This window comes from Aythya marila, assembly GCF_965140915.1.
Source record: "Aythya marila genome assembly, chromosome: 1".
Classification (NCBI taxonomy): Eukaryota; Metazoa; Chordata; class Aves; order Anseriformes; family Anatidae; genus Aythya; species Aythya marila.
Window position 1 is genome coordinate 110,006,136 of NC_139042.1, and position 271,607 is coordinate 110,277,742.

The following is a 271,607-nucleotide window of genomic DNA, read 5'->3' on the forward strand; positions in this document are numbered from 1 at the left end:
TCAGAGGCTGGCTTAAATCTTGAAGGTACAAGGCATCATTATCTTGAAAACTTCAAGTACTCCTCTTGGCCATTTGAAGGTCTAAGCAGCTTTAGAAGTATGTCTGAGAAGCTCTTAGCTACAAGATCACCATACCATCAGTATGAGATCACTGTATGACTCCAGAGGAAAAAGGAATAATCATGAGAGGTTTGTGGTTTTTTTTTGTTTTTTTTTTTTTTTTTTTTTTTGAAACAAAGCCTTTACAGAATTGCCAAGCTTTCTGTAGAGTTCCAAAAGGCAGGAATTAACAGGGTTTTTTCAACAACCTACCAAGACTATTTTTGTAAAACTCCAGCTTCAAGGCCAGAAGGTGTCTTTGCCTGGTCGTTTTCCAGCAGGGTGACAAAAATAAAGAATTTTCTTGAGCAAGTCATCTTCCTCCTAATGGTTATGGATTTTGCAGCTAGAACACTGATCTTCTACAATCTAGGAGTACGTTTTGCTGTTAGGACTACTCTACGCTTCCCCCAGTCTTTGGATACTTTTCTTCATAACGAACTTTAAACTTGGGACATTTCAAACTCTGAAAGCAAATTGTTCTTGATCAAGTTAGTTGGGGAAGGGGAAAATTTCATAACCAACTGGTAGTTACTCCTAGCTCTCTATCACGCTGCAGAGGTGCATCAAGCTAGATTTTTGTAGAGAGCTCTCCCAGAATTTATATTATTGAATATTTTCATTAACGACTAGAATGAAGGAACAGAGACTGAGCTTATTAAACTTTTAGGTGGCACCTTGCTGGGAGTGGCTGCAAATATGCTGGAAAACAGAATTAGTATTCAAAACAGCTTTGATTATCTGAGAAAGTCTGGAAAAAAATGTTATTCAAAAAAAAAAAAAAAGAAGACAAGCAAAATTCTACAGTTGCTTAGGAAAAGTCAGCTATTCAAATGTAGTTGGGGTAGGACTAGCTACACATGAGCTATAATGCCAGCACTGGCATACAGGATGTGCTTACTGTGTAGCCTCTACTACCACCGCATGTCTTCAAGAACAGGGCAAGTGTTGGTCAGGAATGACAAATACAGCTAACCATGCTATTGGAGAGCAGGATGGACAAGAAGGCATCCCAGTGGATCCTTCAGCCCTATTTTCTGAGCTTTCAGTGACACTGTATTTGACGAGAAGTTTCACTGCTTGTTTGGAATGGTGGGCATCCAAACCATGTCCTACCATCACTGATAGACCATCTCCACATCCCTTGAAGCTCTGTGATGACAGGAGGTAAGAAGATAACCAAAAGCTTTTGGAAGTCTCTTCCAGAATCTCTGATCATTAAAAGCCTCTCTCAAATTTTCCCCCTAAATATACTCAAGCTCAGTTTGTAACTTTTCTGTTTTAAGCCTTTTACTTTAATTAGCACTTTCCCCTCACGCTTCCAACTTCCCCAGTCTCAAAATACTTCAGCAACTAACAATGCTGTCAGCCTCGGGATTCATCTTGCGGGAGGACAGAATGAGACAAGTGCTTTTATAGTCTTGTGGCTGCCCTGCACAACACAGCTGCTTGCAGCACAGCATTCAAGGGCCTGGATTCCCAGCCCAAGGAGATCCCGCCTGGTCCTGTTACAAGATGCCGTCCCAGCTTCTGCAGAGGAGCCCAGGCCATCTGGCAAACTCTGTGCCAACTGCTTCACATCTCTTCTGGATGCGTATCTCTCTTGTTCCTCAGATTTTCCAGAGCTGGTCATTTTTTACCCTTTATAAATTGTAGGGTTTTCCTGACAGGTGAAGTACAACTATTATTTTTGTAGCACAGGCAGTGTAGGGGTACTCTGATGACGTGCGTTCAAAGTATAACTTATTGCCCACTACAAACTGGTGATTAATCTACAGCAGAACAAAAACAATAACAAATATAGCTTATGGTCTGCAAACAGCCTTAAAAGCTTCTGGGATCTCTGGTGTTTGATGACCTTCTAAAAATTCATATCCTTTCCCAGTCTCCCCTCCACATCTCACATTTTATTTTTCCACATGCAGATACAACTTTTTCTAAACCCACCTCCCTTTCTCTTGGTGGCAGCTCATCCAAGCTGGTCAAGTCCCTGAACTGCTCTCTAATCATCTGTTTTAAAAGAACGTCATAAGATGCGATGCTCTGGTCTTACAACCATTTGAATAGCGTAACGGGATGCAAAGCTACAGTGGAAGACTTGATCTCTAGAAGAGGAATTCCTCTCTGATAACTGTTTAATGCAATGGAACTGCATTAACTGGATTAAGTCAGCCTAGAGTTTCCTCACAGCAAGTTGTTTTCAGAAAGCAGGTTGCTTTCCCCTCTACTCATGTAGACATGGGTACTGAAGAATCCAGCTGGTTCACAGACAAAAAGGTGTGCCAGACCCAAAAGATGCCTACCACAACCAAAGGGCTCAGTGAGATGACAGATTTTTTTAAAACCCCAAAGAAATTCGGACTCCAATTTGCTTCTCCCTGACTTTAACCCAGCTTTGTATGAACCAGACAGAACATTCTAGATGTCCAACTATGAGGGGCATTGCTGTGAACAGGAGATCCTACCCCTGGGAAGGCATAGTAACACCTCGGAGACCTTCCTATCTTGTTAGATATAAAATAAGTTGTCCATCCTACTGCCATTTGAGACTCATCTCTTACAAAGTTCGAGGAAACTAAACTAATCACCATTAGAAAACAAGGGTCAGTTAGTGATAATTAAGTAGCACGGGGATCTATTAAAAAAACTTCGGAAATCAATGTTTACACTATGTAGTTACAAATTAGCTGCAATGGGCATTGTTAAGGAACCATTTTTATAAGACAAACACCGAATGTGTGCACATTAGAAGAGTTCTCCCATGATTAGAAATCACAGCACAACTCATTTTATCCCATCCCTAAATTAGAAACTTAATGCCTCATTTTATTAGCAGAAGGAAATTCTATTACATCCAAGCAACGTTAAGATAGAGAAATGCACTATTTTTTGCAGAGCTGCAAAAAAAAAAAAAAAAAAAAAAAAAGAAAAAGCAGTTGAAACAAAGCTAGTCAATTACAGTTCAATGCTTCAATGATTTAACAACTTGAATGAATTAACATCTCTGGAGTCACAACCATCTAGGAATTCTCCAGCGACAACGGTTTGCAGGAAGGAAAGGAGTGGAAGCAGCAATGGCAGTGGGAGCGACAAGTGCTGGGGCCTGAGGAGGAAGGGCAGCCCTCTGAACACACCGCCCTGAGCAGGAACACGCCGCTTGCTGTCAGTGAGCTAGCAGGCAAGAGGTCCCACAGTCCACACTGTTAAGGATTTACTCCGAGCCAGAACCCTGAAGAGCTTCGCATTAATCACTGTCTGATCTCGAGCTATCAGTGCTGGTCTGCACAACGGCACCTCCTGGGAGAGCTTCTGAATATTGCAGCTCCCCGGGCTTGAACTCGCATTCAGCTGCGCTCACCTAATGGGCAATGCCAAGTACATACAAGCTGCCTACTCCTTCAAACAGCCCTGTCCCAGATGTCTGGAGCCACCTCCTGCGTCCTCTGGAAATCCCACAGCATGGCCAGTTAGCAGAAAGCCCACTGTTTCAAGTTGTTTGCTTCTCTGGACTACAGCCACCCTAACCTGATGCATTTATCACCCGAGACCACCACCATGAAAGGCAGCAATTTACACCCTCCCACTGCCCTCTGGGGTTTGGGAAATGAGAATCTATTTCTCCACAGCACACGCTGTCTGCAACAACCTCCTCACACGAGCATGAGGCCTCCACAGAGCACACCTTGTCTGTAATTGCTGCCTCTCGCTGTCACACAAACCATCTGTGAAGCAGCGGCAGTCCCAAGCTACAAAACCCCATGAAGTTTTTCGCTCGACTTTCTGTTTACTCATCTCAGCAAACCCACACAGATGAGATCAGTTTCTGCTAACACAGGCGTGACAACCCATTGCAACTGAGTAGTGATGGAAGTGCAACAGATAGATGGACACTGCCCCCTTTCTGGTGGTTTTTTTTTGACATGGTTTTCCACCAGCGTGGTACATAAAGGCACTGGGACCAGCTACCATAAACCTCAGCTTGTACTAAACTGTGGTCCACTGATATATACATATTTAATTGCACACCCACACATATATAAAATCCATTGTTAGCAGATACAAGAGTCCCGCTCCCTTATAGTGCCTTCCGAGAAAGGCTTCCCAGAGATATGAAAATGGCTGGGGAGGACTTTCACATCGAGCTGACATGAGACAAAGTCACCTTCCTTCTGGAGGATGAGAGTTTTCCACCAGCATATGCTCCTCCATCTACCCTCACCTGTATTTCTGACCACGGAGGGAGGCAGAGATGGCTCGCGTTGCCTTCAGGCTCTAAATGGCTTTCTGTGCCTTTAAACTATTTTCCTGCAGTGGGATCAGTTTTCTTCATGCCTCAAAGAAGTGGTATCTAAATCGTTTTAAACTGAAACAGGGACAGAATAAGCTGTGCAAATCATTTTCTAGCAGAACCTTAATTACATCCTGCAGTGTCTCGTCCTCAGCAAACCACTGGCAATAAAAGTCTGCATTTCATTTGAGAACCGACAGGGCTGGGTTTTTTTGTTTTGTTTTCCCCAATTGACATATACATAATATAGCCTGGGACTTTGTTCCACAGCATTTTTGTCAAAGGCACTAGAGAGTACGCCTGCAACTACTAAATCTTTCTCAGGTTCGCATTCAATTTGCAAGTTATACAACTCTAGCTAAAGAAAGAGACGTTCTGTTTGCAGGAAGGTGTTTGCCAGATCCCCACTGGCAATGGCAAAAAGTGATTTATGATCAGCTTTAGTTAACATGGCCTCTCAAACAGATCTTAAAAAGTCTTTACAGCCATGGCCTAACGCCAAGGCCTTTTCTATAGGAATATAGTCGATTTTAGTTTGTGTCGGTGCCATGCGATGCAAAGGCAAATGGGTTCAATATTGAATGCATCCTTTTGATGAGGGGAAGGACCCGATACCTTCTGAATCTACCACATCTCTCCCCATGCCCTGCCATTACACACCCATACCTTTTCCAGTCTGTTGTTCATTCAGGAATGATTTAATCCCTCATCCATCCCTTGTACAAAATAAATAATAATAACGAAGTCCTAAATTCTTTCTACTCAAAGTAAAGTGGATTTCCTTGTTACCTCTTTAGGGGTACAAATAAAAAGGCTCCAATATATGCCTGACCCCACATTTATAAGTGCACTTACACATACAGTTCACACTAACCAGGTGTCTCCCTTCCTTTTGGGGGCTGCTGTAATCTGTTGCCATTGTGAGAAATTCTTTATAATACTGTCATCGCTGTCACAGGCACCCCCTGGCACATACAAATTCAAGGGGTGAAACCACTGAAGCTCTTGCATCTTCTCTCAAGCAAGAGATGTAGCTGGTTTATTGCTCCCAGCGCATACACAAGCCCTTAGATTGACCCCAGGCTTGAGCTGCTGATGCCTCGCTTTTTCTTGGATCCCCCATCATTTCCATTCCTAAAGCCTGGCCTCTCTTCACAGGCCCTTGGGCTAGCTGAGGGCTGAGTTAATGACTCTCTTTGCTGGCAGATTCAGACAGGGCTTCACCAAGACTGAACTCTGGGTTCTCCTGTGCTTGTTTTGCCCCATCCAGCTCAGTAGCTCTGCAGCCCCTGCAGAACTTCTGAATCCTAGTTTAAGAGCCCAGCCTTTACTGGGTCTCACTCTGGTACTACATTTCTCATGCAGTATGCTCCAGTTGCTCTAACACTTCCATAATTAGCCTCCTTCGCTTAAAATAATTGAATATTCAGTAGCAAACATCCCCAAGCCAGGTACTGCAGATGTGACCAGATTTCCTGAACCTTACCAGCCACAGGGTGGAGTGTTACAGGACACAGCTCAGAGCCAAGGGGAAAATAAGCTCCACGAGCAGCTCTCCAACAGGAAGCAGTCTTAACTATGTAGAAGCCACATGGCTTCTTATGGGAACGGCTAAGCTCAGCCCCAGAGGCCCCACTAATGCCAATCACAAATTCTGAACCTCAGCAGCTTGCAGAGCTTACTCCCTCCTCCACTGAAGCCACATAACATTTGTGCCTGACTAGCCCCACTGATGGTACATGGGTAAAAGCTATAGGAAGAACCATACCTTAGCTACTTCACATCTACTGGAAGCTTCATTTATAACACCTGGAGATTTTCCCTTTAACTTGCACCACCTTTACTATCTGCACATAAACCTCCTTTAGTTCTCCATACTTCTGGAGACCTTCAATGCAGGTAGGATGACCAGCCTTCACTCATCATTGTCCTGCTCTGAGCAAAACTTCCTGCACTAAAATTGTCCTGCACTAAACAAAACTTGCTCACAGCAAATTAGTGAGTATGGCACAGCACAAACTAGTGCGTAGCACAGCCAGGTCCAGGCAGCTACAGAAAGTCTTGTAAAGGTACCCGGCCCAGATACTGGGGCTCAAAGATCCTCTTAGAGCGCACCACCTTGACAACACAGGAGGAGAGGGGAAGGTAGATTCAAAAGCTCACACTCTCAGAGTCAGAAGAGGTGGTAGTGATGGAATTTGTCTCAACTAATGAGCTTTGGAAGCTGGTAACGCTCTGCCACCTCAAAAGCACTTTGACAGCAAGTGGAATAGGACTGATAAAAAAAAACTCACCGTTTTTCAAGGAGTTCAGAAAACCTAGGACTTCCACTTAGCACAAAAGGATGAATTGAGAAAATCCTCCACCAACAGCCCTGCACACACAGGGAGTAGCAAGTAGAAAAGCCAGACTATAGCTTTGAGAGAAACTCAAGATCAAGAAAGAGTGCTTTCCTGAGCTCAGTCTTAGAGCCAGCTTAGAGAACCAAACTCTTTCCCAAGCACCCTTCTTCTAACCTATGTTGAATATGTAAAGCAAGGACACCAGACTTACAGCCAAGTGATTTTCCACTCCAGGCACATGGAACACGATGAAAGTAAATTTGTGGGTGTTTGTGCTTGATTTGGCAGGGAAAAAAAATGAGGGAGGGACTGTGATTGAGGGAAGGTATCAAAGATCAGAGCCAGATGCTCCTTCACAGAGCTCTGGATTTGCAGGAAATTAAGAAGGTAGAGAAGGTGAGGCAAAAGGTGTGTTTGAAGTGAGAGTCAAGGGGTTCTGAAGCCTACAACCATCCAACGTGCTTGGGGGAAACTGCAGCACATGCCAAAACCACACCACAGTAGCCTGGGGTGCTTTCATTATACAAAGCCTGGGAGAGCAGAGACTGTAAATGTAGCTTCAAAAGGAGCTTCATCTTAAAGTCTTAGCTCTCAGGGCCTATTAAACATTTATGCTGACTACCACTCCTACTCTTTGCCTCAGAGAAAGCACCCGAAATAACCTTTGCTACAGAGCAAACTACAACAGTCCTACTGGCTGTGTAACAGACTAGCAGGGAGCTGTGAGAAACAACCAGAAAGAGTGTTGGAACAGCACGCTGATGTCTCCATCAGTGAGCCGGGGAAGAAGCAGGAAAATCTGGTCTGGAACTTGAGGGAGACAGAAAACGATGCTAGAAATAACGGCTGGATTAGTTTTTGTAGAAATGGCTAAGAGTGAGTGAGACCATCAGAGGCAAATACACGTATTTTGGCAATTTTTGTATCGTGTTACTTACTGAAGGTTCATACTTTTGGGCAAGTCTTAAGGCTAGCCTCCAGTTTGGGATCTACAACTGCTGTAGCTGTAGAAGGGCCAGTAGAGGGAAAAAGTAAGTCCTGTGCAGAAAGGAAAACAGAGGGACCCTAGCAGAAAACAAATTTCCTCTTTCACTCAAAAACTCTTCGGCTATGCAACACAAGTTTGGGATGAGATAGCCAGAAATACTCAAGTTTTTCACTCTAGGAAGCTATTAGTACCGACAGCAGATAATACAACATGCACTTATTCCCTTATACTTCACTCATACAGTCACCCAGCTGGAGCAACTCTCGGAGGACAATGCCAGCTGTACACTCAGGGGTTGTGGTGACCCACAGGTGTCCATGCAGCTGTTCAGAAAGTCCCTCAAAGTCATTTATTTCAATGGATGCACATACAAGCCACTAGTCTTAGCCTGCAAATAGGATCCCCTGTCCTCTAATCATGCAACCATCTGTTGATAATAGCATCTACTGGCCTTGCACAGATTTAGGCAATGCTTGGTGCCCATGTTTATCAGCTCTTGCAGATTCAGCAGAACTACTAATCTCCAGAAATCATCAGTCCTGGGGGAACCTTCAATATTCTTCCTCAGCACATGCTTTTTCTCTTGGGTCTGCTTTCTGGTAACTACTTCTCCACCCAAACCTACAGTTACCTACATAACCATTTCAGTCTCACAAAAAAAAAAAAAGCCTTCATACCCAGTTGGTGGCTTGTGTGGCTAATCACTCAGCCTTCACATTATAGATACCAGCTTAATGTAAATGTGTCTCCTTCCTCTTAATGAGGGGCCACAGCACCTCCTCCTGGCATCAAAGAACACCAAAATAAATCTGGACCAGGAAAGATGAAGGTTTAGCATTCACAGTTTGATACAGAGAGACAATGAAGATGGGACAGGCCTTCCCACACTTAACCTGGGAAGAAAGATCAATCAAATGGCCTGGATTCATGTTAGGATAGCGTCTGCTTAGCCCAAAGCACTATAACCTATATTAATTTGGCTGCTTATCAACATGGTTATTATATCCAGCAGTGGATTAATGAGCCTGTCTCCTGAAGGCTGGATAAATACGACTGAGCTGACCGAAACATTAAGCAGGAGGTAGTTCTGAAGACTGTATTCTTAGAAACCATTCTGAATAGAGCAGGTCCTACATAGTACACTGGTGGCACTCAGTCCTATTGTTTCCCTCTTTTCTTTTAGTCCACTTTCCCAAAGCTGCAGAAAAGTTTACACAAACCAATCTCAACTATTATCCCTAAGCAGTAACAGCCATGTCTTAATTCTAAATGATCAAATTGAATAAAGCAGAGGCAACAGCATGGGCTTCTATTTTTCCTTCCTCTTGGGTACTTCCCTGCAGCTCTTTTTGGCTTCCTACCGTGCACAAAGGCAGCAACTGTTACTCTTTGGCCAGAACAAGCCTAGAGCTACTGATGAGTGTTAGTGAAGACAGCTGATAAAACCACCATCTCCAGACATCCTCTGTGGTAAAACCCACCTCCACTCTCTTCATCTGAGATTGCTTCCCCCTCCCCATCCACCCCTGAAGTTATAACAGGAGAAGGAGCCTCTTACTTACAGTCTGGATGAAGTGCTTGATGAATTCAGGTGTCCAGGGAAGTTCCAAAAACCCCTCAGGCTGACTGAGGTCTGCTAGGTACGCAACAGCTGCATAACGCTCATGAGACTCCTGAGCTGTAAATGAGTAAAGCTAAGAGGATCGGAGGAAGTATCATAAACACACACAGCTCTTCTCTAGGCATTGGTTATTTTTTCAGTAGATGGCCCTGTTTTACTCCAAGTAATGCAGTCGAAGTTCCTGCATTTGAGGAGAAACAGACACCGGGATGGCTGCCGTGCAATAGGCAGGTCTCATGCTGGGGAAACCAGGGTCCTGACAACACTCTCTGCCACATCGGCGCCCTTATTCCTGTGGGTTAAAGCTGCCACGACGTGACCCACGAGAGCCCCACAGAGGGTCGCACACACTGGAGGGCAGCCTCCAGTGACAACCAGCAGCTCCACCACCAGTTTCAGGGGCAGCAGCCACCACTCCCTGTAGGGCAGCAGGGGCAGATTGGGCCCAGGCACCTCAACGCAGCCGCCCCATGGCTCAACACCGCGCCTGGCCACTGCAGGCGACCCGCTCCTGGGAGCACACGGCAGGGGGAGGCACGCAGGACCCTGCCCACCGGGTCCCGGCCACACTCAGCCCTCGGCTGTGGTGGGGGAGCAGCGCCGCCACGGAGCGCGGCCGGGCCGAGGCACGGCAAAAACTACAGCTCCCATGGCGCCCGCCGCCCGCCGCCATTTTGAGGGGGGGGCCAGCGGTGGCCGCGGCCGCCATTTGTAGCCGGGCCGTCTCCGCCCCCCCCGGCGGCACGGCGGCGCCATGGGGCGGGCGGCGCTGCCCCTCTGGGCGCTGCTGGCCCTGGGGGCGCTGCGGGCACCGGCACCGGCACCGGGGGTGGCGGCGGGCGGCCCGGCAGGTGAGCGCGGCTGCAGGGGGGTCGGGCTGGGTGATGCTGGTCCGCTGCGCGGCTGCTGCCAGCCGGAGCACAAGTGCTGCTCGGCACCCGCAGGTCGCCCCGGTGGTTTCACGAATGAGCTTTGGCTTTTCCTTCCTGTGTGTTTCAGATGCCAAATGGAAGACGATAACTGACCGCATTAACAGAGCCGTGGAAGCCTATAAGCCATGTGTGAAGGAGAATTGCAGCTGCCACCAGAGGTGAGACACTGCTTTCCTTGTTACCGGACAGGACTCTGGCCACGAGCGGGAATACTTCTGGCAGCACTGATGGATGAGAGTTAGCTGTAGAGTATTTGGGCTCTAAAGTATCATATCTGCAGCCATCGTAGATCACAGTGCTTGCAAGAAGGAGATTATTAACGGCATTGTGTGAAATAGGCCTCCGTAGTTCTAATATAAGGTGTGTCCAGCTGCAGATCGATCACAGTCCTCTGCAACTGAACAACATAAACTGTGTCAGCATCTCATACCTGAGTACACAGTAATCCCCCACACAGCTGGTGATATTTCTGTGTTAAAAATCCACTTCTGCCTTCTCTCTCAGTGGGACACTGCTAACAAGTTTTTCTGATGGGCTTTTAAAAGTGGAAGAAATCAAGTACATGCAAAATATTTTCAGATAGGTAGGTTAAGAAGAATCATTACAGAAAGCACATTCATTTGGTCTGATGCTGTGTTGTACCTTGTGCACTGCCTGTGCCTGGACAGGGCTTCCAGTGGGAGAAGGGAGGGGAGAACTGGAAGAGCACTCTTTCTGGGGAGTTTAGTTCACTGCTTGTCAGAACTGGAGTAGCAGTGCGTATTTAACTGCCTGACTTTTGCATGACCTCAGATGGTCCAAGAGAAGCTCATTCAGGAAGTATTCCTCTGCCTTTAGGATTAGGCTTCCAAATGTAGAAATGCAGATGTCCCATTTTTAGACTCCTGTTTAAAAAATAGATGTGCTCATTCATTTTGGAGGTGAGATTGAGCACCAGACTGGCTTTTTAAAATCAGATGAGTCATATTGGGCCAACCATTGGTATACTGTTTGGAGGTTTTGATCTTCATTGCTCTTTATATATTTATGACAAGTCTCTTCTAGTTTAGTCTTCCAGTCTTTTTCCTCAGTTACAATTCAAATACAGCCTAAAGACATCTCCTAATCTTTAAACATACTCTCCACTATCTCCTACCCGCCTTTGGGTATGACTTCCACACCTGCTTCAGAACATGATAATTGATAGTAACAGAAAGTCACAGTTGCTGTGATTCTCCAAACCTAGCTCTCATTACAGCAGCATTTCATTTAAGGGTTGTTTAAAGAGCAGTTTTATTCAGTAGTGACAGGCTTTACAAAAGAATCTGGAAAGATGATACAACATGTATCCACTGTGCAGCTAAAAGACTCTTTTCATTTTGATAGCTGATTTGGAGATATGTAAGTGTGCAGCAGAACACTGAAAGCCAGTACTTTTTCCCAGATAACAGATTCTACTTGAGCCAGGTTTTCTGGTGGCCAAGAACTGAAAAGAACTTTCAGAGACTACTGAAAGGTAGCAATATAGGCGAGAATGACATGGACATGCTGTAAAACTCTCCAACTTTCTTCGTGATCTCCAGCTCATTAGATTTGCATCCCTGTCACACAGCTTATCCCGTGATCAGTCCATCTGTACTGGGACAATTCTTTATGTAGTTTACAATTTTGTATCTGATACAGAATAACAGAATTATTGAGGTAGGAGGGGAACCTGTTGAGATCATCAGGTCCAACCTCCTTGTTCAAGCAGGGACACCTAGAGTAAGTTGCCAGGACCATGTACAGCCAAGATATGAATATCTCCAAAGATGTGAACCCCACAACCTCTCTGGGTAACCTGTGCCAGGGTTTGATCATGCTCATAGTGGGTTCACCCCTTATGTATGTGCAGTGTTGTATGAAGCCAAGGCATTGATGCAGTGTCTACCAAAAAGTAGTGGAGTGGTTTTTGTGGCTCTTACAGTCCAGCAGCACTTACTAACTGCTCCAAGCAATTAGATCTGGGAGCCATTACAGTGAATTAATATAAGCTGTATACTCCATCTGTATTTTCTTGTATAGGTTAGGGTTATATTTTCATACTGCATTCCTGGAGCTCACTGGTAATGTGCAGATGTCACAGAACAGACTTTGCTTATGCTTGTTCTCCTGAACTAGCTTTCACTGCATACAGCATTACTGGGTGATCACAGAATCACAGAATTTCCTAGGTTGGAAGAGACCTCAAGGTCATCGAGTCCAACCTCCAACCTAACGCTAACAGCCCTCCACTAAACCATATCCCTAAGCTCTACATCTAAACATCTTTTGAAGACTTCCAGGGATGGTGACTCCACCACTTCCCTGGGCAGCCTGTTCCAGTGCCTCACAACCCTTTCAGTGAAGAAGTTCTTCCCAACATCTAACCTAAAACTCCCCTGGCTCAACTTAAGCCCATTCCCCCTCGTCCTGTCACCAGGCACGTGGGAGAACAGGCCAACCCCCACCTCGCTACAGCCTCCCTTGAGGTACCTAAAAAGAGTAATAAGGTCGCCCCTGAGCCTCCTCTTCTCCAGGCTGAACAAGCCCAGCTCCCTCAGCCGCTCCTCGTAGGACTTGTTCTCCAGGCCCCTCACCAGCTTTGTCGCCCTTCTCTGCACCCGCTCAAGCACCTCCATGTCCTTCTTGTAGCGAGGGGCCCAAAACTGAACACAGTACTCGAGGTGCGGCCTCACCAGAGCTGAGTACAGGGGGACGATCACCTCCCTAGCCCTGCTGGTCATGCTGTTCCTGATACAAGCCAGGATGCCGTTGGCCTTCTTGGCCACCTGAGCACACTGCTGGCTCATATTCAGCCGACTATCCACCATCACTCCCAGGTCCTTCTCTGCCTGGCAGCTCTCCAACCACTCATCTCCCAGCCTGTAGCTCTGCTTGGGGTTATTGCGCCCCAGGTGCAGGACCCGGCACTTGGCCTTGTTGAACTTCATGCAGTTGACCTCAGCCCATCGGTGCAGCCTATCCAGATCCTCCTGCAGAGCTTTCCTACCCTCGAGCAGATCGACACACGCACCTAACTTGGTGTCATCTGCAAACTTACTGAGGGTGCACTCGATGCCCTCGTCCAGATCATCGATGAAGATATTAAAGAGGACCGGCCCCAGCACCGAGCCCTGGGGGACGCCACTAGTGACTGGCCTCCAACTGGACTTGGCTCCATTCACCATGACTCTTTGGGCCCGGCTATCCAGCCAGTTTCTAACCCAACGAAGCGTGCACCAGTCCAAGCCAAGAGCAGCCAGTTTCTTAAATCTTCATCTTCTTGATGCTTCTCCTCACAACTAAACTCTTCTTTTCTATGTGCAAATAGCATTTTGTGAGGAATTTGGTCTTGGTTTGGCCCATCATCCTTGGAAATCTTCAAGCTTCAGAACTCTGGTTAAGTGAACTGAAGGCTTTATCCACAACCTGCCAGGGTGTGTAAGGTGTTTTCTAGGATAATGACTACCATTGACAGTGTTGATTTAGCCTGTGCTGGGTTTTCTGTTCAGGCAAACAGCACATAGATCATCAAAGAGCAAAGCTTGGACCTTTGAGTCTCTGAGTAGCGGCTGTTTCAAGTGACTGAAATTGAATCCTCCGATATGCCACGTGTAGCAGAGCTGGGAGTTATATGGAACTTGTCAGAGCTAGAAGCCTCTCCTGTATGTTGCAGTAATTCATGTGCAGTATCCTCCCTGCTGCACTCAGTTCTGGCTGATTGTTTTGTTTCAGTGTCTGGAAGCAGGACCTGGCTCCTTTTCGAGATGGCATTTCCAAGGAGATAATGTCAGATGTGGTGAGCCGCAAGCTCGGGACGCACTACCAAATCGTTAAGAACAAGCTGTACCGTGAGCATGACTGCATGTTCCCTGCAAGGTAAGAGCCGTGCAGAAGATCCTGTCTCCCTAGCTGGGACACAGGAGTACTTCCAGCCCTGCCACATTGAAAGTCACTGAGCACAATGATATTTCATTTCCTTACCAACTCCTTGTCATGGCAGGAGCCTAGAAAATTCTGTATGAGCCTTACATGTGAGCAGGAAGTGAGTGTCATTGTTGCACCTTGGTGTAGAAAGAGCTCGTTGATTCTGGGGTCCCAGGGAAAGCTGCAGACCAAGTCAGGTTTAAGAGGATGGGTTGCTTCACTGGTGTCTATACTGCACTGCGGCTTAGAGGCTGCTGGAGGCAGTCCCCAGCCTGCACCATGGCGTGTCTCAGGCTCACCATCTCTTCTGCTGCTGCACAGAGAGAGGGGCCCGCAAGAGGCTTTGTGATTCTGCTTCTCCTTATGGTTCTTTGCCATATGTGTCATTTCTCCACAGATGCAGTGGAGTCGAGCATTTCCTTCAGGGGATCATCAGCCGCCTCCCTGACATGGAAATGGTGATCAATGTGCGAGACTACCCGCAGGTCCCCAAGTGGATGAAACCCATTGTCCCAGTCTTCTCCTTCAGTAAGGTGAGCACACTATTAAAAGCTGAGCATTTCTGAGACATGCGTGTCCTCCTTTTTCTTGCTAACACATATTTTGGAGGATGGTTCCCCCAAGATTTCCCGTGTGTCAAAATTGCTTGCTCTTTTTCACTCGTTATGCTGCTTTTTGCTTCCAGTTTTCTGGCAGACAGACTTACAGATTTATTTAATAGAACAGTTTTTCCCCTCATTAGCTCCTCTTCCAGGTCAAAAAGTGTACCTCTGCTACAGCAGAATGATGCACAGCTGGATGGGATATGTGCCAGCATCACTGTGATTTGTTACAATGCCTCTGTTAAAATTGTAGCCACAGCTTATCAGCATTGTTAAGGATTTTTCATCATCAGTCAGCTGTCATAGCTGATCTCAGCTAATATGAATATTTCAGTCCTTTTTTTTTTTGGCACCACAGATAACTGTTCCTTATCTTCATTTCTGTAATAGTGCTGTCTCCTGTGAACTCCTTTCCCGTGGATTTCTTTTTCCATCTCCAAACATGCTCATACGCACAGAGGCAGACACACACACAGACATTTGCTCTCTCCTTCTCTATTTCCAGACTGGAGAGAACTCGTGTATTTTTTCCTGCCTTTCCATTGTTAAACCTGACTGTAGGCCAGTGCCTTTCCAGCATTTCCAATAAAATGTCCTTACATCTCAAACTTCAGGAAATCTTGCTGTGCCTTAGTGCATGCCCAACATGCCCAAATTCTACAGCTTTGCCACCTAACCCTGATCATGACCCTGTCCTTGGCTGAAGGCCAGCAGACTGTAGGATGCAAATAGAAGCAATAAATCATTTGCTCTTGCAAGCTCTGGCTGTACTTTGATTCTGCTAAATTATAGTATCTTACCCTAAACCCAGGCCTTCAGCTCATGCAGTCTGAACTCTAATGTGATCCACCAGTGCCTAATTCCCAGCCATTCTAAAACTATCTCCAGAATTCCAGCACAGCATTGCAAGTGCTGTCATTCAACAACTTTGTTCACTGCTAGATGTATTAGTAAAGGTGTCTGTCTTGCCCCTGAACCATAGCACATCCTTTACTCTCGCCAGCAGAACCCAAATGAACGCAGACCAGGTTGCAGGAGTTTAATCTCTGCAGTCATATTCATCATCCTGCCCCTGGCTCCCTTGCAGGACTCTGCAGGAAACTTGAGTTTCCCAGTCACTGCTGTCCAGTATCTGAACTGTAATCTCAGCCCTGTCCTTAGCTGAAACCCAGTGACCCAGGCACAGCTTTTATTTGCACAGACTGCGTTAGTCCCTGCCAGAATGAGGAGGGTTCAGGATGCTGGTCCATGGTGCTTGAAACATAAGGATTGCAGGATTGTTGTATTCTGCATCTTGTAAGGGTGGTGGCTGGAGTTGTCATGGTTTGTTACCCATGCCTGCTTTTAGCAAGGCTGGGAAGGAGCAGACTGTAGAAGCACACGCTCATTTAAGTTGGAAAGCACCTCAGGAGGTTGTTAAACCACTACACCAGTGCAGCACCTCACTCATAGCAGGACCAACTAGATGGGGGTGCCAGAGGCTGCATCCTGCCCAGTTCTGAGCATTTCCAAGAACAGGGTGTCCATGGCCCCCCTGGGCACATGCCCTAGTGTTTCGCTTCCCTCAGAATGAAAACAGGTTTCCCAGTTTTTAATTGGATTTTTTTTTTTCGTAATCAAAGTCTGTTGCCGCACATTCTGTCTTAGTGCACTTCTGAAAAGAGCCTGCCTCTGTCTTCCCTAAATTCTTCCATTAGGTTGCAGAAGACAACATTTAGATTCTTGCAAGCCTTCCTGTGCATGAACAAACCCAGTTCTCAAGTTTCTTTTCATATGTCTTGTGCACCAGCCTCCTTACTACTTTCGTGGACTTGGCTCTCCAGTATTTCCAGGTGACAGGCAGATGGAGAAGTTGGATAGTAAGTTTGTTACTAGTGCAGAGAAGTGCCCTGTAATATAGTTTCATGAAAGAATTTACTCTTAGGTACTGTTTTTCCCCTTGATTAAAAGAGAATTTAAGCATCCAGATAGGAATGAGGAATTGAAATTCTTACATGACTGGGATGTTTGTTACAGTGAATTGTCAAGTGATTTCTGAGAAGGCCGGAATGATACGAAGTACTGGAAACCTAAATGTCAAAGGGCCTAGAAGGGCTTCTGTCACAGAGGAGATAGTAATGCCTCGTAAGTTACGGTCAGTAGAACACACTTTAGAAAGGTATATGGAGCTCAGGTTTTACAATATTTACTAATTAGCTATATCATAGATCTTCTTTGTTACTTTCTAACATGGAATTGCCGTGTTATCATGTAGCAAGGCACAGCCTTTTTGAAATCATTGAAACATTTTGGTTGGAAAGGACCTTCAGAAGCCAGTGGCCCACTCAAAGCAGGTATGCCTGCTGAAATACACCGGCTCTCTTCAGCTGAGTTGTGTTCATGTGGCCCCTTGCAACCTTGTGGTGACCACAAAGCTCTCACGGCTGCTTACGGAGGGAGCAGTGAGGGAGAAACCAGACAGAATGCCCTGAAAGGACATCGCTGCTGGTGGGCTGAGGGAACCGAAGTAAATGCTACTCTTACTCTTAAATTATTCTCGTTTTTCTTAAGACACACGAATACAATGACATCATGTATCCTGCCTGGACGTTTTGGGAAGGAGGACCAGCTGTTTGGCCAATTTACCCAACCGGTTTAGGGCGCTGGGACCTCATGAGAGAGGACCTCAGAAGGTATGTTTTAGAAATGAATATTTTGGGGGAGGCTGAATGGAAAACAAAAATCACAGTGAAAGTCATCTAGCATTGAGCAGCATTAGGGCAACGTTGAAGTCTTAAGACCGTAGGTCTGTCAGTCTGTTATCTGTCCTGCTGCCTCATTAACTACGTACAGCCTATCTGCTGTATAAGAACTCTCCATGGAAACCTTGGATGATGTAACTAAAAGTTATAATTAGCTTCCCTATTTCCAACACTTTAGTAAGGAATGCAGAGGACAAAGTATGCGCATTGGGCTGTCAGGGCGAGATTACTATCATTTTCAGTGGAACAGGGTTTGTCAATAAAGCAGGAGTTATCTTTTGCCTGCAGAAATCTCCCCTGACACATAGAAATATTTTTCTTTGTTTACACCTGCTTCTCTAGGAGCTGTGTTTTTTTTTTTGTTGTTTTTTTTTTTGTTTGTTTTGTTTTTTTTTTTACTGAAGAGGTGATCCAGGCTATTTGTGTAAGCTTCTGAAAGGGTAAAGGAAAGCCTTCTTTAGGTCTGCTTTTACTTGAGTATTGTACAATAGAGGAATCTGGAATCATTCCCACAAAGCAAGAATGATTACTGTGCTGAGAGTAAGACAGAATATGTTTCTGATTGGGAGTCTTCCTTTTCACAGGATTTTTGACTATTAGCAGAGTAAGCTGTTTCCCCTGGAGAGTGACAAATAAAGTATGTAACAGTTAATGAACATGGAAACGTAACAAGAAAAAAAACACACAATACCTTGATGTGAAACAGTTAGCATGAGCGTGTGAGGTTGAATGTTTCCTTCTACAAAATCCTAAGCCAAATGTCCTATAATATAATGCAGTGAAGGTTCAAAGTACTTGTTTATCCTTGCTTCACCACTGAGCCCCGCTTATGTCACTGGGTTACAAGCAGATGCAAAGCTTAACCTGCACGGATCAGGCTGGAGATCAGGATGTCAAGCCAGGTGCAACAGAAACGTACAACAAACAGCTCCCTAGAGAGAGGCAGGCGACTGCATTGACAAAAATAAAGCGTGTGAACAGTTATTTTGAAGAGCTCACAAATTCAAATTGAAATTTATTTGGGGAAATGACGAGCCCCTGTGTTTTCAAAACATGGGGCTTTTTTATTTCTAAGTGGGAAATGACGATGGCTAAAAACTCTGTAGTCATTTTGCACCATCCATAGTCAGCGAAGTAGAGAAAAATAAAGCAACAATGTAAAAAGTGGATTAAAATTTTAGGTTAAATTTAGTACCCTTAAAGACTAATGTTTGGTAGGTGTGTGTGTGTGTAATTTATTGTTTTCACTGAAAAATGTTCCGAAAAGTAGCCTGTATCATGTGGTCTTGACCACAGTATTCGCAGGAAAACATATTTCATTGGATCTGGCAGAGAAATTTTCCTGCTATACTGAAGAAAATGATTTCCATCAAAAACGAAGAATTGTAAAATGAGACCATGCTGTGAAAACTGATGAGATTACTGTTTCATGGTTTTATTAAATCATTTATTGCCATGTATAAACAATATTTCAGATCTGCAGAAAAATGGCCATGGACGAAAAAAATCTCTAAAGGATATTTCCGAGGATCCAGGTGAGCATATCTTCCTAAACAAGTGTAATCTAGAATATCTTCTTTAAAAGTATGGAAAGTGAGACATTTTCTACAGCTAAATTTCGCCACAGTAAGACTGGTTTGCAACTAGTTTATTATAGTAAGCTTAATGTTAGAAACAGAGGTTATTATGGATTTGCTGCTTTATTTCTTAATGAGTCAAGTTTCTTAGAACCAGTTCTTTTGTTCTGTGAAAGGAACTGCAGGTGCATAATGTAAATCTAAAGATTTGATACTGATGAGCACGCCTCTTGCCAATGTGAATACTTTATTCTCTGTGGAAGTGCTTATCAGTGAATCAACAAGTATTCTTCTGTTAGTTACCCGAGTGATGGGGGTTAAGAGGATAGATTATTTTTCTCCCCAGAGACAGTTTGAACCATATTAACCGCTGCTCCTCTCTGTTCCTCCAACATCATTGAGTTTCAGGGTTGGACTTGACATCCTGCTATTAATAGGTAGGTTCAGGAGATGATGAGGAGTGAGCCTCGGGGATGTCATAACCTTGTTTATCGGTAGGGGTCAGAGGGATCAGATCTGGAGATGCTTACCATCTTTTAGCTCTCTCTGACTTAGGGAGCTGAAGTATTTGGCACCCGTCAGGGTAAGGCCTAAAGGAAAGAGCATCTCTGCTGATATGTCCTGGGAATTGCTTAAATAATACCATTAAACGTTTACTGTTTTTTCATAAGTGAAACAAAGAAATGTGGCTTCAGATCATTTTTCTTCTGCTAATATACCCTTGGACAGATGTCTACTGTATGGTAGGCACTCAGTAATGTTTTCCGGGGACACACTGAGGTCAGTTCCATAAAGAGGCAGGGTTTCGAGTCCTGTAGTTGGGTAGCTGTGTCAGGTGAGATGGTTTGGCAATGACTGAGGTCATTTCTTCTGCAGAACAAGCCCTGAGAGAGATCCCCTCATTCTGCTGTCCCGAGAAGACCCAGAACTCGTTGATGCTGAGTACACTAAAAATCAGGCTTGGAAATCTGAGAAGGTGAGTGGGTGTTGCCTCTCCTCTGAGCATGAGGGCCAGAAAGGGTAGCATTGCAAGATGGCTTTGATGATTGAGATGCATCTTGTTGGAAAGCTGAGTGGTGTAGCATGGGGGAGGCTTGCAGGTCTGTTGAGGGTAGGGCTCTCTGGTGAATGAAAGGAAGAGTCTCTAGAGCCTGCCAGGACCACCTTTTTTTTTTTTTTTTCTTTCCATCTATGCTTTTTGTTGAAAAAAGCCAGCACAGATAAGAAAATGAACTTATGCCAATCCCCTCCTCTCCCATTACTGAAAAATTAGCCAACTTCCCCTTCTAGCCCCAAGCTGCTTGCGTGTTGCTGTCAGTCTTTCTAAACCTTTTTCTGTCATCCCCATCTCTTTGTCTTGCTGCTGATAGTGTTCTGATAATTGCTGCTGGTAACTTTTTAGCTCCATATTAGTGCACAGTCCAGCTCTCTCCAGACACTCTTGGCTAATCCAGTTACACTTGGCTTCACAGAGTCCATTGTCCCAAGCTGTTTTCAGCTCTGTAGCTGCCAACTAAACATTATCATTTAATGTGTTTGCACTGGCATTTGCTTACAGGCAATGTGTAATTTACTGAACTTTTTTTTTTTTTCTTGTTTGAAGGGCTCCAAATTCTTTATAATACTTCTAAAAGCCCACCAGGGAAGGTTTTCTCAGAAGTGAGATGGAGAGCTTTGAGGCTTCAGATTTATTTGTAACTGAGAAGGAAAATGAGTTTGAAATAACCATATAAAACTTACTTATTTTTTTTAATTCTCTTTACTTTAAGGACACCTTAGGGAAGCCTCCTGCAAAGGAAATTCCACTGGTTGATCACTGCAAATACAAGTAAGAATTTTGAAAAGTAAAGCTGTTCAAGGGCTATGGGCTATTTCTTTCCTTGCATGGTGCATCGTCTCAATTTATTTTAAGATCTAATTCCAGCAACCAGCTCTGTGCAGACAGGGAGGTTTGTGAACAGACATAGAGCAGCTGAAAATTTGGGAGCTTACTGTGGCCTGTGTCAGTGTCAGCTTTCCCCTGTCAGGTCAGGAGAAATAAAGTGCTTTGGGGAAAGTAAAGATCTTAGATCACTAATTAGCATATAGATAGAAAATACGTTTACTTTTACGTGTTTTTTTTTTTTGTTTGTTTGTTTGAGAAAAACTTTCTATAAATTTTTCTTTATGTTCCTATATCAAGCTGTGAGTTCAAAATTGTTGCATTTTGGTGCTACGGGGATAGCATTAGTGTCTTCGAGGACATAAGGAAGGAAGGAATCATGTCTTCATATGCATATTGGTGCAAGGGTTGCTGTTGAATGTATATAGTAAAAGAGAAAACCTGGAATATGACTGAGCAGATATAGTACTGATTCATACTTTATATGTTGCTTGGGAGAATGTGGTTTTGATTTACAAAGGATTTTATTTTTTAACTACTTTGGGGAGGCTTTGTTAGTGTAATATTCTCGTGGCTTTCTCTGTAGAAATACAGACTTGGCTTGCGTGTGCTTGTATGTCTAATGTTTTGATTTTTCTTTTGCTTTAAAAGTTTGCATTTAGTTGCAATTCCACCAGCTAGAATGTGCTGTTACAAGAGCTCAGTCACTTGGCTGAAGCTGTGTTTTTGTGCAAATGTGATTGACTTGTCTCATTTTATATTTCACTAGACTGTTGCCCAGATTTCTCCCTTCTGTTACACATAGGCTTCCCCAAACTCCTGATGCCTCCGCAGCCCCTCCATACAGTGTGGGCCAAGACATTCTCTCACACTTTTGTCATAGCCCCCTTTAGGAATAATCATCAATAGCTGTTGTCAGCAGCAGCATATGGACTCCGTGGAGTCTGTTATGGGCAACTGTCCCCTACAGTGGTCCCGTGGTGTATTATTGACTTCAGACTGTCATTGGGAAAACACAGGTACGAAAAGAGGGGCTGTAATCACACTACCTAACCTAGAAGCCGCACCTCCATCTGTCCATGGGCTGTGAGACACAGTGTCTGGTAGGCTCAACAGGAATTTCTCACTGTGTCCTTCAGTGCTGTACAGAATTGTATACAGAAGTCTGAGAGCAGCCCTTAGTGACTTGGATGAGGTTACAGGCGATGGGAGACACAGCTTGAAATGGACAGAGGCATTTTCTTGCTTCCACACCACTGTTTACGTTGTTGTTCAGTTAGTGTGCTCCTCATCCCTGCCTCAGGCTCCTATGTAATACAAGGAATGCAAAATAATATCAGATTTACTCCCTTTCACTTACTGCTGAACCAAGTTTAGCTATAGTCCCCATCTCACCCAAAATAGCTGTGTTAAAGGGAGAAATCCCCTCCCCCAGCCCAAAATGTTTGACTTCAAAGATTAGTTCCATGTACTGCAGGGTTTTACCCACAGGAAAAACAGCTTTCCATATAATTGGAGAAACATGGGTATGAAAAAGCAAGAAAGCAAACAAACAAACATGCCTCTGAGATACAGTTTGCAAAGCAAAATCTGTCCCCCTCCCCCAGTCAAGCCCATTTTACTAACTTGGCAGAAAATACTGAAAACAAAATTGTTGATTCTTTGTTATCTGCAAAGTCCATCTGTTTTGTGCTAGCCTGTTTAACCTCCTAGGGTTACATTCCCAAGTTAATATGAAACAATTAGATTCAGATTAAAGCAGGATCCCAGAAGAAAAAAAAAAAGAAAAAAAAAAAAAAAGGCTGAATAGATATGTCAAAGAAGAACAATGAAAGAAAAAGCTCATTGCAAGACAACAGAATTGGGAAAATCTCCTCATGGGAACAGAGTCTCTGGAGCAGCGTAGAGTCCCAGGAGCAGCATCCATGTTGTGACCTTCCATGCCTTTCTGGCTGTGGTCTGTGAGACAAGCCTTCGTTGGTTTTCCATAAGCAGGTGTCTTTGTTGGAGGTAAAACTTCACTTGTTAAGTTTTGATAGGCACTGGAAACTCTCCTAGCACCTCCGTAACTCCTTTGCAATGAGGAGCTTCAAATAATTGTGCTCCCTCTTTTAGTGAGAAGTGCTTAGCTTGGTGTGAGAGAGATCCCTATGCCCTCACACGTTCCCTGTGAGAGAAGGTTGATCACTATTCAAAGTCCAGTTTCTTACTGTCTTTCTCCATAAAATTACAGATGTGATCAGTTCTTCTCCTTTCTTCTTTTACAGGTATCTGTTTAATTTCCGGGGAGTGGCTGCCAGTTTCCGTTTGAAACACCTCTTCTTGTGTGGTTCGCTCGTCTTTCACGTCGGAGAAGAATGGTTGGAGTTCTTCTACCCCCAGCTGAAGCCTTGGGTCCACTATGTCCCAGTCAGATCAGACCTCTCTGATGTCAGGTGTGAGACCCTAAGTGTGCTCAGCAGGGCACTGCATGCCAGGGGAAAACACTGCTGCATTTTATTTGGTTTGTATTACATGTACACTAGGAAGAGCCTCCACTCATAGGCATCAGTCAAATGCTCTTGGAGGTCATTTTCTTCTCTCTTTATTACCACACCTGGAGAATCTTTTGCATGTGGTACTTACACAATACAGTTTCACTGGGGTATGTAGGTCTCAGCCTCACTGAAATCAGCAGGCACTACATCCTTAAATATCTTTGCAAGTGGCCACTGCAACATGGATAAGGAGAAGAGGACCATATTACTGGGCTAAAAACATGTCAGCTCCTGGATTTCAGCATGCTGTCCAGGACTTACATGGAACAACTGACAGTGATAAGTATCTTCTGTGCACTGAAATGAGGAGCACCAATCCCTTGCTCAGCTCTAAATCTTTAATCTCATCCTCCACAATATTTTAGCTAAGTTTAGCAATAGTTCTCCACTGAACTAGTTGTTTCATAGCATTTTTTTTGTTATTTTAGGGAGCTGTTGCAGTTTGTAAAGGAAAATGATAACATAGCACAAGAAATTGCAGAGAGGTAAGTCGTGTGTCCTTTCTGTCTGTCAAGCACTCTTATCTAAAACATTTTCTTAGGCAGCTTTTGAAGGGGTTACCTGTCAAAGACAGCCTGGTATTAATAGGGTAAAGTATATTTTTCTTCTGCAATAACAGCAGGAGGGTTGGAAGACTTAATACAAGCAGGGGGAACTGGATAACAAGATTATATGTTTAGGTCTTCGGTTCAGATGTGACCCATGTCAGGAACCCCACTGAAAGCCATCAGAAGTTCAGAGCTTTCGTCTCGGTGTGAAGCGAGTTGACCCCTGGGAACTGTGTCTGCATTATAACTATTATATACCCAGGCCGGCAGGGACTGGCTTCTGAAGCAGCAGGCACCACTGTAGCTCAGGCTGTATCTGATACGTGAAATCTGATATTTATTATCCCAGATAACAAATACCATCTTGAGGATAACAAAAGCACTGCAAGTGTCAGAGCTATGAGACTGAATGAAAGTTGTGAAATTGAAATAGACGGTACAGAGCAATGCGTGTTGTTTCTCATTTGAAAAAAAGCAGAGGAGTGAAAGTTGATACACATATAAAACAGAACCAAAGACTCTTGCAGGAACTGGAAATTGGTTCTGACTGTGCCTTGTGTGTCTCTAGGGGACGCCAATTCATCACTGAACACTTGCAGATGGAGGATGTCTCTTGCTACTGGGAGCATCTGTTGTCAGAATATTCCCAAGCCTTGACTTACAAAGTAAAAAGGAGGAAGAACTACAGTGAGATCACTTCTGAATGGCCAAAAACCGAACTGTAGAGACTTCTTCATTTTTCTCTTCAGCTCAAACTGATCTCTGGAAATCTGAAGATTGGTGTATCTTCTTCCTTGTTCTTAGATCTATTATCCTTTGTACTAAGACTACAGAGAACAGCAATAGGCTAACTTGAAAATTGTTCCCACACAGCCATGCAGTGGGACCCAGTTACTGTTGCCGTAAGAACATTAAGTAGGATGTTGGATTATGGCTATTTAGTGGGGTTGTTATGCCTGTGCCTGGAAGAGCATAGTTAGCATTTGGGACTTTGTTACTACCTGTCTAAGAATGATCCTAAATCCCATTCAGTTAATGAGATGCCTTCATGTTAAATTTACTTGACCTTTTGCTGGGTCCTCTGTACTCACAGGCAAGGTAGTATCCGCTACGCTCAGCTGGGAGATGCACATCTGTTTTTGGCAGTGATCAGTGTTTTCTCATCTGTGTGATGACACTTGGGATATTAGAAGTTCTCTGACAGAAGCAGGTGCTGGGATTTGGGGTAGCCTTTTTAGATAGCTTATAGCTTACTTTTCTGATGTTTGTGTCAGGTTTTTAAAGAGGTTGATGGCAAGGCTTTGATGGGCTGTTAAGAGGACAAATTATCCTTGCACAGATAAATTACCTACCTCATAGGAGAACGTCTGGTGATGATAATGTTACCACAGTACTTAGCCTGAGTAGCAGACAGTCAAGCAGTTGAGATAAGCAGTGTTTGTCCTCTGTTGTGGGGGCAATGAGGTGGATGCATGGCTGTGCAAAACTGAGCCCCTGTTAGCAAGCTCTCACCAGTCCACTGGCCAGATGTCCTGGGACCCTTAAGAACCTAGAGGAAGTATACACAGAGGTAGATTCAGCTCTTAGGTTCTTTTTCTTTTTTTTTTCTTTTTTTTTTTTTTCTTTTATTTTTCCCAGATGTTCACAGATTCTCTGCTCTGATCCCCTTCTGCAACCTTACTAGGGTATTTTACTTTAAAGGGGGTAACACCTCTTCACTCCATCATCATCTTTTCTTTCACCCAGCTGTTATGTTCCTTTTCTGATCTTCCTCAGTCTGTCTGAGGGAATGTCTTCAATCACACAATGGCAGCTATTCGTGATACTATTCATTTTAAGTTCAAGTCACAGGTTCTTTAGGCTGACTGTATTTATGCCAACTACAGGCTGCTCAGCTCATAAGGAGTGCAGTTTCTAAAATGCTCTGTTGCCCCTGAACTGAGAGGCCTGGTATGAAGCAGCACATTCTCTGGCATCCAGATAGGCTTAGTTTCTCCTACTTACTGTTTGCTCGGTAATGTCAAAGCCTTGTATTAAAACAAGTTTTCTAGTGGCAAAGAGCTAGACTGTGCTGGTTCCTAGCCTGTCTAGTCCCCTTCTGCTGTGAGCTGCTTGCCCTTATGCTTTGGGATCACTGCTCCTTCTGTGCTGCAGCTCGTCTGTGTGAGCAGGGTCAGAGTGGCCGCTGTCCCAGATATGTCCTTTGGGTGTCAGTGGACATCTGTCAGTTGAGCACAGTCCTTGGCACTCCTGGCATGTGGGTGCTCAAGTCTTCAGAAGCTGGAGTGCAGAGAAGCAAACTGCTCCTGCTGGCCTGAGCCAGCAGCGTGGGATCCCAGTGTGGCCTCTGCAGCCCCGGTGGGCTCCCTTGGTTATGAAGGGAGCCCACTCGTGTCATAGGAAACAGCACAGTAATAGAAGGGATGATAACAGCTCATACTCTTGTCTGTAGTCAGTTTGGATCAGAGAACACGCTACCAAGGACAATAATGCCGAGTACATGCACAACACGAATGCATTTGGAGGCCTCAGCAGCACTGCCAGCCCCTGGTACAGGGAAATAACTGCCAGACCCAGTAGTCAAGCACCAGCTGCTGGAGCAGCGCACCACTTGTGTGACCACTGGCTGGGTTCTCCCAGCGGGCAAAGAAAATAAATTAGGGTATTAAAATAGCTTGGTTTCTGAGGAAGAGTTGTATAAGAGTGGAAGGGGTTTTGTGGTCTTGTATTCTTAGCCAATGAAGAGACAGCAGCCTGAGAAACTGAAACAGCAATGTATACTTTTTTAAAACCATTTTTAGTGATGTGCTTTTGGATTAAAATAACCAAAAATGAAGTCTTGTCGGATGCATCATTTCTTAATCAGAATGGTAAGAAAAGGTCTGGATAGCCCCCAGCTGTTTCACCAGAGAAGGTGAAGCGTGTCTTTCTGTTTTTTCCTCTTCGACAGTAATATCTGGGGTGTCTCAGTGGAATCTGTGAAATACTCCTGTCCAAGCCACCACTGCAAGTCCTGAGTGATGCTGACTGAAAACTTTTCCTGGTGGACAGCTTGCACGGGCTGGGCACTTCCCAGCCTGCTTCCCTCCTCGCTGTACCACAACAGCCGCGACCACTCGATCCCCCGGCCGCCGGGCTTTGTAAACAGGACAAGGCCCGAACTGGCCGGCGGGTCCCTTGTAGAGGTGCTGGGACCTCCAGCAGGGCGCGGACTCGTGTGGAGGAGAGGAGCCTTCAGGCTGGGAGCCCCCCGGCTCCCCTCCCGGCGCCTCAGGGGGCGGGCGGCAGCCCGGGACCGAGCCGTGCCCCGCCGGGCGGGCAGGGGGCGCTGCCGCCGCCCCGCAGCGCCGCGGCCATGGCGGGCGGGTTCGGGCGCCCCGCGCCGCCGCCGGAGACGGGCTGGGAGCGGCTGCGGGAGCTGTGGCGGCGCGGGTGAGGGGGCCGAGGGCGGCCCCGGGGCGGGGGGGACCTCCCCGGGGTGGCGGAGGGCGAGGCTTGTCCCGGGGCTGCCGCCGAGCCCGGGGAGGAGGTGGCGTGCCCGTCCCTGCGGGTGCTGAAGGAGAGGCTGGAGCTGGCGCACGGGGACGTGGCTCGGGGGGTGACGGGGTGGCCGGGGGCGGCGGGGCCGGGCGGTCGCGGAGCGCTGCTCCGAGCCTAATGCCGTGACTCTGCGGTTCGTGCCCTCGCAGCGATCAGCAGCAGTACCCGGAGGAGGTGGTGAACATCGTCAAGTCGGCCTTCACCGGCGGCGTGGTGGGCTGGGTGTACGGCGGCGTGCCCGCCTTCCAGCAGGCGCGGAGAGCCTTCATCGAGCGCAGCCAGGGCGAGCTCTTCCAGAACCGAGCCGATGCGGTGGTAGGCACCTCGCCACCCCGGCCCCGGGGATGTGACCGCGGGGAACGGCACAGCTTGCCCCGAGGGATGCGCTGGGCATCTCCTGCCCCCACAGCGTGCTTGTGGGCCCACAGTTCCTCAAGGAAAGGTTGGGCGAGTTGGCCAAAGCCAAAGCCTGATAGCATTGGGCCGCTTGGCTTACCTCTCACAGGCGCTGCCCCACAGAGCCAGACACAAAATGCAGTCATATAGAGACTGAAAGCCGTCTCCAGCGCCCACATGCTTGCAGGGCGCTCACTGCCTGCCCTTCCTCGTGGGCAGGCCGGGTGTTTGTTACCTGAGTTATTTGGAAAAAAAAAATCCTTAAAAATCTGCCTAATTTTACATCCATCCCTATTTGGATAGGGTCCCTGACTTTGCTTTCTACAAGGCGTTAGTGTCAGACTATACTCAGTCCTGCAGACTGTCCTTTGTATGTGCACCAGTGCGAAGCACTTACACCATAGTCATGGGAAAAGAGAATTTATTTTCTTTCTTGATATCAGCTGCAATATTTTTAATTATTATGAAGCTTCTTTTTACTGCAGTTTTTAAAAAGCATCTTATTGTCAAACTTCGAAGTGCCAGTGCTAAGCTGTAGAGCTTGATGGCCTCTTAACACTTTAACGTAGAAGGTTATTATTTATGTATTTAAAATATATCAATATATATAATATATAAATATAATACAATAAACATAATAAAATACTATATATAATATAGTATATATATTATATCATTATATTATATTACATATATAATATGTATATACATATATAATATATATATATAATAAATATATATTATATATATTGTAATATATCTTATTATATAATATTATATACTAATATAATGATACATAATATAATATTTATATTTATATAATATATATAAATAAAAATATATATATCAACTCATAATAATTAAAAACTAGTTACCAGTTTGTCCCCTCTTCTCTATTAGTCTCCCATATCATTCTCAGAAAGCTGTTGCTGTCTCCCCCAGATGTGTTGCAGCACATGTTGGTCTTTAGTAAGACCAAGTTGACATTACAAACTGGATTTAATTAATGGTTTTCCTGTTCATGGCTGGGATGAACATGAGCTCCCTTTCCTCTGACGAGGGTTGACTTTGTCTGTACGGGTCAGGGTGCCATTCCCAGTGGTTTGAGTGATGTCAGTCTCACAAACCATCACCTGTACCCTGGAATACAGTGTGGTGGTGCTGGTAAAAAGGAGCAGGTCTGTGACCAGTAACCTTTCTCCTCTCTTGCTCTAGCAATCTGCGCATCGTGCGGGTCTCAGGAGTTTCATCCGCTATGGCTGGCGCTGGAGCTGGAGAGTAGCAGCTTTTGTGGCACTATTCAAGTAAGTGTTTCCTTAGTAGTAATAGTGGGAGGAAAAACTGGCTTAAGTTTGAACATCAGCAGCAAGGAGCCTTCAATGTGTGCAGCTTGTTCGGAGACTGCTCATTACATCTTGAGGCTCAAAAGACTGTGTTAACAGCGAGTCTGATTGATAAGGTGGAAGTATGAGGAGGATTTAAGCTTTTTTAAATTATCCCAGTACTCTGATGAACCAACACAAAAACAAAACATTGGGAAAGCCCTCTTTGTTACATCTAATCCATACCATTATTGATTTGAACAGTGCTCTTCCCAGTACTTACCGGCTTATGTCTGCTTTTGCTTTATCTCTTCAGTTTGATGTATTTTCACATTTTTATCTGGGAGAGTATTACAAAGTGTTAGCTGTTCCAGAACAACTTTCTATCCCACGCTAATTTTTCTCCTTTTTGTTATGTCTGATTACTCCTAGTTTGTATACAGCAGCATTACTCACAATTCTTTGTGCTTGTCCTCAAGTACTTGCAGATGATTGTCTTGTTACTACGCAGTCATTGATCATCAGACATACCATATGTACGTACCACTTTAGTCCTTCAAATTTTCCTATGCAAATAATGCACAGATAGTGTTCCACTTCTCTGATTTTTCTCCCCAGGACGTGTCAGTGTATTTCTGACATTAAAGTGTCAAACTAGGCATGCTCTTCCTAAAGCCCTTTAAAACAAGCAATATCTCTTCCCTGGCCTGGAAAATGGTAGATATTCATGTAGTTCTAAACCTGTACTAACTGTATCTTTAGGTATGTTGTGTTCAAGATCCCCTTTAGGTTTTCAGATACCAGTAGTATTGACTAGCATTTTTTCCCAGTAAGCTGGCTTTATATTTCTGTCTTTCTTCCTAGTTTTGTACCTTTCTGTATTTATTCCTTGGTTTCTCTTGTGTTTTGTCTCCTTTTGCTGTGGTATCTCTTCTTAGGTTTCATTAGCATGCTCTTTGCTTTCTCTCAGGACTTTTGATTACTTTGGATCTTTCTGCACTAGACGTGCAACCTCACTGTTGTCCACCAGGTGTCTCCCCTGCAATCAGATCCATCGTCCTTTTTCACTACCCCTTTTTGTAAAAAGCTTTGAAGGGAGATGTTTGCCACTCAGTGTTAATTGTTTCCATAAAGTCCAAGTTGAAGATTTTGTCCTGCAGTTGTGTGAATTTCAAGTTACCCATTTTAAAGAGAGATTGTAAGCTTTACATGTACAAAGGCAAGGCTGACATGACAGTGTTGATAAAGAGAGGAAGATTGCTCTTGATGTCATGCAGAGGCTTGCCGATATGCTGGGAAGGATGCAACTACTGAACTGGGAACAGAGAGTGGTTTGGGGCTTAGTTAATGTGTTTGGAGGAGATGGTGTGTCTATCCTGGCTGGAAACCTCATGCTTCAAGAGCGAGTGACCCTGCTGATGCCACAAGTATGACTTAGCTCTGGTGGTAGCTGTATGACTGACTGGCAGGACCTTTGCATTGCTCAGCTCCTTTTAGACTTAAATATATGATGGATTTAAATAAAACTCTTTTATTTACAAAAAGAAAAAAGGCATATCCAAAATCCAGGTCTGGAGGTGGTACTCCCCTGCCTCTGACTGTACAGCTGCATGCAGTGAAGTTACAGAAGTCAAGGCATTTGTGGCTGGTTTGCACATGCTCTGGACAGGTTGGGAACAGGGCAGTTAGAAGCATCCTGAGGGTGGGCTTAATGAAATCCAGCTTGCTTTCAAGCTGTGGTTTGCTACCTGCCCTGTTCACGTGTAGCTGCTGACTTCTTCTGTGCCTTATCCTTCCAGCTCTGTGAGCGCCAGTCTGTCTGCGTACCGCAATAAAACCACCATCGGTAATTATGCTACAGCAGGAGGTGAGACTGCTATACCTTTGTGTGCTTCTCTGTTTTGGAGCAGAAGTCGTAAACAGAATATCCTAAGCAGGAATCCATCTCTCTTGGGTTTCAGCAGGTCTCTAGCTTCTGGGGTTTGCTTCCTGTTCTCCTGAGCGCCTTTGTGACTTTGCTCAGCTGTTGTCTGCCCTTGTAACAAAGATACCAGTGCTTTTCTGAAACCATTCGGGAGTTCTGTGCTTATTAGTTCGTCTTAAATATTTGTTGGAGTTCCTGTGTGAAAAATGCTTGCATGGCCTAAATGCAACGTGTAGTGCATAACCTGCTCTTTCAACCACCTCTTCAGCAGGGAAAGCATTTCTTATTTCCTCTCTTCATAACAGTTCGGTGCACTGTTTATAAACTACCATTTTCGTGCCAAATTTTGCATGTCTCCTTTTGGCAACAGGTAAGCAATCTGCTTGTTGAGTTTTAGAGGCTTTACTGCCCTTGCAGTTGGGTGCGTGCTTTTCTGTTCTTTTTTGCCTTACATGGCAGCTGCTATTATTAGCTGCTGCTGAATAGAAGGGGAAAAAAAAGTGGTGGGGAGATCATGCTCCAGCCAGGAGAGAACTCAGTTCTAATCTCAGAGTTAACTTTGACATTTTAGCATTTCTTGGGGAGTCTTTCTGAACAAGAAGGAGCTTCGTGCAATGTTTTAGTGCAGAGAGCATGCGGATAAAGACCTGGGGAAGTACTGCAACAGCAGCTCAGCTCTGGCTGTTAAAGTGCCTGCTCCTCAGGCTGCTGTGACTGTATGGTGAGGGGCCCTCCCACTGGCCACAGCGCTTGGTTTCTGCTCTGTTAAAAGTGGACGTCAGCTCATGGAGAGCAGAAACGGGGCAGAGCAGAAATGGGGCAGAGCAGCTCCCTCAGCAGGTCTGCCGTGGCTGGTGAGGGGGCTGTTTATGGTTTCAGTGGTTTTGTGTTTTTTAGGCTTCACAGGAGCCCTCTTCAGAATGCACTTGGGCCTGCAAGGACTGGCCAGTGGCTTCATCTTTGGAACGGCCTTTGGGTAAGCTGTGACTGCCGGTGCGGGGCTGAGTCACGGTGTGTGACTGGCATGGTAGGTGTTAGCTGGCAGCCTCCCACACCGAGCCTTGAATCATAGGTGGGTCTGCAGAAGCTTTCTTCCTCTCTTGCCCTGAGGGGCTTCCTGTATTTTTCTTGGGACCTCAAGATGACGACTTTCTCTTCCAGATGCTTAACTGCTTTTTCTTTCTGGATTTATGTTCTGTTTTTCTCAGTAATAAGAATTCAGTGCATCTTTCTGCTGGTTGCGTTAACTACTATTAAATGGGAAACTATGAGGATGAGTTTAGAAATGACTTCCATGTCCCTTCCTTGGCATGGTCCCTAACGAGCCAATTGGTTGTGCAGTTTGACACCTCTTTTAAGGATCTGTGTTGTCTGGGATTAAGGCCAGGAGTGTAAGAGATGCAGCTTCTGGGCTCCCTTCTCAGCATTGTCAGCAACTGCTCCTCTAGCAGCTCCAAACCCAGAACTGAACACCTGAGGGGTGTTGGATGACCTGATGGCAACTTCTGAACAGCAGGGCACCCAGGGAGCTGTCAGCCAGTAGGTTAGCAATCTGTGTAAAAACGAGAAACAGAAGTTTTCATTCTCATTTCACTCAGTGAAAACACAAGTACCTCCAGAGCCGGACAGAAGTTAAGCAGGGCTATGACTGCCGAAATTATGGATTAGGTTATCTGTAGCTGTTGTTTGGGCATGTTAAGACCTTTCACCCCCTTGCCTTAGGTGTGCCTTCTGGTGGGTAAATTCCAAATAAAATATCAGAGGGGCTACAGTGAGTCACAGCTGAAGACAGGCTGCATTTGGTGGCTGACATTAGAATAGGAGTACCTTAGACTGTGGTGTGATTTGAGTACTGGGGAAAGTTACACTTCAGTGATTTGGTGGCTGGCCCCCGCATGCTCCTTTTACTGTTGCCGGTAAGTTATTACTAATGCGTGTCCCCTGGGTGACTTTTGACTTCTCTCCTTCTTTCTCCAGGATCCCTGCAGGGGGCCTCATAATATTCATCCAAAATCTTGCTGGTGAAACCTTGCAGGAGAAGAGAAATCGTGAGCGCAGGGAGCAGTATGAGCAGAAGTTGGCAGAGTGGTAAGGGACAGTGCTGCCTGTTAAGTCTTGTTAGAGGTGTGTCTAGGTCTGCGTGGCTCAAACGTTGAGAGAAACCGTGACATGCTAGGTTTTGTAAACCTCATTTCTGCTCTTTAATTTTTGGTTTGTTCCACGTCAGTCTGTGAACTGCTGATTTAACCTTCCCAGTGTTTGATGATGCTGTTTACTTTGTAGCAAGTTTTGTTCAGAATTTATGCTCCCCACCCCAGTAACTGCATCCGTTTTTCGCTTTTAGATGTCTGAGGAGACAAGCAGGAGAGGTGGATGTGTCTTAATGCACGTTAGTGTTTCTTTACCAAAACTGAGAGAGGGTAGAACTCTTGCTTTTCCTGTTTTGCTGCCTTCCTTCCATTCCCACTAAACAGAGGAAAAAAGAAGGACAGCTGCTTGGGGAGAAGGGGCTGTGACACTGACTGCATGTAAAACTCACAAATTAGTGCCAGTTCTAGAAGAAAATTCTCTCGAAGAGTTGGGATTCTGCAGGGATGCCTTTGTCAGGAATATGCTTGCCTTCTCTTTACCCTCTCTAGGCAATCCAGGCTTAGTGTGACCGAAGTCTTGGGCCAAATGGAAAGCAACACCCTGGAAGGACCACAGATGGAGATAGGAAAAGAATCTAGGAGCTACTGAGTCTTCCCCAAAGTCTCTGTCATAAGCAACTACAAAGTATTTTGATTTTGCTTATAAGTCTTCAATCAAGGGGTCACGGAAGTCTCCTGTGAGTGCAGGTGTATGCATTGCACCTCTGAAAACGCAGTTTGCCCAAAATATTTTTTGTGGACGTGTGTCACTGCACAAGAGCTCGGAAAGGCCAAACCTCTTCCACTTCAGGAAGTGGACGTGTAGACTCTCCAGACTAGCAAGTGCCAGCTAGGTTTGGCTGGGGATGAGGGTAGCCTCAGGGCGTCTTCTAGAACCTATTGCACTGCTGACAATGTCCAAGCCATTGGCGATGTAGAAATACTGAAGGTAAAGGAGCCTGTTAATAGTTCGGATGCTAACGGTACCCCGATTCCAAAAAACTGGTTGTGTACTGGTGTGAGCTGCTCTACAGACAGCACCCGAGGACCCTGCTGTCAGCACAGCACGAGCAGCCCCAGAGCGAGCGTTCTTCCTGCGCTCACCATCGCCTTCCCACACCTGGACTTTGCCTGGCAGGGACCGATTCTCTTTCGCTGATGGTGGTTTCTTCAGGCTTTTTTACAGAAAAACACACTTGTCTCCTTGACTACTGAGGGTATTTCACAATCAGTGCTGAGGAGGGGTGGAGGAGCTGGGAGAGAGAAGGAAATACCCTGAAAAAGACACGGTTTGAGTTCCTCAGTTAAAGTGTGGCTGAGAGGAGCCACAGAAAGGCTCCTTTTTATTTCTGGTGGTCATGGTGGAAGAATTGGCACCGTGGACAGATTTAACAGCAATAAAAAGTTCTCTAACTTCATTTTAAGGTTGGAAATAAGGGGATTGCCTTTGGGGGAAATGACCTTTGGGGTTCGTGACATTCAATAAAGCCATCTGGCAGCGGTGACTGTGTCCATAATCTCTGCATGCTTAGTACAGCGTTTACATTAGAGAAACACACTGGAGTGATGTCCCACGAGAAGGGTTCCATCTAAGATCCCGCCAGGAAGCAAGTAAGCCTGGTGGCAGTGTCAGACTTCCCCTGCCCAGGCGGTAACAAGAACCAGCAGGGTGCCAGCTCTGTTTATTGTTTAGTACCAGAGGTAACTGTAAGACATTACCTGTGAGTAGGGCTGAAGATAGTTCATCAATGGCCCGCACCTAGAAGGGCCAGGCGGCCTACTGACATTCCCTCAAAGCAGACAGAAGTCAGAGTCCTGGTCCCCTTTCTTTTTTTTTTTGTTTTGTTTTGTTTTGTTTTTCTCCTATTAAGGAGAATTACACACAGGCAGGGGGGTTCAGGTCTCCTTCCCACCTACTGTTCCACATGGACGCTTTCCTCTGTTACAGCTAATTACTGCTGAATGAAATCCGAACGGTTGATTCCACAGCGTGTGTTCCACCCACCCAAAACAAATTTTTGGCACAGCTTGCTTCCAAGAAGGTGTTGTGCTTTCTAACTTCTGAAATGATCATTTTATTTCTTTTAAACACTGTGTAGTTCATTTTTCCTTTGAAGAAGTGCATATGATTCAGGGTTTTCATCACCCAGCTTCGATTTCCCTTTTCTGTGTAAGTGAAGGATGTGAAGAAGCAAGCTATGGAGAGGTCTCTGCCTATTCTGGTTTTAAACTCCAAGTACATCGATGTGATTATCCTCTGCCCCCTCAAAAGACAAAGTAGGCCCTTCTGAGTCACATTTTGCCATCGTAGTTAAACAGGAATGTTTTGTCTTTGTTCTCCTTTTTTTTTTTTTTTCTTTTACATCCCCACCCAGTATCCCACACATTTTATTGTCTGTACCGCAGTTCTCATGACATTTAGCTGTGTCATTGCTCAGTTTTTCTCTATGCCTCTCAGTGCCTATTTGATGTGATACCTAAGGAATACTAATTTTCCTGTGTCTGTGACCATTGATGAGGGGCGTTCCTCCTTGGGAGAGCAGTCAGAGCCAAGATGTAGCAGTCCTATGTGTTTTTTTTCTCCATGTAAGGAACGAAGGAGTGCTCGATGTCCTTACGTAGCCCTTTAGCAAGGGGAAGCACAGACTTTCCATCTACATTCAACTCAAGATGGGCAGCCATTTTTTGCTCTGTTTCCTGCTAAAGGTGGTTCCTCATTTCTTGTACTCAAAGTCGCTGTCCAGACTGTGGGAAGAGTTGGTTCAGTGTTCGTCAAACACGAACATAAGTGTTTCCTCACCCCCCACCTCCAGAAAAGCACAATGCAGAAGTTACCAGCTGTCCACTTGCAGGGTAGGTAACAAGTAGCAGGGATGCAGTAGGAACATTTTACGCCAGATTTTGCTTTTGCAGAGAAACTCTCTTTTTGGGGGGAGAAAAGAAAGACCTGCCACACAGCTAAGCTCCTCAGTTAATCCCTGGCAGATCCACAAACATGAGATGTGTGGAAGTTAGGAGTTGGGTACCCGAGTGCTCTTTGTCATCGCTGTTGAGCACACCAAACAGAGTTGGGTCTTGATGCCAGCTGTAGCCAGTGTAATGGTTTCATCAGCCAGCTGCATCACCTACCTTTGTGCTACACAGCCCACGTTTTTAGTAGCTGAGACATGGTGGATGGGGCTTATGAATAATTGAAAGGCTCTACCACTTCCCAGGATGTAGAACAGACATCTTTTATTACTGAGGAAAGGACACCAAGTTCACCATTTCACTTTTAATACAATTAAAGGAGAATTCCTGGAAAAAAAAATGTTATATACAAAATACCTGCGATAAACAAAGCAGCTCACCTGGTACAATGACCCAGATATAAAGCTGAAAAGGTCTCATGGAAACCATTTGTGTGCAATTCACTGAATACAGCACAAAGCAATAGAAAACATGTTTCATAATGTAAGTGCTTAAGGAAAAAAATAAACAACCTGCCCATCAAGAATATAAAAACAAACTGATACTAGACATATTTGTCAGTGAAGGTTTTTGTTTCCTTTTTAAGGAGTTATTTAAAGTGTCACTGGAGTCTGGTGTGATGTAGAAAGGCTTGGCACTGTGCAAAAGACAAACCCTTCTCAAGAGGCCCATGCTATCAGCCAGGAGCAGAAGCAGGGCATGGGACGGTCGCAAGGAAGATGCTGTGCGGGCACCGCTGTCAGGGCTGCAGCGTGGGTGGCAAGGTGGAAACATTGGAAATGATCGAAGTTAAAAAGAGGGTATTAGCCTGCAAGAAGCTGGTAGTTTGTGCTGGAAAGAATAAATGTAGGCTGAAAGAAATGGAAACATGAAAAGCACAAGACCGCATTTCCCTGGCAGCCTTCCTGTGATAAGGTCAGGTTGCTGTTTTGGTAGCGCTGCCTTCTGTGCCACCCCTGTCCTGCCTGCAATGAGTGCACACGTGCAAAGAACATTGGTTCCCTGTCACCTACTGAGGGCCTTGTGGCAAGCTTATCTCCTTTTATCTGTCAAAATCCCCTCAGTACAAATGTTCTGAAGTTCCCATTTCACTTCATAGAATGGGAAGGCAGAAAAATGCTGATGGGGCAGCATGACTCTGCAGGAGTAGAAACAGAGCAGTGTCTTATTTTTCACTAGTGACTCGCCCTGATCCCTTCGCCTCTCATAGCTCAATCCTCTATAAACTGCTGTTAGTGCTCCTGCTTCCTCCAACCATTTTTCTCTCAATATTTACCTGCTAGAAATAAGTGAAATTAATATTTCTGTGCTGCATCCTAGCAAGATAGAGAGTTTGAGCAACAAAACCTCCCACAAAGATGATGGAGTGGCGCTTTCAGACTTTGGTCTACCCTGCTAAAATACGTAAATGAATGAAGCAGTAAGGTAACAGGTACAGCTTGCAGTAGGACAGAACAGAAGGAAAAAACAAAACAGCACTATCATACTTGGGTATAAGTTAGGTTAGCATGCATTGTTAGTATGCATACTCAGGAGTACGAGTTCTCTGAGTTAGGTTAGTATGCATAGTTGCTTAGGAAGCTTGCTGGGGCTTGGGGTTTTTCTCCTCTTTTCCCCTCAAAATGAGAAACCACTTTTTCCTACACAGTAGGCAAGAATATCACCCAGATCAGATGAGTCCTATCCCATGTTAGCATCCTGCAGGGAACTTCCTTCAAGTCCTGGCTGGGTAGAGAGAACGCTGACAGAAAGCAGCAGCATTCAAAGCAAAGTAAATCCCTATGTCACTGTGAGAGACTCCCCCCCAAAAATGGAGACCCATATAACTGTTGTTAGGCAAATGTACAAACACAAGCAGACCCGTATTTATGGAGCAAGGCCCTGACTTAAGTTTCATTCTTGTAGGTACATGTAAGTTAACCGCCGAGTGTTACAGACCTTTAATCTGGGCTTTACAAGTGCATGTAGGAAGCATATAAAACAAGCATATAAGAGCTTGTATACGTGTACACGTGCGTGTGCTCACGTGCACCACCACCAGTGGGGTGGACTGTGTCAGAAACTGAGTAACTTAATGGAGGAGCTGCGTCTTCATACCTGGCTTGGCAGGGCCATCCTTTCAGGGGAGAAAGGTTATGAGAACTTGTGCCACTGCTGTAGGTAAGCAATATTAGATATCTGTTAGGTGTGCCGTCAGTATTTGTCATTCCCTACAAAGTCTCACAGCGCTGAAAATGAGCATGAGGTGTGTACTTCCACCTCGAGGTGCTTTTTCCTGAAAAGTGTGTGCATTATTGCCGCTTTGGGGAAGAAGGAATATCATATCACATATCCGTAATGGTCAAGTCTAAATCCAGACTCGTCCAGCACAAAGAACAGTACTGGCAAATACCGGCGCGAGGCTGAATATAAGGAGTTGTAGCTGCTCCCAGTTGCACCGTGGAGGTGCAGCCTGACTTGAGACTGTGGTGGGGTCTGGGGCCAGCTCTGCATTATTACAGGGGTAGGTGGATGGGGGCTACCTTCTAGGTCTCTGCAGGCCCCCTGATTTTCGTAGAGGCAGCGTCAGAGTATCCCAAACTCTTGCACTGGCGTGCTGGAGCAGCACAATGCTGACGGCATTCTTCTTCTACCTGTTGTAGGAACATGGAGGGTCCTCCCAGTTGGAATTCCAGCAACCCCATTGTAACAGGACCACCCCACAGCTTCTGTGGCATAGGTGGGTTTTTGTATTCGGTCACAAAGGTTATGCTGTCCGTCTTCTTGAGCAAATTTTTCTACTGCTGTCATCCCCTTCCAGAGAGCCAAAGGGTCAACGCAATAAGCATTGCTGTAGAGAACGGTGGGGACTGCAGTGCAGAATACACAGGATAAGAAACCTGAAGGACACAAGAAAAAAAACATTTTACTGATTTTTTCCCCCTTCTTTTTAATCCCATATGTAAGTCAAAATGTTGCAGACAGGAAAAACTGGGATCACCTGCTATAGTCCACAAGAGGGCTCCTATTACAGTAAAACCAGCTGGTCAGAACTAGACAGCTCAAGATGGGCCCTACTCTGAGCTACCGACTGGCACCTGCTTGCTGTGAAAACCTTTGGACCGTACAGAGGTGCCATCCCTCAGCGGAGAGAGGGTGACTAATGAATGTGCTGCCCTATTTAAGCAGCAATAGGACATGGCTCAGTGCATCGCAAAGTTACGAGATTACAGTCTGCTACTGAGGAAGCAATACGTTGCCCTGATGTACAGCTTCCATCCCTGTCCGCAGACAGCAGCTGTTCCAGTCAATGGAGTTGGGAAATAACAGCAGGTTACAAAAAAAAAAAAAATAATGTGTGGAAAACTTTTATGACAAAAGAGGAATGTGGCAGAATGGATTTATCCAGTAGGTGAACTCCCACCCGTGAACAGCACTCACAAAACCCCCCAGGATTCGTGCTAACCAAGGTTTTAGTATCTGTTCCAGATAGGGCCTTCCCCAGAGGAAAATATGAGTGGGTGGTCAAGTTTGGAAATGAGAAAAGTGGCCTGAACGACAGTTTCCCCTTCTTTCAGTCTCAAAAAATTCTAAGCCTTTAGATTACTGCAACACAGCGTGACAAATTCATGACTTCTAGGACTCTACATCTGCTACTCTATGGCATCACCCTGGCAATTCAGCATGCTGAGGGGAGAGCAGGAAATACAGTCGCCTGGATAATGAGACAAGCAGTAACAGTTAGCTGTTAATCTTTCCTTAAGCCTCCTGATTTGGAAAATGTGTTTTTGGAGGACACAGCCCTGAACACAACTGAGTTTTCAAAACAAGGTGTATACAGTCATAAACCCTCGGTAAGCCAGACTGTTCCCCAGCCATTCCTGTACCATCCTTTACAACACCTCATAACAAAAGTAACTCCTTTCAATATTACCGTTTAATATTAGTTAGGTTTTTAATACTAGTGGTTCTTGGGGAAGTCTTAGAGAGGAACAGCAGATGGTATGCTACTCGCAAATGAGTACATTTGTATATAAGTACATCTAACATTTTTCACTAGATAATTTCTAGGAGGCAATGCCCCACAAGCAACATGAGCCTCATCCCATGGTTGGGAAATACCATGAGTCTGAACTAGCAGTAGAGCCCTACCACTTTTATGCTAAGGTGCACACTCATATCAAAACCACGCATGGTTTTGTGAGCTAACATTGCATGAGAATCTATTTTGCCAAGAGAGGAGTGGTGAACAAAATTACCTGCAAATGTGATCTGGTCATACTGATGATGTTTCAGATGTCATTTTAGAGATCGTGGGTGGCTTCATACTTTCCTTCTCATCCTCGTCCATTGGGTCTTGATTCTTAGAACAATGAAAACAGGCTGAAAGAGAAGATCCCTCATTAGCACTTGGAATTCGAAGTCAATTGCCATAACGGGAAGAACTTCTTTACCGTGAGGGTGACAGAGCACTACAACAGGCTGCCCAGAGAGGTTGTGGAGTCTCCTGTGGAGGTATTCAAAACCCGTCTGGATGTTATCCTGTGTAATGTGCTCTAGGTGACCCTGCCTGAGCAGGGGGTTGGACCCAATGATCTCTGGAGGTCCTTTCCAACCCCAACCATTCTGTGATTCTGTGAACTGCAGATCAAAGTGTTTGATGCAAACGTCTTCTTCAAGAAAGTAAAGCAAAGAAAACAAAAGTCTTTAAAATCTAGTTATGCCTATTTTTCCTTGGCAGGGCTCATCCCTGCAGTACATCTGAATATGGTTAGCCCACAGACATAGTCTGATCTGATAGAAAGGTCCATTATATAGAGCTGTTATCTATATAGTGTCATGTGGATAAAACTGTTCACATTAGCACAGATCTAGAATGTCGGCCTGATACAAAGACAGGTCGTCACGTGCTAAGATAATGTCTGTAGGGAAACAATGGTAAAAGGTACACGTTACTAAATGCCGCTTACCAAACTCCTCAGATTAGGGGGTGTGAACCTCAACAAAGCACCTACATGTTTTGGTCACCACCACAATCACACATCTGAGAACCCTTGTTTCCGTTTTGCTCTCTCTTTCTATTCCCTCCCACACTTCAGCTCCTTGAAGCATGGCTTTTCGAGCTCCGAAGTGACTCTGAGCACCACGGCAGCTCCTGGACCAGCTTTCCCTATGTCAGAGCAGCAGAGATACTCTCAGACCTACTCTGAGCTCCCACATCACCTCCTGAAGGGTGATCTGCAGCAACACCAGCGGGAAGCACTCTCAGGACAGACATTTCCCTTCCCAGACAGGTGGTAGTGCACAGCAGCGCCGAAGCGCAGCAAGCTGTACAAACTGGGAAGTTGGTTTGAAACGCTAGCCTTGGTTTCTTACATCTCACATGGTCTGGAAAGTGACTGTGCCACCTGACTCGGCAGATCTGCTCCCTGTGAGTGTTAGGAAAATGGGACTAAAAAGGAGTTTATGCAGCTGAGTCTCCTGACAGTGCAGGTGATGTCATTCTACTGCATTGGTATGCTTCCTGCATCTACCTTAAAAGCAATCTGGTTTATATATAAAAGGCTACCTCAGAATGCTAATAGCAGGAGACCTTTTAATTTCCATCCTGCACTTATTTAGAGACAGATGTTTCAATTCCACTTCATTTTTTTTTCCATAACTAGCAGTTCATTGTCCACACAGCAGCTAACAGCACAGGCTGTGTTGGGTTGTGGTTTTCATGTGTTCAGCATGGTTACTGCTCACCCGTCAACGTGGCTCCAGGGAAGAGCCAGCACTCTGGAGGTGCACAGGTGTGGCTAAGAGGGTTCCTGCCTTCCAGATGCTCCCTTTCTTGGTGATAAAGCACCAAAAGATAATCATCCCAGCCTGATGCAGCGGTCACATTGCTTTTTGAAAGGGTGTGTTTGGCGACGAGGGGAAGAGCACAGCAACACCACCTCCATGCCCTGACTCGTGAGTGACCTTGCTTGAAATTGTAACAGAGGTAACGGAAGACAGGAACATGACAAACTCACGTGTTCCCGAGTGAACCAAGTCCCTGTTGCCTAATGAGCGACCTCTTTCCAGCAGGGGGATGGTTACCGCTGTGACCGTGATGGGCTGTGACGCGCAGACTGGTGGCTTTTGGCCCAAGCGCGCACTGTGTGCTCTCGGTATGGGATTCTTGTCTCCTGCCTCCACTTCCCCAGAGACCTGGCAGAGCTCGATTGGGTGATATTTATAGCACGTTGCACAGCCTGCTGTCTTCCTGCAGGACTGCTTTTCAAAGCTACTAACAGGGCACTGACAGGACGTGTGCTGCTGTTGAGTTTCAGTACCGGCTGGGTGCCAACTTGCCTTTGTACATCCTTTAGATGCCTACCCATGTCTTCAGGGGCTTTCTGGCTAGGCCAGCTTAGACAACACTAGGAGCAACAGCTAACAGGTAAGATTTTTGAGCCACAAACAAACAAACAAATCTGCTCAGCTGCCACCTAACCCTGAGATGCTTGAGGTCCCTTCTGCAATCAAAAAAATCATGGACACGTTTCAAGTTATTGAAAATTTCATAGCATAGGACCTGGCACCTCACCTCTGCTCTTTTTGGACCAACAAAGAGGACAAATCCATGTCTCCCGATTGGGGTTCTTCTAAAAGTGAGATGTCGCTGTACTAAAGTCCTTCCTGTGGCCCAGCACCATACACTTTTGTAACTTTGGCTCTGTGACTTTTCTGAGGGATTGTCCAAGTAGGGTATGTGGACAGATCGATCCCATTTTGAAACTGATAGTGCCCAGCTGTATGTATGGTGATGACTGAGATTCTTGGCATCTTCAAGCATCTTAATACATAAAAATGGACCTTTGTGAATCCAGCTCTGTATACCCCTGTTCTCTGGAAATACTCTGATCTGCAGACAAAACCCCCAACAGCTCTGGACTCTCAAACCAGAACGCTTAGTGCTGCATGTGCACAAAATGTAGGAAAGTCCTGAGCTGGACTTAGGTTTTGTGATAGTAGATGCTGCATTAAAAAAAAAAAAAAAAAAGGAAATGAGAAGAGGTACAAAAATACCTAGTGTGCCAGTACAGTTTCTATAAAAGTGTATTTTACATAGATACTCCATAAACAGAAAGGGACTGTTTCTAGATAAAGGAGCTATACTTACCATGCCTTGGGAAGTATCTTGCTGCTAGGGCGATAGCCAAAAGAAAGATGATAAAGATGATACTTGTAGCAGTAACGACATTATAGGATGGAGGCATGGTAGGGGCAATGCAGTCATTTGTTTTTGCTGAGACAGAAGAAACAAAACATAAGTAAAGGGCCCAACAACATTTTGTCATTTTCATGTAAGAGAAGGTATATGAATTTTGGTGGTTCTGGCCAAATCCTAACTGGGATATCCAACCTGGGATATTCAGCACACATTCAATAAACAAACAGACAAAGCTGGTGCCTAACCTGTAGAGGTCCTCCCATTCCCCCACACTTGCTTTTTGCTGAAATTTTAACACATCCACAGCATCCAATATGCTGGATCTCTGTTCAGGGCAGGACTGAGACAGGCTCATAAGCTCATTTTAAAGAAACTGGTTAGGCTCGGTAGAAAAAACTGAGCCCACATCCAGGAAGTTTCCATTCTTAGTGGGACTCTGCAGTTTTTCTTGCTGCTTTCACCTGGTTTTTGCCTATTTTTTCATCTCTGAATTCACAGGCGATGGAAAACAAGAGGTATTTAATAGGCTGGAGGCGTCAGTCCCATCACAGAAGGAAAAGGGGTTGGGGACAGAGTTCAGTTTCAGCAGATCTGTGTCTTTTTGTTTTTCACTGCTGGAGATAACTGTTCTGCTACTCAAAAATGAGAGTAGGTAACAGGCCATTTGCATACCACACAGGACAACCCTAATTCAATGGAAAGGACACACCAGGTACATGTTCACAGTCTTCAGATTTTCATCTTCTGCTTCTAGTGCAATTAAGCTTCATTCAACTCCTAAGACCCTAGCCTGATCCACTGTACAATCTGGCCCCACTTGTCTCCCACTGTAGGTTTTGCCTCCTGGGTTTACCAGAAGCTATATTAATTCTGTCTAGAACTCTGTGTTCATGGAAAACTCATTTGGCAGACCATTTGCATTGTACCAAAGTGGGACTGGTTACACTTCTTAAAAGCCAAAAGGCAGGGTTTTTGTGGCTGCTGTTCTCATTGCCGATTGCTTCCTTTTCTGAGAACGTGACAACAGTGTATTGTTATTACTACTATTTTTTTTTTTGTTGCTCTCCATTTCTATGCAGTATGGTATTTGTAACCTCCTTCTATTATGATCTCTAGGGAGATTATGCGCTACATTCAGTAATAACCAAAATTCATAAAGCACTAGTTTCTGGCATTCGTCCTGAAACTGAATGGCACCTTTCCTCACAAGCCCCTTTGACTTCAGTAAGATTGATGAATAAGGTACCTTGATGAATAAGGTAAAATTCCCTAGGATAACCAACAGCACTTCACTAGTTTCCCTTGAAGATGCCTGTATCTCTACAGTGAAACCATCAGATCCAGAGACATATTTTAAAATACTTTTTCTGGTAACAACATAAAAAAAAAAAAAAAACAATCCTTTTGGCTTTAAGAATTTTATTGTGCATCTCTTTCTACTGCAAAAACATGTGGACTGTAGCACGCTGCTTTGCCTCATGCTGTTTCCACTTGTCCCTCAAGTTTTTCAAGGCACACACTTACCTATTATTTTATCAATTTTAAGCCAAGCACAAGCAATTTTATCCATATGACTTAACCCTATATTTAATATATGTATGAAAGCAGAATTTTGTCTAGACCACAGCTGATGGTTTCTGTCACTAAAGCAAAAAGAAATACGCTTGTTAAATGAGGAAATTGTAAGCACAGCCTGTGGCATTTGAGGCACACACGTTTCTCAAGTTCCTCCATTCAGATACCTGGTCTGTGTCACGCAGTTGGCAGCAAGACCATGCTGGTACAAACAGGCACTGAATGGAGCCGATCCCAACCTGTGTGAGCCACTGAGGCTGTGGGATCTGGCCGCCCTGTCAACCCAGCTGTGGCCCACCACAGAGCAGCAGGAAGCCAGAGCCATGTCTGCTCACCAGAAACAGCTATAACTGTTCCACCATCCCTGCTGTCTTAGAGCCATTGAAATATTTTGGTGTGCAGCTCACAGGTGGGATCATTGGTTGTCCTTGCATGAACAGGTATACAAACATCTACTGCTTTCTCAAAGAGGCAAATTAGCAGGTTCGGCAAAGCATTTTTGTAATACAATTATGGAAACCTACTTAGAAGCAAACTGGTGGACTTGACAAAGCCATTGTATTCAACGGAGCAAGTGAGGTTGATGTCTTTGGTCACGTTGAGATGCAGTTTCCCAGTGACATTGTACGGGCTGAGGCTGGACTCAGACACCCAGGTTGTATTCCAGACGAGGGACTCGTTGTTGAAGAATCCAGAGATTTTGGGTTTGGGGAAACCTCCATAAGAAGAGCATGTTACCACCATCTCCGTTGATTCACAAGTAGTATTAATGACATTTGATGTTATGTTTGGCTCACTGAAGTCAGCTGAAGAAAGAAAGATTGAGAAACCATTCTGTCAGATTCCCCACAGTCCTGGTCACCCATGGTAAAAGTAAAGACTCCCCCATGGGACACTCTCCCTCTGTGGTAATCTGTTTGGCCTTTCTTGTGCCCTAGCATCCTCCCAGCAGCCTTGACAGGATATAGTGTTGACCTTTGCTTCTTTTCCTTCCTGATCACTATCCCAGGTGTCACGAACTTTGTGATGCCACCTCTCCAGTGCTGCTGTTCCTCTCTGCATACAGCAGTTTGTGGAGCAACAGAGTCATAAGACTGGACTGAATATGAAGCAGTGGAACAAAAATCTGTATTAGAGGCAATGGCAGACTATTTCCTCCCCCCACACACTCTGCACTGTCCTTTCCCACCCTGGAGCTCACAGAGGGTCCATCTCTGGTGAGGGGGAGAGTTAGTCACATGTTGGCCTCTCAGCCACGATGGCCAGTACCAGAATAAATTATAGTTTCTTTATGAGAGCCCCCAGACAGCCCAGCTGAGAGCAAGACCCTGTCATACTGCTAATTGCAAAAATGCATAGCAATCCATAGGCCCTCCTCTGACGAACACAGACCGTGTTCCCACCAGACTTTTTTGGCATTACCATAATTGTTTTTTGGAGCTTTTCCCACCCACCCACACAGCTTGTTCCATGCCCTCCCTCTGCTTTAGATGTGCAAGTGTTTCTGAGGCTTGATGGTCAAATAGGTGAGAAAACAGGTATGGGTGAAGGTGGAGAAAAAGCTGGTTTCATTGTTAGCCTGGATCCCCTTGCCAGTCTGGCTCATTGCATGACTAAACAGCTCCCTACAGCCCCAGCCATGGCCAGGCTACACAGAGAGCTGCAGCATGTTGCTTATTGCACTGCAGAACAGCCCTTTTTGGAGCAGCTACGGTTGTGTCTGCAGTTGCTCCCTGCCTGACTCACACTTTGGCCACATGACTGACAGGACCTGCAGAAGGCAGCCTACAAAGGCAAGGAAATGGGGAGCAGTCCCTTATGGTCATAACATGTCTTCCATGGCCTAAGCTGACCATGAAACCATAGCCTAGGCTACCCAGTAGCTAGTGAAACAGACTTGCTCAACATTGCATGGCCAACCAGTGGCAGACACAGACCCGGCTCTCCTTCCAGGCCCGCTGTTGAGCAATACACTGTTGACATCCAGTTTGACATCTGGAAAGTCCCTTCAAACCTCCCAGTCTGCTTCACCGAAGCTCCCAGATCAGTCATCAGGGCATAACACTGCTCCACCTCTCTCGCTCAGGGTAGCCTGGCTCCAGCTGTGGCAAAGGGAGCTTTCCCTTTGCTGGTTCCCACAATAACTGGTCCCCTCAGCAATACTCTCCTCCACTGCTAGGGAGGGTTCCAGCAGTGCAGCGCCATTTTTTACTTATTGGTTCCCAAAAGGATCACTGAATTTGTCTCATTGCGTGTATGTCCAACATTCATTCACCCAAGTAGGCAGGCAGTGGCCAAACCTCAAGAACTTGTGGTGGCTTTTTTTTTTTCTCCTGACAAATGTTCATTCAAGGTAGGGAATGCTCATTCAGTGGTTGTCTGGAGGATTTCTGGAGCTCTGCTGCTAAAGGTATTCAAATCTGTTTAAATATATATATTTACACACACACACGTTACCAGTATCTCTGCTTTTGGTTGAAACCAACCACGACAAAAACAAGTGGCGCAAGTGGAAAATAATGTCAGCGGAACTTTCTGCAGCCTCCAACAACAGATTCAGATTCGTTTTGAGCAAAGGAACTTGGGTTTTGCCTTTGAGGTAGAAAGCCTCAAGTCTCCAACCTCAGGCCGTGGAGCTGCCGTGCAGCCCGCGCACGGGCCAGCCCCACAGGAGATGCCTCTGGGGCCAAGGAGAAGCAGCACCACCCCGCTCCACCTGTGGCTTGGATGCTTCCCATGCACCGAGGGTCTCAGCTTTGCCCAAAAGACAGCAGGGGGCAGAGGTGGCCCAGGGCACCCAGTGGCAGTGGGACCTGGGAGATGGCCTTTCCCAAGAGGGCGTCATCAAGGGGAGTGTGGTGGTGGGAGAGGAAAGGGCAATTTTCTGTATATGGGGTGGTTTTGGAAGGACGGGCGGAAGGCTGCCTGAAGGGAAATACAGGGGACTTAACAGACTTTCTGGTGCTGTTTTAGGCTTCCCGATGAAAAGCTACCTGCTACACTATGCCTAAAGCTTCAAGGAGTGCCCTTTTCCCCTAGGGGCTGGTGCCAGAAAGCCTCGGGTGCAGGGAGGCAGCCCACCTACCTGTAACAGAGAGGGACACAGGCGCATCACACACAACACGGGGTGAAAAGTCGTGTGAAATTCTGAGGTTCTGAACCACACACTGGTAAGTGCCATTGTCCAGGATTTCCACAGGGTAGATCCACAGGGTGAGGTTCTTGCTGTCCAGCTCTGTCCGGTTCACGTACTGGTTGTAATCTGGGATCTTCTCCCCCTCCGAGTAGGCCAGCACCACCTCCCTGGTGTTCCTCTGCCAGTAGACCCGGTAGTTGCGCAGGCTTTCCGAGCTGGGGATCTCATAGCAACAAGGCAGGCCGACCTTCTCCCCGACTTTACTCTTGACTTCCTTCGGCAGCGCGCAGCCTGTACGGGGGCAAACAGAAGGCAATGAGACAGGGGTGCAGCCCTGGGGCAGGGCCTGCTGTGGAGAGCTCGCCTATCTCAGCTCTGTCTGCACCCCCTTATCTACCTCACCCCTCGCCCCACCTACAGCTTCAGCTCTCCTTGAGGGGAGGACTGCCCGGGCGGTGCCTTTTTATGTGATGCTCCAGCCCTTCTCACGATCGCCAGCAGGCACGCAATGATTTCAGCATGAATTACCAAAAGCAAAGGCAGGAGACTTACTTGCCTGAAAATAAGCTCTGGTGCTGCTTTCAACACCACACCTCAGAGTGAAGAGTTGCCATGATTGTTGGATGAAAGGATAAAAACATACGTGCTCCAGCTGCTGGCTCCTCTGTTCTCCCTTTTCAGAGCTCAGTGTTGGGAAAGTCTCTGCTCTAACTTTGTGGTCCCTGCATCCCAAACATGGCCACAGTGGTTGATTAGACTGGGGGATTTGCTTTTTGATTTTTTTTTTTTTTATAAACAACACACAAACAGCCTTTTAAGATCCCAGAAGCAGCCCTACGATAACAAACTGTGGTTAGAGCCACACTTTTATCATAATATTAACATGGTATTAGCAAGTAAACATTTTTTCCTAGACTAGCTAAAATGAATTAATATTTTTGAAGGCCCATAGGCCTCCCTTGGGATTACCTGTAAACCAGCACAGGTATTCCCAAACTCCCTCCTGGCACTGTGTACAGGTGTGCACCTTCAGTGACAAGCTGGGGCTCTTGCAAGAGGAAAATACACGTTACTGCTGACCTTTGACCAAGCTGGCAGTAATCCCACTGCTTCACATTACTACTTCCCTTCCTCTTTCCAGTGGGTGCTCACAGGCACCGGGCTACAGACAACGCAAGGGAGCCACTGAGCCATGGGCTCCTGCAGCCCTGTGCAAGGCCAGGGCAGATGCGTCCGCCTTTGCCTGGGTCTGTGTAGCCTCTGGGGTGATGCTCATCCCCTGCACACCCTAGTCCAGAAGGCCGGGTTGTTTTGGGGTTGCCCTGCTTGCCTAGGCCTCACTGCCTCAGAACTTATCTCCAGTAGAAGGGGGAGACAGACCGACCTCTTGCACTCCACTGACTGACAGCAGAGAAATAAGGAATCAGGCGGATGCAGAGAAGATTCAGACTCCCTCTTCCTTCCCTGCAGAGACCTCAGGAAACACATCTGAGAGGTGCTGGGAAGGCCCTGAACAGGGAGAGCTCCCTGAGTGCAGTGCCAACCACTGGCAGCTGTGAGCCTCAGTTTAGCAGTCCCGAGCCCTGACAGAGCATGAAATGAGCTCCCACCCCGTCCCCCGCGGCACAGCTCTCCCCGTCCCTCCTGCACGCTTTGTGCCAGCTTCATCTCACCACTTCGCTCATCTTCCAAAGGAAAGGAGGTGATAGTTTCTGACACGATTTCCCCCCACCTGTACTTCCCCTTACAATGCATCGTAGGCATGACTACAGCCAGACTGGGGCACGGCGCGGGCCCACTCAGCCCACTGACCTGTGGCAGAAAGCCACTGGCCCAAAAGCATAGAAAAAGCAGTTCTTGCACGCTACACGGGATGAGACCTGGCATACCCCAACATGTGGCAGTCACAAATTTAGGGGCTCCCTGACGTTGGCAGCTTATTGCTACTGCTGGAGCTATCTTCCACAAATAGGCTCTGCCCCTTCAGGAACACACGTATATTTTTGGCTTCCGCAGCAAAACTCCCATGGCGGTGGGTTACATGACTTGATTACATGCTGTGTGAAAAAGCATTTCCTTCTGGTTACTTTAAAAGCGACCCATTTGGGACAGTGATTCTTGAAGTTCCTCCTGCTGTGCACTTGTGTGTGTGTCTGTGTGTGTTTTTCCTCGACCACTTCTTTGCCTGTTCTCACAGTTCAGCTCTTACTATTGCTGGCAAGACCTCCAGGAGCAGCCAGGAAAGCTTTGGGACTGTGGATCCTGGTGATAACAATGTAGTTGAGTGTGTATTTTCTATTTTCTTTTGCAGCAATAGGGGAAGAGTAGGCGTACAGTAAATGTCAGTGAGACATCGCATCATGAGTTGCATGAGGTTCTCCGCGCCTTGCCCCAAAGAGTCTCCTTTGCGACCAAAAGGAGAACAAAAACCTCCTCGGCAGTACATGTGCAGGGGCTGGAAACTCCTGCTGATGTCACATCTACCCTTACAAGGCTCTGCACCCTTGAAACTGCAACCTGAATGCTGCAGGCCTGAAGGAACCAAGGTCCATGAAGAGTCATTCAGTCCCACAAAAGTCCCCTTTCACTTTAAAGGTGAACTGCAAAGCAAAAATGAAAACTCAGTTCTGTCCCATTTCTGCGCTGAATGCTCTCCATAACCAAGCTGCGGGGGAGGTATCCACCATGGAAATAATTTTTAATGACTTTTCTAGAAAAAGAAATAAACCACCCTCCTGCACACCACGAAGCCTGCCTGCTCACTGGGCACTCACGTTGCTCCTCTGCTGGCAGCCCACGGTGCTGGACCAAGGAAAGGGCTGACCAAACAGCAGAACAAGTGTGTTTCATTCAAACTACTCCTAAACACAACAGGGCTGGTTAGAAGAGAAAGGTGAATTTAGAGGAAAAGCATCCTTCCTTGTTCACTCTGAAATGGAGGGCGGAAAGGCTGTTGAGCTCCCGTTTTTTAAGAAGAGTCTTTAACAATCTTTAATTCTTAACAAAACCTTTAACTAGATTTCCCCCTTTCCTTCATCCCTTGCAGCAGCCAGGTTTCAGAAATTCCCCCGGCCACAGAGAGCTTGGTTCTGCTGGCCAGGCTGCACAGGAGAGCGGCTTGCCTCTGGGGCAGAGCGCTGCTGAGACATTTGCCTGTAAAAGGCAGCGAAAGACCACACAAGGCTTTAGAGGAGCAGGGTCGGGCTGCTGGAAACTTCAGTTAATTCCCTGGGAAAGGAGAGCCCGAAGCCATCTCCTCCCCTTCCACCCACCACTTCTCTATCATGCTGAGCCATTTTGACATTTTTTTTGGCCTCACCTTGTGTCACCTCACTCCACACACAACCCACAAGGCAAGCCACACAGAGGGAAAGGTCCTTCGTGGTGGACCTGGAGTCCCTTGCCCCTCTGAGTAAGCAGCACGTAAGACAGTGTACCTGTACATTTTTCCAGATGACACTTCTACGAAAAGCTCTGTCAGGCTTTTATATTAGTTTAAAAATTGAGAAATTTTGAAGAGCTGAGTCTTTAAAGGACTGGACACTCCCCATTGGTCTTTTCTTTACCCCAGGAAATTTTACCAGTGAGCGATCAGATTCTTTCAAGGATTTCCATGAAGATAAAACTCAGCAAATATCCTGTGCTACACTTGAACACTGGAAGAAATACCTTATATGTCATCTAACCCACACTGTGAATATACTGAAAATAGCCCAACAGATGCTCAGATAACTCCTGCGTGGAGACACTGGGACAAAATCACTGCCTCACTCTGCATTTCACTACAAAGACTCCATGAAATGAGAAAGACCAGATGAAACAGAGAAAATCAGGTGCTGCCAGCCCTCTTCAGAGAGCCTGGGACTGGCTACTAACCTGCACACAAGTGCCTGGGAAGCCTCTGAGGGTCCTGCTGCCCAGGCTTGATTTCAGCATGCAGGAAGGTCTCAGCACACAGAGAAAGGAGGAATGCTCCTTTCCCCTTTCATAAACTCCAGCCCAGCCCTCGGTAATGAATTAATTACTGCTGCTATCCATCCCTCAGCTGTTCTGCACTGCTCTGGCAAAGAGAAGCAGCTGTGAACCGAATTTGGTTCACAGTGTCACAGTTTAGCTGGTGTCACGGTGACCTTCTGGTAGGTCCTGTTCACTTACTCATCCCAGATGTGGTGAGGGAGGAGGGTTAAGGGCATCCTGAAGAAAAGCTGCCACACACTTCATCTGGCAGCGGCTCCATTCCAGCTCATTGCCTCACACATGCTCACACTTGGCAAGTGTGCCCACAGCAGGGCAGAGCTGGGATTGATCCTACTTTACGATGTCATGTCAGGCCTGAGACAGGGAGCGGGGGCAAAGAGGTTTTCTAAAAGTTCAGCTCTGCTTGGTTTTGAGCCATAACTTGGGAGTGCCCTGCTCAGCAGTTTCAGCTGTGCTTCCTACCTTTGTGTGCTTCCATCCTCACAGCCACACTCCTGCTGAGCAAAGCACCAACCTTGCTTAGCCCAGCCTTATACAGCTCAATTTGGCAACAGCATTCATGTCCCTGGCATATCTTTTGACTTCTTATGCCCCACTCCTTCAGCTGCCTTTTTTCCATTTAATGTTATTATTATTTATTATTTTTAATTTTGTTTCTTTTTCAGAGGAGAAATCCTTGGAATCATGAAGCAGCTGTGAAAAGCAGAGGAGACCTTTCTGCATCTACAGACAGCAAGACAGCACATCTCAGGGGATGTGCACTAAGCCCATTTTTCCAGCAGGCTGTTAACCCGGGGCCCTAGTGATGACGAATCGGAAAGTATCAATCTTATTTGTCTCCCTGATGACACCTTGGTAAGAAGTTATGTGCTGTGGGCAATGCTCACTTCAGAGAAGCTCACATGGCTGTCCCAACACGTGTGCTGTCAGGTGTGGGCTTGGTTTCTCAGACACGCACCGCTCCCATCAGGTCCTGCCAAAGCCTTCCTCCCTCTGACTAGAGTTGCATTGGCAGGTTCCTGACAAAAACACCAGAAACTTAATTTCACTCCCTCTTGGTTATCTTTATGCCATGGAAACCAGGCAGAAGGAGCTGAGAGGATGCTCTGCGACTAAGTCGCTGCTCTGACAAAAACCTAGCCTTGAAGAAACTCCACGGATCATGAAAACTTCCACTATCTGCAATTAGCAACTGAGAAGGCGAAAGGGAATCTGAAGTACTTTGGTGAAGGGGCTCACTGCAACGCTGGGGCAACTCCAGCCAGCCGGTCCTCCTCCCCCCTGCTCCTGCCCTGCCCGAGTCCTGTTTCGGAACTTCTCGAGATAAAAATCTGCTGCTCTCTGAGTCACGAGTGCCTCGCGCTGGGACAAGCCCACCGCTTGGGTATGTCCAGTCTGCTTTGCTTATAAGATGAGTAAGATTGCAACTCTTCACATCACAAGTCAGTTGGCAAATTTCTGATCTTGGTGCTAGCCAGGAGGTCGCCTCCGAGCACGGAGCTGGAGAGGAGAAGTCAAAGGACTTGGGGGGGACAGTGATGATGACTAAATAATTTCTGAATATCCTCCCATTTGCCGCAGAGCCCTCTGCATGGATGTTGCTTGGGGAGGAAAAGAAGGAGGGCTTGCTTACCTCCCGTCGGTGCATAGCAGGAGGGACGCTGGGGATGGGGACATTTCTGACTTGGGGAAAGGAGGGAAGGGAAGAGTCTTTCCAAGCCTTCCCCCTTTCTCCATTCCCTGCACTGGGAGTGGGTGACCCAGCTAGATGAAAAAGGGCAGGGGAAACACAAAATCTGGATGTCCTTGGAGGATTTGCATATTTTAGTTCCTTTCAAGCTCAGATCCGTGCATCTGGCTCAGCACTCTTACAATTTCCCAGTTCGGGACAGAAACTAGATGTGGCAGTTGTGTAAGACAGGCCTTTGGGGGAGATTTGTAGCACATGAAGACAAAAATAAATTTGTTAATTTTTTTTTTTCCCCTGGAGCCTTTGTCCCTTGCTGACTGGATCTCTTTGTACTTCCTCTATATTTATCTCCCAGCTGAAGATGTCCTCAGATCATTCTCTGAATTCCTCCAGCGCCCCTGCCATCAGTACTGCTGTCCTCACAGCAAACCTTTTGAAGTCAAGGTCCCCCCACTGCTTAAGGCCCCCATTTTCTTCGGTGCTCACTAAATGTCGCTGCCTCACATGCTCCCCACGTAGCCAGCCCCTCTTGAAACTAACAGGAGATGAAAACGCCCAGTGACCAGGAAAATCAAGTGTTACACCTCTCACATAAGAATTAGAGAAGTCGCAGTTTTTATTTGTCTGAAGTGCTTGCCTGTCGCCACAGCAATATGTATGTACCTGTGCTGTGACTAAGCCGCAGGCCTGCCAGCACAAATCCTGTTCACACACCGCAGTCCCTGCTCCAGCACTAACTCAGCAGCGCTCTGCAGATGGTGAGCTTGTCACAGCCCCTCGGCTGGAGCAAAGATTGAACAGCCCTGGATAAAAGCGTCGCCTGGCAAGCGGATATTAAAGAGAAGGATGGCTAACCAAAGCAGAACAGAGCGGCCCAGGGGTGTCTGAAAGCTGCAGAAACCACAGAGGGAGTGAAATGATGCTTCGGCAGGGACTGCTCGGGTGCTGCAGGTAACAGCCGGCAGCATCACAGCTCAGGGCTCCCTGCCGGTGGCAAGCAGCGGCTGACAGCACGGTCTGCTCGGGGAGCAGCGTGCCAGGAACAGGGATGAAGTCTCAGTCTGTCAGGCACATAAAATTACACCAGAGGGTACCTGCTACGGAGAGAGCTCAGCAGTGTGCAGAGGGACCGGCCTCGATGGTCTTTTCTAGCTTTTTATACGACACAGGGGCATTTGGGGCACGGACAGCTTTTGAGCACCGTGTAGCTAGAGGTGCCACCCAGCAGTCAGCAATTTTATTTTCAGCCAGGGAGTCCCCTGGGACGAATGATATTTTAAAAGCATAACAGTGAAAAAGCAGAAGCAGAGCCCGTGGCATTTCCGCGTTGGGAAAGATTTACATATTCTCAAATGACCTCCTGAGACTCCTGATATTGATGCCCCTCCAAGGGGACAGAATGGCTACAATTCAACATAAAGTTCATATCCTTAAAAGCAAAACCAACTTCCTTTCGTCAACAAACAGATTTAAGTGTGTCTAATGCATCTGTCTTGCCACATCATGAAGAATATCATGTTGAAGACACGCAGTGCTTATGGGAGGAAACATGTTAGAAAGGATGGAGCATTTCTGTGAAGGTGGAAATTCTCCTCCAGCCTGGCACAACTTTGGGGTGCAGCTGGATGAAAGGGAAAAAAGGAAGCAAGAAGGATAAAAAGTGGAAAACGAAAATTAAAAAAAAAAAAAAAAGTAAAAAAGGGGAAAAAAAGAGGTAAAAGGAAACTCTGCCAGGCGCAGCGGGGAGAGCAGCAGGGTGTATGCCCTATTACTTACGCCACCAACCACACCTGTATCTGGGGCTTGAGGCAGCACCAAGTGGGAAAGGTGTGAGGACGTGTAGGGCAGCCACTTCTGCTGGTAATCGCCCTCAGTGTGCACAAATTTCGGCCCCAAACTTTGCATGTTTAAATGCAGGAATGTCTGACATTCACATCGTAAAAGGGCTGCAAAGGCCTTGGCAATCCAAGAAATACAAAAAAGGTTTTGGCCTCAGAATAATGAGCTCACCGGAGGTATTTGTGTTCATTCTGCTCTAACTGGAAAAAGGAAACAATGTGGGTGAAAGAAATGTTGCACAGCTAACTTTACAAACTCTATATACGTGCATATAACTATAATTTGACTGTGTAGGAATTTCGCTTGTCTGTTCAATTTATTTTTTCTCCCCCAAAGAGCGCTCTCATTAAAAAAAAAAGCCAGAAATAGTAAAGCAGTCTATAAGCAAAAGCCTGTAGATGGGTTTCTGTTTCTCCAGACAGGCTGTTAGAGCAGGTTTCATTCTGGATAGACAGACAGACAGAGAGAAAGGAGTTCCTCAGTTCCGCTGCCATTGCTATTTAACCAAAGACATTTATTTTCTGCGTATCTGGAATGGGGGGAGGAGACAGAAACTCGTCCGAAAAAAGAAAGAAAAAAAAAAGCTGAAGACAGCAAGAGTGATAAGATAGAAACTCAATTTGCATCCAGTGTCAAAGTGGGCAAAGCTTGTACATAAAGAAAAATTTCTGCCACCTCCACCACGCAATCTGCCCTCAGCACAACCTGTACCAGAGCTGGCACGGAAATCAGCTGCGAAGCACCTGGAGCTCACTACTTGCTGCTTTAATATTTGGGAGAGGCTGTGAAACAGGTAACCTTTCTTCACCTCAAGGCTCATTACCCCCTTCCAAAACCTAGCTCCACTCTGAGCACTTTATCGGTATTAACACGCGAGAGGGGATTCCCAGAGTGAGTTACTTGTGGGCAAACATTCGTTTGCGATGCCGAGGGAAGTGAATATTCCCCCCTCCCCTCCCCAACTCTCCAATAACTCAGAAAAGCCGTAGGGATTTTCCTCAGAACTTCCCAAAAATTTCACGGCTGTGAAGAAACCGAGAACGGGACTGCCTCCGGTCAGATGAAAAGACTCCAGGGAAGCCAAAAAGGAATGCTCCACGGACACAGGCCAGGGGCGGCTGGGTCCCAGCTACCAGTGCCTACGCCAGCTTCATGCCTGGGGCAGGGAAAGGTCATTGCGGGTGACTTCAAGCGATATTTTCCCATTATAACAACCTCAAACAGGGCTGGAGAACATGGCCATCTTGCGATTAGTAGGTGGGTGTGAAGGTGGAATGGCAGGAGAAAAGCAAGCCCATGAGGATACCATCATTGCATTCAGACCATAAATAAGTAAGTTTGTGCTGTAATCAAGGATGTAATCAAGGCTGTTCTGCCCCTTTTCCACCGTGCTGAGACGGCAGGGCGTTCGTGCTCATCAGTGTTTCCAGCAGCAGACAACATCTTGGGAGCAGCTCTAAATTACAGTGTTATTTCAGGGGGTCACCTCAGGTGAACGCCAGAGTAGCAAAATTAAATGTAGGGGGAAACAAATACATCAAGGCAGCTTGGGCATGCATCATTTCCTATACAGTACAATCTTCAAATCATCCTTTTTAATTAATCCCCACCTCAATACCCTCTACTGCCACCATGTAAAAATTCAGCCTGACATTCCCAATATTACCATTTTATGGACATACAGCATAGGGAGAGCACCTGCTTTCACCCCAGCGTGCTCTTTGGCCTTTCAGAGCACTGCAGCAGGAAGGTGTGCAAGCACCAGGACACACGGGCCAAGCCCGAGGATGCACAATGGAGCCACAGGCTGTGGGTGCCCATGCCATGCCATGCCGTGGTGATCAGCAGCTCCAGACAGGGTCGGTTCTGAAGATGCTGGCCCTGGTGACCTGCTCAACAGGGCAGGGGAACTCACTGGCAGGGCCACGACTCCCAAGGCTTCACAGTTTTGCCATGAGAAGATCTGAGGCCAGTCCTTGCGGTCCCTATGGGTGCCATCAGGAAGGCATCACCTAAAAATCCTGGTGAGGCGTTTAGAACTGCTCATATGTGGATACTGTACCATGGATTTTTAAGCATCACTAATGCAGGAATACCTCTTTGGGAGAGAAAGGTGGCAGGGTATGTATGTGTGCATAGGGAGGGAGAAAGAAAGTGCATCGGCTGTGCTGCCCTCATCAGTCTGCCAAGCGACCCGCTCCTGAGGCACCAGGCTCCCCGCCGCCTCACCGCGTGGGAAGCATCTAACAATTACACCCCAAAAGCTGATGCAACACTTCCAAAATAGCTTTTTGCCTGCTCTGCGTCTTGCCAAGTTAAACCCTGGAATTTTGAAATCAATCAGATTTAGAGAAGTAACTCAGCTCAGCCGCAGGCTGACCAAAGCCTATGTCTGGTGTCTCCCAGCCCAGGCACCAGCGGTGTCTCCCCACCGCTCCCAGCTGATTCCCAGGCCCTCGGGGCTGTTGTGCTGCCTGCTTTGAGCCACCTCACAGCCCGCTCCTCCTTTCTGTTGGCTGGGCACAATGTGGGGCCTGCAGCTTCCACGCAGCAGGCAAGAACACCGCAGCTCTGCCTTCTTGTAGGATTTGGTCGAAACGGGGCAGAGTGTTCCAAAGTTATAAGCAAGGGCCTGAGAAACAGGTGGGGAGACAGCCAGCGGGATGAACTAGTGTTCCCTTAGTAAACCATGCCAAAAAAAGTACAGTAACTGCAGGGACTCCTAGTTTGCTAATATTATCAACCCCCTATTTCCAGTACTGCTTATTAGCATCAAGTGATATATCTGGCTGCTGCTCGTCTTTGGTCTTGGAATCAGCACCCCTTCTAGAAAAACTGCAGGGCTGCCAAATTATCACCTGCTCATTACTACATTAAAACACCAGGTCTTAAATTACAGAGGGAGAGGCAGTTCTGCACGTGGCAGGTTATTTGCCAACTGAAATGCGGGCACAACATGCCCATGGCTGACATGTGCTTCACAAGCGCAGAGGGCAGCGAAGGAGTGCGGGGGAAAGCGTCGAGCACAGATCTCACGAGGGGGGCCCAAGGCTGCCTTCTTCCCAAGCGAGCCCCGTGATTGCATCCCTGCTCAATTCTCCGAGTTTTGTTTTAAGATTCTGAGACTGAAAGTCAAAACGAAACCCAGCGGAGAGCATCAGATATCTCACAGTTTCACAACAGCACCATGAAAACCTCCTAATTCTGCATTACTTTTAATGGGAGCCCCGCTTCAGCCCAGGTTGGCCCCCAGGTATCGTTAGCTGCCGTGAAATACCAGGACCGCCGGTAAGCACAGCCTGTTTCACACCCATAACAAATCCCAGCTCAGGAGTGTGCTTTTTGTGGTTTCAGGGTTAACATTTCATACAGCATAGAGGACTCAACCCCAAGCCTCCTGAGGTCAGGGCTATCTGTGGTCTTTGGCGAGCGTTGTGGCTGGTTCATGGGGACAGCCCTCGCTGTCCTCCAACACGGAGCCGTGCTGCCGGAGGGAGCCCTGGCATGCAGCAGCGCAGCCCACCACCCTGCCCCGTCTCCCCTCCACAAACTCAGTTTCAGCCAAAAAACTGCAGAAACCACCGCACTGCAGGAGCCGGCAGCTTGCTCATCCCCTCGGGGCCAACATGCTGCTTCCTCCCCGCTGGGGAGGCCAGGGGGTCCCACCATGTGCCCCTGTGGGCATCAGCCACCCCGCCAACACCCAACGTCCTCCCACCCAGATGGGGAGACCGCCCGGCACCTCCAGCCTGGCACCTGCAAGCATCTCCCTCGGTGCTGGTTGATTTTACTTACCCAAAGTAACAAGGTGAAGCATGACGAGCACGAGTCCGAGCCACCTCTTCAGTGGCCATCCGGCCATCGCCGCCAGGCACCCCATCTGCGTGCCGTGCTGGGCTGGCAGCCACAGCACCCGTGAGCTCCCGACACCTGCTGCCTCCCCAAAAACCCGACTCAAGTCAGCTTCCCACTCTGTCCCCGTCACTGTGGGGCTTCACCAGGCGAGCGAGGCCTCCCGGTGCTGCAGGGAGGAGGCAGGGGCTCAGCACCAGGCCATGGGCACCCGGTGGCCGTTGGCCTCGCCCGGGGACTTTGTCTCCCCGCCGGGGTGCTGGGGGAAGGCCGGGCGGCGCGCAGGCGCTGGGCCTGATAAGCTGCCTCACGCCCGCCCACGGCTTCCTCACAGGGCGTGTGTGAGGCCAAGCGCTCACCGCCACAGCCCCGCCGCCCCGGGACACCCCCAAAAACAAAGGGCCGGGAGGTGTTAGGACTCGGGAAGGAAGGAAAGGGCCCCAAAATGGGGCATGGGGCGACGCTGGGCTCCCCCTCCTGCCCCAGGGGAGGGTGAGGGAGGCAAGGGCTGTAGGGTCGTCCTGAGTCAGGGTCAGCTAGCTCTTTCCTCACACTGCTTCTATCACTCTCAAATGCGAAGCACGTTTTCGATAAATGTCCCCTCCTTGTGCCCAAACTCTCTGCAGGCACGAGAGGCGTTGTTTCACTAAAGATGTCTCTGATGTACATCTTAGCTCAACTCCGATTTCCAAGCACTCGGAAGCAAATCCTGAGTATAAAAAGAGATAGCTTAGTAATAGTAAGTAAGAGCCCAAATGAGTAAATGTGTGCTGAGTGAAATAGATTTGTACAAATATAGTGCACCTGCCTATGGGAAAATAAAATGAACCCAGATATAGCATCAGAGGTTATATTTAATGGTAATAATCACAGTGAAAGGTTTACACACTGATGGAAACCTGCTTTTCTTCAGGGAAAAAAAAATAATGTGCATACACAAAACTATTAAAAGCAATTATTTAAATGAAGATTTCTGGCTTGCTGATTCAGATTACTTTGATTTAAAGGAAATGCATCTTTTTTATCAGAAATGATTTGCCGCTGCATTGCTCCAGTTTTTCTTCAGTATAGCTGCCTTGAATTAGGTAGGTTAGAGGGACTGATGTAGAAGTGAATCAGGGCTGTTGCGCCATAATACAAATCAGTTTTATTTTGACATAACTAAACAGGTGGTATTTCTACAGAGAGACCAAATACCAGACCAAGAACAGGTTACACCTTTTTCATAGGGAAAAATATATTCTATATGAAACAGCACAGAGGAGCACAATGGTGAGTCAGAGTGGGACTGTGCCTGTCCACTGTGGGGTTTCTTGTACACGTGTTTCGTGATTTGGGCTCTGAATTCAATTCTGTACATTTGCACTCTACCAAGCATATTCTAATGGGGGCACCAACACAGTTTGAAAATACAGATGACATTAGGACTGTACAAATGCTTACAGACAAGTGTTTTCTTTGTAGGCAGAGAAGGAAATACATACCATGAACTCAGCTGTACATAGGCTGTTTTCCTCAGTCACAGTCACAGCTCTCCCTTCACCAATCCACCTCCCCTCCCCACCACTCCCATACAGCAGTGCAGCATTTTAGGCAAATAAGGACTGAGCTTCTCTGCAAGTCAGATGGGCCCCCACAACTTTCTGCTCCTGGTCTAATCACGTATCCTGCATCATTATACAGTTACTGGCAGCCCTGCTCTAGCTGCGCAGTTTACCATCTCACTTTCATTTTAAATTCAAGCTTTCAAAAAAATTTTTTTTCTTTTTTGCCATTAGCATATCACAACTAAAAAGAAACCCCAGCCTGTTACATCCACATCTGCATTTCTTCCTTGGGGTTTAACCTTGCTCTTAGATGAGCAGTCCCAGGGAAAGTATCTGAGCTTCCCAGCCCCTGAAATCCTTGCTCCTGGCCACCCTGCCTTTTCTGCTGGGTCCCCCTCGTTGACTGCCAGCCTGTAGCAAGAAAGCCTCGTGTCCCTTCTTACCCACCGAGCAATCCAGAGTATCTCAGTGCCCCATTAAGGCTGTCTGGATTGGATACAGAAACCCGAACTCAAGGATGTTATTCTTGGCCAGGGCTGCTTCTCCTTTTCGAAGTATCATGGCTGTTGGTATCCTGTCGTATAGACAGCTCCCTGATTGCGAGGTGATTGCAACAACAGAAACAGCACAGCAGTCAAGTGCTTTGTTCTGCTCTGATCAGAGGCAGAAGTCATAATGCGTCCATCACTTAAAGCTTCCCTAAGCACATGTCCTTGATTCTCAGAAGCCAGCCCTTCAAGCAAGGGGTGTTAGGCAGTCTTAGTCAGGAGTGCTAACAAAGTTGAAGGACTCGTATTGAAGTCCCAGTTCAAAAGAGGCTGCTTTATGTGAGCATGATAACAGGTACTATAAGCCCAGTAATTTACAGGGAAAGTCCCATTGGAATAAGCTTTCTCATGCACTTTAATAAGCCTTCAGCATTTTAACTATGTGTGCTCCAGGGTCAAGTTTAAACATGTGTAAGAAGCATGGCAACTTGAAAAGGGAAGCTTGTATTTAATAAGAAAACGGACTTTAAATTCTGCTAAAAACAATTGCTGTGGAAAAGAGGAAGATGTGAGAACATCATACATACCACATTTTTCCTTTGCTTTCACACAAAACGTTGAGGAAAAAAAGCAGAAAAGACAAGTGAAATTTTGCAGCGTATGTGCTGTGTGGAAGAAATTAACTTCACTAATCAGCACTTGTGGTAGCAATCATTGACACTGGAGGGAAAGACTGTTCAGTTACATCACTACTAGATTTCTCATGTTGACCCACTGAGGATTTTTCCGAATGGCAGGGCCTCCACTGCAGAAACAGCACAATCAGACTTTTGCTATTTTCATCACTTTCTGATTACTGAAAACAATCAAACCACCACCTCCTCCTATTTCTCAGTCAACATCTCACAGCAGAAATATATCAGAAAGAGCAGAAGTGGGTAAATAGTGAAAAACAACACACAGCACATGCTCTCCAATGAGGATTCATAACCACATGCCCTGCTACAGCACTGGGATCCCTTTGGTTGGTGTTAACATGAAGAACGGACATTCCCACCTTTGTTAATCTGAATTCAAAGCATGCCTGCATGCTGTTAGTACAAGGACGTCCAGGCTGAATGGAAAGTATCCAAGATGTGTTTACAGAGATGTACGTCACCAAAAAATCATTGTGCAAGTGCCCTAAAAACATTTTTGTCTGAGAAATGACCCCCATTTCAAAGCAGATTAACATTTCTAGGAAGTATTTTTTCTCAGCATTCGATAGCTCCAATATTTTCATGTGAAATAAAAGGTACACAGAGTAATGAACTGAATTCTGCTGGTAACACTCATCTGTTCATTAGTGGAAGTAAATGACTTTATAGGTTTTTCCTGTAAGAGAAAGACAGAAGGCAGCCTTACTAAACAAGTCCTAATGTCTTGAGAAATTAAGCTGTTCAGACAAAGGTAGGCTGTCTCCTACGCAGTGGCAATAACAAAGGGAAACACTTTGTGGGGAAAGAGGAAAATCCAGCAGTTTCGGGTTACAGAAAATCACTTAATCACTTTCGTCTTACAAAGGAAAATAACAATAACAAAAACCCCACAGCTCAAGAGATTTCTTGCTCTCATTTCTCCCCCTAGCCATCCCCAGCCTTCAGACCATAAAGATGCCAAGATTGGAAGAAGTTAAATGCTTCAACCCAGCACAGATTAGAGCGTAAGTATGATCTTGTTTACAGAAAAAAATAGAACTCTCAGGAAACAATGGCAGGCTTCACTTACACAACCCACTTTCTTCAAGGCAGGACAGATGGCCCTGTCTCCTCAGAACATGGGAAGGAACCACACCTCTCGTGCCCTAGACCCTTTGCTGAGAGATCTCCAAACTCATCTCATCCAAAGATGCCCCTGGGCTATGGCCCACTTCAAGGGGGTTGGCATTTGATGTGCACTGGCCCTCAGGCCAACTGAAGGAGGAAAAATTGTATTAATAAATTAAAATTGCTTAGCAAAGGTTGCACACATTTACTGGGGATCCCTTCCCTAACATCACCCCTTAGATACTGTGCTTCTCCACTGCCCTGGAACCAAGTTCTCAAGGGACCTGGGCTGAAAAAACAGATTGCTTAGCACAGTAATTTGAAGGTCCCAACTGTGCCCTAGTAAGACCAAGACAGAGAGTTGCGGCTATCAGAGTGTGCTGGGAACAGGGGAATTACCAGAAGTACAGCGCCTGACCCTCACCAGAGTCCAGCATATGCAATAACCAGCTGTGGAAATGCCCAGGGCATGCAGTAGTGCTTGGCACCAGCTTGGCCATGCACAGACGGGTGGCATGCTTTGGTGACATGCACCAGAAAGCATGGGTAGTATGTCAGCTGGGCTATATTAAGTCAGAAGTGGTGAATAAATTTTAAACAAAATCTTATGACTCAGAAGCAGGGAAAATAATTAAAGTTAGGCAAATGCAAAATGCACCCACCCTATTTGGCACAATGTAATTTGGTTTAGAGTTGTGGTCAGTGGCATAGGGTCTAGTTGGAGGCCTGTAGCTAGTGATATTCCCGGGGATCAGTACTGGGTCCAGTCCTGTTCAACTTGCTCATCAGTGACCATGGTCTCCAGTAGTCCCTTCCAACCTCAACCGTTTGGTGATTCAGTGAACATATAACTTGAGTCCTGATGCTGTATGGATATCAAATGCTTGCTGCTCAGAAAGCACCAGGGCTTCTTGCCAAAAACAAAATTGTCTTAATAATCTGGGATTAACCTTCTTCAGTCACCCGCACAGCAAACTGTGGGCTCTGTCACTGTGCTCTGCTGTTATGAGACATCACTGTGTGTAACCACCATGCAGAAGAGCCCAGCACGCTCATGTGGCTCGCGTAGAAAAGAGAGAGCGGGTTTCTGCCCTGCAGCATGCAAGCAAGCTAACATCCACAGCCGCCCTCGCTGCCCCCTCTATGTAGTTCCTGCAGGCTCTTCCTTTGCAGCAGGAGTGGTTCACTGGCTTGTAATGGAGAACCCAATCTCCTGTGTTTTCCATCCCAGTGTGTGAAGAGACAGCAGCAAACACCCTGTTTCTCCTTCATAAAGCAGGCTGCACTGACTGCAACAGCTATGCCAGGCAGCCACAGCCCTCAGCAGCAGCAGGCTGTAAGGAAGACATGGGCTGATATTTGGTTTAAAGTTTTTAATACCTATTTCAGCAGAGAGGTGGCTTAAGCTTGGTGGCTGGCTGTACCGTGCGGCAAGTTATGCTTTTTGCTGGTTGCTTCCCGGGCTTCTGCTGCCTCATAAATGTCTGGGAGCCTCAGCCCCATTTCCACAAGCAGCTCAGGCTCCCAGGACACAGGAGTTTTGGGGTGGAAAGCACAGCTGTGGCTGAGGTGGCCTCCTCCCAATGGCACTCATGCTGGCCTAGGCACAGAGAGCAGGCACAAGGCAGCACTGCGTGCAGCAGCACTGGCCGAGTGATCAGGGAGATGCTGCTGAAATGCAGCACCTGGGGGTGCACGCTGGGCTGTATTTTCCATTTTTGCGTTATTACACAGCTGAGATTTGAATGCAGAAGTGCTCAGGCATGAAGAAAGGACCTGCCTGACCTCAGGGGGCTGCTGGAGCCCTGCCCTCTCTGCCGTGGGTGTGAGCAGTGCCAGAGAGCAGCTGAGGACAGCCGGCTCCCTGGAAAGCCTGCCTAATCAGGCATTGTACTACTTGGCACGAGTGACTGGGTCATGGGGAAAGTGATTTTCAACCTGGTTCATATCCCGAAAGGACATGACTGCTCTGTGCTACGTGGGGAACTGAGACAGCCCGTGTGCTCAGTAGGCAAAAAAGAAAGAGTAAGGCTCTGATTCTGCTGTGTCTGAGGGCTTTGTTCCTAGATATTTTGGAGAGGTCCACCAAAGTTCAAGCTGTCCTAATCATAAAACCACAGTGACGACGAGAAACTAAAACACTGCAAAGTAAGCATGTAAGCCTTTAAGCACGTGTCAACACAACAATGCACAGATATGAAAATGCACGTGTAAAAATGAATGAGCTGAGGTATAACATAGCATTTGAAAAAGAGTCTGCCTTCTACATGAGGTCTGCTGGGTGTTTGTCCTGCCAGCTTGGGGAATTGGTAAGTATGACTAAGGGCTGACTCCCTGTTTTGCTTGAGTTTTGCTTGTCAAAATCTTGTTTTGATTTTAGTACCCCCCAGTTAATTCATATTGTACGTGGTTTCTATGCTGCACACTTGCAAGAATCCTGAGAATTATTTCAGTATGATCAGTCAGAGAGAGGGACAAACCTCACCCTGGCACATTCGCCCCTCAGTGATCCCGTGGCATCTGGTTCAACATGCTAACCCAGTGAAAAACTAACTCACTAAAATAGACTTCCTTTTCTGTGCCATCTTGGTGAGATGCATCAATTTCCTGGCGTATCAGACGAGCCCTAGAACCAGCATCAGCAGCAGAACCTGGTGAGTTGAGGTTAGAGAGAAGGGACGGCTATTGATTGCAAACAGAGGGCATGAAATCAGCACCAACTGTCCTATACAACAGTGTGAATACTGCTCTGACATAGATCTGTGTCAGAAACACTGATTTCAATGGGAGTCAGACCCCAAGAGCAGAACTGTATGTGCTCGGTAGAGGGGTTAGTACAAAGAACCTCCAAAACCTCTCTCTGCAGTAAAGTCACGCTGACACCCTGTGGGATAGCTACTCCTCATGTTAGAGTTGTTTTCTTGCCAAACACAACATTTTTTGGCAGATTTACTTATTTAGAGATAGCTATGTATCTGTCCTTGCCGATGTGTCCGCAGACACAGATCGTGCTAATGGGCACACAAATCAGGCACCAACTTGGGAAGTGCAGACTCAAGGTTTTCAGGAAGCAAAGCTCAAAAGGACTCAATTCCAGAAACCTGCCAGGTTGACATTTGAAGGTGGGAGGGGGAGTTCAGGAGACAACAAACAAAAGCAAAAGCCCCCACAACCTAAAACAAGAACCAAACCTGAAAACATTTGAACCTCAAGCCTAAATGTGGTGTCCAGTGTTGGTTTGTTTCTTTTCCCTTTGAACCTAAAAAAGAGTGATTTTCTGTAAGTGCATGCCATGGGACTTCCCCCTTTACATGGGTATCACACTTTTTTGGACAAAACCCTCAGACCTCTGGGGCATGGGTACTTGTTTGTGCCTTCCTGGTGACTTCAGGGACACCATCCACTTGCCGTGAGGTTCAGGTGTGCCTGCCTGTTGAATTCAGCTCCTCCACCAAAATGTTGTCTTCTGCTTATGCCACTGGGAGAGGGCACAGGCTGAGGTGAGGCCCGAGACCTCACCATACTCATGAAATTCCGTGAGAGGAGACAAGGCAATTTCATGGCACAGGTGCTGTGCTTGGCCCGTTCAGCAGGCATGCTAAGGCACATATACATGTATACACACAGATTCCCTCTCTGGCATTGCAGAGCTGAGCTCTTGTTTACTGAAGTATGAGCAGGTATCACTGGCAACCCTGGGATCACCTTTGGAAATAAGAAGAACCTTCATAAACACCCTAAAGTGTCTTCAACCTGAGGAGACCTTATCTCTGCTCAGTTTTCTCCTCAGCTGCACAATGGTGAGGATTCATCATCATTTATGATCAACCAGAACTGCCCTTCCCCTTTACTTTCCAGATGGCAGGGACAAGCTGGGAGCACGATGTCCTACAGCCAGGCTCTGCACACACAAGCTGTGACTTTTTGCTGCTGACTTTCATCCTGCTGCCCTTATTCCAGTCCTCGGTGCCGTCAGCTTTCCTTGCTGCAGGCTGAGTGATCTCTGTAGGGACCAGCCCTTCAGATCTGACCAAATCTGATTGATGCCTGTTTTCTTTCTGGGTAAACAAGATCAGCCCTTTGAGGAGCCCAGTTAATAACCTCTTTCCACCCTGCTTCTTTCCCTTAAGACAGAGCCTCCTGACATCCTTTCTTTAGGTAAATACTTACGATACTCACATTAATCCTGTTTCTCCAGCTTAGTGGTTTTGTCTGTAAGAGCTGTCTTTCCAAAGTCCTCTGTCTATGTAATCAATTATCTTATCAAAAAAAACAACAACAAACAACCCCACCAACCTACCAGGATAGCCTGGCATGAGATAGATAGCCTTGGTAAACTTGTTTTGCACTGTAACTCTTTTTCCATGTACTGAGGCCAGGCTAGTGGGCTGTTTGGAGGCCCTGGCTCATGTAGCTCTCCAGCCTTGGCTGTGTAATGATAGGAACGACCTTTGCTATGCTCCTCTCAGTGGCAGAAATCCTTACCACTGGGCTGTGTTTCCACATGCTATCTCATGAACTTGGGGGCAATGTAGCCCCTCGCTTCCCCCTCCCACCACCCACGCGTACAACCGCCTGCTTTCCAGCTGGTGTGCAATCAGTTCTTCTGGCTGGCTGCCTCCTGCCCGAGGCATGAGGCACTACGGGTTCCTCATCCTGACTCAGTTATGGCTAGACACATTTGTGTCAGGCCAAGCACGGCCTCCCAGGTTTTGCTATCGCAGCCAAAACAAGCCATGCATGGCTGGGTTACATCAAAGCGGCTGCCATGCCAGGGATATTCCGTGGAAAAATGGAAAAGGCTGTGGAGGCTGGGGTAGGATAAGCAACGTTTCATTTCCAGCACATGCAGATGACTGAACAGCATGGAAAAGATCTCACCCTGCGCTGCCTCTTACACCCACCAGCTCTCCGGCAGTAGCTGCTTTGACAGAGCAGAAACCAATGCATTTCCCACATCCAGCACACACCTGTCCTGACACAAAGCCTGGTCCCTGAGCTCATGCTCTTGTCACATCCGTGTCAAACAAGAAGCTGTTTGGCGTTCTTGCTCCTGAGGGCTTGGGCGGAAGCACAAGGGAGGGGTCTTCTATAAAGAGTGTTTCCTCCCGTCTGATCCACATTGAGGGATTCGTAGAATCATACAGCCATAAACTGGGTTGGAAGGAACCTTAGGGATCATCCAGCTCTAATCCCCTGCCATGGGTAGGGACACCTCCCACCAGCCCAGGCTGCCCGAAGCCCCATCCAGCCTGGCCTTGAGCACCTCCAGGGATGGGGCAGCCACAGCTGCTCTGGGCAACATGTTCCTGTGAGGAAGAGGTGGTGCAGAGCCACTGTCCGTGTGTTGTATGAACCCAGGGAATACTGGGTTCATGAAACTGGGTTCATGTGAAACCAGGGAATACAAAAGGAGCAGCATCTTGGTTTCCACACCTCCCTGTGCCTGCTGGGGCTGTGATTTCCTTAACTTTCAAATGACTTTTGACAACGTGTGGTCTAACAGGCATCACCAGTCAAATATGTTTGTTTTTCTTCCCAAGCCAGATCCTCTTTTCGCTATCTTGCAGGTCTGTGCAGCCATCTACTTGGCAGATCAGTGACAGGTCATCTCCTCCCAGATCTCACATGCTATCTGTTTTAAAAGCAAGAGGTTTCGTAGTTAGCAACAGCCTCTGCCTAGTGATTGCCGTCAAGGGTTCACCCATCCTTCCTGCCAGACCAGGGCCTTCCTGGGGGCAGCACAGAGGTGCCTTTTGTGGCCTCCTCCAAAGGCGTTGCTCCTCTGCGAGCGTGGGTACATGCATGGGGTGCGTGTGAGTTCGGAAGTGGGGAGGGCAACTTACACCACCTCCCCGCCCCTCGTTCCAGCAGGACTTCTCCACGCATCAGGGCAGTGCCACCATTGAATTGCATCACAGAAAGTGCGTAAGTAGAGAAAGGAAGCAGGCAGATATTTTTAAGCCTCATCAGACCAATGGATACAACAGCGTTCAGTGAGCTTGTTCATGTGTTCCTCTTCTGTCACACACCAGCACTTCCCAATTCTCTGAAATCCAATTCATGAAGAATCAAATGCAGAAGTAAACTTTAAAATGTCGTGCCTTGCCATCCTTTCTGCTAAGCATTTTCCCACTAATTCTATGACCCTTTGTTATTTGGTATACGGCTACAAATGGGAGTCTTTCCAAGGAATGGCAGAGTTTTAGGGGGAGCTGGTGAAGAAACAGCCCGAAGAGAAAGACAAGAGAAGAGGCTCAGGTCACAACCCAGCATAAGAGAAATCCCACTGGTGGAAAACAACCACCCAATCAAGTAACTCAAAGACACCACAGGGCTTTTCCTAACCTATCATATCTAGGATTTTGCCTACTTTCAGTTTAAGTCATTCAAGTTAAGGAAAGTCATCCTTCAGCCCGGCAGGTCCTGGTGCTGTAAGTGCTCCCTGATAAGCTAACGGGAATTTCTCAACACCATTCCCACACGTCTGCTCCCCCAGGCCTCATCCAGTGCCCCCATCTCTACCCCACTCAAGTTAGCTGACTCTGGTAGGATGGAGACCCAAGTGGGCTTTACGCTGCAGGCGGATGACCCTCACCAAGAGCCTTCAAATTATCCTGCTGGTGGTTGTGGATTGAGCTGGCCATAAGGCAGGCTTGGTGGGCCCCTCTGCTCGCAGGCACGACACCCCTCCAGTGTGTTCCCCAGCCCCTACATACTCTGAAAGGACACAGGTGCAACTGCCAGCAGTTCATGGAAAGAAAGCAGCCCACAAACGCCTTCGTACTGCAGGTGGGGAGCACAGTGCCAGCACTGGCACACGACTGAAAATGAATATGTCACTTTATTTACATCAAGGAGCAACTAGCCCGCCAGCCCCAGAGCCTCATATCTGCCGCTTGAGCCAAATCCCACATCCGCAGCAGCTGACCAGGATTGCTTCACTGACTTCCCCGGGCTCATAAGCAGGACCTGCAGTCTGCCAGGGTGGTTCCTGTCCCCATACATTCCAATTTGCCAAAAAGACAGCTATAAACCCAGCGGAGAGGTGGTAAAGATGAATTTGCAGTTCTTTTTACCAGATTTGGATGAGGGAGAGGTGATTGCAGCCCTCAGCTCATCCAGGAGCTGACAACCCTGGGATTGACATTCCTGGATATCCCTGGTGGCCATCTCAACGCCTCTCTCTCTGTGGTGAAGAAATTGATTTTTTTTTCCCATTTATCTTCTACCCTGAAGAACCGCGGTTACTTGAAACAGTTTTTTTTTCCCCCTATTTTTTTAAATGCATGTTAAAATGGCTTTTGGAAGCACTCTGTAGAGAGGTGCAGGTAACACAACGCACAGATCACACTAATTTTTCAGTTTCCTCTTTGCCCCGGCCAGAAGCTCCCTCAGACGGTTTGTAGAAGGAGCTTGGAAAGAAAGAGGCAGATACTTCTACAATGCAATTTTGTTTCCTGAATGAGAGGCTGAAGAGCAGTATTCCCTGAAGCCAAGTCGGTCACACGGAGGGACTTCCTCTGCTGTGCTCTCTAAAAGCTGCTTCAGCCAAGTCCTTCAAAACTTCTCTTGTCAATCCCCCAAAACACCCACACAGGATCCCATTTCCAGGCAAAAACACCTCTGTACTGGCTTTCCCTCAGACACAGGCTGTGTTTGGAGTCGAGGCACTTGCCTGCTTACTCAGTCGTGCTTCCCTGGACAGCACCAAGCGAGGTGGGAGCCCCCCGCTGTCATGACCACGGGAAGGCAGGCAGCAAGAAGAGTCTTTGCCCCACCAGATGGAGAAGCTGAGGCAGAAAGCTCCTCAGGTGAAGGAAGGGCAGGGCCAGAAGCACCTGCTGATGCTGGCTGCAGCCACCAAGCCAGACTGAGTGCAGCAGCCCCAGCTGCCCCATGACGGCGAGCATCATGCGCAGGGTCACGCACCACCACCTCACCTCCACTCAGCCCATGGAGGGCTGCAGCGAACTCTCCAGGTCCCCAGCAGCCCTCACGTGGCCCTGGAGGCTCCTGCTTTGAATGTCGGTCACCGCGTGTTGCAGTGTGTTGTTATTTACTGGCCAGTGACAAAGAAAGACGCACACCTGGGGACTGAGAGCTAGGGTAAGCCCAGAAGTATTTCCCCACTCAGAAAAAAAATGCCAGCTGTCATTACAGAGAAAAAAAAAAAGTGCTATTAAAAGAAGGAAAGACTGCTAGAGATTGGCCCTGGTCCAAAATGAACATGTGTGAGGGCCCAAAAGACTCTTTGGAAAGCCACCTTTTAATATAAGGGGCAAGGGAAAGGTTCACACTAGAGGTGAAGAATGGAAATCCCAGATGGCCCCTTGCAGCCCCATTTCAGGGACAGCCGTAGGGTTTAGAACAGAGGCACTGCCAGGTTCAAGAGAGCACAAGTTTGAGCTGCCATCATGTGTTTTTAATTTGCACATTATTCTAGATCTTGGCCTGAAGGCCTCAAGTAGTTCTGTGGAAATGTCCCACAGGGTCTAAACCTGCACATGGTCCCAACACTGCAGTCTGCCCTTCACAGCCCCCCAGAGTCAGGCTCATCTAGAAAAGGCACATTTTTTTTTAGTCAGAGAGAATTACCCTTTTTTTCCAGATGAACATGAAGGAAAATTCTGAGTCTAAGCAAGTACTAACCACAGTGTCCAACACATGGCAGGGACATGTCAGTGAGCTTCTCCAAGGTGGTACTTTCCAGAAGGCATATCCTGGCCGTAGGTCCACCACAACCTAAATTTTCATTTAAAAAAAAAAAAAAAAAAAAAAAAAAAAAAAAAACCAGAAAGGTGCAATATCATGAGTCTTTAACTTTTTGCATGGCTTATAAACAGAAGGTCACCCTTGCCAAATGGGTCCCCACCTTCCCGTGCTGTTGGATGAGTCAGGGCAATGCTGCCCTGCACCAACCCCAGGCTGGTGGTGTGCCTGATGGACAGCGCTCTCTTCATGCATCCCACAGGGTCCCTTTGGGATTAACACATTCATTCAAGCCTGAAAATTGCCCCTCTCCTTACCCCATGCTTGCAGGCTCCTGATGATGGCTCCAGCTGGTAGTTGCTCTGCTGCTGCCTGTCAGTGAGTAAGTCTCATTGTTTTTTGGTGACACATGTGAGATGTTGCTTAGCTCCAAAGCATGTTTTGGTTTCATTTTTTAGGAATCTGAAAGAGATCAGGAACCAGAAAACAGTGGCATGATCTGAAGATTTCAGTGCCACAGGTATTTTGTGCTAACGCAGAGGAGTGCTCTCATTTTCCTGGCCATTTGGGGAACCCTGCAACATTCTTTTCTTCTGCCCTTACTGCTGCAGCAGAAGCCCTTCCTCACAGAGAACCAGCAAAAAGCAGGAGGGGTTTTCCCTCTCGCAAGCCCAAACCTTAGGAGACAAAAGCCCTGTTTTGCTTTTAAGCATAGGAACAGCCTGAGTAAATTCTGAGCTGCTCTGTATAAAACAGACCCAAGCAGAAAAGGTCAGCAGGCACCACTGGCTCTGCTGATACACCAGAAACTTCTTTTCCCACTTTCTTTTCTGTTACTATTTTCTGTACCAGATACTTCTGAAACTCCACATCTACAGCAGGGTGGCAGAGAAGCAGTAAATATCTGAATGGACACTGAATACCAAACAGCCGAGGCCACCGGGGTGGACGCTCCAGCACAGCTCAGCGTTCTCAGCTACCTAAAATCCCCCAGGGCCCAGCTCCAGCTGGCTCTCTTACTTGCCCCCAAATTCCCCAGGGACTCTGCTCTGGCCCGGCACTGCAGTCTTGATTGCCCTGAAATCCCCCAGGGCTGCAGCTCTAAAACTACCACTGCTTTCTCTCATAGCCATGGGGGAATTTTTTATTTTGATTTTTTTTTTTCATATGTAAGAGCTGTTGGTACCTTCTTACATGAATCAGGGCTCCAGAGATGCGGCATGCGCCTGTCAAGGGACCATGATTTGATGAGAAGGTTCAGCCTCTGCAAATGGTGGTCCAAGCCATGCTTATTCTTATTTCTTGCTCCTACTTCCTTTTTCCTTTTCCTTCTTTGCCCATTCAGTAGACACCCTCAGCTACACAGCCACCACCAGCATAAAAAAAAAGAAGTGTAAAACTTGTAGGAGGCAATGGTGTCATCAAGCACTTTGAGATGCAAAGAAGCAGGACCACCAACACAAGACAAAGCAGGTATCTGTCCAGAGGAGGCCTGGGTCTGTGAGGGGTTTGTGCTGCCCCATACAGAGCTCCAGGTAAATGCTGGAGACTTGCAGGGCCCAGGGGATAACTTGCGCTGGCACCCAGGAGGAGACTGGTGGTCTGGCTAAAAGGGGTATGTGTGTGCTCAGGAAAATAGTGCATAGCTTCAACAGAGAAGCAAAGGAGGGGATGCCAAAAATCTGTCATTTTTACTATTTTATATTCATTTTATTTTATTTTATTTTATTTTAAGAAAATAATCATCTCCACGTGGTGACTTCATTTCCAAATTGACTGTATGGCTCCTAAGGGCACAAAGACAGACTAGAACCCCAAAAATGAAAGGGGGGAGGTGTGGGAGGGAAAGCGGGGGCTGGCCAGGAGCACACCAGGGGGCTGAGCAGCAAAACCACAAGGCAGGGGACACCCCAGGAGCGAAGCCCGGCAGTGTGGCGGCAGTGGGGTCGGTGAAGGCTGGTGCTCCCCTCCGCCGCCACCCTGCTGGCCTCGGTCTTCCCCCCACCCCAAGCAGTGACCGGGGACATGGCCGCTGTGGTGGCTTGTGCCAGAGGGTGGCTGCGGGGCTTGCTCGGTGGCCCTGCTGCAGCTGCTCTGTGTCTGGAGAGGGATCTCAGGGCTGTGCTGGCAGAGCAAGCCTTCCGCCTTCCTCCCCCTCTTCCCGGGCCGGGCCTGTCGCGGCGGTGGTGACGCAGGAAAGAGGACGTACTGCGCCATCACCGCTGCCGCCATCCTGGAGGCCTCAGCCGGGTAGCCTTGGGAGAGGTGCTGGTGGCAGGGCCCGGTATCCTTGGCTCGGCACCGTGTCCTGCCAATGGTTGGGCGAGGGGGTGTGACGAGCCAGCACCCTGCCTTCGGCATCCTGGCCGTGTAAGTCCCGACAGGCTGCAACAGCGCTGTGCAGCGGGAAGCAGCCTCCTCTCCCCCCGGCCAGGCGAATTACGTGCTTAACTTCAGAGCGGTTTTTTAGTAGCTTAATTTCTTCGCTGTGCCTCTGGTTTTCTTTCTGCATTTTTCCTGGGTCATGTGACAAAGGGAGACTTACAGGATCCTTAGCGCATATCGAGGCATAGAAGCAAAAAGCAGCAGACCCAGAAGTGTTTTGGCTGGGGGGGGGGGGGGGGGGGGGGGGGAAGTGTTGCTTAAAATATCCGCTGGAGTGCCTGGTTTTGCCTGTAAGAGCACACGTTTCTGTAGCCAGCCTCCGGAGATGGGCCAGCTGTTGGTCAGAGCCCCTCTCTGCCACTTGTACCAGGCTCTGCCTTATGCTGCTAAGGGTGAATGGACTGGTGGGTAAAAGCGGGCTTCACTCTCAAGTTATTCTCATGGTACGAAAATCACAGGAAGCCTGATCCTATCTCCTTACTCCTGTGGGTTATATCTGGAGAAAATGTGGGTTTCCCTTACTTCCCTACGCATTTCTGCAGTACTGCCATTGCATTTTGGTCCCTGAACACACAGTATCATCCTGGCCGGCTGCTGCCCCGGCAGGACATGCCCTGCTCTCCCTGCCTCAGGGCCAGGGGGATGCGTGTGCTTTGAAGGAACATCATCTCTGAGGGAGATGCAAGTGCTAGGCCACAAATCCAGGCTACTGGAGGTTAGTAGTAGAGGCTTGTACTGAACTGAGAAAATTTTTCTTTACTATCCTCCTCTCTCTCTCTTTTTTTTTTTTTTTTTTTTTTTTTTTTTTTTCTTCATAGTACTTTCTGCATTGAAGCAGTCCTGGGGCAAAAATTTTGTCCTAAGGAGATGGAAAACTACGTGGCATCTATGGTGCTGAGTGCACTTGGAGACACGCTGGGCTACTACAATGGGAAATGGGAGTTCCTGCAGCACGGCCCAACCATCCACAAGGAGCTGGCGGAGATGGGCGGGCTCAGCAACATCAGCATCAAAGGCTGGAAAGTCAGCGATGACACAGTGATGCACCTGGCCACAGCCGAAGCGCTGGTAGCTGCTGGGAAAAATCCACGTTTAGAGCATCTCTATTCCCTGATTGCAAATAACTACAAGGAGTGCATGAATGACATGGAAGGCAGAGCTCCAGGTAACCTCTCCGCTATGTCACCTTGGCAGAGCTGTCCTCTGGCCCTCTCTCCTTGTGGCTACTGACTCTCGCGTTCATGCTGCTTGGAGCCAAGGCTGGCCCTGCTTCTGCCCAGCTTCTCACCTTAAGGCTCTGCTTTTGGCTGTTTATAGATGTAGCATTAATTGTATTTTTTGTACAGCCAAAAGTTTTCTACACTCAGTAACTCTTTCAGGATGAATTGAGAATAGAAAAAGGCAGGCTGAAGTGTTTGGGCCATCTCAGAACTAGATGAGAAAAGATACTGTTTTGCCCACATTTATAAGACATTCTTACAGGTGTGTTTGAGGCCTGGCCTTGAACTCATGAGAGGAATGAGAGGGTTTTCCACTGGTGAATGCTGTTTTTATTATTATTATTTATTATTATTATTATTTTTTACTGTCTTTTCCTACACCCTTGGAGGAAAAACACAAATTCAGTCATGTATAATGTGCATCTTGAAATGCTGTGTTAACACCTCTAAACAGAGCATTAATAGAGAACTTATTTTAACAAATGCAATAAATTACACATAAAAAATATTTAAAGGCAGGGAAATCCCTGCTTGGAATAATTAAGTTCATTAAACCCAAAGTCTACCTTTGGCTAGCTCTGAATGGCTACTTTCTGCAACTGGACAGTCAGGCCACATTTAAGATCTCTGAACCTTGTAGGTCCAGCCTCTCTCATTTCTTGGCACGACCACAGTGCTGCCAAGTTTGGGGCACGAGTTGCAAGGACTGGCAATGCATAGCAGCGTTTGGGAAGGATACGTTGACAGGCTGCAATATCCAAGCTGCATGCCATGTATTTCTGCAGATCCTGGTTCACCCAGGCCTGCTTACCCAGCATCTCCCTGAGGTCCCCATCTCTCTCTGCAGATGGCCCAGCCTCCTGCAGATGCTTGAAATAAACTTAAATAGGATCTTCAGAGGCTGGGCCTCTACTTTGGCTAGTCCATGCAGGATAAGTGTCAGGAAACACTCAAATGCTGCAATGCTATACAAAGTTTTAAAAATGAAAAATGTTCGGCTGGACTCATGCCTATCTGGATTGGCCAAAATATAGCACGAATGTTCTGTCTTGACATTAAAAGACATTTTCCTGGGAAAGACCAAATCCTGCATTGTTCTCATTGGTAAGCCAGATAAGAAACTTGAGCAGGAAAGTGTTCTGCGTACCTTTCCGCAGCCACTGCTTATCCTCATCGCCAGGACTGAAATATCAGCATTCAGTAAGACAGATAATTTCAGTTGTCAGTGTAGATTAATTAATAAAATATTTAAGAAGAGGTAATGATGCTTGCCAGGATAGCAGCAGCCAGCAGGTTAAAATTTTGACAGAATTATTGCTGTTTTGGCAAAGGAGCAACTTGTAAGTCCCCTAGCTGATGGGGTCTGCCAAGGTGGACCAACCACAGCTGTCAGAGAGACAGCACCTGGAAGTTATTTTTGTCTCTGATACCTAAGCTTGGTGACTACAATCTGAGACGAAAAGGAGAAGAGCCTAAAATTGGAATGTTAGTAATTAATAGCTAAGTATAATAGCACACCTGCTGCAGTCCATATGTGAGTAACCAGGCTGCAGCATGCCCACAAGCAGCTCCCATTTGGAAGTAAGGGATCTCAAAGTAAATTTGCTATGGTGACTAATTGGAGTGACAAAAGGTCAGGTTATTTGGCTGAACAAAGAGATGCAAATTCTTCTGTGAGCACTGGTTCCACAGATGCTTGCCTCATAAAATTCTGCTATGGAGAGAAAGTAGCATGGAAAAAAATGGAAATCTGCTGAAAATGCTCTTGCAACAGCATTCAGGAGTTCTCCTGCTGCAGCCACAGGAAAGGAGTTGAACAGGTCTTAGCCTCTGAGAGCTTAAATCTGACACTTAGCTACCTAATGTTCACTGCCTTACTACAAAAGGGAACACCTAATCCATATCCTCAGAAGCTGTCTGCATTCCAGGGTCTCCATGTTGTATTTGTAAATAATAATGATAGACGTTGCATGTCAGTAACTTCTTAAGGCATTTCAGAGTAAATAGATGATAACTGAAAACAGAACCTGAGATGATGCTCTTCTGAACAGATTAAATACTCACTGGGGAATTGCAGCTTTTAAGGCTGAGAATGGAAAGTTGCCGCTGCAACTTTCACCCAATAGAGAGGAGATTCCCCTAGAATAGTGGGGGAAAGTCACATTGTTCACCCACACAAGGAAAGCCAGACCTGAAAATCAAAACCCACAGTAACAAAGGGATTCCCACATCTTTATTAGTCACCAGAAGGCCACAGTGGGGTCCCTCAAATAAGCAGCCCCAAGAGAGAAGAGCAGTCTATCTCACTGTCTTAATGGCAAATTAATCCCTACATCCATTATTGCTCTTTGTGATGTGCCACAGGCCCAAATTCATTGTTCTTTGCAGATAGCAAAGCCAATGAATTAAGTGACACAAGAATGGCCATATTTCTTTTTCCATAATGTTACACTTGCCTGCAAAGATCTCCAGGAAACCTTCTGCTTCAAAGCTGTTGCCTGTTGCTCTGTTCCTTTTGGTCTAAGTCCTCTACCTATAGAATTTTTTGTGACTATGTCATTGTTTGAACTCACCTTTATTATGTTTACTGACAGACCCTAACCAGCTGGTACTGTGCTGTTACTGCTCCCAGCACATGCCTGTGCTCATGAAAAGTCAAAATAAATGGCACAGAAGCCTAAAAGCCTATTCCAGAAATAGCATCCAGCTGTACATGAAACTTTTCCAGATTGGCTTTTTTTTTTCACAGTGCTTTTTGCTTGCATTTCTTTTTTCCTTAAAACAGTATTACATTTAGTTTAGTTTGCATGGATTTCCTAACCAGGATTTGGTAAGTGTCCAAGATAGAATTTCTGGATTCAGAAACTCCCACAAGAGTGTTTTTTGTTTGTTTGTTTGTTTGTTTGTTTTTAATCCAGTTTAAAAAAAGGCCTAACAGCATGTTTTCAACTTAGTCTTCCTTAATCAGATTTCGAATGCTTTAATATTTTAATTGTTTAAAAGCATGAGGATAATACTTGCAATACATCACTTCTTAAATCACCAGAGTCCTACCTGTTGTATGCTGGTATGATTTACAATTTTTTTTTCATTTGCATGTTATGAGAAGTAATTTCCTAGAGTAATATGTACAGGCTTAAAGCTGCAATCAAATGTCTGCTTGCTATTGCAAAATAACAAGTCTTTCTTTACAGTTTAAGCTTTGTCATCTTCCTCATTTTTCTTTGGTAATAGCTAATGAACGATCTCTCTGCTTATCAAGCACTGAGTTGCCTGGTCCCAACGTGTCTAAACATGTCCTGATGAAATGCCCTTCTTGCAGTTCCAAGAAGATTACAGAGTTCATTTTTTTGGTGCATATTTTGATTTTGAGTTATCCTAATCCCTTTGCTCTTTCCCTTTCCTCTCGTCTTTCTGCCAGAAAGTCTGTTTTACCAAGTACATACAAATATGATAATTAGCACAGCTTTTTTAAAGCTTAGTTTTGTTTGACTGGATCTTTTTAGGTCCCATGTAGGTCTAAGTGCAATGCTTAGTATATTTAGATTTGTAAAGTGCTTCAATTTTGTGTTAATCATAACACAGTTAGAAATTATACTGATAGCACTCTTAATGATTTTAATAAATAGCAGCCAGCACTGAATTAATAAACTACACAGAAAGCATATTTAGAGGCTTGAGTGCATGCCCACTTTGAGACACCACAGAAATAACCTGCTTGGCAATTCAGTAAAAGGTTGGTGACCATCAGTGCTGGTGGAGCCCAGTGCCACCCCTATCAAATGCTGTGCTTGCTGCTGCTTCCAGCAGAAAGACACAGCCCTGCAGTTTTCACTCTAAGTCACCCAGAGGAAGGCTGCATAAAGAACATCTGGACTGATCCAGGGGCTGGCTGGCTGTGTGGGACAGCAAAACCAGCAGGCCTTGTCTACCAGTGTGACGCCAGCATCACAGCAGAGGCCGGTGTGCAGGCACACCAGGCAGGGCTGAGGCTGGTGAGATGGCAGCTCTGCTTTGTGCCAGTGTCACACTGCGGGGAATTCATGAGAATGAAAGTAGCCTGACAGTGTGGGCTGCACTGGTCGACAACCCTTTTTTTTTTCCGGTGGGGAAGCCTTGCATATGCTGTTCCCATTCTCAAAATTTATTTCCGATGACAGTCTGGTTGCAGAAATAGTGTGAGAGCAACAGGACAGAGCTACTTTTTCAGTTTGAGACGCACTGAGCTGGTCCACCAGAGCACAGTGGGCTGTACCCTGTGCTGATTTAATATGCATGTAATGCACCAACACTGTCAGAAGAGAAGGATGCTACAGAAACGTAGACCAGAACTGTGAAAGGATCCATGTGACACTATTACTGACAGTGGACAACCAATGCTAGCACTGCTGGTATGTGGCCAGGAGCCAATCTTAAAACTGTACTTGGATTTGGAGGTATTTTTGTTACAAGGGTGCTGTAAATGCCATGTGCTGGTAAAACAGACTGACGTACACCAAATCCTACTGCCAAGCAAGGTAGAAGAGGATCAGAGATAATGTAGTATTTGAAACCTATTTCCTCTTCCTTGCACACAAGCATTCAGGCTTCGCACTTAAAATTTTTTCTTGGTCTTTGCCAGGGAAGGTTGCTGGGCTCTGAAATGTAATTGTGCAGGTGGCTTTAACCTATGAAGGGGCTATACTAACATGAGCATTATCAAAGCAGCAGCACTGGAAGAAGCAGAGTCACTTCAAACAATAAATAGCAGAACTAAGAAAGGGATGGAGGTGCGCAGCGAGGAGTTAATGTGTGGCTTCCCACCTGAAGAAGGGCGAAGTTGGACTGGGGTGTCCACTTAGAGCAGAAGACTGAAGAGAAGAGCCGAAGTATATACAGCCTGGAATAACATGGTGAATCGGTAGTTGTTATTTCTTGCAATTAAAAAAAAATCAGAGGGGAATTTAAGGAAATTGTCAAATGGCAGTTTAAAATAAAAGGAAACACTTTGCATAACCAAATCGTGGCTCAGATTACCATAGGATGTTAGAGGAGGCTGAAAGCATGCGCGGGTTCCAGAAAACAAGGGCAGCTCAGGGCTGCTAGGTCCACTGGGTGTTACTGAACGTCATCCTTTGGACCCAACTTGAGACTCAGGACGACTCCTCTGTCTGCTGAAAGCCATATGGGTGTTCTCAGGAAAACATTGCAGCTGCCACATTTTTTGTAGTTTTTCCATAGATATCTGCTGGTGGCTATGTTCAGAGAGCAGCTGGGCTGGGCAAACCTTTCAATTGACATAATACAGTTACTCTTCAGCTTATTTAGGAGAAATACAGCAAAGCTACTCATGCAAAACCCTGTTGCAGTGAGGAAAGTACAGTGTTCCTCACTTTCTGACAAACTTAAACTGCAGCAAGGGAGATCTGGGTTTATTGCAGGGAATATTTCCTAGCAGTGAGGCAGAGAAGTTAAGCACCTGCCAGGAAAACAGCAGAGGCACTTAGTCTTGCTTTGGGTCTGGATCAACGTGATCTGATGGATTTCCAAATCTTCCTTCTGTTTATGGATATCTAGATATCTATTGTGCATAATATACCTTGTTTAGATAGTATAAATGTTTTATAGATGCTATTAAGCAAGCAACATCAAATGTAAATAGTGACAATATAAATTGCATAAATAAAAAATCAGCAGTGGGGTGGTTTTTACCACCCTGGGTTTTATAATTATTTTCACAAACTGGAATTATCGTGTCTGCTTGAGAAAACGCAGGGTGTAGTGGCAATTTAAGGCAAGAGCCAGACGCGAGCAGACAATTTCTGCGTTTATAGGGAAGCCTGAATCCCTTCCACAGGGCAATGCCCTCCTGCCCTGCCTGTCTTCCCCTGGTTTCCATGCTACAGAACACTATCTCTGCATGACGTGTGGTTCTTCCTCCCTGCTCAGGTGCCACGTGTCAGAAAAACGCTCTGAATCTGAAACCGGATAAGCCGGATGGCTGGAGGATCCCCTTCAGCCCCAAAGGTGGAGGCTGCGGGGCTGCCATGCGCTCCATGTGCATCGGCCTGCGCTTCCGCCGCCCTGACGAGCTGGACACGCTGGTGCAAGTCAGCATTGAGAGCGGCCGGATGACCCACCACCATCCCACCGGCTACCTGGGGTCCCTGGCCTCGGCCCTCTTCACGGCTTTTGCGGTGAACAACGTGCCCCCACTGGCCTGGGGGAAGAAGCTGCTGGAGGTGCTGCCGCGTGCCAAGGCCTACGTGCGGGACACTGGCTTCTTCGTGGAGGAGAACATGGGGCAATGGTGAGCTGCACTGCTGCCGCCAGGCTTTGTTAAAATTAAAATAAACCTCATGTACGGGAGGGTGAGTGCTGTTTACACCTAAGTCTGAGTAATCACATTATGGTTCACTCGGAGAGCAGCGCATGCCTACCACGGGATCCAGTCGGTTCAGAAAGTCTCTGATGTCCCCCAGGAGAAAAATACACCTAACATAACAAAAAATCGGCAGGTTGTTTTAGTGTCATGTAGCTTTGACATTTTTTGGATCCAATATGAGGCAGCTAACTTGCCATCTCAACCATGACCTGATGAAAGATGGGAACCAGGGCTGGGGAAGAGCACCAGGTCTAGGGCTGAGCTCAGTCTGAAAGTCGTAACCAAATCTGGATGCGCATTCAGCGTGGCTCTGTGCACAGACACGGGCAGAGGTACGCTGAGTTTGTGAGGATGACTCAGTTCTCGGTCTGAGCCTTCGAATCCTTTGCAGCGCAACAGTGGCAGGTGGTGGGCTGCCTTCTCCCATGTGGCTGGAGGAAGGGGAAATCTAACTCACTGAAATGTGTCCTTGTGCCTCTTACTGTAAATCCTGTCCCTTGTTTGGCAAACAGGGGACGCCTACCATTTTGCTGAGCTGCTGCTCCGGTCTCTCTCGGCGCCGCGTTTTCTGGCGGCTGGGTGTGTGCTCCTGCAGCAGGACTTCTTTCACACCCCCTCTGTCCCATGCCCTCTTCTGCAGGTACTACTTCGAGGAGCAATGGAAAAAATACCTGGCGAAGAGAGGCATCTTGGACGGGGTCTCGCTGCCCACCTTCCCCTCCAAGTACGGCGTGGAAGAGAGAGACTCCTTCTACACCTCCCTCAGCTACGACGGCTGGGCAGGCAGCAGTGGGCACGACGCCCCCATGATCGCCTACGATGCACTGCTGGGTGCGGGGGACTCCTGGACAGAGCTGGCCCACCGGGCCTTCTTCCATGCGGGAGACAGCGACTCCACCGCCGCCATTGCGGCCTGCTGGTGGGGGGCCATGCACGGCTTTCGGGGGGTCGCCACCTCCCTCTATGCCCCCCTGGAGTACAGGGAACGCCTGGAGAAGGTGGGCAAGGACTTGTACCACCTCACCTAGGTAGGGGTGGAAGGACCACCCCCCTGGGAAGCATGCTTACGCCACCTGCTGCCTTTTGCTTAATGTACTTGAACGTAGGTAGACCTGTGTGAGGCTCGTGTTTTCTGCTTGCGTGTGCTGGTGTGGCAGTGAGGCAACTGTGGTGTTTGGGAGCGTTGAGAGGGGAGCATCTGTAGCATTAAAAGCTCTCCTTTGCACAGTGATTGTAGCAGATACAGCCCAAGATAACCCGCTAGGAGAGAGGGAGGGAGCAAACAGCTAGCTGCCTCAGGGACAAGAGAGTTTTCTCATGTGGTTATTTTAGTGGATGGTATTTTTTATTCTAAATAAATACCCAGAGAGGGATGTGTGGGTTTTGGTCGATAGCAAGTTGAATATGAGCCAGCAGTGCGTCCTGGAAGCCAGGAGGGCCAACCGTATCCTGGGGTGCATCAAGCACAGCATCACTAGTCAGTCGAGGGAGGTGATTGTCCTGCTCTACTCTGCGCGGCCTCACCTCGAGTGCTGTGTGCAGTTCTGGGCACCACAGTACAAGAAGGACATTAAACTCTTGGAGACTGTCCAGAGGAGGGCGACGAAGATGGTGAAGGGCCTAGAGGGGAGGACATATGAGGAGTGGCTGAGGGCACTGGGCCTGTTCAGCCTGGAGAAGGGGAGGCTGAGGGGGGACTTCGTCACGGTCTACAAGTTTCTCACGAGGGGGAGTGGAGGGGTAGGCACTGATCTGTGCTCTTTAGTGACCAGTGATAGGACCCAAGGGAATGGTGTCAAGCTGTGACAGGGGAGGTTCAGGCTGGCAACCAGGAAGAGGTTCTTCACTGAGAGGGTTGTCGCACACTGGAACAGGCTCCCCAGGGACGCAGTCACAGCACCAAGCCTGTCGGAGTTTAAAAAGCATTTGGACTGTGCTCTCAGTCATACGGTCTGAATTTTTGGGTAGACCTGTGAAGAGTTGAACTCAACGATCCTTGAGGGTCCCTACCAGCTTGGGATATTCTGATTCTATGAATACTGGAAAAAAAAAAAATGCATCTACTGGCTTCTGCATTGCAAATGCATTTTGCACAATTTCACAGTGATTTTGCTGTATGTGTAAGAATATATCAAGATTCCCTCTTTCATTTAACCAGGGAGTTCAATCCTACTGACTAAACCCTTGTGGAAGGTAAAGGTGGGTAAAGAGAGAATTAAGATGTTGCATTTTTCATCAACTTAGGTAGTGAACTACAGTCTTATGCTTCCATCAAGAATATTAATATTTGCTTACTATTTACCATGTATTATTCTATTAAAAAATGCTTCTTCAAATCCAGACTACTTCAGTGAAAAGTGATTACCATTTTAAGAGCAATTTCAAAACCAGTGTTCAGTAAATAGCCCTGGCATGTCTCTGTTAAATACTGTATGCTACGATGGGATGAATGAAAGGATGGGAGGAGACAGTATGTCTGAAGAGCCAGAAGGTGCAAGGTGGCTGCAAGCTTCATCATGGATGAGTAGAGATGTACTGCTGGGGAGGGAGGAGAACTGGTGCATCAAGAAGCATGGGTGGAAGGAGAGGCTGCCTAAAAGGGGGAACTGGCTTGGGAGTTCAGCACACCTTTATGTAGGGACTGTGCATAAAGGTACAACAAAAGCCCAAATCAGACAAAAACCAGCAGCAGTATGAATCACAATTTCAACACAGTTTACTACAGCTCTCAGGTGTGTTGTATAAAACATGTTTTAGTGCAACATAGTACAAAGTTTTTTTGTTTTTGTTTTGTTTTTTAAAAAATCCAAACATTTTTCCACATCATGCATGGATAGGCTATCTCTCTTTCATCTCAGGTTCAGTACAGAAAGTTACAGCAGAGAGAGTGGTTTGGAAAGCTTCATGTCGAAACTCATTACAGGAAGAGTCTGCCTTATAAAAACAAAGATAACTTAGAGACTGGGCAACAGACTGCCAGAACAACGGAGAAATGTCAGTGGCAAGGTACATTCTGGGACCATCACAGGAGCCGCTTCCTGGGAAAGCCTGGGCTCGGTGCAAGAACTGTTGGCTGGGCAGGGACCAGTTTGGGCCAAGGGGAGCTGTGGAAAAGCCCTCCACGAGAGCCCTGGTCCGGGGCAGTGCTGCTGGGGCAGGCAGACTGGAGAGGAGGAGCCTGGTTCAGATGCAGCACACGCTCTCCAAGGAAGAACAGCTCCTGCTGACTTTCTCTTTTTCCTTTAAAGCTGAAATGAATTGCAGTTCCTGCCCTGAAGCAGTATGTACAAGAGATACTACATTTATGAAACAATACCCACTGGCTGCAGCTGCTGTTGTTCATGTCTTGGTTCTTCAGTTCCATTCACTTTTCATCCCACTCCTCTCTGTGCAGACTCCTTATCCAGAAAGGGAAGACAAGTGTGGGTGTGTGAGATATATATATATATGTATATATATAGGAGTGTGATATTATGCGTATGCTGGGGCCAGTAAGCAATTACGTCTCAAGGAGGGAGACTTTGCAGAGGGGTGAGTGCAATTTGGGCTTCTCAGCAGAAGAAGAAACGAATGACATTCTGGTGGAGGAGTAGAGGTGGCAGCGGACTCTCCTGCCACTGGAGTGGGACCATCTGCATCCCCGCAGATAAGATGCAAGCTCCTCTTCTAGCCAGGAGAGAGGATGTGCCACGCAGATCTCCCACCTGAGGCTTCACCACTTCTGAAATGTCAAGGCATCAGGGTTTAACCTACTAGTACTACAGAGCATCTGCTGAGGTCCCCTTCTCTTCACAAAGAGGGGTCCGACCCTCCCAAAGAGGTCGGCAGCTGCAGGTATGGCACCTCTCTCACGCGAGGCAGGGGGGTGTCTTGCGGCTGCACCCATCCGCCCACGTTGGCTTCAGCCATGCTGCAAAAAACAAATGGCCAGATTTGCCAGGAAGACGTCAAGGAAGACAACAAAAGGCCGTTTTTGGCAAACACTTTCTTCCGCCAGACAAAACGCTTAGGGTGTATTGGGGAGGAGGCGGTTTCCTCCACAGGACACAGCAGGGGTACTTGGCAGTACGGGGTACTTGAGCGTAGGTGCCCCACATGGAGAGAGCCCTGGTTTGCTTCGTGAGAGCCATATCTTTCACAGAAAGAACAGCATTTCCTGTCACGGCAGTTGCGTACAACAAGAGCAGGTGACTTTGCCAGGAGAGAGGGCTTACGGCAAAACGGTTTCTCCTCCTAAAGCCCCAGAGATGGAAAACAGCACACGCACACACACACATACGGGAAGATTTCTCTCAACCCAAAGGGACGTGGAAGCCCCCAGGGTGCAGGTGCGATGCAGGCTCCTTGCCCTGTCCAAGCTCGTACTGGGAAGCCGCGCGAGCTGCTGGGAACCCTGGTGACATGAGGTGGTTAAGTGCACGTCCCTGCTGCGTGGCTGTGACTGGGCTCCTTGGCTGAACCATCCAGGGACCGTGAATCCAACCCACGGAGCTTTCTCTTTCCCCATTTGTAGAGTCATTACTTTGGTCAAGTTGAAGCCTTCAGAGACTGGATCCAGCCACCCGTCCCCAGGCAAGTGGGGCACGGAGAGGAGCTGCCTCATCAGTGGTGGCAGCATCTCTCTGGCATGCTGGACCGCATGAGGACCTTCTTTGATTAAAACAAAGTCAAGGCTTTCAGGTACCTTCCTTCTGTTTCCCCGCTCAGTTCCTGGAGACCAGCTAAATTGCTTTTGTCCTGATTGCAAGCGCACTGAACATTCAGTTCAATGAATGTTCAATTCCCCAAGACTGGGGAATGCTCCCAAAAGGTGTATTGCCTCCTCCTGAGAGAACAGTAAGACGGAGGCAAGAAGATCCTGAGGCTACAGCCAGTTTTTGAGATGGACCTCCCAATACCCCACCTAAACCCTTCAGAGGTGGTCCTGGCTTTGCCTGCTTTGGAAGAGGGAGCAGCTAGCTCAGCGCACCTTGGGAAAAGACCTTCTTCACCGTGGCACAGAATCTCAGGAGGAAAAAACAAGTCTGTTTTGGTACACGTACACATTTACCTCCAGAGATCGTCCCAGGACCAAAAGCCCCCTGGGAACTCCTCGCTGTGTGGAGAGAGGGGGAAGCCTACAGTTCTTTGGGAGACGGAAAAGAAACGACGACGAAAAAGTAACGGCCCAACGGACAACAACGGATGGGATCAAAATTAATGAGAGGAATATCCGCTATGTACAGCAAACGCATAGGCTCGGTGCTGTCTCGGTGGCTGGGTGCGTTCCCACAGGTGCTGGAAGAAGCCTCGGACCTTCCCGTCCCCACCGGCTGGGCGCTCCGCAGAGCTCAGCCGCCGCGTCGGAGCACAGACACTGAAACAAATGAAACAAGAACAATGAAAACCACTCTGTTCCTTAGGGTTCCTGGTGTGTCTCTGCTTCTCTCTCTCTGCGTGTCCTCCTGGGCACCTCTCGTCTCTTTAGTCTATGGTTCCCGGGTGGATGCTGAGGACTGGTGGCTCTAGGCAAGTGGGCGAGTAGTTGAGGTGCGGCTCTTTGATCCACAGCAAGGGGACCCCGTTCTTGCCCTCCGAGTTCTTGCTGGAGTTCCGGCTCTTGAACCGCACCAGGAGGATGGTGATGATCAAGATGCCGAAGATGGGGAAGGGGTAGAAGAACACGAAGTAGAAGAGGGCGTCATTGGAGCAGATGACAGACTGCAGGGTGGAGCCTGAAAAGAGACACAGGATAGTCACGTTTTACAGCTTCTACGCAGCACATAGCTTACAGACTTCTTCAGAAACATAAAAAACAGATGCTCATTAATCTGTATCATAACAGGAGGTAGGGCTCTGACAAAAAACACCAATACTGGAAAACAGAGCAGCAGAAAAAAGCTATTACAGGGCATGATTCGGCTTTATCTCCTGCTAAGAGTTTCATGAGTGCTAAAGATCTTCCTCCCTGGTGCAGATTTTCTGATATCTTATAAAGCAGGGAGCCTTATCACAAAGTGTTTCCCTCAGTGGTGGTACAGAGGCAGCATCTTAGTGTATCTCAATTAACGGACCACAAAACTCTCACGACCTCAGCTATCTCTGAGGCCTCTAAACCACCCAATGGCTTTGAGAGTTATGGGGAGGAGACCCTAGTGCCACAGCCCTGGGCCCACATACAAGTGACTGTACGGTGAGCATGGGGTCAACCCAGCCCGCAGAGCTGGGCTACAAGCCCGCAGCTCGATTGGAACAGCACCAGTACCACAGATACGCCCCGTTGCAGACCAGGTCCAGGCTCCAAGTCCCCAGGGCAGGGGGCCGGTCATGCCCACACAAACCAAGACACACGGGCAGCTTGGGGTCCTCATCTCTTCTCACCTGCATCCTGCACGTGAACGGCGACCGTGCCCGACTCCTCCTCCGCCAGCCGGTACCACACGCCGTTGGGGTCGGCCAGCCACTCCTCCACGCGGCACGAGTAGTTGCCGCTGTCGGCACCGCCAGCCTGCAGCACCGTCAGGCGGAAGAGCACGGCCGAGAGGCGCTGGAAGCGCAGGCGGCCCTCCCAGCGACCCGTCTCGGGGCTGAAGACGGCATCGGGGCCCACGCTCAGCACCGCTTCCCTCTCCTCTTCCTCTTCTTCCTCCGCACGGCCACCCGCCTCTTTGGCCCGCAGGTTGTACCACGTCACCGCAAAGTGGGACTCCGGGCTGGAGCGGGACAGGATGCTGCAGTCCAGCGGGAAGGACTCCTTCTCCTGCACCGTGAGGTTGGCGGTGGCCGTGTCCACCTGCAAGGTGGGGTCTGGGAGGACAAAATGGGAGAGGTGAGTGCGGAGCAGATTGCCACCACGGCTGCTACACTGGGTGCGATCCAGGTGAAACCTGAAGGCTTGACCCCACACAGGTACCTGTGTATCTTGGCTTTCTAACCTGCCTGAGAGTGCTCAAAGGACTTGAAAATCAGCGATGTCTGAGGCACAGGAGGACAGATTTTTTTTCCAGCAATTTGGGAAGTTAATTAGGTAACAGACTCCTCCACAGAGATGACCGCAGCACAGAAGCAGCAAGGAAGCTTCCTAAAGTCTCTCTCTTTTCTTCCCTATTACTTGCTGCAAGGCTACAGAGATGTTTTTAGCTAACTGATATACAGTGGCCAGAACCTCAGATGAGTTGATTAAAGGCTGACTTCAAGAGCAATTAACATTTGATTTAGTCATCCTGCCAGGGAACACATACTCAGGGGATCACAATCAGCCCAGATCTAAGCTTTCATTTAAAGATTAAAAAGCCCTTCCTAATGCAGGAGTTCAGCATGAAGGGCAAGCCAGCAGCTTGAAGAGAGGGGCAGCTTGAAGAGAGCACCAGCTGGGCAAGCCCTGACCCTCGCAGATCCTGGGGTCCCTGCAGGAGAGGGCACAGGGTGCTGCTGTCCCCCAAACCTCACCTGGGGCCCTTCCCCAGACAGGAGGTGTCCGGGTTTCACACTACAGTGCCTGTCCTACAATTCTTAAACGGTCCCCTGTGGAAAATCTTCATTAAGGCCAGAGCTGTTAGGGCTGGAGGCAACACGAGTGTTTTCAGTTCTCATCTTCACCACAGGGATTCCTACAGGAATGAGGTAAGCCCTGAGATTTTGGGGACTTCTGAGGTAAAAAGGAGGAAGGGGAGGAAATGGCTTGTCAAAATAAACACGGAGCCTCCCCCACCTCAGCAGGTTAAACAGAAAGAGAACTAAAGTCTGAAGACACTGAGGGTTGTGTTTTTTTTTTTTTCTTTGTTCATGATTATAGTACTGGAAGATGAGTATGGAGATCCTCACTAATGAGACATGAGTCACAAGCTATGCTATTTTTAAATTCAGTCACTTTGTTAAGTACTGCCTGTCATGAAAGAAAACCAAACACCAACAAAGCACTTGTAACAAAAAAAAATTAATATATATATATATTGAATTGTTGCACTCCCAACTCCCCCTCTTCTTCCCACTCCACATCCTTCCACAATTCAGGTGGAGCCTAGAGGATTTCCCCTCACGTTCAGTCCCCTGTCCTTCAGGGCTGGCAATTTCCATCCCAAATGAGGAGCTGCACGTAGAGCTGTGCAGGGATGCAGCATACCAGGGTCTGCCTGGGAGCTCTGGGGGACCTCTGCTGAAGCCATCTCAGCCAGAGAAGCTTCCTGAGCAAGGACTTCATGGACAAGAGCTGGGCTGTCCCCTGAGACAGCTCCCACTTTTTGCAGCACAAATTTTTCTCTGCAAGGAATTACCAATAAAACCTTCCCAGGATCTTATAATCTTGCCAGCTCCATCACAGAGTTACGAGGCTGACACCTTGCTGAAGTGGGCAGGCATAAAGCACCAAAAAATACTTGCAGAGTGTGTTTTTTTTAAAGCTGGAAGGTATCCAGCAAGTGAAGACTATAACTTTCGTTTGACCTACAGCCTTCCTTTAAGACAGGCATTTAATCTGGAGTCACTTGGCTCAAAAACTAGAGAATCCATATTTCCCAAGGTAAATTGTCCTTGCAGATTGTCATCTATTGGTAAAACTCACCAAACTGGAGTTTCCTCCTTGCTTTGAACTTCCTGAGAATTTTTCACCCCCCTAGATCTTGGAAAGAGCGAGAGGCATCCCGATCCCCATCTCCCTGTGTCTGAGTGTAGCCAAAACAGTGGTGCTACACAGTGGGAGCCACCTGAACCTCTATCATGGGGAATAAGGTAGCCAGAAGGCATGGGAGGCTCCCCCTTGCCCATACAGAGGCAGGCTCTTCCTAGCCAGCTCCTGCCCCATGGAGAATCCCCAGCCCTGGTTCTAATCCAGACGAAGGCTTGGAGCTGGCATTGCCCACATCTTTACCTGTGGAGCAGGGAGCAGCATCGTGTAAAACTGCCTGGACACCAGTGAGGGTCTCAACCCCTCTGCTGCCCTCTTCCCATGCAGAGACCCTGCCTAGAAAGCACAGAGAGCTTCTGCCATCTCATTCTCAGTCCAAATGTGAATAAAATCTGAAGCCTGCTCTACCGAATCTGCCAAAACTGCTGTAAAAAAATAAATTTGCAGATGCAGTAGTGACAAAATCCCAAGCCTGTCTAGCTGTGCTCGCAGAGCTTGCTGAACACTCCTTCCAGAAAAGCAAGGGGCCAGTGAAGACACCCAAGAAGGCATCAGCATGGCCCATAGAGCAGCAGCCATGCCCTCTGCCCAGACCCTCCACTGGTGACAGACGGACGGTGATGCAGGAGGGCAGAGAGCGGCTCCGAGGCGGTGGCATGAGGTGCTCCTCACCTGGCTGCTTCACGGTGAGGGTGGTGAGCCCGGAGAGGTCCTCTGCCCGCTTGTACCAGCGGTCGCTGGGGTCGAGGAGCCACTCCTCCACGCGGCAGTCGTACACCCCGCTGTCCCGCACGGTGGCGTTCTGGATGGAGAGCAGGTAGAGGCCCAGGGACGGGCTCTCCATGTGGATGCGGCCCCGCAGGTCGCCCAGCGCCGCCAGGTCCCCGTAGCGCAGCGTGCTCTGCCGGCTCAGCCGCGCCACGGCCTCCTTCTCCGGGTGCCCCGGCCGCCAGACGTACCACTCCACCGAGAGCTGCGACGAGGGGCTGCTCCGGCTGCTCACCTGGCACTCCAGGGTCACCCACTGGTTCTCCAGCACCGTGATGTTCCTGTGGGTCTGGTTCACCTGCAGGCGGTTATCTGCGGGGGAAGGCCGGGAGAAACGCAGGGTGACTGAGGGATGCCAGGGGTCGGGTCTCCCCAAGTGCATCACCCTCCATAGATACAGTCCTGGGGTGTGATGGAAGAGAAGAGGAAGGGGAAGAAGGAAAAAAAAAAGCGAGGAAAAGAAAATGGGACTGGTGGTTCTGAGGCCTTCTGAAAATCTCAGACTAGCAACCAGCAAGGCTGAATTTGGCACAGGGAAGTGGGAACCCCACATCTCCTCATAGGACCTGGGGGATCCTGAGTGCACAAACATCTCGTGAAGGGAAGTCACACGTGAAGCTCTTCTCATTCTCCCCTTGGGGCAGGGCACGAGCCTGGTCACACCCCAGCCAGTAAGCTCCGCTGCAGTGGGAAAAGGGGAAAAAAAACAAGGCAGAGAAGGGACAGCTGGTTATAGGGAACCACTACTGCAAAACGAGAAGTGGCACGAGGGCAGAGGCACACACGGTGTTTTGCTGCGTTGGGAATGCCCCTGGTTTTTGCTCAATAATTTCATTGATACTCGGGGGGTGATAGCAATCAGCTCTTTTAAGTGAAATGACGTGTGGTACACTCCTAATTCCTTTACAACCTCTTTCAGGGGGCACAGTGTGGACTTCCCTGGTACGGCCACAGGAGTAAGCGACAGGCACCGTACTTCCCAGTGAGAGGTGGGTGATGTGAAGGAGGGGGCAAATCGCAGCTCCCCGCTCCCTGACTGCCCCACAGCCAATTCGGGGATCTGCAGGCAGAAACAAGCAGCTGGGACTGGCCGTGAGCAGTATGCTCTGGCCTGCTGCACTCCCTGCACAACCAGGTGAATTTAATCTCCAGAATTAGGCACCGGGAGCAAGCCAGGGCTTCCTTATGGAGTACTGATGTTCCGCATCAGCAGCGTGCATGGGGTGCTGGCTGCTCTCAGGGACAGTCCTTGCCTCTCTGCCTGGAATGAGGGCTGTGGCCCCAGCTTCTGGTGGCCACCTTCAGCCCATCTTTGCCAGAGATGTCCTCTGCCACGGAAAGCACCAGCAGAGCAGATTTCTCCTTTCCTGGCAGCCAGCTCCCCACCTCATTAAACTGATTACTCACATCTCATGTGCACAGCGCAAAGGGAAAAGAGACAAGACTCCCCACGCCTGCCAGGATACAGATGCAGAGTGAAATTAAACCATGTGCAAAACATAAAAATGCTCTCCCAGGCAGGCACACACCAGTTCTCCCTCATTAGGTTGCTAGCTGACACACTTTCTACGTGACACCTTTGAGGATAAAGAAACCTGGCTCATTACAGCGGCCCTCCAGATGGAGGGGCACAGGCAGGGACCCTAAGATGGACACCAACCCGGTGTAGGCGGGTGACACTGAAGGAGGGGAAATAATGTCTCCCTGAAGGGATGCGCAGGCATGAGGATGCAAGGAGGGGGCGAGAAGGCTGTAGCAGAAAGAAGAGCACAAGCTCCCTGCTGCCCCAGCGGAGCTCAGCAGGAGATGTGCACAACAGCCGGCGCCGAAAGGCCCCAGAGGACCCCAGCAGCACGGCGCGCGCTACCTGGCTGCTTGACGGTGACCTCGGTCCGCCCCGACACCTCCTCTGCCAGCTTGTACCAGGCGTGGTTGGGGCTGAGCAGCCACTCCTCCACGTGGCAGTAGTAGCTGCCGCTGTCGCGGACCTCGGCCCGCTGGACCGTCAGGCTGAAGAGCCCGCCCGACGCCGAGCGCTCGAACTGCAGCCGGCCCCGCAGGCCCTCCTCCTCCGCATAGGTGCCGTACTCGAAGGCCGAGCTGTGGGTGGTCTTCAGGATGAGCTTGCCGTCCGCGTCGGAGGGCTTGTGGACGTACCACAGCACGGCGAAGTGCGAGTCGGGGCTAGTCTGGGATTTGACAGAGCAGTTGAGCGGGATGGGGCGGTTCTCCACCAGGGTGATGCTCCGCTTCGACTTGCTCACCTGCAGCTTGGTCACTGCCAGGGAGGAACGGGGACAGGTGAGAAGAGGTGGGTCATGGACATGGAAAAGAGACTCACCTGTTTGGGGGAGGACCAGAGAGCTCTCCCCCGGCTGCACACACGGCTGCTCTTGCCTTACAATGAACCTTCAGGAAAAAAACATTTAGCTGTTCTCCTACCAAGCCTTCTCTCCTTTTCACCTCCCCTCTATTCCTGAATTTTCCCACCAGGTCCCTCAGCGAGGCACCTGCTTTTCCACAGTCTTTTTTAAAAGTCTCCCTTTCTTAGTTTTGCTGTGGTTGAGAGCACCAAACCTAGTGTGAAGGCTACACCCAAACTCAGTTTCCCCGTCTCTTCAGCTGCAACCATCCTTCAGACACAAGTGCTTTTTTTCTTAGTGAAATCACACAGCTTGCAGCATATACCAATGGGCTTTTGACCAGTTCCACAGAAAACCATTTCCAGAAAGAGTGAATTAAACAAGCCCCTACTGCTGTCACACCCCGGTGTGACACGCAACCTGCAGACACGCACTGATTAGGGGAGCAGCCACGGGCACGACTGGGAGAGAAGCATCCCACTGGGGAGGACCAGCAGGGAACACGCTGCGCTCCAGCAGCCAGGAGCTCTGGCTCCAGGGCCACCGAGGACTGCATCACCTGGGAGAAGTCACGGCCACGCCACCGCTCTCAGCTTCCCAAGTGTGACTGTAGCTCCCGCATGGGCAGCTGAGCGGTCACGCAGTGTTGAGGACGGCATTAGCTCTGTTGTAGAGTGAGATGTTGGTCTCCAACTGCCCCCTCCCTGCAGGAGCAGGAGACAGAGCCTTCCCCTGTGTGTTCAGGCTGTGCCTGATGCGGCGAGCCCTGACCCACGGCACTGACACTTGCAGAGGAGGATGTGAAGCGCCCTCATGTGACACTTGCACTGGGGGAAGCCTGGCAGCTGAAGACCAGACGAGAGGAGCAGCCTCTGGCCACACACTCTCCCCTTGAGCAGCCCTGCCACCACCTTCGCCTCTCCTACAGCGACCAGCAGCTCCTGCTGAACGTGAGGCTGGGGGAAGTGCAGACCTGGAAGGGATGAGCCAGAGGTGTGAGCGTGAAGGATGCTGCATTACCCAGGACACCTGGGCACAGGCAGGAAATCAGGCTTCCCTGAATGGAGGTGATGCATGAGGGATCCTGCACGCTGCTCCTACCCCTTTCCTGCTGCACCCCGTGGCACCAACACTCAGCCACAGCTTATAAAGGGCATCCTTACACTTTGCGATGGTCTTCAACAGTTGAGAGGCAGAAGGTGTGTGCCGGTGCTGCTCCAGCCCCTCCTGTCCTGACCTCTCCAAGCTCCCCTGGTGCCTCACACGGCTGCTTCCCCCTGAAAGGGAGCTGCCTGGCAAAGGTCTTCTGCGTACAATTAGCAAATCTCTTAAGGAAGCCTACCGAGCGCCCTGGGCACCAGAGGCATGGCAGCAGCGCGGTGCTACGGGCGTGGAAGACTGAGCCCTGCCAGGGGAGCCGTCCGGCCCACGCATCCTCTGCTCGCCTGCGAGGAAGCGGCGCTGCCTCCTCTCCCCACCACGGCGAGGGCTCCTCGCTTTGTGTCGCGCCTTCCTGCCGCTGTCCCTTGGGCGCCAGGGTCTCGGATGCCTGCTGGCACGAGCGATGAGCGAGGGAGCTAATGGGTACGGGCAAGCAACATCAAATGGAAGGGAGAAACTCCCCCGACAGTGACACTTTCTGCTCCAGCACAGCATCTGAGACAGGCGTCCTGGCAATGCATTAGAAGTTCCCCTGGAGCCCACGTTGCCCCTGGCTTTAATCAGTATGCTAATAAAGCCCGGATGGCTGCGTTACGGGTACGCAGACAGCGGAGGGAGGGAAGGAGGGAAAAGGCCCCTTGTTCTTCCTCTCTGGGGGACTTCAACTCAATGGGGAGATTTAGCATCACGCTGTCGTATTTCTGCTGCACCCCCACCCCCCAGGCACACTCCAGCCCCTTTGTTTCACCCCAGGACACCAGCCTCAGCTGCTGCACGCACGCTCATCCCACCTCCCCAGCTCGCTGTCGGCTAAGAAAGGTTATTTCAAGCATTAATCAATCTTCCGAGTCCCCGAGAGATGAGCCAATAAAGGGGAAGGTGCTTCTCAGCAGTTTCCTTTCTCCCCCCAGCCCCCTTTCCAAACAGTTTATTTTTAATTGGTACTGGATTATTTTCTGCAACCGTTCCTAAGGAAACCTCTGTTCCTATAGCAACTGTGTATGTTAAGTCGGCAGCCCTATATCTATTAAAATGCAGCCTGTACACACGCGGCGGGGTCGCTCCGCATCCACGCGCGCTGTCGGGGCGTGCACGGGCGGGAGCTGCCGGCACCGCGCTCTGCCCACCTCGCAGCGCCACCAGCAGAGGCAAGCGAGGATCTTTTACGTGGGGGTGAGGGCGGTGGGGAAGAATTCTTCCCAACTCTGCCAACAACGAGATCCTAAATTCCACGCTCGCAGGCCCTCCCCAGCCTTTTCCTACCTGCGAACACCAAGCGCTTTTCCACCCAGGTGCCACATCCTACACAGCGAACGTGCACCTCACGATGCCAGCCTGCCTCTTCCCTATTCCCTTCCGCAGATCCTTTAGGAACAGCTCCCTGTTTTCGCAGACCAGGGGCTGCACACCGCTGGCTCACAACCACCACGGCACGGGGGCTGCCTGGGAGCAGCCGCTCCGTCGGGCTGCAGGCTGGCACGCTCGCCAACGCGGTCAGGATGCAGGAAGCTCCGTGGGGCTGCTCACACCCCTGCCATCCCACGGGAGTGTTGGAGGTGGGACCACCAGCCACCATTCGCAGGCATGCAACCGATCCAAAAGGCTCAGCTGGCACTCGGGAATGGAGATTTGGAAGAAAAAATGAATTCTGAAGTGAGTGGGCCAGGGCGATGGTGCAATACACCACCACAAAGTCCGGCTCTTTCTTTCATCCCGATGGGTAAGACCTCTCCATGGTAAAGCACATCTCGCCACGCTGCGTGTGACTTGCCAGGTCATGTCTAAAGACGCCTGCACGACATGGAAATTACCGCAGTTGCTGGTGCATGAGCGGGACTGCAAGAAGACTGACATCCCAGGCAGCAAGCCAGCCAAAACTTGCCCTCCTGACACAGGGAAACTCCCTTTCCTGGCTCGGGGACGTGTCTGGGCCTCCACAGGGAGCTGATGCAGCCTGCCCCGGGGCTGTGCTGCGCCAGGGCAGGGCTGCTCCAGCGCTGCCGAGCAGCAGGGGCGGTGGGTGCAGCCACGGGAGCAGGCAGGGTTACACGGCACCTTCTGCTGTGCTGGCAGGAGGCTGATGTTCTCTTAACAGCTTCCCAAACATCTGCTTGAGGAGGAAAACAGGTGCATGTGTCGAGGTGAAGCTACCGTGCCTATCGTCTGCAAGCCATAATCCTTTGCCACGATGTCTGCCGGCTCCCCGGAGGGTGCCAGTAAAGAGGATATCACACCTTGATGTGCTGTAATTGGCACTACATATGCTGTTAAGGCTCTCAATTTACACTGGCAACAGGTCATGGTTAAAACCCTTGTATTTCTCTTAAACCAGCCCCGTCTCCTCGCCCAGCCATGCAACCTGGCTGAAGAACACAGGTGTATTGAGTTCTGCAACTGTGCTGGTGCTGAAGACATCAGCTCTCCGATGGCACGGAGACATAAATGCTCTCCTGCACCAGTACAGGCATCCCACTGTGTCTGCTGGAGGAGCAACGTGAGGCTGAATGGGCGATGCCTCACGCTGGAGCCTGGCCAGGATGCAGGGACATTACTTCCCTGCCTGGTTGGAGTGGCTGGCGAAGGCGCGAGGTGTCCGCAGCACGTCTGTACGCTCACTAGACAGCTCACTTCATGCAGCATCCTCCAGCATCACAGTCTCCCTGCATTAACTCCCAGGCTGAGGAAAACATCCCTATTAATTTGCAGGGACAGGCACCGCCTCGGGATACCTGGTCCCGAAAGCTTGCATCTGTGGGCTGGGGGCCAGATCTGGGCCACCTGGGAACCACAGCAGGCCACAATATGGCCAGGTACTCCACAGGCCGGTATGTATGGAGGGGGATTTCTACACACCACGAAGCAGGCAGGCAGTCTCCTCAAGCCAGGTATTTGATAAGCACAGATACACAAATGTTAGGGGGGAAGGGACACGAGTCAGCAGAGGAGGGCAGAAGCAGCGGCACGATGCGCAGCTCTCCTGCTGACTCCCTGCAGCGGTAAAGCCGCCTGGCTCCCTTGTCTCTGCTCCCTAATCATCAGGCCGGGGTTACAACACTCACCTTTATTAAAGCACTTCGCAATCTGTGACTTAAGATGCTCCGATAAAAAAGGTGCTCGCAGACTTTTTGCATCATCTTCCCTTGTAGGTGTCGAGAAAATGTAAGGGCAGGCCTTTGATAAGGGTTCGTTTCCCACATGGGAACTGCAGTACTCAGTTGTAGCTGAAGACAGCCTCCTTAATAAAAAAAAAACACAAAACCCACCATGCCCCCCTGTTGTGTAGAGAGAGGGGGCTGCCAGCTAGGGGATGACCGAGCTCTGCACGCCCCTGGGAAGCTGCCATGAGGCAGAAGGGGTGGGCACAAAGACAGCCAGAAGCAGACCACAGAGCCCCCGGGGAGCCCCGTCACGAGTACAGGGAGGTGGCGAGGGCTGCTGTGTCCCACTTTGGAGACCGTCACCCCCCGGGGAGCACTCCTCCAGAAGACGTGCTCTCCTGGAGAGACCTGGTGAAGTATTACACAGCTTTCCCAGGGACTGCCCTACTTGTAAAAGCCTCCGCTGGGATCTCGCCGTCTCAAGGTGAGGGAGGTGGGGACAGGAGAAACGGGGACACCGCAGCGCGAGCCCACGCACGGTTTGACACCAGGGATGGTGCCTAACAGGTCCATCGGGAGAGACCCATTTCCTCGACCCGAAACGATGCTTACGCACAGGACCTGCGTCTCTGCCCTGCACCCTTGGCTTCAGACATCCCTCAACTGTGAGGGGCTTCTGGCACAGCCTCAGCTGACGCCCCAACCCTGCAGTCACAACGGCCGCGCACCCTCAGGCGCCTCGCCATTTCCCCGAAAGCACCCAGTGACCTAATTCCTGTTTGCCTCGGCTCCGAGAGACCTGTATGCAGGTCACCGCTCTGCCGCAGGCTGAGACATGTGCGAACGCTCGGCACCTCTGCTGCCTCCTCCATAAAAGCACGGATCGAGAGCCTCCTCTGCCTCCACAAGCGTTGCAAGGACACGCGCTGTGGCGATGGGAGCAGAGCAAGCACAAGCCGGCCTACTGACTCAGCGCGATGAGGGACGGGGGCCTCGAATTTCCTAGGAAAAGGAGCATACAAAAGGGAGAGATGTGGGAACTGGAAGGAGTGACCCTTCCCTCTGGTCCCTCTCTTCTCCGCAAGGCGTTCACAGGAGGGAGGACGGTGAGAGGCTCCGAGGAGGAGCTTGCTCAATGGGCTTAAGCGTCGCGCAGAAATCACCGCAAAGCAAAGACAAAAGACTTGGAGCGCCAGCACGGCCTCCCCAGGGAGCCCGGGAACATGGCAGCACAGCTCCCGACTCCTGTTATTCTCTCTTAATAGAACACAATCCCTACTGAAACTGGATTAGCGAGGCTGCAAATTGTGTTAGCCAACATGGGCCGCTGCTGGTGCAACAGGAGCAGGAGAATGGGAAATAGCATTAGACTTTGCCTGCCATTATTACTGCCATTATTAACTTGTCACTTTACTGTAGTGTTCCTATAACAATGAATTATTGCCTGCAAACAGGCTGACATGATCGAATTACTGGGAGAGCAGCTCTACGGAAAGGAGAGACAACGTTAACCCTTTCTGGAGGCACGTTCGGGTGCTGCCCCCTCCCAGGCAGGCAGATAAAAAAGCCAAGGCTTGGACTTCGAACACCACGCTGCCATTTTCCCCTTGTGATCCGCTAGTTTCAGAGCAATGCCCGAAGCTTCCGCAGCTCCCAGGTGGCCCAGGTTCTCATTTCAGGTGGGCTGCACAGACAAAGCAAAGCAGCAATGTGAGTGTCTGCAACAGAGAGGGAGAACCACAGCTGGAGCTCACCTACCTTCGCATCTGGAGGTGGCTGTGGACTCGGGGACAACTTACCTTCAAGAAACAGAAACAAACACAAAGACAGCCCAAATGAAAGTGCCCTGCAACCCTAAAAACAGAAACCTTCCTGTCAAACCCTGAAATAAATGTAAAAGTTCTGCAGGAGAGGCAGGGGGAGGGAGTAAAAGACTCCCAGCACGAGTTGTGCCTGCTGTCAGAGAACAATATACGGCTCACTGATCACTTGTAAATTAAAATATGGAGATAGGATCACTGGAAGATAAATTCAGTACCAAGCTACAGCCGCCGAGGATAAGGAAAGAGGAAAATAACACATGGAGATATTGAATCAATCCTTCAACAGAAAGATTTCAAACAAAAGAGTGCTACGTCAATTAGGAAAAAAAGTAATTAAATGCACCCAAAGAGCGAGTTACAACACATATGGCAGCACTACACACAAATTCCCCTGTCGTTCTGGAGCCTGGCTATTAAAGGCCAAACTTCCTCACAGGGTGTCAGAAAGATGGCTGGGAAGTTTGCAGAGGTGCATGCTAGTGCAGAGCTGCTTCCCATAACCATGATTACTGTCTGTCTTCCTGGTGCTCACTCTATTTACCTGTGTAGTTTCAGAGGCCACTGCTGAAAAGCTGGCGGCTATGCACAGCGAGATGAGGTGCTGAGGGTGGTATGAGACGATATTTTCTTGCTATGCAGAGAGCAAGTTCCCCAGACAGACCTGCTGTAGGATCGTGAGGTCTGCTGGACACTGCCTGCGCCAGCGCTGCTAGCCCCAAGCTGTCAGCGCTGCCCTCTGCAAAAATACAGCCTCCTGGGGAGTGCCCAGCTGAATCCATCCAAGAGCTCACTCACCTTTAACTGCTTCTTTTCACCGTGTTCATTTTCTGTGGGGGGATCACAGCAAGGCTGATGCTGGCACAAGGAACGGGGCAGGGCCATGCAGCCAGCAGTAACAGCCAGGGCTGAGGATCACCTCCCCCTGCACAACCAAGTGCTAGACCAGCTCCACCTGCCTCGTGAGACCCAAACTCACGATTCACGGCTTCATGCTGCGGCTGCCTCCATAAGCTAACTGGAGAGCCCATCTTCCCATCAGGGGAAGTCCTGGAAAAACACTCGTATAGAGAAATTGCCCTTAAATGTTCTGCTGACATTAGCTCCACAAGGTAAAATACGGATCAAGAAGAAGCTAAAGAGTGTGGGGAGAAGGCCTTCAAAACAACATTGAAGAAGCTGTGTGTGCACAGACTGCGAACAGGCTGACATTCTGCTTCTGTGCATGCATCCTGCAAGCGGGAGCAGAAGACCACTCTCAAGGTATCAAAGAGAGAAACTGGGACTGCTTTGAAATGGAAGTGAAAAACTTGCACCTCAAGAAGTAACAATGAAGAGCATGAATTTGGACAGAGCAGCACACCCTGCATACAGCGGAGATGCAAGAATCCCCACAGTAAGACCAGTGGGCACACACACAGCAGGGTTAGGGGCAGAGGTGGAGGAAGCAAACCCACGCGTGCCAACTGGGAAAGGAAAAAGGGGACCAGATGGGTCGCTAATGTGAGTCTGTGCAAAGGCACAGCGCCGGGTCACGCACCGCTGGAAGCCGACAGGGAAGAGCAGCAGCTCTGGGGCAGGACAGCAGGTCTCACCCGCGGGTGGTGGAGGGGAAGGAGCGAGGCTCTGAGCACCCAGGGAGAGGAGACTGCTCCGTGTTGCAGTCACGGCTGCTGATGAGCAGCCTCCTGTCCCTGCTGAGCGCTTCTTGAACTCCTTCATCACTCAAGCAAGAGCGCAGCTATATGCCAGATGGAGCAGAAGGCTTTAAAGCAGGGAAGCAGTGCTGTTCTGCAGAGCAAAGCCACCCTGAGATCACGCAAGCAGCAAACTTGAGATAAGTTTCCAGACTTCACTTGTGTAAGGAAGTTTCCAGCTCATTACCTTTTCTTGTTTAACTGTATTGTTAGTTGCTCCCAGAGGCTAAAAGTGTTGGGTTTTGAAGAATGCACCTCGCAGCCCTTGCAAAGGCTCATTTGAGCCTCCACTGAAGTGCCTGGGAGAGGTCAGGGCCTCACTGGCCATCAGTGGTAGGAAGGGCATCTCCAGCATCCAAGCAGAAGAGGATTCCTCACGCACAGACAACATTATTAAGAAATGAGAAGGGAGAAAGGCAGCAACAGCAATATCTGATTTTCATTTGTTAGGGAACGCCTCCCCTTAAACTCCTCCACAAGCAATTGTGTTGGCAATTGTTTGAAAATCAGTCCTCTCCCAGCACCGAGCATGCCATATGGCAGCCTGCGTTCCCAATTCTCCCCTGCCTCTTCCTCTCCTCGTCTTCCCAGCATCCCAGTATCCAGTTACAGCCACCACCGCCTTGGCTGCTCACCACGTCTTCCGAGGGAAGGAGGCGCAGGACACTGAGCAGTCCCTCTACAACTGCTGGTGACAGCTCGGACCACGAGGTACGGGTCCTCCTCCTCTTCTCTACCATCCTTCGGTTTTCCAGGCTGCTATCAGTGGCCAGGGCAATTTCTAGTGGAGACCAGGAGAGAGAGAGCTCTGCACCCACCCAAGCACAGGATTTTCTGGTTCACCCCGATCTCAAACAAAGTTCAGGCACAAGCATCCCCCTTCTCCGAGGCCAGTTGAGGAGCCTGCACCCTCCCCCTCCACGACAGTTTCAACTTGACAGCTCCTAATAAACCAAACTTTACGGAGCAGCCCCTGGAGAGCCCCTGGAAGCTAATTAATGCTCTAATGAAGAGCCTGACGGTCTTGTTTGCTTGATGGTTCCCAGGTCAATCAATCTGCTGTAGCCCGGCTTGTGAAAAAGCAGCGAGGAGCCCGGCACCCCTGGCGTCTGCTTGGTTATCATCCCCCTCCGCCCCTCCCCGTCCCTCCTCCCACGTTCATTACTGTCAGAAACCCGGGAGCAGGAGGGCAGATTTATGGAGGTGATTGCAGCCTCTCCCCGTGTGCCCGCTGCAGGATTAGTCACGACAGGACCGGCGGAGGGCTGACGCCAGGAGGGAGGGCGGGAGAAGATGGGAAGAAGACATCAACTTGCGGGCACAGGGGCGGCCGCGCATTTATCACAGGCTGATGGTCTGCGGGCAGCTTGCAGCTGGGGGGTGGAAAGGGCCGTGTCGGGCTCTCTAATGGGGAAGGGGGATGTGAGCGATCCCAAATGTGATGCTGCCCCAGAGCCAGCTCCCCACGAAGGTGCAGCGCTCGGACCCCTCGAAGCTCTGCCGAAATCACCCCGCAGGGGAGAGACGAGTGCAGGAATGCGCACGAGGACAATGTCAATGCGATGCAGCAGCACGAATCTGCTCCAGCCTTCTTGCCAAGAGAGACATATTGCGATGTCCCAGCCTGCCCAGACCGCAGCACAGCCCCCCCGCCACGTCCTGTGCCGCCAGAGACTGTCTGCTGCCCTTGTCTGGGTCCTGCAGACCGCGGGGACGCACGCTGCTCACAAACAGCCTGCCCCGTCTCAGCTGCTCCGTCCCTGGAAACTTGGCAGGGAGAACCAAGATCTACGGAGAAGCCACGAACAAAGCCAGCCCGCCAGCCCTCGGGTCCCCCTTGTCCCCTGCACACCTACTGCCTGCCTCTCCTGGGCTCCACAGGGCACACGGCCAAATCCAAACACCCTCAGGCTCACTGGGGTTCAAAAGAAACCATCTGCACCAAGGGGAAAGGGCTGGTGAACCCTCAGGGGAAGCCCCAGCCTTGGGGGCTGAAGGATGCAGGTGGGCTGCAGGCTTCACCCCTGCACTTGGGGCTCGCTCCAAGCTCGGCCCATGCTCCTGTGCGTGGTCTCCTGCCAGCTTTGGCTTCAGGGAAGCAGCTGGCACGAATTCAGCCTACTTTTATTGTTCCTCCCCTCTGCTGCAACATGAGCTCACCGAGAAAGGAACAACAGGCAGCTCGAGAGCTGGAAGGAGAGCGCTGCCTTGGAAGGACACGAAACAGCCACAGGCAATCTAGCCAGTCGCCAGCCCGGTCCCTAATGCTGCCCGACAGATCCCCGGAGCTGGCTGCCTACTCCAGCGGGAAGAAGCTCAAACCCAGCACTCACCCTCGAGCAGTGCAGGTCTCTGCCCCTCCGAAGCACACAGGAGCTGCCTGGGGCATCGTGCCTGTGCACAGAGCCCTCTGCTCTGCAACCTGGTGTGCTCCAGGCTGCGTGACACCCAGGAGCAGGCCGTGGAAGGGACAAACACCGGAGTGCCAGGTAGTGCTGCTGCTGCTGCTGGGTTGTCATGCACTGCCAAGGGATGAACACCATGCCCTCCCGACGCCTCATTTCTCTGCAAGCTCTCGCATGTACAGACTGCATCCTTTATAGGGCTTTTCCTCATGCTGCCAGTCCGTGTAACGACCCAGGGACTAGGAGCATCACGTTCAAAGGTCAGATCTAGCTCCAGATGTCACGCAGGCCACTCCTGCCATCCCACCTCCAGACCTTCAGTTCTCAGCTGGGTTCGTGCTGCAGTTACCTGCCCTGTTCACTTCCTTCTCCTGAGATACATTTCCCAATCCCTGCTAGTTTCTTCCTGGGAATAAGAAAGGGCTGAAGCGTTTGAAGCTGCTGGCACTTCCTCAGCGTTACCTGTTGGCCAACTGAAAAGCAGCACATGAAATGATGCAGCCATGCTAACACACGCAATTCAGCTACCACTCAGCCTGCATGACAACTGCAAACCCTTCCCACCACACGAGTGCCAAGAAGAGACAGCCGAAGTGTTGAAACAGCAAACTGACACACCACGGGAAGCTCCGGCACCTAGTCCCTCGAGGATGTGGGATTTCACACAGCGAAGAGATTAATGGAGCAATCAGGCAGCCACTGTTTTACCTTTCTCACCTTAACAGGCTTTAAAGGCTGACATATATCGATTGCCACTTCTGCACCTGGAATCTGTCAAACAGAAAGGTCACTCTGACAAATAGGGAGCAGGGGTCTTCAGGGAAAACTAGAATCCCAACATTAGCTTACAATCTGGGAACATAAGATAGCTCAGTTTGCCAGAAGACTTTCAGACTTGCCTTCTTCATTGCACATCCCTTAGTGGATCTGTAGGGGAGACAGCTCACCCCAAACCCACTGGTGTATGGGGCAAGGCAGGGAGCTGGGGCGAGTGACAAAGGAAAGCAGCCCCTAGGACTAAGGCATCCAGTAGCAGCCTCAAGTTATGTCAGGTTAAGGTGACTTATGGAGCCGCAGACCTGGACTGTGACAGCCCTCTCATGTGCTCAATTATTCTGAGGTCCCAAACGACCCCTTTCGAAGAAGCCCTGGGTAGTAATCTGAAAACCAGCATCTGCTTCGTCAGCACAGGTCTGACCGTGGGGATGTTAGGACATCCATTTGGAGGTGACTGAGGAAGGTGTTTCCCACATCATCCTGGGCCCTGTTTGGAGATGATCCAGCCAAGGACCCGGTGATGACACAACCCTCTGCAGCTTGCAAAACCAGCGAGAACCACAGCAGAAGCTGGCATGACTGCCAGCACCACATTCATGGAGAACTCAAACCACTGGCTCTTAGAGGCTGCCTGGGGCATGGAAACGAAACGCAGAGTGCAATAGCAGTGCTGGGGACGCTCTGAGGAGGAGGGTCAGAAAGGAGCCCCCCTCTTCTTGTCCATCCCCTTGCGGGCCATAAAACCACAAACATTACGCAAGGCTCATTGGACTGACAGCTAAGATTTGTGTAGCAGTAGCTCGCTGAGCAGCAGGGAGATAGGGAGAGGTAAAAACCATGGAGACCTAGATCACTTGTTCTGTTAAGGCATCCCTCGATGCTTACTGCTCCAGTAAAGAAGAACCGGCTGCCAGAACATGGCTTAAACGTCCTCCTGGCCACACTGAACTGTGGCACAGAGGCTCTCTTCTGGAAGATATTACCAAGGATTTCTCTTTCTCTCTGCGTCACACACAAATGCACGCACAGAAATATGCCATGAAGAAGCATATTACTCCAGGGACCATCTCCAGTCACTGCTGTTTCCTAGGGAAATAAGCTAAAATGATGAACATCACCAACGTGACCTTGCAAGCAGTAAAACATGTATTACAAGGCAGGGTAATCAAGACAAATGGAGAAGATTAACATGGAGATGATGGCAAGGAAGGAGGAAGGGAGGGAAGAAAGAGGGCAGAAAGCTCATGAGGGAGCTCACAGCATCCCCTGACTTTTCCAGAGGGTTGGGAAAGGTGGAGGAGAGTATGGAAAGGGCCATTGAGGGGAAAAATACAATCCCTAAGCAAGAAGGCAGGCCCTAGGGAGGCATCCCTCTGCACAGGAACATGAGGGCAGGACTGACAGTGCTGCAAGGAGCTGAGCCAAGAGCCCTGAAGGTGCTAAAAGCCCCACTTCAAACACGAACTCTAGCCCTAAGGCTGAGATAGCAATAAACCATTCAGCTCAGTGGTGGCCAACAGCTGCCCTGACCACACATCTTAGCAGCCTTCATGAGGAATAGGAGACACCATCAAAGAGTCCTCATCAACAAAACCTACAGAAGGAGCCGAAATCTCTCCACTGGCTGTACAGGGAGCATAAGCACTTTGTAGGTTTTCTGACTCTCCCTGCCAAAGCAGGTCTCTGTTGCCTAGATGTTGCTCGCTGTGAATGGGCACCCATGGACTTGGGGACTTCCAGCTGGAAAGGGCTTGGTTTCTAGTGGGGATGAAAGTCAGGCTCTTTAATCACTATCTGCTTTTGAAGATGTCTCCAACCGAGCAAGAGGTGCAGCCAGTCACTAGATAAGAGCTGTAGCACAACACCTGTGGTGGGTGTGCACGTAGGGGCTTTGGTGGGAGAGCCACTCTTCCCTTTGATCCGGCCCCTCTCCTCTCTTAGAGGAGGCAGCATCCTGAAAGCCATTTCCATTTCACAGGAACAGCCCAGAAACTGGACCGAGCCTCAGTCACCTCACCTCCCAGAAGAAAACCCTGTGAACAGTTTCAAATCCCACCCAAGACTTTCACAAGTGTGAGATGTCAGTTGCAGCCACAAGAGCAGTCCTTCCTCTGGAGAGACTACTGCAGCACTGACATGCAGCCCATCCCCACGGCACACCTCCCAGACCCTCTTGCGTGCTCTCCAAACTTACCTGGCCGCAGAACCCTAATCTCCAGCAGGTTGGACGTCCTGTCTGCCAGCCGTGTCCAGCTGCTGTTGTAGTTCTTCCTCCAGAGCTCGGCCACGCACTGGTACTTGCCAGCCTCCGTGTCACTTGCCCGGCTGATGCTCAGGCGCACGTTGTTGCTGGACTCGGCTTTCTCGATGGCAGTGCGGGTCCGGAAGCCCATGTACCTGTCACCCCACTGGACCCCGCCGTCACGCGTGAAGGTGACCAGGTCGTGAAACTCAGTGCTGCCTGCTGGCTGGAAACGCCACGTCACAGACACGGGGACCCAGGATGGGTAGTGCGGCTTGATGATGCACTGGAGGTCGAAGGACTCATTGTAGGTCACCCCAGGGGTACGGGAAATAGCTGTGACAGCAAAACCAGCCTCTGCAAAAAAAGAGAGAGAAGGGCTTTAAAGAGCATGGCTTGACTTTGCATGAACAAGCACGACCACTCGTAGACTCCATGATTCACAACCACCTCCTGGCCAAGCGATCCTCCCTCCCTGTTCCCCCGTCCAGGTCTGTAGCTGGTCACCGCAGGTGAGGGAATGATGGGGAAAATGAGAAGAAAAAGTTTTCTTCTGTGCTTTGGAGAGTTGGCAGAAGTTATGTAATCCAAGAATAGAGGCAATTTATAACAGAGAGAAGGTGGTTGCTTCTATTCTTCACACAGCATCTCTTTTGTTCTCTTACAGATCCTAGCTATATACAATTACCCTCACATCTGCATGACTCCACAAGCTAGTCAACACATCTTTACTTTTCTAACCCCAATACTTTGTAGGTTTAGGGGAGTTTAAAACCAGCAATCTATTAACAATTTAAAGATAACAATGATAACGTATTCCCAGTTGACTGGCTTACATTTTGGGTCAAGGAATTTCCATTGCTCGTTTGTTCTGAGGTAGAGAGAAAAAAAATATATATATATATATTTAAAAAAATATATAAAAATATATATATTTTTTTACTGTTATGATTACTTCAGTGAAGCCTAGATATAGCAGGGACCTTGTTTTCCACCATCAACATCTCCAAGATGCGTTTACTTTCTGGAGGTCTCTGCTGGGCGTCCAGGTGGACTTGGTGCTCTCCTTCCTCCCACAGCTATGCCGATGATCCAGGCTTTCAACAAAGCTTTTGCTGAAGCCCCATGGGTAGAGACCCCGCCAGAAACAGGAATGTCTTCTGGATCAGCATAGAGCTTCAGCCTGCCACAAGCTTGAAATTACCGTTTGGGGGATGAGCTGAGAGCTCACTGCAACCCACAGAGCTGCTGCTGAGGGCCAGACCAGCCACAGTGTGGATATCAGCGTATCTGCACACCTCCAGTATGTACCTCTGCAGCCCCTGTTACTCATGGCATTGCTCATGGATGTGTAATTACTGAGAAGAGAGGCCAATCTTTGGGATTAAAGCCCCTTGCAACACAGTGATTACGCCAGAGAGAAGAGAGCGGCTGAGAAGGCAGAACTGCCACATCTCATCCCCACATAAGCCATTACCTTCAGACACTGCAGCAGCTCTGGCCTTAGAAAGCCACCTTAATTTTACCAAGATCAGCTGACTCTGTAAAGTTTAATCTCCAGTTGGGCTAGGCAAGGAAACTTAATGAAGTTCTCTCCTCCTGTCTGCCATGTAAAAATCAAATCTGTTTCTCAGGTCCTCAGCAAACATGCTCATGACATTAAGGTTAACGTACAAAATCCCCTCTTAGAATCACTGATTATCCCAAGTTGGAAGGGCACCACAAGGATCATTGAGTCCCACTCCTGGCTGCACACAGGACCATCCAAAAATCAAACCCTATGTCTGAGAGCATTGTCCAAACCCTTCTTGAACTCCAGTAGGCTCAGTGTCATGACCACTGCCCTGGGGAGTCTGTCCCAGTGCCCAACCACCTCTGGGTGCAGACCCTTTCCCTAACCCCCAGCCTGACCCTCCCCTGTCCCAGCTCCATGCTGTTCCCTCGGGTCCTGTCGCTGTCCCCAGAGAGCAGAGCTCAGCGCCTGCCTCTCCGCTCCCCTCATGAGGGAGCTGCAGGCCGCCATGAGGCCTCCCCTCAGCCTGCTCTGCTCGGGGCTGAACAAACCAAGGGACCTCAGCTGCTCCTCATATGTCCTGCTCTCAAGACCCTTCTCCATCTTTGTAGCCCTTCTTTGGACACTTGTCTGATAGTTTTATGTCTTTATTACATCATGGCACCAAAAACTGCATGCTGCACTCAAGGTGAGGCCACACCAGTGCAGAGCAGTGCAGGACAATCCCTCCCCTTAACCAGCTAGCAATGTCGTGCCTGATGTATCCCAGGGTATGGTTGACCCTCCTGGCTACCGGGGCACACTTCTGACTCCTATTCAATTTGCATTCAACAAGAACAACCAGATCCCTCTCCACAGGGCTTCTCTCCAGCCTCTTGTCCCCACGTCTGTATGTATATTCAGGGCTGCCCCTACCCAAGTGCAGGTTCTGGCACATGCTCTTGTTAAACTTCATGCACTTGGTGGTTGCCCAGCCCTCTGATGTGTAAAGATCTCTCTGCAAGGCCTCTCTACCCTCAAGGGAGTCAGCAGCTTCTCCCAGTTTAGCATTGTCCACAAACTTATTTAGTACACCTTCAAGTCCTACATCCAAGTCATTTATGAAAACATTGAAGAGAACTGGCCCTCAAATGAAGCTCTGGGGAACCCCACCAGTGACTGGCCACCAGCCTGATGTAACCCCATCTAGTATAAACCTTTGAGCCCAACTCATTAGCCAATTGTTCACTTACTACATTATGTATTTGTCTAGCTGTATGCTGGATATTTTGTCCAGAAGGACGCTGTGAGAAACAGCATGGAAAGCTTTGCTGAAATCCAAAAAGATTACATCAGTGGGCTTCCCTCAGTCAGCTAGGTGGGTAATCTTGTCATAAAAGGAAATTAAGTTCATTAAACAGGACTTTCCCTTAATGAACCCAAGCTGGCTGTGACCAGTGACTGCATTGTCTTTCAGGTGTTTTTCAGTAATTCCCAGAATAATCTTCTCCATAATTTTACCAGGGAATTTATACAAAAGGACAGCATCCACACATGTAAGCAGGCACATTTTGGGCAAGACCCTCCCCCCCCCCAACAATACAGCAGAACCTCCTCACCCAGCCTGCCCTCCTCTACCCACAGATTTCAGAGTGCCTGCCCTTTCCTTCCCATCTGCCAGGGACTAAAATCCCTGCTGGGCTCTTGAGATCCTCAGAAGTTCAGGGACATCTGGTCTCATCTGACAGCACATCTCTCTTGTGGCTGTTGCTTCACAACCACAGTGTCGATAGATTTATGGGTTTGAACATTATCTGTGCTGGTTCAGCTAAAGAGTTTTTTACCCTGCCAGACTGGCAAACGATTAGACCTTAACTTGAAATGTGAGTGTCACTAAATTTACTGCATTTTTTTACTAGCACTTTCTGTAGCAATAAACCTCTCTTGCTCTTTCTTAGCACCTTCCATTATAGTTTCTTGAGACACTTCAAAAGCATTACTCTCAACAAAAAATATCAGATTCAGCAGCAAGAAAACAATATGAGGTATTTTCATCACTAAATGTTACTGAGCTACTACAGCTTTGTTAGTTATAGAAAGAGGACTTTGGAATGACTTGACAGAACGTGACAGTCAAATTTCTCTGGGACAAGGGACAGAGGTGGAGGGACAACTACCTTCAAATTCCATCTTCTGGAACTGCTGATCAATTTCCAGTATCTTAAATTTTAGCAAGAGTGAAAGTGACGCATTTTAAAATCTCATCACTTCATCTACCACTGTACTCCCTGCTTCATCCCAACAAACCTCAACGAGTTGCAAAGTAAAGAGAATGGCCAACACATGGACTTACAAGAGGCCAAATGCCCCTGACCTCAAGACAAAGACGCTGCTGAAACCAGCTGAGAATCTGCCTTGAGTTCTTTACAAACTAAAGTCCCTACCTGCTCTTGAAACCGATAGAGCAATGGTTTCTAGCTCTAGACAGAGCAGCCTCTGAAAGAAGGTCAAAAGTGAAGGGGAGGAAAGGGGAAAAAAAAGCAAGATTTTAATCAGAATATGATATGACTTTAAAGTCTGGTCTCACACATCTTGCCAAATCTTAAGATTAATACTGTGGATAATTGAAAAAAAAATCTATCTTGACTTTTGAATAGCTCGCACTAATTGTTTATAGCTCTAGCATTCTGCAAATCAGGGACCTTGCAGGGATATTCATCAGTTCTTCGGTCTCCTGCAGAAAACTTTGGGAACCTGTCCAGGGCTTAATATAGCAAGGCCTGAGTGAGACCCAAGTAATTCACAATCTATGCAAAATCTCTAATGCCCTACATGCCCTCTCCTAAATTGATGTCATTTTGCTGTGTTTGAACCAGAGGAGCTATTTGGCAGAGCAGAGTACCAGCCACAACGATCACAGCCTCTAGTTTGGCTCAGTCCCGGGTCAGCTGCTCAGGGCCTCTCAGCAGAGGCAGTGAGGACCGGTCCTGATCCACAGCTCCCAAGGACTTCTGATGCTGTTGGGGATGCTCATGATTTCTGGTGGCTGGGCCAATAGATGCCCTATGTTTTGCTCTCCCAGTCTGGTGAGCTGAGACAAGGTTTGCCCAGAGCATTCAAGGAGGATTTGACGCCCACTGGGCATTGATGGAGCACCACCATGTCACTTCCCATAGCCCAGGCCGTTGGGACATGGTGCCCCCTTTCAGCGTTGGCAGTCTCTCTCCTCGGCTCCCATCAGCCATCCCCTGCTTTGCTCCTGCCACAGCCACCCCTCAGGTTTTGCCCTCAAATGCAACTGGGCACACAGACGTTTTGCACCAACCTTCACAGGAGCTGCAGGTGGGCTGCTGGTGCCTCTGTTTCACTGGCAAGCACAGAGTGCTGAGAGCAGCCCCAGGTATTTGCAGGTGACCTCCTGGATTGAGCCAGGCTTGCAGGGCGCATGGCCCCACAGCCCCCACACCTTGAGTACTCACCCAGAGGAGTGATGGACACTGGGGTACCAGCGTGCCGCTCCCCAACCATCTGCCACTCCCCATCCAGTGTCCGCGTCCACTCGGCCACCCGGCACTCGTAGTGGCCCTCGTCCGCCCTGATGCTGTTGAAGATCTCCAGGGTGAAGGAGCCGGGCCGGACCTGCTCCATCTGGATGCCCCCGTAGCTGCTGCGCTCAGCATACGATGGGCCGGGCTGCAGGGTGCCGTCCCGATCCAGACGCACGATTTCGCTGCGCCGGTTCTGCTTGTCCACCAGCTGCCAGGCGACAGAGAGGCGGCTTTGGGGCCCCACGCCTGAGCGCACGTTGCAGCCAAAGCGCAGGCTCTCCCCCTCCAAGACACTGCTGGCGTTGTTGATAATCTCCAAGGAGATGCTGGTCTCTAAGGAGAGAAACGCACACACACAGGGGAGATGATACACACTCGGCACTTCTCAGTCTGCAAGGACGCTGCTGGCCAGAGAGGTGTTTTACCAGGTGCAGGAAACTGCCCACGCATTTGGGTCCAGGCACGTCTTAAGTTCATGCGTGACCACATCCAAAAACAGTCTGTGGGCAGCGAGCTGCTCCTGGTGCCTTGCACACTCAAAGCAGGTGTCGGCCAAAGCTGGGAAAAATCTCTGCCTAGGGCTCAGGAGGCATTGCCGCGTCTTCTGTTCGCAGGTCCAGGCTGGGGTCTCAGCAAAGCTTGAGGGAATTTGTGCTGCTACAACATGCACCACATGCAACTGGCTCTGCCAAAAAAAAAGCTTCCAGCTCCCTGGGCTTTTCAATTCGTGTCAATCTGATTACCATCTTGCCACGTCCATTTCTGCAACACCTTTCGGGAGAAGCTTTCGCAAACTCCCATCACTCTCAACACTAGAGGTAGCTATCAGTGTTTGGCAACATCAAAAAAAATGTTATCCTGAGCTTCCCAGAGATGCTACGGCTTGTTTTTCAGAGATACTGAGTGCTGGTTACTCCTGCTGTCTTCCGTCGGAGTTATGGACACTTAGCACCCTTGAAAAATCACGTTTGTTCCTAGAGCTGGTGATTTACGAAACCTCAGGAATGAAATCTGCCTGAAAGGTGGCTTTGCCTAAAAGCATTGCATTTTAACAACTGTCCAGTGCAAGATTTCTAACTGATTTTCAATGCCAAACAAATGAGACCAAATATTGGTAGAAGAGAAAAGAATTAGAATTTCTTTTGGAGAAATGAGGAGGAAAAAAAAAGCTTGAGGAAAGGGCTGCATTTCCCTACAAGCCTAAGAGACAGGAGACAAACGCTGCACAAAATCCTCTGTCAGCTTCCCATCTGCTTGGTCAAACCCTGCAGCTAGTGTAACCTGGGCAACACTTGCCTGGTTCTTCATGCTGCGGCTACCTGAGTTTGAGAGAGCAAAACGGAGGAGAAATAAATCAGCTGACCCTCTTCTCTCACCCTGCCTTTCACGTCTTTATCACATTTGTCTGATAAACACAAAAGGCACTCAGGCGGGCCTCTGGCAGGGCTGTTTTCACCAGGGTTGGCAGACACACAGTGACCACAACAGGGCTCCATGCTGAAGAGCAAACTGGGGCTTGAGGAGCAAGTGAACCTTGGTTTCTCCTAGTGCAAGGCGCAACCCCAGCGCCTTGTATGACAGCTGAACAACAGGCACAATCTGCAGGAACCCAGCAGCTCTTAGGATAAAGCAGGGACAAGCCACTCTCCCCATTATGCCTGCTGAATACTTCAGGGCACCCAGCTTCGTGCAGAGCATAGAGGTGTGAGGAGCAAGCCAGAGGCTGTCACACGGACCTTCACCTCAGGACCACAACTGCCAGGTTGGAGTGATCACCAAGGTGGGGACACATTTCCCCACTCACAAACCTGAGCAGCACAATCCCCTTGCTCTATTGTCCCCCTCCCCTAAAAAAGACTTGCAGTTGGGATTTCAAGCCTCCACAGCACACAAACCCTTATCCTCCCCATTCCCCTTCTGAAGTCTGATTTGGGCTGGACACACCACAGCCTCACCAGCTAGCTGCCCAGCAGAGCAGCGTCCCAGGATGGAGCGGGCAGGTCTCTACTTACTGAGCGGCAGGACGGTGATGGGGATGTTCTTGGGCCGCTTGCTCTCCTTGTCAATGAAGTCCCCCGTCACAGTCTTCTCCCGCTCGGTCACCCGGCAGTTGTACTTGCCACTGTCCTCGAGGCGGAGGCGGTAGATCTTCAGCACAAAAACGTTGTCGCTCTCTTTGGCTACCTTGAGCTGGCCCAGGGCCTCGCGCTGGGCGAACTCGTTGTTGAGCACCGGCACGGCGTTGGGCCCCAGGCTGGCGATGAGGGAGCTGTTGAAGGCCCAGGAGATGGAGAAGTAGCGGTCAGGGACATTCTGGGCCTCCAGGATGCACCGAAACTCCACTGGCTCGCCCACGATGTACGTCCGCTTCTCCGTCTCCAGCCGGACACTGAACTCCTTATCTGGGGACAGACAGACCAGCTCACGTCAGCACGGCAAAGCCCACCTGGAGAGCAGCACACCTCACACAAGGTGGCTGCAACCTGCCAGACCCTATGTGGTCACTACCTCTTGGACACGTGCACCTCCAGGTGGAGGGGTGAGAGGCTTGGTTTGGCTGTAAGAGGCAAAAGGTATAAGACCTCCCCACCCAAATTGCCTTTTCCCCAGCCTTTCCTCCTGGGAACAGCTCTGCTGTGACACCGGGATCCAGCAGCACCATGGGATGTGAGCTGGAGCCCAGTCCTGCTTGCCCCAGATTGCTGGGGCTGAAAGGCAGGGCTTTTAGGGATATCAGAGAGGACAAAAGAGCTTTTATTGGATTTTAGATCCTTAGCAGGAACCTGTGCTGCTGGCTGCGAGAAGGATTTTGACTTGCAAATGGGCCTCAGGCAATACAGAAGTGTTTGCTCAAAGTTTTAGTTTAAATTTCTGATGTGTCACTCTTATTTCCTCACTTCCCCACATCCTCATTGCCTGTGCTAGCACCAAGTGCATAAGGTGTATGTAAGCCTTAGCTCCCGCTGCAGCCCAGACACTGGCTATGTCAGACAGCAGGGGCTGCCGCCAAGCCCCCTTGCTGGGGTGCGGTAGAAGATACCACTGCTCCGGGTCTCAGCAGTGCCACGTGAAGGGGACCTCACTGGGGTACCCAGCAGCGAGAGACCTCAGCAACCCTCCCAGGAACAGCTGCTTTCCATGGGTGCACCCCAAGAGGCAACTGGGCTTATCTGTGGAGACCACAAACCCCACTGTGGAGTCAAGAGAGAACCACAGTGTGAAACAGTCAAGTCCCTGACCAGGCACGGCTCTGGAGGCCTTGCTCCAGCGTTAGGTGTGACGGGACCTGGGGCAGCTCTGCAGCTGGCCTTGCAGACCCTCTTATTTAGATGGTAAAAGCTGTGGTGTGCATTGCTCCCTGCTTGGGTCAGCACCTGAGTCACCTAACAACGCACAGCCCCGTTTTCCACCTCTGCTTCCTCCCACCACCCAGACAAGCAAGGAAAGAGAGAGGAGACACTGACCAGTGGCTTGCACGTTGACAATGGTGCCCTGAGAGCGCTTGCGGGTCATGGCATACCACGACTTGTCCGGGTCCTGGATCCACTCAGCCGCCTCGCAGTAGAACTCGCCTTGATCTGACGGGTGGAGGTTGTAGATGGTGAGCTTCGAGGTGGTCTCGCCCACCTTGTCCAAGCGGACGTCCCCCGTGGCCTGCCGCTGGGCGTAGCTGCCCCCGGCCCGCAGGACGAAATCGCGGCTGAGGGAGATGACCTCCACGGGCGCCTCGCCGCCTCGCTGCCGGTACCAGGCGATGGAGACGTGGCTGTGCTGGGCTGTGCTCTTGGCCACCTCACACTTCAGCTCCAGGGAGTCGCGCTCCACCTTGTGCAGCGTCTGCGGGACCGCGGTCACTCGCAGCGAGTCGGGGATCACTGCAGCGCAGGGGGACGGAGAAGCACAGCGTTAGGGTTAGGAACCCAGGAGAGGGTGTTATGGTTGCAATTAATCACTAGGATTAGCAAAGGCCTGCCAGCTCACACCTAGCCCCAAATAAAAAGACAACCATCCCCAAATACCTGCAGTCCATGAGCGACAGCAGAAAAGATCACACAGCTGGATTTACAGCGAACAGCCACTAAAATTAGGATGAAAAAAAAAACCCTGCAGCACCGCAAATTTGCTTAATTTTAGCAGGAGGTCCCGCTACTAGAAGGCAGGCTTTCTTAAAAAGAGCTATTTATGAATTTTGCTGTCTCAAGAAACATCATATGGAGAGGATACGGCAAGCCTCCTTCCCAAGTCTGCAGACAAGGCAGCGCCAGTGAACCTGTTAATGCCCACGGTTTCACCATGCACCAGCGGAATATAATTAACACATCTCAGCTCAGTTTCATTGACAACACTGGAGGATCTGACAAAATTGGTTACGTTGCCAAAAGCTGCATCTGTTTCATTCAGGCGCTGCTACGGAGAGCAATCAGTTGCCCTGAGGACAACCGCTGGCATTATTTATGGCAGGAAATTCAAAGCAGGAGAGAAGGAAGAAAAAAGCCACAGGATGGAGTAAATGAAAGGGAATTTTTTCTCGTCCAGCTCAGCCCAGAGCATTTGCTTTGACCAAGCGTGTGCTTCTCAGGGAATTCACTGTCCCAAGAGGGAAAATACCTGGTAAGACTCATTTACGGCCAATTGACCTCATCCCTGCAGCCACATCTCCTCCTGCCTCCCATCCCCTCATCCTCCTCGCCCAGGCTCCCCATCCCCTGCCCACGGGCAGCAATAGCCTCTGGCCACGCCGTCCCACACCAGTCAGGAGCTGCCTTGCTTCTCTCCCCTCTTCCCTCCAACTCCAAGCACAGCGGTGATCACGGCCAAACTCCCCAGCTCACCACGCCTGCACGAGGAGATTTACATTTCTCATTTCAAACCGTTCCATATGATTTCCAGAGCGGTGCAGCTCCTTGCTCTTTGCCCTCCAGTCACGGGCTCTCGTAACTTTATTTTTACATCGGGTAGGTAAATTAAACCCAGTCACCATCTTGCTGGAGCTACTTTCCCACTGAGCTGCTTCAAAGGCAGAGCTCCCTGCTACACACACCAGCCTCCCTGTGCCAGTATCTAGGGTGAAAGCAGTGCTCTGGGAAGAAAGCCTGCCCATCCTCCTTCACGCAGCCAGTCTGAGAGCCCTGCAAGGCACGGAGCCGCCCGCTCCCCGGGATGGCAAGAGGAAGCCTGTCCCAGCACGGGCCCCATGCACAGCCCGCGGCAGCGGCTGCCCGGGGAAGCGCAGCTCCCACGGTGGGAAGGGAAGAGGGGAGGACCACGGCCGTGTCTCGCTTGCCACCCCATTCCCCGAGCTGCTTACAGGCTGACACAGGCACCGCTTTGCCAGTTGGACTTCATGTTTCCAGGTCATAACCTGGAGGGAGGGTTAGCATCTCCTACACTGCAGCTATTGCAAAATGCATTCCTGGAGAAAAATCCGGAGGCGGTGGCGTGCTGGAGGCTGTAATTTGACTATGATAATGCCCAACACACTGCGTTGCACTCCTTGTGCTCTTTTGGTTTAAAATAAATAAATAAATAAATAATTCCAACCATATCCTCCCCACTAGATGAATCAGTATGGCCTTTGGGGTTCACGCTGCCTTGAGGCTGTGAGCTTGAACCAGCCTGGCGTGGGGATGCTCTCGGCAGACTGCCTTCACAGCCAGGAGGACCGGCTCCCACCCTTGCCCTCTGTCTCACCCAGCTCCTGCTCCTCTTTCCCCTCCCTCCAGCATGCCACCCAGGAGCCTGTATCACGCTTCCCCCCAAACCCAGCCTGGCATCCCCCTTGCTCCCAGCTGGCAGAGAAAGGCAGCATCTCCTGCTAGCCCCTGAGCCGCCAGCTGCTGCAGAGGGGGTGCTCGCAGCCCCCAAGTTTTAAGAGCTTCTGAAACATTAAACGTCGATATTGCCACTAGAGGGTGTCAGGGGCCCAGCCAGGGACAGTCCAAGTGTCCTGCTGCCACGAGGAGGAGGAGGAGGAGGAAGGAGCAGGAGGTGCTCCCCTCTCCCCTAGTGCACACAGCTCCAGCCAAACCCACCTCAGATACAGACACCTCAGTAATGTGCAAGCGAGGAGCACCCGGTGAGCTACGCAGAAGTATTTACAGATTGGGAACCAAGGTGTCAACTGTAGGATAAGGAACCGGCTGACATTCACCTGGAGCAGGGACTGGAGCTCCCTGGCCCAGACTCAGTACACAACTCAAGCTCTCCAACATGCTCTCCTCCAAGCCCCCAGGACCAGCCCCATTTCCAGATGAACTCCGCCTCACAAGGACATAGACGACCCGAGGCGTCCTCGTTCCCTGGGCTGGCTCTGGTTTGTTCTTAGGTATCCAAAACACCAATCACCCCCAAGGAGCAGGGCTGCAAAGCCGTTACAAGCTGGACACAAATCAGAGAGCTACCAACGTTTTGTGTACTCCCAGGCAAGCAGCAGACCTGCCTGGGATACCATTTCCTTGTTAGGTGATGCACGAGGAGCAACAGGCTGCAAGCCAGAGGCCCAAGCTCGTAAAAATCACCACCACAGCAGCCTTACCCTGCAGGCTCTTCAGGAGAAAAATAACTTCCGTGGGGTAGGCAGCACAGCTACACACAGCTGTCTCGAGGGCCAGGCAAAAACCCGCCAGTTCCTTCTTCCCTTGGGTTTCATTATTGCTTTTACCCTCCAACACGCTTTAGGGGCACTGCATGGTGCTACCTTGTGTCCCCAACTGCCCGCTTCCTACCGTCTGGACAGAGCTACGCTTGCCAAGTGTCAAGTGTGAACTCTTTAGGAAGAAAAAATGCACACGCTCCCCACTCCTAGGGAGCTGCTTTTGGCTGAGAAATGCTGCTCTGGATTTTACAAGGAATTAGTGCAAGAGTTATGTTTCCATCTGCCCCGTGACATCTTGCTGCCCCGCGGGGATCCCAGCTCCGTGCCACCAGCCTCCTTCCCCGACGCCTCTGGTTGTGCTCGCAAGACAGAAGCAAGCTGCTCAAGACGAAGCGCGGTGCCAACGCCACCACTTTGGAGGAGAGCACTGGCGGGCACCAAACGGCAACACTAAGGGAATGTCACCTCCACAAGGGGGTGAAACTGAGTACATCATGCTGCTGGTAATGTCCCCGACCTGCCTTAGCTTTAAATCCCAAAGAGAAACCAGCAGGGGCCTGGGGTGTACCTCAACTCCTGCACCACGCCGGAGAGCGAATTCTCCCACAATTCGGAGAATTGAGCTCCTACAACAGCCCACCCAAAAGGTCAGCTCAGAGAAAGCAGCAAGCCTTCCCAGTAACAGCTCCGGATCCGGCAGCACAGGGAGGGAAACGCTCTCCAAATTTCTCTTCCTCACCGACCTGCACGTAACCACGTGTTTCTGGTACCACGGGGAAAACGCACGACAAGCGTTAATAATCTGGTTGGGTAGGGGATTACTTTCCTTGGGTAGAGCCCAACCTGCACCGTCTTGTCTGGGACACGGGGTTGTCAAAGACGGCTTTAAAGGGAAGGCGGCTGCGAAGTACTGACCCAGCTGCTGCCAGCAGGCAGCGGGGGAACCAAAGAGTTAAGTAAAATGGCACGGCAGTTGTTTCACAGCAGCAGCAATAAATCCTCAGATTACAATAGTAGCCTTGTTTGTACATTAATGACTGGCTGGAGTGATTACCCCGAAAGAAACGCATCTCTCAAAGCAACTGGACGAGTTCAGGCAGCCAGTGGGAAAGGGTAGAGAAAAAAAAAAAAAAAAGAACACAAAAGAAACAACAAGAAGTAGAAAAACGGGGGAGAGAGAATCAGATAGAGGACATGTAAACTCGAAATTAGGTCAGCTTCCCCTCTCGGGGCCTGAACTTCTCCTCTGTTGCTGCCGGCCCCGTTAGTCACACCCGCCTGCCCCACGCGGCCCTCGTCAACGCTATCCATCCCTCGCCCTCCTCCTGTGCCGTGGGAGCAGGGTCCCATTGCACACCCTGGTCCTGCTCCAGGACGTGCTTCATGCCCGAGTGACCCCGTCCGCGCGCCCCCTGCGCCGCGCAGCCCCTCTGCTCCTGCTGCAGCTGAGGTGGGGAGCAGGGGAGGCGCCTGTCAACGAGCCCCTTCGCCTCTCTGCACCCAGCCAGTCCCAAAACACTCCGAGGAGCATCTGGTTATTAGGACGGCTAATTTAAGTGGAGAAGCTCAAGTGGCCTCATTAAAAGAAATTAAAAAAATAATCACAAAATACACACAACCAAGGATCCCAAGAGCTGGGCACGTCGAGGGGTACAGAGAGCACAAGGCCTGCCTTCACCTCCCAGCCACAGCAGTGAGGGAAACCTCTAATCCCTCACACATGCACACTTCTATTTATTTATTTATTTTTGCAGTCTTGCTCCATGGCTTTGCCTGTGCCCCCTGTCCCCCTTCGAGACCCAGCCCTGCAGGCAGCTGGGCGACAGCCAGCAGAGGTAACTGGCTCCGTCAGTGAGTCAAGGTGAATCAGCTCCCAAATCCCTCTCTCTCCCTCCCTCCTTCAGAAACTCACCTTTTTGAGGGTTTAGCACTCCCTCTGATCCCAAGCCCGAGAGCCACCGGTTAGCTCCTGCAGCTTAATGCAAGCCTAAGCCACCACAAATACAAGGGCAGAGCACATCGGCACATACCTCTTTCACCCTGGGTTAAGCTGATGTGTTTTACTTAACAACACTTGAGAGCTAAGAGCAGGGACGTGGGAATTTTCTGTGGCTCAGCTGGCACAGGGTAACCTGCTAAGCCCCAGCCTCCTCGACCCACAGAACAGCCGGGGAGAACAAAAAAATACCCAGCACGAGGAGCCGACACAGCCTGGGCTCCTCTGGAGCTGTGCAGGCAATGCTGTCTTAATGTTTTACACCTCCGAAGCCGCAGGTAAGAAATGATAGAAGTGGAAAGCTTAGAAAATCCTCTTTTCGGCAATTTTAGTTTAAAGCCTTATTTCGTTCAGCCCAGCGTACTCGGGGTGGGCAGGCAGGCAACACAAACAGCTGCGCAGGGAGGGAGCTGCGCGGTGCCATCTCAGAACAATCACGGCCCGTCTCAGGCCATATTCCCCGGGGACTGTAACCACGTTTGTGGTGTTTCAGGCAGGTGGGCTGTCCCTCCCCACAATCAATTTTCGAGGAGGATTCTCCTCTCTCTCTCTCCCCCGACTGCGTGCAGAAGAAAAAGAGCAGACCGGAGATAAGAGCGCGGAGCTGCTTGCAGAGATTAGCGCCTGCCTTTCAGGAGCCCGGCAGAGATCACACCGAAGGTCAAGGGGAGCTTGTTAAGAGCTGCGGTTCCTTCATTTAGGCAATCACGAAGGGTCTGAGTCCTACCAGGTTCCTTTCTCCCGCCTGCCTCCTGGGACCCGGCCTGTCCCACGTGTCGCAAAGCACAGGATCAGAATTTCCCACGGAAAAATATCTTTGGTGGAAGATAACCCAGGCCAAGATGCACTTGGGAGAGGAATCCTGAGAGCATTTTTTAAATTAAGGACTCTCGAGGCTCCAAACTGAGAATATGGATCCCTGTGCCTCGTATCTAGTGCAGACCAGCATGACTCCTATAATCCAACACATTAACCATCAGAGAGGCACTGATCAGTGGAGGAGAGCATTTCGCATCACGCACAAAAGTCAGTAACACGGGTGGGCAAGCAGTGCTTGCTTCCAAAACGCTGGCCCTGGATCTCCTGCCCCATCCCCTCTAAAACAGCCTTCCTACTGAGCACACAAGCAGAGCATTTCAGTCCCCGCAAACAAAGCACTGAAGGAAGGACGGAATTAGGTTTTATTCTATTTTACAGCCCTAATTTCCGTTCAGCCCCGGTCTGGGTCTTAAGTTCCCGTGGGAAGATAAAGTAAAGACGCTGGCTTTCTGCTGCACGGACGGGGAAGGAGAAATGAGAATCTCGTCTCTTCATGCCTGTCTCCAAGCAGATTGCTGAGAGACACAGGGTGGCACATAAATAGAACAGAGAAAGTTTGGAAATCTCAGAACAAAAAAATCCCCTGTACAAACTAACGGTAGGAATCTCGTCTAACGGTCCTGTTCCAAGTACGGGGATTGTTTGCAACGCCTCGCCCAGCCATACATCTCCAGCAGACAGCAGGCCATCTACCGAGCCACAGGGCAGCCTGAGCTGGGGGATTTCTGGCAGCTGGAATGAAGGACGTTGCTTCTGCTGGATATTTCCAAGCCACCGTCTTCCATCGAGGTTTTGGCAGCCCCGAAGTGTTATTGTGAAGCTAGCACCCCCGTGATGAATGAAAGGCATGGTCTGGCTCTTGCAGGATGGAGTCCAAGCCCTCCAACCACGAGGAGCACCTGCTCTCTTCCTGCACTGAAGACTGCAGGAAACAGAGCTGAGACGAGCAGTGCAAATTCAGCCAAACACCGTCAGACTTCTGCCACCAGATAAAGGCTGCACTGATAAATCCAGGTAATGTCCACTACTGCAAATCCCTTTTCCCAAAGACGTTCTTTCTACTGTACTTCTGTAATTTTGCCTCTTACACACGTGGCGATAGCAAGCTCTCCTCTTTAAGCTCCCCATGCTCCCAGCTTCTTCTAGTTCAGGCAGCGGTGGTCTGGGGAACAGGGGATAAGGACAGGAAGACAGGACCCGAAGTGCTGTGCTTGGAAGTGCATTTTCAGACCATGTAAAGCGTTCTCCTGCTCCAGCATAGCAATCAGCTACTCTGGAAAAGCTACTCTGGCACACACAGCCAGCTGACTTTATGTACGAGTGTGCTTGCCATCTTTATATTGAAATTTTTTAAAAATATTTTTGTTTTTATATTCATTGATCTGGGCATTTCAAAGCACCCAGTGCCCTTCCCTCCTCCCAGATTTCTGTTGACCCCTCTGGTTATCACCACGAAGACAGCTGGCCACCACCAAGCTGCTCACCCTGTAGAAGAGCACTGACTACAAGATTAGAGCAGCGCCCCTCACAGCTACAGAAGGGGACACCACTTTTCCCTACAACCTGTGCTGTGCTTGAAGGCGATGAAGACGACAGGCGGTGGGAAAGCTGCGAGCAAGAATCAGTTGACAGGAACAACGAAGGCTCTGTCATGAAGTCCTGCATCGCCCTGGCAAGGCACACAAAGAAATCCTTCTGCTCACCACGTCTCCAGCAGCAGCTCCTAAACCAGGCAGGCAGAAACTTAACAGTTCCTGCTGTACAAATTATATATTCTAACTATTTTTGTGGCTTATTGGTGCCTCATTTCACGAAGATCAAAGGTCCTGCGTTCTGCCCTTAGTGAGCTTCTTCACAAGCCAGCAGCAAAGCCCTCCTTGCAGCTGCATCCTGCCGTGGCTCTTGGGCTGCTCTTATGTGGACGACTGTCTGGGGGAAATCTCACTGCTAGGGAAGAGTAAAAGCTTTGTGCAACCCCAATGAACTCACACTGACAGCAGACTTAGCCACAGAGCAGCCACCAGGTGGTCTCCCGCAACAAATGCTAAATGCTGAGATGCAGCACCCATTGCAGAAAGAGCTAGACACTTCCTCTGGCTTTACAGTCTCTGGTCGCTTCTCAGCCCCGTGCCAATCACCGAGCCCTGCTGCTCATCAGGAGGTCCCCACGGGGCGAGGAGCCCCACAGAAAGATGGCTTGCTCAGAGCCAGCAGCACAGACACACAACTGATGGTTACGGACAGAAGGCAAAAGTTTGGGTCTCGCAAAATACATGTAAGGTCTTCTAGAGGTCAGTACCCCAGATTTTCTAGGATATCCCAAGTCCTTTGCAGTACAGAGCCAGGAGGCGTTTTAAAATAAACAGTCAGGAAATAAACTGTGCATCAAAATAAAGAAAACAAGTTTTTGGTGCACCTATTATTAAACCCAAGGCACAGACTGTATCAAAGTAATGCACTGCAGCAAACAAACAAACGAAAAAAGCAGCAATGAAAATAAGTCAAGAATAAACTAGTAAATAGGAAGTTTCCACGATGTCTCCAGAGCAGGATCAATACCACTGGCTCCTGCAGAATCCAGGATTTTATTTATAGTGTTTCCAGCCTTCTGCCGGTGAAGCTACTGAGCGAGAGCCAAACGCAGCTGACACACTGCTGTCCCCAGGTCTCCAGACAGCTCCATTTTTCCCCGTCAGTGCCTGTTTCACCACTGCATCAGAGTGCAAAAGGCGCTGAAAGCTGTCAGCTTCCCAGCTGCTATTTGCTACCCTGTAGGTAAATGGCAAAATGACCAGCACGGAGCATTTCACTTGCGTGGCTGCTTCCGTGCGTACCCTCAGCAGAGGCAGGCTGCGGAGCTTCACCAGCTGAGACACCAGCCCAGGAAGAGCAGCAGATGCTCCGCTGGCTGCTGCCTGCTCAGCGGGCTGGGGAAGGAACAGAGCAAGGGAAACATCGCCAGCTCACATCAGCCCAAAGAGACTCTTGAACAGGAACAGGGAAAAGACAGGAGACTGCAGACTTCTCACCACAGCAGTGCCCTTGGACAGCGTCTTCTTGTATCACTACCTTTTATAACTTTCTCCTGCTGGTAGATATCCTCAGGTTAACATCTCCCTACAGACATGCAAGCTTCAAGGAGACCGGAATAGGAAAGGATTTCCTGTAAAGCTTCAGCTACTTATGTTTCCATCCAGAAATGCCACCAACGCTGCCTGATCTCCGCCTGAAGCTGAGCCTGCTCAGAGCCCGTTCACCCTCTCCAGCTCTGAGACAACGGCTTGTCTCACAAGCACCTGTAAAGTTTGAAAGCCCAAGACCTCTTGTGCAGATGCGCTACGGCATGCAAATAAAGAACATCTTAGGAGCCTGATAAGATACACAGTCTTGCATCACCCTTGCTCTGTACTGTCTGGGGGGGGAAGAACTTCTCACAACTGCCTGATCCAAGTGGCCTTTTTGCAAGCAAGTAGAACTGGAAATCAACACAGGTCGATCTGGAGAATTATGATTGATTAGTCGATGAGAGCGATCATCTCGTTGCTGAAAGCAGAGGACACCAATGGCAAATGGTCAGAGCAGATTAATTATTTAACTCATGGCAGGTGCATGGACCCACAACCCATTTAATAGGTTTTCTCCTGCCACACAATGGAAGCTTGACTGATCCCACAATTAGTACCACCCGGAGGCACAGGAGCCAGCTAAAGCGCAGTCCCTGAGCAGAGCTTAGGACCCGGGAGGTGAGGTTTGATGTTTGCAGTTCATGCTCTGCGGGAGCATCACCATTCTGCCCCAGGTAGAAGAAAAGCAGAGCATGAAATGACAGCGTGAGCATGCCTGCCTGCCTCTCACCTAACTTTAGAAAGTGGCAACTACTTTGAGAGTGGCTAAAGCTCTCAAACGAACACTGAGAGATGGAGAGCAGTCTCAGAATAACATCTCACAGGTTTCATGGAATAGCTGGAGAAGCACAGGAGATACCCACCACATACAACTATTTCTCTGAGGAGATGAATGCACTGTTTGTTCAAACCTCAGATACCAAAGAAGTAACCTGGAAGACAAGCACGGGAATATCCCAATCAAGGAAAAGCAACTTTATCAGCTACCTAGGAATTCAATCATGAAGCAAAATAAATAAATAAACCAACCACAGGAAATCAAGCTTCACTAGTCTCTCTACTTGCATTTTTCTTCTTTCTTTTATGAAATAACTCTTACCAAAACTCAGCCCGCTATCAGCTACTCTTACTCTTCCCAAAATTCAGCACGCTATCCTGTCTAAACCTGGGGAAAGCATTAATCCACTTATAAAAAAAAAACACCACAACACCCTACACCAAAGGTAGACCCAAGAGCATTGTTTTTGGCACAGCTAGGACATGTCCTCCCAGCTTGCCTATCGAAGTTTTGTACCCTGTAAGGCAGACTTACAAAGTGGGGGTATTTTTAAAGGCTATCATATTTCAAATCATGGCTAAATTCCTGTAAACACGACCTTCAGAAAGGAAGAAGAAAATAGCTTTTGCCTGTTCCTTTTTCTGCTACACTAAAAGAATGAGAAAGATTTATTTTTTCTTAATTATTCTGTATTTTTTCCAGAACCCTTGCTTGAGCACATTAGGTATTCAGGTCTCCTGTGCCCTGGCAGACTCCAGGGTGACCAAAGAGCTCGTGGTACCACGACAGCGCAGCAGGAAGAGTGGAGAAATCAATGAGGGAAGAAGTTTCTATTGGACTCTCAAAGCTCCCAAATCCTGTTTTTTTCCTACTTACAACACAGCTGGGAGAAAAATTCCTTGCGAAATACTTTCCATTTGCAGCCAGTTATGGGACATATGGGATATATATATATGGGAAAAGGGCTTACACCTGAGGTTGCAAACAGCTTGGCCAGGCTGGTGCTTCCAAATGCCACCATCCTACAGCAAAATGAATTACACAGCACCACTGCGTCCTACTTCCCCTAAAATAAACAAGCTGGGAAATGATCAGAAAAGACAAAAAAATGACCCTTGTTTAAGAAAAATGTTCATTCTTCCAACCATCACTAAAAAAACAAAACACAACATAAAAGAGACAGAAAGCCATTTCCCCTTAGAATTCATTGCAAGTTTATTTGAGTACTCGATCATCCCCAGACATCCTGGATCTATTAAGGACTGGTTTATGCCAGAAAAATCCATGCAAAGTGATTTCAGTTAAACTAATGCAGCCTCTTATACTTGCATGTTAAAACAGTTTTACTGCAGACTTCAATCCATGCAGTTTACTTTGAGAACTTAAGGAGTTTAAAGGTGCCCACATGGGGGAGGGGGTATTAAGGCTGTGGAAAGGATACACAGGACAGATCCAAAACTCACTGCCTCACACGGTGCAAGAGAAAGGCCAATGCCTTTCAGGTCACCAATGTAAATCCAACTGCTGAGAGCATCCCAAAACAACACAAAAAGATTTTGAAGATAAAATTCCTAGGAGGCTGACAATCACAGAATGGTTTGGGTTGGAAGGGCCCTTAAAGCCCACCCAGTTCCAACCCCCTGCCGTGGGCAGGGACACCTCCCGCCAGACCAGGCTGCCCAAAGCCCCATCCAGCCTGGCCTTAAACACCTCCAGGGATGGGGCAGCCACAGCTTCTCTGGGCAGCCTGGGACAGGGCCTCACCACCCTCTGAGTGAAGAATTTCTGCCTTATATACAATCTAAACTGACCTTCTTTTAGTTAAAAACCATCACCCTTTGTCCTGTTGCAACAAATACTCATCCTTTCCCTCTAAGAGCTGCTGATGTGCCCAACACCACACCGAGCACGGCCCTGCACTGCCTGCAGTTAGATGTGACACATCCTCATGCGGAGCATGAACAAAAATACACTACCGAAGCCTGGTCTCCACCAGTCTTCTACTTCCTTCTTTTAAGCTATGGTCAGTCAGGTCCTCGTGACTCCTTGAAGGAAAGGAGTCATACATCTGCTTTCCACCCTACAGTTCATAACTGCTGACTCTGTGCTTTTGTTAGTACACCGTTCATATAGATTTTAGGACAGGACATCCCAGCAAACTGTGCACACTGCCTCCTTCCTGAAGTGCCCCCAGCCATCCTGCTGGGACAGAGCCCAACAGACCACAGCATGGCAAACAGCCCTCAGGAGCAAAGAATTGCAAGGTTTGGGCTTGCTTTGTTTTTACAAAGCCCCCGGTACCCGTCACATATTAGAGGTGATTATGGAGCTTCTCTGCTGACATGTTCAACAGCGTACACCTTTGAAAACCTCTTATTTCCCTTTTAAGTATTTCTCTCCTTCCTGTCTTCCACTTTTTTTTTTTTTTTATTGTTTCTTTACAGGCTCCTCATTTACCTTCAGACCCAACCATTTAATTTTTAATAAGAGGCTTCACTGTCTATCCCCTGTCTCTTCAAAGGCCCAGCTTTATTTTTCTGCCTCTTCTTGGTCCCCCCTAGCCTAATTGTTATCATTTCTAACCTTCCTTTGCTTTCTTCTCCCCTCTAATCTCTCCTTGCTCCCATCTTCCCCTTCTGAAGTAAGTCCTTTTCATCCCTCACCTCCCTCTTGCCCTCAGCCAAGCATCCAAATACATGTGGAGCAAGTGTAACCAAGCATAAATATGAAAGGGATCCTCAAATTCTAGCAAAACGCTTGCCCCTACCTATTCAAATATTTGACTTACAATGATTAAGTGCAAGAAGATCATAAATATTTTTTTACAGAGCTGTGCAGGTCTTTAATAAACCCCAGCTTCTGCCTCAATGGCAGCCAGGACTGCAGTTGCTGAGCTGTTTCTATGCATTACAGGAGATTTGCTCCAAGGTAAAAGAGAGGGATGCCTGAGCCAGGAGCTTGAATTATAAGCAAGGAGATTTCATTCCCCTGCTGCTGCTTGATTGAAATTCAATGCCTTCCTCTCACCTGCCTCTTTGTTATGCTAACCTCTCCTGGCTGGCCAAAAAGTTCCTGTCCATGCTGCCACCAAACCTGGGGAACTTCATCTTGCAAAGTCCAGGCTTGCTGGATGCAGCCCAGCACGGCCTCTTACAGGACATATCCATGCCATGGCCAGCAGCTTGCTGCCACCCCTCCTCCGGGCAGGTAGGTACGGGGGTGTCACGCAATGCCAACATCAGTGCCAGGGGACATCAGGTGAAGTCGCTGCCCTGTGAATGCCCATCAAGGAACATGGCAGGTTTTACACAGCACTGCCACAGCATCCTCAAAAGCACTGGGTTTGCAAGGGGTGGATTAGGACTGGAGCATGAAGTCTTCTCTTACGGTCTCCCATTCCTAGACGGAAGGCTGCTGCAAATAAATGGTAGCAAAAACTTCACTCCTTGCCAGCCAGGTGACCAAACCTGGCTCAAAAAGGATATTTATCTCATTTTCTGTGTTTTGACTTGAATTTCTGCATGGCCTCCTGGGCTTTAAGCTAGCTGCTTACGCCTGCCCCCACCACAGAGATGCCATGGGTCACCTGAAAAACCTTTGGTGAAGACTTGCTGTTCTGCTCCAGAGCTAGCCCCATACCCGCTGTGCTCCTCCAGCCCCATCTCCAGCTCCCATCCTTTCTCCACAAGGGAGCACATGCTCGTTTTTGGCATTCCACAGGAAAAGCAGGTCCCACCAGTGCAACGAACCTCACAGCAGCAGGCTGCGAGCGCTGGTGAGAGCAAGTTTTGCAAAAAAATGCCCCCAAGCCCCTACACCCCCCTCCCAGTGCTCCCCAGATGCTCTCCCAGAGGGCGGAGCTGTTTGCTGGGACCTCAGAATGGTCTCTTGCCAGGAGGAAATAAATAAATGAAATAAAACACGCCCGTGTGTGGGCTCATGCAATTTTAATCAAACTAATGTCTGCAAAAAGGGGGGGATCGAGGGGCGGAGGGGGGGAGGGAGGGATTACGGTGCCACTTGTTCAAAGCACTCCCGTTTATTCCACATCTGCGATCCCTTCTGAGCTCCCAACAGCAGCGAGGAGCATGAGACGCACAAAGCGAACACGTCGCGCGTACCGAACTGTCTCTTTGTTTTAGTCACTGTCTGCAGCTAATGTCAGCGAGAGAGCACTCCTGGGAGCAACGCTTCGGTGCAGCGCCAGCTAATTACACACTGACAAAAGCACCCGGGAGGGGGGAAATGAGAAAGAAAGGAAACCGAGCATCCTAAAGAGCAGAAAACGGACTGGAGATGGGAGCGGGGAGCCCAGACCTGCTTCCCACAGGGCCAGGAGATGGAGTTACACATGGGATGCAAGGAGCACGCCCTAAACCAGCACATCGTCCCCTGCCCCGCAGAGCTGCGATTGCACTGAAGGACAAAGGGTACCCCAAAGCTGGCAATGCCGATGCTCAGCTACCTCATGGGGACGTGTAACACTTGGTAACACTCTGGGGTTAGATGTCCTCTACTCAGTGCAACACCTCCTTCTGAGAGAGCTGAGAGCCACCTGCCTGGGGATGGGCAGTCAACAGGAGCAGATCCCCACAGGGCTTTGGTCTGAGCTACCCCGGCCCCGGGCACTGCTCACAGACAGGGATTAAAGGCAGGGAGATGAGAATTTCAAGCACGTATCGGGCAAACCCATGTGCATTCCCCACAGCGACAAATAATCGGGTGCCAAGGAGGAGATTAACCCTGCGGACCAAAGAAAACAAAGGCACAGGAGCCGACCTGCTTACGAAGCTGCTGCTTCTTCTCCCAGACGAACACAAATCTCTCTAGCCAGGATGAAGGTAGCACCTGCACGAGAAATGCTGACTGCTGCCAAATAAATACAAGCCTCCGATTTTACGTGGATCCACAGCAAGCAACACCAAGATGTTTGTGACAGCTGTTGTGGTGGTGAGCCCACCTGAAGCTGTGACAGGACATGACTGAGCAGCACCAGAGGCCGCCCCTTGCTATCAGGCAGATGTGGCCACCCCACATTTGGGGAAGAGTTGGGAAGAGGCTTTCCCCACAGGCTGCCAACTAATGACCATGAGAGATGTCTGTGTGCTACCTCCTTGACAGGCAGGTTTGTCATGACAGGCTTCCAGTGACACATCCCTGTCACGGCAGCATGGTGGCCAGTCAAGAGACCTGCAGTAACGCCACCCTGGGCTGTGATCCTGTCACTTCTCATGAACTTAACCATGCCGGGCTCCTGATGGCATCTACCTGCATGCTGGCTGTCCCGCTGCTCCAGGAGGCCACCCCGAGCAGCAGCGCTGTGTCCTGGCCATCACCAAGAGGACTGGCATTTCTCTCCCGACAACTTCAACTAGCAGATAATAGAGGATGGGATGGGCGGCCCACAGGGACCCTGTGGCGGCTGGCTCAGACTCATTGCGCTTGGGCAGAGATGGAAAATGCCTTCTGGACACTCAGGGAGGGGACCAAGACAAGTGGAGGATTCTGGTGTGGCCTAGGGCACATGTCATCGAAAACATCTTGTTAGCACAAACCGGTGGCTACTACCCAGCTTGACTTAGCCCTATCAGCCCTATTAGCCCCCTCAGCACACCACAGGAGGGGACAAGTCCATCTTCCTGCACGGACGGTCTGCAAAACCTGCAGAAACTCCCTGCAGCCCTGCTGTGGGTGCACGGGGCAGCTCAGCACCCCAAGCCAGCACAGCACTTCTCTAAAGCAACAGGCCCGGGCTAAGCGGGACCCCACGGATGTGACTCTAGGCACCCACCCAACCATGTCTACAGTCTCCCAATTCCTCCTCTCCCCTTCTCTCTGTCGACATCAGGCCCTTGTCAGATGCCTCTTGAAGCAGATGAGATCTGACAAGCCTCATGTCTCTGAGGATGAGCAGGCCGCAGACGCCGCTCTGGCCACTGATAGAGGGGAGTGGAAATGATCTGAGAGCAAAGAGTGCCGGCATCTCATTACCCACCGCTCGCCAGCCCGCGTTACTCATAAAGTCACTTCAAAAGGAGCTCCTCAAAGCGTGCCGGCTCTGCCTCCTACTTCCCAGTCACAAGGGGAGAGGAAGAAAGGGTGGGCGGCAGTGCAAAGGTAATTACTGCATCCCGATGGCCCTGATGGAAGACTGCACTGAAACCTTGCTTGCCTGCTCTGGGGTCAAGAGCCTGAGTCAGCCACTAGGGCACTGCTGAAGGACACATGAAAAGGGTGGGGAAAGAGCCCCCACATGGTCCCTGCAGCAAAAGGCCTGCTGGAAGTGGTGCCCATGTCTCCAGCAGTCCTGGATCCTGTACCCCAGGAACCAGCCTGGAGGCAGTAGTCCCTCACGCGCAGGGACATCCCCTCATCCCCCAGGGCCACAGCTACTCAGTGTTCAAGTGGCTTCGGCTGCCAAACAGCTCAAGCAGGGCTTTTTGGGTGGCTGGCATTGCTCCTGACTGCTTACTCGATAGCTGAGCTCTGCACAGGTTTGAGCTCTGTTCCAGCTTTCTCCTCCTTATATTCAAGCCCGGCGCTGCCAGGTGGGCCATCCGTAATGCACAAATGTCACCTGCCATTCTGCAAGGCATTGTGTCAGAGGACAGGTGGCATTTGTACACCTGAGGGAGCTCAAAAGGTGACAACGCGGTGCCAGAGGGCCTGTGGTCATCTGCAGCACACTGATGCAATTCTTCAGTGGATAACAAGGCTCAGACGCCTCACATTAACCCTCTAATTTAATGAGAGCCTCATATTAACCCTCTTAATTAAACCTCTAAAGCACATCAGCTTGCTGCTTTGGGACCCACATGGGGTTTCCACGCAGCACACGAAGCAGTACGCAACCAAGACTCCACACCTTCTGACCTTCTGGGAGAAGACGTTTGGCACTACAAGTTATAATTGTGACACGTGTTTGGTAAGGAACGGATTTATAAATGCCTTGCTCTCTCAAAGAGGCAGGTAAAAACGAGAATGACAAGGTCTGAGAAAGCAAGTGCTTTTCTCACACCATACCCAGGACAGAGGCACCTCTCACCAGAAAATCCTGCCCACTGTGCTGCACCTTCCCTAGGCAGCAATCCCTACTACAACATCTCTTTGTGGAGCCCTGAGTTATCATTTTAAGCAGTAAAGAATAAAGCCCTACAGGGCTCAATCTGTTGAGAGAGTCAAGGAACCAGAGCGGGATGGAGCAGACACCGAAAGGCATCTGTCCCATTAGTGCCAGCGCAGCCAACACCCATCGCTTGTGGCAGAGGCTCGCTCAGCGCTCAGATGGGGAGGAAAGCAAAGGGCAGGCAAAACCACCATCCTCTCAGCACTGTAAAGCACCTTTGTTCAGGCTCAGCCCTCTAGCTTGGGCTCTGCTCCCTTTGCGGGCTCTCTAGAAACATCTCTTGCTGATGGCAAAGGGGCGGCTGATCCCTCCCTTCCCGTCAGCATCCTCTGGAGCACTCCAAGGGCTAGGGATGCTGCACACCATGGTTCCCCGCTGCTCTTCTCTTCTGAAGGTGGCAGGGAAACCCTACAGTGGGGGCAACATGTCCACATAACCATGATGTGGGGCCAAGGCAGGCAGCCAGCTGCACCAAACCCCAGACACATGGCTGGCTCTGGGGTCGGAGGTGGGGAGATGCCACCCCCTCCTCAAGTGATGTGCATAGCCCGCAGCTCTCCTCCCCATTACATCTCCTACTTACAAGCAGCTGTTTGGCAGCATTACTAATCAGTGCCGCGTGGAATAATGTTACATCTCCCCCAGCACTACTCTGTTATCTTCTTTCTTTCTCCACCTCCAGCTGCTGCTTTCCTTCCACCACCCCCAGACTGGAAAGCAATAATACATTCCTTTGCTTTATCCAGGCTCTACTTTTCTAATAATGTAAACAATTTACTTATAACCCATGCAAAAAAAAATTAAATACAGTTAAACCCACTTAAAATAAATACTTGCTGAAGGAATATCAGCTGGAGACTGCTCTCTGACTTATAATAATCCCACTGCGCCCAGGGAAATCCTCTTAAACCTATATCAGATAAAGATTGTAAAACTGTTATAGGGCTAAACTGGCAGGGCAGCCACAGAGTCAAGATGGAAAATGTCTCGTCCCAGCTTCTCCATACTGAGAGGCAGCCCCATCCCCATCCAGGTCAGGCATCCCTCTCAGCACCCCAAGAATTTTCTCTTGTGCAGGAGCATCGGACCCATGCCGCATGGCAGGAGGCAGAGGAGGGGGAACAGCACGTCCCACCAGGCTTTGGAGGGGCTGGAGGAAAGGGCAGGGAGCCCCAGGACTCACAGCCTGTCGTGGAGCATTGCTCTCCTGTTCCCATCCACAGCTGGAAACATGGAGGCAGGCAGATGTTGGGTTAAATAGGCTTGGAGGCTGAAAGCAAACAAGCACACATCACCTTCTGCCAGTCACACTGGACTGAGATTTTAAAGGATATTTAGGCCTCTGCACAGCCCTACAAGTGCCCAAGTGCACCTGGGGCTTTGCCGTTCACCACCAGACCTACCTTCAATGCCACCTGAGAAAACCATTGGGACTGACAGCAGGAGCAGCTGCCCTCGCCCCTCCGGGCAGCAGACCGACAGGAACGCAGAGCAACCCAATCGAGGGGACTGGCATCAGAGAGCAAACAAAGCAATCCCCGAGGGAAAATGGATGAAAAAGGAGGAGTGGGAGGAAGGAGCAAGCACAGCAAAACCTCCCCAGGGAAGCAGCAGGAAAAAAAAAAATGGGCAAAGAGGAATGTAATATTTTTGCTGGTAACAGAAGAGCGGCCGGCTCCGTTATGGGATTTCTCAGCGCTGCAGCTGGCTGGAGCTGCAGGCTCCGTCCTCCACTTTCAGAGTTCACCGAGCAATTGCTACGAGCGGGGACGGCTGCCATATGCTGCCAGCTGCGCTTGCCTCTACTGCCTTCCCCACACAGCGCCCAGAGCCCGTCCAGAGGCGCGGGAGCAGAGCATCCTGCACATGTCAGCCCAGCAGAGCTGCCAGCAGGGTCCATTGGCGAGGCACAGAGAGGGTCCCCAGGGCAGAGAGCTGCCAGGATGGCCCCATACCTGTCACATGCAGGGGTGCACAAGCGGAAGAGATGGTGCCCCTTGGCTGCCATCCATCCCGGCTGTTATTACAGCCAGAAGAAGCGTGAGAGCCTCCACTGCCCTCCCTCATTTGGGGAAAGGAGACTGGGGGCAGCCCAGAGCACACAGGAGGTAAGCTAATTTCAGGACGGGAGGTGGCATCAGACTGCTTCTGACACCAGACGGTCTTTGGTTCCCCATGATTAGCAAGCAGATGCTGACCTGAAGGACCTCCCTCACACACCGAGTTCACCCGCTTGGAAAAGATGCCTAAAATCCCAAGTAATCCAGCTGTGCTAGAGCTGGCCTTCAAATGCACCAAGATCCCTGGTTAAAGATTCTTCTATCACACCTTAAAGCCATTCTTTCCCTCCTGTCAGCACTTAACACCTAGATGTTACCGGCAATCTACAAAAGCAGCCTATACCACCCATTGCTCCTCTCACAACCAGGGACTGAGAGGCATCCTATAAATAAAGCAGGCCATTCAGGACTACCAAATACTCCATTTTACTGGGAACTGGCAAAGCACGCGGGAGAAGAGCTGGCAGGACGAGCGATACAGGCAACACGGGCTAACAATGCGCGTTGCTTTAGCAGCAGCTCATCTCACGGCAGCTGGCACCCAGGACGCTCAGAGGAAGGATGAGACCCATGGTCCCATAAAGCAATGATCAACCGGAGCCAGTGAGAGACCAGGCTGGAGGTGAAAGCCCTGAGCCTCCTGGAAGCAGGCTTCTGCAGGCTCTTTTGGCTTTCAAACACCATTTTAACCGACTGATTCGACTTTACTATTCAGGCTCAGTACCGCACAGAAACCTACCCGAGCAAAACGCTGCAATTCTTTACAGTCTGAAGGCACGGTAGCATTTGGGCTTCTGCGCTTCCCTTTATGACAAGTAAAAGGCATCATAAGTCTCGAAGTGAGAGGGCGCATTTTAAAGACCAGGCTAGATTTGAGAGCAGAGGGCTGTGCAATTGCCTGAGTCTGTGTTCATTTCCATTTTTAGAAATGCATTTTAAAATACATTTTCTCTTACAATGCCTATGTACAAGTGAACAGACAGGCATAAAAAAGGACACACGTTCGCACTGTAAACCTTTTCCTACCTACATTTTAGGATGTGCCCCTACCTCAAAAGGGACAGTGTAGGAGAAACATATGGAATGCAGTGATGTGCCCCAAATGTGTCTAACGCCAGGTTTCCCAGAAATGGGTAGGTGGATGAGAAAACAAAGAAAGAATTAGTTCCACAGCTGAAAGCTCAACATGTCGTGTCACCGAGTTGCCTGTGGTTTTGAGGGACAGGGCAGGAAGATAAGGAAGGGGGGGAACGAAACACAAAGAAAGTGGAGAGTAGATACAATGGATTATCCATTTTTTCAGGTATGGTCCACCTAAAATTTGTTCCATTTTGCCTGCACAAATAGCAGTAGAGAAAGAAGTAGAGAAGGAATATAACGTAATACAATAATAAAGAAGTAAAAATCAGGCAAGAAATTCCAGTGTGAAAGAATAGGAGACCGCATGCTGCAACAAAACAGGAGTAATTGGAAGTGTTTAGCAGGAAAAAACAACAATAGGAGACAAGATAAAGATACACATCATAATAAGCGAGCCTTCTCTAGCAATGTAAGGACACTTAAAGATATTGTTATAAGATTTCAGTTAGAGCCTGGAAGGTATCTACAAAAAGGTGTTTTAAAAAGCCCAAGGAAGAACTAGCCCATGCAATTCACTGCCAGATTGTCCACAGCTAAAGCCAAGATTAAAAGAGAGAGCCTGCCTGGAAATGTAAATGGGTCTTAGTGCCCTCCTCCCACCAGCAGTTTTACAGCTGGCAGGGGCACATTGCCCCCTGGCAAGGCAGCTCCTGCTACCACCACAGCATCCCCAGGGGAAAAACCATGTGAGCTGGAGCACAGCTGTGCTTCCAGGGCATCAGGAACGACTAGGCAGGGCTGGAAATGAATCCTGTTCAGGATCATTACCAGGCAGAGCAGGAATATAAGCCTTTGTTTCTAACTCCCGTTATCTGAGGAGCTCAAAGCACTTTACAATTATTTAGCTTAGACTTTGTGAAAGGCTTGTATGCTATTATCCCTAATTTTACCAGCTGGGAAGCGGTGAGAGAGACAAGGGGGGGCCATACTCAGGAAGATGCAGCGAGCTGGCAGCATGGTGCAGGGCAGGACCCAAAACCTGGAGCCCTCCAGCCCCCCAGCATCAGAAACTGGGTGCTCTGGTTTGCTGCTGCCTTTGCCCAGGCTGTACCCATAGGAATCGCTAGGGGTAAATGTGTTTACCCACCCTCATCCCTCCCCAGTTAACAAACACTCTATCTCCATACATAGCAGGAATAGAGAAAAAAAAAAAAAGGAAAAAAAAAGCAGAGCAGTATAGGTCTATTTTTTTTTCCAAGACTACTACAGAGAGATTTAGTCATGTGAAGGAGGATGGTAAGAACAAAATACGCCGTGTCTAGCTGCAAAGGACCACCTAGGAGAAGGTATTTGAATTTTTTTTTTTTTATGTCAGCTAAAGGGGAATTTGAAAGCAAAGGACATTTTACTCCTCTGGGGAACTAATTACTGCAACAAGCAAAGCCCGAACAGGCAAAGATGAATATAACTCACAAAGCAGGAATTTCAGCGATAACCAATCCTCGAACTTCCTTTGCTTATCTGACTTCTTGGCTAAATAAAACATACACATAGATTGTGGAGGTAGCAGAGCCATCGAGATGGCCTCAGAGAAACTGGGAAACCTGAGCTTAGAATCCCCAAATTCTACCTTTACACACCAAAGTGGAGCGATAAACTCCTGCAACCTCTCAAAAGAAATAAGAAACATGACATACAAGAATATCCTGGTAAAAATAATGTGTGTGTATACAATAGGTCTTTGCTATTCTGTGATTGCCCACATTATGCCATTTTTTTTTTTTAGCACTGACATCACCACTATATTCCACTCTTCACCTTTCCATCCAAATCGGTGCCTAACACTGGTTTCTACTACCCCATAGCCACATGAAGCTCCACAAGACCATGGGACAGTGCAGGGTGGAAGGGACCTTTGAGGTCTGCAGTCCAAACCCCGTCCTCTGGCAGGGTCATCTATCAGGCAGGGTTGGCTATAAGGTCACACCAGGTTGCTCTGGGCCTGATCCTGTCAGGGCTTGAAAACTCCTAGACGTGGAGGCCACGCAACTTCTCAGGGCTGTCTGAACCTCTCGTTTCAATTTTTGTCTCTTGTTGCTTGTCCTTCTGCTATGCACTGCTGCAAAGAGCCTGCTCTGTGTCCTCCTCTGAGCATAAGCTGCTAGCATGTGTGACAACACTTTCCCCTGTCTCTCAGGAGAAGAGGTTAAAAAAAAAAGGAAGAGGCTGTGAACACTTCTACCAAAACCAGTAGATCCTTGTCTGCATGATCGCCTTCTTTCTCCTCAATACTTCCCTCAGGGAAAGCCACCTTCAGCCAAGTTGACAAGTGGAGTAAACTCGCAGCCAGCGAGGTCCACAAGCCCCCCGTGAGCGGCAGTAACAGCTCTCACGGTGAGCCCCACGGGTCCCCAGGAGCAGCTGCTGCTCTCCCCAGCGCGGCAAAGCCGTGAGATAACACCCTCCCTCTGCTCTGTGCGCAGACACACCACGTATGGCAGCACTTCACATCGAAGGGGGGAAGCTGCTGGCAACAAGCAGCCGCAGCTGTTACGGGCAATAAAAGTTCATTTTTTTCTTCTTGCCTGTTACATCCCCCTTGGCTCTGCACAGATAAGTTCTGGAGGGTTTTGGTTGCAAGTTCAACAGAAGGGAACAGCCTTCTTCTCTCAGAAAAGCAGATCTGAGACACGCTCATCTCCTTCCCTTCCAACACAAAGTGTCAGGCCCGTATAAATCTTTCTTCTACCTCCAGCTCCATCAAAGCTTGTTGTGCCCAGTGCCAGGGCAAGAGGCACTTGTCACAAACTGGAACACGGGAGGTGCCAGCTGAACATTAGCAGCACCTCCTTACCATGTGGGTGACTAAGCACTGGCACGGGCTGCCCAGAGAGGTTGTGGGGTCTCCCTCTTTGGAGATCATCACAAGCCACCTGAACATGGGCCCATGCAACGTGCTCCAGGTGGCCCTGCTTGTGGAGGGGGTTGGACGAGATGTGCTCCAGAGGTCCCTGCCACCCCCAAACACGCTGTGATTCTGTGAAAGCCTCTCAGACACCCTTTCCACTGCAGGCATGGACTTGGGGCTGGGCCCACAGCTCAAGTGCAGGAAAGAACCCTGCAACACACTCCAAAGGGCACTGAGTCCCCACAGACTGAGCTCTGGTCTGTGGAGAGTTTTGAGCAATGCAGGCGGCTTCACATTTGGAGATGAGACCTGACAAGGCTGCCTGCCAAAAACACACACCCAGCCCCTGAGGGCGGCCACAGCCAGGCAGGGCCATGAAGAACAGTGCTGAGAGCAGTGCACCAGCCTGCATGGTCCTAGAGCAGAAGCGTGTCCTGTCTGAGGGTGGATGGGGGAGCCACCAAAGAGCTCCTACCTGGTGCTAACCCTCTCTGCCTGTCTTTCACCCAAGCCTGGCAGGAAAGGGATGCCAGTGACTGTCCCTGCAGGCACCAGCCATCTGCACTGCAGCTCCTGCCCACCTCTGAGACCAAGCGCTGCTTGGCTCTCGGGTCTGCACCAAGATTGCTCCTCCTCACTCTGCAGTACTTTGGAGGTTGCTCTGCCTCTCCCTGTCCCAAGTCCTTTCATTTTTTTACTTTACCTTGTTTAAGATTGATGCTGCACAGCTGCTTCCCCAGAAGTAAGAAGTACAAGAGCTGCCACCTCCTCAAGTGCTTTGAAAGCTTTTCTCCCACTCTGCTACTACCTGCTTAAGAAAAAACCTCAAAGCTTGATTTCTTCCCTCAAATCACTTACTTTCTGAAAAAGAGCTCAATGTTTTTTGGAGCACAGATAAGAAAAACACTGAGATAAAAGTCTAAAACTTCTGAAGAGGTTAGACCTGGGCCTCTGTGCTGTTATCTAAGTAGCATACAGGCACACAAACAACTCATTGCAGATACAGAGTGGAGTACAAATTTGCAGTGACTCACACAGTCTGAAGTAACTGCCATGTGCTCACTTCTACCCCACAGCAAAACGCAAGTTTATTTACCCATCAACATAAGATGAGAAGCAGGGACCAAAATCTCAGATTGCACAGCACCCCTGCGGCTTCACCACCTAAGTTACTGCACAGAAACCTCTTCTGCCCACATTTCAGGAGGTATTAAGACAAGGATACGGTCATGGCAGTCTGGAAAATACTTCTGTCCTGCCAGTGATGATGCTCTGTTACTGGGATGCTGCTTTCCTTCACCTGCAAATTCCTCATCAACCTCAACTTCTGCAAACAGTGAAGGAGCAGTCCATGTACTCCTCACAGCTAGCACAAGCAGCAGGTCAGGACCAGCATGTAATTGCCAGTCAGGTCCTTACACTCTTCCATTTAATAGATGCAGTTTTGAAAAAAAACTCTCTTCAATATGTCAAAGTGTCTTCCAAAATCAACTGCAAAGCCAGAATCTCCATCAGTTACGTAGGAGCCCCATGGGTGAACTTTCTGCAAGCAGCCAGTTTCTTCAGCCACTACAAGAAGAATTCACTTCACTCAGCACTAGCTGCCTGCCCCAAGGTAAACACCCTGGCTCTCTCTTTAGTAAACCCAAAGAAAGATGCTCCTAACCTACATAAAGATTTGCTCTCCAGATTTTTCTCTCTGTCCTCTGTCGGCAGATATTGCCTCAACATCTTGCTTAGGCAACGTGTTTAGGTTAGATGAGTGGGACAACATTCGTCTGATCTAAAAACCTCTTCTCACCCGAAGTCAAAAAGCACAAACTAGCTTCAGCAATTTCCTATCAGCCTTGGGGAACTGAAGTCTATCAGCTCTACTCACAAGGCAAACAATGGAGCTGCAGACTTTGTACGTGGGCTAATCCTTTCTCATAAATCAATCACAAGGCCTTGGTTCCACAACATCCTGCAGAGCTGCACCTGTTTTTTTGCTGCCTCCCTCAGCACCTGCAATTCATGTGAGATGTCTTAAAATCCTCCTTCCAGTACATCTCACAGCCTGAGCATAAACCCTCCTTCCCAGTGACTCCACTCAAGAGGAGATGATAAAGGGGGTAGGAAGACAGAGGCAGAAACTTGTTTTTGAAGCAAGGAAATGAAGACTGGCAAAAAGCATTAAGCGTTGGTATATGCTCCCCTATGACAGAAGGCCCTTGAACCACATTACTGTCCTCATTTCTACCTTAGCTGAGATTAGTGCCTGTGCTGTATGCCTCAATTCAGATCAGTGGAGATGAGAGTCCCACAGAGTGCCTGGGGAGCATTTCTCACTCCAGACCATCAGGGACACCAGGCTCTCAGAGCAGCACCAGATTCTGAACAAGAACGAACCTCGTAAGGACACACCAAAAATGGAAGAGGGACAACTAGCCATGCTTACTGTTCTTAAGGTGGGTAGAAATATATTTTCAAACCCAACCACCTACCAAGTCTATTTTTTAGCAACTGCAGAGCCCTTTATGCTGCTCAGATGGGAAGAGCAGAGATACATCCCAGCCACTTGCTGCAAGCCGAGACGTCCTGGTGCTGAGAGCAGCCCCGCATGTAAATCTGCACTGGTGCCCCATACAGCCCCCACAAACCTCCCCCACCATAGACTTGTATTGCCTGTGTGAAAAAGAGGAAAACTCCTCCTTCAGATCTTCCCTCAAACCACGGGGCACCGCAACTCAAAGCTCCCAGAGCAGCAAGCCTAAAATCAACACTGCTCCAAAGCCATCCATTTCACACATAAACGGAGAGAATAAAGATGCTAACAAACCTGTCTCCCTCCAGGCTTTTCTGCTGCCAAAAAAGAGACACTCAATCTAATGAGTCAATTAAAAATTCATAACTGGATGAAAGAAAAAAAAAAAGTTTGGTTCTGTTTCTGAGAAAATGAGAACAATAACTCTCATTTAGCGCTCGTGTAGTTCTTATTGAATACTGTCTGCAGCAGTGAAGCTGTCCCGAAAACCCACGACCTGTAGCTGACAGCCAAACCACCAGAAACAGCTAGAGCGTGTGCTGCCTGGCCCCACAGAGATGCTCTGACCGGTGGGCAGGCATCTGGTACTGGGATAGACAGGGTGCCTGCTCACCTGGATGCCAAAAAGCCAAGCAGGCTGAGGGACAGCCCTGTTTGGGGCAGACCAACTGCTCCCAGAGCACTCTGCCATCTCTCATGGGCTATCACTGACTCAGAGTTATTTGAATGGGGAACCACAAATGCAGACACCCAAAGCAAGTCACCTAACTAGAGTAAGAGTATTTAGGCGTCGGTCTCCTGACTTAGGAAGCTGCTCGCTGACAGTAAGTGGGAAGGCAGGCACCAAAATAACCCCAGCCCTTGGGGCTTCTCCACTTTGGGACACCAGGTGGGAGAGTGATTTTGCTGACATCTCTGAAAGGAAGCAGCCAAGGCAATGGCACAACCCGAAGAAGGGCTACTGGGATTTGAACCCACACCTCAGCTCCTTTCACAAGGATTTTCCTGCGTCAACACTATTGTCTTCATCGGCAACACCCAGATCAGACTGGATAATGGCAACCTGGTTTCTAAATGGGAGGCCTGCGGACACCTGGAGACTTGTGAACGTCTCCTAAAGAAAGCAAGCCTCCTGTCTGTGTGTTTGAATTTATCATCTCCTACAGTGCAACTCCTCTAGGAGTCCTTCAGCCAAGAAGTTTGATGGAAGCTATTTGACCGCTGTTAGCTGAAATAGAGACTTCAAATCCAATTCCATCTTGAGACACAAAAAGCAAGCTGCAGCTTGAAAAGGTCAAAGAAGCTAGTCAGAGAGGTGCTATGGAATTACTTCGAATCTTATAGAACCTGTTTTCGATTTTTCTAACACACAGGAAAAAAAAAAAAAAAGGCACCCAACTCCCCCACATTCATCTACAGACAGCTCAATCTGATTGGTGTGCTGGCTTCAGGACTCGTTCAGCAGCGCCCCATCAAAGAGCTCCAACACCACGGTCTCTGCTGCTCCCTTTACACACCGCTCATTCCTGCTCCTCTCTTCCCTGCCCTGCTATTTTGCCACCTTTGGCACAAAGCTCTCTGCTGTGCCATCTGGAGCAGCCTTTCTCTCTCTGCATCAATCAGCCCTTGCCCCTCCTGCTTCCAGCCATGGCTTTATGCCTTCCCCACTGCCTGGTTTCTCTGCTTTGTAGATGCCTTGTTAGAGAAGTCCTGAATTCTCCCGTGTCTCTGTACAATGACTTTCTGTAATTTACACCACCGTGCTGCCTGCTTTCTGCTCCCATTCTCCCTCACCGACGCGTTTTACAACAGCTTGCATGGTCTACATCACCCACGGGGTCTGCTGCACCCCGGCTGGGTAACACACCCCGCTGCCCTCGTTGCCACCAGGAGAGCTTACCCACGAGGTTCATCTTGGCGCTGTAGCTCCCGAAGTACCTCTCATCAGTGTTGGGCGTGTGGCACTCGTACTCGCCGGCGTCCCGGTCCTGCAGCTCCTTGATGTGCAGCAGGACGGCGTCTCCCTGCACCCGCTCCACGTAGATCTCCCGGCTGTGCACCCGCTGCGTGTAGATGGCGTAGGGGAAGGAGGGGTCGGCCGTGCTGACGATCTGCACCTCACGCTCGGGGGCCGAGGGCAGGTAGATGGACCACTGGAAGTTCTGCTCGGCCGGGCCCTGGTAGCCGCTCACCTTGCACCACAGCGTGACGTGGGACCCCTCCGTGCGGTACAGGGGCCCCTCCTGCACCGCCACGTGCCGCTGGGCCGAGGCCAGGCCTGCAGGAGGAGAGGAGAGAAGAGGAGAGAGACCAGCGTTACTCCTCAGCAGGCAGCCCACACGCCTGCCCCCAAATACATAAGGGCCAGGCACCAGAAGGCCTCCACAGTGCCGGTGTTTGGCCAGCAAGGCACCAAATTGGCATGGTGGGCCCACAGGACAGGGCTTTGCGGGGGAGACCATGCCCTGAACAGGGCCATGCACCCCAGCAGCCACCCCCATGAGCCACTCTGCCCCTTCACCATACCGCTCCCAATTTATTTTACCCCACTCTCACCCTCCTTGGGTTTCGAGCCACGTGAAGCAAGGCCACAAGCACCCCTCCTCCCTCGGCAAGACCTCCAGCTGGTACAAAATCCCATTGTTTTCCCCCGAAACCCAGCGTGCCTGCCTTCTCCCAGCTTCTCAGTCACGCTTGTGAAGGCGTAGTGGGGAATACCGCGTTTCCAGCGCTGCCTTTCCAAGTCTATTCGAAAGGAGTATATTTAGTACACAACAAAAACAATTAAAGCTAATGGAGGGAGTGGGCACATCACACTCTCAGGCTCACCGCCCCTGGCTGCTGGAAATCGAGCCCCAGCACCGCGCGCTGCGCGCACGCAAACTCTTGCAGCTCTGAACAAAGACGGGGCGGCTGCAATCTGCTGTATTTTTACACAGATTATGGATGGCTGGCCCTTGGGCTCATGGCACATTACCAGCACAGCCCTCCAGGGGCAGGATAAATTACAGCAATCTATCTTGTTTGTTGCTACATCAAAGGCTGGAGGTCTGGAGACCACGGTGGGTGTTCATCGGTTATTGAGTTACCAGCAGCATGTGCACATGGCAAGGCCAATCACCCTGGCTTCTGTGACTGCTTGCTTGCCATCATAAAACAGCAATAAGCCGATTTAAAGCAGGTCCTGCATAATCACGTTTGCAAATTTCATCCTCCGTGTGTTTGTGCGCACACACATTGGGTTTGTTTTTTTTTTTCCCTCTCTAATTTTCGACAACAATGCTCAAGTCCAGAGAAGAATTTTATCCTTCAAAAGCCAGCAACTTGCAAGCAAAGGCATCGGGAGGATTACTGGCTCCATCCTGCCCTCTGGACATCGGTGTCCAGACAAAGTTTTTCTCGACAGACACCTTGGATGGGAGCCAGGAGAGATGGGTCTTACCAGCTTAAAGCAAATGGTGAAAAAGGGTTCAGCACGTCCATCAGGCCGTGCGGCTGAACAGATGGAGTGCAATTCAAACTATTAACTCGGGCTCAGCTTGCTGCTGGTCCGAATTATGTTTCTTTTTACTCTTCATGAAATAACGTGATTTAAGAGACGGACGGGGAAAGCTAGCACATCTGAAACAAACAGGGAGATGAACAACAGAGGCAAATGCTCCCACACTGTTTGCTCTTCATACAATCTCTTTATCCTGGGGATAGATACTGCTAGAGACAACTAAGATCTACGGAGCAGACAGCCTCTTCTCTCCCCATAAAGGCCAAAGGACAAAGCAAACACTACAGCCTTTGAAGTGAAGAACTGTTTTTAAAGCAGGAAGGACGAGATCTTTACTGCACACACAAAGACAGCTCACAATACAATTTCTGTATGCACGTGTAGCCTTGCTGCAAGCAGGGTATCTGTACACTGCAATGACAATTAAAATTGCACCACCATGCAAACATGCAGCGGCAGGAGCTGAAAGTTGCCAAAACAACACTCATTTGGGTATATCTTAGCTGCTGAGTGCATGACCTTGTATTGTGGGCTTTTAATGCACTACTGTTGTTTTTACGTAGAAATGCTTCCATCCCGCTGAAAAACAGCGCTTTATCAGGAACATGTACCAGCCCTTCCAAAGCTCACCAGCAAGATCACGACCTCAGGGATCCACAGCACGGATCTCCACACCCCGATGCATGCAGGTAGGATCCCAACAGCCTCACAGCCAGCACAAAGGTGGGCCTCCTCCTTCCTTTGCCAGTGGCTTTTGGGAACCTGACAGTCACCCTACAACCCGTCATGCTGCTATGAGACCTGCTTTCTGCATTCCTCCTCTTCCATTCCCCTCTCACACCTGCACACAATACCTCACCTCCCTGCCCTACTTGGTGGATCCGAGGAAAGGGAGAGATGTAAGAGGCGGTAAAGCATCCTGCTTCCCATCCTGGCTCTAGAAACCTGCGAAACTGAAGGACAGGAGAAGCTGGTGTGGGAAAAACCGTGCCTGGAAGGAGAGCTCCAGGTATTTTGCTACAACTTGCTGCAAGTTTCTGTTCAGCCTCTCAGATTGAGAGGCTCGGCACTGGGTTGAGCTGGGTGCACGTCCAGAGGGTCAAGATGTGGCACATCTACGGTGCTTTTCCCTGGCTGAGCCGCAAGTCCCTGCTCCAGCACTGAGGGGCACGAGAGCTTTTCAACGCTTAGAAAAAGCACACACTACAGAAAGAAAAAGCACTTCTCAAGTAAATAAATAATGCAGCTGAGAAAGGGAAGGAGCAAAACAATCAGCCTGAGACAGACGTGCAGCACTAGAAGGTCTCTCCCCAAAGGGTTAACTTCTTGCATGGTAAGGCACGTTTGGCAGTTCTCGAGCTCTGGGAATTGCTCTATCCAGGCACATACAATATCAAATTGCATTTCTTAGCGCGCAAGCGTTTTGATTAGCAAAAATAATATGCCTGAGATCCCATTGTAAACTCTTATCTTGTCCTCTTGAAGCGAGAGAAGAGCTCACTGAAGGAAGAGTTTTATGTTCCACACCTCCCCTAGGAAGCCTAGGAGACGGTTAAGTTTGGCATTTGGCTGGTACTTCACTGGCACAGCTGGCTTTTAATTGCAAATCCAATATAATTTACTGACAATGCAAGGGCTGATATGGAGGAGGTAGCGAGCCAAGAGCTACTTTAAAATTAATAAGAAATGATGGGTTTTTGCATCTGCTTTTTTCCAAAAGGCAGCAAATCCTGCACACTCCAGAGGAAGCGCTCCCTCATCCTCATCCCCTCCAGATGAGGGCTGTTGTTGTGGGCCTTTTGAGCTAAGCACAAGTGAAACAAGAGCTGGGCAGCTCTTCACAGCTCTGCTGGCATTCCTGAGCCCCGATTTGGAAGAGGGAGGTATGTGGGGTGAGGAAGAGGCAGCAGGCAGCAACATGTGGCTGTGGGGCACCAGGTGATGCTACAAGCAGACCGGCTGGCACTGAGGCACCAGAAGATGCCTGCTCCCAGCACAGCCTGCTCAGAGGGCTCCAGGGGCCACAGCTTCACCTTGAGCATTTTGGAAAGGCAGGTGGAAAGGGACAGCTTCAGCAGGAGGGCCGGGGAGAAGCACAATGCCTGAGTCACCTGCATTCGTGTGCCGACTCACAGTCGAGGCTCCAACGCCTCTCTTCAACCCGCACTGAAAGAAAGGCGCGCACAGCATCCCTGTCAGCGAGGCATTTCACCCAGAAGCGCTCTAACTCAACACTTATTTTCTCTTCTTAAAACCAACACCCTCCTAGTAATGCCTACTGACTACAGCAGGAGCTAACTTCTCCACGTGGAGACATGAAGAGCTCAGAGCTCAGGTTTTTCAGGTAACTTGTCCCGTCGGGTGCTCACACTGAAATACCCTGAAGATGCCCCATTTCAGGAAGTGCCAAATGTTTATTCTTTCGGAAGACGGTGGGCTTTCAGGTCCCTTTTGAGAGAACAGGCATGCATCTATCTGGGAACATGGATCCAGGAGTTACCACAATGGATTAGTGGGTACAATGAGAGAACAGACAGCTATGTGCACAGAAACTCTACCATAGCACGGACACACCAACATAAATAAAAATTAGGGACCGCATTACCAGGAACCTCTTGCACAAACACTTTCCCTGCTGCTGAAAGCGTGGGCCACGCCTGCACCACACCACGCTGCATCGAGCTATCTTAGATAGCAATAGTCACTGCCACCGTACCTTTAATCCAGGAGAGAAACTCATGCTCCTCGAAGGAGTATTATCCTAGGTCCCTAATCATTAGAGAGGAATTAAAAGATGTCTTTATATTTTCCATATCTTCCAGAAGTAGAGGGCTGACAGCTCTGAACACCAAATGGATTCTGTAGCTTGAGGGGCTTTTTCTACTCCTGCAGCTTCACAGCAGTTTTCCTTTGCTCGGAGGCTCTCAGGCAGTATTTGTCAATAACTGAACTGCATGCTAATCTTAAACTCTCCTTAAGAACTACTTTGTGCTGCAGACTACAGTTACTAGACAAAAAGCACTTCAAAAGAGATTCCTCTTTCTCCTCTCACTGTCCCTTGCACAAACACACGGAGCACATTTATGGTTTCTTTTGTCGCTGCTATCATTTGTTAAATTTATAGGTTTTACAGGAAGGGTTTCAGAAGAGAGCAACAAGGATGATAAATAGTGGGAAGCAGTTTCTACATAAGAAATGATGGGGCAGGAAAGGACTCTAGCCTGGGAAAGAAAGATGCCTTTGAGAGGATCTGGTAAAAGTCCGTACAGTTGCAGATGCCATGGAGACAGTGGTCAAGAATGGAACATTTACTAGATCCTTCTGTTTAAAAACCAAGGCCTGCCAACCAAGATTGGTCAGATCCAGTTTCATTCCAGACCATCCTTGCAACTCACAGCTGACCTGGGGAACTCCTCACGAAGGTCTGCTGTGCACGTGGAAAGCCTGCACAGCTCCAAACAGGGATGGAGCAAGTACTTGGAAAAGGACTACTATATAGGTAGGTCACATCAGGTCCAGGAGGCTCCAAAAATGAGCTGCAACCAGCCTACGTATATTTTTTTGAGACATACTGAGCTAGGTGGTCCTTTAGTCTGACCTGGCGGAGCTGCTCTCATGTCCCTTCACAACCTGTGTAATCGCAAGCTGTACCCATCAGCACTACAGCCACACCTGGTCTGCAGACTGCAGTGGCTATGTGACAGCAGGAGCAAGTAATGCACTCTTTCAGCTTTTTCTCTAGAAGCACAGCCAGCTGAACTGGCTCCCCCCAAACACCCCTGAACCACAGCAGGAACCTCTGCCCATGCAGAGGGCAGGGAAGGGGAGCATGCACAAACCATGCTTGGCTATGACAAATGAGCATCTGCACTAGACCACAGGAGCTGGCAGGAAGTCCCCAGCGATGAAGACAATTCAGGCACAAGTGCTAAAGAGCAGTTATGCTAAAATGTCTCCTTCCTAGCTTGAGAGAGGCTCTGGGCATACACCCATGAGCAGGTGCGAGCGCCAAGCACACCACTGCCTCCTGCGGGTTAGGGGCTTGCTTAGGGGCGAGCAGCTGACCCTCCCTGCAGGACACAGGGCTCAGCTTGAGGATGATGCCAGCAGACAGCTCCTCCATCTGTGCTCAGCACCACCAGCCCCGGCCCAGCACTGCAGGGCACAGAGGGTGTACCCACACCCTGCTCTGATGCCAGAGGAGAAGAGATGCCACGACAAAGACAGGGAAACACTCAGCCGTGTTTTCAAACTGTTCAAGAACATGGATTTATTAATGGTAGTTTTAATTTATCACTTCCCCTCCACCTCCTGTACAATTTTGCCTTGCACCACGAAGAAGGCAGGCAGCACCTCTGGTGAGGCCACGCCAGCATCTCCTGGGCAGGACACAGTGGGGAACGGCAGGGTGGGCAGGAGCATCCTCAAGCTGCAGTGGTCTGTGTGTTGGCCGTTCACACAAGCCCTGACCCAAACCCCGCAAAACCCAAATCCACAAAACCCTGTTTCGTTTCAAGAAGGCTCTTCCAAGCTCACAGTTGTCCAGCCACTGATAACACATCCCCCAGCGGCCGTCTTAATTCACATCGGCTGAAGACTGTTGTGGTCTCTACAGGAGACCCCGCTACTACAGGTGACGCCAAAACCAGGTAGTCTTCTAGCAATGTGCACCTGCTATTCTGTGAAGTCTCCTCTTAACGTGCACAAATAAAAATTAGGTTCGGGCTTAATTTTTGCATAAATGAGTCACAGCGGGGACAATCTCTGCGCGCCGCAACCTGCTGCCAGATGGAAGAAACAATGCTATCAGAAGAAAACATGTGGTAAGCCCCTCTGCCCTCCCCCCAACACACCATTATTACTGCGAAGCCTCGTTCTGGGAAAATTCAGTCTTGTGCTTGATGTATTTCTTGTCATGCCAAGACGGTTGACTGTACTGAAAGGCTGGCTGGAGCCACCTGCAGAACAGCCCTTTCCCTACCCTCCACCCTCTTGCTTTGATGTTTAAATTGTGCTACCAAGGGTGCCTGATCCCGTATCCTCCTCCTCCACTCCTGCCACCACCCCACCACGTGGACTGTTCTCCCTGAACCGAGCCGAGCAGCTATTCATTCCTCATTCAAATTCCTCCCACTGCTGAGCCAACTAAGGATGGCTAAGTGGAGAGGTCAGCCAGGAACAATTTATACAATAATTGGTATGGAAATATCACAATCAGCAGGGAAATATCAAAGCACAGGCAAACGAGACAGGAGCAGCCAACGAAGCTTTGTTCTTCCAACACAACTGCTTTCACTCATCTCCGCTTGCTGCTCTGTTTCACATCCACTCACTTCCACAGCAGATGTTTACTGTCTTTTAAGAAAAATGCTTTCAATAAATATGAAAGAGGTGACATTTCTTTTAATCACCATAGATTGCTCTGGCCTGTGACTAGCTTCCCAAGTTCTGACTGCAAAAGAGGTCTTGTACCTCTGGTATAATTATGCAGCCAGTCAGACATCCAACCCCCTTGCCAAGATCAGAGCCATTTTTCATCCTTTGGTTCTTCTCAGATCTGGTCCTTATATTGACAGATGACTTCCTTACTTTCCACAGCACAGCATTGGTATTCTACAGCTGCACAGTGTTAAATGTGATCTGCCCTTGTGATTTTTTTTTTTTTAAAGCAAACCTCATATTATATGAATGTCACATTCCTCTAACTGTTTTTTCTCTGTGTCTATAATTAGGCACATTAAAATACGCTAGTTTTAAACATTGCCTTAGAATGGCTTATTCTTGAACCACAGATCACTTCTATTGCTACAACTTCTCAACTTCCACAAATGCTGGAAGAAAGGAGGAGTAATTCACAGTATCGGACATGGAAAAGACAGTTATCAAAATTGGACTTGAAGAGGATAGACTCCAGAGCTGGTCATTGGGGCTAGGCATATTTCTAACTTCCCAGCAGCAAGGAAACTGAGGCACCAGAGAGTGCCTCTGAAACTGTGAAGCGTCTCACAACAGGGCTTCTTCTGACAGACATTTAACTTCTTCAGGAATACCACAGGTGGAAATGAGCCTGTCCTGGGGGATGCACGAGACAAGATCTCCTGCTCTTACAGTTCTGTCATTCTCAATCATCCCATCAAAAAGTAGATTTTTGGCTATTTGGCTGTGCTAAATTCTGAAACTATTCTTTAATCTACTACAACTTGAAAAGTCTGGATGTTTGGGTCCCTGAATCCAGCCAAACAGGCCTGCATAAAGAGAAAAGGGAGACACCCCATTTTAACAAAAGGACAGAGGATGGCAGGACATCCACCCTGCACATTGGTCCCCAAGCCCCACAGCCTGTGGTCCTCAGCCTCCTTACTTCACGCAGACTTTGAGGAAGTTGGTGGATCGAGGTGTACCTGATGTAAAAGGTGGATGATAACATCACATGCTGAGGTATAAGGGAAAGACTGAGCCAATTTGTCCCGCTGGCTAGAATTTGTAATGGTAAGCAACTGTTGGGGGCTCAAATATCCTTGTGCAACATACCCACTACTTATTATGGTTTGACTGTTTTCCCGCAAAGCTGCTGAGAAGACTCCCTTGTAATCTGAAATCCTCGTGTTCCCCAAAGGAATTTTGTTTCCTTCCAGTTTTGACTAACCCCAGAGGACAGCAGAGTGCTCAAGCAGCACTACAGGCTCGTTTTGCAGGATGGGCTCTACCCTAAGCACAGAACCTATTTAATCAAGCATTTCTCTTCCTCCAAGGTCAGAACAGGACTTTCCCAGCTCTTGGATCAGCATGTTCTCCATATACCATTCCATCACTACCCTTATCATTATGGGAAAAATACGCAAGCAGAAGCTCCCTGGCAGATTATATTTATATTGGGAATATGCAGGCAGGAAGTGTTGATTTGCCCACGCATTACTTAAAACTTGCACAGCTCCTTGTGTCTTATCCTTAGGAGCTTCTTCTTTCCAACAGCACACTGAATACACACCCTGCTGACTTCTATCACTACCACTTCTTCCAGGCCTGGTTAAGCACTACCATACTGACACAGCAGCATTTACAGAGGCCTGGCTGCAACATCCAAGGTATTGCCTACTTTTGTATTTTCCAGTGAAAAGCAGTGATGGTTTCATTACTGCCTTCCCAGCCTAAGCTTTGAAGCCACAACCACAGGTACTCGCTGTAAGATTTAGTGTAGACCCACACAAAAAGTGCAATCTCCCAAGACTGTTACATGTGGTTTTCCTTCTGTTCCTTTAGCTCTTAAAATACACATCAGGACACACCATTTACTCTGGCATCTCTTGTAGTGGTCCCAGACCTCTAATAGATTCAGTATTGTCGTGCCAGTATCAAAGCTATGCAGTATCAACACACGTCTCAGGCTGCTGAACTCTTAGATGGTCTGCGTTGCCAACCTACCCGGAGGGGAGGGAAAAATGACATTGTTAGAACGACAAAGCTAGGCAGGAAATTTCTGACATCGTTCATTATGCCCTGCAGCCTCTGAATTTCTTTTTATTATCCTTCTTTAGTCTTCAGGTCCTACATGTTCAACAGCCAGGGTCAGTCCTGGGATTGTCAAACACTATTCCCTGTGTGATCACTCATTCTCAGACAATAAGAAACCTCATTTTGTTTCACAGTCAATAATGTTTTAGTATCACTTCTTTTTTCATTTTCCTACACGCTCTGCAATCCTTCCCAATATTAAACAACAGAATGCCCCTATTATTGCTGTAGTTCACCTCATAACATCCCAAATGTTTAAAATACTCTCTCAGGAGAGAAAGTGTGGAGTCCCAAATCTCACCTTCACAATATCCTTGCCAAAAGGAAATGCTATGTACTACCCAGCCTTTCATTAAGAGAAATCCCTCTCTTTCATGAAGAAGTCTTCCAAAATACTTCTGATCCACGAAGAGCTTGGTTCCTTATCTTCCTTTGAACTTCCTTTTCCTGAAGAAAAATAAAGCTCCTTGCTCTTTTCATATGAAGCAAGTGGAAGGAGGGAGCACACACAAGTGCAGCGCTCTCCTTTTACCTCCAAGATGTAAAAGAGGTTTCCAAGAGAAACTCCAGTGGTTCTCACCCATCTTTCTATACTCATTGAATTTCGTTCCTCTTACTTTGCTGACCTCCTCCATGTCATCCTTACCACTCTGCCTCTCTAGGACCTTCACTTGCATGCTTCTTCTGGGTTAGGGCTGGAGCCTCTTCATACTAAACCAACCATCAATCAATCGCTCATCCCCAAATCACTTGTTGTCTAAGAATACAGATGTAATCCCTTCGATACAGGAAGTCTGGAAGCGCTAATGGCAAGCTGCACGGCTGCACACCCCTCCATCCCTCCCACAGCCTTGCAAAGCACACTTCCTTCTCCTGCACTTCAGCTGTGTCCTTCAGCATGGGCTCTGCACCTGGTCTCCACCTCCTTTGAAGCACATATTGCTGCAGAAGCAGCACAGCAAAAAGTTATAAAGTGTAATAACTAGAAATGAATGCAGCCAAGAGCAATCTCTCCTGCTTCCTCCTGGCACACTGAAGAAGCATTTGTGCCCCTCAGCCATGGCCATTATCATGAGAGAACATCCAATTTGCAAGGCAAAGCTGCCACCGTGTACCTCTTCTTCAGCAGAAACAGCTTTCAGGTAAACAGTAAATTAAGTTATCCCTGGAGTCAAGTGTACTGCCTAAAAGCATCCATTTCTTTAAAACGGTTTTCCCACCCCACCATAAAGGATCACAAGAATGCAAAACGTGGCTGCACAACAGCAGTTCCCATTTTCCCCCAGATCCTCCTGGTGCACTGTCGGCAAGATGCTGCCTCTCAAAATCTCCATGATTCGGTGAGAGACCATCCCTGAAAGACAGATACAGATCCGGGGAGATTCTTCAGCTACCTACTGCCTCTGATTGCTAATTAAGATGTCAGAACTCTTCAGCTCCTTACACTGTAATTTATTAGTTTGACATGCTACAGAGACTTTCAGCAGTTGTCACCAAATTACTGAGGCTCCCATTTCAAAAGGGAGGACAGGTGCTTTCTGGTATTTGGGAAATCAGGAAAAGAAAAAAAAAGGAGATGTAGAAGTATTTACGTTACTATTGTTTCCCGTCTGGGAGAAAGGCACACTCCTTCCCCCGACAACCATTCATAACATGATGCTATCAGCAAGGAACAAGGAGGAGAGGCAGACGGGATTCTCCTCCCTGTGAGGAACCACCCTGGGCACCAGCACATGCTGGGGGCCACCCAGCTGGAAGCAGCTCTGCAGAAGAGGCCCCGAGGATCCTGGCAGACACCGAGGTGAACATGAGCCAGCAGCGTGCCCTTGCTGCTAAGGAGGCTCTGATGGCATCCTGGCTGCATTAGGAGCAGCGCTGCCAGCAGGTGGAGGGAAGTGAAGCCTCCCCTCCCCTCAGCACTGGTGAGGCCACACCTGAGATGCTGGGTCCAGTTCTGCCCCCCCCCCAGTACAAGAGAGACAGGGACGGACTGGAGCGAGTCACAGGGCCACGGAGATGGTGCAGGGTGGAGGCCACCACGGCACGTTTCTGGCAGGCCTCGTGGCGAAGCACCAGGTGAAGCGGCGCTGCAGCTGCTCGCTGCGGGCTGCTCCCAAGCACACGGGAGAAAACAGAAGGGCTCCAAGCCACCACTTCCAGCAAACAGCCCCGAGAGCGAGGGACTTAATGAAGCCTAGCTTCCTCTGCCATCAGGAGGGAGGCTGTCTCCAAGGCTAATGATTCGACTGGAAGCTTCAGCTGAAGCTTTTCCCGTGGCTGGCAGGGTAATTTGGAGACACAGCGAGAGTCCTTGAAGAAAAGGGTCTCTGCAGTCCTCGGCACCCCCTCGCACTCAGCTACCTCCTCTTCACAAAACTTGTAGGAACTCGCTTATCTGCGAGCTCTCTGCTCCCGTCAGATTTGCGTGAAATTGGCCAAAGGGCTCCCAGGTTACCCGGGAAGGGGAGGCAGACGGAGGCAGCATGATCAGATAAGCCACGTTTCTCTGAGAAACCAGCCTGAGGAAACCAAACCAGAGACAGAGGCTGGGAATCAGAAACCACGTGGAGGGGAGAGCCAAAGCTTCGGCACTGGAAAAAGACAAGGTGGAATGAGGCAAGGAAGGGCTCTTAAAGGGAAGACAAGCATCTCCCACTTGGCAGGGCAGAGGAGGAGGAGCTAATTTAAGTTCACGGGAATGAGCAGAAAGCACAAAAAGCTGAACAAATTTCAGAGGCAGACAGATAGGAAGTGCTGCAGCTTGAGCAGAAAGACTCGGGTGGGCACGTGCACACATTTAAGTGCTTGAGGCAGAGGCCAAAATTTTGCCTTAAATGGAAGCGTGAACTTGTAACATCAGCAGAGACAGGCAGTCCAATTTTATTAATGGGCAACATTACCCTGAGACAGGGACTACAGGAAGAGGTGGAAAGTGCCACAGAAAGAGCCCCTTAATGTCTTTAAAAAAAAAATAGTCCTGAAACTGGGTAGAGGATACTCATGAGGACCTAAGAGGCTCTGCAAGAGAGGCAAGGGAAGGCAAAGACAACAGGACACGGAAAAAGAAACTCCAGAAAGAACAAGAGCAGCTGCTGAGTCAAGGAAGGCAGTGCTGGAGCACCACTGAGATGTACAGCAGTGGTTAGCATCAAGAAAACCCTTGGAAAGTAAGTTGTGGAGACAGAACACACTGGCAGAGGTCTGGGCTGGGAAGTACAGCTCCAGCCAGAGCACCCCTTGGGGCTTGCAGAGACAGAACAGCTGCTGGAGGAGGAGGGGATAAAGCAGCTTTGCATTGAGACAGAGAAAGAGAGAGAGAGAGATAGAAGCTATGAGTAGTGAACAGCAAAGACAAGGGAAAACAAGCTGGGACCCTTAAGGAAACCAAAAAGGTTAGAAAATCCACATTTGTGGTAGCGCTGGGGAAGAGGAGCACAGGGAGAATCACCAAGGACAAGGCAGATTTTTGTGTGTGTGCCAGTCATCTTTGTACAGGTTGGTAAGGTTTGGGGAATAAGCCAGAGGTGGAAAAAAGGGGCAATCGAGAAGAAGCACCGCTAGTGTCACCCAGCATGGCAGAAGTAAAAGCATTTAAGAGGAATGCTGTGACAGGGAGGTCGGCGCACTCAGAGGCTCGTGCCAGCAGGGCGACAGCAGAGGCAGCAGATGGCGTGCACAGGAGAGAAGGCGGAAAGTGTCCTGAGGATGGGGGCACACACCATGTCTTGGTGCTGTGAACAGCTATGGGACAAATACCAATGAAAAAAAGGAGGGGAAAATGTCTAAGTCCAGGCACAGGAGAGGGAAAGCAGAAAGACCCCAAAGGGTGTTGGCTGAAAACCAAGACAAGCAGAAGCTGTGCTGGCGAACGGGGCACTGAGAAGCCGGGTACCCCGCTGCTGCATGTGGGACCTGGGAGCAGGGAGGAAGGTCCCCAGAACAAGCAAGAGACCCTGCTGCTGAGAGGGGCCCCAGCCTCCAGCACCACGACAAGAGCCAGCACAGACACAATGAAGAAAGGGGCATGCCCTTGTGACCACGGGCACCGCAGCCTGACTTGATGGATGGAGTCTGGAAAAAGCTGCAAGCCGGATTTTTTCAGGGTGACAGCATCAGCTCAGCCACACCACAGCTTGGGCACAAGTCCAGACGTCCTCCTGCCACAACGCTTCTCGGCACCCATGTGGTGAGAGGAGAGGGGCCAGCGTGGCTGAGAGATGCTCCAAAAGCAGCACACCCCAACGCAGCAAGAGCAGGCTTGCCCCTTCCCACGTCTGCAGGTCTGTAAGGAAGCACAGCCCCACTTTCTGGGCACAGACCACACGTCTCAGGGTGACTGAAGAGCATGTGTCACTTCAAACACAAAATCTTTCCCGATGATCTGTGATAAGGGATGGCGAGGGGAGAGGCAAACCCTCCCTCTGCTGCTACGCAGCACTGATCGTCCTCCCACCCGAACTCCCCGAAGAGCAGATGCACGCAGAAGTTTTGATCTTCAGCAACGTATTTAGCAGAGCCTGGTCCCTTCTGATCAGGGAGTTAAGGAAAGGCTTACATAGCTACTAGGGAGAGAGGCTTTTTATTTATCTGATTTCAACATGCCCAAGTTATCTTACTCTAGAGGAATTCAATTAATGAGAATAAAACACTTGTTTGATGCAAGTCAGGAAGGTTTTTTTTTTTTTTTTTCTCCCTCCTGTAAATAGCTACACCCCAGAGATTTTACTCTGATTATGGGCCCTAACAGCGAATCAGTGAAACCAGCTGATGAGACACAGTGACTGCACCAGAATGCCATACACACTAGACCAGTCAGGGACTGAAAAGCCTGGTGGACACCAGCACAACGGTGGGGAGAAGGTGACAGAGACCTCCACTACCATGGAGATGGGGGTGGGAGCTTGGTTTATGGTGTTTTTCTTTGTTTTAACACACTAACTTTTACCATACTGTTAAAATGCTCCTTCCTCCCCACCTGGAGGAAGATCAGAAGCCACCGCAGCAGGCAGGAGGGAAGCTGGAGAGAGCTGTGCAGTGAAGCAAAGACAATGCCACCAGTTATGCAGTGCTACTGCGCACACCCGAGCATGAAGGGAAGCACTGAAAAGGCAAAAAGGGCTGCAAGAAGTTCCAAAAATATATATTTAACAATGACTGCATAAAGCAGTGATCACATGAATGGAGATTTCCACCTGCTCCAGGTCTGCTGACCCCCCTCTGCTGATGAAGGAGCCACTCCCATGCTTCTGCCCAGGAAAACGGTGTAAACGAGACCCAAACCATCTCCAGCCACAAAAGGCTGGGCTGACAGGCTCCATCAGGCCAGCAGGATGACACAAACACATTAGCACGGCAATGGGTCATGCCTGAGCCCAAGTCAGCTGCTGACACCGTGGATGGGGGAGAAAGAACCAACACTGACAGCATATAGGCATACAAAATTTTTACCCACATAATCCTCTCCTAAAGTTGGTTGGTTTAAGAGGAAGCATAAGAAGGAACATCACAAATCACTGAATCACTGGAAACCAAACGCATGGCACAAAGCTCCTCTTATCGGATGATTTTTCTTAAAATTCTGCCATAGGAGACAAGCACAGTTCCAGACACCAGCAGCGCTTGTCCTAGGAGATTTACCCGATGTTTATTCTATGCGCATTTCACTAAAACACTCATTATTATATCCAGCCAGGAGACCAAACAAACATCCATAATTTCCTTTGACACCTCCTAGCTGCACTGCTCTGACAACAGCAACCAGAGGCATCCAGTGCTACTACATGCCAAAGAGAAAAAAAGAAACTTCAACTACCTCCCTAAACCTCTTCAACACAGCGAGAGAGGAATCACAGGCTGAACTAGCCAGAATTCATCCGTTGCTTAGGACAGCACCAATAACACCTCCCGGCTGTATACTTAGGATAACACACGTAGGTGTTTCTGCAGTCTTCTCATGCAGAAACCTCAGGAACTCTTCCTCCTCTTCCCTAAGGGAAATTCAAGACATTTGAGGTTTAACAGCTGCAACAAACAGTCTTCTCTTACAAGAGAAAATATTCAGGAACAAGATAACAAGAGACACAGTTACTGAAACAGGATGAAAACACAGAACAAGCCTCTGGGGTCTAAGCACTGCCCTAATGACTGCAGACTGCTACTCTGAAAATCTGAATTCAAGTATACAGCTCTCATCATTGCTTGCAGATCAAATAGGAATGGCAAGATGCAAACGTTGCTGCCTGCAAAAGCAGTAATCTAAGCCACCATTTGTGAGCAACCTGCTAGCAATGCCACAGCCCCTGCAAAAGACAGAAATAAAAATCTGCAATTGCCCTTGATCTTGCATTCATTCCCCAGTAGATTACTGTGCTTAACCCAAACATCCCTATTTTTCTGTTGGGGGAGCTGAGTGCACAGTCTTTATTATACTTAACATGGCATGGAAATATATACTCTATTCAAATCTGATTGCAGACAAAGGAGATGGGCTAAATAAGGGGAAATCTTGCCTGGAGAAGTTGTGGATGCCCCAACCCTGGGAATGTTTAAGGCCAGGTTGGAAGGGGTTTTGAGCAACCTGGTCTAGTGGGAGGCGTCCCTGCCGATGGCAGTAGGGATGGAATTAGATGGTCTTTAAGGTCCCTTCCAACCCAAATCATTCTATGGTGCTATAATTCTACAAATAATGCCAGCTATGCTCCTTTAAAATAGTTTTAAGAACATTTTTTCACTTATTTCACAGCCAAGAGGTACTGCAATTGTACAAAGCCAACTCAAAATTAGCAAATAATTTTGCCTGTACATGCAAAGAGAATGCAGATGCTAAATACATTATATAGACAGTGAAGTGTCATCAAAGCAAAGAAGGTAAAAATAGCGAAGTTATCTGTAAGATGACTAAGCAAATGGATTTTCAAAAATATACTTTCAAATACAACACCCTTTTCTTAGAGCTGCAGACATCCGTTTAGGTTTGTTAATTTCTCAATTCTTTCTTTTGATAATTTATTTTTGGCCTCTAGCTGTTTAACGCGCTAGCGTGCTTTCCCCAGAAGCCTTTCTGCACGCTACCCACACTCAAGACTCACATCCACGTACCGAGAACAATGTAGAAACTGGTGCTCATCACTCCTGCAACTATAGAGCACCTAACACAGCACTTCTACGGTCACATACATGTGTTTATTTTACACGAGAATAACATCCATCCATCAGAAAACTTGAGTCCTGCTTTCTCCCATCTTCACTTCTATCCCTTCCTTACCATCCTTGCAGATCCGGTGGGCCTTCATGGCTCTGCTGATGGCTTCCAGGACTGACTCTTTTCATTAGATAAATCTTACTTCCAGCATTTTTACAGTCAAGAAACAGTCTACCTCTTTTCCAGGCCACTGCCCGGAGCAGAAGATGAGATTTTGTCACCTGACGAACAGCCATGGTTGGAAGAACCACAAGCAGTGGAGCTCCTGCTGCTGGGTTGAGAGCTGCAGCTCCCAGCACCTCTCCCTTCACATGCTCTGCAGCATCCAAGCTCACAGGCAGTGCTCTTCTGCCCCTCTCTTCCAGCAACACCCAGATGTCTCCCTAAAGACAATTACCCTTCCCTCAGACTAAGTCTCTTCAGGGATTTTGCTGGCCCCCACACAGCTGCAGTCACTGGTAGGCAGCACCTCTGAGGTAATAAGGGTAGCTGCTACTTGGTTGCATCTCCCAAGTTGACCCCATATCATGGCAAAGCCCCGTACAGGGCTCTCCTCCAGCCCCTTCTCATGGACAGGTACCTCCTGGTGCTCTGAAGAGCCTGCTGGGAACCCAGCTCTCCTCCTCCAGCAGCCACACACCAAACCCTGGGCTGCTTTTCCCAGCAAGTGGGTTTCCAAGGCTCCAAGCCATTACATCAAGATCATTAGGATGCTTTTAGTGACACATCCCAGTGGGCCTGCTAGCGCAGCTATTAGGTGTTTGAGGCACAATGATTCTTCTCTCACACTCACCCCCATCATCCCTATATCCTCCCTCAAAACAACCCATCTGAAGAACAGGAACAGCCTGGACCACCCTTTTTTTTTCCATCCTGATGAGAGCTAAGAGATGCAGAGCAGTACGGGCAGGCCTCTGAAAGGCCACACACCTCTCCAAGGCACAGCTCCCCCAGCCCCGTCGTAGCTCAGCGTGGCCTCAGATGGCACGGCCGCACATTAACTTCCCCCAGGAGGAAAGCAGCCTCCCTCACCACACCTCTGCTTTCAGACAGGCACAAATCTGAATAATTGCTCCTAGAAGCCCTGTCCTTCTTGCGTGGGTACGGTGCAGCAAGGTCCCCTACCAAGCTCCCTGAGAGCACCCAAGCCAAAGCAAACCCATGGCCTCACAGCAGGGAGGAGCAAGGGCTTGTTGACTTAAAGCACTTGACAGCTACACACTCTGGATTAGATTTAAATGCCAACTAGCACATGGCACGGGACTGATTAGACATAGCAGCTCTACACATGCTGGTGACCCACAGATCAACTGCGGTGCTGCAACAGCTGGTGCAGATGCAGGGTACACCTGGGGTACACCAGCCCCCTCTGTGCAAGGCAAGCATAGAGCTCAGGGTAAACATCCATCTTCCCCTGCCCCTAATATCAAAGGCAAAACCCATCAGGGAATAACAGTCTCTTCCATGCTATGCTCCCAATGTGTGCAAGGGAAAGGTGCCCTGCTTGGTTAACAGCAGCAAGCAAGGCCTTGGCCCTAACACCATGCTTTCTCCTCACAATCCCCAGGACACCTTTTCAGTCACCCTCTCTATTTCAAGGATCCAGACACAGAGGCAGAGCACCTTTCCTCTGGAGGCATCACAGATCAGAAGCAGCCCAGCACCGTAAGGGTGAAACCCTCCAGGCACCGTCTGCAGGCCACAAGCAGCCAGCAGAAAGCCGGGCGGTGGCACAGCACGGCGCCGGCCAGTGCCTCGCAGTGCTCGTGCCCTCATCGCAAAGAGCTTTATCATCTGAGCGGGTGGCTCAGCAGTGATCTCTGTTCCTCCTGTGCAGCGGGATCAGACAGCAGAGGAGGGAGGCTGGTGGGAGCTGAGGCAAAAGCTCAGGAGGCGGAGGGGGCAGAGGACCTGACGGGAGGAGAAGGGAGGGAGCAGCACGCGCTGAGTTGAGGAGATGAAATGATACGGTAAGAGGAGGCAGAGCACTCTGAAAGCACACCGGAGATAAACGCATTCAGATAATTGCTTAGAAGGGAATAAATATTAGTAAGTACTATAATTACCACGAACACTTTACAAAGCCGTACGAAGAAACATGACTAGGAGAAGGGCTGGCACACAGGCTTGTTGGGAGCTCCTATTTCAAGCTCACAAGAAAGAACCAACAAGGCCTGACACCCGGGTTGGTAATTTCGGGCTGGCAGCCAGCCACAGCCCGTTGGCAAGATCGTAGGTACTGGGTAACTTGAGTTAATAAGTGCCAGACTCCAGCAGCACAGCTTTCTCGAGTAAAGAGCTCCTGGATGACTTCTGGCAACAGCCTTCTGCCTTCTCCCATCGCCCTTATTCATAGCCCAGCTCCACCTGCGCAGAAATTTGGAGTGGCCTGGGCAGGTTCCTACGTCACTGGTGACGATGCCAAATAGAGGCAACAGGATTTATCCAAGAAGTAAGGCCTCAGTTTACTCAAGCAGCCTAATCTCCATACCCACACTCTCATGAAATCAGAGCCTTTCTTTTCCTGAGAGGCAAACAGAAAACATTTTGCTTTTGGGGGGTCTCAGCATCACACTCTGCAGTCTCCATTTCTCTACAGGCCTCAGCCACCACCCATTTCGCTCAGCACCCTCCTCAATGCCAAGCTCCTCATGCACACACACCAGACATTCAGCTCCACAGAGTCCACAGAACAACGCGTCTACCTCACCTCTGCTCCTGCTGCCTCTAACGAGCTTATCAGCCTCCATACAAAGGCCAAAACCCATAAAAGTGACAGTGTGTCGTAGGCAGAGAAATCAGGGACACAGGTGGGGTTGAACCAACCAACAAGGGAACAAACAAACTCACTCCCCGGAAGGGCCAGATGCGGCACTCACTCCTCGCTACTCCCCTGTAATCACAAAGACTCCAGAAGGGAAGGAGTTTGCTGGGAAGCAAAGCTATCTGCGTATCTCCGCTTTTGAACTAGTCAAAAACAAAAACCAAACAAACCACAGAATACACCACTTGGCAGCGCTGCCACAGCCATGCATCAAAATCACCTCCAACCATGTCAGCCCTTGACAAGCTGTTTTGCAAGGGCCAGAAAAACAAAACCCAGCGCGCCAAACCGACCAAACAGGTGGCATGAGAGTAACGCTGATGTTGCTCATGGTTGCACAGCTGCCCTGCATGGCGCTCTGCAACACACACTCCAGATCTGGCTGGTTTCTGCTATCCTGACAGGGACAGCTTCATGGCCAGAAGCTGCACAGGAACCTCCTCAGCAGCAGCCTTAGTGCTTCCTGACCAGTAAAGCCCTGCTGCTGCCAGGACCAGGAGAGGTGAAGAGCTATGAAGTTTTTCAAGTCCCAAATGGAAGCAAAAGCTTGGCAGGAGAGAAGCTGGTTGAGGGTGGAGTTAAGTACTGCTCTGGGACAAGAGGGTGAAGACAGACCTCGCTATCTACACACAGTTCTCTTGCACTCAGGAGTCTTTCAGGCTTTGAAAGCTATGGGTGTGGTGGTTAAAGGCCCAGCACTTGGCAAGATCCTGCCTTCAGAGCCTGCCCTCATCTACCTAAGCAGCTGGGTTCATCACCTCACTTCCCATCCCCATGCTTTCCGGCTGCCCATCTTTTCCCCACTCCCACACCTGAGAGCTGCCTCTTCGTTCCTTGCAGACCTGCTACCCAGCAAGAGCTGGACCTGCCAACACCAAGCAGGCACCAGCAACAGACAGAAAGCCACAGAAGCAGGGCTTCTTTTAAGCACTTGTGCAAGTACTGTGCAGCAGAAACTGAAGTCCTGAGCGGCAAAGCCTCTCCCTTTTCGAGAAAAGCTTCCCATCCTTTCACGGAGATGGCTTGGTTTTGTGCTTGTGTTCAATTACTCTCAGATTATTGAAATGCGACTTCAGCAGCAGCTAGAAAGGCAAGATTTCCTCTTGTCTCCTTGCCATTTTCTACTTAAACCTCCTAATGACAAAAAGCTTGCTAACATGCATCACTGGAAACACGCTCTCAATACACTAATGGGGACAGGGTGAGCAACAGGTTAGAGCTGGTAGTGACATAAATGCAGGGCAGCTGCCCTAGGCCCATAGCAGGCAGCTGCAGACTCAACTTCTTTGCCCTGCAATTTACTCAAACCCCACATTGTCTGGAGAGGCATTGACTTGAGCCTCTGCATAGCTGATGGGAAACAGATGCTGAATGTCACCAGACATTTAACCAGAGAACCATTCCTTAAGAGCATTTCATGGAATAGAAAATAGATGGCAATACAAAAATGGTGTTGAGACAAATTTAGCAGGTTATCATTAAGGAGTATTTAGTAACTCAAAAGCCAGAGGCAAATCATAACACTGCAGTTTTCCAGACACTGGCTGGAGGGCCTGAACATCCTTGGTACGAGCAGACAAGTCGCATCACGAGCAGAAGAACCCTAGCAACAAGAAGAAAACTCAATTGTGCTTTAAAAGCTTTCCCCTTTCTTTCAGGCAGTTTTCCCAGCCTAGTAAGTTTCTGGGCAGGGTCTGAAGATCGCTATCTGTCACACAGTGAGGAGCATGCTTCCAGCTTACAGCACTCTCGGATTCATCTGAGTTACACCACATAAAACACCTCTGGTTTCATACTAGTCTGTATAACCTTTGTGACAACGGCTGGAGTGTCACTGACTTTGCAGGAGTACAAAAGAAGACTGAGACAGAAGGAAGGAGGGAAGGGAAAAAAAAAAGAAAAAAAAAGAAAAATCACTTTCCTGGTCCTAAAAGTTTGCTAAGTCTCCCAACACTGAAGCACTCTCCTTCCCAAACTCCATGTGACCTCCCCCCCTGCAAAGTCTGTGTGTCTGTTTATTCCGCCTTTCACTTTACATAATGGGTCTGGTTCCAAGTACACATTCGATTTACAATAAAAACCGCTTTAATAAAGTAATCTAACTTGACGGAAGGTCAACTAGAAGACAACAATTCGCATAAACCCAAACCTCCTGTGTAAATAAACAGGATTTGCTGGAGCCTCAGGATGTCACGCAGCCTGGCCAAGACTGAAGGGATGGAGCCTCCCCCCGAGGAATCCCATTTGGGGACGGGAAGAATTACACTTGGGGACGTGCACGAGAGGAGCTTTCCAGCCCAGCACAGACAGCTGGGGCGGGCATAGCAAGGCAGCCTCCGCCGCACAGCCTCTGCCTGACATCCCGAGGTTCACCCCAAAAGAAACACGGTCCAGGTCCTGCAGCACGCACCTGGGTGACCTAGGGGCAGTGAACACAGGGTGACAGCAGCACAATGGGCTTGCAAAAGGAAGCTCACAGTGGAGCACTTCGGGCAGACGCAGATGGAGCAAGCATGATCTTGGCCATCGATGCTAACAATGCATCTGGGAGCAGATGAGGCTCCTGCGATGCTCCTGGGCTGCTAGCTTCAGTAAACAAACAACCCCAAAGCCCGCGTGTGCAAACACCCACTCCATCGTTTCTCCGTCAGCAGCAGCGAAGCAGGAGAGAGCAATAGCAGAGCGCTTCGGCAGCGCTTGGCAGCTCCCCAGCCAGCACCCCTTCCCCACCAGGCGAGCTCTGCCGGCAGCCAGGCCTGTAAGATCATCCCCCGTCTCCCCGGGAGTCACCCCTGCGTCATTATTTCACTCCAACATGCCATTTACAAGTGATCTGCAGTTTCAAGACCTTCCGCAGGCTGTACTCCCCTCCAGGAATCGCAAATAAATCACCAATTACTATGCATGAATAGAGAGAGGAAGAGGGTAATGAGTCTATGTACATATATACATATGCAATGTTTGAACACAAAGAGCTGTAAATTGCATTCACAGGTGGCATTCTGGATACTGCAGGAGACTCAAAGACAGAACTATTCATAAACCAGTCACCAATGTGAATGAATTCAGCATTCCCCAGAAGCCTATTGTGTTTCCTATATATTACACCATAAATATGAGTAGTATCAGACTTTGCATCCCCGCGAAAAAAAAAAGAAGGTAAATCTTACAACTACACATAGGATTAGCACTGGCTGGCACAAGTATTAATGGTCTCCTCGCTGCATGAGGATTATTTACAGCACTTGCTCTATTTTCCCATTTTGTACTTGCTGTGATGAAGTGCCACTTGTTTAAAGAACCCTGTAACAAACACTGCAGCGAGAGGGGGAAAAAACAGCAGAGATCTACAAATGTTACACCCACGTGCCAGATGTGGGTTTTCAAACCCCGGGTTTCCAGTTACTCGGATCCCGTTAGCTAGTTAATGCTTGATACGTTGCATTAAATCATCTGCCGGCTCTTTGCATAACCGCGACTCCTCCTTCGGTAATTTTGATGAGTTTGCAAAACGGTAAGGAAAAAATTGAGTTGTATTTCTTCTCCTGTACACTCAGCCCACAGTATCTTATCCTCACATTCTAGCATTAACAGTACTTGTTTGGAAAGCTAGTGCCTTCCTACCCAGCCCAAGATTTATGCTACAAAGCAAGGCTTTTTACTCCCAGCCTCTCCCCCTGTAAGTCAACGATGTCTCAGCTTCACACACAGCAACCTAAAACCACTTCAGCAGAACTCAAGGCTTTGAGTCGCGCATCTCTGGCCTTGTTAAAACCACTGGAAAGCACCCAGAGGCGGCTCAGCACCACCATGGGGTGCCTTGCACAGGCCCCTGGGTCCCACTCGTGCACCTCCTCGGGAAGCCTTCGGCAAGGCAATGCCCTCTGCTGCTACATGGCCGCATCGGCCAGGCACGCTTCGGGGCAACGGGCTGCTCGCTCCATATTAGGAGCACTTAACCCAGGAGAAGGGTGTTATTGCTCCTCATCCAGGGAGATCTGGTGTGCAAATGCAAGGCAGCAAGCGAACGCTGCTCATCTACACCCATCTTGTGGGCTACGGCAGGCTGCCCATAGCGGCGGGGCAGAGGCACCCTGGATAAACTTAGCTTTAAGATGGTTACTGTCAGGGAACCCAAAAGAGAAAGCTACTGGTTAGGGGAAGTTTGAACCCTCTCCAAAACCATTTCAAAGAGTTGCCTCTCTTTCTCTTTCCTAAAGAAGGACAGGCGGCGTGAGAAACCACATGCAAGCGTGCAAAAACGCAGATTAGAGACACGGGAGCACGGCTGTGACTTAAGATGTAGTTTCCAAATCACAGAGCAGGTACGTGACGATTCCTAAGGCAGGAAGACTGCCAGCCTCGCCACTGCTTCCCCAGCATGAGTGCGAGCAGAAAATCTCCCCAACGAAAAGGCAAACCACGGCAACTCCAAGGTGGCTCCGTATACACGCAGGCAACAGCAGCGTGAGGGTGCTGTGCTGTATTTGCTACAACCGCTCCTATTGACTCATCGGGGCTCAGCCAGGCTCGCAGGCTGCCGCAAAGAAAGCAGCCTCGCAATTGTCTCCTCTCCTGCCTTTCCCAAATTTGCCGGGGGGGGATCTCGCACCGTGACGGCAGCTCTCCCCCAGCAGCGGGATCCCGAAGCACTTCGCAGGGCGGCGTGCGGGCACTCCCGGGACGGGACGGGGCAAACCCCGGCGCTTCGGGGCTTGGGGCACACGATGTCCCGGCACAGGGCACCCGATGCGGGCGGGCAGGGACGGAGGAACTACCGGAGGAGTTTGGAGAGGCGGCACGGAGCAGCCCAGCCGCCCTTCACACCGCGGGGGCTGCCTTCTGCAAGGGTCCCCCCCTTACCCCGCCAGAGTCGGGAGGAGGGCTCGGCTCCCGCGCCCCATACTGCTCCCCACAGCCCTGCCCCTCGCCCCAAAAGGGGGCACCCGGCTCCGGCCGCCCCCTGGGGCTGCCAGGGGAGGCGAAACCCTCCCCCCCCCCCGCAGACATCTTCCTCCCCTCCTCCCTCCGCCTCGCCGGAGCCGCGTCCCCAGCCCCGGGGCGGGGTGGGGGTGACCCCCGGGGGTCCCGCCGGCACTCACCGAGGCAGAGGAGCAGCAGCAGCGGCGGGGCCAGGTGCGGCGGCGGGGTCGGCATGGCTGCGGGGCTCCGGGAGCCTCTAGGTCCCGCCGCTGCCGGGGCGGGCGTCGGGCCAGGCCCGGCGGCACAAAGGGAAGGCGGCGGGGCCGGCACGGGGAGGCGCCAAGGCGGGCGGGGGCATCGCCCCCGCAGCGGGGCGGCCGCCGAGCCTCCCCCTCTTCTCCTCCTCCTCCTCCTCCTCCTTTTTCTCCCCTCCTCTCCCCGGGGAAGGAGGCAGGAGGATGGGGGGAGAGCGCCTCGGCAGCGCAGCACTTCAAAAAAAAAAAAAAAAAAAAATCTCTCTATGAAAACAATACCGATAACACCGGGAGAGGAGGGGGGTGAAAGGCCAGCCCCGCGGCCGCAAAGTTCCCCAAAGCAGCGGGGCCGCCCTCCCCTGCCCGCCCGCCCGGCGCTGCCGCCGCCGCGGGGTGCCCGGCGCTTCCTCCCCGCCGCCAAACTCCTCCCCCGGCCCGCCCCGGCCCGCCCCGCTCCCCCCGGCGGGGGGCGAGGGCTGCGGGACCCCCCCCGAGCCGGGGGCAGCCCCCCGAGGGGTGGGCAGGGGGCTGGGGGCGCCCCCCGCTGCCCGCCCGGGTCGGGGAAGGCGCTCGGGAAGGGTTCACCCACCCCGATGTGAAGCCGAGGTTGTAAAGGGTAAAGCGGGTTTCTTTGTTTTTAGGGGAAGGGGGGCCCTCGGGGGCTGCGAGCTGGGAAGGGTCCCCAACGCTCCGGGAGGGCTGCCCCCGCCGGCGGTGGGATGCTGCCGCCGGGCGTCGGCGCCGGGCGAGCACGGAAAGTGCAGCCAGGGAGCGCTGAAATGCTCCCTAGGGCAACACGAGGGACCGGGGGGCTTGTTTGTGACCTGGAGATGAAGGACGCCCTTCTCAAGGGCACAGATGCTCGAACGTCCTTGTGAGTGAAGCCCCTGTTTGCTCGGCTGCTCATAAAAGTAAGAGAGAGATCAGGAGTGACAGCAATTGCAAAGCAGGTACCCTCCTGGCACTCTGATCCCGCACGGACCCTGTGCAGGAGACCCTTCTGCCTGTGCACAGGGTCCCAGATCAGGCCTGGGTGCTGCAAATGCAGGAGCCCAACCTGCCCGTGCCACGCCAAGGCAGTCCCAAGCCTCCCGGTACGACCTGCCAAGTCCCTAGAAGCTGCGCACACAGGACTCAAAGCTGTCTGTACTGCCATATGGACTCGTTTCCTGGCACGGTGGCTGTGGCAGATCCAGTGGTAGCTAGCACCTAGTGACCTAGCAAATTCTGTTTCTGCAGGCTAATAACGTTAAGCTGTGACATTTTCAGAGTGGGAGGTTTAATTTGCAGCTTTGTCATGCTCTGAGAACAGAGGAGCCGGAGAGCAGAATGACTGGGGAAGAGTGGAAGAGAAAGGGTTAGTGATGTCTTTGCACTGAAAATGAAGCTCACGCTTTGGCCCTTAAGCTTTAATTACATCTAGACTGCCTTCAAGTGAGACTTGGAAAAAGAACAGAGGTGATGATAAGAGTTGATGGAAAACACCAGTCTATTTGCCTTCTCTCTTAGGTGATTTTGGGGCTGAAACGTCACGCAGTGTGATATCACTGAGCTTGCTTAGTATTGTTGGCGTGCAGTCTCCTATTATAAGGCCTCATGAACAAGCCCACGAGTATTTAGAGCAAGCACTGGGGGGCTAATTTGAAGAAAACCTTCAGCATTTCTAAATGTATGCAGGATAAAGATCTTTAATGCTTCAAACGATGTATAACTAGAGAAATAAATAAAAGCAACAGGGGGGAAAAAAAAAAAAAAAAAAAAAAGGAAGTGAACTAAGAAATACAGGGCACAGGATGGGGAAAAAACATTTGCTCAGGATACGCTGAATGAGAAGGAAATATTAAAGCTTGGTGATACCAGCAGGGTTTTCTAGATGGAAAAGGATATAGACCAGGGACCCATTCTGTTCCTGTCTAGACAAATAATTTCCATTTCAGGCTGGAAACACTAGCATGATTCAGGTAAGCTCCCAGAGCAGTTCAGAGAAAAGCTGGGAGCAGAGCCCTGCTTTCCTTGTTCTGAATACATTGCTTTCACCAGCAGAGCCTGTTGCAAGACAATTTGAGGTGAATTTGGGTGCATTCTTAGTTTTTACAGTACGTGTGACTGCACAATGTACGAGCCTAACAGAAGCACAGAAATGCCCCGCAAAAATGTTATCGGAGATTCACTAAACATTCACATCCTCTTCAAAGAGCTCTTGCAGAGTATTGCATTAATGCACAGTAACAATAAAAATATAAAAAGACCATGGAAATGACATTATAGCATTATAAGATTAATCCAATTCCAGTCAAATTAGATTATAACAAGAACTGCGTGTGCTAAAGACTATTAATGGGAACCTGTGTTTCAAAAGCCTCATCACCTTTGCGCTTGTTCTCCCACCTGACACCAATAATAAAAATAGCTTAGTGTTCACCAGGGCGCTCCTCCTCAGAGGACATTGCAAACACTCCCCAACTTCGGAGGAAAACATCATCCCCAAGCCTGCATCAGTGGGGAAACCGAGTCAGTGCTTGGGTTCAGCCAGGCATTTCTGACTGCTGGTGGGGCTCATACTCCCTGGGACATCCGTCCGTCTGTCCCTGGGTTTGTTCCCGTGCCCAAGGGAGGAGGAAGGTGATGGTGGTCTGACAGACACGCCTTTCAAGCACGCGGCGGCCACGAGGAAGCTCTCAGGAAGTCAGGCCTGGGCTGCCTCGTGCTCCCAGCACAATCGGGCCATTGAGCAGCACCTTCCCCTGAAGAGGCCATGCGTTGAGGCCTCGCCACGTGCTTGCTTGCTGGCAGCAGGGTACTGCAATAGCCACGGGCAGGCAGGCATCACTCGGGTGCTGCTGTTGGTGCGGGCGTTAGGCCGCTGCCACAGCATTAGGCCACTACCCGCACTGACAGCTTTCTTCTTACTCAGCACTGCTGGCCGGCCGCTCAAGCCTGCTTCCCCTTTGCTCACCCAGGCAGGGTGACTATGGGCAGTGCTCCCACCCACCCTGCCTCTTCTAGCACCAGCAGCCCCCAGGGTGTCCACAGCCCTAGCGAGATGGGCGGCTGCTGTGTGGACAGGGAAGTGAGGGTGGATTTCCTCCGAACTGCCAGGAGCTGTCGTAATGCAGCAGCTGTGACGGGGAGTTGTATCTTTTGCCCTGGGGAAGCAAAGGGACATCCACACCCTGACTCCGGGTGCTCTGCTCACCCAGTGTGAGGCAAGAGTAGTGGCAACAGAGCACAGCAGCCAGGGGACTGGGCTCAAGCCAGGCCCCAGACTTATTTTTGGTGAGGCTGGAGGCTCCCCACTCCTCCTCAAGTCAGGAAGAGTGATCTCCTGCCTGCACAGAAGGAAAGCAGATACGGGGAAAGACATGAAGGGGAGGTTAAACTACAGCTGCAAGATTGACCTGCTGTGAGGGACTGCCTCTGAGCAGAGATGGATGGTTTAAAAGAGCATCACTCAGAGAAGGTTGTGCCCGCACACACATCTGTCTCCTCTTAGAGGCCACCTTAGAGCTGCAGACTGAGCAATCAGAAATCAAATCATGCAGAAAACAAACAAACCCCACACTTTTTAACAACATCCTATGTGATTTGTCCAAGACCATGCAAGAAAATCCACAGAAATCAGGGTCCTTTGGCCTGAAGATGTGCACGGGGGATGTCATGATCCAGTCAAACCTCCTCTGCCACATTGCTGAAAGGGAGAGGAGACACACCTACAGCTCAGGGGCATGGAGGGGACAAGTGGCCACGGCCATTTAGCTGAGCTGAAACACTTCTAAAAACATTTTCTCCAGCCCTTATTTACACTGCAAAGTTTTGAACACTGGTTTCACCCAGAGGAAAAAGAAGATATTTATATTTAATGGCCAACATTTAAGCTCCTTTAAAACGATCTGAGAGGTTGCAGTTGGAACAGAGATAAAACCCTAACTGCCCTGGTACAAAGCAGCGGTACTGCCATCGCAGGAAAGCTGGCAACTGCAGCCAGGCTGAGTATCTGGGTCTAGTGCAGCTGAGATTGCCCCCTGGGACCAGCTCGCTGCTCCGTGGATGGCACTGAGGCAGTTCCCAGGCTGCTGCTGGTGAAAGGAATTCCCATTTGTACCCTGGGCAGAGGGAAGAGGAGAGAGAAAGAGGGGGAAGCAAAAAAAAAAAAACAAAAAAAAAACAAACAAACCCTATGCAAAGATAGATCGACGTGTTTCCAGATTTTCAGGACATCTGTCAGCAAGCACCAGAGTGTATGGCAGCTAATCCCTTTGCAGATTTTAACTGTTGCTTGACGGAAGAGTATGCCAATTTTTTTCCTAAATGTCCCCACATACGAAGTTGTGCTCTGCCTGAGGTTATGATCTGTATGCGAGGAAAAACATGACACCACTGGCTTGGAACACGTGCAGAGCAAAAGATGTTTGCCGAAGATGAAGAAGCCCACAGGCAAGGTGGCCACCCAACTGCTTTCTAATCCTACCTCCTAAAGCCAAGCTCAAGTCCCAGGTTTGTGATGTTTTACTGGTTAATTCAGATTTCCCTGTGATTTGCATGTGCCACAATGAGATAGGTGAGTAAAAGGTTGGATTCTAGCCTTGTGATAACTGGTGGAGCAGCAGTTCCTTTTCATTTACTTGTTTTCACTGGGAAGAAAAGCAACATAGAGAAGTGGGCAAATAGGCATTTCCAGCATCAACCAGAAAAAAAAATGGATTTTTCATTAGTAACAAGAAAAAAAAAAATCACCTTTGCCAAGCAGACTTTTAGCCTCTTATCCCACAAGACTTTGAACTCCTGGTTGCACTTCACGTTTTTCCACAGAATCATTTTGAAGAAAGAAAATCAATTTCCTGGCTGGATCTAACACCGTGGGACTCTTTGGGTGTGTCTGAATTCTTTCTAAACGGTCCTGGGCAACTGTACAGAAAAAAAAAAAGCAGTCTCTCTGTTACTGTCATTTATCCTGAAACATTTCTTTCATCCAGTTAGCTATGATAAGCACTTTGATTGTTACTCTGGATGAAGTATGTAATCATTAGACTTCAGAGTCCACACCTTCATTTCTGTGATTGAGGCCAATACATAATGCATACCTCTCTCAATATTGGCCTGACAGCAGATTTCGGAAGATAGCAGCGACTCTGTTTGCATTTTGCTGTGGGCGTTGGTCACCTTTATGTCATAACCAAATGATTTGGGAATCATCTAGGAGGGAGAAGTCCAGGACACCATTCCCTTACTCACAGGATTGTTTTGCACTTTACATAGAAGAATCACTATCTAAAACCTAAAATATTCATGACAGCAGGAATGAAAGCCCAGAAGTCTCACCTTCTGCCTGGACCCTGAATGTTAAATTTCAAGACTTGCTCCCCCATTCATCCCCTCCACCAGATTGTTCTCTTCAAAAAGAAAAGGCCCTGTGTGTCCTGGCACACACCAAGGTGAACACGAGCCAGCAGCGTGCCCTTGCTGCAAGGGAGGCTCTGATGGCATCCCAGCTGCATTAGGAGCAGTGCTGCCAGCAGGTGGAGGAACGTGAAGCTTCCCCTCCGCTCAGCACTGGTGAGGCCACACCTGGGTCACTGGGGCCAGTTACAAATTGGAACACGTGAGGTGCCAGCTGACCATCAGCAGCACCTCCTTACCATGCAGGTAAGTGAGCACTGGCACAGGCTGCCCAGAGAGGCTGTGGGGTCTCCCTCCTTGGAGACTTTCACAGGCCACCAGGACATGGGCCTGAGCAATGTGTTCTGGGTGTAGTGGCTGTGGAGATCAAACAGGAGGTATGTAGGCTCACAGGTCAGTGATGGGTTTTGGACTCAGGTAGTGAGGAGCCCTGCTTTGGTTTTGGTCTCAGCTTACCTCAGGGTCACAAAGCTTTGTGGTTCAATCCTTCTCCCACTGCAGGCAGGCCTGTCAGTAAGAAAAAAAAGCAAGCCTACACCCCCAGAACCAAATGGAGTCAAGAGCCCTTTCTGAAGAGCCAGGAATACTTCTCTCCCCCTCCTCCTTACTGTCACCACCTGTCCTGGTGAGGCTGGGAGAAGTGGCAACAAATCTACAGGATGCCTACTGCCAGGTGGATTCACTGTCCACAGCAAATGTCTTTCCTGCAGACTTGTTTTAGGATAAAAAGTTAACTAGTGCACTCCTCTTTGCCTTGGTTTCAACCCCAACAGGAAAAAGTAGTGCTCACTGAAGCATCTCACAGCTTTTTGGCAAGTGCCCCTGCCAACAGCGGAGGAGCTGCCTGTCACTGCACTGGCACTCAGACCGGGCTGCATGAGCACAGAGACAGACCTCACGTCGGAGGTCAGATCTGGTACCATCGTGCTCCTGAGGCAGAAAGCAATCAGGAAAAAATACTCAAGGCACTCTGGAAGAAACACACCACAGTGGGACATTTGCAAGTGTGTCCCAGACCAGAGACAGAGCCTGGGAAGGAGCAAGGCAGGAGTTTCGTAATGCAATCAGAAGATAGCTCCATTTCCACTTCAGCAGTCAAACACAACGGTGTTATAACGCAAACATGCCATCACCGGGCTATTTCACAACTCACACAGATGGGATGGTCCTTCGCATTCATCGTAGGAAGCCTACCCGTACCAGCAGGACGTGAGTCACCCTGTGGCAGTGGGGTGATTTTGGAAGCTGTCATAGTCCCTAGGAGCAACAAGCATGGAGCAGGGCCCCCACGTAGGTGGGTTGGAGAAGGGAAGAGGAAGTGCCCTGATTCACAGTTACTGAGTGGCAAGGAGAGCAGCAGCAGCTACATGTGGAAAGAGGAGCACAAAGAAGCCACGAGGCAATGTTAGTCATTGTGATTAAGCCACTGGAGTGTCTACGTTTGCAGTTATTTTGTTTACTTACTCGTGGCCACACATAAGAACTTCGGAGAAATGTGAAAAGGGATGACAACGGAGTATCGCGGGTGTCCACAGAAGCCTCCTCACTGGCAGGAATGGCTGTGCAAGTACAAACCAGCAATGTTTGTGTGAAGAACTAGGAAGGGAAGGTCAGCACAGGCCTCCATGCTTTCTAAGTTGTTTGGGAAAGGGCAGCACAAGAACAGCTGAAGAGCTCTGAGGGTGTGAAAAGCCAAGGCAAACAACGGAGAAGCAAAAGAGGAGACAAAAATCCAAGCAGAGGGGGATAACCCAGCCCAGCATCGTTATGAGGAGTGTCTTCAGAGCATTAATTCCCTGTCGAGGCCCACGGATAGGGTACCGGCTGTTATGAGATGGTCTAGTGTCTGGATGAGTGTGTGGATGGCTAGGCAAGGCTGCACATCATCAGTGTGACACAAGACAAGATGGGGTGGGTGGGAAGACAGCAAGGCCCTGAGTGCAGGCCAAGTGATGTGGGGCAGGGATAGATACCATGAGAGGCACTGGTGGGGAGGACTGGGAGCAAAAACAGGCTGGTGTTAGCACTGCTGAGCGCGAGCTTCTGACAGCCATCTGTAACAAAACAAAGAATCAAAATCATGTTTTAGTTTGGGCTGAAGAGGATGGACACAAAGATGAGAGTCTGATTTGTGATCAGCATAAGGACAGTGTCTGGACTTTTGTTGGTAGATGAGGATGGGGATCAGAGACAGCTCCTGTTCTACCCACTCAGAACAAGACAGCTGTTGAGCAAGGAAGGTGGTAACCTGAAGGACCACAGGTTTATTTAATCTCCATGGCAGCATTTCCACCGAAGGTGCCCTGCAGGGCCTGAAAAGAAAGCATCTGTGCTGAGAGAGAAGGAAAAATAAAAAAAGCAGGACCAACCTCTCTACATTCTGCATCTTCCTCCCCACACAGGTCGGTCAGCAGCAGCCCCACGGGAGGTATGGCCTGAAAGGATCAGCAGCGACGCCTCACTTTCAGCACACAATGGTCCTAAACTGCTTAGGGAAACCACTAGCCTTCTCACAGGGCAGCACAAACACTAGGTTTTGTAGGATGAGGCTTGGAGCAGGGCACAGTGGGATCAGCGTTATGAAGGACTCATCACGCCAAGCTATCCCATTTGCAGCACAGACCTAGCAGTCCTGCCAGACAGCAAGCAGCATAACTAGGTAGAGCTTCCCAGAAGGGAAATTACAGTCCAAATGCATTTTCTGTATAGGAAATCCAAAAGAAGAAGGAGGAAAAAAAGAAGCCCTTATCTATATTTATAAGATGAAGCTTTTCCTACACGAATAAACCTCTTAACACATTTTTCTGGGCGCTGAGGTTATATATTTAATAGGTTTTTCTGGTATCACTTAAAAGTAGATCACCACCATGCAATGACGCCTGCTGCACTCTTTTTCTGGCATCCTCACTAGCTCCCTTCACCCGTGCCCCCCGTAACTGGAGCACCGCGTGTTATTCTCACCAGACTGTGAGAGGATTTTTCCTTTACTGAGGAACTTTTCCTACGGAGACACTCGATCACCTCATTTTCTTTGGTCCTCCATGCTTTCTTCTTTCCAGCTAAACAAAGAAAGGAACAGACAATCCCTGGAAGAGAAGGGAAAGCAAGAATTCTCCTGCTAACTTTTCATTACTCTCCCAGGGATGCAAACCAACACTTCTGCCCTCGAGCATGGATCATAGAAAGCAGGAACTTGTACAGGCCTCCAGCAAGGTTTGAACCGAGCCCCCTGCACCATAGACACATCCATCCTAGTGCCAGCAGTTCTGCATTGCTATGTGGAGGGCAGAGCTCTTAAAAACCTTTAACAGGAGTAAGTATAGGTAACCACAGAAAGAGAGCATCCTTCATCTCTAGAGCCAGCTCTGTGCAGAAGTGCTTTGTAACCAGTGCACTCCCAATTTCCACTTTTCAGACTTGCCACTTGGACTTTAACCTCTTTCCCCTTCCTGCTACGTTGTGGGCAGAAGTTTCATTTTGTTGCTTTATTGTCTCTCCCTTCCTTATTAAATACAATAAGTTAAAACCTCTGTCGCTACAGCCATCTCCCAGGAGGGAAGAACCGTGTTACTCCAGTGTCACTCCTGTGCTCCCAACCTAGGAGAAGAAAAACAGTGGGACTGCTCTCCTTTGCCTCTGCAAGGAATAAATATTTTGCACTGATTCTTGAGCTGTAGCTCACTGTAGGCTTCTCTCTGTTTCCTCCATCCACTTCCCACTCTTCAGGACAAAATAACTGCCTCTTCATCTCAAGAGATTTATCTATTCACTTTCGTGCACGGACAGAAAAAACATTTCTTCCCCCGCAACAATGCAGCTAACTCTGGGGTAGAGCATGACAGCTATTTCACAGCACAGAAGGGGTGGCAGGGAAAATGCAGTTGTTTTTGCCTGTAGAGATGGAACGGCAGATTGGAATGGCAAAAACTGCAATTTAACTGGAACCTTGAGAAATCCTTCACGGTTTTCATAATTTAGTCCAAAGGAAAAAAAATCTGCCTGTAGAGGCTGGATCGCCAAAGCACAGGCTGACTCAAAGGGAAGGGCTCTGTTTGGTGAAGCATAACACTATCTACTATAGCACCCACATATTTCTTAGAAGTTTTTTCATCTCCCAAGTGAGTAAGCCTATTTCTGCTTACTTGTGAAACCGGGCAAGCTCGAAGGCAGGAGCATGAGGCTTGCAGGTTAACTAGGAAAGGTGTGGGTCGCTGCTTCTTCCCATGCCCCACATGCAGCTCACAAGACAGCCATCCTATCTTACCTGCTTAGAGGGTGTGATACTCCCATGAGAGCTGATCACAAGCACTTTTTCACCTGGTATTTCTAATGTAGCCATTAGCTAACACTATTCCTTCTCTCTACCACCACCACCATTTCCCTGCCCAAACCTGCTCCAGAAAATGAAGGCTCAGCAGAACTGTGTCCCCATCGAGGCTGGATGAGGGACTATCAAAGAGCACAGTAAGGTGAAAGCGCCCAGGTTATCACACTGATTGACTTGGTGTAATTATCAGCTCAAGATGCTGCAGATAATTTGGGTGTTCTGAGCTCCTGAGCAGGCAGAAGCAAACCCTCTCGACACAAGTAGGAGTGGAAGGTCAGCAAAAGACAGCCTTTAGCAGGACCCCTTAAAGGATTACTGTTCACCTATAAGGTATTAAGTAGAGCAGATATTCTGTGTGTACCCTTGAGCAGAAATCCAGCTGACAGCCCTCTGCTGCCTTTGCCCCCAGCTTCCTTCTGCGCCCCTTGGGCAGGATGCGCGCTGGGAGCTGCACACACAGGCACATCTCCACGTGATGCTGAGCATCAGGAAGGAAAATACTCTCCTCTGCTTGGCACAGCACAGGGAGCCCCAGCTCCTGAGCAGCTCAGAAGAGCACTGGATGTCCTTGCTCCTCCTGGTAGCATTTCATGGTACCGGGTGCTGGAGGCTCACAGCCCCACATCCTGCATGGAACAACACAGGGCTGCATGAGAGAGCTCCCAGGAGGTGAAGCAAATGATCTAGGGCACCCTGCGTGGCTGTTACAAGCAAAACCTGAGGACTCATAAAGGCAGACACCTCTCCCACTGCCAGAAATCAGCTCCAGGGAAGATGCAGAATATGACTTCCAGTTACACCCAAGCCACACGTGCCCGCTCTCCAGCCCTGGCCACTTTTTTTATTCATTTGCCTAAAAATATATTGCAGCAGAGATCTCTGACTGAGCAAAAGAGGCTGGATCAGAAGCAAAAGAGTGACTGATGCATTATGCAGCATGCAGTGACAACAAGGGAATTAGATTTTGATATGCTTGCTGAAGTCTGCTATTTCTACTCTGGTACCTGGTGGTCAATTCGTTGCCAACATCTGTATAACATCAAACATTTGCATCCATATGGAGAATGTATAATTAAAGCTTGCTGCATACAACTGTGAAAACTTTCTCATATCCTCCCTAAATTGCATTGCAACCCCCAGATGAGGGCTGGAAGCCAAAATGGAAAAAGTCTGGCATAAATATTTAACTAACTTGAGATACGTATTCTTTAACTATTAGCTAATTATTTTGTGCCAGCCATAAATGGCATCTGGTCCTTTAGCAGAGGGTACACAAGGATGATGCAGCTTGGACACATAAGTGGGAAATGAAACGTGACTCCTTGCTAATTAATATTAATGAACGGATCAAGAACCAACATCTCTTTGAAAATATGAGCACAACAGGAGCCCGAGCGTGATTCATTATGATTAGTGCTGGGGTGACAACCATTACCCGTCTCAGAAAAGCCTCTGTTTCATGGAGTATCTCTTCGGGAAGGACTTAATTGGCTTCTGGAAGAAGCGAGGACGAACAAGGAAGGTGGTTTCAGACCAACCTGTGGGTATGTGTTTGATAATCACCCTGGAAGAGGAGGAATAATAATTCCTTTTGTGTTGATGTGCTGAGGGTCCCCTGCATTGGTTTGGTTTGCCCCAGCAATAGCAACAGCCCATTGTCAAATCCCTGCCAAGTTATTCCTATCCCTCCAAACTCAGTCCCTTCCTTCGGCCCTCATTCCCTTTTCCTCCAAATTAGGTCCCTTCTTCCCCATACACCGCCTGCTCTGACACTGTTTCAGGCCACCTTGGCATCCAGTAGCTTAGTTCTGTCACCTTGTACCCAAACTGACTGTGTTTCACCTGGGAAGGAGAAAATCTGCCCTCTCTCTCACACAGCATCTCTCTGGGACCAGCCCACCATGGAGCTGGGGAAACATTTCGGTGGTTAACAGGGCAGTTTTCTTCCTTACCTAATTAATAGCCATCTAATAGGAACTGCTAACATTTCTGTTCCCTTCTTTCAAGTCTCTCTGGGTTGCTCTCCACTCCTGGGACACACTAAGCCTCTAACAGAAATGTTTGTCCTCATCTGAAGGTCTTGAGCAATCATGATTTATTGGCCTGTTGCTTTGCTTTGCTATCATGTCTGCACACCACTTGGTTCTAGCACCAAGCTCTGTAGCTTTAGCAGGGCTCACAAGGAAACGCTAGATCCTCTTTCTTTGGTTAAGCCTGTTCAATCAAGGAAAAGGCCTCCAAGTTGGCTCCTGCCCTCAAAGCAGCTCCTGAACTTGCATTATTATATACATTTAGGAAGTATATTAGGTTTTTGGACCGCATCAATCTTTTTGCTATGACTACCTGGGAATTACCATTCATCCCATCATTCACCAACTGTTTCTCTGCTGTGTTCTCCATTTCTCAGTCAATTTTCTGCTAAGAGCCAGTCTACCAGCTAATTTCCCTCTGGTCCTGAACAAACATCAGCAAAAATCAGCTGAAGCTGAAAGCCTGGTGCTGCTTTACACTATCATTTTCCTGAATCGAGCAAGTCCCAAAGACCCACTAGGAACAATCATATATCTCCAGAAAGGGAAGAAGTCCGCTGTCTCTGAGCCATCATTACAGTTCCCATTAGTGCAGCTTAAACATTGCCACTCCTGCGTTATCTTCACCACTCTCTCAAATCTTTGTAAAATCAGTCATGTCACTGAAGACTAACAGAGAGCGAGTGCGATCAATGCACAATTCACGTTGTGGGCTTGTAATGGGAATTGGAAACAGGATCTAGGAATCCTTCCCCAAGGTAGTCTATCGTGCCTTGTGACTTTGTGTAAAACCCTTATCTTTCCTCCCATCTTGCTCAAGACTGAATGGAAAACTGGGTTAACAAAAATGTAAAGAATCTTCCAACACAGCAGAGACTGCTTCAGAGTCAAGTTTCCCAGGGGAAATAAATGATGAACAAAAACAAACAACAGCACAGCTCAAATGATTCCTCCCCTCACCACAGTCCTGAGATTTCATAATTGCTCCCTTCATGGCCATTTTGGTTTGTAATATGCAGAGTAAAGATTTCCATTATAGCTGTGTTTACTTAATCACTATAATTTTTTTTTAAGTGAAGTTCAGGCTGTTCAAAGCACCAGGCTGCTAGCCCCAAGGAAATTAGCCATCAGCTAGTTGTTGCTCTGCTATGATCTGTAGCAAAGGGTTTGCTGCCCAGCAGTCTCTTGGTGCTCAGATAGATCACACATCTCTAGGAGCGAGGAGGCCATTTACCATGGTCTGTCCTGCCCTTGGCCTCATTGTGCAAGATGAGGATGGTTTTCTGTGTTTGTACATGTAAAAAAAAAAATAAAAATCAGTCTCTGGAATGGGATGATCACATGGGATAATCCAAGACCAGACTGAAGTCCATCAAGGGGAATCTAGAGAACTAGCAAAAGCAGAATTCATTTCAGCAAGCTGCAGCATATTGGTACATCTGCAGCATAGTCCTTCCAGTGAGGTTACATTGCATATTCTCATCATGCATGGCAGAATATCCTGGCATGAATATTTAATCATGCAGGGCAAATATAAGCAGATTGAAATTCTAGGTGATGACAACTTTCAGATGACCTGGGTCCAGACTAGAATTTGTGATTTAAGATGGTAAGGCTCCACATCCCGTTCCTGTCCTTCCAAGTCTTTTATTCCCTGGCATGGGACTAGAGAAACACCTCAGCCTTTATGAAAGTGGCAACAGCTACTACACAGGATGCTTAAGAAAAGGGACAAACACATGGAAACAGAGTCAATGCCTGCATGAGGTTTCCTGTCACTGGAGGCAGTCTCTAACACCAAAGAGTTTTTTGGCACTCTCATGGTTTCCAGCACCCCAGATCACTATGGTCAAAACCAAACCGGATTTCCACTGCCATCTTCAAGCTGGATTGACCTGAGTTACTGAGCAAAACCACCCCAGCCAGCTTGTAACCTTTTGGCAATGAAAGACCCAGCCTCTGAAACACAACCCAGGTGTGCAGAAGATGAACTTTCTTGGCTCTAGGGGATCCAGGACCCTCAGAAAAAAACCTCACAGAGTAGACTAGATGTCCTCCATCACATAGGCCTTTCTGGAGGTGCTCCATTTTTCCCCACCACACTTCCCAACGTCTTTACAGGTAAAAGACAGACAGGAGGAAAAAAGTTCACATGCATTGGTTTGGGGAGATTCTACAGACCAGCTCTATCATAACGTTAGGTGACCAAGTCCCATAGAAACAACAGAAAGCAGACACCTCATTTTTTCTGTCCTGAAGCTTCCACAGCACTGAGATTCAGTGCGTGATTAGACAAAAGAGATGTAAATTGTCAAAAAGATGGGGCATTAATAAGCTTATTCCTTTCTGTAGTAAGATGTGCAAATTCCTCCTTTTCCTTTCATAAATAGCTGTAACTCATTTCAGATTTTCTGCTGATAGGAATGTAATTCAGTCATTTCAGCAAGGTTGTCAAGCACAGTGAATGGTCCCTGCACAGACAGCACCAAGTATTATTCTCATTTCCTCACGGGAGAGATTCAGGATGCAAAAAGTTCAATATCATGTTGGTTTGCAGAAACAAATCCATGTAAGGTGAAGCTATTGTAGGAAATTTTAGTGAACACGTTTGCACTGTGGAGAGGTGGAGGAGGGATACAGGAGGAATCTCACTGTATAGGCAAGAGTCAGAGATTAGAAGAGCACCAAGTGGCCAGGTGGTGAGGGAACCTACTTCTGAGTTACAATTGCAATGATTGCAATGAATAGGGAGAATCTATGATTAAAGACATGCCTGAAAATAACAGTAATGATTTCCACTTGTATGCCTTTGATCAGACAATCTCACAGTATTGTATAAATGAAATCTCCCAGTATCTCTGTGAGGTTGGAAAGCCTTCTACTGACACGAACATGTCAGAAATAAATAGCAGCTGAATGGTGCCAGACAGGTGACGGCTTAGATAATTCATCCTCTTTTGGAAGAAGAGCTTCTAGAGATGGAATTTGCCCCAGTTATAAGAGAGGAATAGATCCTCAATATGAGCTATATTGGACCACAAGCATAAATTACTGTGCAAAACAATCAACCAACCCATTCAGTTCTCATTTCCATAGGTGAAAGTGCCAATAAGGCAAGTAATCACCTGTCTGTAAGGATCATTTTAAAAGATGGAGACACTGCCCATCAAGAACACCCCTGGGACTCATCAACCCTTTTCAAACAGGCTGCTGGTAGCCACCATGAGGTAAGGACTGCTTTTAGTCACTAACTCCATAGGATTAATTTAAATTAGCCACCTGGAGAGGAAAAATTATGCCTGTTACCATGCCCTCGTGCACTGCATTCCCCAGAACAACGTTGTACGTGACCATCACATTCAGACATGACCCAGGCATGGGGTGTGCATCCTCTGACTTTTCTCTCTGGAAATCAGGAGCAGCGTAGGCAGCTTCTGCACAGGGTTGACTGGGATTTGCAGCAAAATGCCATCAAAGGGCAGGAAACATCCCTGAATATTTCTCTTGCAAAAGGGGAGGTGGACCCCAAACTGAACAGCAGGCACTGTTTACTGTGGCAAGACGATTTTCTATTTTTGGAAAACTTGAACAATTTATGTTTCTACTCGCTGGACTGCTGAGAGGGTTAAATATGGCCTGGCACTTATTTCACTTGTGATTATGCTCGTCTTCCTCTCAACAAGAAAGAACCCAAAATACATTGATATTCAGATCTGGCTATTTTCGTTTGTGCTTTTCTCTATTATTCAGTGAATATGAAATTACTCTTTACTGATTCAGAAGCTATTTGTATAGTATTTTTCAAGGATAAGTTGTAGGGGTCAGACACCCCAACTTCACTGTTATGACTGATTACCATAATTCCTGCTCTTCCTCAAGAGCCAGTAATAAGCTGCCTACTTTAATCCTATTTAGATGTTTGATTTGGGTGTATTTGTCAGCAGAAAGATTATATAAATACAGGGGCTGGTGAAAAACCCTCATACTGCAATGTAACCAAACGCAGTTTTTACCCCTGGTTGAGGCAAGAAACAATTCCCTGGCTAATCAAATGCCAGAGGTGCTCTCTGGGTGGCTAGAGGGACTTTTCTCCAAAAGATAAGACAGTCCTTAATTTATCCAGGACCATGTCAAAACACCACCCTTAATAACTTAGAATTTAAATGTATTTTGGGAGGAAAGACTCAGTCTGCCTGCACTCCCTAAAAGCATTCACAAAGGAGAGTGGATCCCAAACCCACACATTGTTCCCACCTTGCTGCTGCTGTTCCCTGCTCTGGGGACACTCCTGCAGGAGCAGTGTGTGGACTGGTGTCCTCCCCCATCATTCTGAGGGCTGGGGGAGCCAGCCAGGCTTGGCACCCCTCTGCAGGCTCCTCTCCTGGAGCAGAGTGAAGGCTTTCCACCAGCATTGGAGAACGCATTAGCTACACAAGCCCTCCAGCTACCAGCCCGGAGCAATGGCTACAGGGGCATATTTGAGCTCTGATTTATTTATTTGGGAAGCAATCATTAGCAACACCAGCCTCAGCACACATCAAACCCCTCTGCTCCTCTCCCAGCCTCCCTCTCCACCCAGCTTGAGTCTTGCTGGGGCTTGCTGGAGGAAGGAGAGCCACCCCATCATTCATCCTCCAACACTTTCTGCTCCTCTAACAGGTACTCAGTTAAGTGGGTCCTGCTGTGTTTAATGGTCTCCCCCGCCCCCGTGTAACCTACTTACATATTTTCTGTGAGCCTGCTGGCCTGGTGTATGTATTTTGGTTGTGTGGCAGCTGCTCCAGGAAGGGTCACATGGCTCCTGTAATTAAAACAGGGTGAAAAGGGGATTCCTCTGCTTACTAAGAGGAGGGAAAAAAAAAAAAAAAAAGGATTGGAATGAGGTAAAAGAGGCCGTTTGCTGCAAACATGAGGGCTGGAAGGCCTTGAATTTAATCATTATCACAGAGTTGCACCAGAAGTCATCAGGCCCTGTGCTATCAACAGATCGTTCAAGTGATATTAATTATTATACTCATAAGGAAAGAGTATGGGTATATTTGATTTCCTCTCTTACTTCCCCAAAATAATTCACAAAGACTGAGCCCACCAAACAACAATTTCTATTTCAGTTACACCCCTCCTGACACCCCTAGTTCTGCAAAGTGCAGAAGCAGCACTCCTTAGAAACACTGCTGAGCACAAATCTCATTTGAGTTTGAGCTGCCAGTTCATTACCTGAGATTTTTATACAGCTCTGTATATGCTGCTACCGTCCTCTGAATTTGTCCTAGTGCACATCTTGGAGTTTTTCAAGTGGAAATTTTTTGAGGCAGAGAGGGAGCCTCCTGCATAGCACATGCACACTGCATCCCTGCTACTGGGAGAGGCAGGTACCAATTTCCCAATCGCACAAGTGTTCAGCTGGTGAATGATCCAGGTCACTGCTTGCCAACATTGTTTCCTCCCTCTGAATTGAGACCTATCTCTCTCCCATTGAAGTTGAACGTTCTGTGGTCCTATTGAACATCACAGTGGCATTGCACATTGTTAGGGGCCACCATTATATCTGGTATATAGGTATTGGATGCGATGTGGGGTGTCTGGGAGCTGTGGTGTGTGGGCTGTGAATTGTAAAAAGGCTGGGAGACAAATGGGACCTGAGAGGGGAGGGAAAGGTGGGACAATGCTAGAGAGAGCTTCTGTGGAGGCAGCTGTAGAAGGGGACCATGAGTTTAAAGCTCACTCCAGGCTGGCACTGAAAGCTAGCCCTTCACTGGAAGGTGAGGGAAATCTATTTCTTATAACCTGACAAGAGGGGGAGATGGTCCTGTGCCAGGGGCTGAGTCAGCCAGAGGCATCATTAGTATGTCCTGTGCGGTCTCCGTGGGAGCTCTGCAGGGTAACTCGAGTTGTGGGTGTCAGAAGTAGTGCATAAATTGTGGGAAGTGGGGCTGTAATGAGAAAAAAGTATGGGGTCCTTATGCATGAAATCAGGTAAGAGAGCACATTGCAAGTAATTCTGCCGAGGAATAGAGAATCCAACAGAAAGACAGCTGTAGGATGCTGAAGAACTCGCACACTGAGTAATGTGGAAAATGATACGATGGAAGCTTCTAAGTGCCATTCACCTGACTGACTTTGAAGAAGGATGGAAGCAAAGGCTGGAGAACAGCAGTGCACAGTCCTCTTTCTCATCAGGGCTGTCTGTTTTCAAGTAAGCTTGAAAGTACTCCATGAGTAGTCTCACAAATGCTGGGTGGCTGAAAGCAACACCACTCTGTGAGGAGAGCCCCTAAATTAGCATAAAATAAATGAGTACCTGTAAAATCCCCAGCGATACCCTTCACTCTACAGCTCTCCTGAAAAGATAGGAACATAAATAATGGACTGTAAGGAGAGGAGGGGTAGGTACTTGAAACCTCGCTCTCTCAGGGAGAGCTATTGCTAGAATCCACCCCCAGTTTGTGTGCTGAATAGATGAAAGCTGGATCTGGCGGGCAGGATGGAGTTAAGCTTGGAGGCAGATGTTGATGGAGCCTTCTGCTGTCTTCTCTCTCCTTAACCTTGTTTCCAAACATTGCAATCTGATGCTTAACTTTTTTCATTATTTTTTTTTTAATAGCAAAATAACCTTGCTATTAATTCTGCCTGGTAATAAAGTGTGGTCGCTCTGCAAAACAGATTTGCAAGTCACTTTTTCTGTTCCAGGAAACAGAGGTCATTCTTCAGGGAAAGCAAAATGTTTTTCAAGTCTCTCCCCATTAGAGCTAATTGCGGTGTTCCTGAGAGCCAGGACGCAACTTTGCGTATCCCTGCAGGGGCTGGTGCCCAGGATCGTTCCTTGCTACATGGGGAGAAGGGAATTTCCTTTGGGGTGCAGCAGGAGAGGCGGGAGCGTGGCTTCTGGTGCTGAGAATGCCTTGCTCATAAAAAGTAACTGCAAGGGATCGTCCACATGGGGGGAGCTGAAGGTACTCTATGTGCCGTGCAGACTGGCCCCTACGCATTAGTCCAATGGGCCATGAGGCTCAGAAGGAAATTTGGCCATTATTTCTTCTGACAGGGATGGAGGTAGCATGGGGCCTTAGACACCGAGTTACCCATCCTGCCACAATAATTCTTCCAAAAATGCCATCACTCCTAAGGCCATTTAGCATCTGGGCAGTAGTTCTGATCTACTCCTTGCTAACGGCTGCTCAATAAACTATAATAAACCTATTAGATAGCTTTGCTGAAGTGCACTGCCAGGTTGGGCCGGGGAATCTCAGTCATTTTTCATGGCATTCAGTTACATCCAAAGTAACAGACTAACATGAATTAACATTGATGTGATGGAGTGGTGTGGTCTGAAAATGACCTTTTCCTTTTATCCTTACGCTATCTATTTTCTGAGAGCTCTCCTCCTGCAGTGGGGCAGGGCTGGTCTCTGTGTGACTGCAGAGCAGTCTTCTCCCCAAACCAATGTGGATGCTGTCATTCGGGGCCACGAAACCACGCTCTGGCAGCTTCTAAATTATAAGAGAAAGAAAATTTTCTCCTCGGTGCATGAGGGCTTTTAGTATCTACACCGTCCCCTTTTCTTTATTAATTAATGTTATGTTTAAAACATAAGAGTAGCTTCTTATTTCTGCTCGCTACTTATTATACTGCCCCGTCAGCACTTCAGCGCCCAAGTTGGGCGCCACGTGTGATGTGTTAGCCCCACTCAAAGTCACAGACGGCGACACCCGTCCCAAGGGCATCTGTAGCAGGGGCCGAGGACAAGGGCACTTCTTTTTAGCACGTGAAACCCCTTGTGGCCCCTTCTGTCTGCCAGCCCCACTCCACACAGGACAGACCCCTCTCTGGCCAGCCGGAGCCGCGGGCAGACAGTGGGGCGGGCGCTCGCCTGCATCCCCCAGCACAGGGCTATATTTAGAGGCAAGCTGCAAACAAAGCGACCACGGTGAGCTGCTCGCCTATAAATTATCCAGTGGCGTGGGACTCTGAGGGGTGAGCAGGCACCGTGCTGGAGGGGGATGAGGACAGGAGGCCGTTTTGCCAAGATTTGGGAGGTTTCCCCCCCGCGTCGCCCCCAGCCCCCATCTCGCCCGCGCCCCACCTCCCCGATAAGCCCAGGCGGCGTGAATTGCGGTTTAGCAGATGGTTGCCATGGGTTACCTCCCTGCGCCGCAGATATTCCCTTCAGAAATAGCAACGTTAATTGAAAACAGGGGCCCGGCCCCGTCACTCCGAGGCTCGCTTCGGCGGGCTGGCCGTCCTCAGCCGCGGCGGGGACATAGCCAACGCCAGGGGAGACGACGGAGGGACCATGCCACGGCCCAGCTCTGGGGGAGTGTTTCATGAGGTGCAGTTGAACAAAACTGCGTCTTGGAGGGGAAGGTCGGGCCCCAGGTGGTCAGCAGCCAAGCTGGGAAGAGAGGGCAGATCTCCTGCCCTGTGCCCATGGTGAAATTCACCTTTTAAGAGGAGTTTAGTGAGGCTTTTCTGGAAGTGTTGTCACACAGATCCTGCTATGGCAGGATAGACACAGCAGAAGGGGAACAGCCATTAGAGAGCCAGGGTGGTGGAGGAGGCGCCTGGTGAGGTGCTCAAGGGATCAGTGGTAGGTCTCATCCTGCTTTAACCTATCCCTCTTTCAGGATGATTAATGTGTAAGTGGCAGGTCTTGCAAAATTTAGATAGTGTAACCTGCTGCCACCAATTAGCAAGGATATTTTTGTTCTGCAGAGGATTTTTAACTTGCAGCCTGGACTGGCACTGCAGGCACAAAGCCTGCAAGCAAGGAGGAGAGGTGGTCTGTGCCAGAGAGGGAGCGGTCTCCCACCCCTCCCGTGCCAGCTCAGAAAGCTCCCAGCTCCTTCTCAGTGCATCACAGGCTGGCCCTTGAACCCCTAGCACTGCGAGCATGTTGTCTCTGCCCAACCTGGGGGCTCTGGGGACATGCACAGGCAGCAGGTGCTCAGTATGGTGGGAGAGGCAGAGCTCCATGCTGTTCTTGCAGTCTGGGCATTAGTAACTCAGTCCCTGCATTAAGTTATCACACTTCTGATCTATTCAAGCCCTACACTAGTAACATTTTACCTGAGGCTGCACCACTTCACACACAAATGAGGCTTTTGCTGTAGCCCATTCAGTGCATGGCTTCTTCTGCGACCCCTTCTGAAGATTCAGTTCTGCCTTCCTTGATGCCAAAGCAAACTATCTCGCTTCTCACTGTTTCAGTCCTAAGTGCCACTGGGTTTGATTCCCAGTGCCATAGGCATCTTCAAGATCTTCTCCAATGTCTTGTCAGGGTTTCTTGGTCTTTTATGTGAGCTCGGAGGGACATCTGTAGAACTCTACTGCCAAACTCAGAGCCCAAAGGCATCTTGGAATCCCTTGTTCCCGAATTGCTTGTCACACACCTAAAAATTGAAAGTACAGGAGAGTTAACTTCAGCCTTTTCACTTTGTCAGCCATTTTCAGGGAGCAAGTTCCTTATCAGGAACTTTTGTGCCCTCTCTCTTCTTTGCCTTGACTATGCATTTACTACAGATTACTCACAAGAAATTCTGCTTAAAAAAAAAAAAAAAAAAAAAAAAAAAGACTCCAATTATCCCTATATCATGTTAACCAGCCCTCTTAGCTCTTACAGGGTTTTCTCTTTCCTCAGCTTGAACAGAGGAGTACTTGAGATCGATGCTGTTCATACCACGGAAACTCCACAACAGATGGAAATCCGTAGCATGAACACATCTGAGGCTAACAGAGTCATTCTGCATGCAGCAATGACATCAGAAGCCTGACATCATATGTGACATCTGCAAAGCACCAGGGTGTCTGCAGCACAAAGCAGCTCTGCAGAACTGCTATGGGAATTACACTGCTTGAAAATGCATTAGCACGAGCAATGATGTGTTGCACTACAGAGGCATGATATTATGCACTGGAGGAAGACCAGTCTTTCTGCAACCGCATATGCTGCTAATCCCTTGCACTATATTGTCGGAAAAGTATTGTCCTGCTGGGAAAGCTCAGAGGAGGTTTGACTTAGCAAAAACTGAAAGAGTTTGAGATGTCTTTCCTGGCCCAATGTCAGCTGAGGGTATATACGATCCTATTCTACAAGTATCCTAGGAGGTATAATGGCCACAGTGGGAAAGTAATTGCATCCAGAAACCAAAAGGAGAATTGATAAATGGAGCGAGATGAAATTGAGTTAAAGAAATTGGACAAAGATTTTCCTAACAGCAAAATCTGTTGAGCCATTATGAAGCAGACTAGAGGGCATAGCCCACATTGCTCTCTGGAGCAGAGCAGAGCACGAGCCAAGGAACAGGTCTTTTTCTTTAATCACAGGTCTGTGTCATTGGGAAAGCAGCCTCGTATTTCCCTTTTCACAGCCATCAGAGAACAAAAGCGGGATTTCCATGCCTACCTAGCCTGGCAGGACGTTAGCAAATTTTAGGGAAAGTAGCCAAATCTTACAGCAGAGCATTGCCAATTGCTCCCCAGAGCAGTCATCTCTTGCTCTCAACCGTAGTACTGCAATGTGGGCTGCGAACGGCAGGGCCACGGCCACTTCGCTGGCTGGCTGAGTGAGCGTGCCTCATTACCAGGGATTCATCAGCACCGCTGTTAATAATGCAGGAGCTGCTTGTCTCTGGGGGAGTTCCTCAGCAAAAACAGCCCTGCTTCTGTATTTCAAACACAGCCGATGCTGGCGTGATGGGCTTTCATGCTGACAAAGCATTTTGGTTATTTGTTATTCTCAAACGGCGTCTCGGTGCTGAGCAGTGACAGAGCTAGGAGAGGTACGTCCATGGTCGAGGAGAGCTAAACCAGCTACCCGTGTCTTGGTGTCAGCCTGGACCGGTGGGATTGCTGGTGCTCTGGTCCTGAGGTCGCCTGTGGGGAAGGCAAGGGCAGGAGTTCAGCCTGCCCTGGCATTGCCCTCGGCTCCAGTGGATGAGCACGCAGAGGTCCTTTTGTCTCTGACCTATTGCAGTCATAGGATGATCTTCGTGGTGGTTTCTGTGGCTCTGCCAGCACACAGGAAACCGCAAATGGGGCCAGCATCTCCCATGAAATTGCTCAGTCTTCCCCGTTTTGCAGCCTGCACGAAGGACGGAGCAGATGTTGTAATTCCATGAGGACCACTTGAAAGCCTTATTTTGTCATTACCCACTTGTGCATTGCAGCACATGGGATGAAGGATAATTTCCCGCTTTCCAGTGGGGATGCCATGCCAGGCGCTAACATGAGCCTGCCTGTGAGTCCTGCTGCTGGTGGGGCTCGTGGTGGGGACTGCTATTTAAATTTGTCCAGAGAGGAAACCTACAAGAAGAGACTTTAAAGAGAGCAAGATAGCAAAGCAATATGTTGAAAAACAAACCAGTAAGACACCTGTCCTTTGGCTACTGTCGGCGGGGGTAGGTCTCTGTGTCCGAGGTGGGATAGCACAATGTCCTTCATGCAGCTCAATGTCCTGGCACCACCCCTGTTTCAAAGCACATTTGGCAGCTCACCCCTAGAGAGATGAGACCTTCCTTGCAGGCATGCAGTGCTCAGGGGTGGGCAGCCCTGGTGGCAAGCAGTGTGACACACGGCAGCACCATCCTGGCCTTGCTCAGGTGAGCATCTCCCTCCCTCTGACACCGTGCTTGCATGGCACACGAGAGCTGTCAGACCAACAAAAGGGAGGAGCACTGCTCACAGCACTCTGCAAGCACCAGGGAAACAAACAGCGTGTTTGTAAACCACACAAAAATTCAGAACATTTTGATGACTTTAGCTGGGAAGGCCTAGGTCTGGTGAACGCCCGTCCTGCTGCTGAGAGGGGACAAGGCTGTGATGCACACAGAAGTCTCGGTGGACACAGGGAGGAACAGGGAAGTCAGAGGAACAGCTGCAGGGCCACACCAACCCAGCTGCCTGGCGAGTGGTCCACCCGCTGATCGTATGCTCCTGTAAGGAGCCAAAAGCAGCGTGGTCATAGACCATGCACACAGCTTGTCTGAGGAGCTGGGAAGATGACCTTCTAGCCCAGGGCTGGGGCTGATCTTGCAGGCGTTGCTGCCCCAGAGCCCAGGATCCCAGAGCCTGGGAGGCAGTTCATCTTGGATCTGCATTTCCCTACATCTTTCCTCCTCTCAGCTCTACCAGTGCTGCAAAGTAAGCTATATCTAAATGTAGAAAACAGGCTAGCAGGGCTTTGGGAAAGCACCCGAGAACCCAGCTCGCTTCCATCACACCCACAGAAAACTCACAAGCTGTCCAGCCCAGTACTCCAGGCACTTTGCATGCCAGGCTTTGAGAAATTACTGAGTTTTTTCTGGCCTGGTATTAACACAACAGCACTAGCCATTCACCATAGGAAGAAGAAATACAAGGAAACCACAAAAAAATAGTGGCATGAAAAAACTGTCAGCATCTTCCTAACAATGCCCAAGAATAGGCACAGGTCTGGGAACAGGATCTTATTTTCTGAGCTCTCCTCACCAATTTTGTAACTCGGACTCCTTGAACTCTGCCTACGCCTAGCAGCCCACAAAAGTAAAGCTTCATTCCCACAGGGAATTTCCAGCTCAATGCTTGGAAAAGCAGCCAGCAAGACCCTCAATTTCTGAGGAGCATTTGACGCTGCCCAAGGCTTCCCGGTAAGGTTTGTGGGTCAGTGGTGGCAGAAGATCTCAGCAGCTCCCATGCAGGCTCCTAAACCTCCACTTTCCCAGGCTGGGGTGGCATGAGGAGACAATGAGCACTTGTTCCTTCCCCACTGGGGCTGAGCAATAAAGCTGCGAAAGCCTGGGCTGAATAATGTAACAGTGACAGCTAGCTGCAGTAAGAGATCTTCCTGGGCACCCCTGGGACTGCCTGCAGGTGCCCGCTGCTGCTTGAAGCTGGGAGAAGAGCCCTTTGCTCTACTGGTTACTTGGGGCAGCAGAAGGAGAGCTAGGTTTGTCCTGACATGGGTTAAATGGGGAGGAAGGAGGCAGAGCCCTCATCACCAGCCCTGCCACCAGGACCCTACGTGCCTGCTTTCAGAGGCCAGATGCACCAGACACACACAGATCTCCTTACGTTTGTTTTAAAGCTTGAAGAATCTCTTGAGATAAACATCCTAAATTAAAGATAAAAGCACCGTGGGTTTGCCAGCAGCCTCCACCCCCCTCTCCCTGGCAGATAAGCTCACACTCAAGCCACGCTCGCATCCTCCTGCCCTTACCTGGGGTTTTACCCAGGGGTGTCTGTCCCCGGGGGTCCCAGAGAGGCAGTGGGACCCCTGCCTGCCATGCTGTGGCTCCCTGGGGTGTCAGGGGCACCCGCTGCACTGCTCGCCCCACTTTCTGCTTCCAGGATGTCTCAGGAGGATGTTAAACCCAGGCTGGCCCCAGCTGTATTTAAAGTGATTGTAATTCACATGGATTGGGCCATGGTTATAAGCTGAATTACATTCTGATTTAGCGGCGGGGGATTAAGGCTCTGTATTTTAACTTATTAACCCCAGCCCCGTTTGAAGATTCCTCTCACCGCCTTGCTAAGCTGATGGAGGAAGCAGCTCCTGCCCTTGCCCTGCCATCCCACCAGCATCTGTGTGGCCAGCGGCAGGTGGAGGATGTCTCCTGGGCTAAAGCTGGCAGAACGGGGTGCACAAGCAGCAAGCAGGGAGGAACCAGGCTCTGCTTGGATTAATCAGCTGTCTCCCTCCTCCCTCTCCCACTGAGATGCCTACGAGAGTTAACTCTTCTCTTCTGGCCACGGCAGTGATGGGACAGCTCATGGAGGTGGTACAGGAGGGTCCCTGGTGCTGCGGCTCCTGAGCAGGCAGTGCTGCACCTCTGGACCCGGGTTCACCCACTTGGTTTCTCTTTGCTGCCAGACAGACAGCAGCCTGGGCACACTCCAGAAAAACTTCACTCCATTTAATATTTAATGAAAACCCAATGTAACTGTCATGTCCTTTTCTGTTTTCTCTCGCTAACGCTGCTGGCTGCACAGGTATCTGTGTGTAAACAGAGCCGGTTTCCTTTCCACTTGGCTGCATCCCCAACTCAGGGCACAGCTCGTGATATCCTTGCTCACCTTCAGAGGAGCTCCCAAAACAGGCCTGCCAAAAACAACAGGAATGCCTACACGGTGCTGTTACCACCCCAGCCAGCTAAGGGTGTCCCAGCCCAGCAGGACAGCAGCTCTGCAGATCATGGCCACCTCCTGGCATGGAGCTGTAAGACCACAGCTGCCCTGTGGCCTCTTTCTTGCTTCTGCACCACGTTGCTTCCATCCCTGGGACCCTGCTGCTATTGGCAAGGAGAGAGGCAAGGCGTTGTGCTTTCATTCCCCTGGTGGTACTGAACCACTGGCTTGTGACACATCCCACTTGAGCCTGCTGAAGGGATTGCAACCAGGGCCGGCTGGGTGACAAGGGAGGGAGAGGGGGATATGTTGTCATGGAACAGCTTTTCCCTCACAAGACTAAGCTCCCTCATTTCTTGCTTCTCAAACTGAGTGCAACGTGGGGGGAGGTAACTCCTGGCATGTGGGAGGCAGGAGAAGACTTCAAGGTCACACCATCCTCACCCTTTTCTCATCCCCAGCAGAAAGGGCTATGCAGAAATCCTCTCAGAGGATGCTCCTGCCCTCTTCCCGTGCTGCAACACAGACAGCAGCCATGGGAAGCAGCCTCTGCCGTGCATGGTATAACCCTCTCAGAAAAAGCAGACCCGAGGAGGATGCCTACCAGGGAAGAGCAGAAGCAAAAGCAGCACCTGGGAAATGCTTTAAGGCTGGGTCTGCCCTCAAGGCCTCCATCCTCTTGAGTTCCATGATGGGGATGTCCTGCTGACCAGCTTAACTTCAGCATCCTGTTAAGGGAAGAGAAACTTGGCACAAAGAGTCTTCCCTTCTTCCAAGTAACTGGAATTCAGAAACTCAGTTTATTCTACTCCCAGAAAAACTATAGCAACTCCTTCCTCTGAGAGCGATTTCACGTAGGTTACTAAATGCCTTGAGCTGGGGAAGCAGAGGTCAGAGGAATGGGAGAACTAACAAGACGCAGGCTGTCCGTCTCTCAGCCACCACTTCCAGCCCTGTCTGTGCCGCTGCCAAAGCCATCCCAGAGCAGTGGTCCCAATCATGTAAGCAGGGGAAAGGATCAGCACCAGAAAGCCTTGCCCAAACCAAACCCTAAGGGCTAGGGGTGGCACAGGGACCCTGTTCCAGAGTGAGCTGCCACTGCCTCAGATCTGCTGCCTGGCAAACTGTCCCTGTTGTGGTCAAGCAAAGAAATGCCATCTCCGAGGCAAGTCTGTCGTGCCTCAACAACAGCAAATTTACTTACAGGAGAAGAAAATGGCTTAACTAATCTTTGGTCACTCAGCTTAACTTCTGCCACTGACACAGCAGGAGGTACTCACAAGCCCAGTGGTTTTATTTATTTAAGTGTATTGATTTTAGCCCAGATTGGAAGAAAACAGGCGGATAAAGGGCAGGAAATTCCTCAGCTGTAAGAAATGCACAGAATACTAGAAGTCAGATTTAAACTAACAGATGAAAATACATTTGCCAGAGCAAGGCAATGAATCATTCTGCCAGGAGCACAGAGATCTGGACAAAAGCCAGACCCTGTCCACTTACAAGGAGTAATTTGGGGTATTAAGTGGCCACTGCATTCCTATCGCTGACCATCATTTAATATAACAGCAGCGCTCAGTGGCTCCCAACCAGGACTCAAAGCCTGCTGTGTTAAAAAAGAGCAAAAGCCATCAGACCTACCCCCAAGATCTTATTTATAATCAATGGCCTCAGAGTCAATCAAATTCAAAAAGGGAAGGCTAAACAAGAAGGATAGAGGAGGACAAACCACACCAGAAGTGTACTCAGCCACACAGGCTGCCGTGCACAGGCAGCACAGCACTGAGATATGCAGGAAGATGATGAGAGAAGGATTTTTGGAGTGTAAAAGTTTTGTTCATGTGTCAGCTCTGATTATCTGATTAACTTCTTTGTGATAGCCCAGTGGATGAAACTTCATGGGAGTGGTCACCAGCTCTGTTGCCCATTATCACAGATCTTGCCAGAGCTACTGGTGCAGTGTGACGTTATCCTGTGGAGGTGGGCAGGGAAAGCAATGCACGTGAAGGGAATCCTACATTTCCCACGGCATCCCAGGATTTAATTGACCACATGCAGTCTGTGAAACCAGTCCCCACCTTCTCTGCCAGCAGGGAGACCTTGAGCAGCTCAGAACAAGAAACCACGCTGCAATCCCCTCTCCATCCATGGGAATCTTCTGAGTGACTCTGAAGATGTGGGAATACTTTGAAGGACCCATCCTGTGAACATAAAGGTATTGATCAGCTCAGAAGATGGAAGAGAAAGAGATAGCAAAGGTGTTGGGTTAGCAGCCCTGCCTTGAGAGATGAATAAGAAGCACCCCGGATTCCTCCTTTCCCAGCAAGTGCTTTGATCCTTCCCATGCCCATCACCTGTGGCTTTTCCTGCTCCTCCTGCAGGAACAGCCCTTGGCACACCCAATAAATACGGAGGCAGAAGCTGGGCCATTACCAGTCCCTCAGACCCAAGGAGGAGCATCTGTGCCCAGAAGCCTCGAGATCCCTGCTTGCAGGGGTAAAAAGAGGGTCTTTACTGGAGAAGGAGCAGCATGACAGGAGCCAGGAGAGGGGCAGCACTCATTTGAGCAACACAAGGAGCACATCTGAGAGCAGGCAGGCAGGGAAGAGCCACCCCCACCTGCACCACCTCCCCATGCCCTCTTCCATGGAAGGCCTTGAAGGCAGGTGACTCTCAGCGGCAGAGATGGAGGCTCCCTCCTGTTGTGTAAGGGCAGAAGGGATTCTCCCCAGCAAGGTCAGGCAGGTTAGTATCCGAGCTAACCCATATTCCCATAAACATTCATTACTTGCTGCCCTGCAGGCACTGCGAAGGGCAAAGTTTGTCCCTGTTGTTGAAAACAAAGATAGGAGCATCCGATCTGATTTTTGCAATCCAAAGCCCTGGTGAGCCATCTAAGCCCGAGGCAAACACACAGCAGGAAGAAGCTTTAGGAAAACCAGATTGTGCCTGTGGAACCAGAATCCGTGCTGAGATATGCAAAGTGCTGATACCCACAACCAAGCAGCAGACCTGACATCTTTCCCTTACACATTCGATAACCGACGTGCTGAACTGCAACATTTTCTTGAGCAAGCTGTTGATTCGCCTCCCCTCCCACTGGTAAACTGCAGGATAAAGCCCATACAGTGCTTTGTGAGAAACTCCCTGAACCCGGACCTGCAGGGCCGAGCCTTTTCACAAGGCAGCATCCTCCTGTCACACCTGCCCACCGCTGGGGAGGAAAGTTCACTTCTCAGAGACAGGGGGAGCTGCCTTATCACTTGGCAGGGCTCAACACAAACCTTATTCTCAGTCCACACAGGTTTTCAGTCTCTCAGGCTTTGTTTTGAATTCTGTATTCAGAACAAGTCCAAAACTTCAGAGCGACCACAAACTACAGGGGCAGATTGATCCAGTCCTGCATCAGAGCTGCACTCAGTCGGTTGTTTCTTGCCAGGAAAGACACTGACACTGCTCAGCCAGCACGTCGGGACCGCGGTGGAAATGCTAATCTGCAGGCAGGGGCAAGGCTGAACTGTATTTTATTCTGCCATTTTTTCAGATGTCATTAAATGTGATAAAAATCCCCCGAACTGTAGAACAAACCTGTCAAAGCCACGGCTTGCCCACAAAGGAGTCAGTGGGAATTATACATGTTCAGCACTTCTGGAAAAGAGACAGACAGACTGTGCAAGTCCCAAAGCAGGCAGCCGGTCAGCCTACATCAAAACGGCAAGCGATTTTCTTTGCACGCAGGGACTACTTCATGGCAAGTGATTCCTCAGAAAGGCATCCCTTTGTAGGGCAGGGAGGATATGGGGCCTGCCAGCACCACTTGGAGCGAGGCCCAGGCTGCGCACCCGAACAAAGCCTCAGCACAGGCCCTGGGCAAATCCGGCTTTGTAGCAAAACCTAATGCCAGCAGAGTTTTGCTCCGTCTCAAGTGCTGTTGATTTCACTCTCTGAGCCCTTAACCAATTGGAAGAAATTGGGAAAGGGATCAATTTAACGCTCAGGGAGAACACTACGCAACGCTGACTAAAGAAAAGCACTTTTAAATTATTGAAACATGTCCTCTTATATGGTGCTTTCACCTAAAAGGAGCTGCTCCAGTTTGAGCAAACATACTGTGTAAAGAGAATTTAGGGGTTGGGTGTTGTTAGGCTGAGGGGGTAACGAAGATCCTGAGGCACATTGTTTCTTGCTAATTTACTTACCAGAACTGCCAGGTTCCCCATGAGCAGTCACTTTGGATACTCTGGAAGGTTTCAGAAGAAAAAGCCTCTTTCTTGCTGACTTACCAGCTGGGCCTGATGGCTTGGCAGGTGCCATGCCTGCTGTAGGGTTTTGGATGGACACAAGCTCCATGCTGTCCTGTCCCTGTGTTGTCGCAGAGCTCTCCCAGGCTTCTCACTGGAACACAAGCAGCTTCCCCTGCTGAGACAGCATTTTGCAGCTTTAGCTGGCTACGAGGGACTTTCCTGTGCTTGCTCTTGCTTCAACCTGCTCCCAGGAATGGAAACATGAACCTGTAGCACACAGCTGCATACCCCTGCACTGCCAAAACCCACCTTGGTTGCTGCTCTGCTTTGGTCTGGCTGAGGACATCAAGCGCAAAACCCTGACTGAGGGTGCAGAGCTCCTTGTGCCATCAGTGAGCTGGGCTCAATTCTCATCAGATCTCTTGGCCTTAAGCCTCCCCAGGCAGCTCTGGCTGTTTGGGAGGCCCTCAAAGGACACTGATCCTAGGAAGGGTTGGAGAGACTTTGGGCTGCTTCCTTGGAAGACAATGTTGCCAAAAGCTGGGGCCACAGCTGTGGATGGAGCATCCTTGCAGAGGCAGCACCGAGGGGCTGCAAGGAAGACAGCAGCTCATTGCCACCCATGCAAGGGGCACACATGCCTGGGCTCCTTTGCTGCAGCCTGCCCCAAGCAAGGTTGAGGCAGTCCCTTCCCAAGCATGGCCATGCAGCTCAGCATCCACACCTTATCCTACCATGCCTGAAAAGACATCCAACAGATTTCGTGCTTTGGGTTGAGTTTGTCCAGCCAGCTCAGCAACAGGTACAAGAGAGCCTGATGCACAGTGTGGGAGCCCAGTGGGGTGCTGACCAGCCAGGAGAGGCATCCAGATGCATCTAAAGCATCTCCAGAGAATACAGTGGGAGGGTAGGGAATGTCTACACCAGCCCACAGGGAAAAAAGCTTGTGGGACTGAATCCAGAACTCAGGGAGGGTGGCCTGAACCCACCTCTGCCTCAAGCATCTTGGAAGTCAGCAAAGAGGAAGGATGGGGCTTTGCTAATTGCTGAGGTGGCTGGCAGCAGAGAAAAATTCTGGCAGGGAAGAATTTATCCTCTAAGCTTGTTATCCTGTCAAAAAAAGGAAATGAGGTTAGTTGAGGCTCATTTGTTTGTGACGAACTCCTGTCTCTTACTATTTATCACTGGGTGTGATTACCAGCTGATTTACGCTCAGCAAGTTGTGTAGCTGTGGTGAGGCTGCAGAGAGGAGAGCATAGACCCCAGAGCAGTAGCCAGAGGCCCATCTGCACCCCAGGAGCCCCCCAAAGCAAGGTCTCACCTAGCCCCACTGTGGGCCAGGGAAGTTTGTTGTGTTGCTGATCTTCTCCAAGCTGAGATAGTTGGTTGGGTGCATCAGGCTGTAGCCTGAGGTTTGGTCTGGGGATGAGCAAATGCCTCCTGATAGCACTGAGTGCTCTTCAGAGCCCAGGTTCATGCCTTGCATGCATCAGCAGGAGCAGGGGGGATTAGACAGCTGGTTACACATTCAACTGCCTTTGGAGATGGAGGATGTTGAGGACAATCTGCCATGTGTCCAGTCCTCCCTGAGGGCTGCCCAGGCTTGAGTATCAAGTACACTGGTTGAAGACAGTCCACATCCTAACACCACGTGGAGGAGAGCTGCAGGAAGGAAAGCATCAGTCCAAATGCCAGGAAGCTCCTTCTGTGCTAAGGGATATGGCAGCACACACTGAGGTAGCAACAGGCCCAGCAAACTGGGAATGAAGTTCCTGAGAGTTTCATAGTGGGTCTCAGATGATGGCAAATCAGAAGACAGGAATATATTTAACAACTGGCTCTGTTAGTTTTGTTGGCCCTCTCTGATGAGATGACACATCTACTTGGCAGTTGTCACACCTACCACTTGACTCTAAGGCTGACTCTAAGTCAGCTTCAGGGAGGACTGTTGTAAGGCATTTGACACCAGACTGTACAACATCCTGATTAAAAAATTAGCACTATATAATATCAATAAACCACACATTAACCAGATTAAGCACTGGCTGACAGTTCTTAACCAGTAACTGCCAGTGGTGAATCATCTTCAAACGTCAGTATTGCTAGCAGGGTTCTTCAGGGAGCTGCTTGAGACCTGACACTTTTCAGCATTTTCATCACAAGAAAAGCAAATGCAAATCTCAGGGCTGGTGCAGTGCATAAACGACAAAAAGATTCCAAGTGATGAATAATGAGGAGCACAGGGCGACCACACAAAGCACGCTACTGCTCAGCGAGCAAAGCCTGCTTAAACAAGCGCCATTTTACTGCAAAAAGTTGTTCTTGGAATAAGGAATGCCAGACAGACCTCCGAGGGTGCTGTATCTGGAAAGCAGAGCCTCCGTCACAACCTCCAAAATCCTTCTCAGACTGGTTGTTCAATAGGAACGAACAGCATCAAGCTGTGGCAAGGGAGCGATAATGCAATTCTGGGACATACGCTCTGGGAATAATGAGTAAGCGAGTCATACACACCTTTGATGCTAGCAAGCAAGACAAATCCATCCCAGCTCACTGCCTCTACAGCTGTGACAACACTGAAAAGACGGCTGGAAGAGGGTGTAGAAAGTGATCTCAGTGCTAAACGGGGAGAAAGCCCCACACCTCTCCAGCAGACTGCAAAGCACTCAGGTGTTTTTGTTGTTGTTAATCGAAAAAATTTGAGAGATGACTTCTCAAAGGAAGGAAATACCAGGCTGAGTTCTCAGTGAGGAGGAAGATGGGGTGCAAGAAAGCAGGGGGAGATAGGAACAAGGGCTTGGAATTGGATCTTCCCAGCTGGGATTGAAGGGCTGCCCATGCTCAGGTGCACGGAGGGGCTGGGCAGGCAGGATCCACATCAACGTTCAGAGAGATGAACAAAACAAGGCAGAAACAAGGGGCTGGCAGCAGGGCTTCATCAGGGACCTAGCAAGCAGGGGAAAAGGAGCTACAGCACTAGATGACAGGAGGACAGCATGCAATAGGTACACATGCATGCAGGCAGCATCTAAGCATGAAGGCCTTGAACACCTGGTGTTAAGGGAAGGCCTGCATGGAAGACAAAGGTGAATAAAATTCAGACACAAGCTGGGCTTTAAAGCAGTTATGTCATGTTCTGCAGCAGTGATACTGTTTTGGTGAACTACTTCTCTAGAGAAAGGCGGGACAGTGGATCTCATCCATCTGGACTTCCCAGAAGACATATGCTAGTGGAAAATTAACAGTTAAGCCTGCAGAGCTGAGGATTAGCGCACACAGGTGAAGAAGACGGGCAGCCTGAGTAGAAAGGAGCTGGTAGGCAGCCTTAGCACAGACATACAGGGACAATACTGTCATTTTTTGGTGGCAGAGGGGAGAGCATTGTCTGTACAGCAGAGTACTGAAACACACAGGAATGGATAGGTCACTCCGAGGAGCCAGGCAACCAGAAACAAATAAGAGACAACAGCCCAGAAGCTAAGGTCCGGCAGCCAGGAACAAATAACTAGAATTCTTCTCACCGACCAGAGCAACAGCAGCTGACGCTGAAGAGGGAAGGAAGACTTTGTTCATTAGCATGCTTTTCTTTTTGGGTTTCCTACCTGATTTAGTACCTGAGCTGGATGGGCCTCGCTGATGAACACATGCACAGCATCATTTTAACCTTGCCGTTCAGGAAGCAAGGATGTTTCCCTTATCTTCTGTGCCCTAGCCAGCAGGCTCCTTGAAGAAAGGGTCAATAATCTCTTCATGGACTCTCTTGAGCTCGTGTTTACAGTGTCTGGGTTCACATCAGATATTAATGATCTGATTTTCACAGCAGACCTGTAAAAGAGAGCAGGGAGAGAGAGGGGAGACTGAGACAGATCTGCTGCTATTCGTTATACAAAATGCCTAGGTAATGAGTTTCGTTATCTAGCACTTGATATGCTCAGACAGCTCCACGCTCCTCCAAAGGAGAGCCCAGCATCTCACAGCTCCCAAAACACGAGAGGCATGCAGTGTGTACAGCAGGGGCGGCTGGCTGGGCAGTGCCTCACGACTCTGTGTTAGAGGTAGGTGCAGGGCTGGCAGCAGAGCTCCCCACTGGGTCTGGAGACGCTTGTGTTTCTCAAGCATAGCGAGACTTTTTATTAACATATTTTTCCTCACTCTGAGGAACAACTGAACCATTTGAGCTGAAGCTTCCGTTTAAAGGAACGAGAGAAAAAGCTAGCCTGGGGCAGACATTTGGCATGGCAATACTCAGCTGCAATGCTCTGAGCCTGGCAGCGTTACAAGCAACAGAGAGGAAGGCCCCAGCCAGCAGTGTCTGGCTTCACCTTAGCAGGGGGCACCGCCAGACCTGTCCAGATGAGTGGCTTGATGCCACCAGTGCTAGATGGCCACCAGGACCCAGAGGTCCACGTGCCCCTTCATGCCCTGTGGCTGAGGCCAGAGCTCTCAGCCCCTTGGCATTGCCTTCTGCCTCCTTTCCAGCAGCTCAGCTGGATCCAGAGTGGTGAGGGGCAGAGGTCCAGCACGGATCAGCAGGTAAGGGCCACTTGCTAGATCATCACCGTTCCCTGCAGGGGTTTCACATCCGAGAGCTGGCTCTCCTCAATGGTCCTGTCTGACCACAAGCAGCCTCGTGCCAGGAAGCTCTGTGCTCCAGACACAGGCACGAGGATCTGAATTTTCAGCTCATTTAGCATCATTCTGGCCAGGCTTTACCTTTTCAGCTCAGGTTTTACAGCAGCTCAGGGCAGCAGGTGAGAGCACACCATCCCAGCATACCAGGGGCAGAGATGTGCACAGCTGCAGCAGGCTAGGGTGCTGCGCTCACATCCTGCACCTCCTGGGCATGGCACAGGAGGAAGAGCGGAGGGGGAGAGCCAGGAGGTTATCGTGCATGTCTTTGGGCAACCATTTGCTCAGCTGTCTGTGCTGCTGGCAGGGAGGAGTGGCAGACCCCTTTCCAATTGGTTTCCAAGACAGGATGCTGCGTTTTTTATTTGTAATTGTGCCCATGTGGCTGTGATCCATGGCCGTGCCCTGTCGCCCTTTGAGGAGGAGCACAGTCAGCTTTTTGGGGGGAGGTCTGCTTTATCCAGCAGAGGTGGGAAAGCCAAGATGGTTGTGGTACTACCAAACATTCCTCCACAAGCAGCTCTGGAAAAGCCTCAGGAATGTGGTGTTTAAAAGAAAACACAGGCTCTGAGATAGCTTTGAAGGGCACAGCATGAGAACAAGTACTCAGCTAAGAGTACATGCCCAGGCACCTAGCAGGATTGCCACTGCCCAAGCTGAAGTCTCTGACCCTCCTAACAGGGGTCTCCATCCAAAATTGCCAACACCTGAGTGATCACACAGCAAGGGCAGCCTTGTCCACATCTGTGTCAGACTCGGTCCAGGTTTTTCTTTACACATACACTGTCTCCAGCATCCCTGCTCCTACTCAGGGTAACACTCCAAAATGGACATTTTGCTGGTTCCTGATCAAACTTCCAAAAACCCAAATACCAAATGAATTGCAACATTCCCCCACCCCATTTTTTTCTTTTTTTTTTTCTTTTTTTTTTTTTTCCTAAGAAACAAAAATTATTTGCCAGCTAAAGTTGCACTTTTCTGTGCATACACTCCCTCCATCCCAGCAGAGATCTGCTGAGATATACCCAGGACTTGAGCTGCTAGGTGCTTTGTAGACGCATTTCCCTGCAGGAAAGGAAAACTCAAACTACAGAGCTTCTCAGCCTTATAGGTGGTGTTTGCCACAAGTCACCAGGCTTTAAAAAGCTTAAGGCAAAACCTCACAAATCCTAAAAGAGCAATGCTGTCCAGACTATGTGAGTGGAAGAGGGAGGCTGTAGCCTTTAGGGAGAAGGAGGGAGAGCTTTCCAGCTCCTGCTGCCAGGCACAGGCAAGCAGAGCAAACCCAAAAGCAGTGGGTAGGTTGCTGCTCAGGGCCTCAGCCCTGCTGCATGTTCATAGCCCCTGCCCTCTTCCTTTGCTCCAGCCGTACACAAGCAAGGCATGCCCGCAAAGCAAGCTGCCCTGCTCCTCCCTGCCGAACCTTCACCCTCCAAGGGTCATGGGAGGGGAGAAGAGCCAAGCAAAGGCAGGCACTGCTGTTGGATAGTGTGGTATAAAAGGTCTGCGCCTGCCTCCGAGCTGGGGCTTGCTCTAGAAGAAGCAGTGCTGCTCAGGACTGAAACATTTAAAAGAAAATAACCATAGCAAAGACGAACAGTAAACTAGCCTGGAGAAATGTTGACACTCCCAAGCGCTCACGCAGACAAAGAAACACCACCTGCCAACTGCTAGCACAGACCTCGCAGGTGAGGGATGCGCCAGCTGCACGGGCGGCTGCAAGACAACAGCCCAGGCTTTACCAACCTGCAGGTGTCCCAGCCACGGGCCTCGAGACACCAAGGTGTTGTTTCTCTGCCATGTGCTGGGCCACGGAGGTGCCGTGCAAGTCAGGGACCAGCAGGTTGCCACTGCTCTCGTCGACACGCGGATCTGCACTTCAGTGCTAGGACCCTCCACGCTCCTCCCCAACAAAGCCAGCACAGCTCTTGGCAGGCCCTTGTTATTTCAGCTAAGGCTCATCAACCATCCTTCTGTCACTAAATGCCTTATTATGTGCAATTAATGGACTGACTGAGAGCAGCTACAAAGTCGCTCTCCCTGTGAACTGACGGAGGCAGCTGGGCTACTTCTGGTGACTTTCTAATGCTGCCAGCTTCATTACTAAAAGCAGCTGCAGAAGGAGAGAGGGAGGGAGGGAGGGCAGGGAGCACGAAGCAGATGAGCTCACTCAAATCTATTAGCCCTGCCTTCCACATGCCTTCAGGCAGCTCCTGCCATCCCCAGGGATGGACACGTCCCTGTGTGGGATACTCAGGCACTGGTCACTGTCAAAAATTGCTTGCAGGCTGTTGCTGGCTTCAGCCCTGCCCCATGCAGGTGGGTCTTTACCACCGTATTTAGCTTATTTTATTATTTTTTTAAATTTTTATTATTAATAATACAACAAGAGGAAAGAGATGAGAGCAAACTGACAGTGCAGGCTGAAGCAGCTAATTTGACTGTAGCCAAACTGCACTCAGAAGTGCAAAGCAATAGAATAATTTCCTCCCTCTGATCTCTCAAAGATCATCCTCTCAGGTGTCACGATCACATTCGAAAACAGTCTGACGGCGCTTGAAGACGGTGTCCCTTGATAATTAACCTATATGGGCACACCTTCCATGCCTTCTTGCAGCAAAACAGGCGTGTGCTTTGAGCCATTGCTCGGCTCCTGACGTACACCACTGAACACAAAACCCAGGTGACAGAGGATTCCTAAACCAGCAAAAGGACACTGGTCTCATAGGAGCGTGGCTCTGAATTAATCTGCCTTTAAGTGATGCCTTGTTACCAAAAATAAGAGAGTTACAGCTGGCATTAATGCCATCAATTCTTCCCCTGTGCAAGGCAATTCCTGAGGACTGAATGATAGCAAATTTGCTGTACCTTATAAAAAAAGTGTTTAATGTATTTTAAGTCTCTCTGCCTTGCTTCCTCTGTGCAGAAAGCTAGCTGCCATTCTACCCCAGGACTTTTTTTTTTTTTTTTTTTTTTTTTTTTTGTCTTTTTGAGAACAGAAGGCCCTCAAAAAAAGAAAAACAACAAAAACAAGCAAGAAAATCCAGACCTATAGATCTCAGGGCAAAAATCATCTCCAAGTGAAACAGACCTAAGCCGTTTGAAGTAAAGGCCAAGACAATTGTTTAGATTAACCTTGATGACCCAAGCCAGAACTCATGGGCAAAACCTTGCAGGGCTTCCAGCTCCTGAGCAAAACTTCGCCTGAGCAGCTGTTACATTCTGGAACGCAAAATGAAATCCTGAAGATTTGCCTTAAAGCAATTTGTGTCCACTCTAACAACAAGATGCTCTGCTTTGAATGTTAACCAAGGGCTGGCTAGCCTGTCTTGGTTGCAGACCTGAGAGACACGAGTGGTTCCTCCTCAGTTCTTTCTGCTTTCTGTCTATATGTGCTGTGGGGAGGGATATCACAGCATCCCCTCCCTGAAGAGAAGCATCCTCTCCAGCAACACTGCCAGGTGTGCTAAACCAGAGCCTCAGACTCCTCCAGACAGTCACACAGGCATTGTCTGTACCCTTGACTGACTGTTTCCCTTACCCTAAATTCCTCACTTCCCTTCCCTGTTTAGTCTGTCAAGCTTTTAGATTGTTCTACACAGCTCAAACTCATCTTTTCTGGATAAAACCAGCTTTGAAGACTGGTGAGTAGCAATCTTCAGAGCTCAGGTACTGCCTTCAACCTCCTCTCAGACCTTCCCTGCAAACCAGATTAGCTTAACCCCTTCTTTCATGCTGGTTTTGTGAAGCAAAACCACCCTGCCCTTGCCAAAAATTTGCTGACAGGTGGTGCTCAGGGATGGCACAGTGGCTCCCTGTCTGCTGCAGGACGCATGGGGAATGAAGGTGGGATGGGATTTATATCCAGATATGGCTGAGTTCTTTGGGGTTATGAACAATGTAAGGATACATGCATTACCAAGCACAGAAACTAATGTGAAAGACAACCATGAAAGATTTGTTTGTATGTGCAGAGTCAGATTAAGACAAGAAGGGAAATCCCCCTCTAAAAACTCTTATTGGGACCCTCACTGAAGTCTGGCAGGAGCTAGGATGACAAACATGGGTTTTTAGAATAAAAGTCTCAAAAAAAGTCAGTCATGACAACTTGCCTTAGAGGGAAAGATACCGTGAGCATTACACAGTGGCAGAGCCATGCGTGCACACATCCACCCCAGCACTGGGTGATGAGGAGAGGCACCAGTCCTGCAGGATGGAGCTGATGGGAAGCTGCAGCCGTCTTGGCCCTCTGCACACCCAGAAAATCCTCTCCAGTCTGTAGAGATGGGGAAGGAAAGCATCAGTGAACATCAGCCAACTACCTAAGTAAAACAAGTGAGGCAAGTAGCCTGCCAGGAGGTTTCAATGGTAATGTGTCCACCAAGGTTATTTCAATGCAGCTCTGGGCACAAACTGCTTGCCACGAGGATGTGTTGTAATCCCGGCCCTCTTCTGCCTCCTCCTTCCCCCCCCTCCACTTACAGCTTACCTTGCAAAGCGGACTTTTCACAGCCCCACATAAAAGAGTAGCAAAGTGGCTTTCTTCACAAGTAACCCCAAGGAAAACATGAGACGCTGTTTTCCACTTCAGCCAAGTTGTCTTTTTAATACTATGCAAGCTGGGAGCATCTTCAAGGCTTTGTTGTTTCTTAAGCAGAGGGGGGGGAGCATTAAAGGTTGGATGTGAACACTAAAAACATTTCTTTGAACTGGTGAGATTTACTGGAGCGCACATGGCTCCCAATACAGATGCACATTTGAAAAAAAAAAAAAAAAAAAAGGAAAAAAAAAACACCTATCCCCCCTTGTTTTCTGTCACTATTTGATTCCCCTGCACTGCAGTTTCACTGCAGGGAAATTATTGGGGGAAAGGGAGTTAGGCAGCATTTCCCTGACAGCAGCTTGTCAGCCTGTTCTTTTAGTGTCAGGAGAAAGAGCTGCAGCTCACATCTTTAAAGCATCATCCTGCCACACCAGAAGGGGAACACACGCACATCTGGCTTCCTCAGGACCACGTGCATGTCCCCCTTCTTCCTCATCAGAATCACCACCACCACATGTGGCACCACAGGGCACGAGCCCATGGCCTGCATCCTATGAACTGCACCCTTCGCCCTCTGAGCATCACTGAAAGTTCACCACCAGTCACGTCCAGGGGCTAGAGAAACAGGCAGGGCTTTTTAGTACCACCACATCTTAAAATGCAGCATTGCCTTTTATCTTCTATGCTGGCTGGGCTCTAACTGGCACAGAGAAAATCTGAGTGAGGTTCTCCAACACCTGCCTGCCAACACATGGTGTAACATATAAAAGGAGCATAAAGAAGTATTTCTGATGAGAACAACAGCACAGGATCCCCTTGCTGTGGAAGGAAACGTGGGCCCTGATGTTCCTCTGGAACAACGCAGCACACCCCTTTTTTATGGTGGGCCTCAGAGAGGTCTCCACCTATCCCACCTGGAGAGAACCACATCGACTCAAGCCTCTGATGACCTTAGCCAATGGCTCCTGAGAGACTGAGTATTTCAAACCCAGAGCTGACACTGTACAAAACCCCCATGGACTCCACCTCACGTTATCTGGATGGGGCTGCGGTTACACCAGCAGCCACCGATATTATCGGAGCACTACAAGTCTCTCTGCTGCTTTGCCACTGCCTAGCCAGTACTTCCAGCTCGAAGAGCAAAACCTCCCAGATGGTCTTATTTCATCAGGAAATATCTCCTGGACCATAAATAGCCTTATTCCTCAAGATAAAATCCCTCAGACTGGGGTGGGCATTTCTGGAAGTCCCGGTTTGGCACCAGTTGGCAGCTGTGTGCAGGTTGTCTCCTGCTGGGTTTCCCTGGCAACCAAAAAGCTCAAGGTCTGGGTGACAGTCGCAAAGCGTAATAGTTTCTGAAAGCAAAAATATGCATGTTTTGTCAGCTGGCATTGTGCTTCCCTCGAGATAGGCCCGGGGATCAGAAAGAAACTCCAGCGAGAGCTGATTAGCCTCTGTGTAAATAGGGCGGGCGAGTAATGCGCTGTCATCCCTCAGCACTGGAGGGACAGCACCACGTCTCTGTACTGCTCATGCACTTCGACATCACCACTCACCCCGGACCTTAAGATATCATTTAGGAAGTGTAATTAATGGAAACAAAATGCACTGGGGACACACTCAGGAACTACCATGCAAGGACTAGGCTAGAAAACGTGCAAGGTGCTGTGGGAGACACAGGAGGGGAGGAAAACTTGCCTGCAGCAACAGAGCTCATGAGCAGCAGTTCCTTGAGCAGGGCAGGAGATCTCTACATGTCCACCCATCCTACAGCCAGTCCAGCCACGTAACACCACTCTTTCATCAGAAGAGCTATATCCCCAGCCCCCCAAAATCCTCCTGTGGGACCAACTTTATCCTTTCACCAAAAAAACACCTCAGCACAGGCACCAAGGCATGTATATATACCCTCCTCATTGTCCTCCTCTGCCTTATCTAGTGACCAGCTACAGCTGTCCTAGGAGGAGCTCAAGCCCAATCAAGTCCTAATCCCATCCTTTTCCAATTTCTGGTGCTAGGGATGTACTAAGAAGTAGGCAAGAAATAGCTTTTTTGTTTGTTTATTTTTCTTCCTACTCCCTAGCCTGTCCACATGGAAAATCTGTAAGGAGGTAGCTGCAAGTAGTTTCTAGCTGCATTGTATCAGCGCTCTGAGCAACCTTGAACTGGGCTCTCAGCATCAAGGCCAGCTCAGCTTTTTTTTTCTTTTTTTCTTTTTTTTTTTTCCCCCCCCACAGGATCATTTCTCTCTGTTTTTATGCCCCATTTTCCATTGGAGCTGCTGTTCTCTGGAAATTATTTTGCAATATGAAGTTTTCCATCTATTTCTGAACAGCAGCAGGTGTGTGAAGAATCACCCTCCAGGTGATGCTGCCCACAGATTAATAACAGGGTTATGCTTTTCTTCTCAGACGAGGTACTGAGGTGTGAGTTGTAGCTTTCAAGACAAGTAGGGTTTGTGAAAACAAACTCCTGGTGGTGGTTGCATCAAGGGCAGGACATACAAAGCTCTCCTCCTGCGTGGGTGGAAGCTGGCTGCTGCACCCTAAACATCTGAGTGTGTTTTTCTTTCCCCTCCATCCCCATTGCTCTTGCTCAGCTTCTTTTTGCTCTGTAAGTTCCCAAGTGCCTAATGACCTGATCAGGTGCCACCCTTCTCCACAAACATTTGCCTCTGGGAGGATAAACAAGGAGATGTTGGGCTCCCCGTGAGCCACAGCTCCAACTTGCTGTCTGCAGAAGCGGTGGCTGTGCTACGCAAAGCTCGCACGATGTGGACGATTTGTAGCTGATGCATGTGGTGTTCATGGCTTTGAACGACCCCTGAACAGCCAAGAGCAGACTGCCCTAGTGCCCAGCAACATGTTTGGGTCAAATCACAGAGTTTTGGGAATAATACCAGGGCTGAATTGCTCTTGGTTCTTGTGGCAGGGCAGAGAAAAACAGACGGTGCTGGCTTCCTCCCTGGGCATGGGGCACAGGTGCCAGGCAGCACAGACAGGACTTCCACAGGGCGCTCCGTTCAGGTGCACATCAGCTGTTGTGTGGTCCCTTTAAGGCAGTTTTGCTGCTGTGGAAATATTTATAGGATGCTCATCACCATGGTATCTGAGCACTACTGACTAATGGGGCGTATGAAATGCGCCTGGTGTATTTGTTATTAATTTCTTTAATGGTGGATTTTTTTGACATTTTGTTTTTGTTCTCAGCTTCAATTTGGACATGCCGCTTGTGTGTACAGCACCTTTCATGGTGGTGTCCCTTGAAGGCACAGTGGAAGAGATGAGCATGTGGAGGGAGGATAATTAAAGGAATCCTGTCAGCCAGTTCCATCCCTAAGGTTTAGAGGTGGTTTAAAAAAGGAAAGAGGAGGGGAGGATGGTGTTGTTAAAGCCATCAGAAGTTAAAATGCCTTCACCATGTAAAAACAAGAGTACAATGAAACGGTCGGTCACCGTTTCACTACACTCCTGCGACGAAAGCAGGAAAGCAACACTGAAAAGGCAGCGACCGCTTGGACCAAAAGGACTGAAGGGAGGAGGAGGAACAGTGGTACAAGCCAGGATGAGGGATGCTTTGAGCACGTTAGGATTTTTTTCCCTTGTAGCTAGAAAAAAAAAATCATATTGGCAGTGGTCCTAGAGCAATAATCCCAGATGAAAAAACAAAGTCAAAACTATGACTTTTCCTTGAATAGACAATTCTGCTGGTGCAACGGCGTAGAGCTGAATGCTTCCGTTAGCCCCTTGGCCAGATCTGGCCAGCTGGCAGCTGCCTTTTGCCAAGGAATCCTTTTGTGAAGACAAAAAAAGCGCATTGCAAAAGGGAAGTGGTGTAGAGCAAATCCTTGCTGCAAGATCACAGTCACAGGGAAGCGTTTTATGGGTTTAGCCTTCCTACAAGGGGGTTGCTGGAAAATGCTCTCAGTGTGTACATCCATGCTCTGCACTGTTTTATATGATGGTCCCTGAGGGTTGTTCCACTGAGCACCTGGATCAAAGCATCACAACTTTGTCCACGGGTCTGGTCCATCCGGCAATTTCCAAGCACATCCACATCTCCCCTTTCAGCATTTACCATGCCCCCCTCACAACTACATTACACACGTTTCTGGATGTAGTGCGACTGTCACTAGAACAAAAAAGAAAAACGCTCCTAACAAAGGGATGGGATGGAGTCTTCTGTCTCCTCAAAGCTGTTTGTGACTCTTACACCACAGACCACATGAGCCATATCTGGCTCAGGAGCTGCTGGAGTAGGTCACACACCATCTCACTGCTTTGCAGCCCATGGCCACCTGTGGCCAGCACAACCCATGTTTTGCATCCAAGCAAGCTCCCTTTGGGCATCTCTCTCCTGATGAGTGCTGGTGAGAAACCCAGAGGGCCGAGCACCCTGCAGTTTGGAGAGGGAATAGCATGCATGAGCACGCTAGCCTACAGCAGGATGCAGCTGGTTCTGCTCAGCCCTTATTATTCTCCACCCTTGAACACCTAAAACTCAGCTCTGGCTGTTTCTTCCCTTGCAAGATTGCATGCCTGGTTCTGTTTTTCTTTACTTTCCAAGTGCCATCAAAGTCACAAGTTTGTCAGACCCTGGGGAAATAGGAAGCAATTCCACTTTGCTGCATCTGTGGGAGATGGCCAGACTGCTAGGTTAGACCTGCAGGTTTGCCTCTGCTTGGAACAATTTTCTGAGTTTTTCCCGACGGAGCCTTTAAAGCTGCATCTGCAGGGTGTGGAAAGGTCAGCCCAGATCCCGAGAGAAACCCGGGCTCTAACAAGTTTCTCTCACTGGGACAGGTAGATGTCCGTGTAATGCCTTTTAACAGCATAAATCAGATCCTGAAATAGAGTGGATAAATGCAGCCAGTCATTTTGCAGCCTTATTTAAGCCACGGGACTCCTCACACAAATCCTTACAATAAGATCAGGCTGTCTACAGAGTCAAAAGCTGCCTTGTGGAAGGTGAAGAGAGTCCAGCTCAAGGACTGACAGACAAGTTGGAAAGGCTGCAGTGACACACCTGGTACTTTTGGAAGAAGCCAGCACCAACGCTGAGGTTGCTTTGTCTTGGAACAACCGCATTCAGGGCTTCATTTTTTGTAGTTACCTCCTGCTTATAAGCACCTGCCTGAAGAGTGCCCTCAGCTCTTCGCTGTCCATTTGGAGGCCCTGCCAGGTGGCATGACCCCTTGGGGTATCTCCAGGTGGCCAAGTGGCAGCGATGTGCAGTGACCACAGAGAATGAACACTGCTGGAAGCCACTGCAGCGACGTCTGACCAAGAGCGACGCCATCTGAGGTGGGAAGCCAGCAGGTGAACCTGGATTACCCCGGTATTTTCTGGCCCTTCAGCACGCCTGACACTCAGTGAAGCAGCCAAATGAGAGGAGACAGCTCTGGCCGGGAGCAGCGGAGAAGCACGTGTGCCTGTGTCAGGCTGCCAGGCCGCAGCTGCCCATGCACAGGCTGGCAGCGACCGCCCTGCAGAGCCCGCAGCAAGAGGTGGCACAATGCTGGCAGACCCAGCACCTCCACCACGGCCTCTGTGCAGAGTCCTGTGAGGCCAGGCAGCAAGCAGGCTCCTCGTCGCTCCAGCCTTGTCCCTGCAAATATGGTGCGTAGCTCCTCAGCATGGGAAAGAAACTGCTGGCGTTTGTCCAGGCTGGAGATATTGAGCTCTCTGGGGTGGAAAGGGGAGTTTTATTTTTTCCCCAGTGCCATGCTCTCTGCTGGCTGTCCAGGCAAAGGCACCAGGACATTACATGCTGTGCGCCTTGGCTGAGGGGCCATCTCCTCCTCTGTTGTCCTGGGAAGAGTCAACACTCTGTGGTCTGATCCTCCGCCAGCTCCTTCCCGTGTTCCTCTTGCTCTTATCCTTGGCTGCTGTTCTTCAGCGGTCAGTTTGAGCTGGGGATCCTTGCAGGGCTCAGCGTTGTTTTACCCTTTCCGTCCCAGCAGAAGCTCATTTTAAGTCTTCTATGTGACAGTGGCAATGGTACCCAAACTGGCTGGCATGCCAGTTTGGATGGCATGCACCTTGCTCCTGTCCTCTTAGTCTGGCTCTCCCAGCCCCTCGGGATCGGCAGACCATGTTGGGTGCAAGACGGTCTCTTTTCCACTCTTCTGCTCCTTCCCATTTAGATTCATCTTCAAACCTACAGGCAGGACCAGAGCCACCACCAGGAGTCTCTGTGAGGGCAGTGATGCTCTTACACTCCTATCTCCCCTGTTGTCCATCCCAGAGATGCCCCAGGGCCACTTCCATCTCTAGGGCAGCATAACACAATTTTGCCATCCTTCAGAGATGCTTTCAGCTGGCTCTGACTTCTCGGTCTCTACCTAATCAAATCCATGAATTGTTTTTTCAGTAACACGATCCCTTACGGAGCCCATAACCCAGGATGGGCTACATTTCTTAGGCAGACAGTCTACTCCACTTGTGGGAGAGGGAAAAAAAAAAAAAAGTATTTTTGCAGTAACTATTCTAATTCAGCTAGCCACTGGTAAAACATCTTCTGATTTGTTTTGCTGTTTCCCAAACATCTTGAAGTGATGTTGTTTCTAGATGAAGATCTATTCTGAGGAAGAGAAAGAGATATCTAAAGAACAAAATGTTCTCTTAAGCCTCAGATCAAGTCCACTTTTCTTCAGTCCAAATTTTTTATTTGCTCACAAAAAAAAAAAAAAAAAAACACAAAAAACAACAAAACAAAACAAAAAAAACAGCAACAACCAAACAAACAAGAAAACCCACCACCAACAGTTTTTCACACATTCTGGTTCTGTGAAAGGTAAAGCATTAATGTGAGCAAGACAATTGTGTGTGACTCATGCGCTCACCTGAGTGCAATTCCTCCTGCAAGCACGCAGGGCTGATTAAACATGTGAACACTCACAGCAGCTCCGACTGGGAATGTGGTTAGTAACTGATTGATGTCTTCTGGTAACAGGGCAAAGGCAACTTCAGAAGCAAACCAAAGCAGATTATATTTGCTAGCTTTGTTATCTGCTTTTCTGCAAACACATCAGCAAGATCTAATAGCAGGGAATTTTAATAATCTTGTGTTCATTAAAATAATAACTTTCTTACCATTTATTACTTATATTTTCACAATCCTCTTGGTCCCGTCACATGGTTAGGATATGCAGCTGACCCCAATGCTCTTTTATACTGGGGATGGCATTTTTATTTGGCTCTACTTCCCATTCTCCTATCTTGTTTGGGGAGAGAAAAGTCTTTACATGGAAGTTTGTGTCTCAAATCACTTTCATTGCCTTGGTATGAACTTCTTTTCCTACTCCTCTCAAAGTCTGGAGTAACATCTAGCCTATTATTCTCAGTGCCCATGAGAAAAAGGAGAAGTTACCACAATTAATATGCACCAAACTGACAATGCTTTGTATTGTTGAACATATGAAAATGTTTCCAGTGTCCTTTTGTAACCCATTCCTAGAGCACCTAGCTTACTGCATAGATTTTGCCAGCACAAGCACACCCACATGGATAGAAGAGACTTAGTTACACTAGGACAATTGTTGTGTGGATGTGATTTGAATTCTTTTGCTATCAATCATAGGCAAAACAACAGGAATAGCATTTGTGTATTGACATCAGGGATTTTGCAGCATAATGCATAATTCAGTTGGTTAGGTGTGTGATATTTCTCTCCTGACACCGCTAATTCTTGCCAGCAAGCCTCACCCTCTCACCCTGCGATTTGCTTTTAGCTGCTGTTTCCATCAAACAGTCCACAAGGATACAAAATACTAAAGGGCTCACGGTTAAATTAGATTGCACAAAAACAGGCGTGCCATGCAATTTCCTCCCACCCCAAATGTGTATTTCATAACAGGGAACGGTATTTGTTACCATTTTTACATTTACCTCTCCCCATTAGATTCCTTTGAAGTTGCTCAGCTTTTTTTGTTTTGTTTTGTTTTATTTCAAGTCCAAGCACAACAGCATCAATATATGCTAGGCTGATTCAGTGCCTCCTCACCCCCCTTCCAAAAACATTTACTTGCTCCAACATGGGAGCGTGTTGGTTCAGATGCCCTGGAAGCCCACCCTCGGGTGAACTCACCTGGAAGGGGAGTTTATCTCCTCTGCTGTGTTTGCATAGCTCCAGAGATAAGCTATCAAAAGTGGTTTCTTTGTTGGGGGGGAGGGAGAGGAGGAAAGAAGAAGGAGGGAGCTAGATATAGGTATCATTTGTCAAAACATTAGGCCAGCTGACATGCTCTGAAGTACCTGGAAATACAGGCAGGCTATTAAAAGGCATCATTTTGGAGAACCTGATGATTTCAAATCGAACCAGACACGACTGTGAAGTGTGAAAAACAAAGAACTTGTACTCAATAAAACAAAACATCACCCATGACTGCACAGCCCTTCTCAGCAACCTCACTGGCACTAGAGCAGCCAGGAAACCTATGAGATTTTTTACCTGACAATCCTCAAGGACCAAGCTCTGTCCAAACTCCCAAATACCAAATTTCCTTCCAATCCCTAATGTTTCGTGATTCTGTGATACAAAAATGACCGGTGTGGGACACTCCCTTGCTTTTGTAATGGAGTGCCACCAGGAAAATGTGCTTAGCCTTCTGTCATGGCCCAGAGGCATTAGGGTATCATCCTTACAATGTGCAGCTTTCTCTGCTTGCAGGTGATAAGGGGAGGCCAGGTGAAATGCCCAGGGACACCTGAAGCACCTGAGGCCAGGTGTCCACAGCCACTGTTTGGCCCTTCTGTTATCACCAGTCCTGGTGCTTCACCCCCGGGGAACTGGGTGCTGCAGGGCTGGGCTGCTGCAGCATGCTTCATGCCCGTCACCAGCTGTGCTGGATTTGTCCTCCTGTAAGGAGAACAGGTCCTGACCTCCGCCCTCGTGAGCCCCTGTGTGCCCCGCCAGCTTCACTGGCCACGTAATGTGCTGTGGCTGACGCGGGCAATAAGAGACTGGCCTGAAAGCCGATGCATTACAAATGATTTATTGGTCTAATAAAGAGCCTCAAATTACCCACCGCCTCCTTCCTCTCCCCCCTCGCCCCAAGGAGCAATACAGCTACTGTACAAACATTTCCTACCTCACATTATGTAATGCAACCAAGAAGAAAAACAAGTATACGGCCCCGGCGGGACCCCCGTCTGGCAGGTCCCCCCGCAGCAGGCTGGTGGGCAGCAGACATTGCAGCCATGGTGCAGGCACCGGGGCAGAAGCATCTTGCTCCACCCGTGGGCACAGAAACAGCTTTGCTGCTGCTTTCTCACCCCCTCCGTAGCATCTCTTTCCTCCTGCATCAGGGAGGAAATGGGAATTGCCAGCGCTCTGCCCACAGCTTCTGCCCTGCGCTGCCCCCGGCCTAGCAGCTCGAGCCCACCAGGCCTGCCTTGCCTTCCAGCTCGCTTGAGCTTCTCACCAGGCACAGCTTCTTGCCAGGCACGAGGCAGGAGCAATAAATTAACCTACTTTGGGTGGCCTGCAGGCCTTAACGAGCAGCCGTCGCCAGCGGGCTCATGGAGTCTCAGACAAGGGCATTGCAAGACAGCAGAATGTTTGCCTCCTCCTCCGCTGTGATCCTGAAGACCAAGAGGTCTGATGAGGTGAACTGAGGACAAGGCAACAGTCTTAAATATTCAGCGTCAAATTATTTGAAGTGTGGCAAAGGAAAAGAAAGAAGAAAAAAAAGAAAAGAAAAGAAAAGAAAAGAAAAGAAAAGAAAAGAAAAGAAAAGAAAAGAAAAGAAAAGAAAAGAAAAGAAAAGAAAAGAAAAGAAAAGAAAAGAAAAGAAAAGCTCCAGCTAAGTTGTTCTTCCAGGCATTTTAGCTTCAGCAAGTGACAAAAGCCCAACTGCAAAGCTCTCCTCTTCCCTCCCCTCCTCTCTTCTCTTCTCAAAAGTTTCCCAGGCTGCTGCCACCAACCTGTGCCTGAGCCCAGGAAGTGTTCCCAAGTCCCACTGGGCTGGTGGGAACCAATAATGCTTGGACAGGACTGGGGAAGATACAGAGACCTGGGAGCTGAGGGACACTTCTGTGGGATATGAATTGCCTGGTCAGGGCAAACAAGAGAATACGAATGCTGATGATGATGTTGTGAAAGGTGTATTTATATTCCTTGCAAAGCTGACCTATTTATATGCATAGGAACTTGAGCCCTTGGGAAAAATTGGATAGTACTGCTAGGAATCAGGCACTGAAGCAGCCCAAGGTCTCTGCTTTACACACCCAGGCAGCCCTGGGCAACCACACTTAACCATCCCAATGGCTGATATTCATCTCTTACCTTTAACCAAAAGGCACCCAGCTATGCCTAGGTGGGACTGCCCTTAGGGAAGAAAAGCAGTCAAAGAGGAGACTTAAAAGCTTGTTGGTCCTAAAACACCCAGCCCTCCCTGTCTCCACTTGGTTCCCGGGTATGCACAGGGGGGATTTTACTTCCAGACATCTCGGTAACAGGAGAACTCTATATATAGCTTGTTTTTACTTTGTGTCTTCCCTTCATTTACACAGGAAGGTGGCTGAGATAGGTTTTACAGATCCCACTACATTATAGTTCCTGATGATACTTAGGGGCAGGTCCCAGGGCTGAAATCTGCAGCCCACAAACAAGAGAGGATGACAAGGTCCTCTGGCATGAGCCAGAACATCCTGCCAGATGCGTGCTCATCTCTTGCAGTGGTGGCACCAGGTGACGGATGTCATCTGGCCCTCAGCAAGGCCATCGCAGCCCATGTGCTTTCCCTGGCTTCCCAGCCACCCGGGCTTAACCTGCCCCAGTTCCACCACAGCGCTCAAGCCCACATGTGTGATGCCTCCTTTGTCAGTTATTGAAATAAGTTTCACACACCGTTGTGATTTCAGATCAAGATTTAAGGAGCCCTGTTTAATTATGCACAATGAAGTACAGCAGAAGCCTACTTCTCCTTCCTGGGAGGCCTTGGTGTGATTTTTCAGCTGGCAGTGGAGGGAGATGCAGCTTGATTTTCTAATGCTCTCCTACCCACTCCCCAAAATGCTCAATTCTTTTCCAGAGTAGAAAGATGCTTACATCCACACACTTTCCAAAAACCTCTCCCCCAGGAATCTGAGATAAGGGGGAATCTACACCTCCTCTACTCCCACTTCTCATCTCTTTCACCAGAGAGGTGTCAACTCCTACCTCCACCAGCTCATGTGTGTTGTATTTTCACACACACTAACTGGTGCTTTCTGCCTTGTTGTCCCTCATGCTGAAGAAGGCTTCCCATAAACATCTGAAAAATTGCTTTCTCCTCCTCCTCCTCTAAATCCCTACCACAGCACACCTGAGGACTGCAAAGAACTCCATAAACCATCGGCAGCTGCTGTGCAGAGGATATCACCCATCATGCTGACCAGTAAGGATGCATCAGTCTGCTTTTGCCCTCTCCGTATACACCTTCTCTAAGCACTGACTATTATTCACGGGCCGTACAGTGCAGCTAGCACAGAATACTGGGTTAGTGGGTCCCAGTATGCCCATTTGCATGTTCTGTTAAGTGGGACTGTAATAAATGGCAAGCAACGCTGAGAAGCCTGGTTATTAATAATTCCCTACACCCATCTGCTCCCTTCTGTGGTGTTCTGCTGCTCGATGCTGAATAGACGGAAGAAGGCTGAGCTTGCCTAAAGCTACAACAGCAGGTTTTGGTGGCCGAGGGGCCAGCCTCAACCAGCTGCCATGCAAAAAAAAGGAGCCATCAGCCTGAGGAGCAAGCCCACGGTGCAGCAGCAGCGCTTGTCCTTGGGCTTTAGCCCCTGGCCGCCTGGTTGAGCAGCGTGGGTCACAGCACCCACGTTTCCTGTGCCAGGCTGCATGCCAGCTCCAGCCTTCACAGCACCACCACAGAGCCCCTGGGGCTCTCTCAGCATGGGTGATAACAAACTTGCAGTGCTGGCTGGGAATTGCTAGGGAGCCAGCAAGTGCTGGTGGTGCTTTATTATTACTGTTATTTATCATTATTTGCATTGCAGTTGTGCCCTGGAGCCTCTGTTAGGGTTAGGATGCAGATGGTCAGGTCCAGAAAACATTCAAAATTTGCAGCTGGGTACAAGGCGTGTGCTTAGCCTCCCGTGAAAGGGCACTGCTGTGCACACTGAGGAGCCTCTAGCCCCATGTGCCTTAGTCTCTCCTGCTGCCTTAACATTCCCTCTTCTGAACGTGGCATTCTCCTTGGATTCACCAGCCCTAGGAAAGGCTTTGAGGCTGAGCAGGAATGCTTTTATTTCTGATTAGCAGAGGATCCTGGCCATCCCTCAGCACCCCCTGGATCAAAAAGCAGTCCAGAAACTGAGGAGACATGGTGTAAAACCCACCAGGATCCCCAAATCTGAAGAAGGGTTGCACTCAATGGGTTCACAGCATCTCTCTCACCTGGCACCACTGCAGCAGAGGGGTGGTGGTCATAGCTGGTGGGGAGTAGCTCTTCTCCTGCAGGTCAGCCCATGGGCTCCTGGCCAAACAGCCTGGCTCTCAGCGTGGCCGCTGGGAAGGAGAACAGCCTGGACAAAGCACGATCTGCCTTGGCTGCTGCCCGTCTCTCAGGCCTCCCTGTGGGTTGTGTGGACAAAACCCATGCCAGAGGAGCTCTGCAATTTCTCTCATTCCCACAAAGCAAACACCCCACAGACCCAGGAGTTCCTGAGGCATAATGTGGCAGATATCTAATGGCACATAGTAGTGCCAGGCAACAACTTAAGAAATGCAGCAATGATTGCCCTGTTACATTAGGGCCACTTTTTGCTATTTATTCAGCCCCATTACCATTTGTCAGAGCAAATGGAAACTGGTCACTGTCCCAAGGAATTCAGACTCTTTCAAGCAGGCACTGCCATAAAAATTCAGTGTGGGATGTAGGGATGAGCTGAAATTGCAGCTGAGGGGGGTGAGGGGATCTGGTGCAGCATTAATGTCATGACACACATTAAATTTGACTAGGACATCAGGCCAAACACTACTGTGCTTCGAACATCTACGAGATCATCTCTGCTGACCAGTTCTCATTTGCGTTGTCATTTCTTCACCTGTACACCAGTACAGCCTCTGTTAAGTCAGCACCACCACTCTTCATGGTGGACTAGACCTCAGCTGGGTGCAGAGCAGAAGAAGCCTGTGGCCCCCGTGGGACCGCCACAGCAAACATGCAGGTCAACATCTGCCTCCCGCCCCATCACTGGGCCTTGCCAATCCTTGTGAGCTACTAAAAATTTGTGCCCTCCAACACATGGCACCTGGTCTGTGTGCTCTTGGATAAAGGAGCATTTAAAATGCTCGGTGCTGAAGTCTAGTCAAGGAAAAAAGCTTCCCTGCTAAGACTCACTCCGCGGTAAGTTTATTAGCAGTGGGACTTCCTTGATAACATAGGTGGGAGAGGGCAACTTGCCGGTACGTGTGGGGAGACAGGTTTCCACCGCTTGATCAGCTGGCAAATCTCAGCGGGGACCATGCCTCCAGCCTTCAGCAAGCCTGGCTCAGCAAGGAGTAAGTGAATCTTGCTGTATTTAAAAAGACGGTCTCAAGGGTTCCCTTTTAATCTCATCTCTGTTTGCAATTCCCCCTTCTGAGCCTATGAGCAACGTTTCTTTCCCCTTCAAGTGCTACTCTGCTCTGTTCAATTTTCTCTTCATCCCTCCCTGCCCTCTCCTTCCCTCTGCTGTCCCCATCCCCATGTTTCTTTAATGGAGCTTGAAATTATAATACAGTGATTCAGCTTCCTTTCATGTCTGCCAAGAGTCAGCGGTGCTGCCCTGGAAATAGGACTTGCTGGTTTTCCCAGTGCTGCCTTTGCTCGCTCAGGCAGCGAGACTGGGGACCTTCCTCCTGCCACAGGTCACAAAGCGAGGAGCTACCCCAGGTGCTGCTGGGCTTGGGCTGAACACCACGAGGAAAAGCCTTTTTGCCTTCCCAAAGCTTCATGCACTGCTGTGCTGGGGCTGTGACTCAGCCAAAGCTGATGCCCAGACCTGCCTCCCATAAAGCTCTCTGGACCCCATCAGGGACACTCTCAGAGATGTGCCTTCTGAAGGTATAATGACTGGAGGTTACACGCAGGCTACAGCCCACATTTCATTCCTTGTGGCACAGCAGTGGAGCTGGCAGGTCATGAGAAAGTGTCCTTCTGGTCCTCCCGATGCCTGTGGCTGCCCGCTGACACCTCTCACTGTCTGCCCTGGTTGGTCCTCATTCTTTTGGCTTTCATGGCACTAGACATACAGCCCCATGTTTCCACTTCTCACTGCTCCTCCCTGCTGTACAGACCTACCATGCCCCTTCCTCTGCTCCATGTACGCTGTTATCCCCATCTTGCCTTAATCCCCAGTGCACCACTATCCCTCCCCAGGGACACAGCACACTCTGTGGAAGAAACATCTGCCAAACGCCCTCTCTGCCATCAGCCTAAACTCACTCTTTTCTTTCCTTCCAAGAAATGTTCCTCCTCCTTAACAGAAAATTTCTTGTGCCACCAGCTCCTTGCTTCTTCTCATTCACCAGCCTCCAGGTTTTGCAGCGCTGGAGACACAGCACTGACACTCCTCTGGAAGGAAGAATGTACAGCCCAGCCTGTCAGGAATTTCTCCTTGTCTTCATCCTTTCTGGATGAGCATACCATGGCCTTGGCTTCATGTTGTCACTTTCTGGTGACCTCCTGCTGGCCCCTGCCTGTACTCGGGCTGGATGCCCGTGGCACACTGACTGGTGGCATCACCATGCTCAGGTGTGTTGCCCTGCAGCCCAGCACCTCTGTTTTCCCCCTGGGAGGGATGTCAATCATCAGCAGCAATGACTTCTGCCTAACTCCCTTTCCTTTCAGCAACAGGGATGCCTGTCAGCAGGCAGTTGTTAGCTTTCCCTCCATGCAGTGAGCAGGAACAAAGAGGCACTGTATGGATGTGTGTGTACATGGGGTCACCATTACCGTGAGGACTTCCAGAGACAAGCAGCATGCATTTTTATGGCTGGAGCCTGGAAGCTGGGCTGTCTGCTAGAAAACAGACACAAGTCCCCGTGGGCCAGCTGCAGACAGGGAGCTGGCCTCTGCTGAGCCATGAGTTACGTGTGTACGTGCAGCAGCAGGAATGCACGGAGCGAGCATGTATGTGCTGAGCAGGAAATGTCATCCAGCAGCCATCGGCAAGGCTGGGACCATGCTGGGAGTAGCAAGCACGTCTGTGGGCATGGTGCTGTTACCCATGGCCAAGAATGCTGCACATGTACACGTGCTTGGAGCAGCCGGGACATGTCTCCTGGCCTTTCAGGTTAATTGATTTAGGAAGTAGTTAGACTTTTCCTCCATTAGTGAGGCAAGCATTCCTCCTGAGAGCTTGCCCAGGGACACTTTCCAGTAACTGTTCAGATAGCTCATGCATCATTTATTGTTAGAGATGCTACGTCAATAAGGAGACGTCGTATAATAAACAGGAGTTACATGAAGGGAAGGGAAAACAAAATGCTTAATTCAATTCATAAAAGTGAAATCCTGTCTATAAAAGGTAGAAAGCTGGACCTGTAGACAGAACTGGCTGTTTTTAAGGAGCATCAGTAATCCATCCCATCTATCATCCCTTAAAAAGTCCTTTATACCAGTAGCTCAGCCAAGGCAAGATTTTTGCTATCAGCAACGTACAGGAACAGGAGCAGTATCACTTTGGATAGACTCAGAGCCCCATAGCATCCCTTGACATCCCCATGTGCCAGAAAACATCGGAGCTGTGTCACATAGGCACACCAGCTGGCAAAGGCAGAGAGAGCAAGAGCCAGCTGTGCCCACACGTAGGGAGAAACCACTGCTGCTGGAGAGTGATCATTTGGGATATACAGAGAATCTATGGTTCTGTATTCAGATCCAGGCTCTCTCAGCAGCAAACTACTCCTGGTACCCTTTATTTGCCCTGAAAATGCATTTGCTATGCACACTCAGGATTTCTAGGCATACAGCATCTCTATCAGAAGTCCGTGTTGTGGCTGGGATCAGGCTGCCTCAATCCAACATACAGTTACAGAACATGCTCCCAGGACATACCTGAGCCACGGCAAGGAAATCCCAGCAGAAATGTCTGTAGTCTTAGCCTGCGTGCCTCTCCGGTTCTGCTATCCTACAGGACACAGGAAGCAAGGACCACAGCAGTTGCCCAAAATCCAGAGATGAAGGTTGATGGCTATGACACAATTGAAAGAAAAGGGCTAAATTATCCAAAAAGTACCTCTTGTTCCCTCCTTCAGCCTCATGCAGAACCCTTCTTTAGGAAGGGACGCAAAAGAAAACAAGAGGGGGAAAACATACTTGTTTACTGGCTGTAATCCTAAGACCCAGCAGCTCAAAGTCTCACTTCAGATGATTTTAATCGCAGGTAGAGCTGTTTAATGGAAAGTGTCAAATGGTTGCTGGTTGCGGAGACCAGGTTTGCATATGGTAGGTGCTCTGCTTTGACTTACTTTCCTTGTTGCAATGCACAAATTGCTTCACATGAAAGCATCAGCTTTAGCAATCTTGGCATAATCCATTGGCGGAGTCACTGTGGGGGAAATGGGAGCCCTTTTCTCTCAGAAAACTAGCAGGGCCAGGGACCAAAGAGCCTCTTTTGCTCTGGGAGCTGCTGCTTTCTTGTGCAGCTCAGCTAGCCTGCAAAACAGAAGGAAACTCCCCTGCCACTTATTTTCTTACCCTGCTTCCTTGCAGCTGCTAAGAAGACAGCCCTGCTCCTGCAGGCCTGGGGACATCTGCAGAGCAGTGTCAGGAAGGAATTAATTATGGCGACAGTAATTGTCACCACCATATGGTGGTCAGACTTGCTCTGGAAGGGACAACACCTCTGCTTTCTCACCTGTCTTTCGCCCCAGAAGGAGCTTCATTTCTGGACAGTTCATGGCAGGGTGACAATAAGTGCAGAGCCTGTCCTTACATTCAACACCAGGCTGCTGCTTGCTGGCCTGCTGGGTGCTAAAATTTCTCAAGACCCTGCTCAGGAGGAGAGTGAGATCACAGGGAGAACAGCAGCTCATTCCTCCTTACAGTCCTCGCTGAGGAGGAGTTTGCCTTATCTTTGTGCTTTCTGCCTTCCTCTTCCTTTGCCCTCCACTGTCATAGCAGCAATCTCTCCTGCTCTCCTCTCCCAAGAGAAGGTTGGGGAGCCTGTGTGGCCCAAATCTCATCTTCTCAGCAAACCTCCAAGAAACCTTTGCTCTGGCGAGGGATGTTCTCCCAGGTCTGTTGCATTCCTCAGTGGGCTCTTATAACCTGCAGCTCAGGGGCTTCCTAAACAAGAAAACACATTTTTCTTGTATTTAATAGCCCCAGGAGTTGTCTTCCTTGGGTTTGTCCAAATGCTTTTCAAGCCATGCAAACCAAAACCCAGCGGGTACTGTGGCAAGGAGTTCCCCACATTAACAACACCTCATATGAGGAATTGCTCTGTGTTGTTTTGAAAGTTGATCAGGCTAGCTTCAGCTGATGCCCCTTTGTTCCTCTAGGCCAGAGAAGGGATGCTCCCTGCTTGTGCTCTCTGTACCACTTCCAATTGCACAGGCCTCCACCACAGAATATTAAAAAATATCAAAAACTATTCAGCAAATCCCCAGCTGAAGAACTCAGCGCTCCTCAGGCAGGCTGCATTGATTTCTGCCAGCTGGGGTCCCAGCCTGCTATCCTTACTAAAAACACCAGATGACCTCCAAAGGCTAGGTGAGCTTTGTGAAAACACTTTGTGTAGCGAAGGTCATCGTGTGTCTCAGGCATTTTCTATTCCTGCAACACATACACTACTGCAGATTTCAGCTCAAAAAAAAAAAAAAAAAAAAAAAACACACACACACACAAAAACACAAGACAAAGCAGGCACGAATCCACTGACCAGCAGTGTGTAGCAAAGAAATTTGTTCTGTGGCATTCAAGGGGTGTTTTGAATGAGGTGATCAGGGCAGCTCAGGCTTAACACAGCTTTACATCATTAACAGTTAATGTGGAGCCAGAAGAGTGGAGTAAGCTGTACTTACTGCTAGTCATATCGTCTGCAGTGGCCAAGGAGAAAATAATCACTCCAGGCAAGTGGAGATTAAAGTGAGGTGACAGTGTCTGGGTGCTCATTTTCCTAAAAGTTGTAGATTTACTTGTCAGTGCTCATAGCCTGTTTATTCACTAGTACTCACAAGAGGAAGGATAATCATTTTCTGTCACCAACCAGCTTATAGCAAGCCATCTCACATCCCTTGTGTCAGCCTGGGTGACTCTGGGCACATGAAGCATTGGGCACACAACAGGACAGGACTGTCCTTCCACTTCAGAGGTGGCACCAGCAAGTCTGGGACACGGAGGATCACTTCCCACCAGAGGCATGATGCCCCATTCTTTCTGCAACCAAAGCAAAACAAGAATGAGCCACTACAGAGGCACAAAGCAAGGAGGAGGCAGTGTTGCAGCTCCCTCCCCATGCCCTAAGCATGCTGGATGTGCAGCCACAAGCCCCTCATCACGGAGACCCTCACCCAGAGCAGCTCAGGGGGGTGTTTATAAGAAAAGGTCTCTCCATGAGCCTCTCCTGAAGCACTGCTGCTAATGCAAACCTGCACCTAGGTGAGGCGATTGGGACCAGAAGCATGACGGTAGGAATACCAGATGCTGCATTAGCGATGCTGCAGCTTGCCTTTGTTCTCCAGGGTGAAATCGCGAGGCCAGATTCTGCCCTCGTCATGCCCCAGTCCTACAGCAGAGAAAACTCAAGCCCCTGTGGCTGCTGTCTTGTGTGAGATAAACAAACCAAGGGCTGCTGCCCCTGACACTGGCTGCTTTGCCATGCGGATACCTGTACTGCTGGAGAGCAGGTGCCCCCCTGGGTGCCAGGCTGGAGGCAATTTACAGTGCTGGCAACAGATGGGGGGTCCCTAACCCACAGGTGAAACCTGACATGCTTTTTGATTCAAACCTGAGCGTGGCAGGTTTTTGCGCTAATAGATGACAGCCACACACTTGAACAACTGCCACCCCTCTTCTCACAGCAGTCCCTACTGAGGACACAAAAATGAAACCCAAAGAGCCCACAGCCTGCTGACAGTTAGTGCCTCTGCTCCTCCCAAACCACCAGGGGACCTGACCTCCATGGGGACTGGCTGCACGCTGTCTTACTGTCTGTGGTCAAGAAATATTTGTGCCAGAAGACACATTTGGAAGGGGAAACTGCCCTTCTGCTGCATCTGCCAGAAAACTACACGAATCTGTATACATATATATATATATATATATATATATAAAATATATAATGATTATATGGTATATGGTATAATTCACACTGACATAATTTTAATTTCAAACACGTGGCACTGCCTCAAAATACCTTACAGGTGAGATATCCAGCAGTAGGACACTGCTTTGTGTCCACACTTTTGTGATGGTTGTTGGCTCTCCAGCTCTCCGGTAGGTGATCTGGAGATATAACACACCATTGGGCCACACAGTGCTGCTATGCCATTCACATTCAATGCAGTTCCTTTCTCTGAGAAGATTTGTACTGGAGCCCCTTACCCCTTCGTCAATGTCAGCGGTGAAACTGAAGCACTGACACTACCTCTTTCAGCTTTTATCCCTTAAGGAAAACCTGAACGGACACTAGTTCTGGTATCAGAGCACCATTTGTGGTTTAGCTCAGGCAGCTTGTGACTTGGTTTTCATGAAAATGAAAGAACCCAAACTCAGTCACTGGCACCCTGGGATACAAGAGCTCAAGGAGGAAGGTGTGTTACAGCAAAAGCAGCCCTATCTGAGCTGCTGCTCCTCAGTAACTTACCTCTCGTAGCCCACCCGCTTCCCTCTGTTCTCCTACACCTTGTTCACTGCTAGGGTCCTCTGTACTGCTGCATGTGCGAGCCTTTGTTGCTCTGACAGACCTCCTGATGGCCACCGCTGCTCAGAAGAGCCTGTTCCTCCGAGCATCCTGAAACTTAACCATCCAAGAACATTATTCTCACGTGGGTCTCTCCTTGAGGTACCTCAAGGGAGGCTGTAGCGAGGTGGGGGTTGGTTTGTTCTCCCACGTGCCTGGTGACAGGACGAGGGGGAATGGGCTTAAGTTGCGCCAGGGGAGTTTTAGGTTGGATGTTAGGAAGAACTTCTTTACTGAAAGGGTTGTGAGGCATTGGAACAGGCTGCCCAGGGAAGTGGTGGAGTCACCATCCCTGGAAGTCTTCAAAAGACGTTTAGATGTAGAGCTTAGGGATATGGTTTAGTGGGGACTGCTAGCGTTAGGTCAGAGGTTGGACTCGATGATCCTGAGGTCTCTTCCAACCTAGAAATTCTGTGATTCCCTTTCTAGGGACTTGATCCTATCAGGGACACAGTGGATGCCACAGGTACTGGGAAAGCCACAGTGCTCCACCCCACCTCCACCTGTTTCTACCTTTGGGTCCCGCATGTGTTCCCTATCAGGCACTGGCACCATGACAGAAAGCTCCTGCTGTTACTGCCCCTACCGTTTCACATCGCCCCCCATGAGGGTGCTTCACATCCTGCGCTGGCTGTCAGGGTGCCAGCGGACACTTGCTGCATGTCCTTCCTGCTGGGACACGGCCACGAAGGCACGCAGGCAGAAAGGCAGAGAGAGGCATTTAGAGAGCTGGAGCGGCACCAAGGGAGCGAGGAATAGCAGGCGAGGAGAGCTCTTCAAAGAGGAACATCAAAGCGTCGGAGACGGGGAGCGAGCTGCGAATGACAGATCTGGTTTAAAGAGCCATCTATCTCCCAGCTCCTGCTATGTAAATTACCGCTGCTTGCTGGCTGCTGCCAATGCAGAGGTAATTGCTAATATTTTTGGGAAGCATCTCCTCCAGGCCAAGGCACCAGATCTTCTGCCCACCTCCCACAGCAGTGTCAGTGGCAGAGATGTCCCCTGCCACACGAGCGCTGTACTGCTCCTCCTCGGGATGGGGCAACTGCACTGATAAGGGCGAGGGGCTGGCAACCTCCTCCTGCACAGCTCAGCCTCTTTGGTTGTCCCCTGCTCCATCTGCCCTCCCCATCCTCCAAGTTTCTCCACAGGCTTCTCACCACGCTGTTATCTTTGATCCTCCCAGCCCATCTGCCTGCCTTATTCCACCCTCTCCTTCCCAGCCTCCTCCATGCAGCTCCTCCCCTTCCCTTTCCTTCTCATCCTCCTCTTATCGGGGCTCCCTCACACACCTTTCCACCTATCTGGCTGAGCACAAGTCTGCAATGAAGTCATTTTCCCACACAGCCACTTTTCCCCTGGTGGGGGAAACAGATGCTGGCCGAGACCGGAGGTTGAAATGGAGAGGCTGAGAAAATCTTCCTTGCTTTCTCACCAGGTTTACAGCACTTGGATCTTGAGCCCCTGGGACCCTGCTAAAAGAGGAAGAACACAGCACCCAGCCCAGGACCAAGGAGGTAGCTACTGCATTTTGGAGTCTTCCAACCTGCCTGTTCCCCAAAAGCAGAGCTTCTTTCTTTCAGAGGAGAGCTGGGCATTTTGCTAATGTCACTGCTTTGGGTGAATCAAGCCAGCACCGTTCCCCAGAGACCTCCCCTTTCCCTTGTGAGAAGACAATTCCAGAGCCAGCCAGGAACCCCCTCAACGAATCCTTCCTTTCCTCCCAGCAACCCACTTTCCCTCTCTCAGCTCCATTTCCTTTACTGAAAGCTGGATACTTTCTCCCAGCCTCAGAACATGACATGTGCCTGCAGTCCCTTGACCCCTACATCTCAAGTGCCACCACACTCAGCATGAACCCTTCTCCTGACCCCTTCTCCCCTTGTTCCCCCTCACTGTTTCCCATTCTGGGGAGGAACAAACACAGCTATGGATTAGAGGAGAAAACCAAATGTATTTCTGGGGAGGGATGGCAGGTGGGAGACAGAAGGTCACTTGTCTGTGAGAGTCTTCACCCAGGTATATGGCTTACCCCAACCCCCATGGAAAGCATGAGTGTGCACACACCATCTTCCCAAGGGTTAAGATACAACACAATTTCCTTCCTAGCTTCATCTGTCTCAGTGGAGGAAATGAGGTCCCAAAATTCACCTTATGGGCTGAATATGAGCATGAGAAATTTCAGCCCAAAGGGTCAATTTTCCAGAAATATCTAAGTACCCAGGAACCGGGGCTTGAAATGAAAGTGTCTCTTGAGCCATCCCTTTCCTTCACCACTCTGGTGTGATAATAAGGTGCTTTTTATGTAAGTGACCTATTTTCCAGGGAAGCCAGTTCTCTGAGTGGGGAATTGGAAAATGACTGGTGCAGCGGTTTCTTACTTTAATATGTTTTCATTCTCCGCGAGCAACAAGCAGCTACTGTACCCAGAGGACTGAGGAGCTGTCTGCTCTCATCAGGGATGCTCCCTGGTGTCCAGCTCAGCCAGGACGCCGGAGGAGAGCCTACTGCATGTGCTGTGCATGGGGGCTCATAGGAGGAGCCTTCCCCTTGTACTCACGGGCAGAAAAGTAAAATGTGGGGGAAAAGGGGGCTGTGAAAGGGAGGGAGGTATGGACACCCCTGTAAGACCCTGAGCACCAGTGGCTGGAAAGACAGTGCCCACCTGGGGACAGGTTGGTGTGCTTCAAATTTGGGGTCAGCCCAGAGCATGGCTTTAAGGGATTGCTTTCTCAGCTCAAGGAAAGTGACTCAAACCTCAGGAATCAAAACCTGCTCACAGCCCTCATCCCCCAGCAGTCCTGTGTGAAGCTAGGGCCACGGCACAGCAGAAACCAGCCCTCCCCTATCCCATCTCCCAGCCAAGCTGTGCAGTTACCTGTGAACCAGCTGGAAGGCCCAACAGGGTAATGCTCATGGGGAAGATAAAGCCAAGCTTCCTAGACACAAGGTGTTGGGTCCATCCCACAGCTGCTGGCAAGGAAAGGAAATGCACAGAGGAGGGAACACCACCAGGTTTTGGGGTACAATGTTCTGCTGAGACCAGGCGTGGCTCTCCTTTGCTGGCTGGCTGGTGCAAGCCCTGCAGGTCCGTGTCCATGTCCTGCAGCCTGGCAGAGAACAGCAGGAGGAACAGCACCTGCAGTGGGGCAGGGGGACAGGACTTGACCTCATCCAGCAGTGAAACAGCCACAGGGCAGCCCCGCAGCACAGAGGAGCTCCCTTGGTATTCAGGCATGCAGCGGCACACTGCTTACACCCTACTCATGTTTGAAGGGTTCCTCCTCTGCTAAAAAACTCACATTTTTAAAAATTAAAAGCTGTGATTGTGGCAAGAGAGATGTATTCACCAGGGACCAGTTTCAGCTCACCACGCTGCTGTGAATCAGTAGACCCCTTTGCCCCAAGGCATCAAGAGAGATTAAAAACCATTAGTACACTAGAAAGACAACAGCAGTTTAATCAAAACATCTTGGGAGCAGCTTATGAATACTGTTAGCAGGCAATATTTTCTTGCACGTTTGTCTCTCATTAAGAAGGGCCTATCTTAAGCGGCTTCCTTTCGAGTTTTTGCTCTCTCAGACCTGAATTTGGTCCGAGTGCTGGGCTGGCCAGCTGCTCACCCCCTCCTGCATCCACCGCTGCAGCTCCATTCCTGACTGTTCGCCAGGACGCTGATTGCAGCCTCTTTGGTTTACTGCTTTCCTTTCCCTGGTATTTGCAATTCTAAACAAGCTGAATATTTATTACCAGCTCCTCATTTTACACCAAGGACTGAGCCCTGCCCAGCACGCACATCCAGACATGCTTCTGGGGTAAAGGGGCACCCTCCTCCCCCCTGCCTCAGTCCCACAGGCACCCTTGGGGACCACAGGGGCCAGTGATGCTCCCACTGGATGTGCAGTGGGGAAAAGGCATTGCTCCAAAAGAGACAGCATTACCCAGGGGGCTGACGGAGGCTATTGCTGGAGAGAAAGGCGCTTTGTTTCCAGCAGGCTGTGCTAGGAGCTCTGCCTTTGCTTGCCAGCCAAACCCATCCTGCTGGCTGAGCTGATACCACCTGGCAGCACCGTGCACGGGCTGGCAAATCCAAGCTGGGATGATCTGAGAAGGAAAGAGGAGGCTGACGGGACCAGGGAAGTCTTCCCAAGGGAAGAAAGCTTGGAAACACTAACCACTGGGCTGTTGCCCCTGTTGTCCGCTGCACGTGACTGCCAAAAACAGCCCCGCTCTTTGGTGCAGTAATGCATGGAGAAGACTGGGCAGCCAAAAAGGAAGGTGCCGCCGAGCAGCATCCAGCAGGGTGCTCACCCTCACACTGAGCAGTCACTGGTGGGAGCCCATCAGCTGCATTTGCTCTCCCCCTCCCCAACAACAAATGGATGACCAAGCTTCCTCCTAAATCTCCAAAGGAAATGAAATAGCATTCGGGGTGAAGTTGATGAAAATGGACCAGCATGTTCCCCTCTTCCATCATTTTTCTGACAAAATTGCTGCTATTTTCACAACACTAGGCTAATATACACCATCTAGCATTCATTCAATCTTTTTTTTAAATAACCCAATCGTGGAGAAGCTTCCATCAGTTCCCCAACATGCTGTTTTACAGCCCAGGTCTCACCATGAGAAAACTCTCCCAGTCTTCAGCCTGCGTTTTATTACGCTTTATTTCATTGCTCTAGTTAGTCCACTCGCCAGACCTCCGGCATGCCGTCAGGGGGCTGTGCAGTTACAGTGCCTTGACATGCCACTGCGTGCCTCCTGTGAAATATAGGGCTGAAATTTAATCTACACGCCTGTAGCCTAAAGCTATTAAGGCCGGGCTGTCGATTTATAACAACACACTTCCCCTCCTTGTCGCCGGCCCAAGGATTTGGTGGCTGCACCTGCACTGCCATGACCCCGGGACCAGCTCTGGGGCTCGCCCACACCTCCTGCTGCCCCGTGCTGGCTGGCTGGCTCTGAGATACACGCAGAGAGCTGAGGATGGAGGTTCCTCCACCTTTATAGCTGGATCCAAGCTGCGTGTCTCTGTCCTTCTTAGTCACAAGACCATGACAGGATGGAGAATTGTGTGATAGACACAGATGGTGTGCATTGGAGCACCCAGCAAATGGTGAACAGAGAGGGAAACCACTCCCCTGGCTCTGCTCTCAGAGGATGTGCTGTAGATACGAACGACAGAGTCTCCTGCCACATGCCAGGGCAACCTGCTCTGACCATCTGAGCCCCAAATGCCCTTTCCAGGACCTGGCATGCTTTATGGTGGGAGACACTGATCACTGCATAGGAAACCAGAGTTGTGATATTTGTCTTGTTATAACGCTCCAACCCCTTCATCAGATCCCAGTCTAGCAGAAGATGGGGCAAGCTCCCTTTGCACCGGGTTATGTTTTTCCCTCTCCCAAGGAGCCATGCAACAGGCAGAAATTCAGCCATCCTGAACTCCAGCATCCTGGGGCTGCGGGTGGGGTGCAGGTTACACCACGGCTCCAAAGGCAGAGCATGCCCCAGCCCTGCCTGTGGGTCCCAGGCCCATTCTGCGGCATAGCATGGGCTTTGTGGAGGAGCCCCAGCTGCTTACAAAACCACCAGTGGCTTCAGAGGCCTTGGTTAACTACCCACAGCACAAAGCATCCCATCGGTGAGAATTAAGGGCAGCGTGGGGGATTTCCAGCCTCGTGCAAGAACCCAGCCCCTCGGAGGCACTGCCTGTGATCCATGCGCTTGGCTGCAGCTCGGGTGCTGCTGGGGCAGCTCCACCCTGCAGACCTCTTCCCTTAATGAGCAAAGCCTTCTGCACATTTCATGGATTCGCCACATGTAAACAAGTAGGTCATTCCAGTAATCTCTTCAGCTGGGTATTAAAAGGCTTGTCCAAATTTAAGCTAGGGGTGTGTCAGCCTTATTACTCCCGAGGGCTCCTGCTGTGCCATGCAGAGGCCAGCACCAAAGCTGCTGAAGTTAACAGGAGCGTTTCCAGCAGCTGGTGAGTGGCGTGCATTGCCAGGCCAACACGCAAGAGAGCCCAGTGGTCCCAGTCTCAAACTGGGGACTGGGGAGCTGCCTCCCTCACTCCAGACTCATTTTCAGAGCCTGGAGCTATCTCGGTCCACAATGGGGACTCCCTGTTGAAAGTAGAAAAGAGAATTTTCTGAAAGAAGCATTGCCTGGTGCTTAGCTGCAAAGACCCTGATTTTATCGGTGAATACAGGTGTGTGCAGGGAGCGATGCAGAGCACACTGTCAGCAGGCTGCCCGCTGGAAAGCAGCACCCAGAGGGGCTGGCCCCAGGCCCCATGGTGCTCAGCAGACGGAGGGTGCTTGTTGCACGCAGCACAGTAATTGTGTCTCAGCCCAAACGAACTGCAGAATGGCTCCAGGATATAGTTATTATTATGGTTAACAGGAAGCCAACACCAGCCACGGCTCTGCAATGTGCTATTCCCTTGTTGCCTGATTGGATGCCATAACTCTCTTGCTCCTAACAGCGATTGCTTTCCGCGGCCTCCATCCATTTTCCCTGCAAGAAATACAGCTGCCTTGGATTTTGACTCCTTCCTCGTTGCACTGCTCTAGCTCACATTTCTCTCCCCCGTCCCACAGGCACCCACAGCTTCCAAAGCGTGAAGCCCAGGCCAAAAAACAAAAAGCAGTAAATTTTCGGCAGGCAAACATGCATCTGGGTGCTGTCACTCAACACAGGGGACACCACACCACCATGCGTATATGCCACTGGTCAAAACCCATTTATGAGTCAGTAATTGCTTATAGCCAAAGAACAAGCCCAGAACAATTTTTCCAACACAATTTCCTCGCTCTGGCATTTACGATGACACTTCTGTAAGACTGCCTGCTCTGCCCTTCTGGCCCAGCACCCGGGTCAGCACGAACACCTCCTTACTGAAGAAGGGAGCATGGTCCCAGGCATCTCAGTGACTTTCCAGAGGACACAGGATGGGGCAGTGCTGGAAACCCAGCCCTCACCTCCCCCAAACGCCAAGCCTGACTTGCTACTGTTGAATGCTCACTTTACAGCACAGCATTTCCCTTAACGAAAAGACGGTTAAAGATTTCAGAAATCAACACGAAGCGCATTTCATGCTTCGGCTGAGATTCTCCTCCAAGGTACGTACTGACCCCAGCTTCACCTTAAACAACATATACATTTCCATAAATGCTGCTATTCATCCCAGTGGTGCACAGAGCTGCTTGAAGGGGCTGGTTCGGCTCTGTTAAGGAGCAAGCCGGGGAAGTGGAGAGGTGCTTCAGCTGGCTACAGGCCCTGTAGTTCTAGGGGCACCTCTGTGGGTTTGGGTATTTGCTCCCAGGGCTCCTGACCATGACCAGAGGTCAGGTTAGTCCTGCTGTGCCCAGACCCAGCTCCCACCCTGTCTCGAGCATGGGTAGCAGCAAACCCAGGACAGTAACACCCCATCCTTCCCCCTGGGCAGCAGCCTGCTCTGTGTGTGTGTGCTCACCCACCTTTTGCAGCAGGCAGAGGCTCAGTGGTGCACAGGGAGGATGCTCCAGCAGGCCAGGCAGCACACTCTGCCCAGCTGTGATGTGTTAGCATAAGGCTTAATTAATTAATAAGAGCTCTAGGAACATAAGGTGATGGCTTTAAGGCCGTGGGGCTGATACTTTGACCACTAGCACCTGCAGCACAAGCTGCAGTGCTGCGGCAGGGAGGACGGGTGCTCCTGTTTAGATGGAAACGATACCAATGGGCACGACTAACGCAGGAGCAGGAATTGCGCTGGGCACCTCAACTTCGGGATCTGTCGTTATCTGCCCATTCTAGGCACAAATAGGACCAGAGATACCGTTTTGACAGCAGCGATGTGGTTGCTCGGAAAATGGGCCAGTGAAAATTGATTTCTGGGCTTGCTGCTAGGGAAAGAACAAAGAATAATTTCAGGTTGTCCAGAAATGCAGATTTTCCAGTTTTCTTGCTGACACCTACCATGGAAAGAATAAATATTGAGCACTGTCAAAAACATTGCTTTGGCACAAAAATTCAATGCCATTTACTTCATGTTCAGGGCTTGTATTTTGCTTTATGCTTTAAAAAAATGTATTTCACAATGGAACGTTATCTCAAAATGAAAAAGTGAAACGTTTTGTTTAGAAACTGTGGAAATAAAACATTTAGATTGAAAAAAAGGCTCCCCTCCATTCCTTAAGCCAGAACCATTCACTGAACTGAACGTGCATTTGCAAATGGATTCAGGTGCCCTGAAAATTGAGGTGCCTTCCCCTCCAGCTGATAGCAAGGGCAGAAATAGCCTATTCCTGAATTGGAGTGCATTTGTCCTTGAAGCTTTTTAACTCACCTGGAACCAGCAGCGTTCATCTTCACTGCAGCCAGCTGTGGGAATGACCAAGCTGTGAAACCACGGGGAGGTGAGGGTGGTGGGCAATGGAGGGGCATCACCCCACTGCTGCTGTTTGCCACGGGCAGGTGCAGCCCCTGCTTCTGCTCAGGTACCCTCAAACCTGTCCCATCACATCCCAGGATGTTAAAAAATTTGGGATTGCTGGACACCTCTTACATATTCCAAATATATGTTTGGTTTTTGTTTTGTTTTGTTTTGTTTTTGTTTTTTGTGAGGAGAGGCGTGCAGCCTGGCTGCAGTCCCTGTGCCCTGATATCCCTCCCTTCCCAGAGGGTGACAGCTCTCTCTATGGCTGTGGTCTTTACCACTTACCCAACATTTCTGCTGTTTATCCTACTTTTGCTCTTCCAATTAAGCTCCTTATTAAAGCAATTAATTCTCCAAACACAAAACTGCAGCGAGTGAAAATTGCTACCAACCAAAGGCTGTTTGGTGGAGTGTGGTAACAGGTCCCTGAGTGCTGCATCTTAATCCTGTTCCCTGTGGGTAAGCATCCTTGCAGGGAAGCCGACCCCTGCTGATGGAGTGGGGCTTAGCAGAGGATGAGGGCAAAGCACAGTGGCCTTCCACTTCCCTGGGGAGTATGCTACAGGAGCCTTGAAGCCAGCAAGCCAAAGGCAGCATGTGAGAGGCACTGAAACCGTGTGCTGAGACCTGTCCCACCTGTGGCCGGTCAGATCAGCTCGTCACAGGCTGGTGTCACTCTCCAGCTGGTGCAAGGACAGGCAGGTGCAAGATGCCAATCCTCTGGCAGACCTCTGTGCAGGGATGTTGGTGCAAGACGAGCCAGCTCATGGGCAGAGCCATCGTTACATTTCCAATGAGCCCCCGCTGTGCACCACGGACTGCTGGCAGAGGCAGGCAGCTCTCTCTTGAATCCCAAGGCCCCTTTCTCCCAGGAGAGGGGTGCAGGCATGCTTCATGGGGCTGTGCAGGGGAGCACAGCCCCTGCTGGTGCTGTACGTGACCTGCTAGGACAGCTCCACTGTTAGGGAGGTGTAGGCCAGCCGAGGGGCTGCCCAGCTGGATATGGCCATGCTGGGGGTGGTGGTGCCTCACCTGGGCTGGAGGATGAGCATGGTGCTCTCCCAGGGGCTGCAGCACCCCAGCACAGGAGGAGGACTGGAGCCATGCCTGGCTGTGGCGGTGACAACCCTGCAGAGGCACGCAGTCGTGGTGAGACTCTCACACACACACACACAAAAATAAATGCAATAACAGTAGAAAATACCATTGCAGTGACCCAGAAATCAAGGAACTGCTACTTTGGGAGGCAAGACAATAGCCAGGCACTCTTATTTCATCAGCCTCCAATGTCCCACAGCTCTAATTGACCTCAACAGAAAACACAGATGTGCTGCACTTCCAGGGAAAAGAAAAATCACGCCTCAGGGTTATCTCGGATATTCCCAAGCGAGTTAATAGCCAGAGAAATTTGGTTGTTCACATCTAGCCACAGGAGGTTTCTGTCTGTGAAGATGTGTCTATTGGATTGCTGGCTGATACCAAACGCACCTTCTTTGACGTTCATTTTTGGGTCAATGCACACCGATGTGCTCCAGGTCCCCTTTTATCCTGCACAAGCTCGAGAACCATTTCTGATGGTTCTCATGGAAAAGTGATCTTCACCCCTGTACCCTCCTGGGCAAACAGGCCCTGACAGATGTCCCAGGTGGCTTGCTGCTGCCCTATGAGCAGAAGGCCAGAAGCAGTGGGGCTGTGCTCTGGTGCCAAGGGGGCTGGAAGCGCTCGGGACCTCCCGTGCTTTGGGGCTGCACTGGTGCCTTGCCGGCTGTGCGGATGCTGCAGCTGTACCTCTTGGCTCCTGCTCCTCTCCCGATATCTCTTCCCATCGCCTGCGCCTCTCCCTCCTTGTTACGGAAGGGTTTTTGCAAGCCTTCCAGCTTTGAGCAATGCCAGCTGCATGTTGAGGCTGATTTTCTTTATATAGATGCTGTTTTTCTCTCTCAATTAGTGGTCTCTGGAAGCTCTCAGGCCAATTGTTCAAGAGCAGGCTGGTGAGGGGACAGGCGTGCTAAGTGTGTCAAGGGGAGCCTGTTTTTACCCCCTAGGAAGATAGGCAACAGTGAAGGGACTCAGGGGAAATCCCTAGGGACTGGGATGAAGTCAGAGGCATGCATGCACTTCCCAGCAGATAACCCACACATGGAGGTTATGTGTGTGGAGGCAGGACAAATTCCTCCCCAGTTTCAAGGAATTCAGAGGGTGAAATTGGTTGTGTGTGTAGCACCAAGAGGAATGAGCCGTGTTTCCAGACGCGGATTATGTCTTGTTTACAGATCCAGCCCTGGGAAGCAAGCGGCCTCCTCCTCGAAGAGCTGCTCTTTCCTCACATCTTCATTCATTAAGCAAGCTGTCGACAGAAGCCTGTAGTGCAGAGCTCAAACACAGCAGTGGGCTTGGGAGACCGCTTTATTTTTAGAAAGAAAAACCTCAAAACTACCATATTTCTCTGGAGAACCAGCTCCAGAACTGTTGCTAGTAAGAGCTGTCCTGAAACAGGCACCGTTTTTAATGACGGCGTTTAGCGGTGGCCCCAAGAGCCCAGCACTCTTGCAATTTTAGCAGGGGAGGGGAGTGATTTTGGGGGAAGGAGCCCAGGGCCCACGAAGGACGGTGGGACTGGCAGCCTAATGGAGCTTCTCTTGCCGTGCACGGCTTGGAGCAAGGTGCAGATGCTTTTGCTTACAGGCCCCGCCATTGCCCCTCTGGCTTTGCATAACATGCCAAGCTCTCAGGTTCCTAAGTGGGTTGCAGAGCGCAGTCCTTTTTGCTCAGTAACTCTCTCATTACAGGCCAATTTCCACTTATAAATTCATTTATAAGCCAGTCCATTTGCGCAGCCCGTCTCGCTGGAGGCACAGCTCTGCCTTGCTCTATCTCCATCTCCATCCTAAGCCGGAGCCCCTGCGCAAGGCCAGGCTGGGGAGTGCACAATCAGGGGCTCAGCAGCCCTCTGCAGAGTCCCCTGCACCCAGGAAGGGGCTCAACGCTGGCCTGGGGGGCTTGGGGTCACCTCCTTGCACCCCAGTACTCCCTGGGTGCCCTCCCACCGCCGCAGGGCACAGCCCCAAAGGGCGTGGGGCAGTGAGGCAGGCAGCGGGGCAGGAGTGACCAGCACCTTTGGGGAAGGAGAATTTGGAGAATGAGTGCGGGACCAGCCCGGCTTTATTCCCGGGAAGCCCCAGCAGATGGTGCCAGACGGCCAGGAACCCTCCGGGAGCCCGCAGCCGGCTCGAGCATCTCCTCTCTGCCCGCCCGGCCGGGGGGGGGAACACACACGGGAGATTTTGGGGGTCCCCTCCCCGCTTTTCCCAGCGGGAGCTCGGCCCCCAGCGCTTTGCGTTCAGCCTGGCCGACACCGCCTTGCTGCCAGCGCTCAACTTTCCGGCCTGAAGTTTGGGCCCCCAGCGAGCCCAGCGCTGGGAGGTTCCCTCCATCCTTTTTCTCCTGGCTGACTTTGCTCTGGGCGATTTATCTCGCTCCTTAGTGTAACATTTTCCTTTGCACCATTTCATCCTATTATTCCAGAATAAATCAGGACCATTTCCATGTCGAATGCCAGCAGAGGAGCACCGCAGGAGGGGAAGTTTTGATGCTGACGGCAGCTCAGCCAACGAGGAGACCTTCCCCTGAGCCTGCTGGCAAGGCCAACAATCCCCACATACCAACTATGGGGTCCCCATGCTCGTCACACACACACGGGTCCCCCACAGCAGGGGGGCTCTGCCAAACCTCCCCAAGCAGGAGGCAGATGCTGGCTGCTCATGGGATTTTCAAGCAGTACACTGATTAAAGAGAACCAATGCATGACCCATGGTGATACAGGCACGAGGCACTTCCCCACAATGCCAAAGGATTTGAACCATTTGTAGTCTGGGGAGCCTGGAGGGCTTCCCAGTGGAGGACACATGCCCTTGTGCAGGTGGGAATGGTGAGCAGACAGCAGGCTCCCACACCCCTGACCCCAAAGAGCAGGATGGGCATCCCCAGGGAGCCATGCCGCCAGGGCTGGAAATTGCTGACCCCAAAAGAGACATAAGGGCTCTGGTAATGATGCAGTCACGGCTAAACAAAAGTCAGCTTTTAGACTACAAGCCCGGAGAGCCCGCCCATTTCTTGCATACAGCCCAGCAGCTGAGATTACTCACAGGTTATTTTAAACCATGACTCCACTCTTCGAGGCATGCCACTGCAACCCAGTGCCGGGGTGAGCAGAGCCCCTCTGGAAAGCAGGGCTGGGACTCACCAGCAGAGCATGCGATGGGACCAGGGACCAGTCTGCAGCCATGGCCATGGCAGGGAGTCATGGGGCTGACACCTCCCACGGTCCTTTCCCCTTATCCTCCACACTGCCCATTGTTACGGAACCAAGGGTGCCAGAGGGCACATCCCATCCCTTCTAGGGTCCCACCAACTTCTCTCACCCCCATGCGCAGCGAGGGCCAGGTGCCCAGGACCTGCTGTCTGAAGTGCTTCCTCCAACAGCTTTTTTCAGCCAGATGCAGGAGTCAAGGCACAGCGGCTGCACTGCAGGGCTGGGTGAACAACTCTGTGTTCATGGCCTCTCTGGTTGAGCAAACTTTGTTTGTGTTCCCTACCAGGCTCCTCCTCTCCAAGGCTTCTCACATCCCTCAGACATCAAAGGATGCAGTTTGGGCTTTGGGAGCCTAACCCATATTCCTCAAAGAGCCAACATAACCACATCTAATTGCACACCTGCCTTCACAGTCAGGTAATTGCCCCAGGTGGAAGCCCCAAGGGCACATTCAAGGAGAGTGGTGAGACATATCCAGGGGAAACAAACCCAAAGGTGAGTGCATAAACTGGTGTAGGTCTGGCATGTACCCTTCAGCTTTAACTGGGTAACACAAGCCTAAGGCCTGGCCCACGAGAAGTCTTTGGACAAGGCTTTAAGAGAAGTGAAAGCTGCTGAAGAATGGGAAGTGTCACATGAACAACCTGTGTTAGTATGGTGTGGTTTCAGTTGCTTGCAGCTTGCTTGGAGGTTCCATATCACACCATGGGGCTGACACTGTGTGTAGTCTGATGTTCCTAGAGCAGGCGAAGGCAGCACTGAGCACCAGTACACACATAACAAATGCTGGAGACACTACCTGGATCTCCAGACGAGTTGCATGAGCCAGTTATGAGGCTCCGAGGTGGCTAGACTTCTACAACAGTGACAAGCAATAAAAAATTTCAATAGCTCATTGTTTTTTTCCACATACCTCAGTATTTTGAAGGGACAAAGGTCACTTCAAGATGATCCTTTCCTGAGTACTCTTCAAAAGTTTCTGTTCCTGCTTGATGAATACAGCCCCTCTCGCAAAGATGTCCTTGAGATGGAGGTAAACAGCAGCAACAGCAAACTTCTTTCCAGGCTGAAATTTAAACAAAGGTGTTTCAGATATATATTGGGGATGGAAGACAGGGAAGGCATACAGATACATACATATATATGAACAAAACTCCCCAAAATTTTAGCCATCTTTAAGGGCTGCAGCTCAAGCATGTGAAATCCTCTCCCCATTCTTGTAAGAGATCAAGAAGCAGCTCAAGAAACCCTCAAAAGCATTATGATTGCCTCAGAGGTAGAACCTCCATGGCAGGATGCTGGAAGGAGAAACCTAGCTCCAAGGGTGCGAAACTTCACAGCTCAGGCTAAAACACCAGGTCTCAGCTTGGCGGCACTAACAAAACCAATGACCTCTTCTGATGCTCACACACCAGAGAGGAAGAGGGACACTCTCATGTGTGCACAAGCTGTTAGCATGCAGGCCATGCTTGCAAAGATCAACTCCAGTAATCTGCTCAGGAAGAGATGAGCAAGAAATTTTTCAGCACAGCATTCCCAATTTATACCCCTAAGGACATGTACTCCCTTCCCTTGGAATAGGTCTGGATCCTGCAGCCACTGAGATCTGGGAAGCAAATGACCTGGGCACTTCTCCCTGAAGCAATGGAGGGCAGCCAGCCATAAATTGGGCTGGAAGAGAAAGAAAAGGTGACTTCACTTGGTGTTAAACCACTCACAATAGCATCTGCTTGTGGTCTCCTACAAGGAGACCTACAGCCTCAGCCCAAATTGAAGAACTTGAGAAACTCAGCAGAAAACCTGGGGCCAAAGCAGACACACTACACATATTTCACCTTGGCCACGTACAGCATAAGCCATAACCCGAGCATCCTCACTGAAGCCCAGGAGTCCTAAGAAACAGGAAGGGAGGACCACGCATTCAAGTGAAGATGTGATGCCAAAAGCGATGATACTGTGGAGGAGGTGGCAGGAATTGGGAGGAAAAAGCATTTTTCAGAGCCTTGACAGTGACACAGAGCACTCCCACCGCAAGAGGAATCCCTTTAGAAAGCACTTTCGCTGGGGATTTATGGGAGAACACGGCCATATATTTTACAGCACATTCTTATGGCCTCATCGGTCAATAATCTGCATTTAACTCAGTCCCTTCAGAGTGTGATGGGCCATAACGCTTGCAAAGCAGCTGCTACATGCTGAAATAATAATCAAGGAAGCAGAGAGCAGAGCTGATAATTGACTCTGTTAATGTGCAAGTCGGGACACTGAGTTATTGATCAGATGTGCTTTGGTGGTCCAGCAAGAGCCCAGTCCTTCATGCCTGGAAGTTATCAGCTGGACTGTTATCACTGTGGGGTCCTATTCCCTTTTGGATAATCACTGATTCTGTGTTTCTTTCAACCCTTCCTCTGGGGCTGGTCTAAAATAGACCCCTGAAACAGACCAACAAAGCAGCTTTTTCCCTTACACCAGCCCATCAGTCTCCTACACACCCTGGTCCTTCAATAGCAAGGACAGAAACCCGTGATGATGAGGAGACAACCGCTTTCACCCCTGGGTAGCTCTTCCTGGGACCATGTCATTCTCTTCCATGTCATTCCCACCAACCTGTTTTCCTTCTACTCCCAAGTGAATCCATTGCTTCCCTCTTCAGATATTCCACCTGCCTCTCCTCCTTGAGTTTCCTAAGCAGCATTGCAGCCTCTGCACTTTCCTGCCCATCCTCTGAGGTCCATAGCTGACCAAGGCTCTGCACAGACACCTCATGCCCTCGTGTGCCCACTGGCCATCAGCTCACCCCATGTCCTAGCAGACATTGGAGCCAGAGCAATAAGCTGCTTCCTGTGCTGTCAGCTGAATTGCTGCAGCCCACTCTTGAACATGCCCTCACAAAAAGCCTTCTGAAAAGCTAAATAAGTGTCGTCAGACGGTTCTTCTCTTTCAGCTAATTCACTGGTTTGTTCAAAGACTTGCAAGAGCTCAGTAAATGCGGTTTCCTTTCACAGAATCTCTGCAGGTTGCACCTCCGAGCAGTCTTAGCAGTGTAAGCTTCACGGCTGATTCTCCTAATTTGCTAGGTATTGCATTCATTTGCATGCACGTTGAACAGACCTGTAATTCTCCAGATCATCCCAAGAGCCTTCAAAGATGTGAGTATAATGTTCACCGTCTTTATCAAACACTGCTCTTTCTTCTCTCTCCCTGTCTCTCTCTCTCTCTCTCTTTTTTTTTTTTTTTTTAAAGGAGAGGAAGAATATTTATTTTGGAGAGACAGCGCTTCCATCCCAGTGACCTCTTGGCTGCATGCCATCTGGACCTGGCAGCTTACTGATACTTACACGATCTGCTTGTTCCAGCTCTTCAGTCTCTGATGCTATCTCATCTTTGTCCAGAAAGGAGGAAGGGCTGAGCAGGCGCTTCCAGAGAGACTTCTGTAGTGAAAATGGATGTGAAAGTATTATTCAGCCCTTTGAGAACGTCTTTAGTTTCCTTAATCACTCCTTTTTAAATGCAGGTGATTCAAACCATCCTCAAATATTTAAGCAGACTTCTCATTGTGGGTTACTTGGGAAATCAATGATTTATACTTTAGGTTTTTGCCCATTTAAACCCATTTTGATTTTCTAGGCCTGGGAAAAATGCTGTCCAGTAAAGGGCAAGAATTGCTGAGCCTGAGTTGTCCAAACACACGTGAGGGGTTTCAAGAGTCTTTAACAAATCAGTGGAGAAAGGTAAAAGAAGAGTTAGTGGCTGAAAGCTAGAGCCAGCTGAGTCCACTGGGAGATAAGACGTGCTTTAACCATGGGGACAGGTAGCCATTGTAGCTCACAGCAAGTGGAGAGCTGGAGGCTCTCCATCTTGATATCTTCATCATGGCAGCGTTACTCCGACCTGACACAAGATTTTGGGGTGAAAAGCTCTGGCCTGACTGAGGTCAACCAAGATGCCCTGGCAGTCTTCATAGCCCCAAGTCTCCCTCCGGGCCATTTATGCAAGCAGGGGTGCATGTGCAGCAGCGAAGCACAGACCACCAGCCCTCCCCAAAATGCTTCCAAGACGTGACTAAAGCTGCAGTGATGTGCTGCCGCTGTAGCTGATAGTGGGCAGGGGAAGCAGCGGCGCTGAGCGGTGTCAGGAAGTCACGTCAGCTGCAGGCCCAGACAGGCGCCTGTGGCCTGCCCGTGTGGAAGTGGTTAGCTGCAGCACGCGAGGCTGCAAAGGCTCCGGGTCCAGCCCTGGGGAGCAGCAGCCCTCAGCGGCACACGTCTGGGGCGGGAGGTGTTAAATGTTATCTGGGAGAGTGCAGGAGGCCTGTCTGGAGGCCACAACCACAGACATAACCTTTGTGCTTTGCGAAACGAGCAAGGAGACACCAGGCTGTGTGTAACAGCATGCCCATCCCAGCCCAGCTTCACTAAGCAGGTGCTTCTCCAGAGGCCCCTTTAGCCCACCAGGACGTGGCAGGATCCTGCTGGTAGCTATGTTAGGTTTGACTGCCAAGCCAAAATGCCATGGCGATTTCTTCCAGGTTTGCCATGGCCTGGTAATTTTTAACATTCTGGAGCAGCAAATCATGGGTGTGCTTTGGATTTCTTGTAGAAACCTGCAACCTTCCTGTCCAGCTCTGGGACAGCAACACCACAAGGCCCTTGCTTCCTCGGATCACTCCTAACTGCTGCGTGGGCCAGGACCGGTGCCAGTGCCACAGCTCTCCAAGCCACTCTTCTTCACCTCCTCCTGAACAGGACTCAAAAACAGACTCATCCCAACACAGAGGCTGATTTCAAAGGAAATGATGGGAGTCCAGCAGCCAACAGAGCTGAAACAGCAAAAGAGGCCAAACTTCAAGTGGAAGCCTGGCATTCCATCATACCTCTTTGTGGACAGGAGGAACAGGTTGAACTCCCCAAAATCTTGCTGCAGAAGCCACGTGTTGCTTCCTCCAGAAGGCAGGTGTCCAATGGGCTCAGGATGCTGAGGTTCAGCTCTGCAACCCAAACATGTGGAGGATGGGGGTTTTGAAAATAAAAGTGGCATTTTACAAAAATGGGCATAACCAATTTCCACACAAGCACCAAGAAAATACGTTCCAAATTCCCATGCCAGTTTGTGCGGAACTGACAGCTGCAGTAAATCCACAAGCAGGAGGTTCAGCGCAGGCGGCCTCCCCTGGTCCCAGCACTTCCCATGAGAAAGGAGAAGCTGCTCAGATGGGAGGGAGAGGGGCTGTGTTTCTTGGTGCCTTGGGGTTCTCCTCTTTCCTCAAAGGCTTCCTGAGCAATGTTGCAATGCCTTTGTCCACCCTCAGCATGTGAACAACCTCTACCACCTGTTCCCGGTCTCCTGGGGTAGATGGCTCTGCCAGCTGAGCCAAGTACCACCCCTTGACTAAACACCAGTCCTGCAGACACACCATCTGTCCGTCCCTGGGGCTCTCCTGACTTCATCTGCATGGACAGATTCAAGGAGACCAGCCCTGACTCCAGACCCCAGCCTCCATCCAGGTCCCAGCTCAGCTTCTGCTGCATTTCCCCTGCAGCAGTAGGTGATATAGTGAAATCCCCCCATCACGCAGGGACACTGGCTCCTGCCATCCCTCCCAGGGTCCCCTGCCTCTCACCAGGAGGGCCATGATGGCACCATCCCCAAACAGCACTTGCCTTTGGTGGGAGAAGTGCTGTCTCTGCTGGCAGGCTCCTCTCTGCTTCTTTTCTTCTGCGGGAAGATTTGTTCCCTTGTCCCCCATCTCCTCCTGAAAAACAGAGAATAAAAACAGAGATGTCTGCCACATGGTTGCCCTTAATCAGAAGGGTGCAGGGAGTTGGAGAGGCTGTAAACAGAAACCCAAAACATTTTGGACATCTCACCTGCATCCCCCTTCAGCTGGCAGGCTCACAGCCTGCTGGTGGATCTAGACTCCTCTGTGTCATTTATCCTAATCTGTCCCCTCGTGCTGCACAGCAATCGCCTTTCATCATGAGATCACACAGCTCCTACACCCACAACAGCGCACAAATCACCAGTCCCAGTCCTGTCTGAAATAAATCACAGCTAATCTACTTACTGTAGAGGAACAGGAAAAAAAATCACCTGCAGACCAAACACAGCCAGGGAAGTGCTTTAGAAAGAGTGCTGTAAAAGATTCCCAATGCGGAAAAATAGATTTCAGCCTTTGAGAGCTGGTGCTGGGAGTTACCCAAAGGTTTAGCTCCGTGTGTACACATCTCTACAGCCCACGCTGCCCTGCCTGCATTAGGAAATACCTCCTCATCTTATCAGCACAGAGAGCATATCTGCTCTGGGGTATCTAACCTCCATCACAGCAGCAGTGTCCAGATCTAGGATGCTGCTCTGGATCACGCTGTCCTTCATCCCATTCCATAACATGTGCCAAGGAGACACAGGTGGAAACATCTGGCCTACATCTGAACCAACTGCTTAGAAGGTGCAGAAGGGGTATTTGGTCCTATTCCAGTACTAAATACTGGAAGGTTCAGAGTGCCTTATTAGCCTGTTAAAAAAGCAAGTGCAACATAGAGAGAAATAAGTGTCCCCATTCCGCACCAAACATGCATTTGATTTCTTAGAGAACTGTCACATTCAACACCAGGTGTCCTGTGATCACGTGGTTGCAGTCCACTGTTTTCCTTCCCTAATAGGATTTTCCCAGCACTACTTACCTCGTCATCATTTCATTGCTGCTAAGCCAGGATTCCCAGGCAATCTGTCCCACTGCCTCAAAACAACTTTCTGTCTGTCGCTAACAGGTCTGCATTATCCATATGTCCTGCAGCCTCCACTGCTAACAACAGTCTTAATCCCCTTCCTTAATACCGGCTATCGAAGTAACACTCTTGGGCAGGAATAGATGTTAAATTCCAAATCGTTAGCAAAAACAGAACCAATTACAAAAAAAAATAGCTAAGAATGAGAGATCTCTCACTGGTTTAAAAATAGATTCCTACTCGTTCTCATGACTTCAGTTTGGCACGCCAACAGCAGGCTTTGCAGGCTCAGAAGAGAAACGTACCCAGCTGGGGGGCCAGCAGCCCACGTGGATGGGCTGATGGAGTTACACGCATGCCTGCAGCAGGGACAAAGGTGTGCCCAGTACCACATCTGGATTTGAGGGCATGGGATGCCTCCAGAGAACATGTAGGCAAGCCCATCACACCAGCAGGGAGTGGGCAGAGTTGGCTTCTGCCCTGGTTAGCTAGCACTGGTGGCATGAAGGAACACATCTCCCCTCTCTGCTCTGGCCCCAGGAGAGTCACTTTGATCCTGGAGGGGTCTGGAGAGATGGCCCTGCCCTCTCAGGCCCAAACCTATGAGAATGAAATCCTTTCTGAATACCCTGTGCTCAGCCAACAGCACTCCAGGCTTCCTGGGTCATTTGTCATTGCGGTACAGAAATGAAGATCCTTGAGATCTGAGGAGGCAGCAAAAGGCTGAAAAGAGTTGCTCTTCCTGTGCAAGTCTGTTCAGCACTTTCTATGCTGATACAGGTCATGGGCCTCCTCAGGGATTTGAACGAATCTGAGGAGAAAGCATGTCCATCAGGCACCTGCATCTCCCCTGGCTGGTCTTGCTGGAGGGACGTAATTTCCTTTGATGGCATCCTTTTCACAGCCCTTGAAAATCATGGAGTTGAAAACCACTGCAAAATGAGACATAACTGCTGCCATCTCTAGCGTGTACTTTAGATGATAACAACATAGCAGACACTGGCAAAATTAATATATATATATCTGTCCCAAAGCAGGGAGGAGGATGAGGGAAGACTGCAAAAGGAGCATGAATCTCAGCAAGCACTAAGAAACAGCTGAACCTTTGGGAGATGAAGTGCATCTTCCATCTCCACATCAGGGAAAATTCTGAGAGAGAATAGTTTCCAGCTGGAAGAGAAAACCAAAGCCCAGCAGGGCTAAGGGACTGTTTCAGCTGAAGTTGTCCCCCTGCTGAAGAAGACCTGGGTCCACCACCAGTGGCCATCTCCACCTGGGGGCATGCAGGAGCTAAGTGCAATGCCAGCTCTGGTGGGCTGAAGAGTGACAAATGAGGGAGACTGCTGATACCAGCTCAAGAGCAAGTCAACAGTTTCTGTGCTGAACATTACGTTAAAATGTTGTGTGTTTAAATGCCCTATATTTTTTTTGGCTGGGATTGGCAGAGGGGATTGAAGGACACACGGGAACTGGATACAATTTCCACAAGAATTACTTGTTCTTCAGCTACTGAAGAGAGTCCCAAAGCCCTGTCATCAGTGAGCTTAAATTCATGATGTGGGGCTCTATAGTGTGCCGGGAAATGCTTGGAGGGGATTTCTACTAATGGACACCTCCCCAAATAATAAGTTGAAAGCCAGCGTGAAATATGAGGCAATAAGAAGATGGAAAGTTCTGTGAACAAGACTATCCACAGCTTGGCTACACAAAAACTTCATCTCTTCCAAGTATAGTAAATGGGAATAAAGCTCTGAGTCAGGCCTTATTTGTCCTATTAATTTGGCTGAGCATAGTCACAACAGAGGGAAAGAAGATGCACAAAACACTCTTAAATAGCTTAAACTAAAAACAATCACTTACCAACACACATTCACAATAAAAGCAATTAGCATGCAAGATATTAAGAACCTATCCCATCTTAAAAATGTCTATGGGCCATAAATAGAGGTGCACAAAAGATAGATTAGGAATAAATCTCAACCTCTTATGCCATCGATTCTCTAGTTAATTATCAGATAATCACCATGGTGTTCGTTTACAGAATAAATACCCCATATAAATTTAAATCTGCATGTAAATAGAATAAGAGTTAATTAACAGAACAGTAAAGTACCCAGCAATGTAAACACTCTGCTGACTCCATTTCCCATTAATGGGAAGACTCTACTTTGTGCTGAACTCCAAAAATGAAACACCTGTGTCTTATGTGCTGGTATCTGTAATTTTAGCAGCAGAGCAACATGAGTTGGCATAAAGAAGTTGCAAGTTGGTCAGCTATGCGGAAGCACAAAAAAGGCTGGATCCCAATTCAACAAAGCTTGTTCTTATTCCTGCCTCCATCAAATAAAGCACATAAGCCTCCATGGAAATCACATGCTTGCATCCTGAGCTGAATAGGGATAAGCAAAAAGCATGCTTAAATATTTTGCAGAATTAGATCCACAATCTTAATTTCATACTGCAATAATTCATTTTCAGAAAAAAAAGCTGTTTCTATGGAGACTTATTTTGTGTCCAGCAGAGATTTTTCCCTTTAATTCTCACTATTAGAGTCAGGCTTTCCTCCTGTCTCCTGCTCTAGAGAAGACGTTCTAAAGAAGTAGATTTCTGATTTCTTTGCCTGTTTCACAGCAAACTACTGTGTCTAAGTTCCCTCATTTGTTAAGCAGAGAAGATTCTCAACGATGCATTGTGATGGTGTGAAGTGCTCGAATGGAAAATGCTGTAGAAAAATAGAGTATAATCTAAATTTTTTTTCTTGCTTAGTGTTCTTTAGATCAACTCGATTTACTCTACTGAAAGAAACTCACCTGGAAGCATTTTTTTTAGAGAAAAGGCCTTGTTGGGTGGTATAAAAGAAAGAGAAAACGTGATGTGGTATATGCTTTTATGCTTTTTTTTTTTTTTTAATCTTATGCAATTGTACGTACAGCTACAAAGTAAACGTAGAATAAGAACATAAAAACAATTTCTAGATGATCAGACTATCTACCTCCTCACCTTGTCTGAACAACGGCCAAAAGCAAGGGCAGAAGACAAAAGCAGATGACAAAGAGCAGAAGACAAAAGTAAAGCAGTCGTATGTGGTACTTCTGCAAACCTCTCACAATCCGCAGATCAAGGACTTAACAGGCCAGAGAAAGCTATTTCAACAACGATCAGTAGATTCTCTTCTTGTTCATTTTCTTCTGTAAAACAAAAAATTATAGCACAGCATCCCATCTCAAGGAGCTTTCCAATGTGACTTTATGTTGTGTGAAACCCCAATCTTGTTCACCTAGACAGAATTTTGTCTATTGTTTCATTGCCCAACCAGTTTCATAATCCCCTGAACATTTCCTCAGAGCCAGCCCTTGTTCCTAATACCTTGAATAAATTAATATCATCAGCACAGCTTTTTCTCTAAGTAGTCATCCCCCTTTCCAAGACATTTATGTCTTCATTGAGCAGCACAGGGTCTCATCGGTGGTGACCTCCCCTCCATGTCAGAACTATTTACCTTCTGCCTTGTATTTTTAGCTAATAGTTTATCCATGTAAAGAGCTGGCCCGGTCTTACCTAACTATTACTTTGTTTCCATGAGATCTTTTGATGATGGAACTATTGAGTCTCTTTTGGCTCCGCACAGACCACATCCAAGAGATGTTTCTTATCTATGTGCTCCTTTACTCTTTCAAAGAACCTAACAGACCTGAGAGCACTTTTTGATAGCCTAATCATTTCTTCCTTGCTTGGTGCAGACATCAAGCTTCGCAGCTGACTGCATGTCCCTCAGCCTTACCGTGCCTGGTTGGTCTATCTAGCACAGCTGCCTGCAGAGCCATTCAAGCCTCTGTATACCCACTCAAGATACACAACTCTGGCTTGACAGTGGGGCCTGAGGGACTCATCTTAGTAAGTATCACCTGACACACTCATTCTTCAGAACAGGTCACGTCTTTGCCTGTAAGAGACTCAAGATGGGGTTGCCCAGTGTGAGTTACCATGCTCCCAGATCATGGGTTCTGGCCTGAGGAACCTGTTCTCCAGAGCCTCTGGGTCTGCCCCAGAATGGCCTCATCAGTAGAGTCCCAACACATATTGTTTTGCCAAAGTCCAATTAAATGTCCAAATGATAGCACAAAATGACCTACTTACTCCTCTGTACCTTTGTCTTACCTTTTAGATGCACCATGTTGATGTCCACAGTCTGAGACCAAGGAGCATGATGACCTTAATGGCCTGTACATGATGCCTGCCTTGGAACATAGGATGTGTAACAGCAGCACACCACATTCATAGCTCTTCTCTAGGCACAGCGGAATTAGGGGCTCAGCCATGGACACAGGTTCCCAAGGACATCAAGCAAGAGACTTCGTGCCAGCTGATGGTGGTGGGAGTCACCCTGTGACATCCCCAGCCTCCCTACCCATCTCTTCAGCCCTTCACTAATTCCTCCCAGAATTGCCTGCCTCTCCGAACATTATCAGACCGAGGCGTGAGTCCCACTTCATTAAGCCTGTAAGCCAGTGGCTGGATGATATCTGACTTGCATCCGTTTGCAATTTAAAATGGGCATTTGCTTCAGATCAAAGCGGCAGGGGCAGCAGGAGCAGAAATTAGCATCTCATGGGCTCTCTCCCCCCGGCTTCATTGCCACAGTGTGTCTCCCTCATTACCAGGGAAATGAAACGTCTTTACAGTTCAAGCTGTCCCTGCCTTTTATCCCATGGCCACCGCGTGAGGCATTATTGCCGCTTTTCACAGCGATTGGTCATGGCCCTTCTCTTTCAAATTGGGCAGCGTGCCTCTCCTCGGCTTTCACACCCTGCGAGGGGGCTGCAAGGAGTCACTGCCGCTCCTGCTTTTCCATATTGCTCCCAGCATTCACCAATTCATTCCCTCACGCTTAAAATAATACTAACCACCAGCTTTCCTCTACCCCCCGACCTGTGAATTTTCACACTTGGTTGGAAGTCCCAGAAATAAATGCTCCCCTCACCCCTACAATGAGCAGGGGCAGCGGGCATGAGGCTAGAGACAAGTTAACCTCCTGCTTTGCAGTCATCCCCATATTGCTTTGGCTTTGTGATGTTCCACAAAGAAGGGTCTGGGGACAGCATCTCATGCAAGGGCAGGTTACAGGGATGCCAGGGGAGCAGCTCCCTCCCACTGCCCTTACCAAAAACCCAGACACAGGACCTGCTTCTGGCACCTGTACAAGGAACAAGCAATTAAAATACAAAACACCCTCTGATGGGATTTCTATTTATTTTATTATTATTATTATTATTTTTTTTTTTTAATGAAGCTGCTTGTGCAGGTGAATGGATACAATGGCAGTAGCAAACTGCACGCCCACACATCCCCAGAGAGCCCTGCTGGGACTGGCTGTCGAGGAAGACTCAGCTCACTGCCAGCATCATTTATAAACATATAGCTCTCCTTAGAAATGTACAGAAAAAGGCATAACGAATGAATGAAAGCAAGAAACCCCTAATGAGCGTATGCTCAAAGTTGCTGCTTGTGGTATTCTGTTTCCTGTTTGGATTGCAAAAGCAAGTAGCTTCTGGACCCTGCTTTCCTGTTTGCATTTCTAAATACAAGCTGCTAGGGAAAACAGCCTTGTATATGTTGTAAACAGCGTGCGCACGCACACACAAAAAAAAAATCCTCTAAAAAAAGGAGATAAGGGACCATTAATGTTGTCAGCCCCACAGCACCTCAACCAGCTTCCTTGCTGGCATGTCTAGCTGGCTTCAAGGATGGAGACCCAGTCCCTCCTACATGCTGCAGTAGCAAAGCGAGCTGTGTTACCTCTCCCACACCCTTCTCTCCTCCAGCCCCACTCTTTCCAAGGCTCCTGCCTTGGAAAGCATTGCTGTGGAGCAAAGAATGCCTTCTCCTGCCCTGTGCAACAGGGCTGTAATCCTATATTACCTGCTGGAAGAAGAGAGGGAGGAGGCGGAGAGTTGGAGGAGAGGGACCAAAAGCCAGCAGCAGGCAGACACAAAGCAGCATTTTCTTAGTGGTTAAGGGAGGTTTAGAGCCCCAGGGGTGATTCTGCTCTGCCTTAGATGCCAAAGACCAAGGCCAAAGGACACGTGAAACAAGCAGAGGCTGCAGGCAACAGCTTGAATGCAAAATAGCATAAAGTGAGACTAAAGCACATATCAGAACAGTATCTTTTATTTCCAGTTTTTAAATGTTTTATCACAGGAAGAAAACTGAACGTCAGATTTCAAAACCAACTCAAAGTTAATAGGAAGGAATGAAGAGATACTGCTTCAGAGGGGCATCCCAGGAGAACTGCACATCATTTGCTTGGAAGCATTTCTTGAAAGTTTGGAAGCCTTCCTCAACAGCCTTGCCCTGGCAATACCAGGGCAGCACATTGCTGCTGTGTCCTCTTTTTCCAGGGAGCAGGGCAGAAAACCCTGAGACACAAATTTTGAGAGGATGCAAAGTACTTCCTCGCCTGCAAGCCATTTGCCACCATTCCTGCATGGGAACCAATTTACTACCCAGCCTCCCTCCTCACAGGCTACCAGCAAAAGGCCCTCAGTGCAACCATCTTCAGGGGAGAGACATTCAGGTAACCCTTTGTACCCCATCACACTGCACAAGCTGCCCATGTGGCCATTAAGCACCATCCTTGCTCCTCTCCAAAGCCAAGTGCCATAAAAGCCTTCCAGGAAGGCAAAGCAGTGGTTATATTACTACCTGACCCTCTCACACCATCCATCTTCTGAAGAGCAAGGGTCTGCCAAATTGCAGGTCTTCACTTTGAGTGAAAGTGCTTCCCTCCTCTTGCACAAAGGTTTCCATGCCTCCCTTCCTGGCCCTTTTGGAAAACAGGACTGAAGAAAGCCTGATACTGATTTCTGACTGCAGGGCTGCAAGCAGCCCCAACCACCCCAAAGCTTCCAGCACAACGCAGCCCTTGTGTTTCTTTAGCCCCTTGTAGCTGATTCATTCTTCTTGGACCCAACCCTGCATTGCCTTGTAGCCTGTTCAAGCTGCTTTAAAATACTTTGAAGTGCTTTAAAAAAAGAGGACCTGAAGGGCCACGAACCTTCCCACTGCATACTGTCCCTCACACAGGACTGTCCCTTGGCAAGAGTACATCTGGGGTGCAACAGGAGCACTGCTGTGCTGCAGTCTGCACCACCACACTGTTTTTCTCCATAGGGTTATTACAGTTAAATATATATTTTATCAGCTGTTTTAGTTTACATCAGAGGCCAGGCTTGAAAAAAAAGTGGTGATGGGGTGGCTAAAGATGGCCAAGAGCCCCAGCAGCAAAATTAGCACCCTCCTCCTGACCCACCACTCATACATCTACCTCAGCCGAGTGAAATGTTCTCTTTAAAAATAGGACTGTTTTTTTGCAGCTTTTACTGTGATGAGTTACAACTCTAAGTCCACTCATGGAAAAAAATACATCTTAAAAAAATATAGCCAAAAGGTTTGGCTGTGACCCAGCAGAACCAGATGAAAAAAAAAAAAAGAAAAAAAAAATAAAAGGAAAAACCACCCCTGCAAAAACACACACATTTTTCTCACAGACCCTTTCATCAAGGCCCCAGGCATGGTTCTCAAACCTAAATTAAAACCTCTCAACCTGCATGAATGGAAAGCTGCTACTTGGGCCTCTGGCTAACCAAGAGAAAAAGGGCCAGAAAAAAAAAGAAGGTGTCCTGCAGCTGGGAAAAGCTCCCCCTCTCTAACCACCTTCTTCCCCCAGTCCACCAGACACAAAATCTCATGTTACTGTAGTCTGCGGCCTTTTACAAGAACTTCAGATGCCAGCAAAGATGTTTCCATGGACCTGCGATGGAGCAGCAAAGTGGATGAGCAAAGGGCCAGCAGGGGTTTTGGGGACACCAAGCCCAGCAAGGTCACTCCTAGGGCTTGCCACAGAGTCATGACCCAGATAAGCTGGATTCAGGCAGAAGGCTGGTCTTGGTGAGGTTCATCCTAAGACGACCTGTTAAGAGTGGCATGTCAAGCCACATGTGTGTGATTTACCAGGGTGATGCCTGAGGAGGTGTGAGACACTGAGCAGCAATAAAAGAGCAAGGTTCTTGAGAAAGAGAGGGGAAACTGAACACCCACATCTTCCTATCTGCGGTCCTCAGAGGTACAGAGGGACAAAAAGTAGTTGCAAGCACCTAGAAGTCAAGTAAAAGAAGCGAAATGTTCTCTTGCTGTTTAAACAAGATCAGATTGTGTCAGCCCTATCTAATGGGTAAGAAGTAGGGATCATAGGTTCTTGACTTTAGCAAGGCTTCTGAAGCGTGCTCCAAGGTACTTACTTACGAGCAAGCTGTGAAAACAATTTGAATAAAAATACCGAGGGAGAGCACGATACTGGTAGATAAACTATGTGCACAGAGTCATTACTAATAGTTGATGGTCAGAGACAGTGCCTTCTTTCTTTTCCCACCCCATAGCATACCTATATCTTCCTGCGTCCCCTGACTATGAGTTGGACACCAGGCAGTGCGTGTAAGGCTGGCTCAGGGCTGGCTGGCAGATAACTCATACTTGGTGGGACAACATGCCTACCTTTTCTCCTTCACCCAGCTATCACTGTTCCTGAAACGTGTAGCAGTTAAACATCCTGGGAGCATCTGCTTCTCTGCCAAAACAGAATGAAACCGGCCCATGAGGTAAAACGTTATCAAGACAAGACTCAGCCAGCCAGCACGATCCTTAGCAAATGGGCACAGAAAGCTGTTCAACAACCCTGTGTAAAAGGTGCTTTGGTTAGATAGGAAAAGTCAACAGCCTGCCTACACACACAGTGGAGAAGCAACTTGCTGGACAGCAAAGCTGCAGGAGAGCAGCCAAGCACAAACAATGTCACACTGTCACACACACATGGAAAATCAAACATCCCGCTGGGATATGTAAACGGTGTGTCGCTCACAGGGCAGGGGGAAACCTCTGCAGAGCACCAGTGAGAGCCCCACGCACAACACCAAGTGCTTTCAAGATGGCTGGGGTCGGGACAGCTGGGGAAGAGGATGTAAGAGGTCCAGAGAACTTGACCTGCAGGAAACGACTGAGGTGGCTGAACAGGGAAAATGAGAGCAATAGCCTTCAAACTTATGAAAAAAAAAAAAGTGCTTTTTTCAAGGAAAAAAAAGTGATCAGTATTTGGAATGCAGGGCAGGCAGGTTTCCCAATTGTAAGGAAAGTGAGGGACTTGAACCCAGATCCCACTAGCGTCCAATATATTGTATGGTACAACCCAGAGGGATCTAAGGCCAAGTCCGAGCTGCGCAGCTTTCTGACCCACACACAGCCCACTGAAGACCCACTGCCTACAGCAGTCCCAGCAAAGGAAAACTGGAAAGACTTTGTACACGCAGCTCAAAGATGACTTGCTGTCTCCTCCTTCCTTCTGGGAACCAAGACTCCATGTGAGTCCCTTACCAAGTCAACAGGATTTCTTTTTTTTTTGTGGCAGGCTATGGTACTCCTGCTGTGGACTTTCATCAGCCCGGACCAGCCTTGCTCAACTCCTGTGATGAAAACCCATTTCCTTTCAGAGAAGATGTTCTTTGGGTGCAGGATCTCTCAAAACCAGCGGACAGCAGTGTCTGAGTGCTTCCCCAGCAAGGGATGGGCAAAGGCAAGAGCAATGTTTTAAATGGGACATGAGAACTCCATTTCCAGCTCTGCCTATGTTTTTCAGCTGCACACTGCACAGATTTTGTCAAGTCACCTTAAAATGAGCAGCAACTTGTTACCTTTGTGTCCCAGTACAAAAGGAACTGTTTTTTTCCCTTTATACCTGAGGGGTGATAACAACCCCACTGGGACTGTTCGGACATGCATACTGCAAGGACTTCAAATAACCAACAATGAACTGATTGTCAAATGGGTGGGTTCCAAACCCAACAGAGGAATGCCTGTTACAAAAACCTTATTTGCTTAGTAACTCAAAGCTGCCTCACTCCACTGAAAGTAAACACAATTTCAGGTATTCATTGCATGAGCTATGGTAAAACAAAAACAAAAAAAGGCCCTCTTCATGTACTCAGTTCTCCCTCCTCAGGTGTCCAGTTCTTCTCCTTCCAGTTGCATCTGCCATTTCAGGCCAGCTAAGTTTGCTTGACTCCTCCAGTCCCTTTCAGTTCCATCAGCTCTTCTCCTTTGATGTAGCCCTTTTTGCTTTTCCTGGAGATGAAGCACCAGCAGAAGCCAGCAATGGCCAGGAGAAGGATCAGAATCAGAGGTAAGAATAGGATGAAGTTCAGCAATGGTGGAGACGAACAGATCGTAGACAAAACAGTTGCCTCTGGAGGAAAAAGAAACAAAAAAGTGAGGCCCTCAAGCTAGTTTGAATTTCCTCTCCTACTGTTTCTATAAGTTACTTTTTTATCACTCTTCCCTCAATCTTCAACATCTACCAATTTTTACAATATTTTCAAGGCTACCTGAGAAGAACTGGAGACAATCTAGGTAATTTGTCTGAATTTCTTGCTTTGCGAGGTCAGATAGGGCCCTGTCTCACTCTCAGCTGAAGCATCCCACCAGGAGCACAAGGCTCTCCAGTTAACCTGTTCCAGACTGGTCTCAGTAAGGAAAAGTCATGTATCCACCACCCTCTTGCTCCTGCCTGACACCAGTGAGAGGCAGAGGTCTGCCAGAGGGTGCACCAGAACAAGGAGGGACAAGAGGAAACCAAAGGAATGAGACCTAGAAGTTCCCTGTCCCTCCCCACCCCACACTCCCCAGACACCTACCCCTTCTTGCTCCTGCCACTCTGCTGTCCTGTTTCAGCTGTGCTGAGCTTCAGGCAGCTACTGACCCAGTCCTGTCCTCGGCACCTCTAACAGAAGAACTCCCTGGTCAAGGTGAAGGCCACCTGTACTGCTGGTAGACCCTTTGGGTCCTCTGAAGGTCAACCCCATGCTAGCCTGTCTGGTTTTGTCCTGAGCTCCTCATATTCACACATTAATCCCGACCATTACAATCCACTCTTGACACACAGCTTCCAGCTCCACAGACCGACCTCAGATGCATGTGGCCTACCATGAAGGGCTGTGCCAGCTTGCTTAGATCTCCTTCATTCATCTCAGTGTTGTTCCTCAGTTCCTCTTTACCCAATACCAGTACATGAATGCTTTGTGCTTGCCCTGCAGAACCATGCTGAGCACGGTCAGTTAGAGCTGGAGCTGCCCCTGGTTATGGGTGTACTTGTATTTCCCTTTGGAAACCCTCAGACAACCTCCTCTCTGAAATCTGTGAGCCAGAGGGACATTTTCAAGATGCCTGCATCACTGGAGAAGCAAAACAAAAAAACAAACAAAAAAAAAAAAAAAAAAAAGAGAGAGAGAGAGAGAAAAAGGAAAAAGTATCCAGCTAATCTCTCATATTTTGTGAAAGCCATGAAAACCACTTGGCAAAAACACCAATAACAAAATTGGAGGAGAATTTTCCAGCAGTTACTGAGCAATTCTAGCAATTGTTTCTTCACCAGTAACAAGTACAGCAAGAGATCGGGGTGGGTGGGGGGATGATGAAGGAGAAATTGGTGTGTTATAGGGAGCCGTGAAGGACAATGGCAGGAACTTAACAGCAGAGGGAGGGAGCTCTGTCAGTCCCTTGCGGTGCAGTTAAATCCAGATTAGCTCTGCTGTAGGTGCGCAGTCTTGTGAGCAGGCTCTGTACATGCCTGTGCTAGGAGCAAGCACAAGGGAGCACCACGGGGCCCACCTCAAGCCCTTCCACCTCGGTGGGTGCTGGTACTTGCTGCAGAAACAATAACTCCCTGTAGGCACCAGGACTGGCCTTGATACACCGCAGCTCAGCTGCGTACATGTCTGATTTCACAGTTCGTATTTTTTCCTCCACGCAGGTCATCCGAGCCTCCTTCTTCCCCAACACAAGTACTTTTTCCCTTCCAGTTACCTCCCTAAAAACACTTTGCATGCCTGACTGAAACCTTTCTTTTTATTTATTTAAACTTCTGTCTGCAGAATCCAGCTCATTTCTGCACCAGGCATACACCCCAAGAGGACAGTGGTGGTTTTTAAAGGCCTCACTGGAGATGCCAGAAAAATTACTACAAGATTTCTTTTTCCCCTAAAAAAAAGAAGGGGGGGTGGGGGGGTGGGGAGAATTCTGCCCCAAGTGGTTGGATTAAGAGCAGGGTTTTGGGCACACGATCCTGCAGAGGGCCTACAATCCAGCAATGCAAGGGAGCAGACGGGAGAGCTCCCTTGGAAGTCAGTAGTACCATGCTGTGGACCACATCTTACTCTTTGCACCTCACTTGACCTCCACCTCTACCATTTACAAAACAAGGAACCCGGGGCTCAGCCCTGGCAGATGGTCGGGGCCAGAACCTCAGCAGGCCCCCTACACAAACCCCTCAAATTGCTCTCCTCCTGCCCTGCATCCCAGTGCAGCTCAGCCTCCCCAGCATCCAGCCAGATGAGCTCCTTTGCAAGTCCTCCCACCCCAAAAAGCTAAGGGCAAGCAGCCCCTGCCCACAGGGCACTTACCTCTGGGGATGGCGGTGAGCTGGGTGTACCCTGAGCTTGCCCAGGCCTGCAGCGCCCACTCCCCCTTGCCCCGCTGCTGCCACTCCTGCAGCTGGCAGTGATACAGCCCGGTGTCACTCATCTCCACGCCGCCCAGCGTCAGGCTGAAGTCGCCGGCGGTGGGGCGGCGGAGCTGCAGCCTCCCCGCCAGCCCCTCCTGGGGGTACTCGATGGAGCCATCATGGTGCAGCGTGAGCAGGGCCCTGGGGCGGCCGCCCTCCTCCCCGCGAAACCAGGTGGCGGAGAGGTGGGTGGTGGGCACGTGGGTGTCCCGCAGCAGGCAGCCCAGTGTCACCTCCTCGCCCTCCCTCGCCGAGATGCTGTGGTTGGCTTGCTCCAGGTGCAGCTCGCTCTCTGGGGAGGGAGGCAAGCAGAAAGGGCTCTCAGGGCATTGCACGCTGCTACAGAGACGCTCCCCCGCCTCCAGGAATCTTCTGGAGAAACACACAGGGGATTTGGATGGCCGGGTGGGAAAGCCTCCACAGGACACCAGGTGATTTACTTTCTCTCAGGTGTTTTTTCCCCTTTATCCCCCACCCTCTGCTGTAACCCTTCCCTCCCAGTAAGAGATAAGGCATCCTTTGCACCAAAAGCTGTTCAGGAAGCCGGAATCCTCTGATCCAGTTTATTTAGGGCTGAAACCCATCAGCCAGGTGGGGCCAAAAAAGGAAGGAACCCACTGCCCTGCACCCCAGGGTGAGAGCAGAGCTAAGCCCTTGAGCCCTGTTTAGGACAGGGAAAGCTTTGTGTCTTGCTTCAGGATGCTGAGGAGCACCAGGAAGACGCTGCTTCTGTGTTCCCAGCACTGCACCATTGACTGAGCACACCATGCGTCAGAGGGGAAAGCAAGAGCCATGGCTCACTTTGTTGTGAAGCGTTAGACCTCTGCTGCTGGAGGCAAAAATACCAGCTTGATTGGTTCAGGAGAATGCAGTAAATCCTCCTAATTCCCTACTTCCCCCTGAGAGGCCCACTCAACAGAGCAAACAACCCCAAAACAGCCCTGCACAGGAAACACTGCTTCTCCGAAGCCCTGCTGCGGACACCCCAGCCTCCCCCAGGGGCACCCCCCCAGCTCACCGGGCAGCCGGAGCTGCAGCGAGGTCCTCCCCGACTGCCCCTCTCCGAGGCTGTGCCAGCCGTCCCCCAGCCAGTGCCACTCCTGCACCAGGCAGCGATACCCGCCCTGGTCCCTGGGGCTGGCCGAGAGGATCCGCAGCTGGAAAGCCTCGCTGGACACCCGCTGGCTCAGGAACCGAGACCTCTGCGCAGGGGAGCTGAACTCGGCCCCGTACTCCAGCAGGCCGCTGTAGCCGGCCCGCAGGATCTGCAGGGGGGTGGCAGCTGCTGGAGGAGGAGGTAGGAAGTACCAGGTGACGGCCAGCTGAGTGTTGTTCTGGGAGAACAAAATCCTGCACTCGATGCTCGCGTCGGCACCTCCAGCAACCTCCACAGAGCTCTCCTTCGTAGCGACTTGAAGCTTGCTTTCTGAAACGGAGGAACAAAGTAATCCCCGGAGGCTGCAGCTGCCGGTCAGGCTGGCCTGGACTGCCATGAGAGGTGGGAGGCTGAGGATGCTCAGCGTGGATGCTGGAGCAGGAGGGCTAAGGGTAGGAGGCTAAGGGGAGAATGAGCAAATCCACACATTTTTGAAGTGTGAAAGAGGCAGGAACAGGGAAACTGAGGCTGCTGTGGTGCTGGGGCTCCAAGGCAAAGCCCGTCTCTGCAGTGAATGTGCCAGCCTCCCGCTCCCATCACCAGGCCCGCAGGTAAGTAACAAGCCCAGCCCATGGCTGTGGAGCTGGTGGACAACAGCAGCCTCATCTCAGAGAGACTGTGGAGCCTCTGTGGGTTTTGCCAACAGCCATCATCCGTTTGTGGTGGTGGTTAACCTGAAACCACACACCATGATCCTGAGTGTCCTCCGTGATTATACCTGGTGGTCGTTCAGCTCCACGACAAGCAGCCCCTTCCCACCACAGCACCTTTCCTACTCCCTGAGCAATGGAAAGGCCACAAACAGGTCCTTCTGAAGCTCCCAGCTCCTGCAGGTCACAGGTGACTACCTCCTGTAAAACCTCCTTCTCCCTGTTCCTCAGGCACCCATCCAAAACAAGCAAGCAGATCACTTCAGACACCATCACTGCCTCTCTTGAGGCCAGCCAAGGCAAAACATCCCATCTGCTGGCCTTTGACACTCCCGCTGCTCTGGAGGAAATGGGGAGGGCAAGAAGCAGAAGAGGGGAAGGCAATGACCCTAATTGGGAAGCTGTTCAAGCTTGTCACATACACACATGGAGCAGGCAGACTTGAGCACACTTCAGAAGCAGATGCAAGAAGTTGTCTTCCAATGCACTTGCCTTTTTCAGAACTTAAAAGGGCACCCAGCCTTGCTCTAAGGACATGCACATCTTCAGAGGAGGGCACAATCTCCCTCCTCAGAGATTTTCAAAAGTCACTAGGACACAGGCCTGGGCAACCTGCTCTTGGTGTCCCTGCTTGAGCAGGGGACTGGACCAGGTGACCTCCAGAGGTCCCTGCCAACCCCAGCCATGCTGTGATCCTGCGGCCACTGGAAGAAAGCAGGCTCTTAACTTCAGCTGCTCAGAACACAGTTCAACCTGCTGACATCCAGGAGCTTCATGCAGGGACCCAGTGTGAGCCCTGCCAAGGGTCTGATGCTGAACTGTCCAAGAAGTCAGAAGTGGAGAGGATCTGTCCTTGTTCCCCCCTCCTGCTGTGACCTTTCACGCAGCTCTGTCCCACCTGGAGCCACCAGGCTGGACACGAGCAGCATTTAACCCCCTGCAGCACCCACCAACACCCAGTGGTAAATAAAACACTGAAGCAGAAGTCATGAACTCGAGTATCTCTGCGGGCTCCAAGCAAGAGATTTTATGCACAAAGGAACAGGCTGGCAATTTTCGTGATTTGCAGCTCTACTTTCCACAGCCTAGCCTCATCCCATTGCTGCTCAAGCAGGCTTCCTCTCCAGAATTACTCTGCACCTCCTAAATATCCTTCATGGCTTGTGCTGCCTTTCATTGAGAGGCAGTGCTAGAGCCAGCAGCCACCTCCTGCAACATGGGTCTCCGCCTCCCAGCATCACAGTATCCAGTAATGGCTGCAATACATTTGGAGCCAAATGTCATCTTGTCTTGCTGTCCACTCTGTGTGGATGATCTATGATCACACTTGCTCATCTTCATGCCACTTACACTACTACTGCACATCCACACCAGCAATTTACTGTCCCCACAGCCTCCAAAGATCCCTAAAATCCAAAGGAGGAAACAGGAGGGGCCACACTGCCTTGTGCACCCTAAGAAGTGACTCAGCTGAGGACAGCCCAGCATCAGCGGTCCCAGCTGCTCTGGTTACTACCGATGGGTTTGAAGGAGCTGCAGAAGGAGCACCCGCAGCACCACTCACCTGGAGGGATGACCTGTATCCCCACGGCGTTGGAGGTGGCAGAGGCAGTGGGCTGCCCCCGTGGGGTCCTCCAGAGCCCCACCTCACACTGGTACGTCCCCGCGTGGCCGGACACCGCACCATGGATGCGCAGCCGGGAGGAGGCGTCCACCTTCTCCAGCTGGGCTTTGCCCTGGAAGTTGACCTGCGCTGGCCCCCAGGACACAGTGCCATTGGGAAGGACCCGCACCAGCTCCTGGTAGCTGCCATCGGGTGGGTTGGGCTGGAAGAACCACCCCACGGAGAGCAGCACCTCCTCGATGAGGCTGCTGGCGCTCACTTTGCAAATGAGCTCAAAGCTCTGGGTGTATCTGACGGTGGCCGTCCGGCTTATCAGCGTGGCTTGCAGACCAAGACCTGCTCAAGAGGATGGGAGCCATCAGTGTTGGGGCAGAAGTCCTCCCTGCTACCACCCACCACCCCTGCCCCATGCCAGCCCCTAGCCCCATTTTCACTTTGCAAACCTCATCATCACGATGAAACCTCCTTCCCATCTCCCCTCTCCTGAGCTGCAATTTGTTCTTCTAGCCCCAGCCACAGGTCCTGTCCTGTCCCCTTGTCCACCACTCCCAAGCCTCTGTGAAGCTTGGGCAGCCCTGAGTACCCAGGAAAAGCAGTCAGGTGCCAGCACCAGGGGCGCATCGTAAAGGACATCTAAGAAAAAGAGCCTCAAAGGCAGGTCCTGCTATGCCAGAACAGTCCTTGTCTAGCATGACATGGAGACCAAGAATCCCCTACATGTTCTTCTTGGAGCAGTTTCTCACAAGTCCTCCCCCAAATCGGCACCCTGTTGTAAATGACAGCAAACCCTGCTGCCCCTTCCCTGTCATTAGCTGCTCCGCTAGGTCACCCCCTGGTCCCCAGGAGAAGCAACAGGGGCTACCCACAGCTTTTTGTGCCAAGGATCCAACCTCCAAGGACCCAACAACTCCACCTATTCACCCCAAATCTGATCTCAAAGAGACCAGGCTAAAGACATACACCTTTTGTTGGCAGCTGCTGCATCTGTCACACTGACATTTGCCAGGGCAAATGCTCTTCCCATTATCTCCTACTGAAAACTGGCACATTCACACTCTTGCTGTAAGCAGCAGCTACGTTGTCCCTGCCAAGGTGAGGCCAGACTCACCGTGTTCCCCAACCCAGGGATCACTGTAGGTTTTACCCAGAAGAGCCACGAGGACTGACTGACCTATGGGCTTCACATCAACTGTGACGGCTGATGACAGGTTGGTCTGGATGCTCTGAACATCTCCAGGTGCCTTCACCTCTGAAGCAGAGCAGTGGTAGGCACCGCTGTCCTTCGGCCCCACACCATAGACAACGAGGACGTAAACTGAGCTGCTTTGCTTGAACGCTCGGAGCTGCCCCAGCCCGGCTCTCTCCTCGTATTCCTTCTTCCAAGCCAACAACCCGCAGGGGCCAAGCCTGGCCACTTCCACGCCGTCGAGGAACCAAGCCACTTGGAAGTACCTGCTGCCGCTCCTCTGGGCTCCCAGTGTGCAGTTGAGCTGCAAGATGTCCCCTTCAGAAAGGGTGCTCTTGGAGGCGGTGATGCTCACATGGAGGTCACGGTCTGTGGGCAAACACAAGTCAAGAGAGTACAGCAGTGGCTGCACAGAGAGAAACAAGAGGGGGTTCACTATCAAAATGTTTCCTTTTTTGTTAGAAGAGTGACGGGAATGGAAAACGTTCACCACAGAGAGATGGTCTGCAGTCCCCTTAAACCAGAAAGAGGCACAGAGGGGCTCTGCAGCTTAGCGGTGCCCCCCCGTCCCACACGAAGGGCATGGCTTCGTGCTGAGGTTTGGAGGCAAAACAGAGCACCTCAGCAGCTGCTGCTGGTGGGGCTGAAGCACTTTATGGAAAGCACATTGCCCTCCGAATTTAAACACCACTTCATAAACAGCATGCGAGCAGGAATCCCAGTGGCTGCAGATATGTTCGGCATTCCCAAATATTTGCTGGAACGTTTATAGAAACCGTTGGCCTGCTCGGCCGCGGTGTGGGCGGCAGTGCCGCACTGCTGGGCTGCTCCTGCTGAGGGGCTGTGCCATGGCCACCTCTCCTCAGCAGCACCGCCTGCTCTGACGTGAGCACCACGGCGGCCTTGCGGCACCTCCCCTCTACCCTCAGCAGCCACCACAGCACAGATACTGCACTTCCACAAGGTTTCCCTACTTCTAACATGGTGGCATGGCACTGGCACCTGCAGCCATGTTATTTGAGCCATGCCACAACCCACCAGGGGAACGAGACATCCTCTGGTCCCCACCTAGCAGTGGGGCTCAAAGCCTGACCCACAGCCCCTTCACACCATGTATGTAGTGGCAGAGGCAGGCGTGTGAGCAGAGAAGCTTTGCGACACAGCGCTGCCATGGCCACTGCTATAGGGCCCGTGGTGCACCAAGGAGCAGGAGCCAAGGGCCTTACCCTGGCTCGTGACCGCCAGCACCGTCTTCTCTGTCTGCCCGCGGGAGATGTCCTTCCACGTCTCATCAGGGTCCTCAATCCACTCGGCTGCCTCGCAGTACAGCTGCCCCTGGTCAGAGGGCTCCACTGCCACGATGGAGAGCTTGTAGGTGGTGTCCCCAACCTTGTCCAGCCGCACGTTCCCCGACAGAAACCTCTGTGTGTAAGATGGCCCCGGCCTCAAGACGAAGTCCTTGGAGAGGGTGAGGATCTCCTCGGCTTGGTGCTCCCCTGCTCCCTGAAGGCAGTACCAGCCGACAGAGAGGTGTGTGTGCTGGGCCGTGGTCTTGGACACCTCACAGGTGAGCTCCACTGTGTCCCCCTCTGCCTGGGTGAGGACCTGGGACCCCATGGAAACCGAGAGGGTGTCCGGGATCACTGGGCACAAAGGGAGAAGCACAGAGAGAAGCCGGTCAGGGGGAAAAGCATTTCTTGGCCTCTATGGGCATCCTGTTGGTCACTACAATAACCACAGCCAAGCCCTGAGGGGTCTGACAGCAATGGGACCTTCTCCCATCCCTTGCCCTGACTGGGGGGCCATGGCCAGAGCAACCTGCTGAGGTACCCTCTGGGCATCCCAACCTTGACCACTCAGGGTTAGGATAGCATTCCCACAGCAGGAATGTGCCATAGACCTGAAGATAAGCACATCTCACCATCTGCAGTGGGAAACCCACCTGCATCCCTACAGGCTGTAGACCCACGTGTGCCCTGGTGTCACTCTGCACACAGAACAGCACATCCTCCTTGGGAGCTCTAACATCATCTTGACGGTATCAGTAGGAGAATGGAAAATGGAAGTGGAAAAGCCCAAATCAGCACCATCTAGCATGGAGCGAGGCTGCCCTTGGGGACCCACCTGAGAGGTTCGTCTTGGCGCTGTAGCTCCCGAAGTACCTCTCGTCAGTGTTGGGCGTGTGGCACTCGTACTCCCCAGCATCCTGGTCCTGCAGCTCCTTGATGTGCAGCAGGACGGCGTCCCCCTGCACCCGCTCCACGTAGATCTCCCGGCTGTGCACCCGCTGCGTGTAGATGGCGTAGGGGAAGGAGGGGTCGGCCGTGCTGACGATCTGCACCTCACGCTCGGGGGCCGAGGGCATGTAGATGGACCACTGGAAGTTCTGCTCGGCCGGGCCCTGGTAGCCGCTCACCTTGCACCACAGCGTGACGTGGGACCCCCTCACTCGGTAAAGGGGTCCCTTTTGGACAGTCACCACCCGCTGGCCAGCACCCACACCTGTTGGCAGAGTCATCATGCAGGAGTTTGCATGGATGCTACTGGAGGCACCCAAAAGGGCGATGGATGTGGGTGTGCAGGGGTTTGTAGTGTAGTACTGAAGTGAGTTATAGCACGGTCTTATTCTGTGAAGCACAAAGCCCCAGGAATTCTGGTGCCCTTGAATTTGTAAGAACAAGCCCTTTATCAACAGACTTGTAAATTTGCTTCAGGGGAGTCAACAGCCACTTGCACACCTTCCCATCCCATGCAGTTCCCAGGTGTGATGCTCACTCTGGACTGGTGCTGAGCAAAACGCACAAGGGACACGAGCACCAAGACAGAAACCAGTGAGGAGACCAGACCAAGGAAGAAAGCTGGTGGTGGCACAGCCTAAGAATGCTTCAGAAACTCCATCCCAAGACTTGGGGGGGCAAAGTAACACACCCTCCCCCCCCACCCCCAACAGCCATGCAACACGGGCTTGCACATCTTCTCACTGAAATCTTGCCAGCATCTGGCATCAGCCCACAGCACCAAAAGGAGCACGCTCCACTGGACCCTTGCCACAGCCACAGAGCCGGAGCATCACGGGGGCCGTCCTTACCCTACAGCCTGAGCAAGTCGCTTTGCGCAGCCACCCACCTGGAGCATCCTGTCCCCCCATTTAGGGAGGCAAAGCAGCCCCGGGGAGGCAGCCCGTACATCTAGCTTCTGCGGGGTTCCCACCAGCCTTACTTCCCACTCGCCTGCCGCTGAAAGCCCCTGCAGGGCACTCACCCAGGAGGAGAAAGAGGACGAGGAGGAGAGCAGCCACCCTGCGCCACGCCAGCCCCATGGGAATGAGCTCTGCTGGAGTCCTCTCGTACAGAGGCGGTGAAAAGCCCTCATGGGTAATGGTGACAGCCACCCCACAATTTTGAAAGCAGCTGGGAGGAAGCTGCCAGCCTCCGGCGGCGGTTTCCTCTGCTTAGAAAAAAGGCGGGGAGAAGTCAGGGAGCAGAACGTGATATCAATGTGGTGCACCTCTCCAAGGTGACAGCTGGCCCCATGCCATATGGGGCAGGATGCTGCCCAGGCCACCAGCTGTGACTTCTCTGTTCTGCAGCAGCTCACACACAGCATGCAGCATGCAGCGAGGCAAAGTGCTTGCCCTCTCCCTTGAGTTGGGGGCCAGGATGGCCCACACAGGCCACGGGGACCCCCGGACCAGCAGCACTCTGATGACAGCAGCAATGCCAGGAGGATGCTGGCCTCAGCACTGGAGGCAGGCGCTGTGGCTGCATCCCACTACATGTGCATCTCTGACTTGCAGTGGAGGCACTCTCTGAAAGGGTTGGTTTGGTTTTGGCAGGGAGGAGGGTGGCGTGAAGCGCTGACTCCCGAGCTGTGCTGCTCCCGCCAGCCTGCTGGGGCATCGGCTGAATGGCTAAATTGGCTCAGGGATTCGCAAGCAAGAAGTAGCCATAAAACAAGCCCTTTTGCTTGATCCCGCTGGACTCCCGGAGGGAACAAGATTCATGTAATGAACCAAAACAAACACAAGGTCCCCCCCTTGCCCCATTTAATAAATGGATTCACATGACAGCCTGCAGGGCCAGAAGACAGATGCACAGACTCCTCGTTGCAAGGCTGGTGCCTTTATCAGCTCTGACTGCCTGTTAGCCTGCGCACGCAGCTCCGTTAGCACCGCACAGCTCCCCAGAAAGCCACATCCAGCCCGGGGAGACAGAGAGGTTCTGGATCAGGATCTCACCTGTCCCCTGCCACTCACTACCAATGGAAGGGAGTGGAGGAGCAGCAGCTCTTTTGGGGTGCAACACAGGGCTGAAACCATTGCTGCCTCCTGCCTCAGGGGCTGGGGTGAGGTTTGCTCTCCAAGAGCAACCCAGAGGTGCCCCGGGGATGATCCTGATGGAGGGATCCCTTCGGTGGAGGGAAAAGCACCTCTGCCACAGTGGCAGAGAAAAGGGAAAGTGTTGGAGTTCAACCTCAGTGAGCTGCCTGCCGTCAGCGTGCAGATAAACACACACACGGGGACAGTTTGATGCCAAGCCTGCAAAATGCTAAATGACGCATGAACCGCTCCTTGCATTCACAGTGGAGAAACCAGGGAGAATAGGATTGCCTTGCCCAGCCCCATCACTGGCAATGATGATGCTCTGCGGAGGAAAACGACAGCTCCCTCTGCCCAGGACTGCACAGTATAAAACTTCCTTGCTCCCTCCTGCACAACCAAGCACCCAGCAGGGCCGTTTAGCATGGTGAAGGAGGAGCAGCAGAGAATCCTTTACAGGGATGCACTGACAGCAGAAACCTCATCAGTCAGGCATGGGAAGAGAGATCCCATAGCCCTATTTTCTCAGAGAGGACACAGGAGGGAAACTGATGGGGAAATACCACTTACTGGGGAGCACAGAGAGTCCTCGCCTTGTGTGACAGGGCCACCTCTCAGCACACCCGTCCTTTTGGGATGCCGCTCTACCACTTTGGGACAAAGCCTTCTGGAAAAACACCAAAAATGCAGCGTGGAAAGTTGTACAGAGCCCAGAACAGCCAGGATGAAGTCAGATTCGACCTGAAAGGGCCTGTCAGCAGTGTCCTTGGGGACTGTGAAGCCTCACAGACAGCTTACTTCTGACCAGACACCCCCCTCACACGCTGTTGGGGTCCTGGGGGAATGGCAGGATCGCTCCTGCAGCAGGGCAGAGATGCTACGGGGGAAGCCATTGATAGTGAAGGAGCTGACACCTCTTGCCTTTGCTTTGCAGCTCTCAGGGGATGTGCCCTGCTTCCCCAGCCCAGAAATGCCATTGCCACATCCCCAGGGTGACCAAGGAGGGGACAGCCTTGAAAGCAAGGCTGGAGCCAGGCAGAGCTGGGGGACTCAGGGCACAGCGCGACATTAGCCAGGATAATCCGGCAGTCCTGGGGGACGCGCTACAAGCCTTCAGATAATCAGGGGAGCTGGCACAACAGACTTTGAAGTCTGCCATCAGTTTTTCTCAGTCCAGCTCAGACATCAAAGGCAGCTGGTTGCATCCCCCAGTTAGGGAGCAGGAGCCAGCTGGCTTCCCCAAGGCCGCCAGCTCATCCGCCATCCCTCCCGTGGGCAGAGCCCTCCTGACGGAGCACAAACGCCCAAATCCACCGGTTCTTGATGCAGCCAGGCTCGCTTTGCTGGGAGCTACACAGACAGCTTGCAGAGATGAGCGTGATGGTGGCGGATAAAGATCTCCACCCTGCCACACCACCGAACCACACCACCAGCTCCCAGACAGCCACAAAAGCAAGGGAAGTCCAGCAAAAGTGCAGAAGTCACAGCCACTCCTGATGGCAGTGGGACATCAGGAGTGGCTGATGTCCAGAAGGACAGCAGGACTGCTGCTGCCACTCACATCTCACACTCCAGCTGGATGTGGCTCTAATGTACAGCAAAGGCAAGGTTTTCATGAGCAAAACCCACAGCAGTTTTAGCACAGAAAGGCTGCTTGGATGGTTTTGCACCTAAAAAGAGACATTTTCTTTGGTATAGGAACTGAAACAAACCTCCTTTTTGGGGTGGGGAATGAACGACACAACACAACAACCTATTGAAATCTAAGAGCAGAACAGGCTGAAAAGCAGACTAACATCAATCCTCTGCAACTGCAGCTTTCTAGGGCTCTGGCTTTTCTCAACAAGGGTTGGCCTAGGAGGAGAGCACTCACAACTTGTTTTTTGTTGAGCTAAGGGTTGCTCTCACTCATGCCATTTCTACTGTAAAAAGTTAAGCAAGAACAAAATTGGCCAGGGCACCACAGAGACACCAAAAACCTGCAGAAATACAGTTCCAGCCACTGACACACTCATCTGAAGGAAAACCCCTGAGGCACAGCAAAGTGGTCACCAGGGCCTCAGCACCAGCTGGTTTGCTCTGTGGGGCCACACCATCTGCTAAGACAGAGCCAGCTGTCCCTCTAAGTGACAATCATCAAAAATACCTGACCAAAGGAGGAGGTGACAAGGTGCTGCTGCAGCACCTCACCCAGCCCTTCGTCCAGTGCCTGTTGCCTCCCACAGGCGGCCTTTCCTCCTTGGCACCAAAGCACTGCAGTTTTCTGCCTCCACAGTAGCACCTCTGCAGCTCTCCAGGTGCCCTGACATCTGGGCAACCTTAAGCAACCTTAGGGGGACGATGTGCTGCTGGGAACCAGGCACCCGAGGGACGCTTGCAGCAAGGATGCTAATTCAGCTCTCCCCCAGCAGCTTCCTGAAGCACTAAGGGAAGGAGCTGTGGCAAAGAGGTACCACTCGGTAGCTGCCCCTTCCTGCATGGAGAAGCTGTGCTCCTCTGGCCGTGCAATTTTGCTCTGAGGCAGCACAGCCTGCTCTCTGCAAACCCCAGCATCCCCCTTCTGCATCACGTTCAGGACACAGTCCTGTCATCGTACAGTTGACAGGAGCAGCCCCCTCTCTGGCTCAGCACTACTCCAAACCTCTCCGTGATGGCACTCGAAGCAGCATCAGCATTTTCTACACAAGCAGCAGCATGAAAGACTGTTTGAAGCAGAGCAGCAGAGGCTCGTGCCTGGTTCTTTTTGTTCCCAGTGGACACGGGGAGGGCAGAGGACAGGGAAGAGAAGAGGGGGGTTAAGAGGGGAGCAGGGAGAGCATTCGCAGCAGGCTGTTGTTAAGTGGGAACTTCTCCTGGGGAATACAGAGCGGTATAACGAGTGGGGAGAGAAGCTAGGTTTTAATATTAAGCTGCTTATTTAGGTCTCTAAGTTATGGAGATGCTGTGCTTCAAAACTAATTAGATTGACAGAGCTTGGATTTGATTACAGGATTTGCAGAAGCAAGAGGGTTTAAAAAAAATTAAATGGCTGCCCTGGAAATGTTAGCAAGGGAATTAAACAGCCATTGCTGCAGCCAATTGTTAAATACATATAAGCTGGGAAAAATGATAAATTCCAGTTGCCAAAACTTGCTGCAGCAGGGAGCTGTTCTGCTAGCAGGCCTGGCTGGAGGGTGTACAAAAGGTGCGTTCCCCTGTCTTAGAGGGGGGCACAGGGGCTCCACAGCTCCTAAAGAAGCACATGCCTCTCACTGATGGCAGCCTGCAAAACTAAGAGTGGATGGATTTTCCCCTGCCCTGACCCTGCAACACTGAGCACGGCACCTGGGAGCCACAGGCAGGCAGCTCTGGCTCGAATGGAGAGAGACTGCGGGTCCCACAGAGCAGCACAAGGGCTGCTTGGGGAAATCCTACCTCAAGTGAGGAAGCAAGGTAGCAATGGCAGAACATGTACAGCTCACCTAGCATCAAGTCTCTGCTATATTGGTAGAACTCAGCTACCCTCTCACTTATTCCTCTAAGACCATGGGAAAAGCAGCAAGTTCACAAGGTCCAATAGCAGAGCCAGAGCTGTTCTTTTTGAAATCGCAGAACTGCTGACTTCTGTTCCTCCTGAAGCACTTCAAGCAACCTCCATCCATGAATATGAAGCTTCTCTCTAAGTACGTGGACAAGTGTCCAAAGGAATTCATTTTGGGGCCTGATGGGTTGCCAGACTTAAAATGTAGCGTAAGCATGCTAGTAGTCTAGATGTTTTAGCTACCAGACAGAAGTTCCCAGCAAAATAATAGATGCTCTGCTCCTATATGTCACCTTCTCACCTTCCTAGGCATCAGTTTGTATAAAGCATTCTGGACAGCAACATGCTGTCCACCCCATCTTGCTCTCATTGCTGCACAAACACCCTAAGAGAACACAACATGGCAACATCGATGCTGCTGCTGCTGGTATCCTCCATTCACGCTAAAGGAGGATGTCACAGAAAGACTGGATTATATTTATGCTTAGCCAAACATTTTTTCCTTCAAGCAGAAGGGAGGAGCTACATCCAGCTCCAAGGAAAACCTCCAAGGCATACAGCTTTGGTTAAATAGAGGCATTAGGAAGGG

The 271,607-nt window shown here is 49.6% G+C and overlaps 6 protein-coding genes across 7 annotated transcripts; 3 read left to right on the top strand and 3 right to left on the bottom strand.

The window, feature by feature from the left end:
• Window positions 1-10,055: 10,055 nt before the first annotated feature.
• POGLUT1 (protein O-glucosyltransferase 1) lies at window positions 10,056-26,452 on the top strand. The gene is made up of 11 exons (XM_082751935.1): window positions 10,056-10,189; window positions 10,338-10,428; window positions 14,006-14,149; window positions 14,595-14,730; window positions 17,350-17,471; window positions 19,016-19,075; window positions 19,994-20,093; window positions 20,887-20,945; window positions 23,267-23,434; window positions 23,965-24,021; window positions 24,653-26,452. The coding sequence occupies exons 1-11, from the start codon at window positions 10,093-10,095 to the stop codon at window positions 24,807-24,809; spliced, it is 1,191 nt and encodes a 396-aa protein (XP_082608061.1). The 5' UTR covers window positions 10,056-10,092; the 3' UTR covers window positions 24,810-26,452.
• Window positions 26,453-27,437: 985 nt separating this feature from the next.
• On the top strand, window positions 27,438-34,903 carry TIMMDC1 (translocase of inner mitochondrial membrane domain containing 1). The gene is made up of 7 exons (XM_082751658.1): window positions 27,438-27,516; window positions 27,774-27,939; window positions 29,236-29,324; window positions 31,142-31,209; window positions 32,164-32,242; window positions 33,244-33,354; window positions 33,906-34,903. The coding sequence occupies exons 1-7, from the start codon at window positions 27,440-27,442 to the stop codon at window positions 34,003-34,005; spliced, it is 690 nt and encodes a 229-aa protein (XP_082607784.1). The 5' UTR covers window positions 27,438-27,439; the 3' UTR covers window positions 34,006-34,903.
• Window positions 34,904-36,621: 1,718 nt separating this feature from the next.
• CD80 (CD80 molecule) lies at window positions 36,622-59,883 on the bottom strand. Its single transcript, XM_082784442.1, has 6 exons — window positions 59,562-59,883; window positions 48,209-48,550; window positions 45,648-45,929; window positions 43,498-43,623; window positions 40,604-40,727; window positions 36,622-39,244 (listed from the first exon to the last, which is right to left on the bottom strand). Exons 1-5 carry the CDS (start codon window positions 59,644-59,646, stop codon window positions 40,621-40,623), a joined length of 942 nt encoding a protein of 313 aa, XP_082640568.1. The 5' UTR covers window positions 59,647-59,883; the 3' UTR covers window positions 36,622-39,244; window positions 40,604-40,620.
• A 14,482-nt stretch (window positions 59,884-74,365) lies between these two features.
• On the top strand, window positions 74,366-84,498 carry ADPRH (ADP-ribosylarginine hydrolase). Its single transcript, XM_082772942.1, has 4 exons — window positions 74,366-74,540; window positions 75,374-75,720; window positions 81,704-82,064; window positions 82,780-84,498. Exons 1-4 carry the CDS (start codon window positions 74,485-74,487, stop codon window positions 83,165-83,167), a joined length of 1,152 nt encoding a protein of 383 aa, XP_082629068.1. The 5' UTR covers window positions 74,366-74,484; the 3' UTR covers window positions 83,168-84,498.
• A 1,105-nt stretch (window positions 84,499-85,603) lies between these two features.
• On the bottom strand, window positions 85,604-167,713 carry IGSF3 (immunoglobulin superfamily member 3). Of its 2 annotated transcripts, XM_082775228.1 has the most exons (10): window positions 167,265-167,712; window positions 143,024-143,401; window positions 115,577-115,987; window positions 114,125-114,514; window positions 112,044-112,445; window positions 107,025-107,429; window positions 93,377-93,787; window positions 91,414-91,821; window positions 88,500-88,925; window positions 85,604-87,853 (listed from the first exon to the last, which is right to left on the bottom strand). In XM_082775228.1, exons 1-10 carry the CDS (start codon window positions 167,317-167,319, stop codon window positions 87,603-87,605), a joined length of 3,537 nt encoding a protein of 1,178 aa, XP_082631354.1. In that variant the 5' UTR covers window positions 167,320-167,712; the 3' UTR covers window positions 85,604-87,602. The 2 variants fall into 2 exon arrangements, with proteins under 2 accessions (XP_082631354.1, XP_082631355.1); XM_082775229.1 differs by lacking the exon at window positions 112,044-112,445 and having other exon boundaries at window positions 167,265-167,713.
• An 86,775-nt stretch (window positions 167,714-254,488) lies between these two features.
• On the bottom strand, window positions 254,489-266,540 carry LOC309885892 (immunoglobulin superfamily member 2-like). Its single transcript, XM_082776290.1, has 8 exons — window positions 266,442-266,540; window positions 265,305-265,682; window positions 264,407-264,823; window positions 263,166-263,549; window positions 261,935-262,330; window positions 259,583-259,990; window positions 258,464-258,856; window positions 254,489-256,251 (listed from the first exon to the last, which is right to left on the bottom strand). Exons 1-8 carry the CDS (start codon window positions 266,497-266,499, stop codon window positions 256,055-256,057), a joined length of 2,631 nt encoding a protein of 876 aa, XP_082632416.1. The 5' UTR covers window positions 266,500-266,540; the 3' UTR covers window positions 254,489-256,054.
• Window positions 266,541-271,607: the final 5,067 nt, after the last annotated feature.

What these genes read in the sequence shown, in the direction of transcription:
- LOC309885892 (XM_082776290.1), bottom strand. Translation starts at nt 266,499, where the DNA reads ATGGGGCTGGCGTGGCGCAGGGTGGCTGCTCTCCTCCTCGTCCTCTTT. An exon ending in GCTGGCGGTCACGAGCCAGG is followed by an intron (nt 263,550 to 264,406) that starts GTAAGGCCCTTG and finishes GTTTGCCCACAG; the next exon opens with ACCGTGACCTCCATGTGAGC. An exon ending in GATACAGGTCATCCCTCCAG is followed by an intron (nt 259,991 to 261,934) that starts GTGAGTGGTGCT and finishes CCTCCGTTTCAG; the next exon opens with AAAGCAAGCTTCAAGTCGCT.
- ADPRH (XM_082772942.1), top strand. Translation starts at nt 74,485, where the DNA reads ATGGTTGGGCGAGGGGGTGTGACGAGCCAGCACCCTGCCTTCGGCATC. An exon ending in CATGGAAGGCAGAGCTCCAG is followed by an intron (nt 75,721 to 81,703) that starts GTAACCTCTCCG and finishes CTCCCTGCTCAG; the next exon opens with GTGCCACGTGTCAGAAAAAC. An exon ending in GAGGAGAACATGGGGCAATG is followed by an intron (nt 82,065 to 82,779) that starts GTGAGCTGCACT and finishes CCTCTTCTGCAG; the next exon opens with GTACTACTTCGAGGAGCAAT.
- TIMMDC1 (XM_082751658.1), top strand. Translation starts at nt 27,440, where the DNA reads ATGGCGGGCGGGTTCGGGCGCCCCGCGCCGCCGCCGGAGACGGGCTGG. An exon ending in GCTTTTGTGGCACTATTCAA is followed by an intron (nt 29,325 to 31,141) that starts GTAAGTGTTTCC and finishes TTATCCTTCCAG; the next exon opens with CTCTGTGAGCGCCAGTCTGT. An exon ending in TAATTATGCTACAGCAGGAG is followed by an intron (nt 31,210 to 32,163) that starts GTGAGACTGCTA and finishes TGTGTTTTTTAG; the next exon opens with GCTTCACAGGAGCCCTCTTC.
- POGLUT1 (XM_082751935.1), top strand. Translation starts at nt 10,093, where the DNA reads ATGGGGCGGGCGGCGCTGCCCCTCTGGGCGCTGCTGGCCCTGGGGGCG. An exon ending in ATGAGAGAGGACCTCAGAAG is followed by an intron (nt 17,472 to 19,015) that starts GTATGTTTTAGA and finishes ACAATATTTCAG; the next exon opens with ATCTGCAGAAAAATGGCCAT. An exon ending in GGATATTTCCGAGGATCCAG is followed by an intron (nt 19,076 to 19,993) that starts GTGAGCATATCT and finishes TTTCTTCTGCAG; the next exon opens with AACAAGCCCTGAGAGAGATC.
- CD80 (XM_082784442.1), bottom strand. Translation starts at nt 59,646, where the DNA reads ATGGGGTGCCTGGCGGCGATGGCCGGATGGCCACTGAAGAGGTGGCTC. An exon ending in GCTTCACCTTGTTACTTTGG is followed by an intron (nt 48,551 to 59,561) that starts GTAAGTAAAATC and finishes GCCCCCGTACAG; the next exon opens with GCTGCGCGCTGCCGAAGGAA. An exon ending in AAGATACTTCCCAAGGCATG is followed by an intron (nt 40,728 to 43,497) that starts GTAAGTATAGCT and finishes CTTCTCTTTCAG; the next exon opens with CCTGTTTTCATTGTTCTAAG.
- IGSF3 (XM_082775228.1), bottom strand. Translation starts at nt 167,319, where the DNA reads ATGCCGACCCCGCCGCCGCACCTGGCCCCGCCGCTGCTGCTGCTCCTC. An exon ending in AGTGTCCATCACTCCTCTGG is followed by an intron (nt 107,430 to 112,043) that starts GTGAGTACTCAA and finishes CTTTTTTTGCAG; the next exon opens with AGGCTGGTTTTGCTGTCACA. An exon ending in GGTCACCGTCAAGCAGCCAG is followed by an intron (nt 91,822 to 93,376) that starts GTAGCGCGCGCC and finishes CTTCCCCCGCAG; the next exon opens with ATAACCGCCTGCAGGTGAAC.